This window comes from Anabas testudineus, chromosome 17 (assembly GCF_900324465.2).
Source record: "Anabas testudineus chromosome 17, fAnaTes1.2, whole genome shotgun sequence".
Lineage (NCBI taxonomy): Eukaryota > Metazoa > Chordata > Actinopteri > Anabantiformes > Anabantidae > Anabas > Anabas testudineus.
This window is the reverse complement of record NC_046626.1, coordinates 16184209-16472566: the sequence shown is the minus strand read 5'-3', so window position 1 is coordinate 16472566 and position 288358 is coordinate 16184209. Positions and strand designations below refer to the sequence as shown.

Sequence of the window (288358 nt, the reverse complement as noted above, 5' to 3'; positions counted from 1 at the left end):
AATATCTGCAAAGACCCTGTTTCTCTGAAAACAAGCTGCCTCTCACTGACGGTTTCTTTTTTTACTGCAGTATCATTGCTTTTACAATTCATAAATGTTGCTGCTGTTGTTTTAAATATGCCAAAATGATGTGATTACTTTAAAGTCCTTTTGATACTACAGTACTTTAATGGGATGTACCTATGAGACGTATATCATCTTATATGTAGAGAGAGAGCGCCAGTTCACCCACTGGGTTCTGAGGAAGATGTCCTTCTCCCTTCATCAGAAAAGTTGTTGCTATAATATTGCTTCTCTGTCCAGATATGTGAAAATATGTTTTTTTGAATTCTGTCTATCTCTTCTGCCGTACCAGGAGCTCTCTATGTGTTCACTGTGCGTAAGAAAGTCTTGCAGTTGAATAGAATACAGATGGTACAGAAAAGCATGTCTGCAGCATCTGAAGATAAAGAAGGAAGTGACCTAAAAATAGGCCGGCATTTTGATTACTTCTGATCAAATCCTGATAGCTCATCTTTAACATTCACAGCAGCACTTTGTCCACCCCTAGAGCGACTAGATCAAATTCTCAATTAGGCTTGTTGTAAGTGCGCCATCGACCTTGAGAAGTGCTCTTTTTTTTGGAACGTGGTTCCTGGTTTGAATGTTAAGGCTTTATGGTCACTTGAGGATAAATAGTTTGTGAGGTACACATAGTAGCTGAAGAAATGCAAAAATAACTGATTTACTATTGAATACTTTAGTTCTGTTGAATGTACTGTAGAACTAACAGGAGAGTTTAGCAGTGCCGCCTTATTCTTGCATGTCTGTCATTGTAATAAATAATGCTACTAATGTGTGTAAAGCGATGTTGAGTTATTCTCAGTGGCCTTATCTCATTTTGTTTACAACAAATGAATTAGAACAGACACACACGCAAGCAGGCACACAGCTGATGCTAATTGTCCTTTGATGGAGGCACTGTGTGTTTATAAAAATCGCCCGCTCGTATCTATTTAGGAGTGTTGAACCTTGGGACGGAGTGATTAAATTGGTTATTAAACAGGTAAGATGCTCAAACACAGGGGTGACTCATTCCCCACGGAGCACGTTTCACTGAGGCATCCTCTGAAAAGATGTAATTGTACCAATTTCCAACCCGAGCTTGTCCCGCTCCACCCTAATTCACTGTCAGTCCGCGGTGCAGACCAAGTGGACTATAACAAAACTAGTGACAGATGCACAGGGGATAAATGAAAAGTGAAAGCAGTGAAGCTGGAATGCTTTGAAATAAATTAAAGTCAAGCAATTATCCAGTGTAGTGAGATGGTAATTACAGAAAAATTATCAAGGGATTTATTGAAGAAAACAAAATGGTGACTAACGTTGTTGGTGTCTCAGTGCATTAGACACACCATGCTGACTAGCATTAATGCACGCCTTTCAGAATATCAACGAATGTGTTGGAGAGTCCTGCCAAGCAGTATCACTCACACAAACACTGATTAAATACATTAGTGCGGTCAGCTTTAGCACAGTAGGATGTTTAATGGGACCAGCTGTATTATATGTGGCATATTGAAAAAGACAGGTTACATGTTATGGTTACATGTTAAGTTATTATTTACATACAGACTTGTTATAATGTTTCCATGCCTGTTATTGGTTATCGTTGTTTCAGTGTTTTAGTTTGTTAGAAGAAAGCATCACCTTATTTTGTCCCATTGTTAGTGCAGAAATTTCGAGCTCATATATCAGACACTCAAAAGATATATTTTGTGACACCTGTGTTTACTGGCGCCCAAGGCAGGTGAGTTTTAATTAGACTAGTCCTACAGTTCAGTGCAGCCAAGCAACCCGAGGGCTCACGTGGGTTAATGTGTCCCTCTGCTTTAATAAAGAAGACTTCAGAAACATTCAACATGTTGTCTATCACCTCAATTATCTGCACGTCTCATGAAAATCCTGTACAAATAGCTGCCATGTAGACAGGAAGTTACAAAATGTAAATACGTTTAACAGCTACTAAGATAAAGGGCTAGTACGATGATGAATAAACTGTACGAGACCAGTGTAACTGTGCCATTTTGAGCCCTGTATTTTATGCTGCGGGCAGCACGATGTGAACTACCGTGCTACAGTAAATGGTGCACTGTGCATATCATAAATGATACCTTCAAGGAAGCAGCCATCAAAGGGTTTGTCACTAAAGCGGAGTTTTGATCAAACATGATTGCTCTTCAAACAGTTACTTGATGGCACATTTCACAGGAGCTGCAATTGAATAAAGTAAGGTTTGTATTAGGCCTGTGATTGTCACAAAGAAGTCTCTGATATTGTATTTTACATTTGAAAAGTAACATTTTCCAACACTTTGCACTTTGATTTCGACGAATCAACACACTTCAAAGAACTATCACAGGATTGCATCCTAGAGTGAAGGAATGAAATGAGTGAAGTGAAGAAACGTATAACTGCTGGCTACCTGCACTGGGAATTATGCAAGAAACTCAGGCTTTCCTGAAAACTGAATCTTTCTCTGCAGCACCACGAGAATTGCTCAGAAAGTCTTCAAAGTTTTCCAGCTCCTCTCGATGAAGAGGAGAGGAAGGGGACACGACCCGTGTTCTCGTCTCAGCTTTAAAAAAGTTGTCACAGTCTTGTCAGTGTTTTCTCATCGGAGGAGGGAGACTAGAAAAAAAAAAAAACCTTCAGTGTATCAGCAGGAAGACACATTTCCAAGTTAGCTGTTTCATCAGAAGAAGGTGTGTAATGATGGCGGAATCAGTCGTCTTGTGACATAAACCAAAGCGCTGCTGCTTTGGCAGCTGCAGCAGCTCAGTGCCTAGTCAAATGTTTTCAGTAGTGGCACCATTTACTCCAGTCCCGATTCCCCTTTCCTTTTCCTTCAGTCTTCTGGTACAAGGGAACATTCTCCGAATTATAATTGAATTGCAAACGTCCGCTGCCTGTTATCAATCTTTTCTGGAGTTGTTTTTTTTTTTTTTCATTTCTTCCCAGAAGACAAAATAACAGCAAGCTGGAAACATATAATTGCTTCAAAGCAATCTATGTATTTCTTAAGTGAGTTAAGCAAAGCATAACCAAAGGTATGTCTTCTTTTGCGTTAATAGAGTGACTGAGCATTTCTCTGTAACCCAGACTTCTAAGATTAATGATAGGGGCCAAACCCTCCTTAAGGCTCATTCATTACAATGGGCTCATCTCCTTACCGCCAAATATAACACCATGAATCACTTTTCTCTGACACCATGTAGCTGTGCAGACATCCACCTGTGATCAGTTTACTGTTTGTAATTTCCTATTCAGAAATCAGACTGGAGGTTTGTGTGTGTGTGAGGCCTGGATATTAAAAACTGCCACATGTTCTACATGTCATTAGTCACACGGGGGTTCTTGTTATTACCCTGGCAAACGAGGAACAATACTGTTGCAGGACAGACTGTCCATCCTCATAACTCTAAATCAAACATGGCATTGGTCATAATGACCTGGAGGCTTTTACTTCGATCCAGTGACTGGGATTATGGCACCAAAGGGTTATATTTTTATAGGCTATTTAATGCAACATGACAATTCCCCACAGTAATATTGTCATATAAAAGTATTAACTATATAGTTATAGCATGATGATGTGTTCAGGTACAGGCTGTGACATGAGAATCTCATCTGTGGTTTGGAAGTTGTGTCAGAAACATGATGCCCTGCCTCGTTCATTAGTTTAATTTAGTATTTGATGATGGTCGTTGTCTTTGTACTACTTCCAAGACCAAACGCTGTTAATATTCAGCTCAATACTATTTTCATACTAACAGACTGAAGTACTGTTTATTTTGCTGACAATGTTCTACCTTTGTTCAACCTGTATTAGTATAGTTTAAGGATCAGGAATCAATGACATTTAAGGATCTAAATAGTTTTCCTTCATGGCCTTAGTGCACAAACCTTGTACCCCGATGAAATCAGATAATTTTTTTTCATATTTAATTCCATGTATTTCCTGTAGTTATGAGCTTTATCAGTAGTATCAAATGCACCTGTCCATCAGTTGAGCATAAATAATAGCAGTGGGTGTGTGTTGGGGCAGCGTGAATACAATTAGGCGTATAATTGTCTGGCCATAATGGCATTGACAAAGCATACAGCTTCAGCAATAACAGATTAGTCCTCTCGCCAACGAACAAAGGTGTTATGTAAAGGAATTCAATCAGCAATGTTCAAAAGTGAGGGGGCAGCTGTTTGCTTGTTTAAAACCAAACCTATACATCAGCCTTTCGACAGAATCTCCACTCTTTGCAGCAGTGTCTTCGAAGTGATCACAGAAGGGAAAGGTATCGACTGAAATGGAATCAAATTGCAATCTATATTGCAGCCAAAGTGCTTGCAACTTTTGCTGTAAGCAAGAGCTGATGGTGTGATATATTTCTGTGCAGGGTTGTGATTGAATCAGAACTCTAGTCCAGTTGGCAACAATGATATTGTAGCTGCTCGGTATTGGCTGGCTGCACCAGTTGGAAAAAAGGAGTGAGTCAGAGATGTGATCGAGGTGTAATGGAGTTCTTCACAGGTCAGTGCAGAACTATTGACCTCTCAGTAGGTTCTTTCTGTCCTCCACTCATCCACCACTCATCAGCAGTCCATCAGCCCCGGGTTTTCAGGAAGAACTGAGAATTGAGAATCATACTTTTGTCCAACTACGGCCCTGTTTCCTAGATTCCATTACTCTTTCCTTCAACATTCAGCATAAACTCTGGCCGGCAAAGGCAGAGTAAAAAATAACCGTCCAGCTTCCGAGCACATTAGTCTGTGTAACATTTTCTCTTTATCAGCAATTTCCCCTGGTTATCATGCTCCATTTATTATTCTCTCGCTCTCTCTTTTCTTTTTTTTCTTCTTCTGCATCTTATATTTTCGGTGTTGGAGGAAACTCTGAATTAGAGGTTATCCTTAACAGACCACACAAATTGGATTGTTTCCCCCCCCCCCCTCCTGCATATTTTCACAGCAGCAGATTTGTATCCACTAGAGATGGATGCTGTTTTACCCAGTGGTGGGCGCATGTTGTAATTTTAGTTGGTCTTATAGGATAGTTGTTATGTTGTGTTATTTGCTGCTACCAAGCACCTCTGTGCTGTTAGATCACTCTTGATGCTTATTCTGTGGAGAGCCACAATCAACATAGACTCTAGGGTGTGCTGGCAGATAGAAATATATGTTATTAAGTGTCTGTATGGGTGTAATTCAAGGTATAGCTGAAAAAGAGCATGCAGCCTCAGCATCTTTCCAGGAGGAATTCAAAATGTCTCTTTATCTGTGATTAAATTCTTACTGAGCAGCTGCAGATTGCAATAGATAAGGTTTTAACACGGTACATGTTAAGCGATAAGGCTGGTGTTATTCTGGACTGTGTATTTCTTATTGTGAACAAACACCACGAAAAAGGCCAAAAGCAACAACAACAACAGCGAAGCAGTCACTTCCAACTTGCGTGCTCTCTCTGCTCAACTTGTAAATCTTTCAAAACTATAGTTGGCTTTTCAAGGCCGGGGGTCAAGGCTTCCCGTAAGAACAGGCCACTGTAGGTTTTTGGCACTTGTTGTTCAAACATCAGAAAGTGTTGCTTTTGTTAAGGCCTATTTTCAGCTGTGGTTTAATACACACTTGGTTCTGTAGTGAGTAGCACTTACAGTAGAAGAGAATAAATCCTGCTAATGTTGCTGATGCCCTGAGTTTTTCCTTTGTATCAACGTAAGATGGTGAACAGTACATCTGTTATTGTCTTTCTGGACATAATCTGTGCCACAGAGAAGAAATCATTGGTTTAGTTTTTCCCCATGGGAGATGTGGATAATAAGAAAAATCTCAACTAGCTTCTTCCTTGTGACGTGACTATTTGTATTCCTTTGTGAAAAGAATATGAGGATATGTTGTATTAAAGCTGAAATTTAAAGTGAAGAAATATGCATTTTAATTATTCATCATTTCCTGTTCTTGTTGCAGTAATCCAAACCCGACGGTGTGACCACGCACCGGGCTGCTACATTCCAGCTAAATTCTTTTCTTTGTCTCTCGCTCGATCTTTCTTCACATGCCGCGCGGGTTTCTGTCAGATAAATGGCATCTTTCATGCATTATGCACATTTTTCACAAAGCTGTGGTGTTTCAAACCATTTACCCTTTACAGTAAATGCGTCTCCCGTGTGCTGTGCCAACATGTATTTCAAGATGTTAATTGGCTTCACTGTGACTGACGTTTGACAAAAAAAAAACAGCCATCTCGGAGCTAAATGCAAGGTAGATTGCTGCGAGAATGAATAGGGGGCATGTGAGTGATGTTGTGCATTTACTGTCTAATAAAATGTGCATTCAAGGACCCTGACTGCACAGAGGAGCACCAGCCAAAGAGACAGGCCTCGGTAGCAATTTGTACTATTCATGCTACATTACACAAACAGCCATTGAGCTGAAGAACCTATTTTTATTCAATTGTGGCCGCTATAGTGAAAAAGCTTCAACATTTCTGCCATCAGATGTTTCTGTAAACTATTTTATTTCAGGTTCAGATATTTTTAATCACAGGGTGCAGCAGAATGAGCTTAGAGCCGCACCACGTGCTGTTTACGTCTCTGGTGTTTTTGTCCTCGTGCTTCCAGCTATCGTCTGAGCAGGTGGTTTCAGTATAGAACAGGAAGCGATCTTGTGATCTCTGTGTTCTTGTGGTGACTGAGTGAACCCAACAAAGCAGCAGCAGCCGAGCCAGCCAATATTAATGAATCATCAACGTGAGGCGCAAAAGCAATTACGGGTGATGTTACTATGGCATTTGTTTTTTGCTTGTGAAGAACCATCCAATTATCAGTCGATCTGAGAGTTTCCAGGGGATCGCAGCAATTGTCAGTTGTAATTTTGTTGTTGCTCCGATGATGAGAAATGTAACTTAGCAACAAAATGGATGGCTTTACAGGACTGTGTGACACCGGGCCGATTCGTTGTCATGCTCTAATTAGATCTGACAAGCATGTCCACATTTACGATTTCCATTTTTCCTGCCATGGCAGCTTTGGAAACAAGTGACACATACACGGGTTCACTTTTCAGTTGTTTAACAAGCAACAAATCAGGGAAAAACATCCATAGTCTAAAAAGTCTGGTATAAAAATCGAAATATTAAGTCTTTTATAGTTTTTCTTTTAATGTGGCGTTTAAATTGAGAGACAGAAAACTCAAAAACAACACAGATCCTACTGACACTGACACTGACTGAAAAACTTTTAAGATGGAAAACAGACCCTCATAGTACCACCTTCTCCTTAATATCACAGGACCAGAGCGAGGGAATAAATTGAATCTCTCCTTCTCTCCTTCCCTAAACCATTATTAGGATTTCATAAAGAAGTCAGCCCAGCCCGTCAGTCAGCCCCAGCACTGGTGACTCTCCAGTCTCTGGGTGATTCTGCGCAGCAGCTCCTGTAAGTGAGTCAGCCTCGACTTGTTGTTGGCACGGTACTTGAACAGCTGCACTTCTCCACTGGCACGAATAGAAAATAAAAATCTTCTACCTCCTCCAGATTTTTATGGTTTTATATATTGGATTTCCATCTTATTGGATGTACAAGCTTGATCATGTTCCCACCATCTTACCTTCTGTTGGCCAGCTCTATAAGGGGAAAATTTGAAATTATAATTCAGCCTTTGCACAGTGTTTTAGTTGTTCCCAGAATACAACCTGAATTTAAAGTGGAAAACAAACAGCAATTTGCTCAAATCCTGTTTATTGTTTCACTTATTAAGTCTGACCAGTGACTCTGCTTTAACCCCAACTGTTTCTCAACCTGAGCTCTCTCAGATCTGCTTTTGACAAATGAGCCACTAGGGGGCAGTGCCACATCTGCAGTTCCCTTTCATTTGTGGACTGGTTCCAGTGGTGGGCTTCACTGTCGCTGGGCGCTGGGACCAGTGTTCCTATAGCCGACCTGCTGCCTGTGTGTTAGAGAAATGCCCTGAGGCAAGATGTTGTTTCAGACTAGGAGGAACACTGGGACTGAGAATCATCAGCTCCACCAACATGTGCTGAATTAAAAGACAGAGATGATTCTTTGCTGGGCCACTTACTGTCATTATCCACACACGACCCAGGCTTACTACGAAGGAGAGCAGAGAAAAAACAAGTGTTTTTAAAAACACACGTATATTCAAAAAAGAGTTGTGATATAAACCTAAATAATTATAGTACATTATAATTTTATTGTCAGAAACATTTAACTCTTTTTTTTTAAGTAATGAGGGACTGTATTAAAATTCCCCAGGAACTTCTAATGTAATTTACTTTCACATCATTTCATTTTACAATAAATATCTTAAATTCTTATATAAATCTGCCCTATTAACCAGTAGATGCCTGGATTTTTTACAGCTCTGCTTGTATAAGTTGTCTGATGAATGACTCCTATAAGCCGTTTTTTCAGCCAACCTCTATTTCTTTACGTGTTTGCATTACTATGTAGATGCTTTCAAGCAAATGTGCTGTTCTAGCCAACACTGGTGTTGTTACATGGAAAAGCTCTATGTTCTTCATTGTTCTGATATGCAGTTCCCAGATGATAGGTGCATAAAAAAAGACTAACGCATAGAAGCGTGCATGCCCTGTGTGAATTTACAGTACATGCTGTCAAGCATGTCGTTTTGACTGCATCTCGAGTGTGCATGCTGTATACACCCTTAAGTGCCTGTGCTTACTTAGCCAAGTGGAAGAACGTATGGCATGGTAAGGTGCATACTGTATATATATTTTCCTGGTGAGGGAACAATGAGTTTCTGCAAAAGCTCCATTTTGTTTGAATTATACCACATTATGTTAGATGTACCTTGTAGCGATTGCACATGAATTGTGCATGAGTATGTATACCACTGTAAAAGCAGCAGATTGGCACGGTGTCCATGTATGTCTCTCATGTATAACTTGTGACCATAGTCTTATCCATTTGTCTGGCTCACTTCACCTTTCTCTGGTCTCATTATTGCCCAAGTTCTTTACTTTGCGACTGCGTCTTGTACTCTGGTAGCACAGCTACTTAGATCAGTGAGATCTCATTTTAAACTGGTTAGTAAACATTAAGGATTTAGTCTTTCATTTAAAAAAGAATCAGAGCACAAAGGTTGCACAGCTTGCTTTTACATAGACGCCAAAGAAAAATGAGAAATGCTTTAAGGTAAATACAAGTTAATGTCACCAATGAATAAGAAAAGAACCAAGTGAAACAATGAATGTAACATTGTAGACTGTCCAGAGCAAACACTGATTGAAACATTATAGAACTGGATAATAATGTACAGGGCACATTATTTGACACCATTTCAAGCATCATCCTTTAAATGTCTCTTTTGAAGAACTGTCTAATGAGGAAGAAATGCTGCAGTTGAGAAATAAAGTTGTTACTGCTCTCTGGTGGTCAAACTACGTAAAGGCAGCACTGTTTCTATACAACCTCACACAATTATCTGACATTTCTTGTTAGTTGTCTTCTGACATATGCTGATATAATACCGGCTACAAGGCTAATATTATTGGTGTAATTCTAACATGTGTTACATACAAAACCAGAATGTAATACAATACACTGTCAAAAGTGATATTTAGGCAAACTTTACAAATATCAAATTCATTTTATATGGAATTTAGAGCTAGTACTAGTCGGAGGAGGAGGAATTGTAGGAGTAGGTCAATATAGATCCGATGGGTGTGTAGGTAGAATAGTGACAGAGGGAAAAAAAAAAAGATCATTTCAGTCCACACAGCGTGTTGAAAACAACAACAACAAAACAAAATAATCTTTAAAATCAAGTGTGTCTTGAGTGCGCCTCACTGGTTATCACTGACATGAGGTCAGTACGGGGAAAGGAGTTTGCATTTGCAACAACTTCTGCCTAATCTGTGCTGCGAGTTAAGTGTCAGCTCGTAACAGAATGGGAGGTAGGCAATCAATAACCTGCCAGCGAGTGTGTAAGCGAGACAGAGACTTTGCATATGTCCAACAGAGTGAAGAGAGTCATTTCCTTTCTTTGGAACAAAGCAGTCATCCCCAGAACACAGCTCAGTATTTAGGCGGCGAGCACACAACATTTTACACTCCATAGCCTCTTTATTGAGGACACCTAGCTGGTACCAAATTGGATCCTTTCGCCTCCACAACAGTTTAAATTCTTCAAGTAATTGACTCTGCAAAGTGCAGAAACTACTGCACGGGGATTCCTGTGAACATATTTCATATCATACCGGAGGTCCTGCTGTGGATTGAGATCTACTGCTCTAACGTCACAGCAATGCTCCACTGTTAAAGTCATTTTAGCAGATGTCATACAAGTGATGTGATGCCTGCATGTATCTGTTGGCACTCCTCATGTCCCTATTAGTCAAATATCCACTGTGGACATCACACAAAATCAACTACATCACACCAGTATAGAAAAAAACAACTGGAGAAAAACATTTCGTTTTCACTAATGATCTAAATACGACACTTACATATTTAGCACTTTCCTTTGCCTCTCTCACGTCTTTTAAGTTGCTGCTAAGCTCTTAGCTACAGAATGATGAATTCACGGTTTCCTCCCCTTCACTCTTGCATCTTTTATAATGATGTTCAGGCACCATACAGCACCTGTGTTTTTGCATGCCTGCACAGAAAGTTTGCTGTAGGCGGGTGTGCGTGCATAGCTGACACTTGTGCTGTGGTGTATTCATAGGCTGTGAGAACATCCAACTTACAAAACCTGACAGTCAGATGTTGGAGGAGCAGCCTCTGTAATGTATAGAACGCAAGCCAGTTTGTTTTTATATGACTATTATGTGTACTTAGTATAGTACTTCAGCTGCGTGGTATATTGTCTGGAAATCAAAGTGGCAGGGATGCTGATGCTGAAATGTGTGGTTGTCCACAGCTTCATACCAACACACAAACACACACAGATACAAGGATGTAGAGCAGCTTCAGTTATGTTCAATCAATAGTCCCATGGCTTGGTTCTGTCCAGATCCTGTTGATGTCATGTTGGTAACTCCACCTCCACACCGGCCCTGCCATTTCCATTCCAGCATGTACAGTGATTTTCAGGCCAGGTGGTCTTTCTCTCTTCTTCCTCTGGAACTGTCATGTTCCCAACATGCCCTCCTCCAGTTCTTAGCTGGAAGCGAGCATTGATCTCCTGGGGTTTGCTGTTCCACTCTGAGCCTTGAAGAGTTGTTTGTTTGGGATGCTCCTCTGCCCACCATTGTTGTACTGAGCTCATATTTACATACCTGGCCCCCCTGAGTTCGTGTGACCTGCCTGGAGCCTTTTTCTCTCCTTGTCTCTCATCGGCGAGCCACGGTAGCCAACCGCGCTGCTGCTGACTACAACCTCATTGCATTTCAATTTCTGGCCACTTTTAGTTGCTCCTTTCCGAATTGCTGGAAAGAGAACATCAACCATCACAGAACATCCAAGGTCACTTGAACCCACTTTTACTTGAGCAGTAACTGAACATTTTATCTCTGCATTATTTGTACATAAGCTTTAGACACACAGGAATCTGGAGGAGCAATGTTTTTGTGTAAACACCAAGGTGTGCCAGATAAAGAGCCGTGTGTGTGTGTGCGTGTGTGTGTGTATACTTATAAAGTGTGAGTCTTCTTGTTGCACCCTCAGGGGTTGATGGCTGAGCTGCTTGGGAGGGGAGCTGCAGTATTTACCACCTGCTATGAAACAAGCCTTCTGTGCAACTGTGATAGTGTCATATGAAGTGAAATGAAAGTGATGCCTCTCCATATCAATGCGTCCTGTTTTTAGAATAATATTTTCACGACATTCTTACTTTTATTAGATTGTGTACAAGTATTAAGTTAGGAAGCAAAGAGGGGAGACGGAGTGGGGATGACAGGCAACAATTGTCATGTTCATTTGTGTCTGTCAAGCCGCTGGATCCATTTAAAATTTCTATCCACGGTATGAGCAGTGAGCTTGTGTTTATTTTTCCACATTTCTTGATGCCAACACAATCTGAGCTATTTCTTTATGAAAATGTTTGTCTCTTCATGTACATCAAAAACTAACATAATCAGAAGCAACACCTGTCCAGCGTATTTCTTAAAGGCATATTGTTCTTACAGCCTTGTTTATTTGTATTTTAACCCACTTTATAATTTCAATCTTTTAAGACCCTAACACTCTGTGGAAGAGAGATTTTTTGATTAATTAATATTTTTCTCCTTATGCATCATTGTTTAAACATTAGTACACCATCATATTTCGCAGGCTGCAGTGTTCTGGGCCAAATCTTTGCTTTCCCTGCCTATTGTGTGTGTGTTCCTCCCTTGTGCTTTGTGAGGTCCTGAAAAAGGTTGAATAAGCGTATAAAAATTTTATGTTTCATGGGATTTGCAGATTTCCCACCGGAGCTCTCAGCTGCGGCGGGAATGGCCCTCTTACCAAGCTGAACTGTTTCATTGTCTTTCATGTCTCTGCACTACTGACAACATTACGTCTTAAGTTATGCTAATTTACCAGTTACTTGATATTCTGCTGGTGTTGCCTTTAGTGATGTCACCAAAAAACAAACTGGACCATTAGAATTTACAACATCTTGGATACATACACAGAATTTCATGCAGGGGTAGGGAGTGGTTTAGGGTCCAGCTAAACACTGTGGACTGCAGCAAAATGCAGTAAAGCTGACGGAGAACAAGCTGTAAGTTTAGTGTGATTCATTGGACTGTTGACCTTCCTTTAAGGGAGATGATGAACAACTTGGTACCAGACCCCAGGCCACAGGCCCTGGTCTCCCTCTCAGCTGTCTGCAGCTTCACCTTCAGCTCACATTCAATCACTCTGGCAGTCATCAGCTGATAAATACCCAGCATATGGCTACCATCCTCACCTATTGCTCCATCCTCCAAAACAAACAACAAAATGTCACTGCTACTGCAATGGTGCAACCTAGTCCTCCCATATGCGCCGTATCCCTTTCAATGTGCCCCCTCTTGCCTATAATAGCCTGCATTACTGTAGCTAATGGAGGAGAAGACGGACAAAGTGGTGCTCTGTTGCCCTTGCTGAAGTACATTAGCTTGAAAATGCAGTGTTAGTGTTATGGTTTATCTTTTTTTAAAAGCAGGCTTAGAAATAAAAGTTTTATCTAGATGTCTGTTTTTTACATTATTATTTTATGTATGAGTTTCATTGCATCACCCACAAAAAAGACCTTGTATTGCCCTGATAAACCTCTCAAACTCGTAACCTACAGTCAAGCCTGGCTGTTTTCCTTATCAAGACATGCACACAAGAATGCCCCAGGGCCTTACCTGTGAAAGATGGCTATATTTCTTTCTGTAAAAGAGGTCTGTATGGGCCTGCAGAGGCTTTCTCTTAAACCATGTAGAACAAGGTGTGGAGTGCTGCTGGCATGTCTGAGGAAACAAGCAGAGATAGTTATAATAAGTCCTGATTTCTGTCCAGCCTTGAGGTTGTTTCCTGGGAAGGAGTTGGCTTGAGGGTTTCCTTGGCAGAATTCATCAGCGCACACCTCACGTTTAAAACACGTGAATTATTCCAAAATGACTTGCACCGGAAGAAGCCACTCAGAAACTCACGGAGAAATGTAAACACAATATAATATAAAAGCGATTTAAAGGATTCTAAAGAATTCATTATTATTTATTTATTTATTTTAGTCATTAATAAACTGCTCCGGTTTGTGGGGTCTGGTCAAGCAGACTTGTGCAGATCGTTGTGTTGCTGCTATAATGGGACCACCCTGTGAGCAATTAGGTTTCTAAGGTTTCCTTGGATACACCCATTAATTATGATGCCCCAGTATGAATGGGCACATTATTCTGCAATGCTATGTAACATTTTAACATTGCCATTTAAATGCAAATTTTGACTTAATAACCCCAATTGAATTGAAATGAATAGTTTTAATTTCAATGTTTTTTATGCCTTGTTATGTGCATGAAAACATTGAAATTGTTCCATTGCAGCATTGCATCATGGGCACTCATTTCAATGCCCAAACAAATGAAACAGAACAAAATAGGTTTGTGTGTATTGTGGAAAACATGCCCGCAGTCATGGAAAATAGTTAAGTGTCATTAATATAAATACTTCTTTTGTGAATTTGCTTGTGGAATTAATTCTGTGTAATAAGTGTTGAAATGATAGTGTAGCTAAACAGTCAGCGAAGCAGTATTATCAATGATTAGGTGAAACATAAAGGTAAAAGAGTGGTGTTGAATAGCTCTGCCCTCAAAGAAATTCATAACGCCTCTCCTATGCCTGGCATCATGGCGGATCTCATTGTGCGCTGTTGAGCACATGCCTCAGCTGTAACCTTGGCCAATCCTCCAGTCCCTGCAGGGCGCATGCTGGTCAGCGTGGGTTGTAATACCACTAATCAGGCGCTTTAACTTTTATGCAAATTGCCCTGTCTTATGAATCTTTAAAGAGGTGATGTCAAAGACAAAAGGGGGCGGGATGAGGCAAGATGAAGGACTGGTGAACTGTCAGAGATGTGAGCCCTAAATCTGATTACCCTGTGCTGCTGTGGAAAGACAGTCTCTCACACACTAATGAAGTCATAGAATTAGTCTGATTAGTGATGCTGCTGTCAAAAGTGCCTGTTTTAAATTTTACATTAATGTGACAGGCTTCTGTCATGGCTGTGACAATCACAATGCACAGTGATCCATCTCATTTCTAAAACGTTTTTACAGATTACAGATAAAGAAATATTTCACTTATCCCGTTGTGCTTAATGACCCAATTTAAAGTCGAAGGAAAAGAGTAATTGTTGTGCCTTCAGGTGCGATGAAGCAACATCCATATATAGACGGCAACAGATTAACAGTGACATACAGATTAACAGTGTTGCTCAACTGAACTAACCGTAATTACTGACCTGCATTCTGTACCACCCAGGGCTCCTTTGGAAACATCTCTCCCACACACACACACACACACACACACACACACACACACACACACACACACACACACACACCGAGTGTACTGTTGTTGCTGCAGCAGAATGATTTCATGATTCAGGTCAACAAGAGGCCTCAGGCAGATATACCAAAGTCTTCCTGTCTTTCACAACTTAATTTGTGAAGAATAATGGCTCTGATGTACAACAAGGCCATAGTGCTTCACAAGTTTTGGCAAAATATATTAACCTCAAGAGCCGGGCCCCCACGCTGAATAATTAGCATCAGGGAAACACTATTTGTCATGTACAATAACAAGATATGAGATTTTCTCGGTCACATTATCCCAAAGTTTAATAGGCACTTTGAATAGTCACACAATACATATGGACATATGTTATTTACATACGCTGTGTCATGTCATAGTTTCCCCGTTTTCTATCTTTAGCTACTCAATTATTCTTGTTTAGTATTTCTCAGTATTTAGCCCTATTTCTTTTAATTACTGATCCATCCAACAATTCCTATACTATAATAATACTAATAATATCATGATACACTATAGATGCATTTTATGAGAGATAGTGTCACGTACTAGAATAAAGCGTGACATACATCAAATATTTCTTTTTAAAATCTGCAACAAATCTTGTCAAATCCTAAATGAATACAACTAAAAAGGTGAAATTTGTGCATTAACTCCAACTCTCTAGCTCTGAAACACTAAAGGATAGATCACTTTGTTCTTTCAAGACTGCACAATCTTATTTCTAACTCCAAGTGTTCTTCCGCTGGCGCTTAGTTAAATATATATTTAAGCCTTTCGGCAAACTATACAGAATGAAAGTATCACATTCAAATAAAGATTACCCTTGGCACTAAATGTGTCAATGTTTGATGTGACTAATATTAATGAGATGTTAGCTGAGGCTGTCTCACAAAGGGATTTGGTCGACACTTATACAATATGTACAAAGACAAGCACCTACACTGGGAAATCATTTTGCCTGGAGCAGAAATCACCACTAAAAACAAATCTAAATCAATTTTCAGCCACTGCATTATGTCAGGCAACATTTACTGTGACCAAAGCAATAAAGACCAAACACATACATAAAATCCATCTATTGGTTGTATAAAAGATAACAATTTTTGGAATCAAAGATGACTTTTCTTTGAAAACAAATTAAATTGATTTGAAGTTAATGGTTTAAAGCAGCTGTTAAGACAACAATACATGGTAAATGTTCTATGCATGCCTGATGAAAGAGTGTTCACAGCCTTTGTAGGATTCTGGTTAATTTAGCTGTTTTATGACGAAGTCATCACTGAGCTTTTACACCTGTACAGAGATGTCTTTGCTATTTGTAAACTTCCTTTCTCTATTGTAGGAGATAAAATCTTCATGCCTGAAACACGCTTGTGATAGTGTCTGTGTAATTCTCTCAGCCCTGATGGAGTTCGTTGTAAATATGCAAAAACAGATGTCATAAACTCATTGATCAAAAAGTGCCCTAGAAAACAAATTCAACATTAAGGCTGTCCCTCTTGTGTCTTTGCCTGACTTCTTTTTTTTTTTGTAATTGGGACATGATTGGATCAAACGAGGAAATGCTGGGGACACAAAAAGACTGCTGTGCTACTCTATATAAGCCATTTTTTGACCAATTTCTGCAGTTGATTTTGCATTAAACATGTTTTTTCTTTGTTTGACATGAAGTCTGTCAGTTTCTGTAATTTGTAGGAAAATAATTACACTGTCAGTCATGTATAATATAATTCTTTTTTAATCCTGGCTCATTTTTTCGAAAACGAATCCTCACATCTTAATAATATTTAAAATAACATGTAACTAAGTGATACTACTGAGATTAGATCATAATGCAGATGTTTTAAAGCCAATATTTATTTATTTATTTTTACAAAAAAGGGAATAACTGTCAACATAATACGACATGCAAGCCTATACTGCAATAAAAAAACATGGTGTGCACGCTCTTTCTCAGCTTTCATAAAATTCTCGAGTTGCTGTGGGTGAGCCATAGAGAAGTGGGGAAACATTCGGAAGATGAAGTTTTCATGTTGGAGACATTGTGACTGATCTTTGAGAACAAAAGCGTTGTGAAAATAACCATACTTCTGGCGCTGTGCTCCAGTCCGACTTATTTTAAGAAATCAGGGGAACACAGAGGCCAGTGGAAATCTTCGGCACAATGCAATTGTTGACTATATCAAACAGAAACCGAGGTCAGATGTTTTGCAGCTCGCTGTTTGATTGTTTTCCTTATTGCATTACAGCAGAGCCAGGATAACACTGACACTGACTGGTGAAATAGCCCTCTGTCAAAACCCATTCACTCACTGCAAATTAATTCCCATCGCTTTCCTTTTCAGCTGAATGGAAGTTTGAAGCAAAAATGAGGCGCTTTCCAATTTAGACTGCTCTCTTCACAGGCAGGAAGGTCATTTGTATGAAAATTAACAACCAGGCTGATTGTCTGATTTAACCCACTCCTGTGGGGATGCATAACCTCAACAAATACAATGATGAACAAGCTAACTTAATTGGAAGTAATGAGGAAATTCCCAACAAGCTTTTTTTTTTTTTTGTTGTGTTGCCTTGAGGGAAATATATAGTTATTGTAAAAGTGTGGGGTTAAAACAGACAAATACTGTACAGTAAATAACTGCACTATGTCTAAATTACTGTTATATTAAATCTGATTTATGTGGTCCTGCAAAAACAATTTTCTGTAGAGCTTCCCACCACATTCAGAAGTAATGTTTTGTGCCCTCTGTGCCTGCAGCAGACAGGCTAGTTAGCCATAATGGAAAATAACTCACCCTTGGACTCTTATCCACACACAAGTAGTGTGTATACAATTTAAATGCACTGTGACATTCATAGAGGGGTAACGTGTAGCAGTGATAAGAAAGTAACAGTAGGAGTTTTTTATTTTATTTTCATGCACTTTGTTAAAGTGCAGCATTCTTGTGGCTGTGCTGGAGTCTAATCTGATGAAGCAGCCTTTGCCACGGAAATGTCTTTCATGCTATGGTTGTATAAGCCAATATAAAATGGTGAGTCTTGATTTATTCCTCTCTTTCTCTCTAAAGGACAATATTTAATGTACACCTGATGTTTAAGTTAGTTGACTAATAACTCCCTGCTTGGTTTTCTCTGCAGGACTGTAAATATTAATGTTTATCTGTAGCAAAAGAACTTGATTAGTTCTTTGCAGTCACAAATACGGAGGTAATTAAAACTAGTGAGCTATGACAGCTTGTCCAGCTATAGGTTAGACAACTCGCATAGTAACATTATTTCATACCAGCAGTGAGATATATATATATATATATATATATATATATATATATATATATATATATAGCCCACCCAAAAGTCACAAAATATTCATACTGATATCTAATTTTTTAATGACACTTTAGTTGCTCTTTTAGTGTCATTATGACAACTCAAAGCACTTTTTTTAAATGCAAATGTGACATAAGATCAGATAAATGTACCTTGTATTTACTGTCTGTGACTAAAAATCTTTTAAATCTTTACCTATCAAAATGTTTTTATAGCCTTATCGTTTCTACAGGTACACATGTGGGACAGATAGTTTGCACTTTACAATAAAGAAGCAATCCAAGAAAAATATACTTTAACTGGCAAAAACACTGGCATTTAAAAAATATTACAGGAAAGCCTCACAAAAATGAATAATGACAGAAATGTCACCACCTGGCATTAGAAACACTCAACGCAGTCCACAGAAAACAGTGTTATGTCAACAGTGCATTAGAGGAAACTACTATCAAGATGGAGAAGCCGTTGGCAGGTTGTTTGACGAAGGATTCATGCATCATCTGACTGCAGTCTGCAGGGCACAGTACATCACCTGCCAATTATTTGTCATTTTGTCACACGGACGCTTTATAGAGACAGCACGATGTTCTGCAAGACTCTTTCGGTGAACTGTGGAAAGAAGCCTCTTTGGGTGACGAAATGAAGAACTGAGGGCAATCTGAGGAATCTCTTTAATACACGTCAGAAGAATAAGGCAGCTGTAAAAACATTGTTTTAGATTAATTGTACTTCAGCACAGTATGAGTAATTCTTCTTGATCAGGATATTTGTTTGTTGCTTTGTCTATATGATGATGGAGAACTCTGTTTACTCAGTTAAGGGACGTATCCCCACATTTAATTAAAACTATCACAAGTTGATGTAGACTGTTTTTTTCATCATATACTCCTACACATGCTGGAAGGAGTGCAAATTATTGCAATATACAAATGCAGTTTGTTATAACACCTACAGTAGACGGCATCAAGAACTTCAATCATGTTTGGATTATAACTTTGGGTTACTTCTTCTCCATGTGGCCATTTTCGGTACTGGCACTGGGCATATTTTAAAAGATCAGCATTGACTAGAATGAACTCTAAAACGTTCACCCCAGCCTCTTGAAGTGCTGGTGGAGCTTCTTATTGCATTTACGGGTTATTACAAAAAATCATTGTGGATGGCCGGTTGTTTCAGATGTCTTTAATCGACATCAATGGGTTTTTTTTCCGGCTTGTAATATTTTAAAATCAGGTGCTTCAGTGTTTGGATCAAGTAACTCTTGATAAAATAATGTGTGTCAGATGAAGTAGGATATTGTTATTTCAATAGGTCAGATACATATTGGATATAATTAGCATTTACTGCAGGTAAGTAGCCTATTGGATTGGACTATAGTATTGGCAGGTAGTCAATATTATTAAAAGGTCATAATATCGAATCAGAGCCAAATAACTTGGTCAGACACGACCGTACACTGATCTGTGGATTATATTATAGCTCCATAACCGATTCTGATACCACTTGGTGTCCATTTGAATGTAAATGCCATTTCCCCCACTCAAAGCCAAAAGAAACTCTTGGCTCCTTTTAGTCTTTAGCCCGAAAAATATGCACTCTATCTAATTCAAGTAAGTCCTAAGTTGAAAATGTGCTATTTGCACAATGTTTATACCTGTGCTCAACCTAATTGGGTGTATAGAATAAACCTGAGTGGTGTACTCATGATGGGCACATTCATGACGTGCCACAACAATCATGTTTTATGCTGAACACGTCGCTTGTTATGATTCTGGATCAGTAGAGCAGCCTATATTGAGTGATGACTTCTTTCTAATTAGATACAAAATGCAAATAGCCGCCACCAGGAAAGCTATGAATTATATTAGCAATCTGATATAGATGTGTATAAAATCTAAAGTGTAATCCAGTCCTGTATGTTGTTGTATCTAATGTATTACTAAAGGTAGCTTATTGCATGGGCAAACAAACTAATGCGTGATACCCTCCTTATAGATTTATCAGTTTCTGCCATAAAGCGGTGTTCTTGTAATATTACAGTAGGGCTGTAGCTGACAGTCAGCGCTGCTGTTCTCCGCTGGGAAATGTTTCTCTGGCAAACGCTTGATGTGTATGAGGCAGTTACACCCTCTCTGAACACTGATTAGTTGGCTCTAGGCTCACGCGGTATGAATTATGCTCTCTGTGTCAGTAGCTCTTCCCGGAGAGTAATGACTTTGTCAGCGAGGTCATACACGGGCCAAAGTTCAAAAGGTCAAAAGTTAAACTATCATAGCTTAACTTCTCATGTTTTGATGCATAGGTCTGTGCATATATACACTTTTCCAGACACTGACTGATCTCTTGATGTGAGTTATTTGAACTTTTGTACTGTAATGTACAGTAGCTATAGTCCATTATCATTACAAATCTAACTTGAGGTGAAGGAAAACAACATCTCACTCAGGAACTATGAAATACTGGATTTTCTAACAGAGAAAAATGAACTTATCAGTATGAGCGAATACTTTTTTTCCCTTGACATCTGTTATGGGATTTTGGAGGCTGTACAGTTCGTTTATAGCTTTGGGAATAGTTACATAGACAATGCTTTACTCAGATGGGATTACAGCCATCCTCACCAGATTGAAAGCATCAGATAAAGAAAACACACATTCCCTTAGGAATAGCTGTTAGGAGGAATACTAAGTTAGTTATCCTGATGAAATGGAGCAAAACCCAAGTGCAAGCTCAAGATTTAACAAAGAAAAAACAGCCGTTCTTGTTGCAATGTATCTGTGAAAAGTAAAAGAATATACAGCTCTTTGGTTCTTACAGTAGATCATTTAAGTAATAAAAAAGACACAACATAGATTATACCTTTAACTGTGGATGATTTAATGTCACATTCTTAGTCCCTCTCCCTTTTTCCACTGGGTGCCTCAGCCAAAGCAAAGAGGCATTTTTAAAACTTGTCACATTCAGGAATTTTTATACTTTTATGAGTGTGCTGGAGCAGATGGGAAATCTTAATAGGAAAAAAAGAAAAATGAATTGATATTCTTCATTTTCTGTCACCACAGAGAGCACAGAGAGGATGCGGCATTCATCTGAAAAGTTTTGATATGACAAAAATCAAATTATGCACAGATGCACCAAGCAATCTGTTTGCTTTCCGAGGATAATCTGAACGAACCAAAACATACATATGTATGTTAATAAACAGTGCACTTGGATTACTGTATTCTATTTTTATCACCTAATTCAGTTTGAATAATGTAATAGTTGTGGCCATGCTAAAGACAGTACAGTTAGAAGAATCACATTAAGGTAGGGAGAAATCCAATAGATGGAAGTGGTAGCAACACTTTATCACATCTGAGTTGTTGAAAAACCTCTTCCTCAAACATGTGCACATTGAGATATCCTACCACCACAGACACAACTGAGCGAAGAAATCCACTTAGCAAGGAAATTGTCCTTTCATCACTTAGGAGGGAATCACTCTAAGGACATTAAGAGGCAACTAATGAACAATTAAGGAAACTTTGGGAAAACATTTCACTTTACTCTCTGTGAACTCAAACTATGTCATTTCTTACATGTGATATGTAAAATCCAAATAATATAATAAGTTCAGAATGACTTTAGTTGAACATTTATCAGCTCTTCTATTATTTATGTTCACTGTGAAACTGCAAGTCCCCCATTATTCCATATAAGTTAAATTACCAAGAAAAAAAGACCTAATTCCTGCTCTGGTACGTGACAGATATGGTCTGTGTTACAGCACCACTGGGTCAGAGCTAAGCTATTTTCCCTGTGTGTGATAACTTATAAGCTCCATGCTGTGGAATGGCGTGTGAAATATGGACACCACCCCTGGCACGTTTCGACTCAGCAGCCAGTCAATTGACCTCAAAGACCACTTAAGATTTGAGTGTGTAATATTTCATCTGATCGAATTTGCATTAAAGCACCTCTTTTCTGTCCACCTCTTCATTTGTCTGAATCAAACCACCAGAACGAAGCTCTTGACTTTGTCTCTTGCCCTGGCTGTACCGAATATTGAGTAATAACACTGATTTACACCATTGTTTAAATTCCGGATATGGCTCTACTACCTCCTCCCACACAGCTTGGGTTATTGTAGATTCCTAAACAAGGTCAACAAAACATTGCATTAAAATGGAGCTTCATGAATTTTGCTAAGATGTCAACATCTTCCTGCATTCACCGCCTTCTCTTGAATTTTATTCACATTTGATATTTGACTGTTAATGTCTGATTGCGAAGGAAAAATCAGGAGGTGGCATGTAATTGGATGTTAGAGAGAAGAGACTAAAGGGATTTGTGAACATTCACAGTAACTGGAATAAGATAATAGAGACTTAAAAGGCAAACAATGGTATCTTTTATGGGTGGGTGTTACTGCTGCCTCTGTAAGAGCCACTTTCAGTCCAAGTGAAGTGAAATGAAACAAAACACACGGTAAATGATCTGCATAGTTTAGCCTCTTACATGGGACATCTGAGAGCCTATTGGCTAAAGGAAATCTAATTAGGTTTGGAGTAAACCACATTATTGCCTCATTACCGTTAATTGACCTCTTGGAGACCTGTTACTGGAAAACTGGAGAGGATGCCTGTATACAGACAGAAACATTAAGAGGTTATGTTGAGAAGACCGCAAGGAAGTGAATGGAAAGCACATTAGAAAAAGGACATTACTTCATATAACACACATGTTCACCCTAACAAGAATTCACATTCTTTCCACTTTGAACTGACGCCAGCAAGGATCTGATAGAGCAACTAATAAATAGAGTAAGGAGCCGAGACCCGATGTTAAAGGGAAGCAAGAGAAGGTAATTTTCCCTTTCTTCCGATGTGTGTTGCCTCAGGCATGCCTTTGAATCCAGCTCGTTTTCAGCTAAAGATGAATCAGGGGATTTTGCTCAGGTGCGATGGTGTCACCTGACAAGGACATTTTTAGATTATTGTTACCTGTGGCACGGTCTTCTAGGTCAAACAGTGCAAAGCAGTTCAAGTCAGAGTTGCAAGCAACTCCACAAGAGCGCAGCCCTTTGAGAAAACAAATCATAAGATACCATTTGTAAGAAATGTACAGGGACTATGTAGCAGAATCCCATAAAAGATATCCAACTCATAAAGGCAAAGAAGGAGGAATCCCCTTAAAATATTTCACATCAATAGGCTTCCATAGCTTCAGGCTGACTCCCATCTTGCCTCATTAAATTCTCATACAGCCTTCATCAAAACACATCTTTCATCTAAACACAGCGTTAGTGCTGCGCAGAGACCAGACTGCACCACTACCACTAAGAATTCACTCCGTGGTCTGCATGCCGTGGATGGACACTTGCTGGGAGAAGCAGTTTTTTGTTTTCTCCTCACAAACAACATGGATCTTTGAAGATGTATAAGACCTTTGAAGTTAATCTTCCAGCAACAGCTGGTGCCAACGTGGACGTCCACTGAAGTATCAGCTGTGTGTGAATCAAGTTGAAATAGATGACAATTGAGAATGAGAAGAGTGTGGTGGTAGGTTCATTGAAAGTTATCAGTCTGACAGGTTTATGTAGATAACACTGCTATGAAAAGGACTATGTGTACAAAATTATGTAATGACACAATATAATATTAAGACAATGTAACCAAACATGGAGATGTCCACCTCTGCTAACAACTTTTAGATTCACTTTTTAATTGACTGCAATGATTTTCCCCCACCCATACTGTAAAGGTTCGTTCCACTAGGCTCACCTGGGGCAGGTAGGCAGTCGGTGATTGGTTGGAAGAGCTCTTATTTTATTCTCTGGTAACTAGTTTAGTATAAAAAGGGTGGAGCCTGAAGTGAGCAGTGCCACACATGGCTGCTCCCATTCGAAGAAACATGTGGGATTCGGGCAAAGAGAGGTAAGTACCTCAGTGGTAGAGGAAACCTAAAAACATGTCTGTTCATTGATGATTTCTTTTTTATGATGACGAAGCACAGGAGGGCTGGTTGGTTTCTTAGCAAGATGGAAAATGTTTGGTGACTTCAATAGCATGTTAGCTAGTATGGCATGCTGGCTAGCTTGGGTTTGGCCTACTGTAGTTGTTTGCTAACATGAATTAAATTAAAAGAGGCATGTCGAGTTTGTTTTATGGATTATCAAAATGGGGGAAAAAGCAAAAAGTTGGCTGCAGTATTTTAAATGTTTGGTGGCCCGGACAGCACAGTGCTAGCATGCAGGCTAGCTTGCTATGTTGCCTAGATGCTTGTTAACATGAGGTAACTAACTACTATTTACTGAAGTTAGGATAGGACTAAAGGTGGGTTTGTTTGTAAAGGTCTAAACTAATGACTGAACCGTAGTATTCAGAAGTAGTTGCTATTCAAGCCAGTGGTATATGGTAGTGGTAGTAAGTCTTGAGGTTTTGATGGGAGAAAAGTTTTTACTGGCAATGCATGCAGTGTCTTTGTAGGTTTATAGTATTTCCTCCCACTGCCACATTTGTAAGGATGCTCAGAGGTTCACTACAACCCTGATCCTTTACTTGGATTACAGTGCAACCATTTTGCCTCTACCTGCTACTTGAATGTCTTGCATTTAATTTTCAAGTGCCTTTTTCTGACTTGTGCCGCTTGTCGTTGTCGGCTAGCCTTACACACTTAGGAGTGAGGTGACTCACAGTCAAGCAGCAGAAGTTGTCATCAAATCCGCATGTGACCACACTGTTGGAAACACAAACCTGCACCTGGGTCATAGGAGAAGTGCCTGAATCTACTACTCCAAAGAAAATTGTTTACCGTGAACACTGACTTTAAAAAAATACAAAAATAGTTTCCCTTAAGGTTTCCTCCCTCTTCTTGTTTTCAGAGCCTTGAAGGCAGAAAATTGCTTGTAAACTGTTCACGATGGACTCATTGTGGAACATTTATGTATTTCATCGCTTATATAACTTAATTGTTGTTTGGTGGTGATAAGATTTACATATTGCATTATGGATTTAAAGAGGGGAGATTCTTTTAATATCTTCAGCTGTCACTCACCATTAAAACTCTTTAGCCCAGTGATCCTTCAACACGCTTCTCTCATCTTCCTTCCTGATATAAGCTTTTTGAATGCATTGAATGAGGCACCCTCTAACTGTTCAGCATTTTCATTATCTACCTAATAAAAAGTAATATCCTTTTATGCAACGCCGGGTAATCTATATTTAACAATGAAAGTGCTTCAGTTTTGTTAAATCCAACTAAACAAAAAACTCTCTTGATTTACATTTACATAATTAAAAAGATGCCTTTATTTTTTTGTGTTGTACAAAATGTTATTTGAGATTATTTTATTTGTTTTCCCCATCCAAGTAGAGAACAGATTCTGGGACTTCCTTCAGAACTGAGTTTTGTTCAATAACCATCTGGGTTTTTCAAAGATCACCTGTTATTTGTTTTTCTAAGAAACAGATGCTGAACGCTGTGACTCATATGTAATTGCAATAAATGAGAAGCACAAACGTCGACCTCAGTCACCCCATACTTTTTGCTGTGATGTATAGCAGAAGCTGTTGTTTTTTTTTATTTTTATTATTATTATTTTTTTAATACATCAATCATAGTAGAGATGAGTGCACATGCACAAGCCCCATGAATGGAAGTAAGAACGCCCTTAAATGTCATTTTTGCATATCGCTAACTCTTGTGACAGCTCCACCGCTCATTAGACCTATCACTGTTAGGAATAGACCATAAAAAGTAAACGGTGGAAGTTTTCTGCACAGTGGGCTGCAGTTTTTACTACAGGTACATGACTATCGTGCATAGCTGGTGCATCTGTGGCACCTCTACTACTGATTTATCACAGGTACAGTGAACCACCAGCACTTTCATATCATAGTTATACTGCGTATGACCTGAGCTGTTTCACCACTGTTTGCTGTTAAGGCAAAAACAAAACTTTGCATAATTTAAGAAGACCACAGGAATTTTACAGCACTGCAAGACCTATCATCTCCTTAATCCACCCCAAACATAAAGTTTGTGTTTTCTGTAATATAATTACTATATAAATAAACAGAAACCTAACCAGACATGGTCAGACAAGTCCCCATGGGCAAAAATGTGGACATGCAGGTCAAGAAAACGAAGATGCAGTCCCTGACCTGAGGCGTGTTCATGGTGAGGAACATGGTCAGAAAATTGAGATGTGATGCATGAGTCTACAAAGAGCTGTAAGGTTGCTGACATAGCAACCTGGCAAAGAATAAGGGCGAGTGTCATGGTTTTATACATCGGCTTGTTTACGTGAGTGAGCTGCAGCTGAACTAGAGGGGAGGGGCCAGAAAGAAAGGGCAGATCTGAGGTGTGAGGCAACCAGGTGGACATCTGAAGACGTCACCCTTTGGCTTAAGGAAATGTTAACAGGCATTTGTTTTCCTGTTTTCTGTCATTTTATACTCAAAATGAGTAATTGTTTTGTGCAGTTATGTGTAATTATATATTTTTTATTTATAGATTTCCTTCTTTTGGGATCTTTCAACTTCACAGTGGTCAATGAATCATCATTTTTCTTTCTGTTAAACTGCATATAAGTCACATTACAGTGAGCAGTGTGAGAGGAAGTGTGAGAGGAAAATGTTAATTACTCTTACCTTTAAGCACCACTAAAGTCAAGCTTGAGTCACTGAAAGGAGAACCATGCATCCGTTGAAAGAGGAGCTTGTTTCATTCTCTATAGAAATGAGGGACACCACTTTAACAAGTAGTTCATTCACTTCTCACTCAAGGATTTAAGTGTTATAAAATATGCCCAGTTAACTGTCACATGCATCAACTCGGCTCATTCTTTTATTAAAAAATTTCAGGGACAAATTCATAAAGTGAAAGTGGTATGTTTTGAACCTCTTTTTGTTACTCAGGACTAAGAACCCTGTTTTCTAACACCATGAAGTACTCCTCCTTTTTTCTTATTTTATTATTATTTTTTTTATTCTTGTTAAACCTTTTTTATCTGGGGATAATGTTGATGGCAGAAGTTAGGTGGCTTCACAAGCTAAGCTAAAGAGACCTCATTATGCCCACAAACTATTTTTATATCCCTTGTTGTCATTGCAGGAGGCTATATGAAGGCCCCACATGAAAAGAACGGGATATGCAGAGCTTGCATGCACCCAGTTTGCTGCTTTAGCTGCTGCAGTGATTATTTATAATGTAATATAATATAATCAGCAGTACCTGAAATTTCCAAAAGATTTGCAGGGCCGCTCTGATCCAGTGGGCTCATCTTAAAATACGTTTTTTTTTTTTTTTGTCATTGATCAGTGTTCATAGCTCATGGATCAGAATAAAACACAGTTTTACTGTAGTTGTGAGAAACATAAAGTGGAGAACATGTATTTTTTTTGTTTGCCTCCAAAGAGTTTATTTAAGTACATTTTACATATACATAAATTATTGTATCAGGGCTCTTTCTTGAGTGCTTCCCAGTAGGTTTCTCATAAAAACCACTTCTGAATTTTAACACCAAGAACATGTTAAATCCCTTCTTTGTTTTTTTTCTTTCTTTTTTTACTGCTTTTCTTTCCATTAGAGCTGATATTTCATGTTATAGTTCTGAAAAATGTGTTAATTTGTAACATTACTACAATTAAGTAATTGTATGTATTCTCAGGAATATATCATTTTAATTCCTAAATATTTATGCTATATTATTAAAGCATCTGTTGGAAAATGAGTGTTTATGATGCCCTGATAAGCTAACAGGGGTTAGCAGGCGTATCGTTAATAGATCCTGTTGAATACAACAACATCACTTAATTTCACAGTGTGCTGGTTCTTAACAAAGACTGATCTGCCATCATTCCACCTTTTATTGTTGCTGAAAATACCCACATCCATGAAAAAACAAGTCAATAGCCATTTTAGTTGCAGAAGAACAATGCAATTCAGGGAGGTGTATGCTCAGAGTAATTTTAGACAAGTAATGTTCTTTGAAAAAGACAAACTTTTTCATTTTTTCCTCTGACATTCACTGTCTTCTGTTCCTTACAATGGTTGACATATAAGACTGCCTATTGTGCCTTAACCATTAAGACTTTCTAAAAGCATCTTCTAAATGAAATGAGAACAGGCCTTAATGGATATCCCTAATGGGTATCCTGTAAACTTGACAGTGACATTGGCAGCATTGTTTGGTAATCAGATCGAAAAGAAAATTGAGCTTGTTTTCTAGAGATCTGTCATCAGTTGGGCTTCCTGTGATGAAGTAAAACATTTTAGCTCTAAGTCACATTGTATATATCTGTCCTGTCTTATAGTGCTTTCAGTAAACACTAAGTTTATAAAAAAGCAGTGTACATTTATTTGGACATAGACTAATGTAAGAGTAAATGGAACTCTTGGAACTAAATGGGAATTTGTAAGTGCAAGGGTAGAACATCTAGTATAGTGACTTCTTAATTCACTTTTATGTAATTGGTCCAAATAGCCTATTACAGTGCATAGACCTTGGTACAGTGGCAAGGAAAAGTATGTGAACCTTTTTGAAGTGTCATAGTTTTCTGCAATTATTTGTCATAAAATGTGAACTGATCTTCATCCAAGTCAAAAATATTAACAAATATAATATTCCTAAAGTAATAAAGATTCTGATCTTTTATGTCTTTGGTGAAATGGAAAAATGTATAAAGACCTTTTTATAGTGAAAGTGGTACAGTATGTGAACTCCAGTTAGCATTTTTGAGGCTATTATTTCAAGGGTGTACATACTTTTTCCACTAGCTTTCAAGAAACCAGGTTTACATACATACCACACAGTTTATAATCAATGCTTCTATGTGCTCTAAACAAAGCACTGATTTCCCCGGTGTACCTTTTGTGTCACATCATGCCTCCTGCATGTTCTACCCAGGGACCACCCCTCATAGGGACCAAACTGATTATTTTCTTAAGTGAGAACGCCTCTAACACAGAAAAGCTTCTGTTGTGTGCTGCATGTGTGAAAGAGTAATTCCAGATATTGTTCAGAGTTCATATGGGAAATCAGCAATAGACAAGAAATACAATGAAAATCTTCACGATAAAGTCTTAGTAATATTAAATTCAACTGTAGCTCATGAAGTGCTGCAGGTTAGAGATAAATTGATTTTAAATAAGGCATTAGAAATTTTATAATGCCTTAGAAAAGGACTTATAGTAACATGTTAACATCTTAATTGACTTTTTCTTTTAATCACATTTTATGGAAATGTTTGAATCAGTTGTATGTGTTCTTGTGTCTGACCAATTGAATTATAACATCAAGCTATATTAAAATGCTCTACTTTCACTATTTCATTTTATACCTCATCTACACATATGGCAAAGTCATCATTACAGTAGTAGTCACCTTCAGCATCAGGCCAGGTCGATAATATTTCACAAAAACCATTATGGTTGTGTATGCTCCAGGGGAAGGTCTCATAGTGGAGACAACAGAAGCAGTGGAATGATGGTATCAAGAGATCTAATCACTTTTGGAGCAAAACTAGGTAGTGAAAAGTGATTTCTTGTTCTTTCTGTGTCAGTAGGCCGGATACACGATGGAACAAAGATAGCAGTAATGAATTCCTGGCTTTGAAAATTAGTAATTTCTGTTTCTGAATATTGTCAGTGAAGATTGGCAGTAATTTATGCATCTTTGCACGGAATGATCTGCAAGTGCCTGGGCACATACAGTACTTCACACTGCACAGTTTGTGAGGAAGTAATCAAATGCTACTTATCTTCATCCTCATTATAACAAACAGACATAACAGTCACATATGGTTCTGGTAGACAATGGCCACAGATGGGTGATTAGTTGAAGTGTTCTGAAGGCCATGCTGTTCTTCTACCAATTGATATGGAGCTTGAGGCCCCCAGTGTAAGATGAGGACTGTAATCACAGATACTCCAGAGCTATAACTCAACAGCATCTTTGTACTTCTTAATTTTCCACATAGACTGCGATTGTGTGGCCCACTTTTCCAAAGTGGTGAGACTCTAAAACATTAGATTTAAATCTAAGATCTACATATATCACTTAACTGAGTTATTTCTGCAGTTCTTCTTTGACTTTAATATATTCATATAGCTTCAAAGATGCAATGAAAGTGTCTTAAAAGATTTAGGGTCCATTACCTTAGATGTGGCTGGCTGTGTTCTTAATGAATCACTTTGCTTCATAGCATCCCTTCCATGCTAATGAAAGTGGAGTGCAAAGATAGCTGCACCAGGTATCATAAAATGCCGCTTTTTTGAGAGGTATTAATAGCTTTGTGAATCTTTGGATTATTAGCCCTAGCTGGGATAGAAGCAAGCATTAATCATATGTTTTGATCATGTGGATTTGAAGAGAATGTCAGCACACTTCTCTGACAAGCCTGTGGAAGCCACTAATTGAAGTGGGTGGGTGGGGGTGGGGGTGGGGGATCTACAGAAAGTGAGATCCTCTAACCTGGATCCAAGAGATGTGTTGATGAGTCCTGAAATATACCTTTCTAACATGTTTTTAGAACAATTTAACATGTATAGCGTTTCCCTTGTTCTCCCTGAACTTGTGAATGTCAGTCGAGAGTCGACTGGCGCATTTTCAAATCCAGTACATAGTCAATACAAAAATCGTTCTGACCAAAAGCAGTGAGCATTGTGAAGAGTAGGTAGATTTATTGTCACATAAAGGACAGATTACTGGACAGATTACTAGTGATGGCTACTTCATGCAAATCCACTAGGATTAATGTTCCTTAACTAATGTAAACACAGGTCAACAGCCTCCCATCTTTAGTCAAAGCATAAAATGACTAAAGTGCAAACCTCTGTGTTGCTAAGATTCTCACATTGAGACAGAAAGGCATTTTACTGACTCCTCTTTTCATCCTGGGGTTGCCTTGGTAGGATGCTAAAAAGAGAAGAAACCGCAGGTAGACAGTCTGGGTGAGGGAGATGTTAACTAAGTACAGTAAGTAACTAACTACATGTACTTGGATATTTTATTTAATAATAACTTTGGGTTACTTTTATATTTATATTTAGTTAATTTTACTTTTACTTCACCACAGTTAGAGGAAAGTCTTGTACTTTCCTCTAACCCAAACCATATACACACATACTGAGTGCCACTTCAGATGCAGTGTTAAGCTACACTGTGGGAGCCTGACCCACTCTTCTAGTCCACCACCTAACAACAATGACGGGTCATTTGCATTGTTGTTGCATTCAACTCAGCATTTGCTTTTGTTGAGTTAAAAGCTAAACCAAAACTAAAACCATAAAAAGTTCTATTTTTATCAATCATCCTGACAGGCTCAGATTGGATGAAAGCCGCCGCTCTCTGTTTGCATTTGGCAACCTGTTGCATCCTTAATATGGACCATTGCAGTTTTCTAAAACAAACGGCATCACATTTGCCACAGCATCTTCCTAACCTTAACCATACAATAGCTGTCAACATTAGGATTAAACAAAAAATCTTCTTTCCTGATCTAAAGCTTCAAAAATGTCTCTATGTAATTAGTCAGTCAAGTCAATATTAATCTACAGCTATTATTAACATTATATAAAACATTAATTGTAATTAATACACTGTAATAACAAGCATCTTTTTCTACTCAAATATGACAGTTGATTTCGTTTGTTTGTGAAACTATGAGAGTTAACAGATCATCTTTGGGTGCAGGGTTGTTAGTAAAACATTTGATTATTAGAATGTAGAATCCAAAACTGTACAATGCTGATGTCCTTGACTTGTGATAAGGTTGTATTATCCACCGTTATGGAGGGGAGGTCCATTAATGCTGCAGTCTACTAAATATTTAATGTAGCTGTTTCGTATTTTTGTATCGGCTGCGGAATTGATCTGTTTTTACCTTAGACGCCAACCTTTCTCCTTTTCGTTAGTAAGCGAAAGCCATGATGGTTAGTTTTACCTACCACAGTTTAAACACTCCAGTCAAACATCTTCTATCAGCTTTAATGAGGGGATTTTAATTGAAAATGCAGTTAAGACCATGAAAGCAGTTGGAGGCATGGCCAACCCTGGAAGATACTGACCTTGAATAACCTTCATAAACTTCCCGAGTATGAAATAAGCTAATATGGATTAATTTCTTTCTGTGTGAAATGCCAATTAAATTAGGAATTAACTTCATTTCTTGCCCACACTGATTATCAGTGAGTTTTGGTCCTCTGATTGGTCTCAACAGCTCTGCCGTTACAACAATAAATGAGTATCATCTAGTTCACTGGCAAATAATTACGGATTACCCAGCAAGACTGTGCTAATTATGTCTACAGCTACAACAGGATCAGCATGATGAGGGGTTCAGTCATGTCTCCATAATGACCAGTGGCGTTCGACAGTAGAGAGTGAAGGACAATCACATCAAACTTGAGCATATCTGACAGTCGGTGCTTATATGGCAGTGTATAATTATTTATGATTATTTAATTGATGCGATGCATGGAGTAACCTAAATCCATAGTTTTCACTTCTCACATGATGAGCATGGGCAGTCATTATCATCCATGAATAATGTTCGACCTATGCTCAACCCACTGTGAGCTAAATGCCTATTCTGAGTAATTTGCAGTGCTTTTCATTTTAAGCTCTTGGTTTTGTGCTGTCGATGTAAAGACATAAGCTATTCTGAACTTGTTATTGTTAATAGCAAGGGAAAATTGCATACTGTACATTCATTTGCTTTTCACTATATTAAGCTGATTAAAATTAGTTCAATCTAATCAGGTAAAATCTCAGCCAGCCACTCATGCCCCTACTATACTGAGTCTCACTAAGAGAGCTCTACATATGTTTTATTGGAAGCTGTCAGGCTGAGAGGAAGCGCTTTTCTCCTATTTCAGCTGCAATTCCAAGAGAAAGCTTTTGTCTTGTAACTTTGCTGAAGAGGGAGTGAGTGAATAATTGATAGCATGAGATGGATGGATCTCCCTCCTTTAGAAAGCTGCTCCAATTGTGTGTTGTATTACCTGAAATGAGCAGTCCACTGTGCATCATCTGCAACCCCACCATTAGCTTTTCTTGCCACCTCTGGCACCCCATCTTTAACTATTTTCTTTTCCTGTTTGTTCTCCTTACTGTGTCCTAACAGCTGGAAGTCCACAACTTCTCTTTTGCAAAACACATAAAATTACTTAATTACCTTGGATGTTTTCATTTATACCTATGAAGACTTGTGGAGCAGTGGAATACTGCTAATTGCTTTGAACTACTGTGCTGTAGCTTTGAGGTGGATATTGATGAGTATGCACAATCACAAACTCTTTCTCTTTGGGTTCTGTTTGCCCAGTTTTACATTTTATGTACCTCACAGAATTGGCCACTAGGGACTAAAAACTGAGTCAGCAGTCTGGTGTGGTAGAATGAGTGTACCCAAAAGAGAAATGATGAATTCAGTAATAACAGAGACAAAAAGTGTGGATCAGTCATATATATTTTTATAACATAACCAAAATCAGACATTTTACAGGAAAAAACTGTAATTTCATGTAAGTTTTTGATGAAATGTACCACCATGAATTTCTTTAAGACAAAGTACCAGGTATATACATTCACAGTAGCAAAGCAAATTACTCTGTCTCAAGCAGAGAAAGGTTATTTTTGATTGAGGTTGGCAGGTATTTAGTAAAGTTGATACGACAGTAGCTCTACAGGTAAGCGACTTTGCTCTGTAGCTCAATACTACGCCCACGGTTCAGGGCAGCACAATGGCTAGATGAATAGACGAACGCTTTGTTGTGACCTGCTGGCTTATCCCTTAGCTGGGAGTTGGCTGAAGCGTACCACAACATTGAGAGGGTGTGAACATTTGAGTGACTCCAGACACCTTTAGCGATACGCCACATAGAGATTTTTGCACTTCCAACACAGCATGGTACCACAGCTATTTTAGAGGAGATAGTTGGACCCAGGTCACCGAGAGGTGAAAGAATAAGAGTGAGTGTGTGAAAACCAGCGAGGAGACTGTTATTGGCGAGGAGCAGTCATTTTACACTTTTATAACTGTTGTGAATAATAAATGAAAGGCAACTGCAAAAATGTCTGGAGCACAGCATAGGTTCACTCTCAGCATGTTGTTCAGTGACTGTCAATAACAGGAAAACAGTGAAACTCCTCTCCTGTTAAAAACTGTAGAAGCCTTTGGGTCAACAAACATTTAACAACATCTGAACATTGGCTTTTATTTTAATTTTATTTTTATTTTTTTTACTGCATCAAACATTTTTGATCTGAAGCACCAGTATGAAATTCAACCATGCCAGTGAGAGAGATTTTTATGGCCAAGGTTTAATCACAAGGGAGTTCCTACCTGTAATTCTTTTATTTCGTTATTGGTAAAGAGAGACCGTTGATCACATTCTCCACCACTTATCTAATCATGGCCAATCCAAGAAAAGATCAGAGACGCTCTGTGGAAACAAGAGAGAGTTATCAGTCATCCCAGCACAATGGGTCTGTTTGTTGGAGAGAGGTTTATCAAAGTACACAGCACAGGTGGTCATTCATTGTGTGGATCCAGCTCCATAGCAAGTGATGAAGACTCAGTGATCCAACTGAAAGCTTTGGTGCAAGCCTGGAAATGAATGTTGGATTGTGTCAATTTGTGTCAAACTATTATCTCAGAAGGAACAGTGATGGTGTGGCAGTGTTAAGTAGTGTTAAAAGTATGTGTTAAAGTAATTTGAATACCAATTTCATTTAATATCTTTACTGTATGTATATGAAATTAGGACAAATACTATTTTTAGAGCTATCTGACTCTTTCTATTTTCATTTCATTTTTATCTCTATCTGCCTCAAAAATCCAGTATTGGTTGAGCTCTAGCTGCTATGCATTTCAAACAGCATGACCATGATTACAATGTTGAGATGTTCCAGTCTAATATGTGAGTTGCATAATGTGCTATGCTCTCAGATTTTAATTACAGAATCAAATACAGAAGCAGAGTTTTCGCTTGCAATTCAGAGACACACTCTTAAAATATTCAATGAGATGTCTGATTGTTTCCTGCTGAAAGCAGTGATGATACTAATCATACCCCTTCACTGATAATTGCCCAATATTATCGTATTACGTGCCCCCATTAGATTGATATTGATTCTCCTGCCCAGAGGAAAACCAGTGGTTCAGATATCCTACCAACAGTGAAAAAAATACGAGTCTGCCTGTAGCTGTATAGGCGAAGTCATTTAAAGTCTTTAAAAAGTTAAAACTTGGAAATATTTAATTAAAATTATCCATTAACATATGGCCCATGGCTCCAGAAAATGGCATCCAAGGCACAAATGGCAAAGCTATAATTCAGTCTTTGAAAGGGAGCTCTGTCAATAGGCATCAGGTAAGGTCAGGTACTTCAAAATCTCCATCTGCGTCCTCCAGCTGAGTTATGATCTCTCAATTATGTTACAACATAAAAATTTTTGCCCAGGTTGGGTGTGTAATTGAGTTGAATAGACTAAAGGGAGAATAAAAGAATTCATATTGCAGTTTAATCCTCTCTTACACAGTGGGGGGGGGTCATTTAAACGTGGGCACACAGCTGCAGAAAGCCAAGGATTCTTAGGCACGATGTTCATCTCTGCAGATTAGAATATGAAATTAATCCCGCGGTATCTGAAAGCGTTGCGGGGTTCACATGTATCTGAAAGATTTTTCTGCTTTGAAACTGAATAGAATTCATCTTTTAGTAGTTTACCATTATGCTTGATTTGAGGCAATGTTTCAGTGTCCCATGAAGAATTATTATATGCAATTTGAAGTTGGCTCCCAAGGCTCTCCCTTCTTTACATAGTCATTAGTCTTTTCTTTATATTCCCTAAGCATTTTGACCCATTGACACGGAACATACACACTGTACAACTTTGCCAGGTGAGTGCGGATGAGGAGGTGGTGTGATTGCACCGGGTAATACCAACTTCACACTTTATAGTCTAAATATAATAAATCTGTCAGTAAAAAAACACTTTCCTCACAGGTTTATGCTTTATTATGTTTATCATATGTAGGTGACCTTGACGTTTCTGAATATATTTAATGTCACTGAGGACATGCTCTTATACAAGATTATACAAGATGCACAACATCCTGTGTCAAACCTGTGCAAAAGAGAAACATCATCCCGCACTTAATTACCCACCGAAGCCTATTTTTAGACAGCAAGAACTACCTAATTTAACTCGGCCTGTGTAACATCTTAGTTGCCTTGTATTTCTTTTAATTTCACTTTTTTTTTTTTTTATATCTCTCAGTGAAAAAGAACCCCCTTGGTAGTTTATTTGACGGTTCCATCCCCAACTGAGAATTCATGCTAAAGAAAGCCGATTGTTAACGTATTCTAATTAAAACATAAACATAAGTAGGCATTCCGGTTCAATCCATGGTTAATTATGAGTGTTTGCTTTATATTTGTTTAATTTATGAGGGATGATTCACTCATCAGTTCATGGGAAAGGCAGCGTCTCTGTAGGTCTAGCAACAATTCATTCGTTCAATTCCAGCTGAAATGCTTGATCTCAGAGGAAGAAAAACAAAGAGTTTAAGTGAAATACCTTAGTGGTAAAAGGTACATATTCCTTTACAAATGACTACTTACAAGGACGTAAACATAGCTGGTTCCATAAACACTATATTTATGGATATAAATAATTCATTTCAAATCATAAATTAATGTGCTTTTTAGCATTTTAGTTTCTTTCTCTGCAAAATAAACAAGATGCTTTCTCCAAATATACTGGTAATTGTCTACATCTCAAGCACTTTTTGTAAGAGTGCACACACGTGATGCATCGGTATGATATTCATTTCATCTCTATGTTAATGAATTACATTGTCACTACTCTCCCTGGTTAGTTCAGTGTGAAACAATCAAGATGGAAATTTCAGAGACAACTTTATGAATTAAATTCGGTTCACTCATGATGTACTCAGATGAATATTCAGTGGGTTTTCTCACTTGATGAATACGTGTGATGGATTTAGGTGTTAAATTTGATTCGATAAAATAAATATTTATGTACTCCCACATAAAACACAGACGTTCACAGGTGCTAAGGATCATTTTCCCTTTTTTTTTTTTTTTTTTTTTTTTTTTTTTTTTTTTCCACAGTTCAGTGTCTGATGACAATTAATCATCTTTAATGAGACGTGTCATGTTTCTTATTGGCAACAATTAAGGGGCAGTGGAAACAAACTAATTAGAGCCACCATGTCATTACTGCGCTAAAAAGATCATTTATGTGTTGACTGTGTGACTCATTTGAAAGTCTGCGTTTTTCACATCTGTTACTTTTTACTGTTACAGTACAAATTGCTTTGGGACTTTCTTTATTTTTTTATTTAAATTTAAAAATGTAACTTTGATTCAGCCTTGAAATGTTGCATTATTATTCTAATTTTATTACACTGCCACATGTGCAAAGTAAAAGTATTTTACTTAATTTTTACTCCATTGTCCCTACACAGAACAGAAAATACAGTACATAAAGTGAATGGTACTTGTATAGAGGCACAATCCACCCCTTATAAGCGACTGCTCTCTATACCCCTCTATAACCCAACCAATTCGAGAGTCTGACCCCTGGGATGGTCGAGTTGGTCCACAGACCTGAACAGTACAATGTTAGCTAGCCTGTACATGTTCCAGCCTTTTGCTCTTCACCATGGGAGCCGTCCTCATCATCTCTGGAAGAGCTATCAGCACAACACACAGGCATTCAGAGAACATTACTGCACAATTGGGGAGACTCAATAAGACCAGTCTCCTGTTGAGAACACTTAACAGTGGGGTCTGTTGACAGCTCAAGGCTCCTTCTTTATCTCTCGGCCTCTCTTGAAATATTTATCACCACAACTTATCGCCCCTTGATCAATTATACACCTGCCAGGGGCATGCAATTAATTATTAACATGCTTCTGATAAGCATCTCACCCATTGATTTTTGTCACTCCTTTGAGATGGATATACTGGAGGGAGTTTTCTCTCTGTCTCACTCTTGACATTTGGCCAGTCACCAAGAAGAGTCAGCCGGCGCTGACAAGTCGGGCTTACACAGCAACCTCTAGAGAAACCTACGTATCTGCCATCAGTTTTTAGGGTTTAGTACATTTGCACTGTCATGATTATTGAAAAAGCTGCATATTATGTTTATTATTATTATTATTATTATTATTATTATTATTATTATTATTATTATTATTATTATTATTCTATTATGAAAGAGATGCTAAGTAGACAGACATTCCAAAGCATAAAGTGTATATATAGAGGCAGACCTGCATGTACTCGGATAGTACATCAGTCAGAAAGTACATCATTTTAAAGTAAACAACAGCCTGTGCAGAGGAGGTACAACGCGAAACTCTTATGCCAAGTCTTCTCCTAAGAAGGTAAGGCAAGATGCACAAAATGTAAAACGGATTAAGCAAGATGATTTTCACATTTAAGATGCTGGAACAAGAAATGTTTGTATTTTTTAATAGAGACATTATTTAGTTAGCAGTGTATTTGAAGTCATATTTTAGTTTGGCACTTGTTTGCCATGGCTGAGTGGACTGAAAAACTTTGTTCTCCTGTTTCAGAAGTACTCACAAAGATCCTTCTATCTCCGTCTGTGAGCTAGCTATTAAAGACTTTGTCGTTAAAGATGCAGAAATGTGCTGGAACAAAACATAAAAGTTGCTCTTCAAGTTTCTACTTTAAAGTATTCGAGGACTTCCTCTGACAAACAGCCTCCATCCTACTTCAGGAACTTGCACAAAAACTGACAGATGTCAGGGTAACATGACATCAAACGTGTGGATTTTCTTGGGGTTTCTGGTGGCCTGAAGCACCAGAAATGAGAAATGTAGGACATTGTGAGCTATTTTCTCTTATCAAATCAAAAACCTGTAATGTTCAGTACTTACGAAGCCACACGTTCAAACTTTTTTTTAAATAGTTTCCTTAGTAGTTCCAGATAACAAAGCAGCAGCAGGTACAATCACAAACTCCTTTTGTAGCCTCAAGGCCACGGCATTCCCTACAAACTTCTTTTTCCACGATAGGTGGCTCAGATGAATTCTTTCATTCTTCCATTGCCTTCTATAAGAACACCCCTGTTACCCCTTTTTAATGGTCCCATCCAGTGCCAAAGCTAACATACAGTATGCTGACTGCCTCTAAGAGTTAAAGAGAGAAATTGAAATGTTGCTTTCTTCATTGCTACGGCTCCTAGTTTTGACAGACTCACCCTGCCAGAGGAAGATTGATTGCTGGGGAGATTGAGTTTGAAAGTCGGTTTTCACTGTGGATAAGGCATTCAAGATTAGTTTTCACAAATGTGAAGATTCTTTCAGATTTTGGCAAGAGGAAGGTTGGACGGAGAGCATAATTTTTGTAGTTTTTGTCTTCCCTCATGTGTGAAACATCTCAAAGAAGATCTCAATTTTAGATGAATTCCACGGTCTTGTGCCTTTGCTTAGTAAATACAAGCTCTCAGACGAACTCTGAGCCATTGTCTGTCAGAGTCCAAAGATATCTCAGTCTCATGTATTCTCTTGTTTCTTTCTCCATATGCGTAACTGTTTTTCTTTTGCATTCTGCTTCTATATTCTCCTTGAGGTCATCATCAACATTAAAACAAGTTAGTGGGCTTCCGAATGTGTTCAGACAACTGTAGAAGATGTCAAGACTAGTCCACAAGGCGTATTAAACACATCAAAGACTCCGAGATTAATCACTTTGCCCAGATGGAAAACTGGCTAATTAATGAGCAGCTTAAGAGCAAATTAAATAGATGGCAGTGCAATTATGGAGGTGAGTGTTGATCAATAACCTTGACTAGCAGCCTCTGGGATGCTGCATCATACAAGGGAATGTAGTTCATTTGGTCGATCAGCACATAAACATCCCTAGATGTTACAACACGGGAGTAGGAAAGTGTGTTGGATATGGTGGGAGCCATGTGTGTGCATAATAGATTGCCTTTTTGGCATACAGGAGCCAGGATGAAATGTAGCTTTCCGACTGGAAATGAGCAATCAAGTCGTTTATGCATTAATTTATCATTGATTAGCCCACTCACTGGTATTTATATTCACTGTGAGATCAGGAGCATTGACCTCATGACCCCTTAGAAATTATCATTAAACTGTTTAATGAGAAATTGTTTTAAATTAGCATGCAAGTGTAGTAGGTCAGTCTAATTGGTTGAAAAATATAATAAAAAAAAAAAAAAAGATAATTCCAGGATGTTATCCCAAAAGACTGTGGGGCTGTGTACGTGTTGAATTTTAGCTAGAAACTTGACTATTTCAAGAACAAATATGTCCTGAGTAACCTCGTGATAGTTAATAAGTTCAGTATATAAAACCTTAGTGAAGTTTGATTTAAATACGAACACTCACTCTTCCTTATGGCTGGTTTTTAAAATGGAAAACAAATAATAATTATATCCCTGTCTCCAAAACACAACACAACAGTATGGATTTGTTTTTAATCATGCTGCTCCAAGTGTCACATTCTTCCAAGTGAACTGTAGGATTTTTTTTTTATTATTAAAATAACTTGTGGATCTCATTGTAAACAACTATATGCACTGAGTATTTATCACCAAAATGCCTTCATAAGGCTCAACAAATACGATATGTGCATTTTTTATTTAATTAACATCAGCGCTTTATTTCTAACCCTCTCAAACTTACAGCTTAGTTTTCTCTTCTTCTCTACTTCCCTTTGTGAAATGGTATCACAGTAAATTACCATCATTAACATAAACAGATTATCTTCCCAAATTATTGTGTAGTGTGTGCACCACACGTTAGCATTACAACAGGATTTCAATTTGCAAGTTTGTTTGGAAATACAGTATTTAAGGTCAAAACGTCACATTCAATACTTTGGTTTATGAGTGTATACCTTTATGCAAATGATTTCCATCAGCCAAAGCTGTGCTTTATGTTTAGTGCCAAGTACAAACGTTAGCATAATATATAAAACAATAAACTAAGATGGTGCATGATAACATTGTTGCTGTGGGCATACTACTGAGCTGGTCTTAGCTCAGAGTCACACTACATTGTTTAAAAGTTGTTGTGTTTTTTAAATGACAGAGTTAAGATATAGCCATTTCACACTATTCTGGACATTCTGTGTCTTTTGCTCTATTCTCAACAGGGATAGTATATCGGAGGATGCAGTTTACTGATGTTTACTGACAGCTAAAGGGGCTCTGCAGGTCCTGCTGTACATTGTATTCCTCTTGGGCAGATGAGTTTCAACATACATATGTATTAGTGGAAGTCAATGGTGTTTCTCTAGGTTTGAGTAAGAAAACACTACCACGTTTGTAGAAGCTGTTGTTACTCTTTTTAAATACATCTAGAAATATGGTGAAGTGTGTGTGTGTGTGTGTGTGTGTGTGTGTGTGTGTGTGTGTGACATCTTGTATCTGTCATTCTTCAAAGTAAATAAATATATAAATAAAAAAGTTTAAATGCTACAAAAGTGTAATTAAGAGTCAAAAGCTGATTAGACTTTTTATGAATCTTCTGCTGCATTACATTCACTTTTTAATCCTCTGCAGTGTAGATTTTAAGGGATATAAATCAAAACAAAATCCGTTTTAGTTTGTGCCAGACTTTAATTTTCCAAGAAGCACTTAATTAAGAGAACACTGGATACCACTTTCAGAGCTTATTACAGCACACTCCATTGTTGCACAACCTACAAAACCTCCATGTTGCCAAGTGAATTTAAAAGTAATTTGTATGTGTATATGGACAAATGTCATATTATATTAGACCAAATCATACGTTTGTTTATTCAGAAAGCATAAAACAACCAAGGCATGTGTTCCATGTGTATTCTATGTGTTTTGTGCACAATCAGGAAGTTGTTCAGTGTCTTATTACAGTGTGTGAATTAAGGGTGTGGTTAGGTTTTTGGGTTTAATACTTAAGACCAGAACACATGTCAAACAAAGCTCCACATCATCAGTCATATATTACACATAATGACAAACCAACACAAATGCACTGACCATCTACTTAGTGGGTTTTATAGGAGTCAGACCTTGTTGTGACGTTGAACATCATTGTTTATGTCAAACAAATCAGCAATACCTCAGGATTTTGATTTAGAGGTTTGCTGATACCTCGGCCCCACTACAATGACAAAACAACTGCCACTACTCCTAGTTAGTTGATGGCCCAGAGGCACACCCCAAATATAAAATGTATACTGTAATGAGATGGCTTCTGCTACTGTTTCTGTCTTGTGAATCAAATCATGGCAAAATAATGGTTTGCCTGAAGGTTTTTTCAGTCTTTTTTTTTTATACATTTTTAGAGAGGCAAAGATGCAAATGAAAAATTGGAGAATATCTCCCCAGAGTGCTAACTAAAGCTGTGCACTGTGATGTACCCATGGCAAAGAATGTATTGCATAGTTTTTTTTCTGTGAATCTCTAATGTGTCAAACTCTTAATGATCCAAGTTGATTTGTTCTTTACATTTCAGTTGATCCGCATAAGAGTGGATTTTAAAAATTGGACCTCTGAACACAGAACCCTGTTTCCTCAGGGGGTTTTCCCAGAGTAAGTGATCCACAAAATCCCAGTGCATGGAGAGATAAAGGGAGGGAGAGAAAAAAGCAACAGAGAGAGAGAGAGAGTGGCATGGAGGAAAGGGGAGGAGGGCAGAGTGACATAGGAGTGCATTTCAGCTCCACTGCCTCCCTTCCTGTGCGTGTGACCATGGACGATCTGAAAACCTCAGCTTCGCCCCACAGCAATGGCAAGGAGAGGAATGTTCTTGGGGAGACTAAATTTAGACCCAATGTGCTGTACCATCAATCCCGATTAAGATAACCGCGAAGCCGCACTTGTTGTGGGAAGAATATGGCTAAATGTTAAATCTGGGTTACATAAGAGTTACTTTGTGTTCGGCTCTGCACGACTTGAAATGAAGGAACTTTAATGTCTCTGAGGACACTGCGTTATGCCTCTCTTCTTTAATACGCCTGGTCTTAGTCTTGATCAGTGCTTCACGTATCGCCTAACTTAATATCTGCAGGCGGCCATGAGGGCACTTCAGACTTTGACTCCAGGTGCTGAATCAATGAAAATAATAAAGTATCTCAACTCTGTCATCAAAATCTGAGGTATGTATGTAAAATGCTGATCAATATCTAATTTCACTTCTTTTAAAATGGTTTTTGATTGCAATTCTGCCAATATATAAAATCTATCTAATAAAATCTATCTAAGGATTTTAAAGTCTCAAAGTCCAAACTTCTCTTAGGTTAGTAAAGACATTGTACAAACAGTATCACTAATCTATTATTTGCTATGTTCAAATCACTACATGGCAACATTCACTCAAGGCTTTCACTTGTATTTACCCTTATATTGTATAGTCTTGTATGTTATGACTGCTCGTTCTTCTCCTAGATAAAGGTTTATGTCAGTGTTGTGACATGTGCACACATGCGTATTCACATGCACACAATCATATTCATACAAACGACTGCGTGTTTCACTTAGTGCTGCGTTACACAGAGCCTTGTGTCCTAGTGACATTTTCATTTTCATCACCTCATACATTATGAATGAATCAACACAAATGTCTGACAGGCATTTAAACACTGACTTTTTCCTCATTTTTATCATGAATCTGAAACTTACTCTGTGAGCTCACTAAAGATTTTATTTGTGTAGTTTGTTTAGTCGATCACACATTTCCATACAACGTCCCCACGCTGGATCTGAATAATTTTTCATTGTAGCCCCTGTTCTTGAAGCTTTGTTTCACGACACATTCTTTCTCAACACTCCTAAGTTGTCGCTCTCACATTTTCATGTGAACAGGCGTGTCACACAAATCACAACGTGTTGTTGTGTTGTTGCTCTACTGCCGCTGCAGAAAGCAACGCCTCCCTCATTAATAGCAGAATAAATGCCATTTGCATTAACCAAAAATTGTGATGGATTTTTCCTGTCAAACATGCATGTATTCTGTTCTAGCATAATCAAATATTTATTCAAATGTCGTGTTCCTGAAATAGTGCAATAGTTAACGCTTCACTTAGTGGGGGGAAATACAGTATTGATTAATACTCCTCCTTTCATTTGCATTCAGCCTTCTGCATCTTGACTTGTGCAGATGTAATTTTACTGAACCTTCTGAGCTGATGGTGGCATGATTCATCATGTAAAATAAATGCATCAACATTACAAAGTTGTTTTCAGAGAAGACATTTATAACATGAATATATCAACTGAACTCACGGTGTCACTTTTGTTTGCACTGTGCTTGTCAAATTGCCTATCTCTGTCATCCTTTATGCAAGGTGTGCTCTGTTGTGAGGACATCCTTCATCCACAGCCACTTGAAAATCTCAAATTAGAATCCAGCAGGGACACCTATTCTCCCGGCCCAGCAGGACCATCTTTTCTCCCCCCTGCAGTATAGAGATGTGAATGTCTGATGAGGCTGGTGGTGGAGAGGATACAGTAACTCCCTCCTTCCAGGTCAGGGCTGTCCCTCTGAGGAAACGGCTCCTGCCTTGACATATTTTGACTGATGGATGGGCAGGTCACAACAATCAGTCAAACTGAGTCCTGCCCCTGTCAGAGACCTCAGACCTGCCATATCACTATCCATTAGTCACATCAACCTCTTGGTCCTAACCTGTTTGGGTCAGCATTTTAGCCCACATAAGGCTACCTGAAGACATGCTGAAGGCCCATTAATACTGCATGTTGTTAGAGCATCCTTACATTTCTGCCAACTGTAAAATATAGCCTCCACATTTTTATTTGATTTTAAGGATTGTGCAAGGTTTGCCTTCACTTGGGTCTCAGCGGCCCTGAAAGTCAAAGCAAAGTGAGGCAACCCAGTGTTTTTCTGTCAACAACAGTTGTCATCTTTTGCAGCACATTCTACTGACATTCAGTGTAGTGGGCTGAATAGCACAGGTGGAGCGACCTGATGTCAGTTTGACAGAATCATAAATAATGGAAGCAAGCAGAGAACTGCACTGCTCACACCGCCCAGGGACTGCCAGCCACCTAAGAGTGATGAGAGAAGCCCAGGAGCCCAAGGACACTCATCTAATGGTCCATTGTAACCAGTGCTTCTGTCGCATATCTCAATCAAACCACAAAGCCACCACACACACAAACAGACTGGGGGAAAATATGCATCGGTGCTCATTTGAAGATCAAATGCTAAAACTCCTGAGAAATGTAACTTAAGCATCACTTGCCTACACAGTAGAAGATTATACAGTTCTGTATTAATGAAGAAAGAATCCCGATTAAAGGCATAGCAAATTAGACACTGGTCAGTCTTCAGTAAAGGAGCACTCAGAGGGAGAGGGAAACCTGCTCTGTGATCATCCGAAGCTCTGTGTGGTGTGTCCAGATGGGGCTGTCATAGCGAACCCTGCCTACACTTGTCCTCTGTGTCTGTGGGATCCATTGCTGTGGGCTAAATCAAGGCGAAGGAAAACCAACATAACCTTGTGTCAAAGGATTTGCTTGTATTGAAAGAATGATGTGCCAGTGCAGGAAACGGCGTCCTTGAAGAGGAGAGTCTTGGGCAAATGTGTAAATGCTTATGCATATACAGCACTAGTCAAGGGCCAGCCCTTATCAATGGGACATCTGTGCAGCCCTAGTTAAATTTGGCTGTACAGTGCTAGCCTCTCAAGTCAAGTTGATCACAGCGTGGGACTTGTTCCTGCTTGTAAGCTGTGGTCAAACAAGCAACAGCAGTATCACATTTTTGGTGTTTATATCTTTAATCTAACACTTTCATAACATATATCACTGGCATAATACAAAATAGAAGTTTCTGTAAAACTACATACTGCATTATAATGCTCATATATATTAGGAGCATAATTCTGTAATTCACATATCATAGAAAGTGTACATGGTGTTTTAATCTTATTAGTTATCTAAATATGATGATTGTATGATTAAAACCACAAGATCACCTAATTTTAAATGATATAAAACAAAGAAGCAAAACATCAGAGAAGCTGGAGGTGCTGTATAAACAGGTCTGTAATTCTCTGATACTGACGCCTCTCGCAAATGGATGTGGTCCTGCCAGCCCACAGACACCACATCCACTCAATTAATGAGAGGTGTCCGTTCAACAGCAGCGGTGGTTCTGTTTCCTCTGCACAGCTACATTACCACTTTGAACGTCTGTCATGGTCTCTCAGGGTTTTGAACCTGGACTCCGGTGTCAGGATGTGTCAGCTTTGACAAACAGTGTGATGTTCATGTCCTGCCTCTGTCAGAGCTTCACACTACCTGCTCAACATCAATACAGCCTTGGTTTACCTGAAGCTGACAATGGGCTGACTGTAACTACATTTTGCTGATTGTAGTTCCCTGACCTTTTCAAACATACTGTACATTATAGAAATGTTAAACTGTACTGTATGTCATAACGTATTACTGTTATCATAAGATGTATAAAATGCATTAGAAAGGTTTATCATGTGACCAAACTACAGTTGAGTTATAAGGCATTATCAAAAAGACTAGTCACTATGTCTGGTGTTAAGTGTTAAGCAACAAGTAAACAAAGTTAAATCTGCAAGTAAAAAAGGATTACCGTACTCTGCTAAACAACTTAAGTCGTTTTGGTGAGGCGTTAGCAAATTACTACTTACTTAGATACCCATTCAGCAGGCACAAAGAAACATGATTTCATTTGAAGTCACCGTCACAAATGTCAAGTAGCAGTGAGAGATTTGAAAGTCTAATATTGTGCTATTCCTATTGAGCTAAAGCAAAGAAGTCTGCTGCCTATTTGTTGCTACACAGACTATGTTCAATCGATTTATCACTTTCTTTGTTTTTTTTGTTTTTTGTTTTTATTATTATTATTATTATTATTATTATTATAAAAGTTTTTGTAATGCGGCTTCATTTTAAAAATGGCACTAATGATATTATGTTTAAAACAAAAACAAAACATCACCGTTTGACTGGAGAAATGTAGCCGGAAAGAATCAGAGGTAATAAAGTCCCATTTCTAAGTGTGATCTTTTCCTGGCATTTGGAAAGTTTTGCTTACTCCGAGACGCAGTCTAGACAAGATGTCCAAACTATAGGTCAGTATATCAAAGTGATACCACTATCTCTGGCCTTTTGAAGAAAGCACTTTGATACATAGTTCAGTAAGCATGCATGAATACCTCTAATATGTATCGAATATGTTCAGACTTCTTCCACTCCTTTCATTTCCTAAAGTAAGTTATGTGACAGTGTTTTCCAAGGAATAAAATAGGATTCTATTATCTCCACCCAGCCGGCTCCCCTGTACTTCAATATCTTAAGTGATTCATTGCATGAATGTTTTATGGGTAAAAAACTGCAATCTGTCAGATCTGCCTTTCTCCAGTGGAGTTAGCATATTCTTCTTACTCTCCTCTGACTTAGAGGTATAGTATGATAACATGGGACCTTGACACGCTAACTGGCTTCAGCAGACAGCTTTTGCTATTATAATGTGAAGTTTTACAAAACAGTAAGGTTAAGTAACTCAAAAATAAATGTGGCATATATTCTTCTCTGGTCTACAAGTGTGAGTGGTGTTAATCAGCAGCATGACGCACAGAGATGTTCAGAGCAGAGATTCACACAGGGATCCTTTCTGGTAGATGCAGTAATGAAACCATAAATCACAGCATCATTGGACATCTTCCCAGCCCCGATATTTCCCCAGACACTTTCACTCCAACCATTGCAGTCTGCTTACAGTGTTAAATAGATTGACCATGGAAGATAAAGTTAAATGTGACTTTCTTCCAGCGCCTCTGACTCGACAAGAAATGAGGAGGAAAAAGAGCAGTTATATACTCCGTGTACGCCGCTTAATACTGATGTCCTGGTATTGTTGAAAACCAGAAGTACCACAAGGGGTGGTATTGAAGAAACACATTTTCACTGCATTGTGCTCAATGATGAGGATGGGATGATGTTTAAATGTCAATGAAAGACCTCTTTATAGTGGAACATATTATCTGTCTACGTGGCGGCACATTCAGCCCCTTTGAAGATTTCAAAGCAACCTTGGCTCTGTGAGGCATAAACTGATGATAGCTTACAGGTTGGACATGTATGATATCTAACTTTCCCTTGGGTGCTAACAAGTGAGAGATAAAGAGAAACTGGCTGCATTCATCGTGGCAGGACTTTGTGGCATGTTTCCACTGTTACAGGGAAAACATCGTACTACATTATTCCTCTTTCACCTGACTCTGATGGCTTTGTGGTAATGGCCATTTTGTGAATGAGGAGCAGATAGAAAACTGGGCATGTGCGGAGCTGCGAGGCCCACAATAACTACAGGACCTGCCAGTCTAGTAATTAGTTTAGGCTGTGGCTGGCTGTGGATGTGATGGAGGTCGTTTATCACCCCCGAGATGATGACTGCATCAGAACTGCCAAAACAAGGCTGTGTGATCACTTACTTTTGCTGCAGCTTTGGACTTTAAAATGGCTCTCCGAGGTGCTGTGGGAGTTAAATGTCATGTTCTTTGGTGTTTTTGCTGCTGTGTGTCTCCTTAGTCCATGACAGATGAACAAAATTATGGAAAAGGCAGAGGATCAGTGGAACTGTAGTGGTTGTTGCTTCATTTGCAACAAAAAGGTTTAATTGTTAATGTCCTGTAGTGTGTGTGTGTGTGTGTGTGTGTTTTATTCACAAAGCATATCACAGATCTTCTCTCTGTTTTTGCATTCTGTTCATTTCTGTTGCATTATATTTTTGTACTTTCCTATTATTCCTGTTTTGGAACAGTTTCCGCTATCTGATTTGAGCGTCTAATGACAGCAGGTGACGTCTGCAGGTTGTAAGGACCATTGAGACAAATTTATGATGGTGGGTTATTCAAATACAATTTCAGTTTACTTGACATTGTGAATCAATGTCAAGTAAACTGAAATTTAATCCTAGATTAGCGTCCACTACTGAATCTAAGTGGTTCGGAGTTTACACTGCAAACTCTTTTGTATGATCCGGAAATTGAATATCGGGCCAGTGGTAGAAATGGTGCTGCAAAACCAACCACGGATTAGAACTTTAAAGGACCCACTGCATTATAAATCATGAAATGAGATTTAAAGCAGACTCCACTTTTGCTCCCAAGCTATTCAAAGCCTCAAGCCTCAGGGAAGCTGTGGTGGAGAGCCTGATACAGCGAGAGAGAGAGGGAGAGAGAGAGAGAGAGAGAGGGAGAGAGAGAACATATGGCACCACGGACTGATGTGGAGGAAATAAGTCAAGGTTGTGTGACTGCTCAGCAAGAACAGTTGAAGAATGAGCAGTTTGGATCTACAGTATATGTGGATTTGAGGTTGTGTGGGAAGGCACTCCTGTTTGCACATTTTTGTCTGTGTTAGAAATATTACCTTTTGAAGAATACAGATGGAAGATGCTTTTTCACCTGTCAGTGAAAATGGAATGTGAAGTGACCTGATGCTGCACTTTGATCACAGTTTATTGGTGTGTGATTTATGGCTGTCATCCTCTGACCCACACGATCAAGGCCAAATGGTTTGAAGCCCTTCCGGACAGGACAGTTAACCTTTCACCTTGGCTAGAGAGCATGCACGTTATATCTTGGCAGTCCGCCACAGCTGTCTCTTTAGGTTCCTTACCAATCAAGAGATTTAATGCAGTTGCAGAGGATAGAATAGTTTTGGCCCCTCAGACTCTAATCCAAGGAAATCCATGGTCTTTTCCAAAGCCTGAGCATCAAGTGTTGTCAATTACAGCCTGAAAAAGCTTAAAGTAGGGGGGGAGCTTTTTGAGTCAGTCTCAGCCCACGCCCAAAAGAGCAAAAATAGGGTCTTGTTTATCCATGACTGAGATTCAAAAAGAACATTGACTGCCATTGTGCTACAACAACAATTTAATTACACGAGTTCACCAGCTGCTACTAATCTCCCAGTGTTTACCTATGTAGAAGACCTCTTTTAATAGAGTCTCACTCACTGCAAATTCCAACTAGGATGGAGTTAGCCATGTTAAAGCCTTTGTGCAGGGCCTCCAGCTGTGCCCATGCAAGTAGAATTACAGCTCATCAGAGAATAGTGTGTAATGCAGTTAATGATGAATGTGGAGTGGGTTATTCAGTCCAATCACTGTGTCTGGCCTTGGTTTAATGAAAGATAAAAGAGCTCAGTACACTGCAAACACACCATTATCATCCTTTTTCTGGGATTAATAAAGTATCTATGCAATCTAATCTAATCTGTGTTGTTATAAAATGCTATATGTGCTATCAGATTGCAATGCACATTGTGTTTGTATTTTTAGAAGTGGGTTAACTCTCCAATCACACACGTTCCACGTGGTTTAAATAATGCATGTCGAACTTGATCTTAATCTAGGCCACTTAGGTCTTTTGGGTGTATGACTCAACATTTTAAGTGACAATACCTCGTTGGTGCACAAAAGTAAATGAGGAAATAGCAAATGTGTCAAATTCGCTTTAATTTAGATGACTGCAGCTGAAATCCAGTTGTTGTTTTCTTTTTTGTCAAGAAACCTAAATCAGTTCCACTGCTGCCAATTTACAGAAATGCAGTCAGCAATGAGCGCCCTACTATGTAATGGTAAATCTAATTATTGAAAACCTCTGTTGCGTATTTCATATTTATTGACGAAATGACAGCCTATTCATCCTGACAGCAGGTAGTGAGTTTGTGCCACACAGCAACAGAGTGCTGATTATCTATAGGCAAAAGCATATTTGTTTGAAGTCAAACCAGCGCCTCTCTTTCGCCCTGTCGGAACCGGATGCAAATGAACCCTGTTTCTGGCTCACTGCACCTCACAAATTAATAACTGCGCACACCCTGCATTACAGTACAGTTAGATTGTCCATTATTTTGTAAACGCCAGCAGAATCATTCCATCCGCTCAGGCATATTGTCATGTGGCTGCATTTGCCTAACAAACGTGAGATCAAAGGCGTATTTCTGAATCCTAATCAAATCTATTTCGAGTCCCATGCTGGTGCCGGATGGCAGGCTGCAGTCTGTGGCTGGCACGGTTTGAGGCCCTGTCTGAATACCTGCAACAGTAAATAGATGGGCGGGTAGGTTGATTTGCATATAAAAAGGAGCAGTGATAAAAGAAAGTACTTAACCTGGAGTTTCTCACCATCCAACATTCTGGCACCTCCAACAGAATGACAGAAGACTGCCTTTTATCAAAGGGGATCCCATTATGAGATAATTGTATTTATTCTTGATGGAGAATGAAAAGGAAAAGAGAAACAAAGAACATGGTTGCTGTCGACCAGGACATGCACCTGTTAGAGAGCAACTCACATTAAATGTAGAGGAATAGGAGAGCAGCGATGTTTGTAGTGTCAACGTGCATTTGTAACGAGGCCTGTTTTTGTACCAAGATGGGTGCTTTGAACTTGTAGGAATCCTGTAAGGTATAATTCATGTTGTGTCAATTACTAAGCAGTAGATGTACCAAGCTTGAACAGAGGGAATCCCAAACCATAACTCTTCAAACAGCGAGCGCCTACTTCTCCACCCTGTTAACACTCGTCTTGTCAGTCATACAGCTGGATCAAACCAGCAACACTCAGCATTTTTGAAGCTTTCTCTCCCAGTTTGTGAGATTTGTTAGTGGATTTTTAGGAGTGGGTGGCAACTAGAAATCCATATTAGATGCACACTGTCTTTTTTTTCTTTCTCGCTGCCTGAGAAGAGAAAAGAAGAGAACAGAGAACAATGCTGCATTTCATTTACCTTGGAAGTCTGAACTGGGCACATCAGCTCTGCATTCCTGATTGCAGTCAGTTTAAAAGCTGCTAGCTCTATCCAGGTGGGTATTTGCTAGAAATACCACTTTATGAACAGTGCATTATGCAGTACTTTGCTCAAACAAACACCATAGCAAATTGTTCACAGGTAGAGGTTTGACTATTTTAGAGAGACCCACAAACAGTATAGTACTAATGTGCAGAGAATCCTTCTTGGGTTTTGAGGTTGGGAAAGGTGAAGTTAGTCCAACTTTCCAAAGATGTGTGACTTTAGGAAGCATCCAAGATGTAATTTCTGCCTCTGTTTAATACTAACTCTGAAATTCTGCTTTTCCAGTTCAAACAAAATGCACCATATGAGTCTACATCCATACCAACAGCTCTATTAAGTCCAGCTTAATGTTTTTGGAGCTACATGATAATGTAGCATGCCAGCATGCTCCCATTCAGGATGATAATATGCTGATGTTTGCATTTACCTGCAGGTGGCCCTACTGTAGAAGAAAAGTCAGGCGAGAACCAACTTTGTTAGGATTCATTTTTTGGGTTGCAAAATATGTGGCAAGCCATCTAGTAGCTAAACAGTAAAAACAAGGCCAATGTCTTCATACGTGTACAGTATGCTACACTTAAATACTATTTATTGACTTTGCTTGGCTGTGAGTAGTTCACTGTGACCTCTCAGTTGCAGTTCAACAGATGACCAGCCTCATCAGTGTGCCATCTAAACATCTTCAGGCTGAATTCAATGTCAAAGTCTCCACGTATCTACTGCCTGCCCAGAACGAGGGACAGCTGGCTGCTACTGCTGCTGCTGCTGCTGCTGCTGGAGGGGATCACAATGAGCAATCTGCCCCTTAAGGCTTTCAGTGGGTCTTCAGGAAACCATCAGGGCATTTTTGTCTTTTGTCTCTCTTGATGAACCAGCCATTGTGCATCGTAATGCCTCACATACTTCTACTGTACACACATGCAAAACCAACATTTGCAAAAAGGAAAACTGAAACACAGGAGTTTGTTTTGCTTTGCATACCGTTCACAATATGTTGCTGTATGATCCTCCAGTTGGTCTGATGCATTGCGTTGTCACTGTGGCCGTGAGTTGACCTTGACAATCAGCACTGTTGCATCCTCCTGTCTCTGTAACAGCGGTTAGGCAGAGCAAGCATCCCTCGAGGGAGCTGTTCATCTAGATAGGAGACCCATCAGTCAAGGCGGCCATTGATCGGCACGTCAGACTGCTTGATTTCCTTGTGTAATAATCGGCTCAGTTTTGACACCCTCCCCTATGTGTAAATGGGAAGAGTGGAATGCGGTAAATGGTTTGTGAAGGGCAGCTCTATCAAATGCCTATGGTGTTAAATGCACAAACATGGAGAATCTTATATAATGCATATGGAGTGTTTTGATGTGTGTCCTCACTAATGTTACATGCATGATTAATTTTCCAGTGTAGTCGAGTGTGGTTCATAATGAAATGTTGAAGAGGACCATCAAATGGATTCACCCTGCATTCTGAAAAGGACACATTCATTGTCCCCACTGTTATTGCCTAGCACAGAATAAGACATACTCTCAGCAACCTCGTGTGAGTGTTGCAAATGCCAAGCAATTGTTTAGGATTCATTCTGAGACTGCGATGGATTAGTGTGTTTGGTTCCCTGTTGTGGTCAGTGTGCTACTAGGACAGTTAGAGACAGGCCGACATGTGTTGGGCATTGATAATGACTGTTGAATCACAACGGACCCACTGGAGTGCCGAGTAAAATAAAAGCGCACAACCGTATCAGTCCCAAGCATAGCAGCAATCGCCTACAACAAAGAACACTGTCTTACATGCCGAGCTAAGCTGATGGGTTTTATATTCAAATAATAAAGACGGGGAGGAAAACCAGCAGCATGGGGTTTTTCCTACATTAGACTATCTGAAGCTACCATGCGCTTGGTTACAGTGATATTATAGGTTGCGAAATTTGTAATTTTTCCATCATCCTCAGTGAAAAGAAAGTCAACTTAAAGATGCATTCAGCCACAACAAGCAATTCAAGTTATTCCTTTAAATCCACTGTTTTGTAACAAGTAGCATGTTGCCTTCAATAGGCTGCCGATTTTCAATAGACTTTCAGTATTTAATAGGGAGGAAGTATACAACGTCTTGTTTTGTTTACCAGTACTTCTCTATCTGCCTGGTCAATAGGTTCAATTTGATTCAGACTGTGGGTGAGAAAATAAATTGGAATTGTAATGGGGGTCATGTTGGACAAGATTCAGTTTATTTTGGTGCTTATCACTTTCAACTAGCTAATGTGGCTCCACCGCTGACCGAATCCCTGTGCGACACAAAAATCGGAATCCCGGATTAAAGTTGTTTAATTACATTTAAGGAAAAAAAAGTACAGTATGTGTCTGAAAGCCATTAACACACATTAATGAGTGTTACTCAGTCATGTAGTCTTGGATTTCACTGAGGGTCAGTAACATGTATCACAATTTGAAGAACACATTAGCTGAAAAGATTAATTTGGCTAATTTGCACAAGCCTAGTTCCTCTAAAAAAAAAAAAAAATCACTACCTTGTCGTGGTTTAGGGGCTTGAGCGTAGAAATGACCCTGAGAGTTGTGCTGGCTGGAGCCTTGAGCTTCTGGTAGGGCCACCCATGCCCACCCAGGTCAAAGGGCGGGAACCAGACTAAGAGTGATCCCTGGTCCTCCTGATTTGGGGTTGGACACTGAACTAACCGCCCAGTTCTGTAGAAACATAGATTGTCATGGAAACAGAAGAAACAAAGGTCTTTTGTCGCTGTCCTACATGCAGCTGCATAATGTGCAATAACTAACTAGCACAAGCCTAGTTGGTGATTTACTGTAATTTAAAACAGCACCACCGTGCACATGCTGGTGTTGCACATAGGGCGTAAAACTTCTGGTATGAGCTTTAATTTAAAAAGCTGAGTGTGTTACAGAGTCACACACAAGATAATTGCAAATAATATTTGGATTGCACTGTGGTGAAAGCATGCTTTATTCCCCTCACCACGTGTAGTACAGTAACGTTGTAGCACCAAGCTGAGTCATAGGTGAAATTTGTACTGTACTTTGGATCATTCCTCGCTGTGAGGTTGAGTTTCGTGTGAGTCTGTTTCAAATAAAAGTGATAGTTGGATGATTGAAGAGTGTCTGAGAGAGTCCCACACGCTTCTGGTGTCAGGACTGGAGAGTCTACAGTTCAGTGTATCTGACCGTTTCCGTGACTTTCTAAAACTGGAAATCCAACAATCATCCTCTAAGTGTATGGAGACTATAAACATTTTTAGAACTAGTTAGTTTCAGGCATATTGCTACCTCTATTTTAAAGGTTTTAATGGTTTAAGGGTCCAACTAAAACACAAATATGCATGTTTAAAGATCAACAAAGTTTATTTCACCTTCATGTAAAAGTCCAGATAGACTAACATATACACTGCCCAAACTATTAGATTAATTTAAGATGGTATTTATGAGAAAAAAGAGCCCGTCACAGCCGAGCTCGGCTTGCCATCTTATGGAATGAGCACGTGTTGTTTCCTGGAAAAAAGCTTGGCGCCCTGACCTCTCATTCCTTTCTGTTTCCATTGTTCACTATGATTTCTCTAGTTTAGCTCTGACAGGCTGATACAATGAATTGGAGACTCCACAAAAGAGACTTTTACGCTACATTAGGCAAGGCTCCTACGTGTTTCTTCGACACAAAAATACAATTTATTGAGACGGAGACGTTCATCTTGGCAGAATCTCTGCTGATGTGATGGGCTCTCTGCTCTGTTGAAGATGACATTAACGATAACATTTATTCTTTGAGCAACCATATGGTCTTATTAAAGGCATTCAAATAGTGTATGACGATTCAAAGCAGGCAGTTATGCAGAATTAAAGGCTTCTTACGAATTACCTGTGACATTGTGTCATAGAGGCGTAAGAATAATTTGAACTACAGAGGAGGACTTAACTCGTGCTAGTTGCAGTAACACTCATTTATTCTTGTGAAAAATGTCGTTGTTTGTTGGGAAAACAGTTGCTCTTCCTATGGGATCTCTTAGTGTGAAGTCTGTCAAACTATGCGAGGCAGCTGATTAATCACAGTTGTAGAAGTGACCCGAACACCACTGGTGAGCTTCCAGGTCATCACATCAATGAATCAATTCAGTGTGTGCTCACACATGAAATAAGACCTAATGAGAAGTGCCTCAACCTCGGTTACAGGACAGCAAAGGAAATCACTACTGTCATCCTGGTGTAATTTTCTCCTGAATGCTGTGCGGTCAGGGGAACAGTTCTTCTGTTCCCCTATGAACCCCCCCACCCCTCTTCTGCTAACCTACTGGTTATCTGTGCTGGGCCTATTTTCAAATTGACTTCTGTTACACAAATTTGATGAATTGAGCATGAAGTTGCCTGCTTTATATACTTCTCATGTTCCCTCGCTGACTTCTTCTACTGTGCAATCAGCAGATCTCGATCAAACATCATGTCCACCCATATGTGCGGGAACACTCTCACACACACACACGAGCACAAACACAATCTGTACATAAAATTGCAGGTCTCATTTTTCGCTGGCAGTAGGAATGTACTGTATTGTATATTGACTTGTTTTGATTGAAGCTGTTTGAGAGACATTTCAGGAAGTTTACTGGTGTATTTCTGTTCACCAGTGAAGTCTCTGATATTGATGGGCAGGTGTGTAGAGGGTAATAAGTAGCTGGAGAGAGAATGCGCTGACAGAACCCATTACCTCCACTAGAGAATATTTCACATATCCACTCAAATCAGAAAACAGGAGGGCATAAATAGGAAAATGCTCATTTTCAGTATAGCTGCTGGAAAATTGAACATTATCATGGTGCTATATGTCTTTCAAATGGGTCTGTGACATTCTTATGTTTATGCTATTTGCAGGAGAAAGCTGTCAATCACCAGAGAACAAGAAGGTGCTTTCTAACTTCAGGCTGTTTTTTCTAGAATCACCGAGACCATGATTCAAAATTGATGATCCATGTGTCATAAGTAAATTAAAGACTAGTGAGTCACATTCAGGAGGACTGTAGGCAGAGCCTGGTTCATTACAATCATTTGACTTATGACTTTCTCTGTAACAATTGTGCTGGATCACATTGAGACAGACCTAAAAATATACGGAAGTGAGAAATGAAAGAAAGGTAGATTCCTTCTTTTCAGGCTGACACGGTTTGGACTCTCTTTTCTCGGTTGCATATCGAATAAACATACATAATAACTCCAACATATTTGTGTGGGTGTTTCTTTTATAATTACAGATTTTAACTGTCTTTCTCTGTGCGCTCTGCAACACTGTTATCAAAATACCAAATGAAGAATTACTGTATGTTGTGGAAAAACGGTGTTTCATCTGTTTCTCATCTGTCTAGTAGAAGGTTCAGGGATGAACAGGTCTGTATTTCCTATCTATTAAAAGTCAATCAGACTTTGCTATTCTTTACCCTAAACAATCATGGTGGTGATGACACATAATCATCTTCATTTTTTTTAATCCCTGACAATTAAAAAATGAAACCCACGTTATCAGTGGTCAGCATCTTTGAATTAAAAAAGCTCTAACTCATCAGCACGGCACTTTGTAGACTGGCTGAGACAGCTAGGTCAGCCAATTAATTATGATCAAAAGCAAGTTGCCACGATTTTAAAAAAACATTTTCATCCATGAACGTGATAGAAGCATAGTGTGCAGACCACACACACACACATTTGTAGACAAACTCTTGTCTCTGCATAATTGATTCTCCACCACTGTGCCTGTCTCACCCTGTCTTTTTATTCCGCTTTTAGTTGGACATGAATAGTACATGCCTTCCTTGTTAATGTAACTTTGTCAAGTAGCATTGATTTCTCTGGGCAAATTGTTAATGTTGTACAATGCGTGGGGTGGGAGGAATGATTAAACAGACAGAAGTGTTGTCTTTAATGAGTGGAAAACCTAGACTGGCTTTGTTCACCTGAATACTGTACATGTGAAGTTGTTTACCCTGTCTCCAAAAAATGATGTTAGCCTACAAATCTACTGCAAGAGCACATTTATGATTGTAGTTTATTTGTGTAGAAACATCATTTTTAGGAGACAGGGTTGTAAACAATTGTAATTTTATTCAGCAGTGCACGTCTCATCACTAGGACTGTGGCATTTTTTATGTTGTGTGTAACTTGTTATGCGTGCAACTAGCTGGTAAACAGCTGTTTAATGTAGTCCTGATCACGGACTCCTTGACTTCTGAGATATTCAGCTGTAATTTGGGAAAAGTTTGGTAATTTCCCGAAAACAAAGGCGTGGTTTTAAATCTGTTGTCCATAAGCCCCAGGGTCAGTGTTTCTTCCTGGTATGTCATTATTATTATTATAATCATTATAAATAATCCATTGAAAAGTACAGGAAACAATACAACAACATGTGGATTCTGTTTTTGGTGGATTTACGGTTTAAGTCTGTTTACTGGAACTGAAAAGGGACATTTTTTGAGGTTAGAAAACACACGGCCGAATAAATACAGCACAAAACACAGTTCTTTTGATGAAATGTAACCCACTATCTAAACCAGAGCTTAAAGTAAAAATAGGAACTCCTGAAATTGTATTTCAGTCCCCAGATTGATAATGGTTCACAGGGTAATTCTGGGCCCTCTTCTTTGTATTTCAGTGAAATTTGGTGAGTTCTGATGTGGTTTCTGATCAGTACTGTTTTGAGGAGGAAACTCCCTTGGTGGTTCCTGGCCTCCTCTGAGACCTGGAATGAAGCTCTTAAAATTCCTCCAACCACAATTACAAGGCGGACATAGAGCAGGTCAAAAAAAGGACAAAAGTGACTGTAATATCCACAAACAACAACAACACACATACAATAAAAGAGCTCACTTCAGTAGAGAGTGGCTGTTGCCATGTAAGACTAGGCTACAATAGAAGCTTGTCTAAGAGGCTTAAAACATGGACCCCCGTTCACTGAAAAGGCTTTATGTAGTCTAAAGATTAATTTTTGCTATTTCCCTTCACAGGAAAAAGCCAAGGGGTACGAGCATCTCACAAAGTCTGTTGCCAGCTGTTAAACATGGTAGAAAATCTGCAGCGATATAAGTAGCCATGGGAAACATTACATGTGATGACTGTTATATAACAGCCAAGGAATATGATGCCATTTAAGTAAAGCACCCCATGGTGCAAAAACTGCTCACTTATTACATTCCTGTATTTCAAGGACATGACGCCTTAGTAAACATAATAAAATGATTTCAAAGGTGCTTTCATAAACACCAGGATGACGTCACATGCAGTCCGGTGCTTCAATAATACATAAGCTGCCGTACAATAGAAGATACTGATATCACTATCAAAAAAGCAGCTAATGTGTTGTGCAGAACGTAAACCTAGAGACTAGAAGAACAAGGAGTCCTGCAACAGATGGTGGAGCCCCCACAGAGCCCTGTTTGCAAAATCATGGAGTCAGTCTGGGATTATGAGGAGAGATGTTGAGACTGTCTAAATCCACAGAACTGTAACAAACTCCCCAAGATACTTGGAAGAACCTACCTGCCGAGGCCTTTGTAAACTCTTTGTGAGAGAATCTTTAGCTTTTTACACAGGCAATCTATTTCAACCATAGCTTTTTCCTGACTCGTTTAAGCCTTTTATACTATATGGTGTTTTTTGTTTTTTTGTTAGTTTTTTTTGTGTGTGTCTCGCTTGAGAAAAAGGTTGTTAACATCCACAAAATCAGACAAACAAATACTTGCGGTGTTATATTTGAAAGCATCCATACTTTAGTTTTTTCAGTGATGTGTAAAAGTTTTATCTCAGAGGAAAAGTAATGTTTCTCATGAATGTATCCATAGATACTGACAATAATCAAATAACCAGTGACTTTTATTATGAAACATTTCACACAGAGAAAGTGTCAAGCATCATAATTAAAAACAATAATTTAGTTGAGCAGAAACTTGGACCAACATACCAACTGTAAATTTAGATCTCAGTGTGGGTTTATTGATTCTTCCTTTAACTTCCACGACTCTAAGTGTAATAAGTAGTTTGTTATTTGTTATTTTCTTTTGTGTTTTTGAGTCTCTAAATTGCTTAAACTCATTTTTTCCTAGTACATTAAGCCAGATTACCTCATCTCAAATGCAAAATTAGTGCATGTATTTCCCTCCTAAATTGCTGCTAGTGCATCATATTCATCATCATCAGAAGTGGAGAATCATGAATTTAGGTGTCTAATCAGCAGGAACAACAAACAGGAAAATACTGAATGTTGCTCCAATCAGACAGTTAACAGACCTCCTAATATGCTTTGCATGCTCGTCACATCTTGATGATCTAGATTCTGCTTCTAGTGCTCTCATAATATGAAGTGTATGGACTGCACTTTATTGTTTGGGTCTAATTTGTGGGTGAAGTGTGGTGTAGAGTGGGGCGGGGTGATAAAAGTGGAGTTGGCCTGACTGCAAACAAAACTCTTCAAACCGAGATAGAAATGACACAAGCGAGGGGTGGACAGGTGGAGGGACACAGGGCCACATTCGCACAGTATTGATTTTTCCTTTGGGTTCTGATGAACAGGAGCTTGTCACTGTGGCCGATGAATAGAGCCCCTTTGTATTGCATTCTTACATGCTTTCTGTGACAATGAAGAAACTATGAGGTCTTTTTTTTTCTTTTCATCTTCAATCTCTTGCCTTTTGTCAATAATGCAATCGCTCATCAGCTTAGAAAGAAAAGGCCAATGTGATTGCATCTAGGAGCAATATTTGACCTCGACAGAACACTTTGCATCAGTAGTCAGACACCGAACCGTCTAAATACAACTTAACTTTTTAAAAGTGTTGGGTTAGAGTCTGGCAACAGAGCTTTTAATAGGTCCCTCAAAGAGTCTTAGACAACATCTGTGGATTAGAGAAACACTTCTCATTGAACAGTCTGTCTGCTTAAGACAGCGAAACAGATAAAGAGGTTCCTGTGAAAGTGGACACTGAGGACCAGTGTGGAAACTGTTGTCAACGCTTATGGCGCTCTGTTACACACAGCCATCATCCGTAGGGTCAACAGCTGGTAAATGTTTAGCAGGCCAAACCCCAAGCGAGCACCGTTGGCTTGCAGATGCTGTTGAGGAAACTTAAAATTCACACCTCGTAAAGCGAGGACGCAGATGTTTGCATATTAATAGAGATGGGATATGGAGGGTGTCTGGTACGGGGGGCGGGGGGCGCATTACAGCTGCTCCATTACAGTGTACAGTGTACAGTGTATGCCACAGATGGATGTACTCTCGTTTCATCTCGGGAGCATTTTGATCTGGATGCTTTTACATGCCAGATGTAAAGACATATTCAAAAGTCTGCACTGCAGTCAGAAGGTGTTGGGTAACATTACAGCAACTACTGTACAGTCTTAAAGTACTAGTGCTGTTCTTCTTCTTTCATGTCTTAGACTTTATGCTGCTAAACCATGGCATTAAAAAAAAAAAGACTCTACTCTCTCTGCTTCCCTACATTTTTCAGTTACCTGTTGTAAATTGAAATTTAAGCAGTACCAGCAATGAAGGCTGACGGTAAGGCAGCCTGAAGATGACAGTGTAGTCTCAGATGGATTCATTTCATAAAACATTAATTCCTCAAATTGTGAGAAATGAGAACTTCAACCAGCGTACATGGTACACCAGCTTCAGAGATTTAGCACATGGCACCACAGCTCAGTATGGAGTTTTTTTTTTTTTTCTAGCGTAACTTTTATAAGGACAATAAATGTATTTTGTTGCACCATCCAATAAATAAATAATAGTTCATATGTTAGTCACTCAGTACACGTCTAATGAAACATTAATATAAAAACCTCTTCTCCTTACATCTATGTATTTACAGCAGAATCTTCAGTGCAAAGTTTTTAGTTTTAATTAACCATAATTTCATTGTTCCAATGACACATTTGACAAAGAGCAGGATTTGATAGGTCGTTCTTTCACTGCATAATTAAATAACTCTATACTGTAAGTACTCAGATGAATGGCCGTTTATATCTACGTCAAAATCAGCTGCCCCAACATATTTTCAGACATTTACACAAAAGCACAAAGGCTTTTTGTTTGAGGTGTTCTGTGAATGACGTGTCTCACAAATCGACAACGAGGAATCGTGCGTTAGAGGTGGACACACTGGCACATGTAGGTGTTCCTGAATAGAACCCACTATATCAGACACAAATCTATTGATTTGTTCATTTAACAGCTTCAGTTGGCCATAAATCTCACTTCAGACATACAAATCACAAGGGCATTCAGTTGCCAGAGACCGAGTTTGATTGCTTAAAAACCATAAATGGGATATGCACTATAATGTCATTCAATGAATTTTTCAAAAATGAATCTGAATAGTAACGAGATTTTGCAATGATAGCGTGTAGTGGTAATTTGAACTGCAATCAGCATCCTCTAAGTGCTGCAGTTTAGAACAAAATCTGTGAAAATCTGACCAAATCAGACTTTTGTGTGCTTCTATCCTGAATGCAAATTGCCACATATGTATGAAGACACAGTGGGGAAACTGAAAGGCATTGTGCTCAGACTGGTTTCCATTACTCTTGAGTTAGCTCTCTGCTGTTTACCCACTGACTGACAGACGCACAGAGGAAAAATATCACTGAACAAACGTGGACTGATGGCAGTGGGGCCACCCATCCCTAGAAGTTGAAGGTATTAAAAAAATCTGAGGTTAGAAGCTAATAACCATGCATCTTCTTTGCATGTAAATTGTCAACAAGTCAACCAATCAGCAGGATTAGAAGAGATGAGATATTGGTGTTTGATGTTTGAATGTTGCCAATACATTGAGTCTAATGGATTTACTCATAATACAAGATTTGCATAGGAATTACCAATTTGAATTGGTAGTTGTACAGCATGTGGTCCAGTAATTGCCTCATGATTGCTTGTGTAATGTAGAGAGTACGGATTACGAATAAAAAGGAAACTTAGAATTAGATAAAGAGGACATAAATGAATCAGCATGTGCAAGATAAACAAATGGATAATATAACAGATATAAACATAGATATAAATATCATTAGGCCCGTCCTAGGGGGTGGGGGGCTTCTCCGCAGTCTATTTTTTCCTGGAAGTAGTGGAGAATGATGAGAGGAGCTGTCATTGTGCCAGACTGGGAATGTAATGCAGTGTGTACTTAATCTCTGATTAAACATCATGACTGGTAGTCCGGGCACGTCTGCGGTGTCAGAGCTACCATTTCAAACTCTGCTCTCTTTGGCTTGCTTAAAAAAAGATTCATTCGCCACATTTTGCAGAGATTGGATAGATTGGGGAGCAGCCACATCCCGCGGGGTCGCAGCTACTCTTGAGGGAGGGGTGGTGGCTCGATTGCTGCCGCCCCCCTCCCATCGCCACCCTCCATCCCCTCTATTCCTGGGGCAAAGAAAGAGAGAGGGCTTGGGAAAAGACCCTCTTTTTTTTTTCCTTTTTTCAGAGCAGCGAGGGAGAAAGCGTGAGAACAGTCACTGCAGGGCTTCAGGAACATTGTATCTGTCTGTAGGATGAAAAGCCTGGCAGTAGAATAAGAGAATCAGAGGCCTTTTTACCCGAGCTTGGCTCAGTGTGAAGGGGGATGGGATAAAGTGAAAGAGTTCACTACTTCCCACTAAATTAGATTAAGGTGAGTATTGATTGGGTAATAAATGCCAGTCGGGCTGTACTACAGTACCATCCACAACAGAAGCTGTTTCAGCATTCTTGGAGGTAATGAAAGTGGTAAGACAACTATCTTATTACAGCACATTTACACCAATGTATCACACACCAGTAAAACAAGTCGACGCCACAAATGGACCAAATGGAATTGGAGTTACCTTACAGCAAACACCCGTGGGCACTCAATTCAAGGTGTTGCTGCTGGAAAGCACAATGCTGAGATAACTCAAAGCTGTGATGTTGCCGAACTTGCTGTCTCAGCAGCCCGAGAGATATGTTGCTGATAGTGGCATCTGAGTGAATGCACATCCTGATTCCAAAATTCGTGCCAAGATCTCTGTTTTGTGCCCTCATGGCAAGACTTCTAGGAGTGTCCATTAATCTGGGCTTAAGCTGCCTGGCTTCAAAAACAGATGCTTGAGGAGGATAAGGCAACTCGGTGGGAGAGAAGGTACCTAAGCCTTGGTTGGATAAGGGGAGAACAGCAACAGCTTTACCGTGCACCATATCTGCAAGATGGGACCTCACAGAAAATAGTTTTTTGTTATCATCTCACCCTTGTTTGTATGGGAACAGCATGTGCTATTCCACCACCACTTCTCTGTGCAGGTGTTGTGACATGTTGTTGATGTTTCATAATTAGCAGTGCAAAAAAAAAAAAAAACAAGGATGTGTTTGGTAGTTTGTTTATTCCTGTGTAACAGAACTATCCTGTCTGGACATTGAGTTGTCCTTTCACACATGCAGCATACAACAGGACATTGTCCATGTTACAGGGCATTCACACTACTTCTGCGGGGGTGTTATGTTGAGCATGTTAATTTCCATGCTATGCTGAGGCTGGATAGGTGTTTCTACCACTGCTAGACACACCAACAGAGTTTGACATTTTTTACTGTCCTTTCTTTACATAACGTGATAAATACACGTACCTGCACCTTATACTTACGGTTCATCTTAAATATTTTAGTAACTCTTGCACCTATCTTCACTGCTTCTTCTTCAGTCAGTGCAATACTATCCACTACTATCCAGTGCAATATTTGCAATTCTCAGATCATGTTTATTCTTCTATTTTATTTTATTTTTTGATCCACTGTATGGAACAAAAATAATTATGTTGTATGTATACATGTCAGTCTGTGTGCAGTTTCATCCAGCTTTGTACATCTGTCAGCTTCATTGTTGTCACAAGTTGACTTTTAATCAGGAAGCTAGGACCACGTGATCAGCTTTTCCTTTCATGTTCGGTTATAAAACGACTCTCTTCTTCAGTTTTCCTATTTGCTCTCATTCTGCCGTTGCCGGACTCGCAGCATATTTGCATAAAGCTGAGCTTTTCTCCACTGTTCCCTTTCACATCGTCTGGGTCTATTTGTCTCTACCTCAGACACTGGGGTGTACCGAGTGGCTATGCCAGGTTTCCACTGACAATGAATGGCTGATGCCGTTGGCCCAGCGATTTGTTGTTGTGAACTCCTGTCAGACTTTGAAGCAGCAGTAATTGCATGATAGAAATGGCACCAGCACGCCCACTCGCTATGCATTCTCCAGGCAGTGACCTGCTGTATTTACACGTGCTCAGTCAGACAGTAGACAGACTTTGTATTAGGGAGCTGGCGTGGTAAAGTCCTTTTAATGTATGGTCCAAGTGCTTTGGACATTTGCATTTGCACATACAGTAAAGCTCCTCCAGGTGATGTGTAGATAGAAGTTAGGGTTGTAGTGCATGCGATAAAAACAACTTGTACTTACTTATAAATCCTCATGTATTTATTCTATGTGCTCTAGGCTCTAGGCTTCAAAGAAGCACATTGTGACAACACAGTAACATTTAATCTGGAAACCACTGCTCCCGAATTGGCTTTTACTTGTAGCTCCACACTGGCTGTATTGTTGTTGTTCCTGATAATGGCTTATGCTTCTTTACAAGCTGCATATTGCCTTGTATGTGGTCAAGGTCAAGGGAACTTGATAAACGGTAAGGATTACCTCATCACTGGATGCGCATACTTATTTGGTGGAACACAGGCCCCTTTGCTCTGTTGTGTTGCCAGTGGAGCACAGAGAGAAAGGCAATCTGTGCAGATCGTGTGATAATCTATGGTTCGTATGACAGATGTGAGATACGTAATCAATAGATGCCTTATGTTTTCACCTTAAGTGCTTCATTTATTATTCACTAGCTTTATATATGTATATTGTATTAAATATCCAGTGAGTGGGATTCATCCTATTGTGCATATCCTGATAATGAAATGATCCATCTCTTCACTTTTTTCTCTTGCTCTGTCATCAAGTGTTACGTCAGTGTTTTCCCTGATTGATTGGAGTGTGCTTCATGGCCTTGCATCCCATTCATTGTAAGCGTTTGCATTTTATGTCTTTGTCGCCCTTAGTAATCAGCATCTCAGGGATCTGTTTAACGGTGTGAGACAGTTTAGTCAACACATCCCGTGATAAACAGCCTATTTCTGCCTAGTCTCTAGATTATGTTTTCAGGGAGCAGTGCATCAGCATTTAACAATATGTTATTTCTTCCTGTGAGATGTTACGCTGGCAACTCGGAGCATTTAATAAAAACCCGATAAAAAATGATGCTGGTCACAGTGCCCAAGGCAGGGCCGCTAAACCTCAGTTCACAGCATATTCAAATACACCCCTGTGCTTGCCTGTCTTATTATGTTTACTCATTGAATTTTATGATTATGCATAACAACCAAATAAGAAAATATAACAGACAGTCAACTCAATTATTGTAGCCTGACATCTAAGTTTGTTTGCTTTAATTTATAGTCTGACTGGACTGATGGCTTGCTGTGACAGTAGACCATGAAAGGCCGAGAGCTGATTTATGCAGTAATATGTGTAGTCAAATTACAAGGTGTGGTTCATTTTTTATTCATGTCTTACTACCCTCTTTTGTTTCTATGCTAATATATAGATGTATTTCTGGCCTCACGGCTTAGATAGTGGAGCCTAGGATACACCTGTGAAGCTGCTTTCCTTCTATTAAAGCCAATAGCTCAGGGCTTTAACCTCCACATGAAAATAATTGTACCTTTTTCACTTTTAGATAAGCGCTCAAATTAGTTGATTTTACTGAGAGAAGTTTGGTCTTTAGTACAGCTGCTTAATCTTGTCTCTTGTCAGGGAAAGCAGAAGTTGAGCCCTGGGGATAGCAGAGCTTTAACCTCAAGGGCAACAAACCTTTTTTGGCTTTGGGTTGCATATCACGGTGGATTAAATTGTGCCCGATATCATTTCAGAATTTTGTCTCATACTTAAATTAGACACTTGTAATCACAGCTCCGACACATTCTCGACACTTGCCTGTGGCTCCCAGCAAACCATTTGCACTCCTAAAACAGGTCATGGACTGATGTACTTGCAGGTCAAGGGTGTGCGATACGTGATGAGCCAAGGGAAAAAGTGCTGTGGAATTCAGCACTTCCCTCAATACTCCAGCTGTCATACAAAGGACATGCTGCACATTGAGTTGAGACACTCACACATGCACACACAGGCTCCCAATGGAATGTGTGACCTTTAACCCTGATACTTTCAGACAGTAATTAAAGGCAGACAGTGTATTATGTGACAGTGTGCAGTTGGTCAGATGGCGATGGAGAGCCATGGGGCAAAGGGGCCTTGGGGACCAATGTGATGTCCAAAATAGACCTTGGAGATTAGGGGCACTGCTGAAAAGCACCCAAGCTTGTGCAGGAATGTCACAGCTTGCCATGATTTTGAATTAAGGCTGCCAGCATCCTTATCCATAATGACTAAATTCCTGTGAAGGTCAACAGGCGACTCTCACTAGCCAGCCCCTCCCAAAGAACGCATCACATTCCTATGGATTCATCTCATTTGGCTTTGAAGGTTTGCTGTGACTGTGTGTAGGTAGAGCTGCTTATTATATTTTCACTTGTCCAAGAGAAGTACTGCAGGTCTTTCTTGTCCTAGTTACACAACACAGGTAGGTACTACAAATGAGCTCACTGTGTAAAGCAGACCATTTCTGTATCAGGTCACCCACTGTTGTGTAAGACAATGAGTTTCATTATAACACAGTGTGTCGTTATATCTTCCACTGCTCCTTTACCTTGTGTTTGCCAGCACGCATTATTAAAACTCACAGCTGGGCATTTTATCATCAGTTTGGCAGAGAAGGAGTCATTTTGGTTGCATTGTTTCAGAGGAAAAAATGACATGTAGCTCCTGTTGGAGGATAATACAGAACAGAATTGCATTGGCACAAGAGAGTGTGGTTAACTTCTGAGTCATGCTGCAGATTTGGAGGATTAGTGGAAGAACAATGAGAATCTTTCAGGGACTGAGATAAGCATATTGTGAAAATAGATGGGCAGCGATGGTGCCAGAAACTTTTTTTTGGACTGACAGATAAGAGACTAAGATACTGTGTTAGAATTTGTGTGATGTGAAAAATTAATTAAACGCAGAATGTATAAAATCCCTGCGAAGAAGAAAACATCTTATTCAAGCTACCAATCTGATACAACATCAAAGTCCTAGCATCTGTTGTTAAAGAAGGAGCCATTAACATGTTCTATCTTTGTAGCACTCTACACATGCAGTAACAGTATGTACACTGCAGCATCCAGGTTCGTATAAAATGACACGCGGAGCGGTCTGCCTGTCTTACAAAGCACCGCGCACTGTATGCAGTAAAATACATCATCTGCAAGCTGCTACCTGGGAAATGATATTCATTATGTGTGAGCTCTTTCTGGCACCAAATACATCTCTGGGTCTCACAAATTAACTGCGCGCCCAGCCTACAGACTTGTTTTGACGCAATTTGTCATGCCAGCTTCATTTGCCCTGTTTAAAGCGACAATTAGAAACTGGGTCCATTGGCAAAGCCCTGGGGTAAGTCACACGGATACAGTTCCTGACCTTCGCACCCACCAACACTCACTTGCCAGTGGCCCTTCTTGATGATCAAGAGCATTACATTTTTACACCCCGAAGGACGCTCAACATGTTAGTCCCTTAGGTGTTATCCAGTGATGCATTGTGCTTCATTACCATTTCAAAATGCAGAATTACCTGTCAGGGCTCTATTGGGAGCCAGTGTTGCCAGAACTCCCACATCCACAGTAACAAAGGGTACTGCCTCTTAACACATAGATTGTCATTAAATGAAACTGGAGCTATTTGTAGGTTCATTAATTACACCCTTTCACACACCACTTCCCTTTCCCTAGAACAAAGGGAAGGTGAACGAGGACTTCCATTTTTGCTGTACATCAGTGTCAGATTACAGCCGTCCTGGCTTCCACTTGCTTCTCATGCTCGCTCTCTGTCTCTCTCTCTCTCTCTCTGCACCCTAGAGATATGCGATTAATTATAATGAAGTGGAAAAAAAGTGACATTGATGTCAGTGTGTATATACTGTCACCTCAAGAGGCATGGCCGTGAAATTGGAAGAACTAGCTGAGAATTTTTATGATCATAACATGTCTTATACTGAGTTCATGATTTCATGTCTCATTCTGTACAGAGGCAGTTTGAGATGTCATTCAACGTGTCGTCTGTTTTGTCCAGAGGGTTGAATGTTCCACTGCAATTAGTTCAGGGAGTAATATTAGTCTTTAGTCATCTTCCCAGTATTGTTTGTCTCTAATGAGTAACTGGAAAATATCTGGTTGTTTCCCACGGGATGTGATACTTTACTGTACATTACGCTCCCTGCAAAAGAACACCGTACATTAAGGCTAAAGGAAAGTGAGAGAGGAAAGTGCTTCCCACTTTTCATAAACAGAAGTGAATAAGTCACTGAGCGGCGACCAGCAAACGTCAACCTCTCCGCTTTATTTTTGTGTGAGAACGAGCAGGAAATGTTTCCGTGTCTAGTTCTTAATAATGCCACACGCTGTGCACACAGGATCGTGCATCTACTGAATAATCTCCCATCTTGACATATGTTCGGCATGTAATTGCGATGACTAATCTGTCACGTTTAACGTCTTAATTAAAAGAATAAATCATAATACCACCACGTGTCGCACTCTCTACTGCCATTCGAATCCGCCCCCTTGTGTAATAAATCACAAACTCAACAAAGCTAAATGAAGAAATATATAAAAGCTCCAGTCCCTTCTTGAATGAGACAGATTTGACGTGTCTCAACACTTAAAATGTCCGCTGTCTCTGTCTCTGTCTACTTCTCTGAAAGGTCATGGCCTCTTCACAGAAACTGCAAAAAGGGGAATGAAAATTGTTCCAGATCTGTCTAGAAAATAGGTCCTTTTACTTGAAAATAAACAAACTGTGTGTCAGAGGTCATCATCTTAACGCACTATGGGCGAAACACTTGAGCACACTGGAGTAATGAACTTCACTGTGTCTGAATCTGATAAGAAGTGTTGTTTTACGCTCGATTTATGGGTGTATTTAATCTGTGAGTCTTATATGTTTTCAACCTTGTCATTATCTTCCATGTGCAGATGTGTATTTAAAATATTCTTTATCAAACTTCATTCAAATTAAAGAACAAAAACATACTTTTTCTTCTTATTTAACTTAAGTTAATTCCAACATATTTGCAGACTCTGGCTGTTGTAGGTGATAAATGGCCATAACCAGACAGTACACATATTGTGTCTGGTGTAATTAAGTGATATTTCATCAGTAGTGGGGTTCGACCCTGGGGTGTGAAAACCGAAACAAAAAATCCACCATGCAATTTCCTCTCTCACCACCGTGACTCCTCAGTAAGTGATTCCCAACTGCAAACTGCAGTAATACTGTGAGCACCAGTCCACCATCATTCAGATCGTATACTCTAAGGAAGTGATTCACAACAGATATCGAGATATTCTGACATTATTAAAGCAAAAAAGAAGCCGTGGCACCAAAAATGAAATAAAACAGATCCACCATAAGGCTTCAGCGTTTAATCCTCTGATCTCCCAGCGCAGGTTTCAAAGTCTGGCTGCTCTGGTAGCAAAAGCAGGGTCACGTTTGTTCTTTAAACCAAGATGTCTGAATGGCCGGAAGGGTCCCATCTGAGGATCTGTGTGTGAGGAGCTGTGGACTGGATCATTTCAAGTTCAAATTTCAGTTTTATAGCTTGAGGATAAAGCAAGCTGTTCTTCTATTAAACTAATCAGTAAAATCTAAAAAAAAAAAAACAAACACCACCCAACTCTGTGATCAGTGTAGTGATTTAAGGATTATAGAAAGGATATGATCCCATTACCTAATGGCTAATACTACACATCCTCAGCTCTGACCAGTTCTACAGAACAGAGTTTCCATAGCAATATGTGAAAAAGAGTTTTCAAGAAAATAGTTGCAAATTAAAATATGCATGAATAATTATCACTGCACATTACAAGATTAAGACATTTTATATAAGTATGATATTATCCTGAGCCCCTCACATGCATTTATATTCAAATCACTAATCTATATTATATTTAATACAATTAAACAGTTTTCATGTTGAACTTGCTCATAGATCATAGCTAGACTTGAAGCTGGACACTGCACACTGTAATTAAACTGTGTGCTTTTCTTTCACCACACTTTATTACACTTACACCCTCCAAGATCTTTAAAAAATTAAGTATTAAAACTACTTTGCAGAATTCTAACCACATTTTACAGCAACTCTGAAATTTCTGATTACAAGCTCTAGATTATTGCTTAAAAACATGGAATTTTCTGACATTTATTTCAGATGATGAAGTCGTACCTGGCGACATTCACATCAAGGTCATCGCATAATCATTAATTTAGCAAAAATGTGTTTGACTTTTCCAAGGAACTCCTAGAGAATCAGAGCATGGAACGTGGATTCTGCCAGAACAAGAGGCGGGGCTCACCCTGGACAGGTCACCAGTCCATCAGAGAGCTGACATACAGAGGCAGACAACCATCCACACTCACATGCATGTCTTTGGACGGTGGGAGGAAGCCCACGCACACATGAGGAGAACATGCAAACTCCACACAGAAAGACACCCGGCTGACCTGTGGATTTGAATCCCCGTCCTCACAGTGCTAACCATTACGCCACAATACCGCCCACCAATAAGCTTCATTAATATTTCATTAGAAAGTCAAAAGTAGAAGTAAAAATGTTTCACTGTAGATTATAAATTAACCTTAATCCTCACTTCCTAGTCACACTATGTTTTATACCTAACGTAAACCAGACTATATTACTATATATCACCTACTATCTCCAACTCCAACACACCCTTTCATTCTCTATTTCTTGGAGCTTTGTGACACTGAATGTTTGAATTAAATGGGATCTGGACATTACTGCACAGCTTGGTTTTGAGTCACACATGCAGGATTGACAGACTAACTGTCTCGTGTCATTCCTGAGCTGGACCTGGACACTCTTTTTTCTTTTTTCTTTTTTCTGGCTCACCTAAATGTCTTCTGCCAACAATTTTCAACTTTGATCTGTGCTATCTGGCTCTCATCTAACAAGGTTTGTCTGGGGTGGTGATTGAAGGTGATGGGGTGAGTATTAGAGACTGACATTTCTCTGTCATCTGACACCACAGGGAGCATATTTCTGTGTTGCTGGTACTAGTGGCATGTCCTCTGCAGTTTTCCAATCCTTTTCATAGACCTTCAGAGAATTTTCTAAACATGTTTTTTCCACTTTTCATTCATTATTGATTAATTGATTGAGCATGTAGTGTGTGAAATCTCAAAAATTGCAAAAAATATCTAAAAATCTAGAACCCGTGAAGGTTGTTTGGCACTTTTGCCTAATAACAAGATATTTGTTTAATTTTCCATTTGACTGACTAATTGATTCATTGACTAATCAAGTCTGCGCTAAAGATGATTACTTTACATTTCTAATCTAGAAGGTCAGCTGCACCTCTTATTAGCTCATCAATGTTATAAGTTGGATTGATGTGATGACAGAGCAATAATTATTTGTAGTCATCTCTGGCTTGTATCTTATATAGTGCATAACTGAATGTTTTATGGTAATTTGGAATAAGTGACTGTAATTAAATTTGTCTCCTTACGCTGTAGATCAGTTAATTTGTGTTTTGTCACTTCATGTTGGAAGGTTGCAGAAATTAAACTGGTTTAAGGCGTCGGATTGGCAGACTTTGACAGGGGAAATAAACAAGCACCCCTCTCAGAAATAAGACTGGATTTTAGGCAGCCTTTAGGCTGGTTTAATGAGGCCTAAACCAGAGCCATTCCTCTTGTCACCTTTATCTAGTAAAACGTACACCTTACATCTTTGCTGATCATGGCTCCCTGTTTTGTGCCCCTCCTTTTAATCTCACACTAAACCACAACTGACCCTCGCAGGCTTTCTTCTGCTTGAGGATTCAGATTTGTGTCTTGTCATCTAAAATGGAGATGTATGGGCTTGTGCCGCGAGCCTCGATTGAGTCTTGATGTGTTGCAGGGTCTCAGGTGTCAGGAGCCATTTCCCGGCCAGGGTCCCAACCAGAACGAGATTAGGTCCATTTATCTGATTCCAGATTGCTCTAAACCTATTTCAACTGTCATTTACTTGGTGAGTGGGTCATTAGTTCTACATCTGTTTTGTTTTGTGCTGTGCCTGTGGTTGTGTCTGTGTGCGCAGCAGCATGTGTGTGTTAGTGTTAGGGTTGTAGCAACATATAAAATAAAGTAATTTACCTGTCATGTTCTCATCAAGATGAAGCCAAAAAAGACATTCATTAGAGCAGCAGTGACGTGCCGTGTATTTGATGGAATTAGAGAGAGGAACATGCCAGAGCTCTGAGAAGGTCTCGGTTTAATTAACGTTCACACGGAAAAAAGCTGTTTTGTTTGTACATGGGAAATTAGTGACTGTGCGCTACCAAATAAAAGGTTAGTCATCATGAGATTTCACCTCTCCTTGCTCCTCGTGTCATCTGTTGAAGGACAAAAAACACCCAGAAGTCAAGTGAAAAATTGATGACAACACCAGTGACTAAACCAGAATGAACAGTTTGTGTTTTGACCCAGCAATTGAAACACATTGCATCTTTTCTACTTCACTGATTCTTTTGGAAGCAGAGCAAATTGAACTGAAAGCCCTTAAGAAATGCTACATATTGCCTCACTTGGTATCCAAAATACTATAGAATACATTGGAAATTGCATTGATTTCTTCAGCTGCACTAGACTGTTCACCAGTGAAATTCAATTTTGTATAAAATGAGACCTACTTACTGTTATGTTAGATTTACTTTTAAAAGATTACAATGACTGAGGCTTTTACAAATGACTCTGGATGGGTTTCCTCTCAGTAAAGTGGCATTGAACTTCTTTGTTTATTCTGTCAAATCCCGTCAGCCCGAATTAGTCTCACACTTGATGATGGGTTTCAATCCACATCTAGCTCAAATGCAAACGATAAACAGCTTTTGTTTTTGGGCTGCTTGCCTCCCATACAGTCAACGCTGATGGGTAACGTTTTGATTAATCTGACAGGACTTTCCCAGTGGGAAAACGGCAAGTTACCTCTCAGAAGATTAAAGAATTATCTATTTCAACTGGCAATTACCTTTCCTTGTGGATGACGTAACACGGCAAGCCTGCCAGAAAATCATGCTTTATTCTAAACCAGGTTGGACGTGTTGCAGGCAAACAGCCTGATAATGTGCTAGTGTGAGCAAGAAAACAAACAAACACACCTCATGGGAGCGAGCACAACAAATCTCAAAGAAGCATGTAGATGAGTTGATGAATATGGGTCATAGGGATCAAACTTGTTGAAATGAGGGAGACGGGGAAAGAGGAGGTGGTGGGGTTGCATGTGGAGGACGAGGGAATAGAAAGTGCAATGGGTTACTATAGCTGCAAAATAAAATGGATGCAAAACGAAGAGGGTCATTGTTTCTAACTTCCAGCTAGATATGATAAGTGCTTTTTTTTCTCGTGTGTCTGCAGAGCATTGAAATGAGAAACCTTGTCTACATCAAATATTGTCAAAGGTGAATGAAGCCAGAGCCGATCACACACAGTATAACCTATTAGGAAGGATGGATTATATCAGTGACTATGTTTTAGATATTATCATTAGCCTCATTGTTTGATCTGAGATACTCATAGGTCCAGATCTAAAACATACCAACAGAAAACCAGCTAAAAAAAACACTCTACACACACCACCAGAGATGTTAACACCCTGTAGTAGTTGTACGTTTGTACTTTAAAGCAACAGTTTGCAACCTTTAGGGAACCACACACCCATCGTCAAAACTCACTGCACCTCATAGATAGAAGTGGTACCTCTAAGCACTTAACTCTGCACGCTATGTTTTCTTGCAGGTTACTACTAGTCTGTAGTATTTGAAGAGTTTTAGTGGTAGTTAAATGAAAATACAAATGCAACTAACAAACGAACCTTTTAATTTAAAATGAATATAAGTTAATTATTTGTTTAAATAGTAAAAATAGTGGGTCTATGCTCAGTTTTATTATTTCTCACCAGGTGGCGTCTTTAAATATTTCTTTTACCAAAGCAGTAGTCCTCACCTCTTTACTATGATGAAAGACAGGGAACAGTAAAACCCTGACATAGTGTATGAGTAGCCGGAACCAGCGTTTGCCACTTTTACTTAATAAATAATTCAATTTTTGAAACGGTTGCTGATTAATTTTCAGTCGCTCGACTAATCATCTAATCAAATTACAGCTCTAAGTGAATTGTGCAGAATTAATATAAATACTGTATGTTGTTGTTCTGTCGTAAAGTTTAACTATAGCAAGGAACTTCTTGTGGCTACATGGGTAGAGTTTTGTGTTGGTGCTTATTTTAACATGACTGGCTGACAACCAGGTCATAGTATTGTATTTTATTTATTTATTTAATTTTTAGGTGTAGCAGTTTGTTCTCTTCTGTTGAATTAGGTGTTAATTGTCAGAGAGAAGCTGTTTACTGATAGGATATGTCCATCTGTTTCTATTTATGTTTATTCTGATTTAGAATAATTCACAGTTGCACTTGTTTAAAACTTGATATTTTAAACCAGTACTGTCTTTGGAAGCTGTTCATCTGCTATTGAATGTCCAAGATCAGGCCACAGCCTATAAAGACATTTTCATGAATGTCGTTCAAATACTCCTGACTTCTAATTAGATAATGACAGTGAAGCTCCAAGAACCACGAGCCTCAAATCTACTGTAAGCATGAGGTACACATTCCCATTCATGTCCTCTTCCTTGTTTCAGTGTCCAGTTCTTGCTGTCACTTCCTCCTGCAACCCCAAGAAGGCCCCAGTCCTTCCGTGTAATGAGGACATTCTTCCTGTTGGAAGGTTAATGGCAGACAGAGAGGGGTACGTACAAATCCAAAACCTCCTGACTCCTCAGGCAATTTCACACAGAATTTCTTTTTTTTTTTTTTTTTTACTGGAGGGAGAGTCCATTCACCGTGTGAATGACTCAGGTAAATCCAATTCCAAAAGGCAATGGGATTTGAGATGGGGAGCAAATTGCACCAAGGTGATGCTGGACTGGTCAAGAGACCCTTGAGGGAAAAAAAAGTTAGCTTGTTCCAACACAATAGAGGACACCGCTGTTATCTTTGCTGTTAGTCGTGTTTTTATAATTGATTTCCCCCTCCGGCACAATGGCTGGGCAATAATGAAAAGCCTGTCATTCCTGTTCCTTTGTGTTGTACGTTGATGAGGTCATTGGCTCAAGGTGGCCAGCACTACAGACGGCATGGTCAACCCAGAAAGTCATCAAGGGGTTGAGGACATATAGGCATGGACAAATCTGCCGAAGGTAGAAATACTGTAAAGTCAAAACAATCTGTAGATGAAAGATTGATCACTTCGTGGTCACTGGACTAATATTGGAGCACCTATGGTCCTGACGTTTGCACTGTTTCATACTGCAGAAGTCATGTTGTGGTTGAGAAAGGTTGACTAGTGGGGAGCTGCATCCATGAAATAATAAAAGCATCAGCTAAATGCTGTGAAGCTGTTGTAAGAGACAACTGTGGCTGGTGGTTAAATGAGACATGAGGACTGCAGTGGCAGCACTCACCTGAGTGAAGGTAGCAATAATGAGCTACTCCTTGATTGAAGTAGCAATGGTCATTAAAGATTTAATTTTTAATATCGGCTCAATTTGTCTCTAAAGGAATATATTGTAAACTGGGCCTTTCTGACAGACTAATGCATTTCATCAGAAAAAAATAATTAAACCAGCAATTCTATGGATGGCAATTAGTAAATAGTCCTTCATCTCCAGCTCTCTGTAAAAGGTTTTGTGATGTACTTTTGTTCCATAATTGCCTCAAGGCAAGTCCAAAAATTGTGATTTAAGCCGTCATTGTAAGAACCTATGAGAATCTATATCAAATTAATACACTCTAGCTTGTCACATACCAAATCACTTAAAGCCATTTGATGCATTCACAGGCTGAAGGTAATGAGGATTTGAAGGAGCCCGTGCAATAATTTATGTTATATAAAAGTCTTCTCAAAGTTCTTTTATGAAGCATTTTACTAAAGAGGAACAGAAAAACAGGGGCGACGTGTTTCAGACAACCGACAACAGGGCTTTTATTTTGCCACCTTTTAGTCTCTACACATCAAAGACAGGTCACTAACGTCACACATGTGATGATGCTCAACATCAATGACAGGACCACTTGTTGACAGACAGCAGCGTTATCAGTAACAGATGGAGGAGGTGGAGCTAGTTAAAAACAATGAGCTTCACATCACCATTATCCCACTTGGTATTATTTCAGATTAATTAGTCGTTGACAATGTCAGCCTTTGCCAAACTATAAATCATGTAACATAAGTAGCTGGAAGGACTGTGACTTGTTTAACCATCAATTTCCTAAAAAGTCATTTTAACCACGTTGGTAACCTATAGCCTTATCAGCTGACTGTCATGTGAGTAAAACATATAATTTTGCCACCCTGGATATTTTAATAATATTTGTTAAACAGTTGATAATGTTTCTCTGTCAGTCACGACTTGGCAGCTTCTCAATATCTAGTAACAGTGTGTTTTCTGATGGTACAATATACTTGTATGAACAGTTTGAGCTGAATAGCGAATCCCGCTGATTCTTGTCAATTGTAGTTTTACTTTGGCAGCACAGTTCAGTCCTGCAGCCAGTGTGTGTGTGTGTGTGTGTGAGAGAGAGAGAGAGAGAGAGAAAGCTATCAACACTGCAATGGTAGAAAAACACGGTGGCTGTTCTTGCACCTGTGAGTTCACCCCCTGTTCACCTCTAGAGCCACGGATCTGAGACATGTTGTTGAGATTAACAGCGGAGTGAAATGACTGCAGCACAACTCAGAAGTACAACAAAACAAAGTGAGGATAAAGTTTCGCAGTGAAATGAATGGAGCCTGTCAGTGGAAGTCTGGACACCTAATTGTTGACAGATGAGTGGATGTGGTTCAGTCTCTCCATAGAAACACTGTATAGGACTGTGTCTCCTAGCTCCACTCACAAAGTCACAACACCTGGATGAAGAAGTCTGGTTTAGTGAGAATTTCCGTAGCCGGGAGGTTTTTATCCACAGTCTGACGCGCCAGACGATGGAGAGATTTAGGAAATGATGGCTTTTCCCTGAGAGAAGGAAAGGAGGTTTTCCTTCCTTATATCTCCCTCTCCCTCTATCTAATCTTTGCACGCAGTCGCTCTCCCCTGCCGAGCAGCAGCACATTCAACAGTACTGTACATGAAAAACAAGAAGGTGAAATCATCATGGCAGCTTGCAGCTCACTTGTGTGCATGGAGGGATTCCACACCCCAGCAAGCATGCAGGCTCATATATTCATCACTTTCCCCACTGCGACTCACATCTTTCTTTCAAACCTGCACATGTAGCCCTCTGAGCAGGCGTTTCCTGGGCTGAAGTCTGCTAACTCATCCCCCCGTATCTGTGGTTTGACCCACGCAGCACTTCCCTCCATTCAGATTTAAATCCCGTTCTTGAAGGAGGTTGGTTCTCAGACTGGGTGAGAAGAGGGGCGGGTCGGTGTTCTTGTGTATGTCCTGGTTTATGAGTGCCTTGATTAATTGTGGGAGAACATAAGTCTTGTTGAAACAGAGCTTGTGTAATTAACTATCCACTCAGGGTCTGCTTTGAAATTAATAACTGTGATGTTTAATCAAGAATTACATCAAACAGCGGGAATACTGTACGAATATTTGCTCATACTGTGCCCTATCAGTTTGACGAAAAGCTATACTCTTAATTATTTTTCTTCCGTATTCCCAGTGGTGATATTACTCAAAATTATGGAAAGAAGCTAAACTTGATTAGCTATATGTGGTATCAGCACCTGCCTTTGAGGTACAAGTTCTTTAATTGATTGAACAGTAATTAACACTTAAAGTCGGGATCCTGAGCGAAAGTGAACTTGAAAGGCAAATCTAAACTAATGAGGTTCTACTTTGAAGTAATGAACTCTCTGGGTTTAGGGTAATCATAGGCTTCTGGGCGTTTGCCCATCTATCTACAATCTAGTCCGCTATGTCCTGTATGTGGGGATGTACAGTACTGTTCACTTCTTTAACAGTTTTTTGACTACTTTAATGTGTAAGTTTACAGTTATTAGAACGAGGAACTATTCAGTTTGACTCGAATGTTTCTGAATGAACTGAATAATGTGAATCATCATTTCTGTTTCTCTGACAACCTCCATGCGCTTCAGTAAAGCATATTTGCTTTATGTAAAACGATCATTTACAGTGTGGGTACTCGTGTAGGTTTTTGACTACCAACAACAAAACATGTTACTCAGTGACTTGCCAGGTTATTACATGTAGAAGTCGTCAGACAACGAGCTGAGACACTGTGCAGATGTGCAGGACGAACTGAAAAGATGTTGCACATCAACGAAATAGCAGCAACATCATCACATTAAATGTGCAAATCGATCTGTCTGTGCAGATAGAAAAAGACTGATTCAATGTGTCAATACTGAGTTTAAGAGTTGTTTTATTTAAGAGTGGCTGTAGGGTTGGTGGTTTAGTATTTCTGGGTTGCTTCTGGCATGTGGATGTTTACTTTTAAGTTGCTTTGGATAAAGCTTTTGTCAATTCACAAACTGTATATGTATCTCTGACTCTAAGCTGAACATCTCCTGATCCAAGCTCCATCTTTAGTGTCCAGACATGAGAGAAGCATTGATGTGTTGTAAAGGTTTCTTAAGCTTCGTGATCTGTTCGCGGGGACAAACTGGATCTCGTTTTTACGTGATGATGACGATGATGGATTGTAATGTAGCTGAAAATGAAAAGCTCTGCCTGGAGGTGTGGTGCCATTGTGCTGGTGAGATGCCTGAAAATCAGATACTAGATTTCGCCACCCAGCATTGTTCAAGATTACTTTCAGGGACTTTGTTGTTGGAAAATGTAAACCTGCAAACAGCAGCTGCTGATATGTTTTTGAGGTATCATGCTCTGTGACTAATCTATCATATGAGACACATCAACAGAGGCATCAGTTTGTATCTGAATAAGAATAAATAAAACTTTTCTGTCTCAACAGAATAAATATAGATAAAAAAAAAAAAGGAAGACTACTCACAAACATGGAGGATATATGTGCGTGGGTGGCATGTCCACACACACACACACACACACACACACACACACACACACACACACACACACACACACACACACACTTGGCACTCACACCAGCCGCCTGTCCACCTGACTTTTTCACCAACACAAAAGAAAGTGAGGTGGCAGTTATTATAGCTCTGCTGTCATTAATATCAGGTGTACTTTCTCAGGCATGCAGAGGCAGTGGTGGGGCTTAGTCATTGATGGTGGGGGTCATTACATCTCGCTGGCTCGTGTCTACCTGTCTCTGCCTCCACAGGACACTAACAAACCCTGCTGCCTCCAGTGAACCATCCGGCACAGGAGCACCCAGATAGAAAATAGGTATTGTGCCAGTCACCTCTGTTACTGACACTTTTGGGCTCCAGAGAGACAGAATAAACAGCCCTCTCACGACTTCAACACATGAATAATGGTTATTACACCTGCTATCACCGTGGGACTTAAAATTTCTGGTCATTACTTCTGATGACTTGACCATAAACAACAGCAGCATGTCACCAGGATAACTATAGCCAATAAATTTTAATGTACAACGGCGTTTGTACTGGTCTGTCGTAGCTGCAGCTGCAGTAAGGGGGCAGAGCCGTGCACTTACATTGAGGTATCAAAGCTCAATTTAGTGTAGAATAATTTAGCTGGCCAGGGACTGTTGAGACTGTTCGAGGTTACCAGTCACCCACAGATCAACAGATTAGTTAAACTACACCCATCAATCCTGAAGCAAATAGTGACCATATTTATTTAAGTGTTACATATTTGTCCCATAACTCCAGTGACTATAGTTCTATGATATGGTTAATGTTTATCTTGTTAGCATTAAATCGAACGTGCAAAACAATAACTTTAAACTTCATTTCTCCCTGGGGTAGATCTGCTGTAGTCAAATTTCTTCTAGTGTGAAGTAATTGGTGGTTAGCAGAGCTGTGCTTTTTGCCAGGACTGGATATAATCACACCATCTAAACTTTAGATGATTATAGTTACACTAAAAATTGATGGAGGATAACATTAAATTATTGCTTTGCACAGAAACTAACCAGGGAATGTCGTGTTTAAAGATAATTTAAGTTGTAGAGGAATAGAAAGGTTCGTCCCCTGGAATTAACCACAGACGTGCAAACACACACACATTTACAGAAACATCCTGTTCATCTGCTTTCATGTGGATGTGAATGTCACGATCGTGTTCACATCCTGCTTCACTCTGACCCCGCACATAATCACATACAGTAGAGCCATGTGGTGCAGCCCCTACAGTAGCTCATTGCAGGTATACCATTTTTATAGCCTGCCGACAGATTGCGTTGACTTGTGGTTTGCTGAGGAAGGCAGGGAACAGTATTAGTCTCCATCCCCTTACGTCAGTGGTCATAACATTTGCCATTACTTCCCCTGCAAGATTCAATCACCAGCACACAAAGCCATGCTTCACGCACAATGAAAGGCGAGTGCTTTTTGTCAGGCATTCGGCAGAGTGAATTGCATATAGAGTGACTCCAAGATAGCATTGTTTCTGGCTGCCATAAAAAATCTATTTAAGGCAAATCTAATCTTCATAATCTTCTCCCTCAGAGGTGGTGAACGGTGATGGGAAAGATTTCCATCCAAGTCCTGGGTGTCTGGTTGGCAGTGCACAGGGCTCAAGGATGTAGGAAATTGCTGGGAGCAGAGGATATTAAACTTCAATTTGAGAACACTGATAAGCACCGAATTGGTGATTTATTTAGGCATATTGTCAACTAAATCATCCTTAACCACTGGACACAAATATATTCACAAACACAAACCCTCCCGCTTGCTTTACTATTCTATTTTTTCTTATCTTCAATCTCAACTGCAGGGTAAATACTGTACGTCCTCACACGAGTTGGAGATATGGTTTTGAACGAACATAATTTTCCCGGTGATTAGTTGTGGTGTAGCCTAGCAACCGTGCGTGCATGTGCATGAAGGGAGATGGAGGCAGAAAGCAAGAGGGAGAGTTTTCTGTCTCTTCTTTTTCCTTTCTTTCTCCCAGCTTAAATGCTTTGGCCACTAAAGCGGCTCAGCACATTACTGCACCGTGCGTCATTCTGGAGCGTGTAAATGGACCGGTGTGGTGCAGTAAGGAAAAGGGGGCCCCTCTAAGTCCTCAGCAGTGAATGAATTATTAATGGGTATATATCCCAAACAGAGGGATGGGGCCGAGACTAATGTCCACTGGCATGAGTTTTGTAGGGATGGGCAGTGTCTCAAGGATAGCCAGGCAGCCTGGCAGCTTCACACTGCTGTCAGCTGAGGACACTAGATCACTGCAGTGGCACTGACAGGCAGGGGCACTCAAAAAAGATCATCCTCAGCTCCATGCTGCATTGTAAACTAAACAGCTGTATGTGTGTGTGCGTGTGTGTGTGTGTGCATGCATGTGCATGGGTGGGTGAGAGTGAGTGAGTGAGTGATCTTTTATTTTCCTTCTTGTGAGCTTAAAGTGTCCTCTCAGGGATTCTGAAAGGGATTAATTTGTGCTCAGGATTTAGGTTTGAGGTTAACTTTGGAAGAAGGATTAAGTTGAGTTTAGGAGGTGGTTAAAAGGTCAAGGAGTGAATCTAACCAATTTTGCTGTACAGTATAAGTAATGAAATGCAAACAGCTACTTCTTTTAGATGTGGTTGACTGTAAGTTTGCAGTTATACATATATTCCTGCTTCTCCCTGTGTGCCCTGCTCTGTGTTAGTGTAAGAAACACAGTGGTGGTGGAGAGGAGGGAGGGAAGGGCAACTCTTTTTTTTTTTTTTTTTTTTTGAGAAATCTGCTAAAATGAAGGGAAAAGGAATTTTGCTACACCCGCTGTTTCTGTTAGCAGAAAAAGCACTGCTATATCCTCATGAATTGTCTCGGCACCTTAGGCTGCCAGAAGCAACCATTTACAGCCCATCCTCATGACTCATCATAATGAAAAATCTTCACACCTAAAAGTGTGTAGTATTGAAAAGAGGAAAGTTTCATTACAGAGTGAAATACCATTTGGAGCAGTGACACTAACTTTTACAAAAATGATTACTGGAGTAAGAGTAAAATGTACTATGAATTATAATAAAGCAATTAGCCATCGTGCAACCTTTGGTTGGAAGATAACATTTGCACGAATGGGATCATTTGTTATAATCAATTTCAGAAAAGTCTTAAAATGAATAAATGCAATTGTTGGGATTAAACGCTCCAACTTTCTTTATTGCAGTTTGTGCCTGCTGATGAATTACATAACCATTAATGATATCAGACTGACATACGTTTTAATAAAGGTTTTAGTAGGATGAACAAATGCAGGGTGGCATTCATTTACAGTACCATCTCGATCAGAACTGTTTGTCAGATGTGTTAGTTGAGTTACGGCTCATGTGAGACCTTTTGGCTTAGCCTCCAAATATTGTTGCCACACTATTTCTCTTGGCCACTGGAAAGACAGCTCCTGTCTGATCCATTGCTGCAGTAAAGATATCAGGAAAAGCCTGCTACTGGCCAAAAAAAGAAGTAAATCTATCTGTGGCACTAGAGCTAGAGGTTGGGTGCAGGTAGATGTCTAGTTCTTGAAAATAAGCCAGGATTTATGTCAGTGGATATCGGTCGATTGACAACTAGCCAATCACTTGGTCTCAATAACTATTGGATGAACTACCAAATTCATGGTCTCCAGAGGAGGCATTCTAGTGACTTCGATGATCTGCTGAGATCTTATCCGCTGTTATCTGGTAATAATTTCCATCCCATAAGCCTCAGCCTTCTTTAATGCTACTTAGCAAACATTAGGGTGCCGATGTTTACACATAACATAAGCATATTTACGTTACAGTCACTGTGATCGCTGTGGCTTAAAGTTAAAAAAAAACTATTGCTGCAGATTTTGCGTCCTGGCAGCTCCACTAAATTTAGTCTAGGACAGGACTTGGTAACAAGGCAGACAGAGAAGCCAGCTGTGCCTTTGGGGAGGTTTGCTTATTAACAGGTGGGGAGTCAGAACACACACTGAGACACTGAGACAGGGATCACTATTGAGCTGTCTGTCACCAGGGAAATTACTCCTGTCCATACACTGCAAAAAAAAAACAAAAAAAAAACATTCATCTCAATGAATGATTTATTCATTTCATCCAGTTTGAAAAATTGCTGCTCAACAAGAGCGGTTCATGTTATACTTTCTTTCTTTTGTCCATCTGTCCATCACAATGTACGTGGAAGCTGAGGTGCAGCTGACCACACTTGGACTGACTCGAATTGTGAAGTCAACTGAATTACTCATCACACCTCTGCTTATTAATTTGAGTAATTTTGCATGAAAGCATCTGCCAAACTATTCATTTTCTAAATTTCATGTTTACTCTTGCCTCGTTTATTCGTGCACGGAGTATTTGAATGCAACTTTTCTTTATTTACTCTCCCTTTAAACGACCACTGATATTTTTAAAGCTCTCTCTCGTGCCAATTAATTTTCTCTTATTTAAAATTAATGTGATCAATTTAATATGAATTTGTCTTTTGTATCTCAGCCGTTGTTTGCACCTTTCTACTTATTAGCAGTATTTACAGCGTGGGGATCCTTATGTGTTTGATTTGTTGACTCCATATGACAAAGTTCATGTAGCCTTGTACATCCTTCACTTTTTAGCAGCCACATCCTACTGGACCAGCAGCGTCACTGTAGGGAGAGAATAATGAAGCACATTGTTTGCTCTGAGAGGCCTGAGAAGATCTGTCACAGCAGGTAAAGCTCTCCCTTTCCAGCTGGTGCTAATGAAGCCTGCTAGGACTCTCTGTGGTTTCTCGTCTCCACTGTCAGAACAGGCTTTGGAGATTGAGTCACATAGAGATCTGGTTCTCTTTTTGAAGTGAAGTTACATAACAACATGAGGGCCAAACCACGCATCATCAACCCACTCCTGCTCACAGTCGGTAGGATTTCCACATGATTTCTCACCTGAGAATGACCAATGGACTGAAACAAGTGCACAGTAATGTCATCTTTAGCGAATATTAATCAGCAGAGTCTGTGTTGTGGATAAATTATTGGAAACTTTATTTCCAATTTTCATATCTGTTTAACATTGTTTCAGTTAAATATGTGCGTAACTTTTTGAAATGACTTAATGCACAACACAACTTGAACGCTGTCTCTGTTTTTTTCTTTAATTAGCACTAAATTACACATTTATTTCCAGAACACTTCATAGTAAAATAGGAGTGAATTATTTGCAAAATTACTGTCAAGTAAAATGTTTTAATTATCTGAAATTATCTTTTTTTTATCTGCTAATTGTTTCAGAAACTTACACAGAATAATAAATACGTTTGGTCCTTTACATCTTTGCATCTTGTACAAACTCGGGGGATCTGGCTCTAACTATGAATATTGGCTAATTGAGGTCTTGCTACGTTAAAATGTGATGTTCTGAATATAGAATGACTTTCATACGCTAGAGGTTCAGATTAGTGAGGTTTCGGTGTCTGTGAAAGTGGGATAGTGTCTCTTAAGGTTAACTTCTTTCTGTTGGTCTAGGTTTCATCATCCTTAAAGCCCGAACAATGTGAGGCCCAGTTTTGTCACTCTCGTGGTTTTGTCTGCTCCCAGTGAGGCCCTGGGTGCAGAGTGAAATGAATCTTGGGTAAAGGCTCAATTAAAAGGCGGGATCCCTCGGCATGCCGGAGGCGCGCTGCAGCCTCCCTGGTCTGAATAGAAAGTGTCAGGAGGTGCTAAAGCATTGAGAGGTGACCGTCAACTCAGACTGACAGAATGTCATTTCTCCTCTTTCAGCTTCACCAAGCAGTGCCCCCCTTCCCAACCCCCAATTATACAAACGCACACTAATACTAATGCCACATCTATATCCTCATTGGTCCATACGTTACATACCGAACACACACAAGCAGAGCCTCCCACGCTTTAGCTGTGAGGCTTTTAGTAACTGTGGTGAGTAACTCGTTGACTCACACTAATATTATCATATTCCCTCTCTTGCTCACTCCTCTCTCCTGTTCACACACACTTGTCCATGTCGCCCAGTGCACATAAAAGCATGCACACACACGTACACTTGCTCAGGAATGCACATTCACACACATGGATGTGTACACACCCTCACAAAGTAATTAGTGGATAGGAGTTCACAGTCCCGGTGGTTTGTGTTCTGGTCGCAATAAAAAAAAGAAACATTTTAGCTAGCCTCATTAATCTTGGTATCTGTACAGGGAATTGAAACCACCGTCCTTTTTTTCTCACCTGCAACTCTGTGCAACACAGCATCCAAAGCACAAACTATCAGATATTCACACAGCCAACCATGTCGTCATCATATGATGATCACAACATCATGCCCTGATGGAAAACTGGCCTGAATTTGAAGAGGTTTTATCTTCAAACATTATTATCTCTTTCTCGATTTGGTTGTTGGAGGAAACAGAAGTGCTTTGTTAAAACTCTCATTCAAATAGGTGAAAGTGTTTAAACGGTTGACCCAAATGTGCCCAACTAAAACACCATTAGGAAGAAAGCATCTTGTGGATTGAATAGCACAATAGTTTCCAATACATGGATGTTGGGTGCAGTGGCATGCTGCCGAGCTGGGGCCATTTCTATTCAAATGGCTGCAGTCACATGTTTCAAGCAGTCTGCGCTTGGCTGAGCACAGCTCCCTGGACTGGATCACCAATCTGAGGCCCCTGATTAGAATGCTGAAGTGGATCAGCAGATGATTCACCTTCGCTCGGATTCAGCATCAAGCTGTTTGTGTCTGCGTGCCTTTTAGCACCGGGCAGCGCACGAAAGAGTTTATGTGGTGACATGTTTGGTGCTAAGCCTTCATCACTGGTGTTTATGCACTGCACTTCTATGAAATCCCTTGGCAAACCAAGTCCATGTGACATCATTTTCCTGGTATAGCTTTGTAAAGCAATTTCGAGCATCTCTATACAGTTTTTTTGTTTGTTTCTGGCACCAGTCGATCACACTAATCAACAGGATTTGATTTTCTAACAATTGTATCACTTTAAACACATATTTCATTTGTAATAACATGAAAATGGATTTAAAACATCATGTAGACATTTATTCTGGAAAACAGAATGTAAGGCTTTTATTTCATAAGATTGTAATTTCCTAGGATGTTCCAGCAATGTAATGTAGTACTAATTATAGGAAAAGTACACATGGATATTTTGAGACAGCTCTTCTAGTTTGACAGAGTCTAGTTGGTTGCATTGGTTTTATAAGCAGTTGTTTATTTCCAGTGGAAATCACATGAAAGAACATATTCGAGGATATGTGACAATTTGAACAAAAGAGAAGGAAGCGTCTCACTGGTTTCGGGTGTGTGAACCCCGGTTTAAGAGTTTCTGAATCTGTGAAATAAAAAAAATATTCCAACAACTCCAGCTCCATATCTATCCAAGAAAAAGTATGCAAATGCATGGTTCTGCATGGATTTGTTATAAATATATGACCTAATTTAATCTAATTCATAGATACGGATAAACACAATGTGCTGCAGCTAATAACATACAGATAATTATAATCTTCAGCGTAATTATTGGACATTCCCATTAAATGTTCAGAGCACTGTCGGAAACTGTAAAGTGAACTCTTGGATTTAATGAACCACCTTTGGCAGCAGTAACCTCTTGTAGCTGTGAATCAGGCTTCAGGAGGAATCTTGTTCCTCACAGAACTGTTCTTAGGATGTCTGATGCTTTTGAGGTCTGAGCTCTGATTTCATGCAAACACTAGTGTTTTCCTCATTTGAAGTTTGAGGCCATTGCCCTGCTGCATCACGCAATTTCTACTGAGCTTCCGCTGAGAGCTACCCTGACGTCAGTCTGTCCTTGATAGACTTGGGAATTTATTTTCCACTCAGTAATGGTAAGCTGTCCAGACCCAGAGGTTGTAAAGCAGCCGCAAATTATCATTCTCCCTCAACTGTACTTCACAGTTGGGGTGAAGATTTCATGTTGTTAAGCAGTGACCTTCTTACACCACATATAGTGCTGTGTGTTCTTCTAAACAGTTTCCTATTAACATTATGGAGGGTGCAGTTACTTATACTTGTAGGAAAGACACAGCGTCCATGCTCAATGCAACCATGCACAATAATTTATTTATCCTAATGCATGTGTGTAATTTACTTCTGTATCTAAAACAGATTCTCAGAAAAGCAGCATTTATAATATCATATTGATCAGATCCCTATTTGGAAACAGGTGTTTTTTTAATGGAAAAATGGAAAAATGTACATAGGCATGCAGAGGCCCTTCATCAGCAAACATGAGTGCTGTTTTCCAATGGCATGCTGTGTTTGCTAATGCAGGTTTATGAATTTAAAAGGCTAAATGATGCTTAGAAAACCTTTTCACAATGAATCTACCCCAGGAAAACATGTATGTTCTCATAGAAAATAATAATGTTGTGTAAATGGGGTCAATTAACTGATTCCTAAAGAAACTGCCTACATGGCTGAATCTCTAGTGTAATATTTCTAGTGTATTATATCAATAAGTATGAGGAAAAAAGGAAACTGTGCATTTATTCATACAAAATGTTTGCAGAGCATCACTTAAATAAAAGTAGACCAACTTGATTACATAGTCCAGTGAACTGGGAGAAGTGACAGGAATGTATTCTGTCAGGGCTCAGAGCTGTGAAATGTATTTTATAAAAGGAGAGAATACATTCTCTCATGATTTGTCAGTCATGTCCAATTCAGCCCTGTAATTGTAGATGTGCATTGTGAATGCTAGAATTATTCAGCTGATACTGACCTGACCAGTAGGAATGCTTTGTCAATAATTGATGCCTTCAGACATAACTAGTATCAATATACTCACTGGCACCGCGTTCTATTTTACACAAAGGTATTTAAGACTAATAATTTTTCGTCTCACATTCTGAAACAGCCTCAGCATGTGTTAAACAGTGCGCCGATGGACGACTGCCAAAGTAGACTCACATCCTCACTGAATAGAGGTGATTGGTTCAGTGGTGTTTTGCTGCTGTTTATAAACCTAACAACAGCACATAATTACTGGAAATAATTAAAGCTTAGAAGTGACCAGAGACTTCTGCTAAGGTCTTTTTTTTATGAGGTGTTGCATAAAATCATTCATCTTAACACATACAGCCTAATCATGGACTCTTGTTTTAGTCAGCTTTGCGTAACATCTTGTGGCCGTTTATTTTTTCTAAAAATGAGACCACAAAGATCTCTGCCACGAAAACTGCTACGTCAGGTGAAACCATGTTTTATCCAGATTAAGGTTTGATATCATTATTCACACTGAGGTCTGAGGAGTTGTTGTTGGTATTCAACTGATAATTTCTCTGACCCGCAGTCCTCTTCGGTTACCCAGCAACAGGCTGCCTGACGACATACCCCAGGAGGGAGATTTGGTTTAGGAAGAAGGGGAAACAGGACGAGGCTGGCACATAGCAGGGGCATGAGTGAAATGGAGAGATGCTATCTTTTTATCAAGTATGACGGTACAGTATGAGCTGCCCGGCACCAAGCCTTGTTTCGACTCTATCTAATAGAGGTGCCGCAGGATGCCTCCTGGTCAGTTGCTGTATGAGCAAAAAAGAGGCATAGCAAGAAAAAATGTGCGGTGTAGCTAACAGGAGAAAAAATATAGCACGGGCAGCCTGGCAAGAGGCTGTCGGTGGCCTTCAGCAGTGCCATAAACATCCCACAGCTCAATATTCTTTAGGTATGAATTTCATGTTGTTCTGAAAAAGTTTTTCATGAAGTACGGGTGTCATTTTTCTTTTTCTCCCAAGGTAATTCTGGCAGTATGAATGCATCACCTGCTTAAGGGTAATGTGTCACATCCCCACATGAAAACAAACTCCAGACTCTGACTTGGTGGCAGGTCTGCCGTCTGTGTGCCGTTCGCCTTTACCTGCGAACGTGCCACTGCTCCGCATTGATCTGTTGTATGGAAATAGTACAATGTCTGATTGATCGTCTGAACTTGTCGGGACTGCGTTCGTCATGTGCATCTGCGCGGAACGGGGAAGCAAGAGGTGTCGTGGCTCTGTGAGTCAGCAGAGGCTGACTTTGATCACGTCGTCCTTGACTGAGACGAGGCTGTGTGTGACGGTGGGAGACAAATTGAGATTATAGAATAAAAGTAGCAATACTATCCTTTCCTACAAAATAAATATATTACAAATCAAAGCTGTTTATTAAATCAAACCTCATTTGTGATACTTACTGATTCATAGGTGCCATTTTTCAGCCATTCATACTTTTCCATTCTGCACTTATCTCTCTATGTGACTACATGTTATTGTTAATGATGGAATGAGTTGGATTCAAATAGAATCACATACACAAGGGATTAACAAGAAATGGTGTGTACAGTATGTAATCCAACTTGGCCTCTTTATATTTTCTCTGTCATTAGAGCCAATGTTTACTGCCCACTCCTAACTTCATACTGTCTGTATTAAGTTACTGCTAATGCAAACTGAACATTTCCGATTCTTGCAGCTTCATTGAACTGGTGAAAGTGCTCATTACAGAGCAGAATGACTCCTGTCAGTGTTATATTACCATATATTATATTATTGGATTGGTATTGTCAAAGCATTAGTGTGTTAGCAGATTTGTACTGTTGCAGCTGGGAGAGTGGGGTTCGGTTTAACTACATCGTGTGCTGTTATGTAGTTCAGCTGCACTTTATTTCCTTGTAAGCCAGTACTATGGTTTGAACATGAAATCTTTCTCAAAGAATTCTCAAGTAAAATGCTTCGAGTTTGTATTTACATACAGTATTTGAAAAAAAATACTCGGTTACATTCCAACTACAGCTTTATATACACTGAAAACTGTTCTTTTCTGTAATCACTGTTGATCTCAAGACGTTTACACATGTGAAGAAAACCTAAACGTACTCCATGATGAGCGTGTCCACAGGAATTCACAAGCAGACATCTTTATTGATGTGCGCACCTTTTCCATTGTTGCAGCTGCCACAGAACAGACATTGATTCCAAATTCACCCGGCAGACGACTGAGAATCGATCCCTTTTTGTGTCGCCTAGATCTTCTGCCAAGTACAAACCTGGCAAATGTCTTCCCCTTTTCAGCCGAGAGAAAACGACTTTGTGTTTCTCAGGATGAAAAAACACACACCAACACTGAAGGCAATGTTTTTTTGTCTATGGTTCAGCACCCTAATTGGATTTTTTAATAACGCTCACCAAAGGAAGAGAAGGTAGTCTGCTCCCTCTCAACTCAGCCTCACTTCTGGATTTACAAGGCATTAACATTCTGGAGAGAATGGGCTCCTCTCCTTTGAGAGCAAGGGAAAAGAAGCATTGTCAGGAAGCAATTGTCTGTAAATGAATGGCAGGGTCACCCACAACAGTAAAATGTTAATGAGGAACAGTACACTGGTTGAGAATGCAGGAGGGCTTGAAAGACACAGGCTTTAATGCAACACGCCACAGTAATTGAGGCGTACTCTCCCTGTCAGTACTGCTGAAAACAACCAATATCAAAACATTAGGCAATGTGGTCACAGTTTGAAATTGTTTTCCTTTAGGAGACACTTCCATAATAAGGTTCAAGTGTCAACAAATCTTTCATTATATTCTAAACTTTTACTCTCATCTGAAGTAGCCTGCAACAGAAAAGCCTTAAATCTCAGATTAGTGACACCGCAGTTAATAGAGAGGAGGGCAAAAGCCACAACACTCCAACCACACATATAAACAGATATTTTGTCTCCCCGTAGCCACAAAAGAACAGAACCCAGATGGGATGTTTTTCTGGAAATGAGGTTCAGATTTGATCATTTGAGTCTCCAGGGGGTTCTCCATCACACGGCACATGGAACGGCTATATGGTGTAAACATCTCGTGACTGTAATGTCACACTTTACCTAGCGCACGCTGCAGTAGGTAACGTTAAGTGTCACTGCCTGTCATTTGATCAGCACTTGACAGACACGTTACATAGAAACAACGTGGCCTTTCTGGAGCTTCTGTGGTTATCAGCAGGTTTGTGGAGGTGAAGCGCAACTCAGCTGCATGCATCCACTCTTCTGTCCTTAAGTTTGAGTTTCATGGTAGTTATTGTCGTTTGTTGTGGTTCACAAAAAGGTTTTGGCGTCATACTGTAGTGAATTGCTACAAGGAATCCATCAATTATCATCATTGCAGCTGCATGAGTTAGTTTAGCTGGTTGATGAGGGGGTTTTGGCCTGAACAGGGGGTTCGTCGGGGCAGAAACAGTGAAAACAGCTAATCTGTTGTTGTAATCACATGCATTCATACCTCCGTGCTGAACATTTTCCTTCAAGGTAAACTAAAGCTCTTATTCTTCCTTCGGCAATATGCTAATTAGGATGAGGCAATCGTAGCCTTGTAGGCTGTTCGTTTACCTGACTCATGACTGCCTGAGTAGCGGCACGTAGAGCAACTCACAAAATCAGACACGTGGAGTGCACGGAAAGTTCCCTCTCTTACAGGATCTGGCAGAAAAAAAAGTCTGCTTGTGGTTATATTTTTTATGATTTTATCATGATGGTGTAAAAACCCAGTTAATTGCCGACTGTCTCTGTGGCCTTAGGGCTACAATTCTTTCCACTAACCACATTTTGCATATGGCAGATGAACTTCAAACTAAACGCCTTCAACCATATGCAGCACTTAGCTCACAGGTGGTTGCCTTGGTTACATAAGGTTCGGCCACTGTGCTTGCAAAAAGCCCATGTATGAATGCAACACACGGCGCACATTAGTGGTGAAAAACAGCCAAAGTAGCACGACTGGCTCGATCCCATAACATCCTTCTGATCTTTTTGTTTTTGTTGGAGAATCAGTGAAATAATAAATGTTTCTGATATATATGTATGACGTGAATCTCTGTAGCAAACACAAGAACATTGTGCTGCATTGACTTTTCATGGCAGTTTCCTAAAAATATGTCTCCACTGAGGCTTGAAAACTAAGGTTCATCAAATCCCTTTGCCTGCTACACTCCTACTAGGGTTTATAACCTAATCTTTTCTCTAGCAGTAGGCTTCTCCGGTGTGCTCAACCAATAACTGTAAAATGTTCTCCAAGGTGCAGTATATAGCATGTTAATTGGAAAACCCTCAGGTGGAGGTTTTCTAAGCGAAATCAATCATTTTCCAAAAAACGAGTTATTCAAATGTGCTTGCTCTTAATGAACATGATATCTATCATCTGTGGCTCATTAGGTTCCACATAAGCACAGTCCATCATAGACTCATATTTAGATGATTCATGTCCTCGTGAAACAGGTAGGTGCATCGTTATCTTTTGTGCTTTGCAGTACAAATGATGATATAATGCTAAATTAGATCAAATGGAGCCTGTGGCGGACCTACTTTATATTTTGATAATTACCACAGTCAAAACATTTTTCAAAAAGTAGCTCAGCAGTCATTTGCAGGCTTAGTAAGTTTCAACATTCTCAGTGGAGCAAATTAATGAAGGTATCCTTTTAAAATAACATCACTTGCCTTTGATTGAAATTTTTTTATGTCCATGTTAAACGCTTAGATAGTCTATTAATTATTTAGATATAAATTATTGAGAGTTTTATTAGAGCTCAACTACATGGTAAACTGAATTGACATTACATTTTTAAACCCTTTTTCTGCAGGTGCTTTGATTGTTTTCTTGTACAGCCTCAGTGGGCCTATACTGGTATATATGATCTGCATATTTCCTCTTAAAGATGCTCACTAAACAGCGGACAGACAACATTAGTGGCTATGACCAGAGTAGAGGAGTATTTAGAACATAAAGAGAGTCTAAAACAGAGCTAAAGAGGGAGGAAAACATTGACCTGAAACACGCCTCCATATGAATTCTGATGCTGCTCAAACTCTGAATGTGTAAATGAGAAAATGTTAGCTAACGTGTTCACAATGTGAATTTTGAAAGATGATAAAATGTCAGTGTTGTGTTTCTAGCTTTCCCCAAAGCCACCAAAAAATCAATTAGTGCAGCTTTAAGAAATAGTGAGAGTGCAAATTCCCCCCTGTACCCAATAATGATCTTTTTAACTCCACTCATTGTGTAAGATTCAAAAGCAGAACGTGCTTCACTGGTGTCATTAAGCTCCAAGTTTCCAAATGTTATAATATGAAATTAAACATATAGTAGTTTCACTGCATGTACTGAATCTGAACTCATAGAGGTTTATTAACCCAAAGAGCTGAGAAAACGTTGTTGTATGCAGAAAAGGTGCAGCTCCACAAATGTGATGTGTGTACCAAACACCAGGTACACACACACACACTGGAGAAGGTTGTGAGTGCTTTGGTCTGTAGCGTGTGCCATGACCCCTGGCAGGGCCTATTAGAGGAAGTGTCTCTCTGGTCTACATGCCTCCAACCTCTCTGGCATCCACCGAGCAACATCAATTACACCCACAGCAGCTCCACTGTATAGCTACAGTAGTATATTGCCATCACCACAGGGGTAATTGGTCCACTATATACTTCCAATTCCGAGCAAGTCGCAACCTATTTTTCCAGTCAGTCAACATTGCTCCATGTTAAAATTGCTATTATAGCCTGCAGCCTCACTATGGGGTCCAGAGATTGAACAAGAAGGGGGGAGGAGCAAAACACAGTAGTGATCACAGTGATGATGAAGTTTCTATTTTGGCATGAGAAACTTTTTAGCAGCAGTGAATCACCACAACTACAGTACAGTGGTGTAATGAGTGTTTATTGTGCTGAAATAGCCGTACACGCATTACGCATTTCATCCCCTGTACAGCTTAAATGCCTTCTTCTGTAGTGATGCACGCATAAACTGTTGTTGGCAGTTGGACCTGTGACCTTTTCATTCACAGCACAGTTTCTCTCCCCACCAGGCCAACACTGCTGCTCTAAATGACTGGACAGTACTGTAACTGACAGGACGACAGCAATAATTAACTCCATTTATTACAGAGTCCAGGATAATGTAAATGTCCCATGTCATTTCTGTTTATAATCCTTAATTTGACTGATATTAGTCATGACAGCAAGACTGCACACACACGCTCTCCAACACCACAGCCACACACTTGAATGCTTCATGCCATACCCGCCGCCATGAAATTATGTAAACATGTATACACTCTCCATGTAATTCTGTTTAATTCAATGAGGCTTTGTTGGCATGATGTTTTGATCAAAAATATGCTGCCACAGCTTTTACATACTATAACCACAGTGACAGCACAGCAAGAGCATAAATATGCAGATAAACCATAACTTGCATGTGCACATACATTAACAATGGAGCTTCCATGCATGTACACATAATTAAAAAGAACGGCACGTATCCTCTGTGGGTGTGTGGGTGTGCGCTCCATGTGGATTTTGCTGCAGATGAAAGGTCAGAGAGAGTACATCCCAGCCCAAAGCGCTCTGTGTGGTGTACATTCAAAAAGACAGGGCGAGCAGGACACACACACACACACACACACACCTGGACACAAACATTTTCACACATTCTAAAACCAACCCCAGAATACAGATGTGCAGCACACGCAACCAGATGCACACAGGAAGTGAATATGAATCCAGGGCTGTATACTCCACATCACAGAAAGACAAAGACACATGCAGAAACACACATGGGTGCACACATTCAGAAACACCAGGCCCCCTGGCTGAGGCACTGGGGCCAATTAGGATGCCAGGGCCGATGCATCATCTGAGGGAGCCAGCTGTCTGTGGGCTGCCCTGAGCTGGCTGTCCTCACTGTGCTCTGCAAGCCCTCTGCTCCTGGGGGCCTGGACCAGATCTGACTCACACAGGCAATCTTTCCCTTGCTCTGTCTCTCAAGAAACAGGACACAGACATGTAACAAGCAACAGGTTAACTGGTTGCCTCATGAAATCATTTCAATTCAATTTCCCAGTCTGAATGATTAATGCTGCTCCATGTTACATATTTAAACATTAAACAGGAGCACGGTCAGGGTGATCAGTATCTCCTTCCTCACTGAAGTGGTGTTGTTAGCAGTGGTGTTTTCCCAAAGTAAGACCTCATTCCTTATGAATAATGTTGCCGCTGCTTCGACTATGCTTTCCTTCTTTGGATTAGCATGTTCTTGTTTTCCTCCCCGTTTTCTCCGGCTTTCCTTCTCCCTCATTCCACCATCTGCTGTTGAATCTTGAAATCTTTAGCTGTGTTTGTGCTGGATGAACAGCCCCGACCAAGTGGCATGTAAAGTTAAAATGCACTACAGAGGCTGAAGAATGTGCCAGTCCAACAGTTTCCTTTCCTTTGGTAAGTATACTAATGGCTCAAAATATGTTTGCCACCCCAGCGCACACAGTCGATTTAAGAAAGCAGTGATAAAATAATGCTAATTTATCATCTTTACAGTCTATGGGCCCATTATAAAAAGTTCCAGCACCATCAGGACACTGAAATGTTTTCTAATTGATCTAATACTAAGTTTAGATCCTGAACAATATCTGTGCAAAGCCTTCCTCACATTTATTGATACTCTTGGTTAACACCCAGTTAGTGCATGAACCTATGCATTGCAGTGGTTAACACCCTTGACTTTGGATCCTCTTGATCCTCTTGACTTTTTTACCGAGCATGCATTTGTGATCTGTAATATTGGGCTATATAAATAAAATTTGACCTGACTTGAATGAACAAAAAGGTTTTCCCATGAAATCATTCGGAAATTATACGAATCACAGAAAGGCTGTGACACATTTTACGGTGACTTAATTTCCAAGACGCTGACACAGTTTGATGTGCAGCGGAGTCCAGTTACAGTAAGTGCTCGACCTTGACCATCTGCTGTGTTGGAGAAGGGTTGAAGTCTCCCCGAGGACAGACAGAGGTGCTGGTGGAGGTGAAGGAGAAAGAGAAACTGAACTGACAGGAAGGAAGGGTAGCCGCAAGTTGGTATGAGGCCAGTTCAGCACAGAAGATTAGTATTGATTTAATTCATCAAAACTGTAGATGTAGCCCTTCTCCATACCAAAGATTAATATGCATCATGAAGTGCAAAATTCAAGAGGTGGCTATGAGAGCCGCCACAAGATTAAATCCACCTGGTTGTTTTAATGCTGGAGGTCAGGGGTCAGCTTGATCAGCAACTGAATGCTGGTCATGATCAACAGGTGTCATGTAATACAATACAAGGCAGTGAAACCACAGACAAAACAAGTGATTTTGCAAATGTTCATAAGGAGGAAAATATTTCAGCACAACTGTTGTTAACCTCCCTGAAAATAAATTTGTTATTGAGTTGTAGTTGCTCAAATGTCTTTTTTCTCTCTCTCTTTCTCTCTCTGAACACTTTAAGCATCACCATTCATGCTATGAAAGTTTACTCGTGACCTTGAGAAGTTTTTAAAGTTGTTATTTAAGCTTTTTCATTATATATGGAAAAAAAAAAACTCCATCTGCTAAGGAGGATTGTGTAATTGTGTGTTACAATAAAAAGCTCCAAAACAGTGGGAAAAAAAGTGTCGGTGTCAAACAGCAGCAGTGAAAGAAATTTGAAAACAACTCGATATAACTTATATCTTCATCTTAATTCTCCCTGAATGGAAATTATATCGTGGGGGCAGGTGAAAATAAACACCAAGAATTAATTCTTAATTATTCACCAGGATCTGCATTTCATGTGAATACTACAATTAGGATCCTGCTGGAAATGAAAGCACCAATCTGCTTACAAAATCCACTCCTGAAATAATTCTGGCCTTGGACAATCAGTCCACAGTTACTCCCAGAAACAAACAAAAGATTCTTTTCATTATGTGACAACAAGAGCACAATTCTTGGACATCTGACAATGAATGTGAAAGCAACGTAGCAGGCGCATTGGTGCCACAGAGGGTAGCTATGAGTAGATATGATTTTTTTTGTCTTGTTAACAACTGTTAGCACAACAGTAAAATTGTTTTGGTACAAAAATTCAGAGAGGAGCTGAGTGCAGGCACCGATTCCTTGACAGTGGAATAGCTCCAGGAGACATTTGTTCATTTAAGCAATTAGTCGTTTAAATTCCCACAGCATACAACTAATAGATGCAAATTTTCTTTGTCTTATATTGTTTAACAAGCAAGGTTCAAGCAATCTGTTTGAATATCCATTGTTTAGCGATCCAGCCCCTAAGTGGGTTCGCTTGGATTACAGTTAGCATATTTGAATGTTAGGATTTGAATCTCCGAAATGGATTTTTAGTCAAGGTACAGCAAGAGAGCAGCCAAGACAAAACATGCTGCCAACTGTGGGTGCGACACAAGTTCCTCTTGAGGGCAAACAACACAGAGGCCTGTTGCAGGGGATGATAATTGAATGAAATAGAGATTGGATTGGAAGCTCCTGTCACTGCCAGACACATCGGCAGGTTGATGACTCGTCGCCCCAGGCCCCCAGGGTCTGGCTGGTGAGAAAGAAACAGCCTGTTTGGATGGCTCTGTGCTTTGCGTTTGCCTTTAAACCAACCTGCACAGAGCAGGTGGGTTATAGCTTCACATGGACAATGTTTTTATTCAGCACCAACTCTCGCGTGCAATCTTGCCTTTTTCTTTGCAAATATGCAGATTCTCACGCAAATTGAGGCTTTCAGTTAAATATGGGCATATAGTCACACACACTGAGGAAAAACAAAAGAGGGAATGGGAACCCTTTCAGTTTTAATTAGTCGCTGCTGCTGTGTTTTGGAGGCGGTGCAAGGGTCAACAGTAATTGGGTTGTTTTTATATTGAGGCATTCAGAGCAGAACGAAGGGATGTGGGTCACAGCAAAGTGATCCCAGAATCCCACTGCCTGCTTTCCACCCTCTCTTCCTGCCCTCCTCCTCTCCTGCTACCCCCATCCGTCCTGGCACCAGTGCATTCACTGGAAAGACTTGTGGATCCTGGCAGCCTTGGTAAACTGGAGAGGGGCCACGGCACCACCCTCCTAGCACAGCTCCAAGTCAGTTCTCACCAAGACCAAATGGAGGAATCTGGAGAGTTCGGCCGTGCCATGAATGAACAGGCTTCTGGGAACATGTCGGGGAAAATAGGAGGCGAGGACTCAGAATGAGGCGGAGGAATCACAGTCCCTGGAAATAATGCCAGGATTTTCTTCACCAGCAGAACCAGGAGCGCCAAGGTGCAGCGTGCCAAGCCAAACTGAGAGAAGCCAGCTTACGAACATAGAGAGGGAGATGATAGAAGTGGTGAGACGACGGAAATGATTCAGAAGAGCACTGGAAGATAGACACCATCCAGATGGTCAGCTCAGTGGCTTTCAATAAATTATTTATCGAGTTCTTTCATTTCACGATGGCGGTGTGTGTATCAAACTTTATTAGTAGTCCTAGTCCAAACGTGTAGATTGAGCATTAATATATAAATTGTTGTGACAATTGCACAACTATATAATGAGTATGTGAAGTACCTGTAGTCAAGACAATTATAGTATAGTTTTCCAAAATGACTAATGATGAATGATGTTGGAAGATCTCCCTTCTGACTGACGAGCATTAGAATGAGCTGACCTTGAAGGGCTGATCAAGATAAATTATAAAATCAAGAAGCTGTGAGCTCTCTGCAGGGGTGTTCATCACATACTATAGGTTATTGCAATGGTTCTTAATTCTATTCTATAAATATATATTCTTCTTTGGTTTGCAGTTTTGGGTTTTTACAGTTCTTCAATGAAAAATACTCCAAAATTTAAAGGGGAGCAGATTAATTAAAACTGACATAACAAACATGACGGCTCAGGCGACCTACAGTACGACTGCACACCATGTCTCCTGCTCGGACTCTGCTGCTGACTCTATGCATTCTGTGTAGACACGCTGTTAACAGTGTTTCATATATATAGTCATCATATTCGCTTTTAAAACCCTTTTGCACATTTCTTATTTTTATAGTAGTCAAATGGAAATAAAATAAAAGAATCAGGTGAGGTATTCAGCCAACCCACAGAGTGCATGCTAATAGGCTCGCCAGGTCAGTTGCTGACTAAAAAATGAGAAGTCTGCATCTGCCTACAGTGAAAAACCTGTTATTTAAAAAATGATCAAAAACTTTGTGTCACCATAAGCACTGTAAAGTGCATATGTGCAATGTGACCATGAAAAGCTTGACAAATGCAGCTACACCAACTGAGAGGTTTGCGCTGCACAAGGGATCAAAGCACCAATTAGCATCTTGAATCCTGCAAAGCAAGTGTGAAAAAGCTATGGTTAAACCAAGACTGGTCTTTTCTTTTTATCAGGATTATTACAGCTATTTATTGGTCATTTACTCTCTCAAAATATTTAAAACATGCAGTTGAAAACTAAAATGTATAAAATACCGCCCCTTTCCTGATATTTCCTTGTATATAACACATGCTGCATCTCATTCCAAGACAGAAAACAAGATTTGCCAGAGCACAGCAGTCCTCCTTGCCGTCTTGCAGCTGGAAAACACGCATCAGACCATGCCAGGGTTTTAACATCTTTCTGTTTACTGGTTCTCCTCTCTAATTTGAAGCCAGACAACCATCGCAATATCTTCACATCTCTCAACAGCATTGGCATCCCCACTCCTGTCTGCTTTATTTCCCTTCCAGCGTCCACATCAAATTATTTGGAATATTATGTTTGCAGAAAGCTACCCAAAGAAAACCTTGTTGCTGCCCGCCAGATTCCAGGTTCAGAGGAAACTGAAAAACTAGAGTGGAAGAAGTCGTTTTCACATTCTGCCGCAGCTCATGCTTTGAATCATCATTAGTGTGATTAATTTTCCCTCCAGTCCAATAGCCCTCATTGGTGATTCCCCTCCAACACTTTGGCCGTGCTCCACACAAGTGACAAATGTGTTCCCATGGAAACAGACCTGTCATGCCATTGTCACCGCTGGCCTGTCAAATGAAACCCAGCTCTGCCAGAGAGGAACCAGCTGGTGACCCGACTGATCTCACATCAGTACAACAGTGTGACTTTTGACAACGAAGTTGCTTTTAAACTGCGTACCAGCTCTCGCTGTCATTGTCAGACACATGCTCATAAGAGTTTCTTTTGGTCTCTTTGTCTCTCAGTCTCCCTTCTCCCTCTTTGTCTATGTCTATCTCCCACCGTGCACTCTTCTTCTTTCCTCTGGTTTGTCTTCTACAGAAACTCAGCACAGCTTGGTTTGATGACACCAGCGTGTTGAAATCGAGCTGTCGTTAGGGGAATAAAAGTCTTGTTTGGGCAGAATGACCAGGAAATGGTTTTGCTCACATGGCTCAAAAAACCAAAAATCCCCAATTATTAGAAAAAAGAAAGGTTGTGACACACAGAAATCTTTAAGTTTGCTTAAAGAGAGAAAAAGAAAGCATTTCTTTTAAAAGCAAGTCACTGTGCCAGCCATAGGTATCAATTATAGAGTAGGTATAATTCACCCAATATATACGGTAATTCACATCTATTCCCCTTTAGAAGGTGACTGAATAATGTAACTTCAGAGTAGAAAACAAATTGGTGCACTTAAGAGAAAAAGTAAAGCTCTGTTGCAAATTTGACACAACACTAAAATGACTGGCTTTGTGAAGGCAACATTAACTAGAGGTGGTGCCTTTAAATGAATAATCAGTCCTTTGAAGTGAACACCTTTAACAGTAATCATACGTAGATTGGGCTCTCAGTAAGGGTGAAATATCTCTGCAAATAAACATGAACTGCACAGTTTCGTGGTTAAAATCAATGCAAAACTTTGCATTCACTTGATACCCCTGCCCTGGGCATTCTTCTTTTATTTAACACAACTGTTTTTATGTTTTATTTGCTTATCAGACATTACTGAATTTTGCAGCCCAGCCCTTGTGTGCACAAAATAGGCAGAGAGTTGTTTAAACAGTGTGTACAGTGCAAGCCTCCGTTTGACTTCAAGTCAGTTTTACTGAACAGGTACTGTACAGCTTGTTGATTAGCTTCAGGTTCTTGTATTTTCCTATCCTTCACAGCAGTGGAAGCACTACAGAATGCCTGTCATGATACAGAATAAACACCTTCTACAGTCTCATTGTGCAGTGTCTGTGGGTTGTTTATCTGTGCCTGAGTCTACCCACAACTTAGCTCAGCTCTGTGCACCCAGCATGTCGACCTCACTCCCCTCTCATCTTAATCCAACCCTCAGTGAACGTTCCCCTTATTAGACGTGGCTTTCAACATGCGTGTCTTTGCTTTCACAAGGTGGGAGGATGTGAATCAATAGTCTCACTAAACCTGTCTCTGGAATTTGGAAACAAAGGCTCCAGTGAGTTACGTGTCTATGCCCGGGTCAGGTGCCCTTTTTTTGTGATAATTCTTTTCATAAAAATTGAGAAGAGCTCGAGAATGCAAAATCCAGCTTCACTTTCCACGTTAGCATCTTTCAAAGAGACAAATATTGATGAAACAGTTACATAATGCGTTTCTTCCTCTCGCTAGCTCTCTGTTATCTTTTCCCAAAGCAGTTCATTAAAAAAGTACAAAAGAGGAAGGCAGCAATTTCTTCAATTAAACCAAGGACTACTGACATTGTTGAAATTCCACATTTTATTTTAATGTGTGATGTATGCATCAGCTTACATCTGCCAGACTTCTATGCGATGAATTGATTAGGAATATCTACATGCATTATTAATGGGATCATAAAGCTCTGAGAGTGTGATAATTTAAATGTGATCAATTTAAATATGTGCCTTAAACGTTAGCTCAGTATGCTGAGGAAGTCCAGTGGGCGCGGAGCTAACCAGTTTAGTTTGATGCAAATTTCTGTGAGATGCATGAAATGAAAGGATGTAAGTTACATAACTAATGCTTTTCCAGTCTGTATTGCTTGATGGTGACAACTGGCTGGAGGTCAAAGTTCACACACCATTTTATTGTCCCTGCACAAGATGGAAAACATAGATGCATGATGAGAGTGGCTCGACAGTGGCTATTGGGGCCCTGTCTGTGCAGTGCTGTGGTATTGGATACAGAGAGAGGACTCTGGACATATTGCTTTGGTTAATGACTGGTGACACTTGCAAGATTAGTGATCTTTGAAGGTCGTGCCCCCGCTGAAGTCACATAAGGAGGGGAATAGGTTGTGGGCTGAAAGCTGCAGGAACGGATATCGTTGTGATTCATCTCTGTCTCATCGTTCCTGCTGCGAGGAGCTTCTATGGACGGCCGCTCTCTGTGACACTTTCTTCTCTGGCCAGCTCTCAGGCAGTGACAGGAGCCATGTGTTAAAATGGAGGCAAGTGTGGTAAAAATGGAGGCACTCAGTCCTCTCCTGTACAGCTCAGACAAGTGTTTTCTAGTATAAGGCAAGCCTTAGACATATTGTTCCTGTTCATTGCAATTGGGTAATATTTTGTAGTTTTGGTCAGATACAGCTTTCTTTTCTTTTTGTGTGTTTCTCATACTGTTTCACACCTTCAAACAACATCTGTCATAAAGCAAAGGTAAGCTGAGCAAATACAGAATGCCAGTTTTTAAAAGGTAATTTTTTTTTTTTTTTAAGAAAAACGTGTAGTATTACTGTTGTGATACATGTGAAAAAGGTAGTTGCTCTCTGACTTTCATACCTGGTTCTGGTCCAGTGTTACTAGGCCACTCCAAAACTGTAATTTTACTCTTTCTGGGCCATTCAGAAGATAAATTACTCTTGGACTTGGGATCATTGTCTTGCTTCATAGTATAGTTTAGCTTGAGCATCCACTCAAAAAGAAATGACCTGATGTTCTTTAGCTTCCCTCAATTATCACAAGATGCCCAGTAAAGCATCCTCACAACATTACACTGCCACCTCCATGCTTGACGATACATATGATGTTCTTTTTGTGGAATTCTGTGTTTGGTTTACACCAGATGTAACTGTCTTCCAAACTGTTCAACCTTTGATTCATCAGTCCATAGTAAATACTCTAATTATAATCTATCATATTCTATCCAGTGTCTATCAGATACTGGAGTCATGATAACTTCCCGGACAAATTGTCACCCTGCTTGGACAAATTTTGGAAGCTTGGGAACATTTGTCTAAAGTGCTTTTCAATGTAGATCTGTCCCAGAGTCTAAGAGACTTAGAAATATTAGAAATAGCTTTATAACCCTTCCCAGAGAGATGCAGATGCAGATGCAGACAGATTGATGCAGTTTGCTAAATTTCTGAATGCAGTTACTAAGGGCGCAAATACTTTGTCCCAGACCTAGTTGATATTCATCATCTTTTTTCTTGCCATGTTAATAACATTTCACACACTGTGTGACACACTGCCATGAACATATATAACATCTACATTACCAGATGCATACTTATACTCTGTTGTTTTGCTAAAAAATTACTGTGCCATGTTTTTTAACATTACTGAGCCTCTTTTTATAAAAAATGAAAGTATTCACTCATGACCTATTTTTTAAAGATTTATGTCGTTAGTTGGCAACAGTGGGTTTATTCCTGAGTGCCAGAGCAGAGAAGGAAAACTGCATAGACGTATACATTTTACATACAGGTCAATAAAATGAATTTTTACCAGATAAAAAAAAATACCTCTCCAGCTGTAATGCACATTGTATACACAGTGAAAGAGTAAAGATTCATGGTAGGACTTAACCATGTTGGAGTTGAACACTGTGTCTCTTGTGCACTACGTCTTCATTAACCCAACAATCAATATGTCATTGGCTCAATTACCGCAGACATTGATGACAGTGAGCCCGCCATCCTATTTGTTTGTAGTTACTTCATTTCACCCTTAACCCCATGGTAAGACATTAATATACCACCTCAACGCTCTGCATCTCCATCCATCTCAGGGTTTTGCCTCCTGCAGGACAGTTTTCATAATAGTGTTTGTGGAGTAAACAGAGCTTGTTATGATTGTGTGTGCAAAGCCCATGCACATGCCCTGTGGGACAGAGGTTAGCTAATAGAGATTAGAATATGGCAAAAGGAAGACTAAAACGTCAAAGAGAAAAACGGTTACTCCACGGGAAATTACTAAGCAAATGCAGACCGGCACTGCTACAGCTGGACAGATGAGGTTTTACTGTAACTAATATTAAGCTGATAAATCAGAGCAGTTAATGTTTCCTCGGCCCAACAAGTAGTTTGATGTAATGATAATTCCCAAGTTCAAATGTGCACAGAAAAGGGAAATTCAAAATGCTTCTAGCACCTTGATGTGAAAAATCATCATTTTCATGCAAGTCATTTTCAAATACACTCACATGAAAAGGAGAGTCCTTCAAATTTTTAAGTAAAAAAGGTGAACTTGATAGAACTGGTAGAAGAAATAGGACTCAGGGTTGTCCTTATAGATTTATGTCACTGCCTGCATTCAAAGTTGTTTATTTATTTATTTATTTTTACTCTTTTTTCAGTGTGGAGCCATTTCAGCCAGTCCCATAAAGAACCATTTCAAAAGGGCTTTACATTACCCCAATACATTTTTTTCAATTACATCAAACAGAGGCAGAGACAGAAAAGCTCTGGTGTGGGATCACAAAATAGCACACCTCCTCCTTCCTCCTGCTGAAACGCTGGATTTAGCTCTTCTGTTCTTGTCCGGTATGTTCTTCAAGCTGCTCTTCATCTGTGGTACGATGACACAAAAAGAAACAGTGCCTTGTGTGACGAGGATACAGGTCAGCCGAGCCAGTCGTTTCCTGGTGGGAGCTGAGAGGAGCAGGTGTCATGAAGCCATGTTTAATAGGATCTCCCCAAGCCTCTTAGATATATTCCATGACTCCAGAACTGTGTCCCACTTTCTGGATTATATTACTCCACATATCTTTGCCCTCTGGTTTTGTTGCTATGTAGTGAACTAGCTAGTCATTTGTGGTAAACTGTCATATCTGCTACCTCTTATTTGCTCGAATGGCAGTGCAATTTTATTCTTCAGGAGGCGCACACACATCAAAACATTTTTGCGATTGCTTGGTAAAAAAAAAAAAGTTGCACAAAATACATTTCGACACCAAATGGCCTTTAGCGAGTTTATGTGAAGACCACACTGATGTCAATGTAGAAATTAAAGAATACACAACTGGGACTAAAATATTCTATTAATATTTTACTGCAGTTTGGGATAAGAGTAAGTGTTGAGAGATATTCAACCATGATATTTTATGTTGAAAGCTGTTTAACAGGAATATTTTTCCCTCTATGCTTTAAATATATTTAAATAATCAACGAACATTCATGCGTTCATTTTAAAATAACAGCAGCATGAGAAACCATACCTGACCGCCGTGTATAAACAAAAACAAAAGGCAGACATTCCATTCCCAGGCCAGAACCTTAAGAGACACACAAAAATACACAAAGACACACATGCCGGCCCAGATCATGACCTGCTCAGACAGCCTGGCACACCGAACTGTCTGTTGATTGTATGGTCAGCTGCTCATCACAAAGCCTCTTGACAGCTTTTGTCTTTATTTAGTCCTGTCGCCTAGCTGGCTGTGGGTCAGCTCTGGCTTGCAAAAGGGCTTATTTCCTTACTTAGGTTGCCACAGCATACATCCCTGGAGAGACAAAGGCCATCATAGACTTTCTGTCTTCATCACTCAGCACAGACTGTCTGCTTTGGCTGCTTTGTTGGTGGCTGTGGTGGTGGTGGAGACAATAATCAAGGTTTGGAGTGTGGTTGAATTTAGATTTGAAAAGTCATTCTGTTTTTTGGTTGTTTTTTTGTTGTTGTTTTTTTTTTTTCCTGAGTGCTTCACAAGAACAAAGTGAAGACTGCAAAGCAATGAAATGTCTTGAGTATGTTCCAGAAATTATGAGCTGTAGTTAGCTGAGCTTGGTACTGTACAGTGTAAGCAGAAACAATACCTAACCTGTTTCTGTCTACCAACATCTCATGCTCATCCTTCCAATTCCAGTTATGATGCTAAGATAATAGCTTCCTGACTTTAAGTCTATGTCTAACACTGAGACGTGAGAGTGGTGTCGCTTCTCATGTAATTCTCAGCAGGAAGGAGAACAGCTGTGTTTGCCAAAATGTCAAATTGTGGATTTTATTTTAATGTATTTAAAAATTTCAATATTTATAGGACTGATAATAAAATAATTAATGAATTAATTAGGCAATGATTACATTAAAATTAATCTTAGCCTAAAACTACTCCAAAACTTGAGATGAACATGTGTTGAGAATTAGTGCCACACCCAGGTTTGAGTCTAGACAATTAGTTTGTTCTCAAGAGTTTTTTTTTTTTTATATTGCTGTTCTAACTCGAAATAGTTTGGCCCATGAGGAGCTGGCCAAACAGAAAAGGAGCCTCAAACGAGCCTTTTTAGTCTAAGGTGCCAGAGGAGCGGTTGCATAAAGAGACATTACAACACAAGTATTTCCACTGTTTAATTTGAAAATAATATAATCTTGTATTGGTAAACTTGTAAATATATAAATATATAAGCCCTAAATTAGGCAGAATATGGCGGCTTTAATAGCCCATACAGCACTTACTGTATAGGCGCCTGACCCCTGCATTAACCCCTGCTCAGCCGCCACTGAGGCGAGCTAGGAAATAGATATTTTCAAGACAAACACAATTAAACCTGTGGGTTGAAATACATCACTAGAGGCAATGTGACGGAGATGCAAGCATCTGTATCCTGACATGTTGTGCAGCTTCCTGCCTCCTCTCACATAATGCTGTGCATTTGTCACCCCTGCTACCTCCTACACGCTCTGCTGCTGATGTGCAGGAGAGTTCACGCCATTTGGAGCTGCAGCCTCACTTTTATAGCAACAAGGTGGTGTGGGGTGGACACGCTCACTGCCAAATGTGTTCATTATTCAATAAACATTTCACATATTCCCAGTTATGAAAGCACAGTTCTGTCTTAGTGTGATTATCCATTGTGGTTGTGCGCTCCAGGCTATCAGAAAAGATAAACTCAGCATACCAATGATCAATGGCTCCCGGGAAGGGCAATAATGATGTATTGAGAAGGATTTACTAGATGAGGGTTTTCAATTTTCTGTCAGTTCTTTAAAGGTACAAACATTTCAGCTGCATGTGAATAATGCTGATGTAATATATGTATACTGATGTGTGTGGAATTTATTTTTGCTGACACAGACCGATCAGCCGCAATGTTAAATCCACTGGGCGGTCTTAATGTTGTGGTTGCCAGTGGTCAGCATGGCTCTGACATGCTGAAGGTCTACCATTGTTAACCATTGTTAAGTGTAATAGACTAAAAACAAGTTGCATGCCAGTACAAAGATTACTTACTATACAGTGTTGGAGCTGGGAAGTAGGAGGAAGGCCTATACTATGTACTAAGTATCCCTATACAAGCTGGATGTGTATATGTGGGTGCTTGTTTTTTAATATGTGCAACTGAGTCTGTTCCTGCAATGCTCGGCTATATTAAAAAGATAATCTGTGTTTTTGTGCCACTGCTGCCAAAAACAGTAGACTGATAACCTGATTTGTCAGTAACCTTACACTTGGGGGACACTGATGACAAATATCTTCCTGGGAGGCCTTGGCAGCAGCAGCCCATATATTACTAAAGGGTCACCTTGGCCCAGGCCCCATCTCATCACAAAATAGCATTTAGCACCTTCTCACTGTGGACAAGGCCATACTTCTTGCTGCCATATATCTCACCAAGCAGATCATCTTAGGGTGTATCAATATAAATAGTAGAAAACTGATAAACTCAGTGCGGTTGCTTGCAGTGTTCGGCAACAACGATAATATTTTCTACAGTGTTTCCAGAGATAAAAACTGTCTAGTCCCTGTTTCACATGAGCGATTGGACTGCCTGCACCAAGCATACATACAGACACATATATATGCAAGGAGCCAGGCATACAAACAGACATAAAACAGTCATGTAGAGTATCATCTAAGACAAGTAAAATGTAAAATTTAAGTATTGATGTGTGGCAGCACCGTAGCCTGGGGTATGAATCTGTATCTGGCTTGTGATACAGTAACTACAAAAGACAGTATTCAAAATGTGAAACAGGCCTGAAAGCAATTCTACCATGCAGCAACTTTAGACATGCAATAAAAGTAAAAAGTACAATAAAAAAATAGTAGAAGGAGTTGATGAATGCTGGTTACCTAGCAACAAGCCGCTTAGAGACAACTCAAACAATAGCTATGGCCCATGTTCTGCAGGCAAGTGTCATATCATTTGTCACGACTAAGCATAGGGAGACAAGTCAAATTCAGAGACAAACAATCATGTCAGTGTTAATGGCTCGGCTCTTTCTGCCAAACCATTAATGGAAGCTCAAAGTGAGAGCTATTATTCTGTGGGAACGTTTCCAGATAGACAATAATCAAAAATTGTTCCAAATGGTCACTGATCTGTAGTGTTAGGTGTGTTTGTAAAAATGAAGCCCGTGGCACAAGATGTTCATTTCAGAGTGTGGCTCTAATGAAGAGATATTTTGTCTGATTAGTTTAACACTGATGAATGTCGGTGTCTAGCACTTGTACGTGTTTGTGTGAATGTGGTGTTGAGTAGGAGGAAAAGTTTGTGCGCATGAATGCCAATAAGAGTGTGTGTTAAAGAGGTTTTTAATGAGTGAACTTGTGTGAGATTCCGGGTGGGAGGTGGGATGTAAAATCTGATCGTTACTCCCTTTTTCTTCTGCGTTTCACCCCCGATCAATGCCCTCCCACAGGAGACCCCATGACTTCACTCACAAAGCGATTCTGTTACCATCTCTTCCCTTGTCTAGGAAACAAGACCCTCTGCAAACCAAAGAGCCTCTTTTTCAACCATTTTCCTTCTGGGGAGCCTCCATTTCATTATCCAGTGCTTTGTCTTACCTGCTAATCTGATTGGAAGTCCCTGCTGATATGTACATACACACGAAACACAGGAAATAACAGCTGATGAAAGGTGCACTTGTCTTCTTTCTTGTTTCCTTCCCAAACTGTCTGCTGTTATGCATTATGAGCAATGCTAAATGTGATAATGTGACTGTTTCCACTTTGTTTTTCTATTTTAAAGAAGTGCAGCTAACCAAAGAGTTGTTTAAATCTATGTGATCTGTGCTCTAACTGTCCAAACTTTTTTTGCTTTTTTGTGTCAGTACGTTTTCAAACCTCAGTAACAAATCGATTAATGGCCAAAATTACAAAATAAGACTAAAATAGGAAGTATTTGCCCTTTACAGGTGATATCACATCATTAGCACCTGGCTTAAATATATTCCACACTTGAAACGATCTTGATAGATTAGAGAACTTAGGTTTGTTAATGTTAAATAAAACATATAATACAAGCATAATTACAGTAGGCGTAACTTTAGTGCTCAACTAACAATATGAAATCAGTGTAGTTGAGACGTATAGTTATAGACATTGTTTTTGAGACAGAATGGAATCGCAGGCCTTTGTTTCACCCCTTCAGTGAAGTATTCAAGCTGACTCTAAAAACTATGGTTCAACAAGTTTGTGCTTACAGTAGCATTTTTTGGGACGTGCGAAAGTGGCTGCCGACTCATGCAGAAGTAGCAGGTTGACAGAATGATGATTCCCAGCCTCTCAGTGCTTAGCATATACAGATGGTACAGTGTGTAAATGGAGGCTTAAAGATGGCAACACAGAGAGAGGGGGAGAGATGCAATGAGACGTGTTCATCCAAATTGAGACAGTGAGCAGAGCCGAATGAAAACAGAGTGTGTCCGAATTAGAAGGGAAGATAATGGGACAGAAAGAGATGAAGAGCAGCAGCCGAGGTGGAGTGAGAGAACACATGGAAGATACAGTGAATGGGCAGAGAGTGGGCTGATCTGAGAGAAAGAACTGTTTACCAGAGAGAGGAAGGCAGCCAGCGAGAAGGAGAGACTGCAATAGAAGAGAGATAGATAATCGACGTGGGTGAGAGGGAATGAGGGAGGGGGGCGGTCGAGAGTGAAACAGACAGTGACTGAGTGCACAATGGCTACAGAATAAGATAACAGTTAGAAGGGGCGGAGGTTGTGAAGGAGAGATTTCCAACAAATGGTTGACAGCTGTAAAGAAAAAAGAAGAAGGGAAAGAGAGTTCCCTGTTATTCCTCCTGGGCCCAGTCCTTGAGTCCAAGCAGAGGGCAGCCAGCACGGATGCAACCCTGGTTGGGGCTGCGGAGGGCATCAGGCCGGACGAGCACTTGCAATGGGGACATTAACAAAGCGTGAAATTAAAGCTGCCACGCTGCAGGGACCCTGGGTCCGGCGTTAACCCACCATCATCATCATCATCATCACCCCTCTGCGGCCTGCCCCTGGAGGATGGAGGAAGGCAGTGGCAGTGGGGTATTGACAGGGCGCTGAGGGGTAATAGAGCCTGCTGTATTACTGTAATGATGTGTGGAAAAAGGACAGAGGAGGGATATTAAACAAGGAGGCTCTAATCACTCCTGCGTGACAGCATGGCTTTATCTGGTACCACAGGCGGTAACACTGCAACACACAGGTGGGGTGCTCATGGACTGACAGCACTTCTGAGTTGTGTGTGAATTAAGAAATGCTAACAAGGCGTGTATTTGTGCATGCATGTTTTCCAGTCGAAAAAAAAACCATGCACCTTGTCATTTACTGCATTACTGTTTTCTCAAGCAGAGCTCAGCTGACAGGTTTGGGTTGACATCCTGGTAAACACACTAGTCAGCATTTCGATTCACAGCTGACACCTTGATGTGAAATAGCAGTGGACATAACCATTGGTTTCCGCTGCAGTTGTCATTTAAGTTTCTAGGATTTTTCAGTTCATTTTCCTGGATGACACTGAACCAAATGAGTGTCACCATTCTGAGGTTGGCTTGCAGCTAACAGCTTTTCTTTATGTTCCATTGGACACACATGAGCATTAATTAGCATTAGCATTAGTTAGCAGATGTCTGAATATGAAATCTGCCAACATGTTTGAGAGGTACACTAATGGTATGAGGTAATGCAGAGCACATAATCAGAAACACGATTTTCTTTGAAAAAGAATGCAAACTGATGGTGAACACGATTTGTCAATTTACGCAGACTCCCCATGAACACATGTTTCTTGTTTATGTAAGAATGTGCTGCTGTCTTCTATTTCTTTGATTTACTTGAATGTTTGGAATCTATTCTGGATTTTATTTATAATTGTCTAAATTAAAAATGTGTTGATTCATTTTGGAACCATGACCACATAAAAAAGAGGAGCACTGTAAAATTACAAAATTGCTAAAATCTTTTTCCCTTTCAAAAGCTCATATCAAATTTTAACATTATTTCTGTGCAAACCAAATAATACATAAAATACATTGTCTAGACTTTGTGTTTGTGCACATTTGCTCAGATTGCCACAAATTTCCTTCTCTAAAACCCATTAGAATCTCTGCTCTCGCCCATTCTCTGTTAGAAGAAGGAATGGACTGGAGGACAGCATTATATTTTGTCCATGTACACATCACTGTCAGGGCAGCGCTGGCACTCTGTAGCCAGTTAATAACCCCGGTGTGAGGTCTAGTGACGGGGCATCATCAGCAGGCTCTGTGCTGCTGTCAGGAGCCATTTACCCCAAGCAGCTTCTCGCCTAATGGAACATCTGAGTCAATAAAAACAATCATCACTGCCAGTCCTACTGAAAGCAAGGAAATTATTTTAGGTGGTCAAGGAAAACATAGATGAGGTGTTTGAATCTATCTGTCCAGGGAGCGACTTGATGTGCACTTAGCCAGACAGCCTGTTACATTCTCGATCTTCTGTATTTGTCTTGTGTGAATACATTGATGATTGCAGCACAATTTTCTTCAGCACTATGAGGACAACTCCTTTCAGTGAACCAGTCATTATTTGAGTATGCAAATCCTGCATTTAGATCACTCTTAGAGGGCTTTGGCAGTTGTTTGGCAGAACACTGAAATCTATGTCTGGCTGTGTTGGATCAGGTACAGACCTTATCTCCAATCATGTTTTTACTCCGACTATGGCTTAATGAACCACCCTCCACATCCACTCAATATCTCTTCAGTGAGCACATCCATTGTGCCTTCCAAAGGTCAATAGCTGGACAGTGTGTCTTTGAGAGCCTTTCTGCCTTACTCCAAGACTCCTAATGGTGTTCAATGGAGAGACCCACACTGCATTCCCAAGGGGCCGTTCCCAGATATCCGCCCGTGATACCTAATCCGAGCCCATTAGCTCTCCTTCCAGCCATGAAAGAGCGCGGCTCCCTTGCATCTCAGGAATTAAAAATTAACTAGCTAATATCCATTTGTCTGATGGGATGCTCTGCGCGGTTGAAACAGCAGATTCCCCCAGCGATGGTCTGTGAGGGTTGACTGGTGGAACCCAATCTGCTGGAGGGGAAAACGCTGACAGCGATGGCAGGAAGAAACAGAGGCATAATGCCTGCCCATCACATCCATCAGAACTGACTTGCATCTGTAACAGCTGGCCACCAAGAGATGACCTCCTCCATAAAACTAGAGTGTATTCCAAAGCTGTCATGTAGCACACATTACTCCGTGCTGTATCCTGTGGAACGCTGCATCACGACCTTGCTGTAAAAGACCTTACATGGGTAATATCTGCAGAGTGGGAGCCATGCAACATAATGTATGCTCTATCATTTCCTTAAGTATATATTTAACATGGCATGAATTAGTAATTAGTGTGTCATTAGACAAGATGCAACACTGGAAAAGGGAACTACTTCATATAGTGTCACTGCTTTTCTTTCCTTGCAAAAGAAAACATTCAACACTCAGCACAATTCTCAACACTGCAGAATGTAAAACAATTTGTGCTGTGTCGTCTCCTGTTCCTTCTCAGATCCTTATGCTCAGGGGCCTCGCCAACCTGCTGGCTACCATGCATCTTTCCTCTATTGCTGAGTGGCTAACTACTCTAACCACAGTGAAAGAAACAAACAAACAAAACAAAGAAGAGGAGGCCAGGCTTGTTTCTTTGCCCCCTCCCTCTGCAGGAATTTTCTCTTTGATTTCTTCTTTTTCAATAACCAAGGGCTTTTTTTTTTTTTTACTGTTGCCAACTCACTGAGACTTTATGTGTCCTTCATCCAATTCCAACCCACCACTCAGTTGCTCCCTCTCTCTATCTCTCGCCGCTTCTGTCGCATCCTCTTTGTTTCTCTGCATTTCCCCTTTTAAATATAGCTTCTGTGAGAATGCTTCTGTGCGTTTCTTGTGGCTCTATCCTTTGAAGGGGGAAGTACTTCAGATCATTCATGTCTCTCTCTAGTGGCTTAAGAGGTGCGTTTGTGTTGCAGTAAAATGCTGTGTAGGTAATCATGTCATATTATCTACAATAAGATTGCTAAGGGGAATACATATTTTCCTAAACCTTTGAGTTATAAATCAGTTTTATAGATTTTAGACATGGATAGCTTTTTAAGATAGAGACAAGAAGTCTCTTCAGAAAGTAAGAAAACCAAATTTCCAAACATATTGTATTTCATAATCAAAGACATCTTATCATTGATATTATTTACTATATTTTTGACTTTGTGGATCTGAAGAATACAAATGTCTCCATAAAACAACCACATCACTGTCTCTGGATTATTGGTAATGAAGAGGCTCTGGGATTTCATCATCAACAGCTTTTTTATGCAAAACTATTTGTGGCCTGAACTAGCCAAAGATTAGAAATGAGTGACAACATAGACTAAATTAAACCCTTTAATCTGTTGAGCAACATCAAATTTTAAAAGTATTTCTATTAATGTTTTATATGTTGATGTTCATTTCAGTAAGTACTAGCAGGAGTTCCTTCCTAATTATGTGGCATCACTGCCACTGAGTTTCACCATGTATTTTATGACTGACATTGACACAGGAACCATGTTTTCATTGGGACAGATCTCGTGCCTTGAAAAACTGGATGTGGCGAATTCCAGACAGGCCCCCAGTTTATGACCACATAGCAGGCCACAACACAAGCTGGACACCCAGTTTATCCATAGTAAAGTACTTAATAAAATCAAAAGAAGAAAATAGGAAACATAAAGCATGATATAAATGGAAGCATCAAAGAAGAGGGCACTGAGGCCATCAAAATGATTACCAGTTATCAGACAATTTAAATGCTGCAGAGAGTGTGACTTTCTTCCTCCAACCATTGAGTCCTCATTCGGTCTGACTGCTGAGATAGTAACCGCAATCATTAACATGTTTGACTGCATGTTGGTTAATGATACAAAGAGCTCTGTGTGTTCTCATCATTAACTTCCATTAACTGTTTTCTTGCCTCATTGAGTCCTGCGTTAATTGTGCAACAGTTATAAGATGAAAGTATCCTGCTCTGTATTATACGTGAGGTCCCCTCATCATAATGTGTCAACTCTATTTTTTAAGTTTTGGACTTGGCCCAAACAGATATTTTGCCTTGTACCTCACTTGTTAGTCGCTTTGGGTAGAAGTGTAAATGTAACATGGTAAATAATACATGTATGTTAAAGATTAAAACATCAATGTGTAAGTGTGACGCTGTGGCAGAGCCACAGTAAATGCAAGTGTCCATAAATAATTTAGAGGAAATCTTTGGACAAAAGGAAGAACAACTGAGAACAGCTATCGTAGCCTCTCCAATTTCTTTGTGGACTCTATGTGGCAAGACGAAATTACAACAATGGATCTAAAAATAACATCCGTTTCTCATATCAGTCTGCTCTTTCTCGATCAGAATGACGTCTTTCCAAAGACTCAAAAGCAATGATGCATGCACTTTTAGTTCCTCCCATTATACAGAAGGACACATTTCCTCTTACATGGAAAGTAGTGGTTGCCATTCCTGTTATTAAATGTGGCAAACACCATAATTTATGGGTCAGCAAGTGTTTCAAAGGAAAGACTTATTGAGTTGATAGAATTTCCCCTGACCAAATGACAAAACATTTAAATATTAGTAATCCTCTTCTATATTACATTAGAAGATTAGTCATTTGGCATCATGTCAAACCACTGACACAGCAGTTTGGTATCTTGTAGCCAACAGCAAAGGTTAATGAAGTCCACAAAGACCTGGATAAGTTCTTTCTCAACTGAGACTTCAAATATAACTGATGATCAAATGTGTAATTAACCTGGCTAAGGTTTTCTGGGTCTAGTTTACTGTATGTTTTAGAGATAGACTATTTATGCTTAGTGTAGTGGATATAGTTTTTCAATCAATGACAAAGAGCCCAGTCACTAAACTCGAGAGATGATATCAGTTCCCTGCAACCAAAGTTTCTTTTTCACTTGTTTTGGTTTAAACTAGACGATGTTCTATTTTAATACCTCTTTGTAATATGGGACACGGACAAAGTAACTGCACCAACGTTAAATCAGCCTTCAAACCACCAACTAGGGGACCTCTAGATAGAAATGAATCACTTTACAAGTAATTTCTCTCAACTAATTTCCCCACAGAGTTCAATAAAAAAATTAATAAGGAGGAACAGCTGATAAAGGGATCTATGTGTGAAGCTTCATTCCAAAAGTGTTATGGTTAGAGGCTGATATGGTACCTCAGACCCTTTTTGATTCGCACTAATTTAGCCTACTATTAATTTCAAATTACAGCAATAATTAAGAGCAGAATGTAGCTTAAAGTAGGAGTTTGGTCCAATACTGGATAGACAGTTTAGACTGAAAAGGGGGTTTACGATTGTATATACAATATAAGTCATTCCTTAATTAATGTAAGGCTCAGCTGGAAAATGTCTAAGTTCCTCTTATCTAGGTTTAGTTGTTTTAAACGTGACTGGGTGGAAGTGATTTGATCTTAATTTATTCCACACCAAAAGCTGAGAGGCTCCAGTGCACTGGATCAAAATGAGTTTCTCTGCAAACCTGTGTTGATCAGGTGAGAAAATCTCTCATTTGGGGCCAAAGCATTGGTTGTCCCCATACGACTCTTTAGCACTGTAGCTGCAAAGCCAGCAACAGACCTTCGCAAGCAAAGGTTACAGTAATGTGGGACTCCTCTATTGTCCACATGAGCTGTCTGTAACTCAAAAACCAGCCTGGTGTTGGCCAACAAAGATACATCATTGGGAAGATGCACCAATCCCCTATCTGGCACCTACATATTGATAGGTGTATCAAAACAATGGTCTTCCTCTGAGTGTAATAGCGCTGGCTGGGCTTGTTATTTGTCTGACAAGATCCTATTGCTGGAGCATTGTGCACTGACCAAGGTTATCATTTGTAAGCTAAAAGGAACAGAATTCCCTTTCAGTCATTGTGAGGTCGCATAGCAACTCATTTTGTTGCATGAAGTAGAGGTGGATGGTGGATCCGTATGTGTCCTGGTGTGTGTGTGTGTGTGTCAGGTGCAAGGTGGACCAACCTGACTGCCCAATTGCAAGAGACATTTATGGAAAAGTAAAACCTTGTGTAAACGTCATTTGCACCAGTTGATAGCAAGGTGCGGTGGGTGGCAGTTCTGCAGTTCAGCAGGGGTTTTGTCAAACTAACGATCGATCATGGTAAGGTTAGGAGGCAGAGTAGACGGCTTGTCACAATCCTAAACATATTCAGGTCCTCATTACTGAGGGTCACAGCGTCCATGCCCCGGACGTTCAGCCGAGTCGCTTGAGTGCTCATGCACTAACAGCCAAGCTGCAGTGTAAGCAGAGCTCTCTCTTTGTCCCCATTGCATTGTGTGTGACTTCTGCAGTTCCCAAAATCTGGCCCTGATTGTCAGTGGGCTGTAATGAAATCAAGGTGAATCTATGCTCAGATGAGAAACGCAGTTTGGCTGCAAAGATTGTTTAGCAATTAGTTGGTTTCTTCTTAATATCTTTCTTAATTTAAACGTGCACAAGTTTCAAATTCAGTAGAGAATGAATTGTCAGAGGTGGCTTGTTAACATCCTGTGTGTCACTGAACAACAGTGAATATTTCCTGCTGTCAAACCAGGCTGTCGTTAAAAAAAGAGAAGAATTTCAAGTAATGGAAAATAAAAATCAGCTTACACGTATTTCATATTACAGATGAATGTCTCGCCTTGAGTTTTCATAAGGTGAGAGCGAGTATGAAGAGTGCAGAGTGTGGATAATAGGGCAGTATTTATATATGTTCTATTCTCAGTGATGATTCATTACTTTGCTTATTGCAGAAACTCCCAGAGTGGGGCCTGGGGACCACCTGAATTAGCTGCAGGGGCTCCCCAGGAAAATAAGGAATTGTGATGTTATAATGAGAGAGTGTATGAAATAGTGTGCATTCACCCAGGGCTGTGTCTCCTACCTCCTATCATCTATCCTACATCATCAATGACCTAAAATCATTTCAAGCACAGACTCCTTGTGTGTGTGTGTGTGTGTGTGTGTGTGTGTGAAGTCGTCCTGAATATTGGGTTGATTGTCTCTGCAGCAGGTGCTTATATGTAAACAGAGAAAACACTAATGACAGGTTGGAGCTCCTCTTGTGTCTGGTGTGTGCTCGGGCGCTGCGGGACCTGAGGAGCAGGAATGAATGGACACAGCAGCGAGTGCAGCCGAGTGAATCCGAAAAATCCTGCTGACCGACCTCTTGTTTTCTCCACAGCGGCAGAAAGAAGCGTGACTTGCGAGGGGAGAGACGGAACAACTCCCTGCTGTCCGCGGCGGCTCCGTCTGTGGGGGGACTGTGTCCAGACCCGAGCTCCTGAGTTGCAACTTGCGAGAGGAGAAACGAGACTTGAGGGGAACGAAATAACATTTGTCGTCGCTTTCTGACGCGCAGGCAGCGACACCGAACACTTGAGCGAGTCTGCAGCGAGACTCCGGAGCTGCCACGAATAGATCCGGTCTCCACCAACCGGGACAGGACCTCGTGTTTCTCTGGCGGCGCACTCGGATCTTTTTTGTCGCCTCTTCTTTTACTCTGTGGCTCGGTGCTAACTCCTCTGGTTTTTGTGGCTGTTCGTTACGCGAAGTGGATTTTGGAAGTCGGGACTTAACGTGGTTCAGAGGAGGAGAGAAATGCCAACGGCGGTGACAAAGACGAGATTCAGTAAGTGCGCCGTTATCTTTGGTGAATGTCCCCCATTGAACTTGAGACGCAGCTTCTGGCGTCGCCGTTTGTGAACTTTGTGCAGCGGTGGCTGCAGCATTTGGCTTGTTTGTTTACTGGACGGTGTTTTAGGAGGCGAAACCACTTTGAAAATGCTTTTAAAGGGGTCAGAGCAGCGGCTACAGGCTGTAAGTCGGCTCCGTCTCCGCCACGCACACACAGTTAAGTCGGTGCTTTTATTTACACCAACTCCACGCAGCGCAGCCAACAAGTTAGAGTTGACTGCAAATGATAATTCACTGTAACAAAGCGTCCACACGTATTAAAGGGGTTAAGGTGAAGTGGGGAGGAAGCGGAATGTCGGTCACTTCTTTCACAAGTGTCCGTCGACGCACGGTCCTGCGCAGGAGTTGACAGTAAACTGAGCGCAGGGACTTTTCGCGGAGCTCATTGTCACAGCTGAAGCCTGCGCGTCGATGAACGCGTAAATGTGACACACACACTGGAGTCCAGAGGCTCTGGTGGTGGTGGTGGAGGTGGAGGTGGAGGTGGGGGTAAGAAACAGGAGCAGCGGTGGTCTGTGGGGCGTGAGCCTGTCGTCACCCTGTTCTCTGTCTAATTGCAATGCGGGGACGCGCTCCCGTTTTTGACCTTACATCCACCGTGACTTTGCCATAAGGTGACACAGCTCCCACATGTGTGCACGTGTGCGCGTGCGTGAGGGCGTGAGCACGTCGTGCAAGCTTCAACCCTTCCTCTGTTTGTCATCATCACAGCCATGCGTTTGACTTCTTCTGTGGCCATCGGTTGCATCCAGCTCCTGTCGTGTGTGTGTGTGTGTGTGTGTGTGTGTCATTCACCTGTCCTTAACAATCACCAGTGCTGCTGCAGCGCTGGTTTCATGTCATGATTTTGCTCCCTGCAGCTGAGGCAAAAGCATAAATCTCAACAGTCCCCACATTAGAGAATCCAAATGTAAAGGTGTGCCACTTCATGTTCTAACCTAGAGCCCTCTTCAGGTCTCTTTAGAACATATCTGCTTTTACAGGAATCATTGCATTGCATCAAACCCACAGCTCCTTTTGGTTTATTAGGGGAAAAAAGGGACTGGAAGCTATTGTGCAGGGAGAGTGACATGCTCACAGAGCCTCTTGGTCTTCCTATATCAAAACACGAGTCCGCTTATAGCCGGCACAAACGCAGCGAGGAGACCTATGCATGAGCCATAGAGTGACGGGAGGATGCAGGGTGGGTTGGTTTCTTAGAATTGCATCATAGACTTTCTGCAGTTGAATCCTAGGCCCTGCTGCCTGTTTGGGTTTCTAACCTTTAGCTCTTGCCAGTTGAAAGGAAAGAGACATGCTGTATTTTAATTGTAGATTTCAGGAAATATGATATTAAACTGTCTTCCAGTCTTAACCCACACACTACTACTGTATGTGACCTCAGAGGGTTGGCCTGCTGGAAAACATTATGGCTTTTGCATGTAGGTTATATCATCTGAACTCAGGAATTTGTGCAGATTAGTGAATTTCTTTCAACAGGTAACGCTCTGGTACTGTTTGGATCTAGGATTCACAGTTATCTGTGGCTTTCTGTTGGGTGGATATTTTGTCAGTGAAACCTGTGCTGACAGGCCTGTTAGGTGCCATGCTGCTAAAACATTAAGGTTTTCTTCAATCACATTGACTCGTGTTGTGGGGAAGCTGCAGGGCTACTTCACTGTGTTTTTTCTTGCTGATCTCCACTTTTATTTTCTCGTTTTGCAAGCTGTGAAAGCCATTATACACCGAATCTTTGGCTTTTCTCATTTTCTGTGAAACCACTTCAGAATAAAAAATATTCAATGGAAGACTTATGATTTATTTGACATCATCCCCATGACTCCTGAGGGATTACAGGGTAGCCCACAATGGATCACTACAGTGCTTTCTTGTTTTGTTTCTTGCCAGAAAAGTGTACAGTTGATTTGGAGTTTTTGTTGGCATAGTTTAATATTCTGCGAAGGCATGTGCTGTTGGCTCTAGCTGGTGACATCATCTGGAAAAAGTGGGCAGACATTGTGGTGTAACAGGTATAATTTAACTTTTCTAACCATATAGTTTATTATAGTTTGTTAACATAATGCGTAAGTAAACACATCAAAAACACAATTAGCATTTAGTTTGTTTCTCTGCTGATGATAAATCAAAATACAGACATGTCCTACTACACTTTATAGCAGATACTGATGTACAGATGTCAATCAATTCTTAAAAAGTACCATAAAGCATCATAGTTTTAGTTGTTTTTGGCTGTTATAACTTTTATGGAAAGTCAAAGAGATATTTTAGTGACATTTGGATGACACCAGTATTTAGTGTTCCACTTTAAATATTGGTGTAACAGCTATCATTTGTTCTTACATTTGATTCACAGATTCTGTCTTTGAATGGAATTACTCCTGTTTTTATGCTGTATCTCTCTTGTATTTGTTGACCTGGATACATTCCTGGTTTGTGTGAGCATTTGCATGTAGTTGTAGATGGTATTTCCTAGCAGGCCTGGTCTGGGGCTGGTGGCCAGAGCATCTGCCTCAGCTTCCTCATATGCTGGTGCTCCTTGGCAGGAGACGGGCTGAATGGCACTGTTAAAGAGCTCCAGCTCCTCTGTGGCCACATGCTGAAAAACCACTCGGCACAACCCTCTCCCAGCTGACGCTTTCTCATGCTTTCCATATGGGTAAAATCTTGGTAATTTCAGGGCCCTAGGTTTCTAATGAGAGGTTTTACCATAGTGTGTTGGTCTGTGGTGGGCGGGATCAGCGTTTCTTGGGTTTATAGGGGATTATAACTGTTCTGAAATGCCTCACTGGCCCACTGTCAGGGCGTTGGCACTGGGAAACCAAGAACTGTTTTTAAGGCAGACTGGTTCAGACTGGTTGTGATGGAGCTCTTTGGCATGGGGTTTACAGGAACAAGGCTATAAGCTAAAGTTTATATCCAGGGCTACAAATCAGGTCAGTTACTGAAGGTTTCAAGATTCAGATATAAATATGAAATGTGTTGATTTTGTGCTTAGACATGGCAATATTTTACTCCTGGGACGCCTCAAGCAACTGTTATTTTACTGTTTAGCATCCCATCCTCACATAGAGACAGGGCGCTCTTAGTACCACGCTTGGTGGATTTTTAACAATGCTTGTTCCTTAACGTCAGCAGCATAAAGGCAAAGAGTGATTTACTGCTCTGTCTGCGAGGGTAATGTAGGAGCAATTTGACTGCTGATTGAAACCAGGTCTCCCATTTCAGAGTCCACTGGTGGCATTATAAACCATTTACACTGATGTTTTACAGGGCACCCCTGCAATGGGGAAAAGTGGAAACAGACACATGGCCTAAAAATGGCCTGCGCTATCGTAGGAGGCTTATTTTTATCCATTCCTTGTGTGTTAAGTTGTTTTTATTTCAAAGTATGTTAGAGCTGCTGTGTGAGGTAGTGAATATGGATGACATTGAAAGGTCAGATATTAGGTTAATCAGTTCTGCCTGTTTTTCATTAAGCAGAAGGACCCCCTAGTTATATTGGGTCCATCTGCTTTGGATTATGCAGCCTTTTCTGTCAGTGGTACAGTTTTCTTTCTCTAGCCATTATGTGTGAGACAGAAATGTAGTCCAAGTTCTGTGAAAATTGGCTCTTACAGTGTGCAGAGAGTTTAGGACATTTTGTAATTTCTTTCCTGTATCAAAATATGTTACAAGTACGAACACTGACTGAGTACACCCCTGCTCAATATCAATAGGTCTTCATATAACATAGTATGATTCATACCTGTATCATCTTATAGTAATTGCATTATTTGTAATCTGATGTGTAGGGTATATAATTAAAGCAAACATGTTAGATAGACTGCATTGGACTATATCTGTAACCACTGCACCAAAATTGATTACACCTGTGATTTCCAATTAAGAATAATTGCATCAACAGGGTAATGAAATAACCTGTGAGTGCACAACTTTATCAGTTTTGGCTTGAGTTTGTGTCTAATGCAGCAGTTGTTAGGAGTCAGCAGTGGGTGGTGGAGTTGTATGGGAGTGCGTTATATTAAGACGTTTCTTATAAATATGACCTTTTCAACAAAAAAAGAGAAATTACAACATTGTAAAAGTAGGATTCAAGGCAGTGGCCAGTGGGTGAGCTATCACTAACAGAAGGCTCAATGGCTGTCCTTGAAAAATACGTTATGGACAATTTGCAATTTACTCCACCTTGCATGGAAAACAGACGAGTATGTGCTTCTGATTTGGAGCAAGGATTATCTGTGCTAACTGTTTTTTCATTGACTGATGAGACAGTGTGAAGAACATTGTGTGAAGTCAACTATACAGACAGCTTCCAAGAACAATTGCTCACAAACAAAACTGCAAGATTAAACTTTGCAGAAAAAGCTTGATAGATACTGGCAGTACAATATCTGATTCGATTAAACCAAAATAATTTAGTTTGGATCAGATGGTGTCCATCTTGTTTCGCACAGTCCTGGCCACCACTAGTGCACAGTGACTGCATACACTAGGAGACATGAAGATGGGAGAGTGCTGAAATGAGGCTGCATTGGTGAAAAAGTGCAGTGGACTATGAATGCAGTGTTGAATACCCAAACACTGAAAGCAAAGATCACTGCAGGTCTCAAGGAGCTTGCCAGAAGAGAAATTTTCCAACAGACAATGATCCCAAACCCACTGCAAAAATCTTGGAAGAATAAAAAAAGAGATGAGAAAAAGTGTAATCTACGAACTGGCCAAGTCTGTCTCTCGACTTCACTCCAATAGAACACCTTTGGAGTTTTTTAAATCAGGAGGTAGAGCGACAAAACCCATCCAGCAAAGAGCAGCTGACAAGAATCATCTGTGAATAATGGCAGAACATCTCTCCACAGATCTGTGCGAGACTTGTATCCATGCCCAGGCGGATTTGATCTGTCATCAAAAATAAAGGCGGTCATGAAAAGTGTATAAATATAAACAAACAAATTAAAAAATTCAAAAGGGACTCACACTGATTTAGGCTGTAGTGACTTTTGTTGTAGTTGATTCTTTAATATAGACCTTTCATTAAAGCTGTCAAACATTTCTTCACACATGGCTTCATTCTTCTTAAGCTTTGGCTGAATTGTATTACATGGACATAATTTGTAATAATTTAACATTCTAGTGATATTGATGTTGGGTGTTGTTATTCACTGTAAATGGACTAAGCAGCCTTATTAAATTTCTGCCACCCACACCTCAAAAACAGACAACTCGTTAAAGAGTCAAAGTGCTGCTAAAAAGCAAACAGGCTTATTTAAAGGAAGGAAATGAGCAAAGATGAACAAGGAAAGAACGTTGGAATTTAATGACTGAACCTTTCGGATGTCAGGATTCTGTCAATGCCACTATTTATGAGTAAAACCTGACACGTTGTTACAGCTGCATCAGAGTAAAAACAATCCAGCAAAGATAATTGACTATAGGTGTGTGAAGCACAGTGTGCTGTAATTTTATTTTATCAAACGTAGAAGAGGGATAAAGATGGTCTAAATGAATTTGGATATTTTGACTTTAAGACATTTTGTAAGTGATTAAATGAATATACTACAAACAGCATATGTAGATTAGACATGTAGAGACATTTTTATTTGTTTTTAGAAATCAAAGACAAGAAGTGGGTCAAGATTTCCAATCCTCGGTTTATTGCTTCCCGACAGCTCAGAATTACCACTGCTCTTTTTGCCGTTGAGAGATTTTCTGACGGCAGAAACAGAACTTCGAGACAACTGTGGAATGTCATACACACATTGTGCAGTTAGCTGCCCATTGGTATGCATAACAAAGTCTGTTGTGAGATCTAGAAACTGTTGCTATTCATCTGCCGTCCCTGTGATCTCAGATGGTCCCAGATGGCTTCGCATTCTCACCACACAAACCATATAATTAAAACTTTTAACCACCTAACACATAAAAGTGGATTGTTTTCAGGTGTTGTACTGTATTTATTTTATTATTTATCTGATATCTACTGATGTCACTGTGCTGACAACATGTCTTTCTCTGTTTATCTTTATACTTCTACTATAGCCCTTTTAAATGGTTAAATATCAATAACAGTCTGTTTAGCAAACTGGTTTTAACATCAACGGCGTTGCTACCTCAAGCTCAAACTAAATTATTGTTTTTGTCTAAACATAGTAATTACAGGTGTGCAGGTGCTTGATGAGTTGGGTGCTTACTCATGACACGCATGCAGTTACTGTGGGAAAATAAAGGATTTTCATTGAGGTAATTCAGTCCAGTGTGGCCCTATCTGCACAACTTACTGTTTCTGTGATTAAATATATTTAGTAAACTACAGAGCTAAAATAATTAGTTCATTTTTGAAAGTTTATCAACACATACTTGATTGATTAATTCATCATTAAGTCTTTGTCGTTGTCAAACTAATTCAGTGGTGTGATTGTTCAGCTCATTGTACAGCATTATATTGTTCTGATGAGAAATTACTTGAAATTGACAAAAGAACTAATTTTGAACTCTAATTTTCTTCATACTTTAATAAACTCGAGTGTTATAGTAAATTAAAAATTGAAATATAAGCCTCATTGTGAGCAGTCCTTACTCATAAAACGTTTACAATATATGCAGTTGTGATGCCATGGTAATGCATCAAATCCAATTGTGATTCTTATGAATGATTATAGCTTTATATGGTCGACACTCATCATTTGTGGGTTATTAAATCTTCTCTTAGAGATCCTAACATAGATTCTGTATGACTGCTCGTCCTGAGTTATGGCATAGTGGACAGTTTTATCACATATTGTGTATTGGCAAACGTAGAAGGGAGTTGACATGAACATGTGACACGTGTAAGACCTCACTGCCTGTTCTGTGTATTCGCCCAGTCAGCAGAATTGCACAGATTATGCACTTCATCATTTCACCAAATGCCAAATTGGAACAAATGGAGCACTGGCTCGCTGGCTGGTGTCATTCGTATGCTTGTTGATGTCAGCCTGTTATTTCCACGTTCACATCTAATTAAACACACAGACGCGCACACACAGGTGCACACTCTGCACCAGAACTGATGCGGAACATCAGATGAAGGTCAAACAGTTAGCACGTCTTATCGGGGTGGGCTTAAATGTCACGGAGTGCATGCTTCAAAATGGAAGAAATGTGACAAATTCGCATATGTTATGTAGATTAAATGTTGACTGCAGTGAACAATGAGCCAATTTTCATGTGGAACATGGCCTGGATTTTCAATGATCTTCAGCTGTACGTAATACTTCCAGGGCTGGCATGCAAACCTGTGCTTTAAGAGGTGGAAGATATTGTGCAACACGGTTGCATAATTAATGATGGGACAGAAAGATTTGCATTTTGACAGTCATAAATCCATTTTTTATTTATGTGAGAGACGGAGTCATGAGTTTGCGTGTTTTTGCTTGCATGCTTTCCTTCACTGGAAGCATGTCAGCATAGCTTTTCCCAGATTTCTTTTCTCTAAAAGGTCCTTTCCTCAAGGGAGTCTCTGTTGAAGCCATTACCAGTTTTTGCAGTATGGTTATACAAGCACATTGACACAGAATCTTTGTGCACTTTCAGGTGCAAAAATCCTGCTGACCAAAAACAGCTTAGAAATCAGCAACAACACATTTTGTCAGGATTCTCAACCAGGTTGCTTTTAGCTTATGGAAGCAGTAAAGGTAGTTTATAACTGACGGTTGGAACCACAACACCTTTAAAAAGCTCCCTTTTATTGAAATATGTTAACACAAGCCAAATTTGTGCCTAGAGAAACAAAAAAATAGTAACTGACCATGTGTTGTGGAAAATGCAGCCTCTTGACACAGGAACCCTCATTGCCACTGGCTGGGTGTGCTGAAGCACAACAGTGAATGGCAGAAAAGTGCGTCGCTTGCACTCCGTCTGCCCTGCTGAAATGGCAGATGGGCAGGATTTTAGGGAGTGGGGGTGGGGCTCTTTGGCAGTGAGGGACAGACATGACAGCTCTTCGTCCGTGGAGGACTACCAAGGGCCTTGGCTCTGAGCATCTACTGTGTCCTCCTGACAGAGCCTTGATGCCATCAGAGACCATTAGCGTTGACAGCATGTCATCATGTCACAGTAGAGCTCATGGTCAAGCAATGAATAAGTAAGAACAGTAAATAAAGATGACACACTTGGAAATAAACAGGATTTTGTTAATGCCAGTCTGAAGATTTATTCCCTCTGGCCTACACAACTTTTACATTAAAGCTCAACTGAGCTTACATATAAACTGTACAGATGATGCTTCATTTACAATTTTTCTCCCACTGTCCAAGTACTGTCTTGGCCCCTGGCCTTAGCTTAGACCATAGACTATCTATGGAGCCCCCATAGCTAGTGTTGTAGAGGTTTTTTACGATGGCATGATTTGATTAAACTCGAATATGTGACACAGGGGAAGACAAGTGACTGTAATAAAGCCAAGTAATGCAATAAATCTGAAAAGACTGAATTAAGGGCTAAGCAATGCTTAAAAGATTGCCATCCTCACAGCTTGGCTGAAAGTGCACAAACATTTTAAAGACTTAAGTGTGAATGTACTTACTGTAAATAATTTACCCTAATTCACCCTCTGAGCTATAGCTTGTGCTTGTCAAAAGCTGCATGTGTGAAAAATGTGTCTTATGGTCACTGTATACCGCTGTATATATTTAAGGTCTGTGCTATTGTGCTTTGGATTGTAAAGCTATGAGATAGGAGATGGACAGATTTCACAGACATACATGTGAGTTACACTAAAATACTAAAACATTCCTCCTAAAAGGATATGCATGTAAAATGTTATCATGAGACTCTTTTCCTCATTTAGCCCATCAGGACTAGGTAGACATGCATGCTTAGTTTATAGAAAACAGGGTTTTACTATTACATAAGCAAATGAAGTTACAGGAAACAAAGAAGCACCAGAGCTTTTGAACTTGCTTTTAATGGACTGTCTGCACAGTGGCCGAAATGATGAGTTGTTTCCTGTATCCTGTTTATATATAAATATGGGTTGTGATAAAAACAAAAAAAGACCCAGTGCGTTGTTGCACATTACCAGCATTAATCAGACTTACAATAAGTACATTTCAAGGTCACACAATAAGGTTTAAATGTAAAATCATGTCAAAATGTCCAGAATTTAGTCAAGAAGTAATGGAGTATCACATTATGAGATAATAGAGTGGCTTGGGTGGTGGAGGGAGGACTCATTTAACTCAATCTGTACTAAATGGAATTTGTTGTTTGTATATTAATGTTTATGGGCACTAGATAAATTAAAAAGACTATTTTCCATTTTAACAAGGTCTACAGGTTATTTTTCATTTCACCATATGTCTGGCTGTGGGAGATTGTCCTTTTACATACATACATATTTAGTTGTTTGCATTTTATGTTGTTCATGTTTTATGATAGATAAGCAAGTAAATAATGGGCAGTAAAAAGGGGAATACTACATATATACATACATAAATATATACATAAAGTAAAGTAAAGACATTAAACACTAGGGAATGACGTGACCATGACTACATGTATTTATTTCAAATGATCCCACTTCTGACCTGCTGCAAGTTAAACAGATAAAAGATTAATAGGTAAATCTGTGTTTGTAAATTTGCTCATGTGAATAATTTTGGTTTTATATGATTTCTTTCTGTGGCAATAGTGTGATATTTTCTAAAATGTATGTAAAATTGTTATTGCATGGGCATAACATTCATACCTAGAGGCTGTTCTCTATAACCACAGGCTGACCTGCAGCCACTGAGCAGCACCTGGGGGTTAAGGTCCTTGCTTAAGGGCAAGATAGTGATGTTAATAATAAAGAGGACAATTGCTGCTTTTTCACTTCACTCAGATTTATCCTACTGGATTTAAAAGCCTACATATTTAAGATGGAATATTTATTTATTTTCAACATTATAGTCTCTTAGACCTTTCCATATGTATCTAGGGAAGGATACCTAAAAATATCGTCCCACCTAAAGTATATCACAGGAAGCACTCACAGAGTAATCATGCTGGTGACCAACAAACATCCAATATTCATGTTACACGGATGTAACTGAAAAAACATCAAGTATATTGATTAAAATACAAATATCCAATAGATCCTACAAGGTTCAAATACATTATACCTCACATAAAAGTCAATGTATTTACATGAATTTCAAATACAGTGTTTTCATGTTTCTTTGCTAATACATTATAAACAGCCATTTTTGGCATTTTTAGTGAGCATATATAATAAATAGAACAAGAACAGCATATAGATTTGTACATTAGTTCCCTACTACTGAGCAAGATGGTGAATAGTACATAACAAAGAAGCAGCTCAGCAAAACTAGATGCATCCCATTATTCATAATTCTCACAAACCTGCGTTCTTTCTCTGTGTAACACAAGCGTGCTATACTTGTCTGAAATGAATGATCTGGTAATGTCACTCATTCATCAAATGAAGGGACGATATCTCTTTGTACTCACTGAGTAAAATTATCTTATTCCCTGGCACCAACACAGATATAAAGTATTTAGACTTGTCATTTAGTGAGCTGGTGCAAAATCTTTACTTAATGTGAATGGAGTTCTTCTGAGCTTTGAAAGAAAGTACGTATTTGTTAGTTATTCAGTAATACTGTATTCTTACCCAGCAGACTAACAATAGTGTACTGTTGAGGTGGCACTACCGCCTTCCACTTCTAAAGCTGGTTATTGTCAGCACTGAGTCATTATGGTTCATAACTTGATTTTTGGGACTGCTTGGCTATAGTTCAGACATTTTCTTTTTCTGTCATCCTTTGATTCTGCCTACCAGGGAGAGGACCCTATGGACACAGCAAGGTGAGATCCATGCTGCAGCTCCTCTAAAAGGGCAATGATTCATGAGACTGGCTCTTCTGTCCCTGGGGCTGGGAGGAATAGCTGGCATTATCTTCTGCAAATGGGTCTGAAAATGCTCTTGGCCAGGTTGACCAAGGCACTGATTTATAGCTCAAGATACCCTGAATGGTTGGACTCTCTTTCCCAGCATAGGTATAAGCTGCCATCGCCACTGCATGCCCAAACATGCATATACATACCACATGTACCTTCATTCCTCTCCACTTCATTGCTCACAATATGGGTATAATCACTTTTAAGTTTACTGTAGTATTTAAAGGAAAAAGAACTAGAGGGCTAAATTTATGACACTTTGGTTGTGCTGTGAAAAAATATCCTATTGTTTTAAAATGTCAAGTACTAGGATAAGCATTTTTTTCCCGCCTTTATCTTTGTTTGTGAAGGCCTATATATAGATACGGACCTTATCCGTGACTTAAAGTACGAACTACTGTCAGAAAAATAGGAATTGCTTCCTGAAAATTGTTCCTTTTAATCTTGAATCTGAAGAGAAAACTCTTCTTTCTCAAATAGTGCAAAATAGTGTGGTTAAGCTTTTCTGATAGTACAGTCTTAAGAAAGGCTGCTGATTGCTTTGTGTCTTCTCTCTAATAAGCTTTCTATCCATGTCTGAGCTTTGAAGCCTCCCAGCTGCTTTGAATTTCTACTTCCAGACAGGTAATATTGCATACAATATTTGAGATAATTAAGTGACAGAGTAAACTGAAAATGTTTGAAAAAGCTTAAGTCACTTGAAATGGTGCAGCTTTATTTAAAGCCTTCCATTCTCACAAAGCAATTAACATGGCAAACAACATCAGAAGAATATTCTATTCCTTTTTAAGTCGGAGAAACTCTGATTCCCATGCTGATTCTTCTGCATTACACAGAGACGGTCGTATTCTTTACATGCACACAGTCATCAGTCTGTTATTAAGTCAACAAGGATTACTAATAGAGAGAGTATAAGTGATAGTCATGACACACTAACCAGTATGTTTTCACATCAAGCGTGTTTTTCCAGTAATTGTGTTTAGCTTGTTCCCGTCAGAATTGCAGGTCCTGGCAGAACCAGGGGGGCGTAATAGTCAGACTGCAAACAAGGGCTGCACAAACCAGTTTTGACTGACTTTGTGAAGCGTTTAAAATGCGAACTGACAGAGAATGTTTTAGCCAACATCACCTGCTTCTAGTGTTGCAGTCCACCCCGTTTGAAAATTCCCAGTTCCATCTCACCATCGTTATGTAAGATCTACATAAAGGCAGAGAGCGAGCTCACGTCTCCAGAGCATCAGTACCAGTAACTGTAGATTTTAATGAGTGACATCTAAAGTGTGTATGTCCTCAACCTCAATCTGAAAAATCATCTTATTTAAGCTGGAAGTTAATGTCTCTAAATAGTGTACCTAGAAGTGGATTATTTGAAAGGCTATGTGTCAGACAGATCTTTATCTGGCGGCTTGGCACTTTGACTCGGACTCACTCGATTTCCTGTCTCTGCATGTTGATTAGCTTGTTTTTCCTCTTTTCTTGCTTTGCCGTAGTCTTATGTGCTAACTTATCTCCTGCGATTTTTCCAAGTTGGAATAACTCCAAGGAATTGGGTAACCTTTTTTGATCCATTATGGACTTGAATTAAATTGACGTGAACAACTAGACATATGTGTGATACGCCATATTTTCACCCAGTTGTGTATGTCGCTACGGAAGAGTGCTTAAGTGTTCCTCCAGCTGAAAATGTGTTTTTGTGATATCAGGTACATTTTTTTCTTATGATTGATGGTAAAAAATGTTTTTCCAGTTTTTTCTTTAAACATACTACTGATTACCCACACCCACCACTGAGCTGCTGAAGTTATGTTGAGGCATGAACTGAAGGAAGACAATCTTTCTTAATGGAAACCAGACAAGTAGACATTTGTTTTATCCCTTTAAGATATTTTTTGATATTGTCACATTTTCGGTTAAGTCCTCAGGCTGTCTTCCATTTCACTGACATATGGCTTTTGATCATTTTCAACATTTTGATCAGCTTACTCTTGCTTCGCAAAGACATTGCTGGCAACCTCACCCCTGAGTATGGTGCTTTGCAGATAAGGCAAAGGAAGGTAGTATTTGGCAGAACAAGTGAAGGGATATTCAGGTATTAAAATTTGGCAAGAATGGATAAATATAGGATATAAGGTTAGATAGCTCCAAATAAACCCCTGTGTTACTCTTTGCTGTTTTCCGTAAATGCATTTTAGAGCGAATGGCAGAAGTGCATCAATATTAATATTCATAATTGTTTTGATTACATGAAACTCTGAAGTGACATAGTGAAAAACCAAGACTTGCCCACTCATACAAAGCTTACAAGATGGGGTTTAAAGTGAAAAGCAAGAGACCTGCTGAGAGTCTGACCCGAGGCAAATGGGGAAAAAAAGCATTTTTTGTTATCTTCTCCTTTTTGGAGGTTGAAAAATATCATCAGTCTTTGAGTTAAAAGCCCAAATGCAATATTTAAGCAGCCTTTACAACTGTTGTCTAACATTTTATTCTTGTTTTTTCACACAGTGTTGTGACCGCATGACACCATGCTTTGTTTTATATTCAGCTCTTTGTTCAGCTGATAAAAATAAGTCTAAGGAAAAGTAATCACTTAATAACAAGACATACACTAAAGTTCAACTGTGTGGCTAAGAATGGCATTTTTTACTTTTAGTACCTGCACAAAGCCAAGAGACGTTGATGTGATCTGAAAGTAATGTGCAGGCGTACTTTATCTGCCAAAAGAAACACCACGAACAAACAAACAAATATTAAAGTAAACCAAGATTATTTTAATTGAAAAATTAATTGGAGTTCTCATTGATTCTTTCTGAGGTAAACCTTTGGATGTTATCTGATCGAAAGTAGGGAATACGGTAAGACACAACAATCACACTAAATGTAGGGTAATTATATTGTTAATTACTGTAGGCACTTATTTTTAATAGCGTATCAAACTGTAGCCATGTCAAATCCTAGATTACTAATTTTATTGTCTTGGTCCCTTGTAACAACTTGATTGGTGTGTAAACCCAAAAGAATTGAAACTTTAATTGATCCTTCGATTTTAAGCAAGTGGTTGCAAAAAAATAACTTTCAAATGGGGTTGGTTTTGTTTAAGTTTTGTTGGCAGTCGATAATAGACTATTCTCCAACGTGGCACCGTTTTATTTATTTTATCAGTCCCTACTAATCCTTGAATCCATTTTGTTATACAATTCAAAGCTGCACCATACACATAACTTAAAGTGGATGTAATTTAGAATCGCTATAGTTTTGTAAACATCATAGCTCTGGGTACAGTAGCTCTGGATTCCATCTGGTTGTTATATCCAAAGAGGAGCGGACCAACAACAGACACATCAACACACCAGGGGTTTTATGCCCCTTTAATTACTGTGGTAGTTTTAGGACTTATTTTAGGACCACTCCTTATTGCTAGGACAGTATACTGTAATATAACAGTAATTAAGTTTATATAACAACAAGTAAAAGGTTAAAGTAGATCAAATCACTTATTTCAACCCCACAACACCACTGGCTTTGCTCACCAATGAATGCCAATAATCATTAGTAATTAGTAGTAACTGCTGGCTTCTTGCTTTCATTGTGCATTGGGTAATGAGTACTGTGTGTTAATAGAACAATTGGACATTTTGACAGTTTTGTATTAGTCTATACCTAATGGTTTTACAACTGGTTGTATTTGTCATAAATGGGAATTAAGGTTGTAGCAGCAATACTTCGCATATGTTGAGGTTAAGTCAATTAAAGTCCCAGGGTTTGGTTGAGAATCAAATCCTCCAAAACACCAACAAACACAAAATGATTTATAAGAGAAGCAAAAATAATTTGTCTTCGTCTGCATCCTCATTGCTTACTTGTCCCATTATTCAGAGGCCCATTTACATTTTAAGCAGGATATCATGGTCAAGGACTGTGTGTACTTATGCCTGTGAGCCTGGAGAGCATTTCAGTGAGTTTACTTTTTTAGGGAAGGGATAGACAGATTGCTTAAAGACAGATTGCCTGTGGTACTACTAAAATACCAATCACATAGTTCTAAAGCTTTAAAGATAACCATGGCAGTATTAATCTTGTTTAGACAAAATGAACACAGCAATTTTTGCCTTTATTTTATAAAATATGCATTCTTATCTTAAACAGGTTTGTTACATCAGTGCATTTATATTACTTAACATTTTAACTTCTGATTTGTCTATTGTCAATAATCTTGCTCTGTCAGGCTTTCATTAGAAATATAAATAAATATAAATAAAAATGTTTGTCACAGATGTTAAGTGCAAGTAAATATCTATCAATACTATCAGTCCATCTGGGTTGATAAATATACAGCATGTGCTGCTCTGGATGTGTGACAACTTAAATATCAGCAACAAGTGTGACCTTCTTCAGTTGTGAGATGTCTTAATGATTAGTAGCAGGAAGAGATCACACCATTCTTGGTTTTTAGCCAAGGGACAAATGTGTGGATTCTGTAACATTCTGCACAGTGACTAGCTAAATCCTTTTCATCCTTGTATCTCCAGAGAGGAACTCAAACCTATCCATTTTAGCAATGGGGGCAGAAGAGTGATAAAATATCCATAAATTGGAAAAAGTAATTACCAACCTGTTATTTTTCCAGTAATGGAATTCAGCAGGTCATTACAGCCAATATTAGATGATATTGGACTACGGAGCAATTTCCGTGACTGGTGAAATACACTATGTTATTGTATTTTTCATAGTCGGTGTGCAGTAGTGAATATGATACCTCTTTATACCTCCTCTGTTGTAAATTTTTATAATGCTGTTGGAAACAACAGTAGCACTTTTGCATGTTCCAGCGCGTTTTAAAGCAGGCTCAACTTGCAAACTCTTTGGAAACTCCAACACTTTGCACTTTTGTTGCTGTAGAAAGTAGCCATGAATAACATGTTATGAAATAATTCATTTGTACAATCTTATACTATCTTTTACAATCTCTTTGCTCATGAAGTGTGCATTATTGTCACAGCTAGTGTTAGGGCAACAGTTAAGGTGGGTTTATTTTAAGAAGCCTTAGCTCCCAGTTATAGTGTATTTTCTGTGCAACAGAGAGAAATTAGAGTGGATTAAATGTTTCAGCAGTAGACCATTATCGTAACCTACTTTTCCTACAATCATAAAGCACAGGTGCAAAAATAAGTTGCAATATTTATTAATCAAATTAGACTATACAGAACAATAATTGAATCTGTGAGATGTGATTCAGAAAGCAAAATAATTAAGAAGCATTTTGTCTAGTGTAGACTGCAGTTCATCTAAATGCAGTACATTCAAATTTGAACTAAATACAAATCTTGTAGAGGCTGAGTACCAGACAAATTGCCCATATCCAAATTGAAAAAAGGAACGCAGTGTAATTAAACAGTTTCTTGTCAGTGTGATACATTTCAAGGTTATTTCCTTCATTAAACGACAGGAGAGACTGACACTTTAGGATCCATGCTGGATCTTAAAGAGCACTGCAGCAGCTAAAGGACTACAGCTCAGTAGGTGCCTGTCCTGAGGCTTTTCTCCCCTCTGGTGCACTACTCTAATGTGAGCATGTTCTTCTTCACATTAGCAAGAGCAGCAGTGCAGCTGCCATTCGAGAAAGTGTTTGTGTGTGATGCTCACACAGGAGGAGCAGTGATAGCTTGTGCACAAGCTTGGATCATGTAGTACATGTCAACAAAACATCCAGGAATGAAGATGAGGATTATAGGCTTCTGTCAATCTAGAAAGTTGGGCAAAGCAAATAATAGTTTTGCCTCAGGATGCCTCCATATAATGCAGTGGCTTGGCTGCTGTTTGTGTTATTAATCTTCATAATAGGGATTAGAATCACCAGCAGGACTGACAATAAGAGCTGTCCTGTCGCTTGGGGCCAGTTTCTCTTAAAAAGTTTTTGGTTTTTGCCAAGTAACATAAATCTGTTATGTTTGCCTCTCTGTTCAGTCATGATCCCACTCGTCTTCTTTTAAACAGCAACATTGCACACTATTGTCTTAATACTCTGTTTAGGTAATTTAACCAAATTAAATGTTCCACCAGCTTAAGTCAGAAGAGATATATTATTTCTAACCTTAATTATATTTTTTCAGCTGGAAAAATACAGTCAGTGGCCAATTTTTTCATTTTTTTCAAGTTTAGTGTTTTAACTCTAAAAAGTTCAGTATTTTTTAGAATAATTCTGAGAAGACCAGGGACATAATTTACCATCTTGCTTCGAGAATGCCATTTTCAGGGTGTGCGCACAACGGGAGTTTGATTTTTGAGACTGATTCAGATAATAATGTTCAGTTTTAGCTGACTTTGAAAATGTGTCGTAGTTATAAATGGTGCTGGGCTTTCCATTTACATGTGCATTAAAGGACCAGATATTAGAATCATTCCTTAGCTCAAAGGTTGTGTCAGGTACTGTATTCATTACTATTTGTAGAGTTTGTTTATGCATTAGTAAAAGAAATATCTATACAGGTATTTATATAGAGAACACATAGTTAATTTACTCAGTTTGATTAAAAGCTATGACTAAAGTGAAGAGAAATAAATAGGAAAGAATAAAAGAATCTTATTGCAGAATATATTTTATCTAGCTACAGATATTGTGTAAAATTGCATATTTAAAAAAGCTTATCCTAGCCTTAGGATCAGTCCAAACTCTGTGCTTGCTAGCTCCTAATGATCCCATCTGTCCATGGTCATCTTCAAAAATAATGCCTGTATTCCTTTTGGGTTTAATTATGCATATCCATTATTGAATACATATAAAATATATTTCTGTTGGGGGTTTTAAAATGAAGGCTTCCTGTATAGACTGTATACATCAGCTAAAGCTTAATTATTCCCTAGGTTAAATAAATAATTATTATGCAATTTCATGTAATGTATGAACTGAACAGCTGAGTTGTTGCATGGTAAGATCATTTGCAGGCAAGTTTGATTTGTCAATAGGATGATAATATATCCAGGTACAAACCCTGCATGAAATAGAATTAAAGATGTTTTTTTCATTTTGTGGATGAACTCACGCAAGCAGCTCTGGACTTTGTGCCCCGTAACTAGTGATGCATTAAAACAAGACACAGTGAATGTTTAACATGTTATAAATAGAGTTGACTCCGTATGCTTGGCCTTTCAGTGCTCATTTTCATGAAGGGTTTGAGTTAATATTATGCTTAACTTTGCCTTTCACACAAGGGAATGATATCTTATTACTTGTAAGAACAGACTGTGTGATTACAAGAGAATTGGGAACCAGGTGCGCAGGAAAGAAACAAAGTAGTTCTAATGTATTTTGTGAGCTGGTTTAATTTGGTATTTGTTTTCACATAATTCTAAAATTTGAATATTGAAATTTGTTCTAACAGCCTTAGTGGATGCCACGTCAGAGTTAGTCAGAATAGCATTTGGAGCAGATATGACATCATGTCATTAAAACAATTTGACACAAAGAAATGCATTTATTTGTGTGTGTGTGTGTGTGTGTGTGTGTCAGGTTGGAAATGATGAATATAATATCATGTGTAGGCGATTACAGTGCTCAGCAGATGTATCTGGCTGACTTTTTAGTGAAATTACTGCAAACACAAAGCAAATGGCCATACTGTAACCAGAGCCAGCAGCACATAGTCTGTACAGTATGTTGGCATTGCAGCTTTCTCACACCCCCATATCAGGTCCCATTAATGTATTGGCAAGACGAATGTGGAGAGTAACTAGCCTCATGAATAGCAATTTTCTGATTTTCCACATTAGTGCTGAAAGACTTCTGTTAGGTCAGAGGGCTTACTTGTGAGGACAAAAATTCCAGCAAGGGATAATTATTATTATGAGTTGTTAAAACTAATATATTTTAAATTATTCAGTCAGTTAAAGGAATACTGAGGAGTTTTCTCGTGGATTTTTCCTAAATGCTCTGCCTTAGCCATTACCACGCAGCACATTAATTGATTAAACAATCTACTGTCAAAAATTATTATTCAGCAAATGTTTTTCTTTGTTTATGTTTATGTTTATGTTTGTGCTAGTCTCAAAGTTATTTTCTTTTACAGCTTGTTTGTCTTTTTGGCCTAACTTTCACTTGCTCATCTATTGTGTCAACACAGTAAAGCCACACCATTTAATTCCTCAACTGACCTTCAAAAAGTTAATACTGTTTTTGAAATTCAAGTCCTTGTACAGCTTAGTTTGCCGACCATTGGTGTTCCCTTCTGTACTCATCAAAAGTTGTTTTTGCTTTGCTATAAGAGAAAAAAGACTGTTTTGCAGCATTAAGCACAAGAAAATGAGTGTTATCCACTGGGGACAAATAAAACTGAAACTCATGACACATCCTAATGGGCTTCTTATGGTTGAGTGGCAACAATACCTTCTTAGTAAAAGCACACGCTTTTGGCTACAAAAACACAGGACAGCTGAAACTCTATACTCAGAGTAAGGTGAAGTAGTTCTATGGTATGTTCATCTTGATATGGAATGCCTTATGAACCGCCCCAAGATTTGTCTCATCAATCTGCTATGAGAGAGTAGGCTTCTTCACAGGCTGTCTGCCATTCTTTCATTTTGGCCCAGTTGGGAATGGTGATTGGATCCCAGTCAACCAGCAATAGATGGATTGGCCGTCGACCAGGATGATTGAGTGGTGCAGCTATCTATGCACGTGTATATAGCTTTGTGTGTGGTTGTGCATGTCTGCCCTGCATGCATGCTGCTTTCTACGAACAACAGCACATCTGTTTCACTCCATATCCTCTCTCTCATTTGAATTTTGAAATCTCTCAATCATTGCCAATAATGCTGTGCTCTGCCTCTGGCTTCTGGGGCTGCAGAGAAGGACATATTCCTGTGGACAAGTATTCTTGACTTGGCCATTAAATTATTATCAAGACACAGCTGAATGTAATCCCAGTGGAAATGAGCATTCAAGCTGACACTACTAGAGCATCTGTAGTGTGAAATGAAGAATTGTACGGGATGTAACAGGCAAACTTTGTGTCACATTTATGAAGCAAAGGCTTATTTCAGTGCAAATGTTTGTATGTTGATATAATCCAAGAATGTATCTAAACTGAATTCATGCTTGATTGCCCAAAAATGCAATTCCGAGAGTTCCATAGAAACCCAAAACATTCTTTATCAAAACACTTTCACACAGGCAGCTCTCAATGCATGTCACTCTTACAGGGGTGCACCATGGCGTATTAATCTGTTCCTTTTTTTAATGACTTGCTAATTACCTTGTCCCTGGTTATTGAGATGACTGCCATGCATTATTACCCCAGTTTAATGGTGTGTAACCATTTCTCTTAACAAAGCCATCAATCATGTTACTATGGAAACAGCTTTAGCCATAATGCAAATGTTGTAATCAAATATATGTCAAATTTAGAGAGTTAACACAAGTACCCCATACAACTTTCATGACCTGAGGATGGAGTTTTACAATGAAGAAAAAAAAAAAAAAGAACAACCTTACAAATTGTGTGAATGCTCTCTTTCTATGGATGCTATTTATAGTTTAATTGAAATGTGGCCTCAAACTTGCTGCCCTTTTTTCAAACTCCACGCTTGAGCTTGCTTTATGAAAATTTCCACGGCCTGCGAAGCAATCACCAGAAATTTAATCATCTGTTTTTGTGTAGAAGAGTTATTACAATCAGAACTGCTTGAACCCTTGACTATTTCTTTTTGCTCGAGTTGTTTAACAGTTTTTTCATCTAACACTGTGTTGCCTATTTTGGACTTGAAGCTGCAGCACATTAGAGGAAACATGTCAAAGCAAAAGACATTGTGTATCTGTTCTTTGGGCAAGCTAATGAGTGTTGGAAATGAGTTGGATGTTTAGATGTGGATGGCCATGGTTTAAGTGCAGTGTGTTGTTGACCCTCTGGTACTAACAGCGACGACAATGGTCTGTTTGAGTGTTTCTGCAGCAAGAAGGTTATTTAAAAGGTTTTCATTCAGAGCCACCACCATCAACAGAGTAATGCTATGTGTATTCAGTTCTCACCTGGAAAGCTTTGGCACTGGAACAGGTCTCTTTTAGCTGTACCATGTTACTTGGTCAGCCTCTGAATGTACAGTATCATACATATAGTTTTTGAATTAATTTGTCATGAAATGTGATCTGATCTTCATCTAAACCTAAGAGTATTAACAAATCTGATGAACGTGACTGGCTGTCCACTTCTTGGTAGAGTAGCCACAGTCCCAAAGTGTCTCCATTTGTAGATTGTTTGTCTAACTGTAGACTGGTGAAGTCTCTTCACTTTTCCAGCTTTATGTAAATCAGTAAGCACATACACACACATAAGCATATTCTTCTTGTGCGGAATAGTTTTTGTCAGTCGAAGTAGCTCTAGTCCACACCTTGATACTATTTTGGACACATCATATTTGCTAATACTCTTGACTTAGATGAAGATCACGTCACATTTAATGACAAATTAATGCTGCAAAAAATTTTCACAAAATTCCAAAGGGTTCACATACTTTTTTTTACCACTGTAGAATGATTTTATTCAGGCTTTCGACAGTGTGACAGTCTTGGCTATGATTTACCCCTTGACCTTGACCTTCAATAGCGCCTATTCTATAGCTTTCTCTTGTGATGGACAGCATCTGTCTTTTATTTACACCCACCATAATTAAATTGGAAACAAAAGCTTCCCTCTCCTTCTCTTTCTCACAGTTTCCTAACTTTTCTTTGCTCCCTTGTTTGCGGGTATGAAGAATTGAGCATTGTATGATATCATGTCTTTGAATGGGCTGCAGATTTAACAGATGCTGATTTTCCCCACTCAACGTGTTGTTTTTCCAGGAGGAAGTGAAATTGATTGGTCACACTTTGCACCAGGATGGGGGTCATAAGTCCTCTTAGGCAACATTGCAGCACTGAATGTCATTTTTCTCAGACATATCTTCATGCATTCCTGTGTGGCTTTAGACACAGTAAGGGAATCGTTTGGCTTGTCAAGTCAATGCACTAATACCACATCCTCATCTGGTGTACTCTACATCCTGTTCTCTTCTTTTTCGTGTGCCTTGTCTTCAGTTTTGTTTTAAATATCACTGAAAGGACAACTGCTTACTGAGATGGATGACAAATTGTAAGACTGTGGAAAGAACTTTAAACAAGGACGAACTATACTGCATGTTGCATCATCCACCATGTTCGGAAGGCAAGTCATTTATGCTTTTTCAACATTTCTGCACTTAAATTTGTGGTGACATGTTGTCTGTTATATAGAAAGGGGATAGTTTAAAGCTGGAAGCAGAAAGTGTCTTATTCTGGGATTTCTGTTTATGATGTTATGCACACGAATCCAGCTTATGATTCATTTCACTGTTTGTTCACCGTCTGTTGGTCATTTCCTCACTCCTAGGAGGCTAGAACTAGGGCTGTATGAGTGTGACCAAAATCCTAAATCCCACCCCCTTCTGTGGTTCTGTACTATGTCATATTCAAATGAAGAAAATATTAGCTGTAAACGATGATTTGTGAGAAAATGGAAATAAACAATAGATCACAATATGAAAGAATTCACATTTTTGTTGTCATGATATATATTGTTATATAACATAGTCCTGGTTTAACCCAAATGAATGACGTCTCATTGATCATCAAAATCTGTTGGGCTAAAAAAGTGGAGAGCTTTCCAAAACAATGACATTCTACTTGCAGAAAAGTCATTTCTACTGCATTTGGCCTGTCAGGCTAACACGAGTATATTCTAGACAGACAAGAAGAAAAATAAATCCAGTCAAGCCTAAATAATTTAGAAAAGTTTGAACCTGCGTTAGAAAAAACACCAAATTGATACTGTTGAGTTTCTGAAATGTCATGGAAACTGACAACCTAGGGCTGTATGTTATGATGTGCCTGAAAGCTAAGCAAAAAACATTTTATCAGCACTTCTGTCTCTTTACTGCATGTGCACCAGTACAGGCCGGCAGACAATCCATCAGTAAGCAAATATAGTATGTGTCACCGAGAGAAGTACTCCAACAGAAAAGTGAGTGCCACACACATCCATATTTTTAATGTCCATATGTAATGTCTGGTCTCCCTGGCTTGAAATTCAAAACCTTTGGTCTCCTCCCAAGCATAGCATTTCATTTGATGAAAGATTTCTATGCTACAAAGCATTTTTCTCTAACTGCTTACATTTTCATGTTTATTTATTTATTTATTTGTTCATAGAAATGCTTTATGGAAATAAAAATCTAAGCATACCTATTATAGTACATGAACCATAATTGCTAATTGCTTCCAGCGTTCTTTTTTCCTCTGAAGCTTGTCACATATTTCACAGTAGGATGAGAATTTACAGAGGGTGGTATCTGAAAAGCCTGAATTGATTTTTACATATTCAACCAGCTTACTAAGATGGTGCTTCGCCAAATGAGCCTTATGCTCATTGTTGGATTAGAAGTGCTTTCTGAAAGAATGTTTGCACCCTTCTCCTTTGTAGCTCATTTGGTGCAGGGCAGTCTGACAGTTCTGAGAGAACAGGCCTGAGGGAATGCAGTGCACACGTCTGATGTCGTATCTCCTTGGTCCAGCACTTGTTCTTTTGGAGCTCTGCTGAACCAATCCTGCTCTCCGCACTTACCAGACCCTCAGGCCCCACTTTGATCTCCTTTAACAACCAGGACAGCAGTTCAAGCATCTTGTTATATTTGACTGTTTAATCCATCAAATGTGTTTGTCTCAGCAATAGGCTAATGAACATATCTATTTAGGACTTGGTGCTGTTGAATAACTCCTGTGAAAACAAGTTGCGTGAAATTTTTAAAGGGTAATTCCTTGTTTTTGCTATTCATCAGAGTCCTTATATCATTAAATGTCAAGCTTATTTACCACATGTTCACTAAAATACCATGACTTTGCATGAAGGATAGAAATTTCACTTTTAGCATGGAATTCTAATGCTGCGCTCTCTGGTCTTGATTTTTTTGGCATTGTTTTAAACAATTTTAGTAGAGCAAAGGACTTGGAGTGCTGAATCAGCCTATTAGGTAGTGTCCTTCTGTGAGCATGTCCAATACAATCTACTGTATCAGCCCCCCTGTGGCTAAAATGCCAAGCCACTAAGCAAAATGTCTCAACTAATTAGGAGCTTTAGAGCAAATCTGTAGAAATGCATCATAACATTTTCTTTCCTTTTCTTTTGTTTTGCAGACCTAATGTATTGGTCTGATATTTTGACTTCACGTTGATGACATTTTCACATAAAAAACAAAGCCAGTTAGAGACCAGAGTGGCTGACAGTTGACCTGTGGTAAGCTTGTGATTCTTGAAACTTAATTGAACTACAGTTCTACAGTAAAGCTTTGCATAGGACGTCTATTTGATATGCAAACAGTTTTTAATTGGAATCACATAGTTTTCCAAAGTGTATAGTATTCTTGCCTCTTGAAAATTATGAAAGCACTTAAAACGAGAGAAATGTCTCCTGTCTGTTGAGAAATACAAAGCATACACTGTATTTGTTACATGTGTATTTAGATATTAAAAACAAACAAGCCATGTACTGTATTTGGATAGGCCATAATTTCACAAGTCTTTGCCTGAGTGTTGTCACTGTGCTTCCAGAATGATTGATGTCTCTGTAGAGTAGACGAGACTTCAATCTTGAATGCTGCTGAGTTATATAAGGAAAATGCTGGAATATCAGTGGGAGGAGACAAATCTTGAATTAATGTGTTTAAACTCAAGGGAACCTATATCCCACATTTTGCAAAGATTAAGAATTAGTTAAGACTTGTGCTATTATTTAATTTTGTATACTTAAAATCAACTGCACAAATGTCTGTTTTTTATACACTTGACCTTGGCAGTTCTACCAAAAGAACATGTTAATAATAAAAAAGGCTTGTAAAATAATTGCAATTTTAATGTTCATTTTACGTTTTTTCAAAGTTACATCACACAGATTAACCCAATCAAGCAAATCTTTTAGCAGTCATTCTTCACTCTTTCTAAATGTATTTAATAAAAAATAGGACGTACTGACATCAATTTTGTCCTGCTGTTGTGGTGATTTATGTATACTGTATGTCAGGATTAATATATAGTATTTTGAAGCACTTTAAACTTCATTTCATACAAATCACATAAAAATTTAATTATTGCTACAGCTAGATGGGTTCTTTCCCATGCTTCTGGTATGAAATCCCACTGGGATCTAAAAACTGTTGCAACTGATACAATTTCTATGAGCTTTCAGGTCTGTTTCAACTCCTGATAAACGTTTTACTAGTTCAGTCTCAGTGCTGCTTTCCCCAAACGCTCGGGACTTATTATCTATATTTCATAACAGTTTACCCAGAACACTCACTGTCACTTTATGGTATTTTTATGTTTTCAATTACCACAGAACAATTTTTTTATATCTTTGGGGAGGTGCTTCTTTTAGCTCTATAATGTCTTTTGTTGGAGAAAACAAAGTCACCTGAATTCTGTGTAAAATCCATACGTGTGGGCAGGGATGTATCCTGTTCACAAGAATGTATGGACTATCGCAAGGATTGTCAGATCTCATTTGTTTATTTCACGGCAAGCACTGCGGCGACGCAAACTGACTGGCTCTCCTTGAGAGTATCTTGTGCATGTCAGTCTGTATTATTGATGCAGAGAACCATGTAGAAAGGACAGGCCTCAGGGATGTCTGTCTGTGTAAGTAGGAAACCTCTGTTACCTCTATTTTCTAACCTTACTGAACCCGAAAGTGATTTACAAGGTACTTTTTCAGCAAATCCCTGCTTGTATAAAAGTGCTACAAACCTTTACACCTGGACATAGGGATTCTATGGAAATCAGGTTAAAGCTACTAAGCCAATAACAATTCTTAAAAAAAGTATTACTTTAAATTTTTGATAATGTTATAATTTTATAACCACAATGACTGGGAAAAATATTAATTGAGGACTGAATTATTGGAGGTTGAATGTCTTCCTTTTTGCCACAGGCTTCCCAAGCCGGCACACAAACCAGGCTTGGCTAATGCTGTCTTCAGATATACAGTATATATTACCTCTTAGCAGCTTTCACTGTGTGTCAAGTGCCTGTTAAATTTTTTAAAAGTTTGACACTATGCTTGGTTTGCATGCATACAATGCTGCTAATTATAATTTGAATGCAGAGGCTTGTATGTTAGGCTTCACACTGTCTTGAAATCATAGTATGTTACAAAATTTAATGTGGAAAGTAAGAATAGTGCCTGGTGAGCCTTTATACATTGATGCAGTGAATTTGCTGCACCTTAATTGAAGACATCTCTGTCCACCATAGGCTTCTCGCATGACTGTGATCCCTCTCCCCGTATTCCACCTTTGCAGTTTGCATAGCAGTTTGATAAACCTGACCAGGAGATGGATTTCCTAGCCAATCTAGCTCTGTAGTAATGAGAATCCAGAGCGTAACAAATGGTGGTGCCAGTACAGAACTGGCTCTGCTGGGTGTGCAGGTGGTCCTCCGTTCCCCTTGTCAAACCCCCCACTGCTCCCCAAAAGTGGCCACGGAGACTTGGGCAAGATTATTTTGGAGCTCAGGTTACAGACCAGCTCTTTCACCACCCATTAGTCACACTCCAATTTCTGTGATGGGAATTTTTTTTACTGTCCCCTCACATTTTGTAAATGTATACACAGCCTTTCCCCCTCAGACTTGAAAGGTCACAGCATGTTTTTGTAATTTCTTGTCTGCTCTGATTATTTTCATCTTAACTGGAGTGCTGCGCCTGTAGAAAGCTGAATACATTTGGAAATTTTAGTGTGGTCTCCATTTCACAGAAATGATGAATAAAACGTTTGCAGTAGATTGAACATGAAATATTTTTTTAGAGCTAAAGCTAAGTTCAAGGGATTTCCCCTTAGACTGGGTTTTTGTTTTCTTACAAATCCTGGCCTTTACTGAGGCAATAATGTGTATTGATTGGAATTACTGGCAAATAAACACCTGTGTGCTATTTTATTCTGAAAGTGCCACAGAATTTTGTGTCTGTCAGCATATTAGGAATGGAAAATGTGGAATTTGTGATGCCTCTAAACTGTTTTTCAAGAGATTTTCAGAAATGAACAGAAAGATGCATAGCTTATTTTGCTTAACAGCTGATCATATGTTATCAAATAGTAGGTCCACTGGGATAAGATAGTAGTTAACACTTAAAAATATTAACCTAACCTTATACCCTTGTCAGTTTCAGTTGTCACGATTTGATGTAGCCGACCAACTTGCTGCTTAAAATTTGAGTCATATTCTGCCCCAGAGACTATTCTCATTTCCCCACTTGTATTATTTAGTTACTGTTTAGCTACTTGATTTAAATTGGCAATTTAGTTTAGGGTATTTGACATGTAGACTAATTTGCAAAGTCACTTTAGGGACATAGGGTTAGTTTAATTCAGCAGTGAACATATTTTGCTGCCATGGTGGCTTGTCCAAATTGAATCTGATACACTATCCCTGCCAATAAATGGCGTCTGAGCGAAGGTTGATTTTAGTTTTGTCTGCGCTGTGTTTTGTACATTATACTGATGGATATTCATGTAATTTTATCCCACTATGTTTATGGTGGGAGGACAAAGTAGCACTATTTTTTTGTCAACTTGAACCCTGAAGCATGAACCTAGTCTAGATGTACATATAATTTAATTATATCCTCTGAAGGCTATAAATTGCAATAATCATCTGTCTGACCAATTAGAACGAAATAAGAACATTAATTTATTTTATAGTCCTCACATCCAACCTTTTTGAATTTGAAAATTCAACTTTGGCCACAGTCCAGCTTTGGCAAGTATTTGCGTGTCATATCTGAAAGCGTCAGCATGGATGGACACACAAAGGTTGAAAAGACAACTGTAATACTGACCATAGACACACATTGATAGAGAAGTGCATTTGTCCACTGCAGTGGTTTTCTTAATATTGTCAGAGATATAACCGGAATAGCAAAACTCATTACAGAGATCAGAAGTGACCTGAACATCCTCCTAGCGGGAAACGTCTTCACAGGTGAACACCAGGCAAAACGCATCAGGAGATGCTGGAGGAAATAACATCACGGTTCACCTACCATTTCAGTTTGCTGCTGTCCGATGGGATCAGCTGCATGTTTTGGAGTAGAGAGATCAACTTGTGGAACGGGCAGGGGCCGTACCTTTTTCAACAGTCGAACTTCAAACCTCGCAGCACCTCTTAAAGCCTGATCTGCGATCATGATGGCATGCTGTGTTTACTGGGTAGGAGTACCCACAGTGTGACCTACAGCACGGCTTTGACCTTAGCCTGAAATATTTGATTACTGTGGAAAGGGGGTGGTATTAGAGTGCTTTAGTGTCACCAATATGGTCCTGCTGTTAATGCCATGCTAGTGGGTCAGACAGTAGGGAGCCTAAATGGAATTTAGTAACTCTAGGAATGCAGATCCCTTTGCCGCTCCCATTGTAAACACTTAAAATCCACAATAAGGCCAAATCCATTTAGTTTAAGGTGTAGTTTCTTTCTGTTTTTCCTTAGTTTATTTCCATTAAGTTTTTGTTATTTGTTTGTCATGGGTTTGATCCCATTTCTGTCCTCACTGGCCAGAATTAGTTAGTAAAATCTCAATGGATTTAGTGGATTCAAATAGTTTTCTTGAGATCCAGTCGTTACTTGATCATTTCCTCACATAATCCACTTTTGTCTAGAGCGACCGTACACTCTGCCTCGCTTGACTATTAATGTCCCACAGGTCTCGGAAAGCTTAGACTTTGTACTGAAGGTACTGAAGTGTAGAGCTTGGTGGTTAGAGTCTTTATATCTGTGTGAGGGTTGGGAGTTGCAGGTATTTCCCTTAGTCTAGCTTTCTACAGACCTAGCTGTCCCTGAGGTACAGTAGGCTACAGTGTGTTTTTTTTTTAAATTCAATTTCAAACAGCAGTGCACTTTAGCACTTATACATTAAGCAAAACTTCCCCACCATGAGAAAAAAACAGCACAAAGGACTTATTTAGCCCCTGAAGCACTCAAGCTCAAATTTTGTCATTATTAGCTTGCTTCTTTAGCCACAGATTTCTCTTTTATAATGGCAGAGATCAATGTCCTGAATACAGTTTGCTTGATCTGTCATGCACCAGAACCCCCAGACAAAAGTAATAGAAGGTGTAACTCTTTAGAGGGTAAATGAAGTTGAATGAGGGAAAGGGGAAATTACTGGCTTTCTTCTCCATTAGCACTCAGATTAATCCACTCATTTCGTCTTTATAAATTTATGAGGCACTGATTCTATAAAAAGAAGTTCTATGTTGAATATTTCATTTCCTTAATTATTTTGGGCTAACTTTCTATTCAGCTGATTGAAGTCCATTTGTTACTCCTTGCTATGAATGGTTAATAAAGAGAAACATGCATAGATTTCCTGTAAAGCTGGTAGGCTCAGGTTACTCTTTACCTATGGTCAGTTATTTAGTTATTTGTTGAGTGTATTACTATACACTGCATACAGATCAGGTGAAATCATTAAAAACAACAGTAGGAAAATTACAATTCCTTGTTTTAACCAGTGTTTTTCTACAAGTAGTTCACATACTATTTCCCTCTAGCACTATAAGGTTTTTATGGCTGTTATCAATAAAGAAATAAAGACATGAAAGATCTGATTTCTTTCATGTTATTATTTGAGGCACATCATATTTGGTAATAATCTTGACTTAGATGAAGATCAGATCACATTTTATGACAAATTGCAGCAAACCATGAAATTCTAAAAGGTTCCCATACCTTTTCTTGCCACTCTATATACATATCCATTGATAGAATAACCTGGTCATTCAGAATATTCAGGTAATCAGCTGACCTCATTCTTTGGACACATGATGCTGTTGAAGCTAGACCTTTCCAACTGCAGCAACCCCAGATCATAGCACTGCCCCCCCAGGCTTGTAGGGTAGGCACTAGGCTTAGACAGCTCTTCTAACCCTGATATTGGACATATTGGACATTAGACAGTTCTTAACCCAGTTTTAGTATTTTCATAAGTCTACTGAGATGTTTTTTTGATGTATATATATATATATATATATATATATATATATATAATTTTATTTTGTTTCTTTCTTCTTTCTGCTACAAAATGAGGACATTGCCATTGTTTTTGTCAGTAGGGGGCCCTTATCATTCCCTGTCAGTCAAGCCATTGTTGAGGAGCGGAACCCTGCAAATGTAAAATGGCACAAGTGATGGATTACTCTTTTATTTGGCAGGCTTTTCATCTGCTTAAATTGTGTGTGTGTGTGTGTGTGTGTGTGTGTGTGTGTGCGCGCGCGCGCTTGCGTGCATGTGTATGTGAAAGGTTTTTTTTTTTGTTTTGTTTTATTTTTATTTTTTTACTTTCCTATTTTCCAACACAACTGATGTTGATGTTGCAAGAAGTACTTTAATTTCCTAATGCGAACGTCCAAACAATGCGGTACAACTGTAGTTAAATTCATACCAAAATATCCATGTCTTAAATATAACCAGGTCTGGTTATATTTAATTTGAGACAGACACTGATGCACATTGAAGGTAGAGTCTTATAGTCGTTATTTAGTTTTACTGTACCATTCTTAATAGACATTATGAAAGGACAATGAATGATATATTTTGAGCCGTCAAGCTATTTATTTATAAGTTATTCATGCAAGAGGCTAGCACATCATTTTGTGGTTCATTTCCTTTTAGCAGTGAAGGCAGCCTTTTCCAACAGAGGGAATAATTTAATGTCCCCCTCCTTTTGATTCCTGCAAAGTGGTGCACTCTGGTGCAAAGCTTGGGGAGATTTTCTAATGAGAGCTATTAACAATGCTGACGTTGATTTGTGTTTTTGAATGCATCCCTTTGTGTCCAAGTTGTTTTTCCTGCATGCCAATGGGAAATTATTATAATAATAAAGTGCTTTAATAGAACACCGCTAGTTTGTTTTGTGGAAAACTCATTTGTACAATTTTGGGAAGCACTACACAATTATATGTTGTTGTTTTTGTGAGGTTGAAGTCAAATGCATATTGACATTGAGCATCCACAAAGCTAAGAGTGTATTTGAAAAGCTGTTGACACTTTTCAGTGTAGCCAGTAAGGCTACTTATCTTCTTGAGCGCTAGCACCTTATCCTCTGTGTGAGACAGAAATTTATTGAGGGAAAGCATCTGGAAGGCTGTCTTGTCAGAGACAAAGTGCAGCCTCCTCCAGTTGGGAGAGGCTGCACTGTGGGGCTTTTATTAGGAAGCTCTTCCTGAAAGTTTTTCAGATTTATCAAAGTCTCCTCAGTACACAACATACTTACTCTTATACCTTATTCTAGGTGCTGCAAAAGTAGTCCCGTCTGGACTGCCTTCTAGCTCTGTTCCTTTCCACATTGTACGATCGTCAGCACATTTCTACTTGTTTTCTCGCTGGTATCTAAGCTACATCTCCCCTGATCTTTTCTTTTTAATAGGAATATCGGCTTTAGAGTCAGCGTACACCATAAAACACTTAAACAGACTACATTTGGCTTGTTAATCACACACTTTTGGTTGTGATTTTCCACATTGTCTTAAGATAACAGGCCACATCTAAATGATCACGAGTTAATTTCAAAAACTGCTTTGCAGGAATAACAGTTGTACATAACAGTAGCTAGTAACAGACAATTTCAAACATGAGATAGAGACATAGTTTACAAACATTTAAGGAGAAATACATCATAAAAGGAAGAGATATCAACTTCCCCACTGACAATAGCGTCACAAAACAGGATTCATTGTGGAAACAGCTTGCATCTTTGCAGATCTGTTGGCGGTAGGCTGTGAAATGTAACACTACTGAACAGCTGGTCACAGCACACCACAGCATTGCTCTTTCTCCACGCTGACTTTTGCTTGATTAGGATACAAACCAGGCTGCTTTTACACTCTCTCTCTACACATTCTCCATACATTCTCATAGCCTTTTTGAAAACTTGAGAGAAGCAGACTTTTTTTTATTCAGTGTCAGTGCTGAGAAAAGTGCTGTATCTGTTCTAAAAGGCTGCTCATAGTAATCTCACTGGAATCATCATTGACTAATTACAAATAGAGGTCTGAAAATTAGACCAGAAGGACCTTGTTAGATGTTGTACCTCTTTGGGGATGTCTTAATGCGGGAGTAGTGGCTAGTAGTGGCCGGATTAAAAAAAGTCTGCTACTAGTGCTTGCCTTTCACAAACATTACCACCTCCCGTCTTGCAGATTTCACCTCAAAGCGATTTCTCACATTTACCCGCTTCTGTGTTTTCATTGCCACCCCCATACCCCTCACTGTGCAGTATGCAAGGAAGTCACTGTCTGGAGAGGTTGAGGGAGCACAAGAGGCCAGAGGGTAGAGAGGGGGCACAATGCTGTAAAGTGCCTCAATGTCGCTTCATTTCCCCAATTTAATTGGGCTATCTAAATGCATCCCTGGCTTGTCAATACCCGCCGGGGTCCCAGATAAAAATGATTTGTCTCATGCATTCTGCAGCATGCTCTGCTGTTCCCTCCGAGAGCAAGCCCCGCCAGTTGTCAGCAGCAGAGTGTAATGGAGAGTGCTTGTTGTTTCTTCAGGAAAATAGTGGCTTCCTTTATCATTTCTGCCTCTCTCATCTTTGACTTATTTCTTTTTTCTGTACTCTCATTCTGTCTGTAACTAAAAGATCAGTATAGGCAAGCAGGTATGCCCACCTCTGTGGACACACATACAGCGGCACAGGGACACATGCACAAATTCACATGAGCTATACGCACATATCTGTACAGGCACGTACACACGCTGGCACTCACTGAAGGTCAGCACTGTGAAGCAAATCTTATCTGTGTTTTTATATGCTCTGTTTCCCACTGTCCTTGTCTTTTTCACACCTCCTGTCACCCTGTGCCATCACCTTCCCTCTCAGCGCTGGAGCCAGTCTTATCTGCAGACGGCTCTGAGAAAAATTCAGGGCCAAAAATTTGCCCTTGGTGCTTGGACTGTTGAGCAGAAATATAATGCCCACACTGTGCATGTCATTTTTATTATTATATTATATTGTGTTTTGTGTAGCCTAGTTAGACATCTGCATATTAAACATAAGCAGGTACTGCAAGGGCTGCTCTTTTTATTCTCCGAACTGACGGACAATTTATTGGCTTGTGTCAAGGAAATGATTTACAGCATATTTAAATATAATTATGTAACTGTTGTCACAAACTGAATTTAAATGCTACAATGGTAATTTGCAAATATATTTAACTCGCGTTTATAAGTTATGATATTATCCATGTGCAATATAAATATCAGCATGATTTCAATCGGGAGGTAAATGAGTTCATAAATGGACAAAAGCAGTAGCCATGCCTCAGTAAATTGCAAATTGGGCTGTGGATTTTAAGCTAACAGTTGTTGCCCAGCTGTGGGTTTGGACATGATGACATAGTGCAAGACATAACAGCCTATCAGCAACAGCACACTGACTTTCACAGCTCAGTGTTTACAACACAGGTCAGCATTTTTTCACTGGCTCGTAGCCAGAAATGTTTGTCAGTGATCCCCCTGAATGGGAAGTTAAAGCACATCTATTTGGATGCATTTTGAAGGATTTGGATCATAATTTTGTTATTTTAGCTGATATGTAATATGTTTACGTGTGAGTTTCAGATTACCATATTTTGCATTGTGTCAAAATGCAGCACATATCATTTCATACTGTTATTTCGTCAGTATGTGCTTTTCTGACCTTAGACCAAGACACTTACTTTCTTACCTATAGGCTGAATTTTATTAAAATGTTTTGGCAGACTTGTTAGATGGTGCAGACAGTTATATTGATAAAGCCCAGGGCCAGTGTGATTCATCCTATCCTTCAGCAGCCAGTGCAGTTTCCAAATCAGATGATGACTGTTGCTCCCACAGAGGAGCTGAGGTGTCTGGCTCTATCCAGGTGTTCTTCACAAGCACACAGCCCTGAAGCCGCCCAACTGACTTTGTATATTCAACAACTCACAGAGTGGTGACTGAGAATCCAGAAATACATTGATCTCACAAAATTAAGGTTTAACTAGAATCCATTAACTGGGTATTGTTAGCGGACTGGCTTAAGTCATGGAGATGCTGGCCCCTTCAGATTGAAGAGGTTGTCAGCCTTTTTCAGTCAAATGAAATGAGTGGGGGATGGTTGGTTGTCACAATGTTCTCAGACTAGGTAGGGGGTGTTTCCATCTCTATTCAAGCTTTGGGGGGTGGGGCAAAAGATAAGTCTTAAAACCGCTTGAGCTACAAATACTCACTTGAGGCAACAGCTTTAATCTTGCATAGGGTGTTACCGTTCAGTTCCATCTGTGTATTGAGTTTTACATTGCACTAAAATTAGATTACATGAGAGATGAAATGGCTCATGTTGTGCAACTGACACACTACACTATATTGCAGTAGCTTACAATTCATTTTCTCTCCCACACTGCAGATAAGACCACAAACGATAATCTTTGCTTCTGCTTTTTTTTACTACTTCATGATTTGTTCTGCAAGTCGATCTCAGGTGAATGTAATAGATGAGTTGGCACAGATTATTTACATCCCCAAAAATACTTCTGCTCCTCTCCACAGGTGTAATAATTATTCTCAATAATCAAATTCCTACGAGTATGTTAAGAATAAGATGTTTCCAGACTGGTTGTTTTCCTTTTGGAGATAGTTGTGATGTAAATTTGATGACATTTTTTAGCCATTGTGCATGCTTGAGATCCTTTTTTATTTTTCAAATGAAATTAATTTTTAATCAAATGACCCACATCCCATTTTTTCTAAACTAGAAGTAAAGTTAAAGATAAAACAATCCTTTTGCTGAAAAGTCTGTTGTGTGCACAGATCAGCAGCCTCCAGTCAAATCAGACTGTCTCCTAGTGTTAACAACAAATAGAAATGTAGAACACATCGCAGTTCCCTGTTTTCCTCAGCACAGTTTAAGCCTAGAAGGTATTCAGCTTTGCTTCTTTTCGTAGAACCCTCATGTACGTTTTTTATAACATCAATCTAAATGTATTTCTTATGTTAGTTACAGTACAGTATCAGCAGTACTGCCCAGGTTTACACCAGCCAGTGGTCTTCGCAATTCTTAGTTTATTTTCCTTTATTATAGGAAAGTAGTAACATATCATGATACAGTTATGTGCAATTTATAATATTATATATGTCCTCGTCTAAAAACATTTATCTTGGTCTAGGTTACGGTTTGCAATGTCAGCAATGCCACTGTTACAAACAAAAACAAAACAAAAACAAAAAAACATCATTACATGGTGGGCCAAAAACTGTTAAAGCATTGCTGGATGAGTCAAGTTACAGTCCACATAGTAGGATTGGGATAAATGAGCAAACCTCTGCCCAAGGTCCCAGGGCTCTGTGATCTATTAAGGCGCTGTCGTCTCGGATGGTGAATTTCAGTGAGCGAGGGAATTTTTGGGGAAGAGAATGGTTGTGCTGACATCCTCCTCTCAGTGCAATCCCTTGTCCTTGTAGGAAGGAAGAGAAAAACAGCACCAGAGGCTGACTTGGCTGTTCCTCTGAGCTCCATCATAAATCCGACTGAACATTTCTGAACATCTGTTGTGGATGATTAGCTCTATGGCTAGCAGAGTTTGACCGGAGGGAGAGAGAACCAGTGTGTTGGGGAGTGGTGTGTGTGTGTATACTCCATGCTTTGCTGATTTAAGAAGGAGGATTTTTGCATATTTATTTTATCCCTCCTGCCCTTTTTAGAAGAAGAGAGGAGGCCAAATTATTTTTTTAAACAAATTTATTATCTACAACATGTTACTGGACATGTGTTATATTGGCGCAGTCTCCTGGGAAAGCTTGTATGTTTCAAGGTCGCACTTTGTTAACCCCTTAGTTCCAGTTGTAATGACTTGGAAAATTGATTTTTAAATGCAAGCACGAGTTTCATTTGGAAGTTGAATTGGCGAAGGTGGACATGTCAGCCTACCATCAGGTCTGTGATGAGACAACATAGGAGCTTACATTAGGTCACATTCCCTCATTTGACATTGGTCAATAAATAAGCCACACGTGATGTTATGAACACATAACATCACGTGTCCTTGTTCCTCAAACCTTTATTTTTCTGCATGCAGGTGCACACCAAAATTGTCTCTCATTGGTTGAGGTTCAAAAAGGTAAGGGCCTGCAGCCTCCTCCCTCTTCACACTGAAATTTGACACCAATGACATCACATGGTGGGTTTGGCTTCTCCCAGGCAGTCCCTGAACACCCACTCAGTGTGTGAACAAGCTCTGCCTCTGAAGGATCTCTCCCCAAGCCACATTTCTTTAAAGCCACAGCTGGAAACGTATTGCTGGCGAGGCAAAAGACAGTTCTTCTGGTTCCACTAAACTCTGTGAATGGAATAACTGAGCAGGAACTGGAGACTACTTTCTTTTCCTTAGACATCATTCAGGGATAATCTTTTGTGGATACTGCTGGGTTTTCTTTTCTAGGATTTGGATACTCTCTCTCACTCTCTCTCTGGAATACGGACTTCACAATAGAAAGGATTTATTTATAAGTGGACCTAATTAACATGCATGGGTAAGTGTGAATTTTGCACTACAGAAAGAAAAGAAAACAGAGAATAAAAGTTAAGACATAAAAGGGAAGACACGAGGCACAGGTGTATTTAGCTGAAACTGAACCGAGCTTTCTTAGACACTGCACTCTGTGTGTATGTCACTGTACCAGTGTGTTTTTTAACTGGCCACATAACTTTTACAATTTACTTCTTACAATAAAAGTAACTAAATAAGTTGATGTGTTACACTTCAATGATCAGGTATTTTCTTACTATTCTTTTGTCCGCTTTTCTTTTGTCCTTGCTCACTCTTGCTTGTTAAGCCAAAACAATGGTTTAACCTTGTCTTGGCTTAGCTCTATTGGCGAGCTCTCTGGCAAATTGCCCTGTCTGGTGCGAACCCTCCCCTACGTATTCAGAGGACTTTGAATAGAAGGGCCATAGAAGGTCCCTTAGCTACCGCTGCTAAGGTGAGGCACCCTGCCGTTCTACTGCATTAGGCCTACACTGAGTCCAAACAACCTGTTTTTCCAGTTGTCCTTATCTCCCTGGGCAATCTGGAGGGTAAAGTTTCAGCGACAAGAATTTCAGTTAGGAGACACTGAAAGGCTTTGAAATCCCAGATAATTGTAGAGGAGAGCTTCTGGAAGTCACAAATTATGATTTAGAAAAATGTTTGGGCCTCGATTTTAGCAAGTATAATTTGTAATTCATGTTTCTTAGTGTGATTTAAATGTGTAAAGCGATTTTTTGTGTACTGTGATTATCAGCTTTATTATAATTAAAGGTTTTTAGGAAAGACATGTCTGAAGACACATTCAACAAAAACTAACCATCTCTAATTGCCCCTTATGCTGTAATTACATCTTTAACCTTTTGTATGATTGTTTTTATTACAACATAAAACTTTTATACACTTGTATGAGAAACTTTTGAACCAAGTTCATCTTGCTCACAATAAATGTGGTAGTTGTTGCAAAGCCAGTTTGTTGCTCAATACAAGAAGCTGGTGTCAATGGGAAAAATATCGCTTCTCGCAATTTGTTCTGTTGTTCACTTGTCCAGTTTTGTTTTCCATCAAAACTGCCTTGAGATTTCAAATAATGTACTGCATACACGATGTCTGACATTTTATTTGGCCTTTGAAATGACTAGACTTCTCCAAGGACCTGTCTCTCTACAGTGGGAACATTGTGTTTTCGCTCTTAGTTGTACTCATCGATTATTAGTAGGTTTACATAGTTTATATTTTTCCTTATTAGTTAATTATTCAAGAGTACAACCCTCACCATAAAAATCATCCTGTTAGTTTTGACCTGGTGTGGTAAGCCATACTTTATTAAAAACTACATTCAGGAGAAACTCGAGATGGACACTGCTGTTATGATATCTGTTGAGCTGCTGAACAGCGTAAACAAACATGCTGAAAAGTGTCAGCCATGTTCATTTGTTCAAACAAAGCCAGTCCCTGCCCACACTGTGTGACCTGTATGTTGTCCTCTTCACCTCTGCCATGCAGGCCACTGACCCTTCATTCCACTTTTACGACTTGGTCTCAGTCGCTTCGTCACCAGTAATGTTACAGAGACATTAAGTGATGTCTTGGGTGTTACTAAAATAACTACAGTTATTTATTTTATTCCCTGACCAAACATACAATGCATTGACTTCCTTTTAAATGAAAGACTTCCACCTGTGTGGAACAGTCAATCACTGTCTTTTCCCATTGGATTTCTCAAAGGTAAATATGGGCTGAACATATGGATTTTTCCATAGAACTTGATTTCTCATCATTGTTGAATTGGTTGATGTGTAATGGCCCGTCGACACATGATGGACCTGCTTAATCACTCTTGTCCCAGTTGGGGCGTAAAAGAGGTTGCTTACAATCACAGATCAATGCCTGAAGGGGATTGTGTCAGTGGAGCCAGACATTTATATATGACGTAAACAGTAAGTAGACAGAAACTGTACTAACCTTTGTTGGGTAATTCATTATAAGTTCAAATCATAGTTTTCTTATCAGGTTTCAGACTTTAAAATGTCAGCAGAGAATGGATTTTTCATTTTTTGTCAGGAATTGTTCATCCCATATCCCATAGTGACAAGGTCATGAGTAGTTTTATGATGACTAGACCTAATTGTCAGTTGCCGGTTTTGTTCTAAATAACATGTTTATGCAGTGAGGGATGACTGTACCAAATACATCCTGCATAATATGCGATGTAAATCAGTGGCCTCTGTGATGTGTTAGCTGTGCTCACTTTTTGGTCTCTGTTGTGACACGTCTTTGTTGCTGACGGTAGCTCATTCATCGTGACAGGCGCTGATGAGAAGGTTTAGAGAAAAATATCTTCTTTACTGCTAAAATCACCAGTGTTTTGACAAGAATGTTGTTCTTCAGTGCCCTAAGCAGAGATCTCATCGCATTGAACTAAGTTTGTGCCAGTTCTTTAACATCTGCACAGGGTATGATTTTGACATGAGATAATATACAAATCATCAGAGAGGTTTATTTTAAGTAAGGTAATGGTATTTTTGTCGCCAATTAGGGATGAATTGAAATAGTCAACAGTCCACTACATCCGTGGTGGTGCAGCTATTGTTCATTGTGTCTTTAAAGCGAATTGAAAAGTGGATCAAAGTGCTCAGGCTTACATTATACTCGGCTCTTTCCTTCACAGAAGCTTTTTTTCTTCCCTTCCTTTTGACATTATATATTCCATTCTGCATTTTAGATGGATCTATGCACTTTTTATCCACAGTTATATCTAGCCATCAGTGGTCTGTTCTGTGCTCATAGCCTTGCACCTTCCATTTAAATCTTAGCTCAATGCATTACAGCCACAGGTCTCTCAATGGGAACACAAATTCACTTTGTCAGAGAGGACATTTCCCTCCTTGCACAAAACTCATTCCAATTCCACATCATCCCATTACAGCTCCACATTGATTGAAACAGCCTCCATTTTCAGGGGCAACTGCATTTTTTGTGCATATGACAAGGCCAAAGCTTATGCTTGTGTATGTGAAATGTTTAGTGATGCGGGTTGCAGACACATAGTGGCAACGGCACATATAAATTCCTCCACGCTTTAACCTATTTGTAAAGATGGTAGAAGACTTGGGTCACTGATGCAGTTACGTGATGTTGTTTGTTTCCTTAAAATCATGTCAGTGTCAGTTAATTACGGCAATGCTAATATCTTACATCCAACATAGCCTTTCTTCTGCAGGAAGGCAAGGTCAGACTGGTTGCTTTTGGATTGCCTTTAAAGAAAATTAAAGTTCACAGCTTTGCCTTGCTCTTGCGTATGAGAAGATCTGTGATACTAAACTGCAGTAAAGCAAGCAAAATTCAACGTAGGATAGATTCTGGGAGTGTAGTTGTGTGACTGATTTACCCCTCTGCCTCCACCAATGATGTCTTTAGTCCACTGCTGCTGATTCCACAAACTTCAGCACCTCTCACTATCAGTAAATGTCATATAGTGGAATAATATTGTAAGTCTACAATCTTGGCTATGTATACACAGACCTGTGAGTACAGCATGTGTTGCTTGCATTACAATGAGACTCTGTATAAGTGTCTGTATAATGTTTGACTTTTGTTCATGTTGCAGTTCAAGCTCAAACGCAGGCAATGACTCTCCTGCTGAACTCTGAGGTCCCTGGCTTGTTTTGGGAAGATGGATGGAGATTCATTTGGTTTCATTATAATGCCTGACTTATTTATAGCCTCTCTGTTCAGCGCCTGTTGGCCCACTGTGGCCCTGTAAGGATGCTGGGGGCTAAGGCGTTGATGAAACATTCCTGTGTCCAGGGGGTATTCTCTGAGGAGAGCACTGCTTGTTTAAGGGAGGATGGCGGTGTGACAATGTAAGGACCACAGGCAAGGCGACTGAAATCTAATTCCACCAGCCCTGCCTAGCTACAGCATTCCTGTTTGAGAGCTCTCCCCTATCAAAAGTCTTGCACTGTGGGGATGTTGGGTGTGTAATGATACCACATAGCCCAACATGGGCGTAAGTTTATAATGTGATCCTGCCCTACAAAAATAGTTACCACAAAAAAGGGGAAGGGGAACTTGGCAGAGGAAAATAACTACCCTGAAACATGCATAAGTAAAACATGTTTTACTTATGCAGAGTTTAAAGTTTGTAGTTCCACAGCACCAATCCCAAACCTTTATCTGGATCTCCCCCGTCAGCCTCAGAGATTACTGCTTCACAACCCTGGAGCAGGGATGCTGTCTGCCTGGTAATTTGATGGCTAATCCCCTGCCTCTTCTCTACAAATCTCTTCACTGATAAAGGGGTTGCTTCTACATTAGTAAACATGGGAGACTTGGCTGCCTTGGCTAAGAGACAAGAGGACTGGTTGAGGAAAGGGGAAGTAGAGGGATAGCCAGTCCCCCCTTCATTGTTTATAGGAAAGTGCCTTTGTATCTCCTGCTTGCAAACCTAGCATACATGCCAAGATAAACATTTAAACCAAAGTCTTTGCTGGTAAGGCGGTATGTTTATGTATGAGGCCAATAATGTATAGTTAATACATTTGTGCACATCTTGGTCAAAGTATGACAACCCCTCCTAGTCCAGTACTTCATGATTATAATACTTTAATGGTTTGATGATGAGCTGCTAATGTACCAAAGTGTGCTTTATAAAGATTTTCAATGCAGTTCTTTGTTAATGCACATTCATTAGCTTTTTGACCCAAATTTGTTATCATAATGATCACTGCACTGCTGCCACAGCCAGACCCAATTGCTCACTTAAAAAGGATTGACTTTCTCAGATCTTCCTTTACAGGATTATACTGGTGTGAATGTACTGCCTACATGACCATGAATTGCTAGATTGCCAGCTGTAGTCTTAAAAAGAGCTGTATTAGTAATTGTTAGTCTATGCCTGTTTCCTGGATGTTTGTCCACCTCAGGTGATGGTGCATCAACAAAACATGAAGCCTTGGCATCACAACTGACGCCTTGAGCCCAAACATGCTTAAACAAGTTTAACAGGACTTGGCAAGATAGCATTTTACCAGTCTGTGGAATTACTTCAACTTGATGACTGCAAAATTGGCCGTGATGGCTTTTCATTTGTTGACCTGACAGAGGCACTTTAGGCGTCAGGGTGAATCTGGTGGGTTGAGTGACAGGTTCTGTCCCTGCGTGTCTTGCTGTATGTGTAATGGCTTGGTGTTCAGTCTAATCGTTGCCAGTGAGTGTGATGACATGTCAGGAAGAATTTGATGAGATCACTGTTTTCAGTACATCACCAACCAGTCAAACATCACAACTATACAAGTGGACTGCAGCGAGAGCTGTTTTGACTGTTTGTGCTTTTCTTTTGCTTTTATAAAAAAGTAAATGCAGGCACTAGTTCTGCTATTGTGTTCGACCCTTCATTTACTTTTTTCTTTACTCTTTGCTTGAAGCTAAATGTTACTGATCTGATTTGATTGGTAAGAAATGTGTTTAAATGTTCTACTGGAACAAATATACGTAATTGACATTGCCCAGCCCTACATAAATTGTACAAGTATATTTTATGAAGATTACATCTCTGGTAATTCCTTCATAGACAATCTAAACACCAGTTTTCTTGATTGGATTTACACTGTATTTGCACTGAATCACTGGAGAAGCTCTTGTCAAAATTTATTTATGAACTGGATTTTTATTTAACTATTTCATTGAAAATCTGTGGTTTACAGTTGTCCCCGAATTTCTCTAACTGAAAGCATCCAAGAGATGTGTGTGTGTGTGTGTGTGTGTTCACTCTAAGTTTATGTGTTGTGTGTATGTCTTGTTAGCCCGGCTACAGAACAGTGACTCTACACTGGCGGTAATTGATAGTCTGGAGGTTGTCTCCGCTGCAGGTAACTCCTATCTGCAGCTGTACTGTGAGAGAGAGGGGGTTGGGGTAGGGGAGAGCTTATAAATAAGTCTTCCAAGGACTAAGGATTTCAGCATAACTGGGAGGGTAATCAAGAAGAACAGATAGTATAGCTGGAAGACAGTGTGATGGTAGGAGAATGTTTAATATGGCAGAGGATTTCCCTCACGGACACTTCAGGATGGTGCAGGCTTAAATGTACATTTAGGCTGAGCTTTTTCAACATTGCTCTGAATAACAGAGTATTTCTCTGTGCCTTCTTTATGTTGCATCTGTTGCTTGTCTTGTGCAATAAGCTAAAAAGTTCAGAGGCTTCGATATGACTTTTGCCTCTTTTAAAACACTTCCATCAGATTGACAGAGTGAAATTCAATTCTTTGCTTTTCCAGAGATGTGTACTATACAGAGAACGCAAGAGAGAGCAAAAGGGGGAGAGGACGATGGAGAGAGATTGGTCCCGGTGAGAGATTCATAGGTAGTAATGAGGGTGTTTGTGGAGTGCAAGTCGTCGTGTTGTGGCTCTGGCCTGTCAGTATAATGGACCTTGCTAGTCAGCTGGCAATCACTTGTACTGCTCACAACCTTGTCCGCCCATTGTTCTTCACTCTTCCTGTCTGTCAACCTGCCAGCAATAGATGGAGGATGAAGCAGAATCTTATCCCAGATGACAGATACAGTGTCCAGATACTTTCTCATTACCTAAAGGTGTCCGGAGCTGAGGTGTGGAGGAAGGCCAATCTAACTCCATGTTTCCAACCAGCTAACTTTTGGAGACAACTGTGGGAGCAGCACCTCGATTAATACATGTTTGTTTTGCCTATGGATGGTAACTGTCAGCATTCAGTCAGCTTAGTCAATAGTAAACTTGTGTATGATTTGTATTTCAGAGCCAAGGGACACCTTGAAATTATTTCCTCCTCTGCTTGAATCATTTTCTATCAACAGCACAGGATAAATTATGGCCATCTGCCACCATTACCAATAGAATCATTTTGTTCTGTGGTCGTAGCATCTAGAACAAAAATGTTGGATTAGGCACTGGACAGGACAGGACAGACCTGCCAGGTTAGTGGTGCACTAAGATATATAGCACAATCGTAGTTTTTAGGAGTACTGGACTAGTTTGATGAACACAGTTGGAGTTGAGAGTCCCTTCTTCTTTTGCCCTCTATCGACTAGCCCCTTCCCATTTCGCACTCATCTCTTTTACATTTTAAATCCTCGGGTCTCCGGAGAGCGATGGGGATATATGGTTCCATCTGCTCCAACAGACTGGCTCGTGGCTCAGACAGAGGGAAAGAGACAGAGAAGGAGACATAACTAGGGGGAGAGAGAGAGAGGAGGAAACAGTGGATGGAGAGAAACACAGACTGACAGAAAGACAGAATGGCTTATTAGAATCTGCCTTTTTTCACTAGTTAGACAAAGACTGAGGGGATAGCCGTCTGAAGGAGAGGCAAGGAAAGGAGTTAGATTAGTACCGTAGGGAGCCTGCTTTTCGACATTTGCAATGGCAACTAACCCATGTTAAATCTGTCAGGATTTAGCTGTTGCAGATACACCAGTCTTCAGTTTTGTTTGTGTAACACATAGTTTTATTTTTTTTTATGTTTCAAGGTGGGTCTGAGAATAGCATATGCTTGTGTGCATTTTAAATTCCCCTTTACACATTTCTCATCAAGGGGTCCTACTTTCTAAATAAAACCTTATGCTTTGCCTCAGACACCATCAGATCCAGTGTTTCTGTTTCCCACCACAAAAGCTTGATTATATAGGAGAAGGTTTTTCCCAGCCCTCCTTGAGTTAGTCTAACCATTCCTTGTGTCAACACTGGGTTTGTTACTCTGTAACTTGGACCACAGGTGATTTTTCTTTCCCTGTACTGTTCACGTGCTCATTTTAAGGTAACATAATAAAACTATTGTAGTCACATAGTCAATCTAGTCAATTCGTTCTGCGTCATTTATTGAATGTAGGTTACAGTTGCATCTGTGTTTAGTAGTCGCAGGTTCTAAGGGAATGTCGTAGCTGATATAACAGTTCCTCCGAAGCAGATTTGCATGAAAGAGTGTAACGAGATAATGAGCTGCTTTCAAGATTACGTCTGGGGATGTACCGATCGTCCATCCAGTGCTTATGAAAGATCTTCTTTTTTTTTTTTTTTACTAATAGCCCCCAGCCGCACTCTGGCTAATCCATTCACGGCCAGTTTAAAATTTGCAAGTATGACCAGGCAAATTGTAATTTCTGTTAAGGGAATGTCAAGGGTATAGCATATTCTCTGTCAGTGTCACAGTATACAGCCTCTTATAACCCAACTGTGGTACAAACTATTGTGTGAAACAGTTACAAGTGTAGCTTCTCTGTCACTGAGCACTCAGCCACATCTTCTTTCACATGTCAGCCTATAGAGGGTCCTTACTGGCCAAAGAGCCTTGCTCCTAGGCTGTTACAGTTACTAATCTGGCCTGACACCAAGCTGATTTACAATGCCCCCCTACCCTAAGCACAGACTGGCTTGATGTGATTCATTTAGAACAGTGTAAGCACCTGCTGAATAGTATGAAGCCTCTAAAGCCACCACTTGTGTGTGTTTACAGAGTTGGGTCCAATATTCTTACCTTAGTGCATCCTGTATAAAAGAAATACACTTTAGGAAAAAACAATCCCGTCTGTTCAAGGCAGTGCTATTCAGAAAACCTGCTTATAGAGTGTCTTTTCAATTTCTATTGTATTCCACATCTTTTTACACTGTATTGCAGTTCTCCAATATTTAATTTTTCTAATATTTCAGCTTTTTCCAATGCAAAAATCCACCCATGATAGATCCTTGGATTGAGCTGAGCCCAAACAACTGCCTCTGTTTGGCCAGCTATTGATCTATGAGCTCTGTATTTGCCAGTCTTTCTGCTCACATGCCTTCACTCTGTTTGTCTTTTACTGGCGGAGACGAGGCTTTCTGCACAGGGGGTGGAACGGGGGGTTGAAGTCCTCTGCATGGTGTGAGGGGGGAGTCCATGCCTTCTGTGCTGCCTGCTTAGTCATTTTATCGCGCCATCTGTCCACAAGCAAACTGTCAAGTAGTGACGTCTTAGCTCATCTTTCTTGCTTGACAGTGTGAATTCTCTTTTGATATATATGCGCATCTGCTGTTGAGAATGTGTCTCAGTTTATACTGCTAATTTAATGTTTGGCCATAGCACAGAATCATTCTTAATTACATAGTAATTCATTTGTAGAACTCTCTAAAATGTAAACAAACGCATATTAAACCCTTTTCCAATCTTTAAACTAGGGCAAGGCTATTGGATGTGTATATTTTTAGAAGCCCTGAGCTGAATACTCTTTGTTGCTTTATCATTCTTCATTAGTTTTATGTTGTTCCCAGCTATGCAGAGTTACAGGATGCCTTAAAAATTAAGATTCTTTTTTATTTGTATACCTCTGAAAGATGCCTCAGTGTCTGTTGGAACAGATCTTAAAGCAAAGTCACCACAATGTTAATAGTAATTAAATAAGTAATTAAAGTAGTTTCCAATTAAAACAGACAGTTAAATGAAATGAATCCAAAAAGCTGATCAAAGTGTGTTGAAGAAAGAAAACGTGTCTTGCATGTGTGGAACGTTCTGGAAAGTCCTCTGTAGTTTTCAAACTAAGCTGGCATTCTGCACGTACGACTCCAAAGATTGGTGCTACTTCACAGAAAGCTGTTTCATGCACTTGACTGGTCCAGGTATACACAACATCGCTTTCATTTGATGAATGTCTATTTTACATTGAGCCTGCTTTTTGATTTATTGCAGGCCCTTTGCCCACTACTTTGTAGTACATGCCATTTTCTCCTTGCTCTGCAGCTCGACAACACCAATAATCACTCTTCAGTAAATTCAAATGGAAGTGGCACTCTGGTATGGTCTCTTCTACTTTGTGTAATACATATCAATGTAATACATATCACTTTTCATTCTCAGATTGATCTGTGGCTGAAAGGATTGGCAGGCCCCCAGAGGTGATTGGAAATCCGCACTTCAGTGGCAATTTACGGAGGTGCTTGAGTTTTGTTAAATGTTCACTCAACCAGATTAAATGCCAAAAGACATTGTATCATATGGGTGAAGCCAGTATCCGAGGTGCTTTGCATTTGCAAGTCCAACCCTCATGCGTCACAGATTGCATCATGCGTCATTGTGACTCTGTGTCATATGTTGTAAATGTCAGCATACATTTCAAATGGCTGTAGTATTGTCATATTTAATTATTGAAGTGTCCTAAATGAACTAGTTGATGGATTTCTTTTAGTCATACAACAGGCAGACACTTAATTCATGTGATTTATTACCTGAGTACTTGTATTGTAGGTCAGCATAATCATCACTCCCTACGTTGTATTGCTCAACCGAAGTAAGTGCACTCGTCTGTTGTGAGTGTTCTTCAGTCTCTCAATCTTCTTCTTCACAGTAAAGCGTTAACAATTAACTCGGTGGAATCAGCTTGTAAACAGAAGTGCTGTAAAACTCGATAGGTCACAGGACATTACCCTTTGTTAGGTGTATGTCAGTGCTCTGTCTTGTCACAGCCCTGTAAAAAAGACATGCACCATCAAATCTGTGGATATAGCGAGGCTTTCAGAGCTAGAGCTAAAACCTAATTTGGTTACTTTACACTTTCTTTTTACAATATGGGTCTGACTTGCTTGAAGTACGTCTCCTGGGGTCTTTTGGTGTGTGTTTGTGCGTGTGTTCACCAGTTAGGCAGAAAGGGAACACAGACTTGAGGGTGAGACTTCTAGGACATGGAAAACTAATCAGGGCCAAAACACTGCTGTCGAAAATCAGCTTGTAACTGTGTTTATGGAGCTGTTGCAAGCTGCGCCAACACAAACCTCTCTGGTCTGAGTTTATCACCTCTAGAGATGGCCATGATTAGCGCCCCACACTGCCAGCCATATATCTCAACTGCCTCTCCGTGCTCAGGATGACCCATTAAGCAGAGATGGAGAAAGAGAGAGAAAATGAGTTGGAGGAATGGAAACGACAGGCAGAGATGTTACCAGTAGTTAGTCTGATAGCAGTATTTACTCAGCCCCTATGCTCTCCCTGCGTAGCTGTATCTTTCATTGTCTGTTTGTATACTAGCGTTTCTGTAAGGGTGGCCACTCCCTTGCTACACACACATTCACAGGAGGTAATAAGTCAAATGACGGGCACCTGATGTGGGTGGCAAGCAAATAAGATGTGTTAAAGATTCTCTTCTAAAAGCCCCTTTGTCCTCTCAGTTTACGGCATGAGATGTTCACATTCCATTGTCCTCTTGTTAATTACTTCAGTAAACACTTAACTTGTCCATTGTGTGACCTGTACGCCACATAACACAGCTTCGATCAGCCTCTGTTGTTTGGCCTGAACGCAATAAAATCATATGAAAATGTAAATAACATTTGTCTATGATATGACATACACCTCTTGCTCTGATTTTGGTTCACTGTGCACTACTTTCATGTTGGTACCATGTCTCATGAGCACTACACCACAACACCAATGCACATAGCGGCAAGTGTTGTCCCAAAGTGTTTGTGTGCAGCTGGGAGACACCCAGCTGCACTGGAATAAATAAGGAGATAAATAAATAATGAATAACCCTCGCTCTAGGAATTTGTCTCATTGAAGATGAAAAGCATCTGCCTCTCTCTGGCATCTGCTGTGAAAGATATCCCTCCACCACCAAAGGTTTGGAGCACGGCGAGTAGCCAACTCTATCAGCCCCACTCACTCTCTCTACCCGCTGACACGAACCAACGCAACGCTGGCGTACATAAAAATGAGTGTCAAAACAAATTTGTCAGCCAACAAACTTGATGTGAGTTGCACTCATTTTGCATGGCTAACTTGTGGTATTAACTTGAAATAAAAACGGGGCCTAATGTGTTTAATTCTGGAGTGGGGGTGTGATCCAGTACTTTGGCACACTGAGCACTGTGGTTTTTTACAGACTGCTACAGCTTAACACATCAACAATAGGCTGATTTCTTTAGCAGTGAGAGTGGAGACACAGAAGAAAACTTTTTTCCTCCAGAGATTCTTAAATTGTTTTAGCTACACTTGTGTGTCTTTCTCATAAATCGCCATGAAAGGAGGAGTATAATACAGATTGATACAATCACAGCTCGTGCTTTCACTGATGATAGAGGAAGTTGGATGCACACAGTGTTTGGAAATTCCTCAGATGAAAGGTGTGTTGCATTCGAAATTGGTTTAGTAGACATTAAAGCCTAGAGGCACATTCATGTAAGTGACAAACGGAGATGAAGAGCTAGCCATCAATGATACCTGTCTGCAACTGTGCCCAGGTGAGGCGCCAGCACACACAACATTCCTTCTCATCATTTTACTCCGCCGTGCCCGTCTTTTCCTCTGCCAAGTAACTTGTCAAGAAAGGTTAAAGCAGAACGCAGATGAAGAAAGAAACTCTTGCAATTTTGCTTTGCTAACATCTCTGCCCAACGAAATGTGTTTTCCTTGGTCCTGTTTCACAAAGAGGGTGGTCGAAGGCGTGCCCAGTGTGTGTGCTGTTTTTTTTTTTTGCAGTTTCCACATACATTGAATTAGCCACATGAGTAATGGGCTGCTTAACACCTCCACAGGCTTAAGAATGGAAAGGGTTTTTTTCTGTAAGATACTGGGGGCATTGTGTTCCTGACACTCGAACTTATTTAGCTGAACTGAATAGACTAAAGCTGACCGGCCACCCAGCAAGTCTAAAGATATTCCACATAGCAAGTGAAGCTCTTTCTCTTTTTACAAATATCAGCAATCAGTATTGTTCAGTCAACAATCTCAACCGAACAGAGGAGCTAAGAAAGTTTTCAGTTCAATTCCAATAGGCCAGAATCGGAGAGCCCTTGATGACAAAAGTAGGCTTACTTTAAAACTTTTCAAATTTTTTCCTCTTGAGATACTGTTTTAATTCTATCAAAAAAGAGATAGCTATCCTTACCATATTGTGGTCTGCTTTACAGCGTACCGATTACTCATCACAGATGGCCATGGGCAAGAGAGTAGGGATAAGAAATTTAGTTAGCTCAATTTGTGGGGATACACAGTTACTTTGTGTGTAATAGCATTAGACTTTGAAACTGCACGCTATAATAAATTTAAGGTCATACATTATCTAAATCTTATCAGCTGGCTTAGTCATTTCCCATAGTAAATCTAATTCCTAAAAGGACAAAGAATCAGTGCATGTGCAGTTTAATTTCGGGGTCCGCCTTTGTTTTTGTGTCCCCACCTACTACTTAAGCTGATTGAGGAGTGCTTTCTGTTTTATAGCTTGGTTAATTATGGTTAATTTGTGCTACACCTGCTGCTGCTCTGTTAACCAACAGTGTCCCTCTTGGGGTGTGTTGTATGTTAAATGTTTATCCATACATACATGTTGTCATTCTATGAGGTCATGGCACTTTGTTGATTTGAACCCATCTGGAAGTTTCAATTTCTTAATGGTGAACATTAAGTGGGCGGTAGTCCTTAGGGAGTGCTGTTTAGGAGGTCCTCTGGGTTTTGAACTGATCCCCTTTGTGAGAGAATGGCTGAGGAGATTAATCCTGCGTCCTGACCTCCCCTTTCTTCTTGTTATTTCTTCCCATGATTTCACTCTGCAGCACTGTACTGCATTTGTTTCTTCCCAAGTCTGCTGTTTGCTGATGTAGTTTGCGTGTTACATTCGCTTCACTTGTATTTTCCTTTGCCCCAAGCAGGATTTTGTTGTGGTTATTTGGTGCCTTGTTGATCGCGACCAAAGATCCTCAGTGTTGTGTGCTGTTTTTTCCTTTTTCTTTTTTACAAGTATACATTTCCATCTCCTTTGGTTCTGCTCTGCGACTTGCTTTTGATATTTCTTCTTTACTCTGTTATTATGCTCATTCAAATGTATGCAAATATATGGTGAGTCTGAATACTAATGTTTCTTTACTCCTGTTCTGCATGTGTTTGCTCTTCCAGGTGTTAGTCTTTGATCCTGTCAGAGTGGGACGTGTCTAGCAGGGGACTGAGGAGGGAGCAGTGCCAACTTGGAACATGGTTCCTAATATTCACCTGGCAGCGCCCCTCCTGCCCAGAGGGGTGTTGCTGTTCCTACTTCTAATCAGCTGCATGATGTTCTCCTCTCACGCAGACAGTAAGTAACCTCATTCACCTGTCCTGCCTTTCTCTCCTCACATTAAGCCTTGTAAGTATTTTGACAGTAAGAGCATTTTAGTTCCTGAGTCACATATAGTGAATAATTAGACACAGTGGGAGGTTAAAAGCCAGTTCTTGGAGAATAATTTCATATGTATTGCCTTATCTAGTTATCACCTGAACAAATGCAGCCCTTTTGACTTGTTCTCCTAGTTGTTGAATTTAATGCACCTACATTGTTGCACATAAATTGATTGTGTGGATATTCAAAGAGAGCAAGCTTTCATGCCATGCTGCTTTGGGCTTCATTTAGAATAGAGTATTGATTTGATTTAAATTTGGTGTCTTTGGTGGATTTCAGCACACAGAAATAGCACCTTGTGTAATGCAAGGCCTCGAGAATAGAGAGCTTTAGCATCTGCCCCCAAAATAAGCATACAGTGCTCAGAAAGATGTGTCATCATTGCCACGCTTTTGGGTTTCAGGGGCAGCCAAGAGGTACTGGCCTGCGAAGACGGGGTCAGGGACAAATTAATTCAATACATGACCTCACCTATAGTGATGTCATAGGGTCACTGTAATTCAATTATAGCCAACCTCTCCCCTTCCCCCACCCGACCATGCCAGCAGCCTTGTCCTTTCATACATGGGTCCAAACGGATTTGTTTTTCTGTACCCTTTGCCTTGTCTCACTCAGCTCTGTGTTATCATCTCTGTCTCTTGTGGTGCACTAAGAGTTTTGTACCATTTCGGTATAAACTTGACTTTGTGGGAAAGTTTTCTTTCTCGTTTGGTAAGACTGTCTTTGCTCTGTCTGTAATGGGATTGGACCAAATCAGATGTTGACTGGAGCGGTGCTTAAGCAAGACTTAAAAGATGACTCAATTTGTTCGCAGACTTCAAAAACATGTATTTGTGCACTAATACTACTTCTCCTGTGCACCTGCACTGTGTTGCAATATGTCTAACCCTCATCACTTTCTGTGGTTTGATATAAAATAACAGTCTCTGAAAGTTAACAGCCACTTAAAAATTACATGGGTGTGTTACTGTGTTGCTTATAATTAAAAATAAAGTGTTGTTCCGAAGTAACAGGAGTAATTAAATTCCATCTTTTGGTCTATTTTTAAGTGGCTTACTGCTCTTCTAGAGTCAGTAATTTAGTTATTAGTTGTGAACCACATTTTTTGCTATGTTATGTTTTGTAGCTGTGCTCTTCTTTTATCCCTGCAGTTTCACTGTCATCAAGGGGATCAACAAATTTTATTAAATTCTATATGCTTTTAAGGGAACATCAGGAAAGAAGGTAATATCTTGGATACCGAAGGTGCCAACGTATTATTTAATTGTGCTAAGTCTGAGTCCAGCAAGGTCTAGACTTTGGATGGGCCCTTTTTTTTATCTGTATTGTGCAGACAACTGCATATAGCGATGTTGTTGTATGTTTTGTATACAGTCTCCACTTTCCAGATTGAACGATGACAGCCAAACACAGGCTGCTGGACAAAATGTGTTTATTCTTTATTACGTACTGTCTATGAATAGTAGACATTAATGTAGACACTGTTGAAAACATGAATGATGAAAAACAAAATTGCCCTGTTCTCTAATTTCAGTAATCATATCATTTACGGATAAAAACATAGACTCAAGCATTTTAATTATCATACAAAGATACTCTGCTGTGACAAGCTGGCACAAGCCTTTTTACTCATAGATACGCCCCAAACACTGATACATGAACAAGGGACATGAGAAAAAATTTAATTTTAGCTTCAAATGGAGATAAACCAAATAATAATTTACAGAGCAGCCTCGGTTTTGCCCAAAGTCAGCCTATGGTTGTAGCCTATGTTAACTACACATGGGAAACATCCTAGACCTGGTATTACCCAGACTGTAAAGCAAACAGACATAGAATTAAAATAAGACTGTTGGGTGCAGAAATAACACCTACCACTAATGGCAGGTTTGTGTGCATTTGTTGCCTGTAATTTGTATGCAACTTAGTTATGTGAAGTTGATAGTTCTGGTTTGGATTTCCTGTATTATAGGGCAGACACCAGACAGATATTATGGGCAGAGTGCCTGGCAAGTTTTATATTACATGGGTTTGGTCTGGTGTCCCTGACTCTTGAAAAAGCCACCACAAACACTTATGAGCTGCGTTGGGCCATCTTATATGTGTTGTAGATGGAACTGTAGATAATTCCATGTACAGCCATTTGTTTAGTGTTTAGGAGAGCTGCATTTCAAAGGCTTCCATATCGTTTGTTTGGAGTAATATTTAAGATGGTTCAATTCATCATGATTTAGCAGCACAAATAAGTATAAGAAATCCACCACAAGCACTATCAGTGCTGTAACTCTGTGACATCATTCATCTTATATTGTCATTGAGTAGGCGGCTCACAATACAGTGTGATTACTCTGAGTGCTGATTGCAGACGTTGCATCGATCCCAGGGGAGCAGCCTAATCAACCAGTTCTCTGTACAGCCCTCATGTACACAATAGGCCACTGGCCCACAAGGTCAGCCTCAAAGTCATACATAACCAGCACTTAAATGTAATGGTTATCTTTTTGTAGTGCTGTCATTGTGAGTTATTTCATTGGCTTTAATAAGCTTGTGATATATGTGTGTCTTCTTGTGCCTCTCATGTTATAATCTTGGCTGGCTTTTCATGTGAGGTGCGGCAATACCACAGAGGCCTCCTTTGTGCCCGACTGTGCTCTTTTCATTCCTAGTGGCAGGAGGATTACAATGACATAATAATTAACTTCATAAGGTTAAAAGGACTTTTTATATAAAGCCACTGGCTCATTCCACGACCATTTAGTATCTTGTTTGTGTTCCTCTTGCGCTAATACATGAATGACAGTTTGTTAGATATGTCCACAATTCTTAGCCATTGTGTTTTTTTATTGTCAATTGGCTAGACCACTAATAGGTTCCCATTGGAGCAGGTATGTTAAATATGCATGTACTCTTGGCTTTAGACAGAAATCTACCTAAACTGCCATGTATTACACAAACATATCCTCTATAGACTGATCTTACTACTTCTAAAGCTCCTCGTGGACTGATTTGATGGAAATACCAAAGTGCAAAGTGATTTGGAGCAGGGTGGCCAGACAGGGGGCTGGGTGGCTGGAAATTGAATTGTATTTTTAAGTGCCCATATGGTCACCCAGTTCAAAAACTGACAGGGATATAAATTGATTCTTTTTTAATTAAAAGTAACCATATCCACCTTAGAGAGCCACTTGGAGAGTAATGCAGTTAGCGCACAGCTGTGGTCCACACATATCATACAGACATGCACACTGAGGGACAGGCTGAGCTGGAGAGAGAGCTAAATAACAGAAAATGTGCCACGTGAAAGCTTTGCCAGAAAACAATATACAGTATAGTGAAAAACCCTGCAAGATAAAGAGTTTGAGGAATGCAGTTTAGAGGTTGGAGAGATTCAATGGGATGTTGTTTTCACAAGACAGTTCAGCAATGTCAGAATAAAGGGAGGAAAGTGTCATCGGAGGTTAATGATGTGAGATTAATTGTTTAATTAGGGAGCTCAATGGCAGAGTCCGGGGCAGTCATCCAAACTTGCTGCTCTGTCCTGGATTTAACAAAGCCATAGGATGACAAGAACCAGCAGTGTCCTTCCACAAAAAGTCAGATAAAGAAAGACATATATATTATATCTGTGTTCATAAAGATGGATTTGTTAAAAAAAAATCCTTACACCTCACTTAATCCATTTACTATTTACTATTGAAATAATCCAGTATTAATCCATCTTTGGAAGAGATGATGTGGGTTTAATTTGTGTTGAGAGGTAGAGATATTATTTACAAAGTATTATAAGCATTACCACAGATAATTTGTCACGTCCTGATCATTGATCAGACGGTAAAAATGGAGAGACCCCTAGCTAGAATGAACTAGGACATAAATCAGTAACACACCCATGTATTGTTTACTTTGTCAGCACCCTCTAAGGTGCATTTAAAGCCATTTAACACAACCCCAATAGCCTGTGGACATAGCAGCAAAATAAAACAAGGCTGGATCTCAAATGAGATCTATTTCATGAGTAAATGGTCACCTTAGCTTTTCAAAGATGGGAACTTATAAGGGAAGCAACAAATGTCCTGTTGGTGCCTATAAAGCCAAGAATTTCTTTGTTGTTCATGTCTCTACAGTAACATAATTTAATTTCCTATTCAATTTTGGCTACTGGAGAGTTGAATTACTAAAGACCCCCGGGCTGTGTGCGTGAGAAGATGAGAACAATGGTAGGGGCTCTTTGTGGTCTCATAGGGATGGCTGATCTAGGGGAGGCAAATTAATGAGGTTAGTGGGGTCATTAGAGGGTATGTGGTGATGGATGATGAGCTAACCCCAAAATGGGATCTCTGAAGAAGCTAGGAGCCATCTCAGCAGCTGATTCCCCAAACCACCCCCTCCTGGGATCACTTAACATTTTCCCTACACTTGTTTATTAATGCCAGGGTCCAACCCAAGGTGACCACTGGACTTTACTCAGTAGCATTAACAAATCCCCCCTTTAGTTGCCTGAATCTCCATTCATACTCTCATAGCAACTTTACAGAGAAGTTTGGATTTCCATTACAAAAGTGTCACGCTCTCCACTTTATTACACATTCAAAATGTACGTTTACCTCTTTGTATTGTATTTTGCATGCGAGTGCGCCCAGGTTGAAACTGTGCTGCCACCCACACATGCCTTCAGATGTAGTCAGTTGTCCTTCACAGTTTGGAAATGGAAAAACACTTAGTTTCATGACAGTGCAAATATGAAAATTTTTTAAAGTCAACTAAATGAGCATTGGGGGTGATTTAGCCCCAGGGTTATGCCGATGAGCTGTGCAGGCTTGTCTTGTAGTTTAGGGACACATGGTTCATAAAGAGCCTTTTCACTGGAGACAGGACATAGTTTTGCATTTTACATTTGCATTGTCCACATTATGCTTAGTTCAGTTGTTTTCAGATCATAATATGTTGAATCTCCAAACAGCAAACTGTTGTGGGGTTAACACAGAGAAACCGTAAAAAATATAGTACCTTCCCCTCATTTTCTAAGCATTATTAGAATATAACAGGAAGTTTTAGATTTTCTTTGTGGAATAATACAATGTAGTCGTTTTCTCCTGAGAAAGCAAAACATGTTGTTGTTGATGTTGTTTGTCTAACTTTATTTTTTAAGAATTAATGGTTTGAAAGAAACATGGGTAGTGAGTCATCTTTGTCTACGTCTAGGTTGTGTGTCAGTTTAAATACCACAAGAAATATAAAACCTTAGACTCCCAATTGTGTGATACCAGGAACACCCACATCCTAATCATCAAAAAGTGCACAATAAAGCATTTATCCCTGCATGTTTTTTAAACAGTTGCTTTAAATGGCCACTCCAGACATCGGCCACCGAAGCATGTTGTTTTTCCCCCCCCCTCAAATGTCATATATTGACTGACAGCAAGAAGTGAGAGAGAGCAGACTTGAGAGATGCCTCCTTCGTTCATAATCGGCTTGAGAAGATGAAAGCCATTACATTAATGTTGCTCACACTGGGAAGAGAGGAGTGAAGGGTAATTGCACTTAGAGTTCTTGTTCTTCTCCGCTGTCTTGAATAATTCACCGAAGGCTGGAAGGCCTGATAGACAGCCCATCTTTGTGGTCCATGGGGTATTAAAAGTTTGATGTTTTTCTTTTTTTTCTTCTCTTCTATAGGTTTAGACATTTTGTTTTAAGTACAGTATCTGGGTGATGATAAATCACATTGCTCTTGTGATTTCACTGAAGTTCTGATATAGCTTATAAAGTTCAGTCTTGAAATCAAACACTCAAGATGAGAGATCAGTCTTAGACCACTATATTGTTCTCAAGATAGTTTCTTTGGTTTCATTGTGAACATCTCGTTAACTAGTGACTGAGGATAATGCAAGAAAACTGGACCATCCAGATAATCCCAATATGGGGCGAAATAAGGAAAGTCCACTAGTACAAGTCCTGTCTGTGTCCTTAAAAAACAGGATTTTCTCAATGTGAGTTGACATTGAACCTACTTTTATATTAAACATATATAGGCCAAATTACCACAGCTGAAAAGCATTCATAATGTCTCTAACTCACCTTACTCTGTATGTTAAGTTCAGTGACTAGAACAATATGGTGTAGCCAGCAATGACTAGTGGAGTAGTTGATGGACTCCTGCACTGTAACATGCACAGTTGTATTCATGTTCTTTTATTATGTGTTATATCAGTTTGACAAATTTGAAGGGGATTGTAAAAATAATAGTATTGACCTAGAATATATCAGCCAAGATAAAATGGTTATGGGAAATCCTTCTTTGTGTTGTTCACTCTGAGGGTCCTTGTACAGAAATTGTAAATTGCAATGTACAGCACACGTGTCATTTGAAAACAAATAACACAATGCACCTTGGTGTTCAGCTGCAAAACAGAAATGCAGATAGGAAACATAATGTTTAGTGGTTTAAACAAACAGCCTGAAGTGCAGTTGACTTTATCGGGGTAAATAACTTGCAGGGGAGGCAGCTTTATATGGAATTAATTGCAAATAAGTTGCCTGCTAATGGCCTGAAAAGACCTTAATGGAAGTGTTCCATTAAAACAACCAGTGCTGATGCCATCAGACAAATTTCCACTAAGTGTTGCCTCATGAAAATGATAACTTGCTAATCCATTATTAATAAGAATTAATGGTTTTCTCTCAGCCTCACGTGTATCGATCCCTGATACTCTACACTCCAGAGTAGCTCTCATAGGGCACTCTGGCAGGACTGGGAATACACTAATTGTCAGCCACACAAGTGCCATTTATGCAACTCCCCCTGCTCTCTCTGCATTATTACAAGCCTTACTCTGAGGCCCCTGACAAGGAAAAATGAAACTGTGCATAGTTTCTTAGAAAAGGAGCTATAGAGCTATGCGGAAAGGGGGTATACTCAAATAAGAATTTGCGCACTCTAATATATCTTAGTCCAACACACATTTGCTGGAGCATCATTTCTTGTATGGATAATGGGATCAGACAGCTGTGTAAAGTCTACTCCAGCACATCCCAAAGATCCAAAGATACTCAATGGGGTTAAGGTCTGAACTCTGCATACATACCACTTTCCCTTTTATCTAAAATCTAAAATATGACCCATATTGGTTAATTCTTAAGAGCCATTGTCTTGTATTGTCCTTGACAAAGTCATTTAATGTTTACCGCATTCGACAAGTGTTCTTAATCACCTGTCCCTTGAGATCAGATCTGTAGCAATGCTGAAGTTTAGGACCTTTCATTTTTCCAATGACCGCAGACCCCACAGACAGTTCTACAGGTATTAGATTAACTGACGGAAGCTGTTTAATCCTCCACACAAAAAGCAATCTGCAGGCTTTAGGCACCCTTGGATCTTTCTAAACCAGGGCTCTATGCAATGATAGTCCACTTGAAAATTAAAATTTCAAGTCAATGGGGCGCAAATATGCATCTTCTTGATTTCAAGAGACAATACAACTGCTTCATGCAGCATAAATGCTAAATTCTTTGAATCAATAATTACTAATATGTACTGTTTAACATAACACTTTAGCAAACAATTATGATTTTGCACATCAGGTATTAAAAGGGCTTGCATTTATTTGCCTAATAACCCTATGATGTGTTTGATAATGAAGTTAATGTCTACCATACAAAAACACCTTTCGAAATAATAGAAGGAAATTGAAGGGTTTCACTTGTGTGCATTTATTTTTTGTATTTGATTAATTAATTTATTCTGTTCATTGGTTGTACCATGAAGCCTATTTGCTCTAGTAGCAAAAAATGTGTTGGATTTTTCCTCCACCAGTTATGCTGTCATTTGTGTGCAGTGACACTGTTTTGCATTTGGATCATTTTTAGATGTTTGTGGTGAATTAATTTTGTAATTAAAAAAAGTTGTTTGAAGGATTGACTTGTAATCCAGACATGTTTATCTGCTTTGATTTTAACCTAGTTTAAGTGTTTGCAGGATAGTTGCTGTAGTTAAAACTCTGATCTGGTTAGTGTGAATAAATTAATACAGTAAGGACAGTTAGGCCCAGACATTAACCATTCAGGAATTACAGTCATTTTCATACACACACCCTTATTTTGTGGCGTTCATAAATAATACAGTTATGATTTACATGGCCAAATGTGGCCTGTTACCTTGTTACTTGGCACATAAAAGGTCTAAAGGTGGCTCTGGGTATTACATTTGCATTTGGTAGATGTTCAGTGGAACTCAACATAAAGTCCACAGAGGTGTCAATGTAAGTGAAAGAGGCCATCATTACGCTAAAAAAATAAATATAAAATAGAGCTGCTTTTCATTTGCTGAAGACAAGACTGAAGGCAAAAATACCCACAGACAAGCAGCTAAAGGCAGCTGCAGTAAAAGGCCTGGCAAAGCATATTGAGGGAAGAAACTCAGCATAAGGTAATGCCCATAGGTTCCACTGCAAAGGACCTTCATCCACATATTGAATGAAATCCTTGTGTTTGTAATTATATCAGTTTCTTCCATTATTTATGAGCCCCCCCAAAATGAGGTTGTGTATATGAACATGGGTATAATTCCCGTTTTGTCCAACCCATTGCATTAAAGCTAAAATTTTTGACTTCTCTTTCATCTCGAGTGTTTGATTTTTAAATTCGACGTGGGGTGTACTGAAGATTTCCAATTTCCAAAAATACTTTTCTTTGTTCCATTATTTATGGACCTGAATGTATGAGATTCATGAGTCAATAACCTCAACTCTGAAATCCTGAAACCTTGTAACCAATGCTGGGCCTGACAGTTATGGCAGCACTTTCTCCACGCTGCCAGTGAGGAGAGGGCATGCGTTAAAGCGTTGCTTGTCAAGATAGGAGTTTTTTGTCAAAGCTTAGAAAGAATGTAGCTCAAAGCTCGCAGTCAGTGGCTGAGTGAAGGATTTGCATAGGTAGGCTTATGTGTTTTCCTCCTCGTCCCTGCCATTGTTTTCATGTGACAACTGCCTGACAGCCAAGAAAGTGGGACACAGGCAGAGAAAAAGGGTCGAGCTTGGATTTTGTCTCTCTAAGAAAAGAACTGACAAACTCAACAGTTCAGTGTCCTCAGCTGCCAGTAGTGGCTCGGAGAAGGGAGAGCTCTGCAAAGTCTCGGTCCAAAAACGCTGTAAATATTTCTGCCCTGTTGTCGGGTGTTAGAACCACTGTTAGCTCCGTCTGTAAATGAGGGGTTTCAGGCCAACACAGTCCTTTTTGATGCACAATTTCTTAAATGCTTGTTGATGATTGCCAGGCAAATATATGCCACATAGCCTTAAAGTCATAGATTTAAGCATCATAAAACAGGGGAAGTTTGTTTAAGAGGATTAATATAGGGAAAACACAGCAAGGGCCAGTTCACCCTTTTTCTCCACTTATCCCTCAAAATACTCACGATTTCTAAGATCAAGTGTTTAAATGTTCGTGGCGGTACATGAGCTTACGTCCTTTAATTTGAAGCATGTGCCGGGAACTGTTTAATGCTGCCTGATCCTCCTCCTTAGCAACAAAGTGAAAAGCCCTCACATCAACTTAAATGCAACTGCTATGGACAGATGTTAGCAGGAAACACTTGGAAGTCAGGATGGTGATAATCAGGTCTTGAAGATTCCAACTCAGCCACCCATGCACGCACTCACGCATGCTTAGGCACACACTCTTAAGAGCTTATCAGGTTTGAATCATTAGCAGCGCTCTCCTGCTGCTGTCTGCGTGTGTGCCACAGTCACATTCTGATCTATTAGAAAAAGGATTTATTAGTGTCTAAATCTTGTCCTTGGGAGAACCAGGATGAAAATATCTTTCAAATGTCAGGTGGGTTTAGGTACTATGAAGGGGTCACAAGGCACAGATGGATGGATGGACGTGTTGGATTACTGTGCATCATTAAGCACGCATACCCGCCCACTCGCACACTACACTGCACTACAGTTCACTTCACTGTTACGTAAAATGCTGTTGATTTGATAGTGTTTTGTTAGCTTATCATGATTGGTTTTTAAAGGATCATATTACCTTTCATTTGTTTTGCTAATGTAACTAAGGCGTTTTTTTCGGCAGTTACTCACTGTCAGATAGACTTGTTATAAAACTGAGTATTAAAAATACATAATAACAAATGTATGCCTTGAGGTGATGATGGTTCTCACTGTTCATTGCGTGGAGCTGTATTAGCATCTCTACCTAGTTGCATCTAAATGTGTGTAAGCTTCTAACATCACAGTGTATGTACACACCTCGCTTCCTGTTTGCATGCTGTATTTATTTTATTGAACACTGCTGTATTGGTTGAAGAAAGCTCCTCTGGGGAGATGTCCTCGAGCAAGGACAGCCAGCACCATCTCTCTCTCTCTCTCTGGCCAAGTGAGGGCACAGGGTGACGATATAACAGGTGGACCTGGACAATGTGCTCACTCAAGGTCTCATCTATATCAGACACGGCTATAATGTTATGCTAACTAGATAATGCATATTCCACCTTCCCCCATCAGTATTGTATTACATCGAACAATTGCTGGGTTTTCCCTAGTGCACGCTCAGTGAGGGAAAGCTGGCATCTCCTCTGTGTACACAGCATAACGACTCTTTGTGCACGTGTCCACGGGGCAGTCTGCTGATCGTCATCACTGTGGTTTAGGTGTTCCCCACTTCACTCTTTAATCACTCTGGAGATGAAATCCTAGCTGATGGAGCTGGTAATAGGGACATTGTGTGTGTGCTGTTGAAGCCAGACGTGTATTGTGCGCGTCTGAGGCTGAAAATAGAGCATGAGGCTTTGTGGCCATAGCACAGAGCGAAGGTGTGCTCGATGCAGCATCATGTCAACTTAGACAAACTGTCACTAAACCACACACCCCATTGTCCTCTACACAATAATGCTGGGTGTGGTGCTCAGTAAAAACACCCTCATAGCAAACAGGAGCACACCAGTTAGAGGTGATCTCCATGGTAGTCCACTGTGTTGTTGTAAACATGTATTACCAGGAAGGTCACAAAGAAGCTACAGAATTAAAACATAGTAGATGGATTTTAGGACATGCCCATCAATTTTAATGCCTCATAAGCCAAAAAATGTTGTTTAAACAAGATGATTAACTCCTAAAACGTGTAATTTGCCGCCCTCTTTCTCTCCGATTTGTCAGTTTGTGGATGAGTGTGAGTTTATTTGATTAACTATTGGGTTTAATGCAGTCTTTCATTCACAATAGACATAAGTGCAACTCCACTGTATGTGTGTAACAACAATAAAACCAGTTGCAAATGATGTGTCAAAGCAAAGGTGAGACATTTAACATAATTTGGTGACAGGCAACTACACATTACCTGTGTTAGGTTTTCTATTTTTGCCTTTCTATGCAGAACGAGACACCCATAGATAATGACATTTACATTCCAGTGTGAAAAGCACAGGCACTAACTTCACCTTCACTTTTTCCCCTCCCTTCTGCTCTCTTTCTCTCTCGTCTCGCTCCCTCTGTCTCTGTAACTGATTTCTTTCCCTCCGTGTTCTTATCACTCTCAATTTACCTCTACTGCCTTTGCTCCATCCTTCTCAGGCTTGCCAAGTTTTGTCAAATCCCCAGAGGACCAGACGGGCATCTCGGGCGGAGTTGCATCGTTTGTGTGCCAGGCCACTGGGGAGCCCAAACCCAGAATCACCTGGATGAAGAAAGGCAAGAAAGTCAGCTCCCAGCGCTTTGAGGTGAGCGCTCATGCGTGACTTTCAGATCTCTGAACACTCGCATACACACTGACATCTGAACGTAAGAAGACAGGTAGACACAAACACAGCATGTGACATTACATTACAAGCCTCTCTGATTAAGACAGACACATCCCCACGTGTGTGTACGTTTGCAGCATTTACACAAAGCGTATGCTCACACAGTACACACAATCAATTGCCCTGTTACTGAGCATCACACCAATTCTTCTTCAAGCAAGACCAGACAGACTTCCCTTCTCTTTAATCTCCTTCTATCTTGATTTATATAGTCCCCTTCATCTCTTCCAGTCTTTTCACGCTCTCACCCTTCCCCTTTAGTTCTTGAGCTCCACCATCTCTGGCCACACACTCCCTTGATGTATTACTTGATGTGCTTTCTCTCTCTCTTTTGAACCTATATGAACAGAAGGAAGGCCTTAGGTGGGAAGTCTGTCTATGACCAGTGAATTCCATGTAATATAATATCTTATCCCCACCCAACATAGCTGGGGGGCAATCTTTGTTGTGGTTTTGCTGTGAATCAGTGTTACTGGATATTTTTATATTTTCATTGTAAATATCAAAATTGTTTCTCACTTGTATGTAACTATTTTGCTAAACTATAATTTAACAAACTGGTAAAGCTGCAAAACCGGCACATGTTCAGTTTTCTCTTCTCTCACATAAGAACTAGATATTGTTTGTGTCTCACAATAAGCTGATATACTTGAAAAAGAAAAGTGACCCCTAAAAATATTCCAGCCCTTTCACTTTTCTTTGCTCTCCTAGGTGATTGAGTTTGATGACGGCTCGGGTTCTGTACTGCGGATCCAGCCGCTGCGCACTCACAGAGATGAAGCCATTTACGAGTGCACAGCCACTAACAGTGCTGGCGAGATCAACACCAGTGCCAAGCTTACAGTGCTTGAAGGTAAGATAAGTCTTTTTTTTTTTGGTTTGTCTCCACGTAGCATTCAGCCTCACTCTTTTCTTCGATCCTTTACCTTTTTTTTTTTGCTGTTGCTGTTTTCCTTTAGCTTTTATTGAAATACAAGCCAATTTAAGTGTTAACTATAGTAGTTCATACATGAACATTTGCAAACTTTGGGGATTCCAGACATGGAGGAGCAGATATATCTTAATGTAAGCTCTCCAAGGTGGATAAAATGCAAGGAATATGTTTTTAAAAGAGTAAAGTGCTGAAATGTATCTAATGTATTATCTGGAATCTAGTTATATTATAAGAAATGCAGGTAGCCATGTCTTGGTTATATGCTATGTTTACTTTTCTCTCAAAGAGATCGTGTTGTCTGAATCCTCTAGCACAACAAATTTATAATCATAATCATTTATGAAAAATCTGAAGCCTTTCTGCCTATGTGGAGAACTTTAGGAAAAATGCTCCACATTGACATATAAACAACTCTTACTCCTCATAGGGCTACTCTCCACATCTTCAGGCTTGTTTGACCTCAGTGAACCTTCATGCTCTTCTCACCCATAGAGTTAATTTATGTGATTTGTTTACAGAGGTTCTGCACCTCTCCCTGCTTAGCCTTTCATATCACTGAGCTATGAGGGTGAATTTCTTCTTTAATTGATTGTAATTTTGTCATGTGGGTGCGAGTCACTGCAGGAGTTGATTTCATTAGAAACTTTCAGAAAGAGCTGCAGAGATAGCCAGTGGGAGGATTAAGGCTGCCTATAGCCATTACACTGGCATTAAAGCAGATTCCCTCTCATTCAAATACAGCTTTCCATCCCCTGTTTGAATCCCATCTTTTCTTACACCCACCCTTCCTTTTTTCTCTGTCCATGCTGATTTGATGATATCATTGGCTGGGCTTGCGTAATCTTCCCGAAGGGACTTCTCCTGCGCAAAAGAGAGGTTTTCTCTCTACCCCTGTTTCGCACTATATCTGGAGGAATGCTGTTGCCTGCACAAACAAACAGCACTAACATGACATGAAGCACACTGAAATAAGATGAGATTAATCACAGCCTTACTTGGGGGGCAAAATAGGCTGCAGAGTTCGGATTCCTTCAGTTAGTAGACTGAAAAGACCAACAACAGTCTTACTCAACAGTGAGCAACTGTTCTTGCCAGCAGACGTGCTTTGCATGAAGTCGTACTCCGTCTGTGATCTTGTGCTTAGTGTTGTATCTGCTAACCCCAGAGTCAAGTACTGTACTATACAGACATTTGGTGATTTTATCTGTAGGGCTTTACTAGTACATATTAACTGAATGCATTTTCAAGGATGGGATGGGAACTAGACCTTTAACCGTGGCAGTATGTGAGATTATTTTATACATGAAATATTGTACACATTATAAAATATTTAAAGTTACAGTGAATTATTATATATTTTTGTGTATTTTAATACTATACCCATACCTGTATTAAAAGCTGCATTAAGCACAATTCTTTATAATATTGAGTGATCATGATACAACATGTGCTGTTATTGGTAATAACACTACACTACATCACCTGACTCTGTGCAGAGGTGACTGAGGCCACTTTAAGCTTGTTGTTTTGGTCCAACCAAAACAAAGAAGAAACATCCTAATGGAATCTGGGTTTGGAAATAGCTATCTGTCTTTCGTTATCTTGCCCAAGGTTTGTCAAAGTCTTACACTTCAACAGCCACTTGTTTTCTTTGGCTGCCTGCCATTCTACTGTGAACTGGTAGCATTTTACTGTGAACTGGCTTGCCTGAGCCTGTAGGCACATGTCCGCAGTTTTGTTTTTTCACCAAGCTGTTGGAAGTAAGCAATCTGATAATGATAACCTTATAACCCTATAGTATAAAGATTTGTTGTCTTTTTATCCGTCAGTGTTCAAAAATATGGTATTACAGACTACGGTGAGTACAAATAATTTTAGGTATTTTATTATGTTAACAGCGTATTTGAAGCAATCTGTTTGGATACTTCATTATAAATAAGCATACATTTATTAGCATTCAATTACAAACCAAGGTTTGTAGCCTGGTATGGAAATATACTGGTGCAATACTGTTTTGTTTTTTTTTCTTGTTTTTTGTTTGTTTTACTTTAAAATAAATGAGAACCTCTTTTTGTAATCAGTGAAAAATGCAGCCCTGGTAGAGAATGGAGCCACACATCATATTTAATCAAAATACCTACTTGAGTCTGCTTGAACAGAACCCTGAGGCTGTGCTGGACAGCTTGGTACATATTCATACATGCCCAAGTGCACAAAATCATACAACTACACACATTCATGAATATTTACATGCACAAATACACTTAGTAAAAACACACACACACCTTTATAGAGCAATGTCATCAGCTTGGCCCTATTCTTAGACTATTGTTTGTAGCCTAGCGATGCATCAAGTTCATATCAGCAGCACCACACAAGAAAACACTGGGGCAGCACCAAAGAGACAGAGACTAATGATCCTCCCCTCCAATGGGCTAGTGATAGCCTGAAGGTCTGAGATGTTGGTGTCACATTAGAATGTGGCTTTTCTTGGACCAAGTGATAAAATTTACAGAAACCTGCTGAGCATCTGTAGACTTTATTAATTTATTCTTGAGCAAGGCACACACAAATATTCTAAGTTATCAATAATAGAGGACTTTACTGTGGCTGTCTTCAGTAGCTCTATAGATATTAATGTGTAAATAAAAAAAAGAAGCTGAGGATAGCTGAAAAACATGTCACATCTCAGTCAACCTTCCCTGAATAAACAAATGTTTAAAAATTACTTCATAAGCAAAAAACATCCTGTTTTTGCATTCCAAAAGAAAACCCTCATGACTTAAAGTATATGTGACTTTGCATTCACATGAAGTTGTCATAATACATTGAGCACCCCCATCCAGGGAGGCAGTAAGAATGGTGAAGTCATTATACCACTAAGTCGATCTGGATTATAGGTTTTAGCAGAGCAAAGAAAGGTTGAGCATTAATTATGATTATTTCATATACTGGCTCTTTATTTTGTTACGGCAATCCTGCAAAATATGGATTATGACAGTCACACCGGTGCAGCTTTACACATGCTTTCATTGTGTTAAAAATGGCTGTAGTGGATAAAGGAAACTGCCAAGGTTCAGGAGTGCATTATAGTCTAATTCTGCAAGTCCAATTTCTCATGTAATTCCAGAGAACTTTTTGCATAGAAAGAGTGTTGGCTCAAAAAAGTGATTTTATACACTGGTTACTTTGCTTTCTAAATCAGTGTGGGCTTAGCAAAAAACTAAGAGGGTGTCAAATAATTATTCAAATGCATGTTTCCCAACTCTGGTTGTATAGAAAATGATGTGCTTGTCATAGGGGCCCTGTTCTTGGAGTTCTGTCCACAGAGGATGTTATGTCTGTTGGGTTGTGACTGTGTAGTTTAGCCTGCTGCTCACCTGCAGCAGCTGCTCAGGCCTGTTTTCACACCAGCTGAGTTGGGCTTTAGCAATTCTGCAGTCATGAGTCTTGAGTCATTCTGTAATTCTGTCACGCTGTAACAGTCCCACTCTTTGTTCATAGTGGTTCTCACGCCCCTGTCTGAGAGGCCACACTACTGTGACTTACATACGGGCCCAAAGTCAGCTTAGCCATTCCTCATTGTGTGTGAGACAAAAGAGAGTGACACACACAGCGGTAATGTTACCTGCTTTCACTGTAACCACAGAGCTAGAAGTCAGCATCTGAAGATATAATCATCTTTTTCTCTCTCGCTGATGTTTTGAACAACAGCCTACTTTACTTGTTTTATTATTTATTATAAAATTGATCACTATTACATGTTTGTGTTACAGAGAGGCATTCAGCCGTGTGGCCTGACCTGTATAGATTATTAATGATGCATATGATGCTGATTTCAGAGGGGGTGGTGTGAATGAGCAATATTGCTACTGTCAGTCTTTCATGTGCATTTCTTTTCCCTTCCATAACATTTATTTTTGTGTATCTATCCCTTTCTCTGTTTTATTTCTCATTTCTCTCTCTGTGTTAAATATAGTAGACAGTGTGGTGGTGATATGATGTTGTATGGTAGTATAGAGAGATGACCAGAGGGAACAATGACTCATTACTTGGGTAACGATGCCGATGTTCTGACCTTGAGCGCCCCTCTTGAATTGAACTGTCTCAGTAAATGTCCAGGTAAATGGTGCTTGTCTAGGTGATGTATGAAATAAACTACTACCAGCCAGAAAACGACATCTCAGCTCACATCAGTCTTAAAAGTAGTATGCTGCCACTTCTGTCACTTCAAAGCAATGTTTCATATTTCGAAACATACATTTGATGAGCATATAAAATGCAATGACTCAGCTCTAGAAATGACTAAGGTGATGTCAAAACCATGTTACAACACTAATGGTGATTATAAAACTGATGAGACTCTGTGGTGCAACTGGTGAAGTGACTGTTTTCACAGTTGGAAGCCGACTGAAGCAAAGTCCTTAAAGGTACATGGTTTTAATTGGCTTCTTTCAGCAACCAGGGAATTGCAACATTGACAAGCCCTGGGAAAGGCCAACAGCGACTAAAAAATGATAAATCATATTTTCCAAGTAAAAACAAAGCAACAAGATTCTTAGCAGAGAGGTTCAACGACAACATCTAATTGGAGGTCACATATAAGAAAAACTGGTCAAGCACAAACGGCCCTTTTTGTTTCTTTTATGGCACAAGAATGAAATGGCTGACAATTTAATTTGATTTATCCTAGTGCTGTCTCTCAAGTGAACCAGTGAACACTTAAAATAACTGCAGCCAAAATAGTTGGAGATAATTTGTAGTAATCAAACCTCCAATCTAGCCCCAGGAAAGTGAAAGTCATAATAACCTGTCTTCTTACACTACCCCACTGAATGGATGTTTCTCTGGCAATGGTTCCAGGAAAATTCCTCCACAGAAGAAAGCTAAAACAAACACAAAATTATCAAACTGATAACTGCAGAACTCCATGCGTCTATTAGGTATATTCTGTGACTTTTTTGCTGTGCTGAGAACATTCTCTTGTCCTTTGGGAGACAGCGGACCTGTCTCTAGAAAGGAGGAATGTTATCTAATGGTACCAGATCAAAAGCCCCATCATTACTGGAATCCTCTGCTGTCAGAGTGTGAATTAGAAAGGTTCTCTCTTAGACCAGCTGCACACCTTTTTGAAGTTTCCTGGCAACTCTTTTCTGAACAAGTAATGTTGAGGAAAAAATGCAATATTTGGAAAGGTCAAGCAAGAAATATGCAGAAGTTTCTGCAGTTGGAAAAATACAGTGCCTTGCTTGATAAAAACATGGAAAACATAAAAATTCTGAGTGACACAGCTCATTTTAATATAAATTAAGAGTTCTTCCCATGAATCAGTTTTATAGTGCTCTAATTTTAAGATACTAAAGAAAAATTATAGAGTTGGGTTGAAATCTAATCAGATTTTTCAAACAGTTTGGATTTTTTTCAAAATGGAATACAATACAATGTCTTTACTTTGTTGACTGTATTTAGTGGTCCTGTGTTTGGTGGCAGTAAACAAATTATGGCCTCGTCGGTTAGAAAAGGCCTTTATTTGCTTGGCATGCATTACAGTCCCTGGTGCAGAGGCAGAAAATGACTGCAACACAATGCCAGTAATAAATATCTCAGGAGCCAGGCAAGTGCAGACAACAAACCTGACTGGATAAACAGCATAGAAATCTCATTGCGCCTCTTCCAGGGCAAGATAAATACATACAGAAGCTATATCGGAATGATTTAATACCGAGCCCTGCTCCTCCGACAACTTAATCCTCTCCTTCGCACTATTCAAATCATCTACAATGACCAAAATAAGGTCTGTTGTGTAACTGCTATTCTCCCACATTACTTTTTCACTTTTTCTTGTTGAAAGCTGCTGGATTTCTGCTGCCATCCTAATAGTTCAGTTGTTTCATTATTTTGTTGAAGATGAATCCCTTTGGGGGAATTTTTTGTGGACAGGCAGTTGTGTTTTAGGTCTCTAGTCCAGGGACACACAGGGGGAAACTCAGAATCGTACCACCAACCCTGGGGTTCTTTCCTTGATGAAAGTAATGCAGAGTATGGAGGTTTGGGCTTGGTTTTGGTAGAGCCGTCCATTTTAGGCAGGGCTGTCATTTTTCTAAACATGCAAAAGGAATAGAGAAGCACAATCGTACTCGCACACTAAATCATTCAGGGACACGCTTCCTCACACACCGATCTACAGGTGCACCCCCCATTACTTTATTTCTGAGCTCCACTGTGGCGGTCTGTGTCACAGATTTAATTTCTCCCACCATCTGCTGGCTGGAGGCCCAGCATCGTAGATCATATCCAGGCTGACAGATACAAACTGCATCTGTCTTTGTATGCTTCTCCCAAGGACTCACACAATATGTCAGGGTGGAATCACTTGCTGGCCACCCAATCTGCATCCTCACATTGTTACTTCCAAGGACTTCAGCATTATAAGCAGAACAGATAGCTTTTTAAATTTGGTCAGGGTTATAGCATTTTTTTTACTTCCTTTATAAGAGAACACACAGGAAATTAAGAAGAAACACAAAGAGAAACCTGAATATAACCATGAAAAACATAATAAACGTGATCCAGAAAATAACACAGGTTCATTTCTTTTTACTTTTATTGAACCCCAGCTATTTTTCCTCTTTGCAGCTCCTTCAATAAAACATTCAAAACACAGGAATGCAGATACAAGCTTTAGTTTAATTTTGAAGTGTGTTCAATTTGTAATTTATAATAAATTATGTAGTTTAATTACTAACTAACTTTAAAATTTCAATTATTAGCCAAATTAACCCTAATTAACTAATCCGTCCTGTGAAATTTGCTCTGCACCTGACAAAATATGTCGTGCTACATGTAATACATCTGGATGAAGTCATTCTCGCTTTGAGGCAACATTTTATCATCTGTACTTGTCCATCAATTACTCCATGCTTTTGGCAAGCTGAATCTGTAAAGACTGCGATGTCTGGTATGTCTGCGCCGTCAGTGCTGATCTTGTCTTTGGCCTCAGGGGATAAAGAAAGAGAAAGAGGAAAAGGGTGAGAGGTCAGTGAGTAAGAAAAATGGTTGATAGGGAATTACTGCAAAATGTCTCGTCTAATTTTATGTTTTTCTTAATGCAGGCAGAAAGTTTAACCAGTTCTTTAAAAGTCCCTTGATCATTATAGCTTTTGGCTGCTTCCTACCACTTTCTACATTGCTAAAAGTAATTTTGCATTGAAATCTCAAACCACATCTGCAGACCGTCCTAATGACTCAAGAGTGGATTCACATTTCTCTAATTTATCAAATAACTTCAACCACATCTGTAATAAAAAAATCCACATCCTGGAAGGTGTAAAGGAAAGGCTAATGCTGGGACATATTCAATTTTAAGTTGGCCAGTGATTTTCAATGGGTTTTAAAAGATGTCATTTTTTCCCATTGGTAAAAACTGATTCATTTGAATGAAGAATCAAAACCATTCCAGTCTGGCCTAATTGTAGATATCATAATTATCTCTTGTGTACACCCTGGAGATCACATGTATCCAATGCAACACTACGAACAGTGACCAAGAAGCTGATCAAAGAGTGAGGTTATTACCTATTTATTACCTAAAACATGATTATCTTCCCAGTCGGAGTACATGTTGCAGAGCAATTGTAATGGATTGCATAGTATTGCACAGGTGTTCCTGTAAATGTGTCCATAGTCTGTACTGCATAGATGATACACTAACGCTGCTGCTTCTGGCTGCTGTCATACATTTTTTGTGAGCAGAGCTGCAGCCTGTCACTGTTTTAAACTTGAAGATATGGCTGATGTTGATTGTCAGGACATATTGAACTACTCATCTGGATTTTGTCTCTGGATTTCTGGAGATATCGGAGATGTGACAAGACATGTACAGCCATAAATATCAGTGCATTGTCAGTAAGAGACAGAAATATCCATGAATTGACATCTGCTATTACATATCTGCCAGAACCAGCTGCAACAGACTTTCATTATTCAGCTACAGATTTTACTGAAGCTTCGTCATGGGTGCATTCGGACTGACACACTGCTTTCTCCATTAGAGTCTTAAGTGAGGTAACAGGTCATCTTTTTTTGACTTTTTCCCTGGAAATAAATTCATTTTGTTAGCCCCGACACTTGTACATCCTCTCTCCTGATTACATGAAACAAGAACCTTTTTACAAAGTTTTTACTGGATTGGCCTGTTTCGCTCTAAATCCCACCAAGAGGCCAACAGGGAGAGCCTCTAAATGTGTAATCATTTTTCCAGAAACATAAGTGGTCTCACTGAATATAAACACAAAGGGTGATGGAAACTGTCACTCACAGACGTGCTCTTGAATCAAATTGATATTTGAAAGGTTAAATGCATGTCAATGCTTACTTATACCTGAGTGCTGTGAGTCCTGCTGTAATTTTACATCAAATCAGTATGTTCATTGTTTCATGCTGATCTTCTTACTTTATTTATGTAAGACAAGGTACAACTTGCCCCCTGGTCTTGGTGCCATTCTGCATTTCTCTCATCCAATAATTGTTAATAAAAAGTTCTTGTGCATTTAGTTTAACCTCCAAGGCACAGGAAAACTAAATATATTCCTGCTGATGTTTTTATATAGGCACTACTTTTGAGTTGGAGCTCCATGTTAAAATGATCATTTAGTAGATTTTTTTAAAGTTGCTTTGTATTTTAGCCCTGATTCATAATTAAACACTGTATTGCTTAGTTTTGTAGAGATGTTTTTGCTCAAATGCTTTGATGTTGCTCGCAGCCATCGCTGTCTCTGTGCATGTATGAGTCATATGAAACCAATAATTTGAACCCTCACAGCAGAAATCCCTGTACAGACAATTAACAATGTTGTATAAACACCCTGCAAATTGATTTACCTCTGTTATCATTGTTAGACTACAGTTGTGTAAAAGCACATTAATTTTTAATCATGTTTGTAGTGTTCCCAATGTTTGTCCTCATTTATATAGTACTAAACACAACTCTTAGATAACCAAGGTACCAATGACGAAAGCTCAACAAAAATATGACAAAGTATTGATTACTGTACTCGTATTGTATTTGTCATATCCCATTGTGCAGAAGGTTTGATTTCTGTAAAAGAATAACACATTGAAAACACAGTGTGACCAAAATACAGATATGGCTTTAATTTGTTAGTAATGATGCCTTATGCCCGTTCACCTGCAGGTAAACTGCAAGGTCCACCTCTAGCTCTGCAAGCCAGTGGGTCAACAGCTCCCCAGGGCCTGACTGGCTATGGATGGATGGATCTGCTGCATGTCAGGGGGGCTCTAATACCTACACTCAATGAGCTGGCTAATGGGAGTCCTTTCAGCCTGACCCCTTTTCCTCACATGTTTATACGCCAAGCCCTCTTGGCTTACCCACTGGGCCATAGAAGGCAGGGGAGAACAACTTGCTTTAGTATCAGCAACATAGCTTGGCCTTAAGCTTGACATTTTTCTAATGTTTATGAGGCATAGTCCCATTTTCTCTAAGCTACTAAGCTTTGTTTTTCAAGGCTGTAGCTGATTGGTCTGCTCGCAGCTGTCAAAGGCACTGTTGATTTTGCATGCATTACATCTGCACTGATATTTTTAACCTGTTTTGCGAGGGAACGTTGAGTAAGCAAGCATGCTCAGTATCACGTCTACCATGCTCAGTACTCACAGTGTCAGGGCATGTTCACACCAAGTATTTAGGAGTGCTTACTTGTTCTTGTATCACTTGGGCGGTAAAAACAACACACGTCTGTGTTCACACAATTTTTAACTGTTGCTGCATCTGTTTTTGTTGTGAGGTTAGATCAGAGTAACAACTACGGAAAACGCCTGCAAACTGGGCAGTGGTATTATTTTTAGGCAGAATAGTCGGATTTATTTTTACTATAAGCATCATAATGTGTTATCCTACTAAGATACATTGACCACTTGCCTGCGGTTGACCAGCATTGACAAAATGATTGCGTTTTGCTTCATTCAAGTTGAGCAGTTAATAGGTCATGCCACAATGTAATATTTTTCAACACCCATCACTTCTGCAAACCTCTACATAATCAAAGTTGAGGTTGTCGACATTGACTCACAGACTCTGTGTATTATTCATTATCTCTGACTGAGAGAATAAGTAAAGGCTGTCACGGGAGCCCAGTCAGTGAGGATTTAATTAATAGAACCTGCCACATTCCACTACATCCGCTGCCTTTCTAAGAACTCATAAAAGCCATCCCTATCTGCCGTAATTACACTAAACATGTCACAATAAAGCTCTGCCGATGATTAATTTGAGTTGTGGAGAGGATCAATTCATTTATTTGCAAGCTGCCTCTGTGCTTCCTTTTGTATTTCATTGTATTTTTTCTTTGTATTTTTGGACCGATTTCATTAACTGTCACACTTCCTGATTTTTGATACTGTCCTTGTTCGTTTTTCCAAGACACCTGAAGGAATAGACTGTCTTATTAGCCACATCACATTACCACTGAAATTTACCATGAGCCCTAAGGTTTTTCCATCTCAGAGGCAGTTACATTAAAATGAGTAGTAAACCACAAACCGTGTACTTCATAATACCAGAATCTCAAGGGTCTTCAATCAAAGTCCTGTTAGTAGGACCGCAAGGCAAGAGGTAGAGCTGTAATCTTAAAGTGAAAGCCTACAGCTGTACTGCTCATATAGCGTAGTTAATGGAGGATGTGATTCTGTTCAGCAGTGCTTGTCCTGCAAGGTGACTCGGTCAGCATAACCATGTGAATTCCGAAGACCACCCTTCGGTTACAGTAATGGGTCGGAGGCCACAGTTATGTACTAACTGGTGTGCCGTGGCATAAATAACAGGCGCAGGGCATCTGGCAGGGCCATAGATCATACTGTCGACAGTGGAAGTATGATATCAGATAGGAGAAAGAGGGAGAAGTAGAGATAAATAGGAAAGCGGAGAGAAGGAGATGATAAAAAGAGGGAGAAAAGGAAGGGAAAGGAAGGAATCGGGGGCGAATTAGATGACTGTTATTGATTATCTGCCTGTAGGCGAGGAAGTAAGGCCAAATGTTCTGCTCAGCCAGACAAAAAAGTGTATTATTTCAAAGGTCGTGGCATGCATTACAGTCTTTTTACTCCAAGTACACTTGGACAAACAGCAGAATAACAGCACACTGATCCGGCCTCTATAACATGTAGGACTGAATGTTACAGCCACATGAGTAGTGCTTGTGTTTTGACTACATTTTGTGATGGTCTGTTGCATGCAGGTGTGGCTGTGCGTGCCATTCATTTGTCCCGAGGACTGTTTGTATGATGCACTATCTACATAGCAACTGCCTTTACACTTTGTCTACATGATAGCGTGCCAGAGACAACAGGTTTGACAAGATACGCGGATGCGATACACTACACGTTTTGAAAGCACGTTGTACATTTGTATTCATTTCCATGTATCAGACAAATCTGTCTGATAAAAAGCTGTTATTTAATTGTCAACTTTGTCCCTGCATGGACTTCAGTCCACCTGTAAAGGTAAATAGTTTGAAACGTCATGCTGTCTGCATCTTGTTGTCTTTGTTTTTAATTTTTCCTTTTCCATTGAGGATTTCAGCATTTTCATGTAATTACAAGAGTATTACATCAATGACCTTCTTGCTGGGTCTTTGATGTTGGGATTTTGTGTCATCTCTTCAGAGGAGACTTCTGTAGTGGGAGTTCTACAGACTAGTATTTCTCTGAAGAGCAGGAGGGTCTTGCTCACATGACCTTCATGGCAGAACATGTGAGAAAACCTCTTGCCCTCCGATATCTTGCAAGTCAAAAGCTGCCGAGACAGTTTCATGAATACCAGTTAGGTTTGTCTTTGTCTGCCTTTCTGCAGGGCGCATTAGTCACTGTCTAAATGTCACATGAAGAAACTCCTATACAAGTTGAGCATTGACAGAAACACAGGAAATGTTATTAGGCAACCGCTGTAATCATGTATTGTTACTGGAAATGGAACAAAATACTATCTATTACCACCAAGTAACCACCGAGTGTAACTCCACCGTTACGTTTGTATTCCTCATAAATCATTTGCAATTTAAGATTTCTTCCAATTGAACCTGATGACTGTTTTTCACACCATCAGCAGTCCAACTATTCATAGTTCAGCTGAACTCATATTAGCTTTGACTTTATGTTTGCTTCTCCTGTTGCTGCCGACATCTCTCACACACTTCCGTGTCTCAGACAGATGCAAATGTCTGTCTCGACGATGTTCTTTGCTAGAAACAGCCGCAGGCAATGGGCTTTGTTTCTGCAGACGGCTTGTCTGCTTTTCTGTGCCATATTGACGCAGGACCAGTTGAGATGTAGATAACAACTAGATTTAGTTTCTCTCTCAGGTTGGACTAGCACAAAAGTAAATAATTAAATTGTTAGTCATCATCATTTGGTTTTCACTATCGAAAGGACATCACCTTTAATTGTTATCATCTATTACTTGGCAATAGACACACATGGAAATCATAAGGCCTTATACTGGTTCTGCAGAATGAGATCAGGTCAGGTGTATAAGCTAAAAAGCTCACTGTTATCACCTTAATTTCTGATGCTACAATACATTAACTATTGACACAAAATGAAGCAAGATGCTGTGGGCAGATTTGTGGCAGATATTTCACCTCTGTGTTCAAGGTTTTTGTCCTTGTCCACCAGTTGTGACTGACCTAGAATGACACAAACTATTAAATAAGGTAACATATGATATACTCAACAACTATTACTATTTTAAGTACTGACTTTTGTCCTATTATAACTAACTATTGACATAATGACGCAAGATGCTCTGGGCAGATTTCAGCCATGCACACAACCCTTGTTCATGTTGTAACAGTGTTTTTCATGAATATTGCATGGACAGACTCATGTGCCCCCTTGTATTTTATGATTCATGATGTATGTTCTATCTAAAGAGGCCTTTATCTGGTGAAACCCTTCCTTTAAACATTCATAACAGCACATTTCATTCGCCACCCTTTGCACATGACAGTATAAGAAGGCGGGGGATACCGGGGCATACTAAAGCGAAAATGAGGCAGACATTCCTTATGCACGAGTGTTGTGTCTTTTGGCACCATGTCAGGGCACCCCTGTTATGAAGAAACTGGGGTGTCTGTAGTGTTTTCCTCCATTGATATGAGTGTGTTTGGGTTGAGGAAGAAAATGCTGGCTGATGCTAGTGTGGGATTGAGCTCCAGCAGCCTCCCAGTGGGACAAGAGGACAGGGATGGGTCTCTTTCAGCAGGACTCTGATTAGACCCATCGCCCTAGCTGCCATGCTCCACTCACACTGGTAATTGGAGCTGGCAGGAGGTTGGCATGCACTCCTCCCCTGCCCCCTCCTCTACTCCTCCCTTTCCCTCTCCTTCTTACTTCTTTTCTCTCACTTCCCTCATCTAAGTCTTACCTCATCTGCCCGTGGCTGTTACCGCAGAGGCACACCTCCTTGACACAATTGTTTATGATTACTGTATCGTGTTTTCTTAATTTCACTAATTGCCATATTACTAGTGCCTCTTCCCCTTTCGGATGATGTTGCCAATGTTTCCTCATGCCTGTTGTATATAGTTAAGGCCCCCATTGCTCTTCTAGTTGAAAAGTACAATCAGAAAACCACATTATGCCTTTCCCCTATGCCTTGTTTTTCTACTGTACTGCTATATGCAGACACGTTCTGCTGAGCTACTCATATTGCAGCTCGTTTCTGTGCGTGATAACAGGCTGTTAGGAGAACAATGGACCTATTTATTTTCGAAATCACTGAGGAACCAGTTCATGCGTACCTAACTTTACCTCTGACGCCTTTCTGGCACTGCCTCTCAAATGTAAATCCAGGGCGTTTCTACTACTTGTTGTTTTGCAAACAAAACAGAACCTCATCAAATATTGCGGGTTCAACGAGTGGACATTGGAATGAGACATCTACTACACTAGATTAGACCAGTATTAGTAAAAGGTTTTACAAGCAGCAGAAATAATTTTTAACTATAGTCTTCATACATGAAAAACAAGTCCCCAGATTGGTGGAAGTGTCACACCTATGTGATATTATCACAGGATATGTTTTGGCTGAGACTAGACAGAGGAGTAGAGCGTTTTTTGATGAATTAAACTCCAGCACAAAAGGGCCTTATTATTAAAAATGCCCTCTATCTTGACAAACATCAGCCTGCACTGCCCGCACTATTTCATTGGATTCTCTCCAAATTTTCCCCATTTCTTCTGCTTTTCCTTCGAATTTAAGAGAACTGAACAAAGGCATGTCTTTGTCAGTCTAGGATGACAGGAGTTGGCAGACAAGGCCAGCTGCAGGAGTTGCAGTAGTAGGAATAGACAGACATGGCTTGAATCTTACCCAATAGCTCGACAAGATCTTTGATAACTGCCTTAAAAGGACTTTCAATTATTCTTTTTTTTTTTTTTTTTTTTTTTACAAAAGCCAAGGACAACTTCAGATAGCAATGTTAAACTGTATGTGAACTACAAGGTTTTACAGTTATGAAACCATATCATGAATATTTTGTTAACAGTTTAACTAAAGGTAAATAATAAACTGTTAACCCTTTGGTAATTCTGTTATATACTTTAAAGGGTACTTCAGTTAATTTATGCGTACTTCACCTCTACACTTCTCCAAGTAAGGCCATATAATATATATATATATAATGCTTTCTATAGGCTTGAAAGAAATCTTAAAAGTGGCAATAGGTATATTTTGCTATAAGCAGATCAAATCTTTAAAAATCCACAGCAAAATGTTGACACACTTCTCAGACCCTGTGTGCAGAGTCCCTAGAGTAGCTTACCTAGGTGTGATTGACAGGACACTGTCACGATTCATACAATTAATTGGTTTTTGCAGTTACAATCTACAGTGTGGAGTTACATTGAGAAGTGGGGGGATGTTAAAGGCTAAATTGATTGTTGCAGGTACAAATAGCATGCAAAGCATGAGTCACAAACACTGGGAATGAGTAGAACATAATGCATTGGACCCAAGTGTTTATTTCGCCTCTGTGTTCAAGTCTTTTGTCCTTGTCCCTCAGTTGTGACTGACCTAGACTGAAACAAGCTATTAAATAAGATAAGTTTGTTAAATATATATATTTTGTATAGAGCAGTACAACTACCAATTCACATGTATTGATTGAATAAATGGACTGTATTCTTGCAAGAAATCTATGAAAAACATCTTGACGTCTCTGTTTTGTTATATAATTATACCTAATTCTTAGGTCTTTAAATATTTTAGCTCTTTAAGAGGATCTCCGAGCGCAGTCTTCTGTCCTTCTTCTGAACATAACTACCTGAACCCACCTGCATTGTGTGCATACAGTATATGAGTATAATTCAGTGGTTTCCCCACATTTCACCTTGAAAGTCTAATAGTAGAGGAATCTTTTTGCGATCCATTTATGCTACCAAACTGTCCACTTTTTATATTTTTCTTCGAAGTAGGCCCGCATTCAATAAATTACGGCAGTCTCAGCATTATGCAGGGTATCTGTTGGCAGACCTTTTTCTGTCATTCTTTGCTTTCTTCATCTGTCTCTCTCTCTGCCTTTCCCTTCTATTTCTCTTTAGAGAGAGCAAACCACAGAAGAGCATGGCACACTGCTGCTGTATGTTTGGTTTAGATGTCTGAAAACTACTGTTACCATTATTCATACAGTGACAAATTGTACCGTGTTATTTCATTGTGCTCTAGTTTAGTACAAGTATTCTGATTTCAGTTGGGATGTCTGAAAATGAATCCTGCATGGCTTGAGAGGAAGTAAGTCTTGCCACAAAGATAAGAGGCCATACAGAGATCTGTCAGCTACATCTGAATATGAGATGATCTAGGCTACATGCCAAACACAAGGGCGAAAAGGAGAACAACTGCTTTGATCGGGGATCAGAACAACACCCATGCCCTTATTCACACTATAACCAAACTGTATAAGTTTACAAATTGATTTTTTAGTCAGACTATGTTTTAATAATTTTATGATATTTTGTATAAAGTTGTTTGTTTTTGGTGAAGTGAGCAAAATTTATATTTCTATTTATTGGGGAGTTTTGCTGAGAATCCTGTCTTTTCTAGTGGGATTATAATTTAAGTACATTGCCTCAAAATAACTTGGTAAAAGTTTCTTTCTTACAGTTCGTACAAATCACCTTGAATATGTCTAAATGTTGTGATGATTGGTTAATTTAAGCAGACTATTGTGTTTTACTTTTGTGACACTTTGGTCACTTCAGATCTAGACTCTGTTTCTTCAACTTTCCCTAATTTCTTTCTTGTACTTGTGTTTTTCAGCCTTGTAGGCATTGTTTTATACTGATCCAAAGGCAGGAGTTGAAAACCATTGGAACTAACACTTTGACCCAAAGGACATATCTCCGTATAAAGAAAGATAAAAGAGATTAAAGGTTTAAGAGCAAGCTGATAATGAGACCTGTCAAGGGCCATTGTGTTTTCTCTTTATTAATTCTGTTCAGAGGTTGAATTGGGATTTATTATGAGGGTGAGGTCGGGGCTCTGATTTGGTTTTGCAGCTCAGTTAGGCCGTGTAAATGATAGTTTTTCTTACAAATGCAACTTTATGATTCATTTACAGTTGAATATCAAATGTGTATTGCAAAGCCATTACAGGGAACATAAATAATTCAGGTAATTTATTTTAAATGGTCTGTTACATTCTCAAAACTCATCACACTGAGATATTGTTAAATCTGAATATCAGACAGTTATAAATTAAACAGTTGCTAGTGTTTTAGTTTGCTCACCTATGTAAGACTGTATACAGGTGATTGATGGTACGCAGTGACACAACTTGTCATTATAGTGAGACAGCACAGAAGTGGGTGTTCGGTGATGATTGACAGTTCCAAACTCTTTTTAGAGCTCTTTACATTTACATTTAGTCATTTGGCAGACGCTTTTATCCAAAGTGACTTACAAGGAGCAGAGCAACTTACAAGGCCAAGGCAGGTTAAGCGTAAGGAGGTGTTGCCTAAGGACCCCTACTGGAGCTAGGCCACAGCCAGGATGGCCACATGGAGGGTGGTGATGTTACCACTACACTATCCAGCCGCTCTTTACTCTCCTGCAGCAGCAATATTATTGTATTATTGTATTATTTTATGCCTTCCTGATAACACTTGGAAACCAGATCTTTGCCTGAGATAGTCTGGGATGAATTTGTCCATATTTTGATAATCTTATGATATGATATCAGCAAATCTTTCTGAGGAAAAACAGTCTTTCACCGTACTATCCAAAACTCTGTTTTAAGAATTATACATTATGTGTTGTCATGGCTAAGCCTTTACCTTCATTATGATGAGTTGGATTATTCAAATAGGTTTATTTATCTTGCTAAGCCTTAGGCAGCTCCTTTATGCATGGATGCTCACAGGCAGATTGCAACTATCCTTTCCTCTGTCTAAACCTGAAACTCCCCATTCTGGGTAATAAGCCGGCTATGATAATCAATCAGAGACTGGGTTTTTTTGTTTTTGTTGTTTTTTTTTTTCAACAAAATGTGAAATCCAAATCGACATCAGATCTACCTTTTCCTTGTACTATTTTTTGCACTTAAACTAATTTGTGTGCACACACACTCACGTGTATATGTGCATGTTGTGATTACATTTTGGCCTGTAGCACCTGAAATGTATTTGCTCTCTTTTATCCTCTTCGCCGTCCTTGCCAGCTCAACAGCTTTCATGCACTCGACGCCTCTCACTGCAATTGAGAGCCTATTCTGTCAGAAATCTTTTTGTAAACACATTTTCCTCCTTTTGTTTATTTTCTCTTGCTCTGTATCTGTGGCTATACTAAAAATCTACTTTGGCAAATTTTCAGAGAACCAGATCCCCCATGGCTTCCCTACTATCGATATGGGTCCCCAGCTGAAAGTGGTTGAGAAGACCAGAACTGCCACCATGCTGTGTGCTGCCAGCGGAAACCCAGACCCAGAGATCTCCTGGTTCAAGGACATGCTTCCTGTGGACATCAGCAGCAGCAACGGGCGCATCAAACAGCTTCGCTCAGGTACAATTTGATTTCATCTGAATAGATTTTTTTTACCACGTTAATCTGCATGACATGACACGTTAGACATGCGGATGATGTTAAAACACAAAAGGCCTTCGTTGAGATGTATGACTTCATGTATTCTATTTCATCACGAAATACATGAAGGGTTTATTCTGCTTGTCATTGTCACTTGGATGAGTTAGCTGAGTTTTGCAGGGTTTTTAATACTTTATTTTATTTATTTATTTAGAAATAAAGTTTTCCCTATGTTTTTACAGTCTTTGATAGTGATGCATGGGCTTGTAGCCTTCTTAAGCACAGAAAAGATATATTTTCACCATATTAAATAATCCTTCAAACATGCAGCTAGGTCACAATGAGAGCAGGCAATGATTGCCTCATCAGCTAGGAGTCAGCCTTGAAAAAATGCTTATAAGAAATCAATGAGGTTCTCTTTGTTCACAGTAGCAATCCACTTGATAAATAAATAGTGAATGTCTGACCTGGATTAGATGGAAGAGGTGCAAGGTGGAAAGATTAGTGGCTTTTGACCAGGTCCGGTCTCGTCACTCCTTACTAAATCTACCTCACTTAGAGAGTGTCAGACCAAGCTGCATGTCTGACACCCCAAAGATTAAAGATGAGAGCTACTCCAGAAAAAGCCTGGTGCTAGAGCTGCCCAGTGGAAGCTGAATACGGGTCAGTGGAGCGTGTTTACTTGGACTGTTCATGTTCTTGCTATATTAAAATATGGCTCTACTACAGGCACAGCCCGAATTAGATGACGATCTCTAATTAATTAGATACTAACATAGCTATGTAATTGTTTGATAATGTTTTTCTAGCAAGGATACATTTCTGCACAAAATTGTGATTTTCTTTAACTTAGTTTTAACTGTGATTTCACTTATGGCAACAAACTTTTAATTAGTTTCCTTTCCCGCATGTAGCGAGTGCCTGAAAATGTGCTGATATGTAATGCCCCCAGACTAACAGTTCTTTTTATCCACCACCCTTTTTGTGACATCTGCTGCCGTATCAGGATTTACATTAGCGCATATGACCTGAAATGAGGCCAATTTTGCAACGGCAGAAAAAAGCGCATTCATTGTGTGCCACAGTTTAACAGAAAAGACAGCCCCAATTTCTCCTATTGCATTTGGTCTATCTTTTTACACCATCCAAATCATTCACTGTGTAACTTCTATTCATTTTAATACTACTGACCTGAATACATTTTGCTGTGTATGACTTTCATTCATTTGTCTTGCTCATTTTACTAACTGTTGTCTGCAAAAATATAGTTCGTGCATAGAGTGGAGGTCATATTAAATCAGAAAGCTCGATGAAAAAAGAGGTTTAAATTGCATACTGGTACAATCTTGCTGTGGAGTAAGACAGATGTGGTTGTAGCTGCTGTCAGCAAGTGCAAAAGCTTTTCATATTCATATTTCCCTCATTCTCAAAGGTGATTTACAGACATCCTCTACTGCCCAAAACTAATACTTGCTTCAGAACATTGATTATGGATGCTGAGCTTTGTATACACTGCATTTAAGTGACCTCTACTCTGCATTAGTTGTTTTTGCTTTTTATCTGTGGCCTGTCACAAGCCATGCTTTTCTCTTCCACTGTTGTGAGTGGATTACTAACTAATCTCTCAACCCTGTTTGCATCGAAATTATTCCCACCTAGGTGGGACACCAATTAGAGGTAAGTATGATGAATAAAATATGTTGGAAAATATCACCACAACCATTGCCACACATCAACATCAGACCTCTGCATTCCCCCCAACGCCACATCACCAGGTTCATCCTCGCTGTTAGCACTAACCCACCCTCTTCCACTTGCCCCTCATCTCTTCTCAAATTGTCAAACTGTCTGTTGTCTGCTCCTTAACAAACAAATGATCACCAACCCTGATGTCAGGAGAATGGAAATGCAAAAAACTAGTCGAAGGTGTTATCTTGTAAATGAGCTTTTTCAAGGATCCTCTGGTACTGTTAAAAATTAGCTGCGTTATGAGCAATAACACACACTCACACACACACACAAACATTTTTCAGCGCCAGACTCTGCTCTGACTTTTCTGTGGAAAAACAGCTAATAGTTTTTATTTTAAACTAAAGGGCACCATTGCCACATGAGGATCTCCCAGCCTCAGTCTCCCAAATTGAAATGCATTTGCATACAGCTTATACAGCGTTGCCCCCAGCCCCCGTCATGGGTAAAGGATGCCTGGTCGAGATTGTTAAGGTGGAAGCTTCAGCCCTTTTTCATGAGATCATCTGCTTTTCCCCTGAGTGAAAGCATGATTTCCTTTCAACAACAGCGAAGTAACCAGGGAATGTCTCGAGCAAACTGAATGCATTTGGAACCACCAGCCGTCTGTTGCACTGTCTGTGCTTCCATCAGGCCTAATATGGCCCATATTCAATTAGATGTTTATCTCTTTAGGAGTGAAGAGAGCTTTATAAAAGCTTATGTGCCACGGTAAACAGTGAAATGACCTTGCAGAGCATTTGCCAGTGTTCGAGTAGTTGGAAGTTTGGTGTCGCAGCTCTGACGACTGTCAATCCAGTAACCTTCTACGTTCCTGTTGTACTCACGCTATTTTTTCCCGTGGGAGAGCGGCCAGATTGACAGATTGGTGACACCAACATTAGTATTCAGGTGCATGTAAGTGCTGAATCAGACGGCGATGAGCTCAGCCAGCAGAGCAAACACCTTGGAGGGATGTGTTGTCATGAGATCTGAAGTGGTGTTATCACATGTCACTGCCACGCCCTGTTTTGCTTCTTCTTTTTTTGGTCTCGTCTTGATTCGACTACCTTATGGTTGGTGTTTAACCTGTTTGTTGCATTCATCCCATACTGCATGATGTAAAAAAAAAGTGTATCCTGACATCGTCTTACGAGTATTTTTGTCATGTTTAAACTGCATGGTGACTAGCTGCCTTTCGTGCTGGTACCATGCTGTTTTTGAGACATAAGTGTTATCACTCATTTGTGACATGAATTTGTATTGCTGAGTGAAGTGCTTTTGTTTTTTAATATGTATTTTTAAATCATGGGATGCAGGTAGGTTTTGTGTTATTGGTCCCTTTTCCATGTGTCAAAGTATGAATCTCCTCATTTGCAATTCAGTAGAAATTATTACACGATGGTTATAGACAGGGAGTGTCAGAATGCCTCCACCAAGACAGATCCCTCTGGGCTTTCATGTTTTGTTAGAAACAACATCTTAGCCTCCTGTCTGATGTCTACAGCTACTTGGGATTATGAATACAAATCTAAGCCATATGGCATCTCCCTTGAGGGCTTTGGTGAGACATGGTCAGATAGTTGGTAATGGAAGAACAGCTCACTGTTAAACATTGGGAGCTGCTTTGCAGGAAAATGTCAGGCCATCAAGTATCTTCAGTTAAGTTCAGTTTAGTAAATTATATTTACATTTCTCTTAATGCTTGTTAAGTAAATTTTCTGTCAACAATTATGACCTCTGAAAATGATTACTCAGGTTTTTAAATTAGGCAACAGTTTGATTGCATCTGTGTTATTACATCAATACCTGTGCTTTTTTTGAGTGCAGTATATCTTCACTGCCTCCGAACAGTGGCCTGAGAGAGATAACGCTCCATGACACAAACACTTCATATTGTGATTTATTTCTAGAAGCAGAACTCCTAATCAAACTGTGATGGTTATGACATGTTATTCAGGTGATGAATTGAAGCTCAGCCACGTCTTTTTTTTCCTCTTAAACACAACTAGGCAAACATTCTGTCAGCAGTATTTTTAAACTTGCCAATTCAGATAAAAACATATGTTTTGAGCATTTTCTTTACAAAACTGCATCTATGTCAGAGGCATCTAATTACACATGAACTGGGTTAAACTAGTTGACTTCAAGCTCTCTGATATCTGCTGTGGTTTTATGCCAAGTTACATCTCATGTTCCACAACTGTCAAGGCAGCTAAATTTGTTAATCCTCCACACAGGAGCTCTGCAAATTGAGAACAGCGAGGAGTCTGACCAGGGGAAATATGAATGTGTTGCCATGAACAGCGCTGGAACTCGTTACTCCGCTCCTGCCAATCTCTACGTGAGAGGTAAAGTCAATTCTCTTTTCAATTCTCGAATTTTTCTGACATTGTCATTTGACATTGTTGCGAGCCCACAAACAATGCAGCTTTTTTTTATCATGCACTGCTTTATCTCTGCTCTCTTTTAAGACCCTGTACGCCCAGGTGATTTAAGCTATTCTGGATGATTGGAGCACTTCCGAGTGCGCAGGAGGGTGCAGACCGTTTTGACTGATGCATTCCTCACTGTTAGCTTTGTTACACCTGGTGGCAAATTGCACAATTATTATTCCTATTGCTTCATGGAGTAATTCCCAGACTAGTTCTGCCCACCTCTAACCTGAGGAAAACACTTTAATTGTTGTGTAATTTCCACATGTGATGACTACTCTTATACCACTATGTCTCTTTCTTTGTCTCCAATCAATCCTCTCACCATTATCCTTGCCATGCCATTCCTCCCATACCAATGAGCTGAACTAACCTCAACCTCCTGTTTGGCTGCAAATTCAACCAGGTGCGGCCTCTGTGAAAACAGCTGCATTGAAACCGTTTCCTCTACTGGCACTGAAAGCCATGCCAGGCCTACTTTCCTTTTTATTTTGACTGTATCGAAGGGCTCCATTATTCCGCCCCTTGCAACAACCTAGAGCTCCTAAAGGCATGAAGGAGTCTGGAGTTTCAGGGTTTGTTTTTGTAGTGGTATCTTCATAAACAGACTAATGCAGAGCAAGGGCAGCATTGTACCCATGCTGGAAAAAGCTGGTATAAGAGAGAGAGTAGTCTAGGTCAGCCCCTGTGGATAACACCACCATGTTTGATGTACATGAAACAGAATAGCTGCTGCAGTTGTTAGTGTGGGTGGACGGGCCTGGAGGGAGTGAAAGTGTCAGGTTAAGAAAGAGACATGCTTGGCTATCTTCGTAATTTTGTTAAAAGTGCATGCAGCAGTGCATCGTACAAGATTTTATGGATAAATGATTCCATTGTCTCTTTTTTCATGCACCAAGATAAAATAAATAAACCAGTGGCTGATTATACTTTTAAAGCAGACTGTATATTAGAAACACCTGCTTAGGAAATGTAAGACTGAATTAGAGTGCTACCTTTTCCTTTCACCTAGATATGTGGTATTAATATTTAGCATTAGTTTTTTTTCCTTAAAGGAAACTATCCAAGAAAAATGTTTTTGCTACAGACAGATTTTTCACCTGGATCAGAGCAACTTGAGGTAAAATCATCTTCAAGGACCATAGCAGCATCAAATTTACAGATTAAACACTGTGGGCTTCAGAAGGTTTAGATCTTAAATCTTGACAGAGGAAAGGTAGTCAGCCAAGCAGCAAAGGCGAGGAAGGGATGTAAGTCTCGTCTATTAATCAGGGCATGTCTGTCACAGGTGCAGACATGGCCTTTTTTTCCCCTCAGAGGTAATTACAGTGGTTGTGTGGCCTGGCGCCAGCCGAGCCCTCCAGCCCAACTAGTCTGTAACACCACCCAGGTAGCTGTCAACCCGCTGGCCCTGAAACCAACTTTTCCGCCTGCCTCACTACAACAGTGGAGAGATAGAAATCAAACCAACCGTAACCTTTTAAAAGTGTACTTGTCTGGAATGGAGAACAAAGCCATGTTTTTACTAAGTCTTTGTTACTGCTGCAAGTATAAGGAGACGAGACCTCGGGCTGTGCTATCACTCGGCTGCTTGATTGAATCTAAAACATCAGGGACTCAAGACAAGTGACCTTTGACGTGGCTCTCTTTCTCTGCTGTTTTATATTCTGAGGTACCAGAGAGGAGTTTTAGGGCCTAAAAACATCTGCACTCCAGTAAACATGACAAGCGTTGGAGTCAAAGAGGTCATTGGGCAACTGCTAAATTTTAGTGTTCATGTGTAGCAGCAGGCTATAAAAATTAGTCTAATAACACATTTATTGTATGTGATGAAAAAAGGTTAGTTTGTCTATGAACAAAAAATACAATACTACTACAAATTTACAATTTAATGCTGAGGCTTACTGTGTTGATATTATTCACAGTACTCACACTATTAGAACTTATCACTTGATTAAATGTAGTGTCTTCAAAACATTTCATCCTCCTTAGCTAGAATAGTCATTTGTAACCTTGCAATGTCAATAATGTTACCACGGCCTGTAGGTGACTTATGAAAAGATGACTATGGGAAAAATAATTGTTGTTTTATTCTCCATCAACACCCTTTTAACAGCACAACCCCACACACACTCCAGCCAGACGTGCGTTAAATGTGCTTCTTATGGGTTAGTGTTTTGTGTCCCCCTTTTTTTTTTCCACTTGCCGTCGTTACCTGATCCAACTCCTGTCTGCAGGTACACAGACATGCTGCCAGCGCCACTGTCACCACCCTTGTCTTGACATTTTAGAGCCACCAGAGAGTGATGTCCTCATATTTCTGTGTGGGAGGGGAGGTTAAGACTGAGTGAGGATTGGGGGGCGGGGGAGAACGGGGTGGACTTCTCTGGATCTGCTCATGGAATGGTTTCCCCTTCCTGTCTGTGAATCTATTTATGTCTTTCCACTTCTCATCCATTAAGAGTGTGTGCGTCTTTGTAGGTGTGCAGGTGCATGTACGCCTTGTTTGCTGCGGGTCGCTATCGGTGACCTCCTCTTAAGGATGAACCCATCAACGTGGGCAGAATCACAAGTGTCCTGTGATTGTGCTTGAGCGCTCATTTGTCAAATGCTTATCCTGCAGCAGAGGAGGGGTGTCAGCTTCTGTCTGCTGGCACTCCTTCATATATCCATGTGACATGTCAATATGTCACTGAGGATAAAGTGCTGCAGGCAGGCTTTTCTTTCACCAAAATATCTTCATGCTGTGTGTGTGTGTGTGTGTGTGTGTGTGTGTGTGTGTGTGTGTGTGTGTGTGTGTGTGTGTGTGTGTGTGTGTGTGTGACAGAGAGGGAAATTTACAAAACGATTTTACAAAATGAACCCTTTTGGTCACATTTAGTGTTCTCCACATGAGCAAGTGCTTCTGTAGCATGACACATAAAAAATTTAAGTTCAGTAAATACATAATTTCATATTTGAACAGTCTATATATATCTTGCTTAAGTTGGTAATTCAATGAAATGTATGTATAAAAGTGTATGTGGTGAACTTAGACAAACTAAGTTATTCTTAATATTCTAATTAGGTAGAATCATATTGCTTTGATAAAAGTAATTTCCCTCTCTAGTGCTGTATGTATGCAGTACTTTGCCTATCTGTGTCATGTCACTAACCTCCACGGCCTCTTTGGAAACATTGTTCTGTTTCACTGTGTTGTCTTCCTCTCCACTTTGTATCTTTTCATTCCATCGCTCACCTCCATCAAATCACTTCATCTGCAAACAGATCAGCGTGAAGGTTGGTCATTTTCGCTTTTAATCCATTCCCTTCAATTTGTTGCAGATTTTAGGTGAGATCAACCCCTCCCTCAGATGAAAACATTCGTGCCTTCCTTGAAAATAGAAATATTAATAATAGCTCTCCCTAATCCTCCGTAGTGTAAATGTGTCATCTTGTCTACTTGTTTGCATGAATCCCTGAATAGTTTATGCATGCCTTACAACGCCACTCCCCCCAAACCGTGTTTCAGTTAGCCTTGCCAAAATACACAAGGACTCCCTGTGCAGTTTCCTTTAGTCATTATTAGATCTGCTGTGTTATGTTGCTGTGCATTCTTCCCACTCACACCCATATTGTCACTGCCAACACCATCTACCAAAAGCTATAGCTTCTTTCACCCTCAGACTTTCCATCTGCCTCTGTAAAGCCCATCAGAGGTGTGTGATAGATTACTCCGGCATTCAGGTGGCAACCGGATTTGTCAGGCATTTAGGCAGCAACACCCCTGTTCTCCCACTGAGGGACATGGGTATCAGAACTGACAAAGCCGTTGTCAGGGGATTATGTCTGTTTTACCACCATGGGTATTCGGAAGGATTTGATAGACACATGTTAGGCTAATAAAAAGACATCTCTATGTGATAGTGCTGCAGGCAGTCCTGGAGGAAAAGGAAGTTTGTATTGTTGTTATGGTTAAAAACCTGTTATCAAATGTATACACTTAAAAATCATCAAAGTCATATTTGCTTTAATTGAAATTACTGTATAGCAACTGAAAATTAGCAAATTTATGCAAGTAATTAATTTCCTGACTTTTGAGCCACACAGACTGAACCTTTGATGTAGAGTTAATGAATAACGGCTTTGACATTGTTCACGAGAGGGGTAATGTTTTGGAAGTTATCTCTTCACTTGTACCATCTGAAAAACACTCCTGCACAAAGAGCTGACCTAAGGAATATTTAAGAATGAGCTGGCAGTGCACTGACAGGAGGATGATCAGCCATCATGGTAGCCCAGTGCTGCTGCCAGGAAGCCTGGGAGCCCACTGACTTTGTGCCAGTTTGCTCAGATATTGATTGACTGAACAGGTTCTGCTATCCTTGGGCACTTTGTCAAGGCAGTTAAATTTATAGGTATCCAGCAGGCAGGCAGGCAGGCAGAGTGGAGACAGGACTTATTTTGTGGTTTTGATAGAGTCCCGGAGCCCGTCTCTCCAAGCCGCTCTCAACAGGAGAGAGGCTTCGGGGGAATCGATAACAATTACCTGCCCTCTAGTCATTTTGTTCCACAGCACCTCTCCAAACTTAACCGCACGCCATGAATTATTCACAACATTAAGTGTTCAATATACACAGACCCCATTGACTGACTGCTCTTAGCACTGTTTAGTCTATGGAATGATGAAAGAATAACAGACACTTTGAACTTAATGGTCTTACATTAGACCTGCTTCTCTCAGGTTTCTCTTTTTCATAAGCATGTGTTGTGAAAAGTAGCTGCACTCAGAGAATGGTACAATTGTTTGAGAAGACACAGGTGGTCACCGACATAAGTGGACTGCTTACACGTTTTTCTCAAAATACTCAAAGGATAATCTGCCGTGTATTAGTCATACTGGAAATCAGATGTTTAGCCATTTTGGACCAATTTCCTCCTTTATCTTCTTCCCCAGTGTACTTGAGCTTGTGATCCCATTCCATATCTTTCTTCGGCTTCTGTGCATGTTTTGCTTGAGAATGTCGTCTCCGTCCTGTTCCCAGGCCGGGAACACTACTCATGGTGTCCAGTTTTTGCATGTAAATATCAGCCAAAAGACCATAAATCTCAGAGAGCAGGTGTCACGGCTGATGCTAATCTTTCTGGACTCATAATGTTTGTCCTGCATGTAACCCTCATTATAATGGTTCCCTTATAAAAGTTGTACCTTCTTGTTCATTGAGTGATTTTGTAAATCTTATTATTATTGTAATGCCAATAACTGTTGCCCCAAAGCCTGTGAAAAGGTTAGTCAGTAAAATGAAACAGTAAAGTTCAGATTTTTGGAGTGAATTGTGCAAAATAAACTCCTAAAACCTCCAAAGACCTAAATGCAAAACATGCCTGATTCAGTGCTATGTGGCTCTATCAATATTAATATTTTGACGACATATTGTGCCAAATAGTTTAAGCCCAAAATATTGTATTAATAAAAAAAAGAGCATCAAGTCTATATATGGCTCTTCAATTATTTTGGGAAAACTCACAAGTGTGAATTTGGTTCCCCTTATTATACTTTGGTCCAGAGAACCAGCCTTTTCCTGACTGGAATCTCAAAAGGTGCTTTTGTGTTTTTCCATTTCACCATATAATGAGGGGAATAACAAGCATGCCTGTAACGACGTTCCGGTTCAAATTAGATCGGGGAGGGAGGGATGAAGGGTGGGGGAAAGGGAAGGTAGAGGGAGACTTGAATTTGAAAATCCATTTTCATGGAGACCAGTGCAAAAGAGCAATTACAGTCAAGGGCTTTTTTTCCAGAGAGACACAGAGATGTTGTAGTGCATTAGGGGAAACAAGCAGTATAAATTCTGCAGGGATAGTTTCATGCTGTAATGTTGTGAATACATACAACCAGCAGTAGTGGGATTGTAATAATGAGTCCTCACTAGAGAGCAAAATGTTTAGCTTGGCTTCACTCTCTCCATAATCAAGGTTAAGGAACACTGAGCTCCTCCTTCTTACATTCAGTGTAAAGTGAATGAGGGATATTCACATAGCTCTGTCAAGTAAGGTTTTCTTTCCGATGTGAAGGGGATAAGTTTGTTGTGGTGGCCAAAAGTTACCAGAAAAACATCTAAAGTGTGTAAATATGGCAGCCGGTTTTTGTGTGTCTTCATTTAGATAAAAAAACAAGTCATATGTAAACACTGGCTGCCTGTTTATTCTGGGCCAGCTTTTCAGTATTGCACGGAGCCACTGCATCGGTGTTTGCCTTGTCCCTGGCGACGTCAACGGGCCCTTCTTGTCTCCATGGGAACCCCTTTTTAATGTCAGCCTATCTGCATATCAGAACGGCACAAAGAAAGAGAGAGGGGGGAGAGTGGGAAAGACAGAGTGAGAAGAAAGAGCAAAAGAGAGGGAGCGGGAGGAGAAATCAAACAATGCCATCTCCACAGGGTCCCTCAATGATGCAACTCTCGCCACCATTTGACACTTTGACAAAAGAGGGCCAGACATAGTCTCCAGCAAAACTGGGCTATTTTTTGATTATATTCCCTTTTGTAGGCAAGAGGATAAAACACCCCCTCAAAGTTTTCTTGTGAATTTCCAGAGCCATTTTGTGACAGTCCTATTATTCCCATTGTGCCTGACTGCACATTCAGACAAAAGAGATCAGCCCTCCATTCTATTAGCTTTTCTGAGTTAGCTTTTGGGCTTGTGGTCTTGTATGGGCTAATACCATTCATGAAATCCCAAAAAAACATCATATTCCCCTTACAGATCATACCTATTTACTCCTTTCACCTGCTCTTCATTCTCACAGTGCGAAGGGTCCCACCCAGATTCTCCATTCCACCCACTAACCAAGAGGTGATGCCAGGCGGCAGCGTCAACCTGACATGTGTGGCAGTGGGCTCCCCAATGCCCTACGTCAAGTGGACAATGGGCCCTGTCGAACTGACCAAGGAGGAAGAGATGCCACTGGGACGCAACGTACTGGAGGTTACTAACATCCGTGAATCGGCCAACTACACCTGCGTTGCCATCTCCTCTCTGGGCATGATCGAAGCCACAGCTCAGGTTACTGTAAAAGGTGAGAACTGTTGTTGTTGTTTTGCCAATTTGTGAGGTTGTTACTGATTTGAGTCCCCCACAGATTCATAAGCAGATAATAAATGTTAAAAAACAAACACGGTTAAACCTCTGAAACGTTTTGCACATAATCATTACGGCCCCTGTGCTGCCGCCCGTCATTTTTGTTGATACCGAGAGGTAAAATTTTAAAGTTGTTTGTCTCTTTGTGAGTGAGCATTGATGTCAGGGCTTTTATGTGTGTCTGTTTGTAAGTTTGTGTTAATGTGGCTCTACCACCTGTGTGTACTTGACTACGAAGCTGTGTTGTCTACCCATTGCAGCTCTTGTCAGTAGTCTTCTGTATTGATTCCACTATCCACTCAACTGATCAATACACAGAATGTCACAGCCATTTAGAAGGACTACAGCAATATATACCCCCTTCTTCAAGGAACCTATAATGAAGACCCTCTGTTTTGTTTGTATTTGCCATTCAGTCACAGTGGGAACCGCTCTTGTAATGTTCTCATTTGTGAGTAATAGCTGGGCCAGTTATAAAAGACAAAATTGGGATTTCAGTCAAGCTGTTCTGTTTATTTGGGGTGACGGCTGCTGACAGCACTATAAGGATTACCTTATGAAACAATCATTTCAAATAGGTCAGATGTCCCATTTATCTCAAAATAGCAACAACTCATTATTGTTTACTCCTGATATTAAAGCTAATACTTTGCTTCTCACTCCTCAGCTCTGCCAAAGCCCCCAACTTCCCTCATTGTGACTGAAACCACTGCCACTAGTGTGACGCTAACTTGGGACTCTGGCAACCCAGAACCTGTATCCTACTACATGATCCAATACAGAGCCAAGTCGTCAGATAATGGCTTCCAGGAAGTGGAAGGTGTAGCCACCACCCGTTACAGCATCGGTGGACTCAGTCCCTACTCGGAGTATGAGTTTCGGGTCATGGCTGTCAACAACATTGGCCGTGGGCCACCCAGCGACCCTGTGGAGACACGCACCGGCGAACAGGCCCCTTCGTCACCACCCCTGCATGTCCAAGCACGCATGCTGAGTGCCAGCACAATGCTGGTCCAGTGGGAACCACCCGAGGAACCCAACGGGCAAATCAGGGGCTACCGGGTCTACTACAGCTCAGACCTGACAGCTCCACTCAGTGCCTGGCAGAAACACAACACAGACGACAGCAGTCTCACTACCATCTCAGGCCTGACTCCTGATATCACCTACAGTCTCAGGGTGCTGGGCTTCACCTCTGTAGGTGATGGACCACCTTCTGACATCCTACAAGTCAAAACTCAACAGGGAGGTGAGCAGCAAACCACGTAGTATGGCGGTGTGTGTAAATAAATGGGCAGGTAAAAACTTAAATTAGGCATGAATAGAAATACTAGGAGTATCTTTGTAGATTGTGTATGTAGCTACAATGTGTGTTGCAAACCATTCCTATATAGTCAGCTCTGGGGAGGTGTTTATTGCTGCTGACACTGGAGAACATTTAGTTTTAGGAATGTGCTCCTTTTGCTCCATTCATTCTTTAACCTCTGTCCTCTTGCTCTTCTGTACCAAGTCCCTGCCCAGCCATCGAGCTTTGAGGCTGAAGCTGAGCTGGACACTCGCATCATGCTAACATGGCTGTGGCCCGTACAAGACCCCATCACTAAGTATGAGCTGCAGTACTGGGAGGCTGGCTCAGACAATAAGGTTAGAATAACAACATGAAGTCATAACTATTTCATGACTCTTCCTATGTCTGTCTTTCTGTCTGTGTTTGTTTGCCTCGTTCTGCTGTGAGATTGCAGACAAATGAATTTTGCTTTTTATGATGCAATTTCTCAGAATGGGAAGCCTCGGCTGAAGCAATGTTTTTGTAGTAATGTAGTCAGCTTCCCAGCTGATGAGAAGGATTTACTGTAGTAACATACAACACAGTTGTTGAGTGTCGTCTCTCATTTCTGTAGTCCTCATTCATCTCTTCTAAACCAGCTATAAACTAAAGCCAGCCAAATTTATGGCTCACAAGTTTGGCTGTATCCTCTACTTTGAACACATGTAAGAAAGATAGACAGGATTTTAAGCTTTATGATTTCAGTTGAAGATTCACTCCTCCATGCTCAGGCAGAACAGAAACTATCTCATTCCTTCAAGATGTGAAGAGACTCAAAGTGATTGTCTTTGACTGTAATTCATTGGCATGTCTGTGTCTATTCTTCTCCCTTTTAGATACATGTGACCTTCAACCCAGCAGGCTCCTATGCTGTAGATGGTTTAAAACCTGACACCTTATACCGCTTTTCACTGGCAGCTCGCTCTGAGATGGGGTTAGGCGTCTATACGCAGCCCATTGAGGCCCGCACTGCCCAGTCAAGTAAGTTGACTTTTTCTTGTGTTTCGTTCTCTTTCTCGTGTGTCTTATCTACTTGTTGTCCACTAACCAGTAGCACAAGCAGGTTTAAGCTATGGTTTACAGAGCAGAATGACTTTTATAGTGCCTAAATTCGAGAGCACGGGCAACTTGAATTTCAAGTTATTTTCAGCACAACATTAAATGCTGACAGTGCAGCCATCCCAGTCAGCTTCCCGCTTCCAACACCACCCCTCTGTCACCAACACTAACCGTCCTGTCTAAAGGCAGGCCCTGTATTCAGTGTCAAAGGTACGTTTAATGTGTCTTGTTCCCACATTTGTGAGCTGTGCTGTTATTTTGCCTCATATCATTAAGTGCTTTTACAGTGCCAGCACTCAAAATGTCACTCTCTGCCAGCTGACTGCTAATTTTTTTGCTGCCGTGGCACCATGCTTGTACCAACTCACCCAGGAGGCTCACATGCAGTGTGTTTTTGCCTTGCACACATATTATACAGAACTACATTTTATTAAAACTAAAAAGATGTGCATGAATAACTGTACCTTTGTGACCTGTGATATTCAGTTGTGGTGTATGAATACCTCACTGTGCACGTGTTATTGTAAAAAGACAACTATTGAAACGTGTTAAACATTTCAAAGCCATGCAGATTGGACAGTAATGTTCCACATTAAATTTCACCTAATTACTGTGGCTGCACCATAAAAAAGACTGCACATAAGGCGTGGATATTACTTCCAGTCAGCTAAAGACACAAGGACACTTTGACACATTGGAGAGGTGAATTTAGATTTCATGTAATTGCAGGATGGTGCACATGACATAAGCAGCAGCCATGACAAACTGAAATGGGAAAGAGTGACATTTTCCAGTGCCGCATTTCAGTCTTTAGTTTTTGTTTTGTTTTTTATTATTATTAAGATTCAGAGCAATGGACATAACTGAGTTCTAGTGCCAGCACCTATCTATATATGTCCAAACACTACAACAGCTTAGGACTAGAGTATGTGTAAAAAAGTGAGTTAGTTTTTTGCTACTTCACCTAAAACTGCAAAACATTATCATCAGAGCCAAAAATCACATTTTATTGACGGATCTTATACAGTTACCTAAAAACATTAAAAAACTAAATGTAATCAATTATATTATTTAAAGACAGTGGTAAATCAGGTCTTTATTATCTATGTATATAGAAACACAAAAAACTATACCCAACTACAGCTCAAACTCTAATTATGTGTCTACATCCTAAATGATGACAAAAATATGTAGATACTTTATCTTCTTCATCTCTAATGTTATCTGTGAAGCCCACTGTTTGTCGCGCTCATTTTTGCCTCCGAGGCGTATCTATTTCCTGTGGTGTTGTCTTCTCCTCACCCAGTTTGACTTTGATCTAGCAGATTTTTAATCAGGACCTCGGCACCACAATCTATTGTGGAAATCATTCCCATTGTTTTGATTCAGTCTGTCACCTTTTTTTAATACATGTGGAGCTGTCAGGTCTTTGTAGTCTTCTGTCCCTGTGTCATGAATCAGAAACCACCAGATGAGACGAGATGAGAGGTTTTGAAAAGGTGGAGTTTCATGTCCTGGTATTAGTTTATTGGATTCACGTTTTGGCTCACTGTTCATTGCTCTGCTTGTTAAAAAATACATTTCAGAAGCATGCTATGTAAGAACACCTCGTTTTGACCCCTCGCCCTCCCAATTCATTTCATTCGATTATTTGAAGAGTTGAACATGTTTGTGATTGAGTTAGATGCATGACATGTATGACTGCTATTGAGTTTATTTACAGTGTTGTTCTTAATAAAGTAGTTTTCTGTTTTTACCTCTGGACTGAAGATTGGACATATATTTTATACTGCACCTGTTGTAAATAATTTAATCTTATTTATTTTAGTAATATTATTATTCCAGGCTCCAGGTGTAGCTAGAAACTACCAGCTCTATATAGAGACTGTATAGTGTATACTGTATCTTATTAGTGTTTCTACATATAATACATATAGGGCATTCCTGAACATAACATAACAAGGTGAGGAAGGCAGACTGTAGCTGAGTCTGGCAGGTCAGTATTATGCCAACATGAAATTTACAAAAATCACATTTTGCAGCTGCAACATGCTGCTTCAGTTCTAGACTGTCCAAAAAAGGATTAATTACAGTGCTGCACGTTGTGTAGTGAATCTGGATCACTTAGCAATTTGTCCCATCTAATAAACATGCTAATATTGTTTTGCATAGCAATGGCTTCAGAAACATTGTTGGCAGTGGCTGGAATGTCCAGTTATTGAGTATGAAATCATGTCTTTATGTATAACTTCAGGGCCAGGCATCAGTTGCAGCTCTAAACAGTGGTCTGACAGTCATCTTTATGAAGCCCAGAGCTTTTGCATCAATGTGCGAACACCAGTCAGCACTGTCAAGCACTTGTTCACACACTTGCACATCTATGACCAGCTTATTTCTCCCTCCGCTTGCTTTGAGAGGGAGTAGAGAGGACAATTAAGGACAAATTATGTTTTTATTAAAAGAAATCTCCACATTTTGCATCTTGCAAAAATGTAGTGCCACGCACAATATCCGATGTAGCCTGGCAATTTGTTTTTGCAACCAATCTCTCAGTCCAGAGGCAGCATCCTGTTTAGTGTGGAAGCTTTTTTGTATGCAGTATAAAAATGGAAAGGTCATATTCAAATTGACAATGTAGTATTATCAAATTTATCACCTCCATTATGTGTGCAGATGATTTGTGAATCTCACCATTTAGCAAAGTGACTCAAAAATACACTTTCTGTGCAAGGACATCTTAAATATGGAATAGATTAAATCCTGATGTACTTTAGTTCATATAAAACAAATCCAGTTAGTAAAGGGTTTTTACAGCACAGTCTAAAGCCAGCAGGGTGTATCTGTAGGGTATTTGTGTCGCAGTAACATGTGTCACGTGTATAATATCATTCTCTATAGTCTATTAATAATATAGGTGGCTTTCTGAATATGACATTTACACTTTTATAATTACTACCAGACAAAAAGCTTCCACTGTGTTTCCTTATGTTTGCTTGTGCTTTAGTCAGTTAGTTAGTTAGTTTTTTTTTTTTTTTTGCTTGATCTGTATCCCTCCTTCGTGTGGTTTTGCTCCCCTCCCCCTGCAGCCCCATCTGCACCCCCTCAGGAGGTACATCTGGTCAGCCTAAGCTCCACCAGCCTCAAGGTGAGTTGGGTGGCACCGCCCGCTGCTAGCCGCCACGGCGCCATTGTGCGCTACACAGTCAGCTACCAAGCCCTGGCTGGAGAGGACACGGAGCGTCACGAGGTGACGGGCATCGGGGCAGATGCCACCAGCTATGTGCTGGAGGGCCTGGAGAAGTGGACTGAGTATCAGGTGTGGGTGAGGGCACACACTGACGTGGGCCCAGGCCCTGAGAGTTCCCCAGTGAAGATGAGAACCAAAGAGGATGGTAGGTTGACACCTCCCCTGAAGCAGAGCTCTCTGAGGCTCTTCTCATCTCTGTCGCTTGGGGCTGCCTGTCACTAATTTTCTTCACCGTCTCCAACTTCTCCTGCACATTTCTCTTATTCCTGTTAATCAGCTATGAGGTAATAAGACAGTAGTGGTCTCTTGTATCCTCTGTCAGACCTGCTTTCTATAGTTTTAACACTTTGAATCTTTGACAGGTTAAGACTTATCACCTCTCAACTTCAGCTCTGCACCACTTTCTTCAGCTCTCACTGTTTAAATGCCTTTTTGTCTTCTTTCTTCTGTTCTGAGGAAAAGAAGAAGAAGAGCAGAACTCTCCGTCTTTGTTCACCACTTCCTTCTGTATCTCTCTTCCCCCTTTTCTGACTCGTTTGTCGTTTTTGTTTGCAGTGTGATAGAGAGTGGCTGCTCCTAAGAGAGTGCCGTCTATAATTAATGTGTTTGAAGTTTGCTGCAACACAGCTAATTTCATACTGGAATTAAGGGCATTACAGACATTATAGACACATGCTGTCCTGCAGCGGGTGTTTTGGGGACATAGTGGTCTGAACTGAGTAGAGATCATTTGATTCATTGCCAATTCTAGTATCATTTTGTTCTACAGAGCTCCCAAGTCTGTAAAAACTCAGGAGTCATTATTTTGATAGTTTCTGGCTTCTCATCACAAAACACAGTGAACTGAGGAAAATCACTCGTTCAGCATATTTTGACTGTTTCCTTGCTGCGTCCTCTTTCACTGTCTCCCTCCCTCTTTCTGTCTTACTTGCATTGTGCCTTCACTCCCTCTCTGCCCCTGTTTTCTGGTTTTTAGTGCCAGGAGCACCCCCAAGGAAACTGGAGGTCGAGGCCGTAAACTCCACAGCCATCCGGGTCACCTGGAAGCCGCCGCTGCAGGGGAAGCAGCACGGCCAAATTCGAGGGTACCAAGTCATCTTCTCCCGACTTGAAAACGGCGAACCTCGAGGCCAGCCTAACATCATGGATGTTGCTTTGCCAGAGGCACAGGTACTGGATGATATCTTACTCTTGTCCCATCTTTCTCTGTCTCTCTTCCACTGTCTATAGCTGGCTTATGTTCATTTCCCATTATTTTCATTCTCCACCGCTCCCCTATTCCCTTCCTTACTCTCAGTTCACACTTCATTTCCCCCATGCCGAGTGACACACATGGAATTTTTCTTTCTGTCGACTGGAGTACCTACACCACCCCCCACCCATTTTTCCATCTTTCTTCACATGTGACATTTGGCTATAAATTGGTACCCTGCTCCCACAGCTTTGGATTAGCTGTTGAAACAGGATCCATTCTAATTCTACAGTAATAGCTATTAAATATTTTATATGTGTTACATCAGGATGGGGCTTAGTGGAATCGATGCACCTCTCTTTGTAGTTTTAGCAGTAACACATATGCACTGCCTTGTTACTATGTTTATAAATTAGAGTTATTTTCTCGACACCACACTTTACACATTAATGCAGGCTGCTCTGAATTGCCCAAAGCTGTGCGACACCGTGAGATGGATGAGAGATTGTAATCCTTAAGAGGGATTCAGAGATTCATGAATATCTTAACACCAAACACCCCACTCCTACTTTTTCCTTCTCTGGGAGAGGAGAGACCAGCTTAAAAGGCCTTCTTAGGATTGTTTGCCGGGAGAAACATTTGCGCGAACACTCTTTTGCTCACACCCTCGATGGCCTCTAACAAAAAAAAACTAATTTGAACAAGTAAACGCTGCCTGGCCGGAGGAACACCACAGAAAATCTGAACAGCTTAGTATGTGTCTCTGAGCGATGTTTGCTGATGAATGCTCAGCAGCAGCATTTAGGGAGACCAGCAGGTTGCTGGTTCAGTTCCCAGGCTGTGCACACTGCTGTGCCCTTGAGTGGAGCTATTAACCCTCATTTGCTTTGGCAAACACCCTGCTGTCTTAAGTCTTATCATTATAGCAGAAAAAGCACTGTCAAAGTCACCTTGGTATGAATTATCAAATGTGGTATATCCCAAGTGATGGAGCTAAATTGTGTAACAGGACATTCAGTGATAAATGCATATGCATGTGGTTGTAGACGCAGCCAAGAAGCCCTTCATACATATGATTCTATGATTTCTGAGCATAAAATTAACATTAAATTAATTGTGTCCTGACAAATCTGAATAACTCAATAACAGAGGCTGATACAATATAATCTGGCTGTGCCAACATGTGGCTGTAGCAACAGTCTGTCTTCAACTCCCAAATACAGCCCAGCACCTTTGTTTTACAGCGTTCGTTTCTGGCAGCTGTTACTGACTCTTCGTTGTTATCTGACTCCGTACTGGAGTGCTTGACAGCTTGGACAGCATCGTTTGGGCTTGAAGAAGGGAAAAACATGGTGGCTGCCTGTCTTCTTGGAAGTGTTTTCCTTCGTGTCGACATGTTCAGCATGACTTTGTTTTTGCTTTATGAATACTGAACTGAAAATGTCCCCACATACAATACTCCCAGCCACGTCCCATTCGTGCCAGGTTCACACAATAAACACAAAGACACACTGCAATTTGGCGCACACCATAGCTCTCATGTTCCAGTTTGGTGTCCAGGACACCTCTTAAATTCGCCGTCCCCTCCCTGCCAGAAACCTAAATTTTCCCTCCCTCCTGTTTTTCCTTCTCTCCAACGCCATTCCCTTTCTCCCGTGGCCTCCTTTTGCACTCTTCTTGCCTGAGGAGCCAGTTGAGTAATTACCAGAGGCTTGCGTGCAGGTCGGTTACCCTTGATTGAGTCATCTCAACAGATTGTTTTCTATGAGACAGCACTGACTAGCCAACCTGCAAGAACCTGCCCAGACATCATTAAAGACCACACAGTCAGCCGACGTTCCCTCATGCACGTTCGCCTAACTGGTTTTAGAACAATCCCTCCTTTTGTCGCACACATTTTTCCATTCACGCACCCCAACAACAAGTGGAAAAAAAACAACGTCGATAACATGAGCAAACATGCACACTGTTTACATCAACCTTGTAGTAGGCGTTCCAGCTGGCTGAGAAGAGTTCATGACTCATCCTAGGCTCATGCAAATCCCTCAAACACACACCTGTAATTGATGATGAATAAAATGAGAAAAACAATTTTCTTCTATCTTGGCACATCCCAAAGTGTTTCTCTCAAGAATTTGCCTAATGTGTGTGAAATCAGTTCCATATACACCCTTTCACCTGCATTGGATGCACAGTAAGCCCGCCAGGAGGAAAAGAAAAATCCCGAATCCCCTGGGCCTTCACAGCAAACCACAACCTCACCTTGCACTTCAATCACAAATCTAAGCCAACTGATTGGATTGCAGATCCTTTGAAAATCGCTATCACCTCTCCCCTTCCTTTTGTCTCTCTGTTTCTGGCTCCTTCTCTCCTCTTCACCCTCTCTCAGGGTTAGCTGAAATGCTGGGAGGAGTGCTGGGAGAGCTTGTCTGTGCGTGGGTGGTTTAAGCGCCTCTTTTCTTTTCAAGCAGGAGCCCACACAGCGCCCTCATTTCCCTGCTAAATTTAAACCAGAGGCCAAGCTAACAGTGTGATGTTATCGACCCCTTTCCAGCCATATTTCTATCAGGAAAGTGGTCTGAACCTGAGTGGGCAACTCCACTCCACATAACCCGCCTCATCACTGTGAACTCGCAGCAACCTCTAGGCTTACGTCTGTATATTTTTTGGTAGCGCCATTAGCCACTATCTCTGCTTCTATACATTTTCTGCTCACGTTTACCTTTATTCAGCACTACTTCTTCATGTTCATTTAGTTTGACCGCTCATGCATTATTGTGGTCTGTGTGTGTGTGTGTGTGTGTGTGTGTGTTAATGCTTCAGTGCCTCTACAGTCTTCACTGCCTCAGATTGGAGTTGAATGGGAATCGAAAAAAAGAGAAAAGAAGCACCTCAGCCCGCTTCACTCCATCAATCATGACAGCTCCTTCTCTTCCACATCACTCGTTCCCTCCTCGTTCCCATTTTTATAGCCACACATCTCAACCCATGTCATCACATTTGCCTTCACCCGCCTGAAAATTATATCGCTTCGTTTCCACAAACGACGCTTATCAGCAATGATGTGTTTTCAGCTTGCGTTGGCATTCGAAATATAAATGGGGGATAATTTATAATTCTCCCATGGATTTAAGCAGAAAGCAAAAGCAGTTGTGATAGAGAGGGATTAAGCCCAAGATGAGATAGGAACTCTTGTGAACCTTAATGTGTTCACTGCTCTGTTGAAATAGTGAGTGGAGTCGGCGGTAAACAAATTAAGCAATTAGGCACGTTGCAAACTGTTATTCATGGAGTTAAGTAGCAGCTGTTCTTAAATAGTACTCTTTAGTGCCCCACTACATCAGGGAAGCATGAGGCAGCAGTTTCTGATGCACCGTGTGTCTCGACCGGTCGCAACCGGGACTGTTCAGAGGCCCGGCTGATGCGTCAGCTCCATCCACAGGGAGAAGGGCAGAAAAATGTGATCTTTTGTCTTTTAATATGCCAACAGTCAATGGAGGATGATGAACGCTGTCTCTCCAGTGTGCGATGAATCAGCGGTGTGTGAAAATACGTCTGGAGACAGGCACTGAGGGAAAGATGTGAGCAAGCAGACAGGCATCCCAGATTTCATGTTCTAAGGAGCCATTACACGTAATTGTAAAAATGAGATGTCGTGATAACCTGAACCTCATTATTTGTTGTTAATAAGAAAGAGAAAAGTCAGTGTAAACATAGAATTAGTGTTTGACTGATTCCTCAATCATTTTCAAAAATAAACATTGAACTAAATGTTCTTACAATAGGTGGTAATCATTGACATATTATAATGCACCATGTGCTAATGCCTTCATCTTAGGCCTTTATAGTAAATTGTCAGCTCTGCGCTGTAGCTGATGTACTGTAGCTAACTTCAGCTTCAAAAACTGATAAAACATGCTGCTGATTATTTTTTTCATGCTATGGACAAAATTAACAAAGTGCTATTCACCTTCATTGCATTAAACGGACACCAGGCAGCTCTGTCTGAGGCCACCTGTTACAATTGCTATGCACCCTAGTGATCCAAAACAAACCTTTTCCATCATCAGTCCGTCATTCCTTATCCCTCACCTAACCCCTCACTCCCTTCTCTGTTCTCCACTTTGTCGATTATCAGGGTTACCAATGTTATCTCTGCTGCCCCTTGTCAGCCGGGCCATCCATCAGTGAACTCCTCTGCAGTAGCTGAACTGTGGAGGCGAGTTGCTGGTAAACGTCAGCAGTTGCGTTCCGCATCGATTGGGTTTGATGTCACAGGGCTAGCATAGCCTCACTGGTAATAGGATTTCATGCTCTGCTCTGACGGAGCCCTGCGGCACAAAATGGGCTTTCTCTTCCCCCAGGAATCATTTGGCCGAGCACAGTGAGCAAGGATAACATTTTGAAAACATATTGAAATCTAATGAATGAAGTCCCTCCCTCTGTTTCTTTACAGAAGGAGTAAACGCTTCAGAGGTTCTGCATTGGGTCCACAGAGAGATAGTTATCATACTGAATTGAGGTGTGATTAAGGAAGAGAGAGGTTTTCATTGGATTCATACGCAAATGAGAAACAAGGCAGTGCATCGTAAACAATAATGAATTTCACAACCATTGCTCAGCTCAGTTTCACAATTTGTTTTATGTCACTCAACTTGATTTCTTCTTTTTCCTCCTTCTCCTCCATCACACTCGCTCTCTTTTCTTTCTCCTGCGTGACTCTGTTGACACTTACATTCATCTGTCTTTGAGAGAAAAAAAGTGAAGAGCTTTTTTTCCTTGCCTGTTGTGTTGTGACTCATTTCTCTCCCCGCCCTATGTCCTGTGTCTTCTCTCCCATCAGTGGAATATTGAGGAGTCCACCGAGCATGTGAGTAACCCCTGTGTGCTGCTGGGTTGTCTTGCAGGGCAGGCTCTTCTCCCCTCTGCAGTTAAGGGGTGTTGTGTGTGCTTGTGTGTTTGGGTTTTGAGTTGTGTGTGTGTTTTTTTTTTCTGTGCAAGCCATGCCTGTTATACACTCTGTATGACTCCACATGAAAGATCATAACCCCATCATAACCACAGCGAGAAATGCGTACCCTAATGGTTCCTGGTTTTTATGTTGATATGTGTGCGTGATGTTCTCTTAAGAGTAGCCACAAAGCGCGAGGATTATTTCCACCGAGTTTAATATTTCAAAATTTTACCATAAGACAAACTCATAACAGCTGGGTATTTACTCAGATCTGAGGCACTTACTGCAGAGAGCATGCAGCGCTTGCTCTCTCCCCATCAACACTGAGTGTACAGTGCAGTCAAAGGCTATGTGTCACTATCCCAGTGTGATGCTGACATTAATCAGGCTCGCATAACCTGCTGTCTCCCCTACTGTGCCAGATGACATGTCTATCTGAGGGGAGGAGCTGGGTGTTTTATCAGCTCCACACATCTCTAAGATTGCCACCAGCCTTTCATGTTCTTTTCATTTGCCTGGATGGCAGCTCACTGTTCCATGGCTGTCACGTAGACCTTTGTTATGGCTTATTACCTCCTAGATGTCATATTACACTAGCATAAATGCATGGCTACTTACTGTTCCTAGTCAGAAATTCAATAGAAACCTGCCAGAATAACAAACAGTGTTTTCAAACAAGGGTTTATAGCTTTAAGAAACCGAATCAAATCATTAATTTGAACAATCTGAGGTATTTGTTTCCTTTCTGACTGAAAAGATGAAATATTGAAACCAGTGACCACCTACAAAGGTGGTTGGATGCTGAGCTGTTTTTCTTCTAGGTCTCTGTTTATATATCAACACTGGATGTTTTCACTTTCTTCATAACGGAGCCAGCAGGATGTGTGCAGTTCATTTTTTAAAATGTGATAACAGTCAGTTAAAAAGAAATCTGGTTCCACAGCACATATGGCCAGATTCCTCCAGCTACACCCACATGGCATGAGTCAGACTTGCCTCCTCTCCCTCTCCTCTTAATGTGTTGATTAACACCTGACAGACTCAGAGCTACATGCTGTCCAGAGGAAGACATCTGTTCACAGCAGAAATATTTAGGCAATAGAATTCAGTGTGCCAGGTAACTATTGTAGTGTGATCAGCTACAGACAGATGTCAACAGCCAAAACGTGTTTTATAGACCTGTGGCTTGTTCTCACAGAGTAGAGTTTCTTAGCAATCGATTGCAAATGTTTCAGATACCAGATATTTTTCACGATACTTTGACATTTTTAATGCAAATCAGCCTTAGAGGGAATATAAAATCTAATTTATTTATACAGAACAATATTACAAACAGTAAATTCACCTCACAAGGCTTAAACAAAAAATATAAAAAAAAATTTGAAGTAAATCTATTTGTTTTAACAATGCTGCCCATTTTTCCCCTGGCGTTTTCTAACCTAGTGCGGATAGTGGTGTAGAGAGGCTTGTAGAGAAGAATCCATTTCTATAACTAGTCAACTTGATAATCTCTATAATGCCCTTTGGTGCTGCTCTAAGCATTTGCTCTGAAGGAAACTTTGAAGCTTTGCTTTTTCTATTTTCTGCTGAGTTTCAAAAGTGTTACTAGACCCGATTCGACCTTGCCAGAATAGGGGAAAAAAAGATCTGTGCTGCCGCTGAGCCTGTTAGAGCCATTTTGTATGATTAAAGTAATGAGACTTCCTCCATAAAGTTAAAATGGTTTTATGATACAGTAATTTAGCATTTTCTTCCCTGTCTCTCTTAAAGGCTAGCATGGGAGCACCAAATGTCCCTTAAAGAGAGGAACAGTAAAAAGCATTGTCAAACAGAGCTGGCTTATATAGGCCGTTAAATGTTCTTCTATGGTTCGGAAATTAAAACGTCATTAGTTAGAGAAACAGCATTAGGGCAAAGCTGTATAATATTCCAAGAGTTTAAGAAGTTTTCAAGCCGTTCTGGCAGGAAGGCCTCTAGGCATCAGTGGATACGTCCTTTCAGTGGCCCCAGTCAGAAACAGACAACTCCAGCGTGTGTGCTCAAGCCACAGGCATTCATTTGTTCTTTGTATCGAGCGTGTGCTCATGTCCGTTTGCGTGTACGCATGTGTTATGGTGTGTGTGTCTGTGTGTGCATGAATTCCTAAGTGTGTGTTAATATATATAACACAACAGTGAGTATGTGCATCATTCAGGTATGTGTGTGTATTTCTGTTTACACATGGGCTTTGTTCAAGCTCACAGTATTTAATTCCAGTGTGTGTGGGTGTGTTTTTATTCAGACTGATGCAGTCTGGTGAAGTGAGTGCCAGCACTGCAGCAGGTTACCAATAACAGTGTGTTACCCCAGTTGTTTGCTGTTTTTCTGTCTGACTGTTGAGTAACCGATTTGTTCATCCACCTCAGTGTGTCTGTGTTTTTGTGTAGACTGTTCGATCATTCAACCCGTCTCACAATTCTGTGGATGCTGAATACCAGCACTCGTAACTTAAGTATTCAAAAATAAATATGTACCTTCTTACATTTACTTTAAGGAGTTTTGGCAACATGTTCCACAGTCAGAAATGTGCCGTTTAGTGCACCTTTCACTGCTGATCCACAGCTCATGGATCTTATCTCGTGTTTATCGATGCAGCAGACATGAACACTGACACACTGGTGATGTTCTGGTTCATTTGGATGGTTTGTTGGTTAATGGGTTCAGCGTGTGCCTTACAATTGGACGCAGGAGTTTTTCTTGACTAAGAAAAGTTCCTGCTCCTTTTTTATGTCTTTAAAACTTTTCTGTTAAATTCTTGAAATGTTTTGTTTCCTGTTATAGGCAAACTGATCAACAGCGTATACACAAAAAAAAGGAAGACAAAGGGGGTTTAATCTTATTGTGGTTTCTTTTGGGGCTGTGTGTTTTGTCAGGGGATAGCAGGCTTGTGTGAAAAGGGTTTGTGTTTTGTTGTTCTGTTTTCTTTGCCACTGAGGCGGTCTCGCTCAGGCTCATTGATTCCTTTTAACCTCTGACCTTGAGATTTTTTCGTTCTGCAGGAGGCCGTCATTGGTGGATTGCAGTCTGAAACCACCTATTCTGTTACTGTAGCAGCATACACCACCAAGGGAGATGGAGCTCGTAGCAAGGCTAAAGTCATCACCACAACAGGAGCAGGTCAGAGTCAGTTTTATCAAGGTTATCATGTAAAACATATGATACGTGCTATCTGCTTACAGGGAATCCTGTGGTATCTTAAAAGCTGATAACCTCTCTCTTTCCTGAGAGTATTAGGATTAGAAGATTACATGACTTGAATGTTACTTCAGTGAGATCTGAAATGTATGTTAACTTCACAGCCCAGAGAGGTTATCATTACGAGCTGCGGTACCTTTAACTCTAGCATAGAAAAGTAGGTAGATAGTGATTGAATAAGTGGTAAACTATTTATTTGTTTAAATATAAGAGTAGCCTAAAATATTTCATGCATATTTTTATAAATTTTCTGTCAACTTCACTTTTGTTTTTAGTGCCAGGCAAGCCCACTATGATGATCAGCACCACTATGGGAAACACAGCACTGATCCAGTGGCAGCCGCCTAAGGACATGGTGGGTGAGCTGATGGGCTACCAGCTGCAGTATAAACGCACTGACGAGGAAACGTTCACCTCACGCGAGCTGAGGAAGACCGACGACCACTACACTGTCACTGGGCTACATAAAGGTGCCACCTATGTCTTCCGTCTCAGCGCCCGTAATCGTGCAGGCATTGGCGAGGCCTATGTAAAGGAGATCAGCACCCCGGAAGACGTGCCCTCTGGCTTTCCGTTGAACTTGCAAGTAACAGGACTGACCCAGTCCAGCACCCAGCTGACCTGGGAGCCTCCGCTGCTGGCAGAAAGGAATGGCAAAATCACATACTACACGGTGGTGTACAGAGACATCAACAGTCAGCAGAACAGCACCAACCGTACAACAGACACACACATGACAATCCAAGGCCTTAATCCTGACACCACCTATGACATCCGGGTGCAGGCATTTACCAGTAAGGGTGGTGGACCCCTCAGCCCCAGCATTCAGAGCAGGACCATGTCGAATGGTAGGACAACTGGTAGGACACGTTGCTGACATCTAACAAACTTAGCAGAGCAGTTTGATTTGAAAAAATAAAATCAGAATTGTACTTTTAGGCTCTATAACTGGTTCTTTTTCTGCCTTCATCAGTGCCAAGTCTTACTCATCTACCACTCAGAACTGTACAGCACTGAGTTTTATTGATTTATAGAAAACTAATCTCATTACACGCTACAGTCACATTATCATGCCTCTTCATCCTCCCTCCCATTACACACACACATCTAAAGCGTACCCAACGTTTACCTCCTAATGCATTTTATAATCTCATAAATGTAATATTTCTTATTTATAATCAGTTATGCCAGATGGCTATTTTAAGACACATGGTCCCACTCCCACTGCAGTATACAGTTCTTGGTAATCAACAAGCTCTCGGCCTGTTGCATATGTCTAGTTTTGAGCGCAGTGTAATAAATAGGACAGGCCTAAGGAGATGAAGGCTATTCTTCTTCTCTGTGTGATCTGTAACCAAGCGTGAATGAGATTGTTGGTGTTCTTTGAACGCCCCACCCCCCTAGTAGCTTGTCAAATTTGGTCAGAAGGTATCACAGCAGAATATGTTCACATTGTTTACTGAGGGAGGTTGCTTACTGTACAGCGGTGGCAAATAGAATTACTCACAGAGATTACATTTCACGGTGTACAAGATGTCTTACTTTAGATATTAATTGAAGCATTTTCCTTCTTTAGACTTTCCCACCCTAAACTTTGGTGTTAAAGCTGTCATGAAAACATCTGTCCTCCTCACCTGGGATTTGCCACCAAACTACAAATCCCAAGTACCTTTTAAGGTGAGTCCCCATCAACTTATAGATGCAAATAATTTTGCCTGTAACAAAATTTGCATAGACATAAAGTGTGTGATGATAATTCACAGCCATTATTTCCTAAACACAACATAAAACTTGTACTGTGCATATATTGGCACATATTGTAACATAACATAATTGGATCACATCACACTATTAGAACTTTTACCAGGGTGTGATATGGTGACTTTATTCTTGATAAAAATATGAAAAACCAGTTTCATACTCATTTATCAGGTGTAATAATCTGTCACCTCATCATAATGGAGCAAAGACAATTTGAAGTGTAAGAACTATTGGATGTGTGTGACACTGAAACACATGAAATGATCTGTCAGATCAGACGGGCACCTCTCCTAGGACCAAACCGCTTGTGTGTGTGTGTGTGTGTGTGTGTGAGAGAGAGACACGATTGAGTACTGCAAAGAACAGTGCATTTGTAAAAATCATATTCTTCCCATGCTGTGTATGCATAGCACCATAACCCCAAACCTCACTTCTCCCATGTGTGCTTACAGATCCTGTACAACCAGCAAAGTGTGGAAGTGGAGGGAAACCTGAAGAGAAAGCTGATCACGCAGCTGCAGCCAGACACAGAATACTCTTTTGTGCTGACAAGCAGGGGCAACATTGCTGGAGGTCTGCAGCAGCAGGTGTCCATCCGCACTGCCCCTGACCTGATCAAGACCAAGCCCAGCACCCATCAGGCTCAGGGTGACAAGATGACCATTGAACTGCCCAACGTCCAGACGAGCACACGTGTCAGGTCAGTGCACGTGAGAAAAATGCTTAATTCACTGAGTCAATAAGTTGTTGACAGTTTGTAAAAAGTACATTTGCAACTCCACAAAAATTATTTCTATAAAGAAAGGAAGACAAAAAAAAAGCACAGGAATTTGTACATTTAAATTTTTTGACCTTATTGGGCTCAGCTGTTGAGATGTTACCAAAGAACACTGACTGTTCAAATGGAAACAGCATGCAGCAGCACAAGTGGCCCATTTATATCTGATTGATACTAAACGTATTCTGAAACTTCAAATTACAGCTTTTGGTCTTAGCCAACTTTATGACACAGAAGCTGATGATAATCCAGACTTTTAACATCGGGGCAAGCTGTGTTATCTTTTGAATCAAATTGTTAAGAGCAGAATTGTTCCTTACCCTGACAAGTAAAACCTTTCCATCAATACACACACACACATTAAGACACATCTTAGTAGAGGGAGTGCATAGGCTTGATTGGTAAAAAAATTACAGAGCTGTCAGGTCTGGCCAAGCTCCAGCACTGATTGACAGCCAAAGAGCACAGGTGATTGAGGATGGTAGAGTGATGTGTGTGTGTGTGTGAGAGAGAGAGAAAGGGGTGAGGCGTCTTGTTATACATGTCATCTCCGACTCCCAGACTTCACTGACTGTGGAATCACGGAGTTGAAGCCTGGAGAGAAGCAGCTGCTTTTACAGTCAGCAGCAGCTGATTTTACAAGTCGTCGAATGCTGCAGTGGGGAAAACTTTGAGTTAGGAGACGACAAACTGGAGGAGAACACGAGACATGAGAGAGCCAGCCCATAAATAATCACAGACACAGATGTTTGTACATTGTGTACTCACAAGCGTACTCCTCCATTCATTACCGAACTCCTTAGTTTGACCCTAAACTCTTAAATGCCTTTCTAGTGTCCTTCTATTTTTGGTCTCTATAATGATAGCAGTAAAAGAACACACACCCGGGTAGTCACATACTGGGTCCTATTAACCTAAGAAGTCCTATAGGGATCTCTATTAGCTGAAGGCTCCTCTCACTGGGATAGTGTTTTTCCAGTCTACATGGCAGATGTTCTTGGTGATTAGCCATTAAGTGGAGAATGCAGTGCCAATCTGCTGGTGTTCGACCTTGCTTGGATCTGTCTTTGCAGCATTACATCTTTAAATTCTGCCCAGCAAACCTCACAGCGAACATATGTTTTTCTAAATGTTGTTACTGCTTTATAAACGCGCTTGGTCCACTTTGATCACAGCGCATAAGTGAGTTCAGTCAGTCTGTCATAACACACGCATAATTTTTCTTGGCAGGTGGTACTACATCGTGGTGGTGCCTGTGTCCCCATCAACACGCCGGTGGAAGAATCCAGACGAAATGGACTTGGATGAGGTGAGTGCCAGCCGGTGTTTGGATGGCTAATGCGCCAGGTCAGGGTTCGCACATAGCATCACCTGTTCCAACTGGGTGGGAAGTTACTGGTTGTTGCTAATTAGCTCTACCCTCCTGGGCCAGGGGAGGGGAGGATGACAGGGCACAGAGATTCTAAACAATGAGTCACTCGGGCATGTGGGGAGTCTCCCGATTGGACGCCTGGTCTGCAGACAGTACCCATCTGTTTAATTCAACTGTGATTGTGCTGAGAATGAGCTTAATCTTACACAGTATAACTATGATATTGATGTTAAAATGTAAAAAATTATGTTTATGACTTTCAAACAGCGTTTAACTGTTCCACCTCCATATGTTTCTGTTTTTATAGTTTATATAATCAAGGTTTGGGAACGCGAAACATGGTTTTACAGAAGGTATTCAGATGAGTATAAAGATTTATGACTGTTCTAATAATGTATTGAATAAAGGTCTCTCTTGTCTATGTGGGAATTTAAACCAAATGACATGCCTAAATATTAATAGCATCATTTTTAAGTAAACTGCAAGGCTCGCTGGTTTGGATTGCCATTGTTCACGATCCCTGTAGAAATAACAGAGACCAATAGTGGGAAAGAGAGATGGGACTCCCTGACTCATTAAACACTGAGCAGGCCATTGTCTCCTCCCTCCGACATAATGATTTAATAAAGCTACATCTGGAAGAACACATGAGACGTCACTGACAAAAAAACTAAATGCTGCTAAAAACACAATGCCGCAGTGCTGTATGCTCCTGCTCATTTATTAACCAGGTTGGCAGTCGTGCTGAGATTGTGTGCTGGAGCAAGCGCTAATTGCTCACTTCGTAGCTCAGCAGCATTGTTTGCAAAGTTATATAAATGGGCAAAGGGCATTTTAGCTGTGTGGAATCATTATCTCTTATTTAGAGGCATGGTAAGAACTGGACCTGGACACACGTAATAGTTTGAAAGCATAGGGTCTGTTTTTTGAGTTTATGGAGGTTTGGGCATTTATTTCCCTTATTGCACTTTTTTTCTCACACAAACAGGTTTTATTTGCTCTAAAGTCTAAAGTCATTGACCTCCGTGTTACCATTAGATGAAGTAAATTTAGTCTTTCCTTACAAGAAATGTGTTTTTTATCCTCCTCTTAAAAGAGATCAGGGGTGAGTCTCCTGCTTTTGTTACCAAACTTGACTTTAACCTTTGCCCCTCTTGTTTTCCACAGTTGCTCAAGTCAAGTGAAGGCCCTGTCTTGAGGCGCAAACGTCATCTGGATTCTTCCAAGTCTTACATAGCTGCCAGGTTGGCGTCACTTCCGAGAAGCTTCACCCTGGGTGACGAGAAGAGATACAACGGTTTCTACAACAAGCCCCTGACCAGTCAGCAGGAGTATCTGTGCTTCGTTCTGGCTGTTCTCCGAAATGAAGGGACAGACAGCACTGCTAATTATGTAAGACACACACAGAAGCACATTAATTAAAACTTCTATTTTGTGATTAACCATTTGGATGTACTATATTAAAACTAAATTTACCTGAGCCTGGTGGCACATGCTCTATATGTGCCACCTTTTCCTTTTTTAGACAACCTACTGTATTTATCACCCTGTCCCCAAACTTTAACCGTGCTGCCTCTCAGATATTTGCAAAATGGCAGTGCCAAGCCAAACAGTTATTATTTTTACTGCCACTTACCCTTTAACACAGCTGCCTCTAAAAGTCATAGCAGGCTGGCCTGATAACTCGCTTATCAGTCGACAGTGACATCAGAGATCCGGCTTTACATTTTTTGCCGTCCAACAGGGATCAGCACATCTCTTTAGAACGCGTATACAAGACTCTTAGCTTTCTAAGTGGAGCCACAAACGGCACTAATACAGAGACCCAGCTCTCCATGGGATGGTCTGGAGTAAACTTCACTGTAGGAAGAATGAGAGTCTACAATTGCTCTGGGCTCCTCTACTACCCGGGCCATGCATATTCAGTAGCTGGGCCCTGGCCACGGAGAGAGAGTGCTCCATGTCCGAAACCAAATCCCAGACTTTTCACCTATTTCTTTCACTTCTCTCTCTCTTCCCTCTCAGCTCTTTTTCTTTCACTCGCTCTCTGCTTCTCTGTGTCTCTCTTCCTCTCTCCATCTTTCTCTACCATGAAGAGAGCAGAGGAGATTGATTAGTGCAGCTGGAGTTAAGAGGGAGACGAGGGCCTGGTCACAGGGCCTAGGGAGTCTGTAAAGCAGGCCTGATTCCCTTGAAATACTACTTTAAATGTCCCTAAAGCCCTCCCCCTCCCCTAGTAATCCCCACTCCTTCACTCTGAGAAGAGGAGGGAGGTGCAACAGAGTCTATAGTGGGCAGCCATGATACACTTCAAAGGAGATGCTTAAACCATGTCGCTTCACAACACTCTCACTGCACCTGCCAGACACACCATGTTGGATAAATTGTGTTCAAGATCCGTCTCTTTCTGTGTACTCCCCCTCCTTAAACCGTGTAGCATCATCCCACCTTTAAACTTAGTCGTTTAGCTTAATCAGGCTTCACTTACAGTATGAATCTGTTTACCTCCATTCAAATAACCTGGTTATTGATGGCTTTCTACAGTAATCCAATTTCTTGTACTTCATCTAAACAAGTCACCTGTTTTCCACAAATCAAGTAAAAAGATTAACACAAACTTTATTAATAAGGCTACACCACCAAACATGTAAACTCGAGTGCTTTTCCACTGTGGTGAATTTAGACAGAGAAGGTATTCTGTGACAAGAATAAAAGGGAAAGTAGCCAAAGTCTGATTAAAACTGACATTGTAAAAATAGGTCTAACAAAACAGCCGTGTGCTCACAGAAAAGGAAAAAATGTCAGTTTCCTATTTCAGAACATGTCCTCTCACTGAACCATGAGTCCAAATGCTCGAGCAGGAAAAAAAAAGGCTGAAGTGAAACAAATTCACTTCAGGAATCACAGATTAGGTTCGGAATAGAAAAGAAATCCAGCGACTGACCTGCTGCATTAAATATCCACAACATTTACAGTAAGAAGATTGTTGAAATGCCTTGATTTTTTTATTTCTCCCAGTAACCTGGTTTCTTGTTTACTGTATATACAAACATACTGAATTCGGAGGTGGGTTGTCGTTGATTTCCACACAAACCCCCTAACCGCACTCTTTGGGGAACTCAGATACCACAGCAGTGTTTGTTTTTGTCACCCTCATTGCAGCACTTGCAAACATTTATTACCAAATACAAACGGGTACAGAAGGTAAAGCGTGCAGCGAGATCGAGCGTTTGGCAGAAGCTGCCTCGAGCAGGATCTTCACCAGACCCAGGAGAATAAGACAACAAGCACTGGAGTAAATGACTTGTGTCTTTACTACACGTCCTCACCACCACCCAGGCTCCCCCAGCGTAGATCAAACAAGACCGCCAGGGTTTAATAAGCCTTCGTATATCAATGGCCACAAGCAGCCAGCAGTGGTTGGAGGGAAGAAGAGAAGGAAGGCAAAGGGGGATGAGAGAGAGAAAGAACAAGAGAGTGTGCCTTCATGTCTCCCCAGCACCCAAGGCAGATAAACAAGCCGGGGGAAGTGTGAAATGGGATGATAGATGCTGGGTGTGTATAAACAGTATCATTTAATGCGAGAAGAGAGTGAGGGAGGGAGGTAGCATGAAATATTGTGTGATGTGAGACAGAGCGGAGGGGGAGATGTTGGAGAGGGGAAAAGAGGAAAGCAAAATCTTTGTCTCGTGTCCCGTCCAGCCTGTGAATTTGGGATGAGAGAAAGTGAACTGGTGGAAGAGGAGGAGATTGTGCTAATGTGTGCTTTTCTTTTGATAAGGGAGAGGTGAGCTCGTGGCTCAGAGAGAAAGCAAAACAGACTGTTCAGATGTGTTTACTACAGTTTTCTGTTTGCAGTCCTATCCAGGCATTTAAATTCCTCTCACTCTCAACAAGAATTGGCTTTGTAGTACTAATTCTGCTGGTGCTCTGGGCTCATAACAACCTTAACATGGAAGACTGGCTTCTTTCAAAATGTAAAAGGCTTTGACAAACAATATCAAGAGAGAATTATGAAAAACAAGATGTTTTTTAATCTATCAGAGAATATAAGCATATTCAAACCCAACTTTTAACCAGTCGTGGTAGAAATATAGAATAGATGGGATTTTCTGTTCGACCTTGCTATGTCACTTCCGCTCCTAGAGGCGTCTCCCTCTAGTGAGGCCCCTAGAAATTTAGGTGCTTGGTATTCACTCAGCCAGAGAGAGAAAAGTGCAGTTTCTGGGAAAGTGAAAATGAAGTGGATTAAAAAAAACATTATGAAGTGAAAGCCACAACGTGAAAGACAAGGGTCATCATCCAGCATGGACTGGATGCAGCCATATTTCTGTTCCTCTCAGAAAAAAAACATAAGACACAAAGACATATAGGATGATCTACTCCTCTCACTTTCTGTTCCTCCATTTTCTGTCTCTGTATCCCCTCCTCGTGCTTTTCTTCTCCCTCCCTCGTGCTGTCTTTCACCGTGTCATGCAACGATGAGGAGAGTGTGGGCTGCTCAACCTCCCTGGGGGAGCCGGAGAGAGCGGCAGATACATAATGGGCATCTTTGCATGTTTGTTTGTTTGTCTGGTGTACACCCCTGCGGCTTATTTAAGCCACTTTTGGAGAGACATGGAGCTAGAGGGGTCAACTACAAGTTAAAACAAATGTGGCTGTGCTACACTCAGTGGATACTGCACTCAGGGAATGACAGAGCAGTGGCTGACTGGGGAAGTTATGTAGCCCACGGGCCAGATAGCAGACTCGATATACTGCTACTACCATAACACCTCTGCTTCAGTATCAGTCTCTCTGTCTCCATCTCACTGTGTCTCTTCGCTCTTTGCAATCACCTACTCTCCGTCTCTTGTTCTCTTTCTCTGTCTGAGACAAACACAATCAAACGCACACACTCTCTGCAGCTACGACCTACAGTAGACAAACACACACATGCTTGTGGAGGCTCAGAGGAGCTCGAGAAAAGGCTCCGAAAAACTGATGTTCCACATATGCTCACACACACGCTCACACATGGGTTTAGTCTTTACAAACACTTTCTCTTTTTCCTCATTGGAAAATGCAAGTGTATCTGTAATCTATACGTTCATTCACATATATTTATGTCACTGACAATGGTTTATTAGACTGAATAAACTCTGGATCCAGTATCTGTTCTATTTCTTTAATTCTATCTATATCTATCCAGCCCTCAACGTATTTAAGCACATTCAGGGCTAAATATTTACAAGTGACTAAAAACCTGAAATTCAGCTGAGGTCTGCCTGAAAAGATGAGATTTTTGATTGCTGTTCACAATTTGCCAGCACCACCTGAAAATGAGATCTGATCAGCAGCATACGATATGAAACGGTGATTAAATGTGTTTCTGACAAATTGAAAGGCAAAACAGGTTGTTTGCTTACGTTGGCACACATTATTTTTTACAAGCTCAGGCACTGGAGTTCTACAAATTTGATTTATGATGACTTATAAAAGTAACTCGGGAGGTCCAGACGGATTGAAGGAATCCTGCTTGATCACAGTCCACTACTGATCCTCAAAGAGCTTCTACTAAAATTGAGCTCTAGTCTTAAATAATTAGCATAAATTAACAAAAACTGAGATATTTTAATTGAGCTAAATAACAGTCAGATAATTAAAAATACCTCTGCCTCTCAGATTTTATATTTGAAGATTCAGATTTCATATTTGTTGGATTCTGAGCTTAGCTAATCCAGATGTTTCATCACACAAACTCATACATGTGGAGTCACGTGTTCACATTAACACACACACTTTTACTTGACTTGTCTCTCACAGTCTCGGACTCACTCTCACACTCACCCATTCCTTCACTCCACCATCGCTTCATTGTGATATCACTCTGCGAGGGCAGAGGCATTAAGAGCTGCGTGACTGAGCTTTTATCAGATATTAGGGCCGTTCAAATGGATGATCCCAGTACTTCACCGTGACCAACAGACAAAAAGCCCTCTCTTTTTGTTCGGTCCTCTTCTCTCCTCTCACTCTTCCTCCCTTATCCCTCTCTGAAAGCACAGCTGCAATCATTTGTTACACTAGGATAGAAGAAGTTTTTTCTCAGGATTCCCTGCAGGGCCCCATCCTACAGCCTTTTTTGGGCTCCCCCAAAGGAACAGGAAGCCTTGTGGTGTCGTCACATCGGCAGCGTCCCACTGCTGTGCCGTCTCTCTTTGTTCCTAAATAATAGGTTCCTCCTGAAGGCACACAGAAGAAGGGAGAACTGGTCTCATGTGTCTGGCGTGTATATCTTTAGGTGTGCAACACAGACAAAACAAAAAAATTGCTGTTGTATGAAAATGGGAATCTTTTCACTTTCCTACTTGAGTTATCTTGTGTCTGCACCTGATATCAGGGTACACTGGTTTGCACATACACGATTGAGATGTGGTTTAAAACTCACACATCCATAGTTTAAATATTTCCGGCAGTTGCCCAAGAGGACAAGAGATAACATAACTACAGTATATGACAGAGCGCAGGACTCTTTGAGCTCATCTCAGCTTATCTTTCCAATTAATATCTGCCTGTGTGTCGAAGAGCAGGCTGCTGTGCGGCTAATGATCCGGATTACTGCTGCTTGCTGCCCCGCCACTCCCGCTGCATGCTGGGAGCCCAATTTCCTTCGAGGTCTGCGATCTGTCACCACCGCCCCTCTACACCCCCTCCTCCTTTCCCCGACCTGCCTCTCCCATCGCCGTTCAATATAAGGCACGCTGAGCGCTAATGACAGATGCCTTGCACCTCCCTCTTTCTCTTTCTCAGCTGTCACCTTGCTCTCCTGCAGTTGGGCTCCCTCTTCTCTCAGACACTTTTTTAAACACCTTACTGTGTCGCTTCCACTCCTCAGATACACACACACACGCATTTCTCCCTCCTTTTCCCTCTGTCATTTGAAGATGAAGGAGCAGAGAGATGTCTCATTTACAACCAAGGTGGAAACGCACCCTCAGCGTCACCTCCTCCTCTTCCGTCACGGTGTGAACACTAATGAAGAAGAGATGAGTCCTCTCCTGTGCCCCCATTTATCTCAGCGGCTAAGGGACATGCACACTCATCCATGCCGCTCTGTCTCTACCTTTCACACTCTCTTGTCTCACACTTGCTTTGTCATCAGCGGTTTCCGTTGCCTCTAATGTGATGCAATGCTTTAATAGAAGCATAATAATAACTTCATTAGCCAAGATGGTTATTGTTTTCGGGGAAATTGTCTTTTGAGTTTGGACGATAGCTTTATAGGTCATTTTGTTCTATTCTTCTACCATTTTCTGTTGTTAATATGAAATAATGTGGTTCTCAGGCTGCAGGAAACAAGAAATCTGCCCTCGGATATTTTGAACCCCTCTCCTTATCAAAGACTTGGCTAACACTAGACATGTATATATATGCGTGTTTCATTATTCAGAAACATTGTTAGTCTACTTAGCCACAGAAACTGTGTAGCAATGTCTCCTATTTCTATTTTGATGATTCATCTGATGTTGCTCCTGATTTGATTTTCTTCCATTGTCTCTAGTTGTTTGATACATTTGAACAAATGTATGACACTAAGTTCACCTTGATACCTTTGTAATGTTATTAACCATAACGGTGTTTTGTTTGTGTCTATATCTGTGTGTGTTTGAGTCTCTAAAGTGACTTTCCTCTGTTCTTCTGCTTTATAGATGACATTTTCAGCCAGTCCCTACTCGGACCCAATCCAAGGACCAATGGGTATTACTCAGGAGAAACCTGAAATGTTGTGGGTCATGGGCCCAGTGTTGGCTGTGGTCCTCATCATCATCATTGTTATTGCCATCCTGCTCTTTAAGAAGTAAGGAGCTATGCATTTTTCATTGTGTCATGCCTCAGCTATAATCCTCTGTGTGTATTTGAGGTTAAACTGCAGTGACACTGCAGGATTTATAGGTTTCTTTTGGTTGCATCATGAATGGTAATGAGACATGCTTCCCTCTGTCACCTCTACCACCAGGCTGCTCCTTACCATAATGTACAGTGTAACAGAAAAGTAACCAAAATGGTGAGATTTTGGCCTAATTGACCGTTTAAACCCGTGCAGTATATGTTAAGTGTCAGTTGAAACGGCAGTTGGCATAGCCTCTGTAATGAAAAGCACAGTGTTGCTATTAAAATTGAATAGAAAAAGAAATGGCCAACCCCATCTCTTTAAAGTGCTTCAGAACCACCTGTCCTATAGATACAAACAGGCCAACAGGATTCTGGGGACATACAGATAAGATGCTAATAGTAAAACCTAAATCATCAATGAAAACAATAATAAGTTGCAGACATAAAAACTGTGCATTAAATAAACAATAATTTCTTCAGTATGACATTATTAATTTGGACACTATAAAATATTACCTACAGGCCATAACTTCCCACATTTGGCGCCTTCCTGATTAAGTCCCATTTTTCTATCTTCCCGTGATGGGTCTATTACAAATACCCCATTTCATATCATACCTATTCTCCGACCTGCCATCCACAGCCTTTCAGACTGCTGTGTGGCTGCCGTCTCCAGCCGACTTAAAAAGGGACTGGTTAATAATAGGCCTTGAGACAGCTCACTGCCAAGTAGCACATCCTCTGTCTGGAAGCCCTTCCTCCACGTAGACACAGATTGACGTGAGGGGCTGTGGGGAGGTGGTGTGTGCCCTTTTCACTGTGGACTAGCAGTAAATGTGCAAAGGAATAATCACACTCTAGCTGGGTTTCCTATTGCAACCTGCATATTCGCCAAGATCAACACCAGCCATGGAAAGTGATGAGGTTATTCTCATAAAGTCTCTAGTTAGCATTTAAATGATTCTCTGTGCTGTGTTTTTAGGATGTAGTTCAAATATCTGGAAGTTTAGTTTAGCTTAAGTTGTAGGCACATATTGGTAACAGCTACCTATTAATTCATCCACACTTTCTTTTTGCCCTCTGTGAATGCAGCAAACAGGAAAGGTGGGTACCGTCACTGGCTATAGTGGGTATATCAGTCACAACGTTTTCTCCACCCAAATCCTTTTCATTTGTGTCGTGTGAAATTGGTGGTATGCATCAGCTCGTCAGGATTGCAGAGTCGGCTACCTCTCAGTCCCAGTCTGCATTATAAAAAAAAAAAAAAAAGGAAACACGTTTTAAATGATGTGTCTAATCTGATTTGCTCAGTTGTGCAAGACTTTACCAGACAGAAGAAGCAGCAGACTCTGCAGACCTTGACAACTGGGGTCACAGGAACCCTCAAGTCACGTCCGTGTAACAGTGCATGTTCCACATGTAGTGCAAGTGTTCCTCCTCAGATTGTCCTGTCCACTGTGGCTTGTGTTTCGTTATCCAACCAGTGTCGGCATATCCCTTCAAGACTGGCCCCATCTGAATATGCCAAGGCATCACCTGGTGCTGAATGGGCCATTGTGAAGTAAAGGTCAAACGGGGAAACTGCTGAAAAAGAAATGTTCCCATGTTTTTAAGCTGACATTTTCCAACAAGACTTATAGCACTACTTTTAGCCTTTTCCCCCTTCCACCTGCTTCTTCATAGCAGGAGTCTCAACAAAGGGCCCTGTTCTACACTCATTAAGCACACCCAGTACTGCACACACACTCATACTCTCACACTGTAAGTGTGTGTCTTACCCCTCACTCTGTGCCTGAGATGAATTACTCCTTTGAGATGTTGCCATGTTTACTTTAGCCCAGTTCTAAAGCGTTGTGTAGATTGGCATCGGATTGGGTCAGAGGCAGAGGTGAGGCGTGTGGAGAACAGATCACAGATGTCCAGCTCTTGAACCCCCACAACCGCACTCAGCCCAGTAGTGATCTCTGGGTAAACTGTATACGTTCAGGCTCAGCTCTCAGCTGGCGGGGAAGAAATACTTGTCATAGATTAGCTGTCACACTGCTAGCATTAGCTTAAGCCCCTGCAGCATAAGATAACAGGTGGCCTCAAGGCCCAAGCCCCAGCAGTTGAGGTGGACCGGGTTAGGGCTGTGTGTGCAACACCAGCTTTATGTATTCTCACCACGCCGGGCTTCAACAGAAGGCCCTGCTCCTGCCTAAAACCCACGCTCGCCACTTGCAAATGGAGTGCAATGAGATGTGAAATTTCCACAGGGCACCCTGATGCTTCCTTCCGCCCATTTCCATTTGCAGTCAGAAGGCTTGTGAGTCTGCAGCTGTATCTGTGTGTGTGTGTGTGTGTGTGTGTGTGTGTGTGTGTGTGTGTGTGTGTAGTTATGAAAGTAGGAGAGGCCGGAAAGCGTACATCTGTGTGCCTGTTTGTGTGCGTATGTCAACAGATGCTGGCTGTCTGAGCATTAGAATACAGGCAGGCTGCGTTTTCTGTTCCTCTCGCCGCCTGATGGACAAACATACAGTACAGTCGACTGAGCTGCGCCAGCCCGAGCAGTGCTGCTCTCTTCTGTGTTATGCTAGACTCAGCTAGGTCGGGCCTGGCAGCGCAGGTGCTGCAGAACTGGTCTAATTACCCAGTGTTGTGCCACCCAGCTGATGAGCTAATTACAGCATCCGCCTGTTTTCCTCTCAATCTGGAAAGCCAGTAAACACAATGTGTTGTTAGCACACACACACACACGCACGCACATACACACAGAGAGCAGTGAAAAATCACACATTTAAATCTTTACTACACACAAACACTCATGTACGCATACCCACACAGCAGCTGTCACCTATCCACTAGCAAACAAACCCAACCTAGCCCACTCCAGGAAAATGATGGCGTTTCTTCAAACACATTAAACTCCAGTTGGCAAACTAATGGGGTAATGCCCTGGTACCTACTGTCTATTGAATTGCTGGTCCTCAAAACTAGTTTTGAAAGCCATTATCTCTGCCATTAACCTCCGTGAAGAGAGTAATATTGTGAATGTGTGTGCATTTCCTTTGTGTCTTATTTTATAATAGTATAGCGAAAATCCATAATCTGAATCATCATCATCCCCACTTGCAGTAAGACTGAGCAATCAACAGCTACTGAGGTTCGTCTTGGAACGATGTGTTAAAAACAGTTTGTTTCTGCCACGTCAGGAAACGGGCGTCACCCCTACCTAAAGATGATCACTCGGGCGGGATGAAAGATTCCCTGCTGGCCAACTCCTCTGACCCTGTGGAGATGAGAAGACTCAACTACCAGACTCCAGGTAATGAACTATGACCTCACCTATTAAACATGTCCCTACTAATGCTCAAGTTTACTCCTGTGTTCATGTCGAGTGCTCATGAAATAACATAGTTGTACTGATGACACCTGTTTTAACCTGTTTAGACTAGCTGGTGAATTTTCCTTCAGTCAGTGTTTTTGTCATAAATATGTAAATCCTTCCTGAGATTTATTTATTAATTCAAAAACACAGATGATCCTACCTGCAACATCCAAAGGTGACTCATATCTAATCGTGTTTCTTAATGTTCTTTATTTTAATGCATTTTATTTCCTCAAATGTTGAATATTGTATTTTGGAATGATTTTCTTCACTAGTGTCTAAACAGCTCTTCTAAAAGCAATCTACTTTGGAAAAGCCTTCCTATTTCAGCTGATGGATCTCTTGTTTATTAGTGCTTTTTCTTATTTTCTTATTTATTCTCATGCTGTTATTCTTCTTCTTTATTTTTTTTTACCAAAAATAAAAGAATATTTGATCAGTAAGAGAAAATAAATAAATAATTTTCACCATCATGCCGAGCTCTGGCTGGTATTAGCAGAGTCAGGCCGAGAAATTTCCAATTCTGTCCACGCGCAGTGGTAAAGTGGGGTGGGCTAGAGGGGAGTTGTGTCAGGGTGCCAGCCTCAGCATCAGCCTTCTTCCTTTTTCCTCCTGACCTCCTCTCTCCTCCCCCGATCCCTGCTCCTCCTTCCTCCATGAGCTCCTTTCATTCCCCCCAGCTGGTAATGAGTCCTGCTCCCTCTGATGTCAAGGTGAGCCAGGCGGAGGGAACAGTGGAGCTGAGAGAAAATGTCAGGCCCGGTGCACGCGCATGAGTGTGATGTTCTGTGTCTTCTGTGTGTGTGTGTGTCTCCTTTCTCACGGGTTATTAAAGATCCTATTTGCCGTACACACACACAGAGCCCCTTTGAACCCCTGCAGAGGAATTAAGCAGTGCTGCCGCTGTAAAAGAGCCCTGTTCTTCCATCCTCCCACTCCACCTCTTTCCTCTTTTGTCTTGCATTTCCCCCTGTAGGGTAATCTCTCTCTCTCTCTCTCACTCACTCGGTCTCCCCCTCTCTCTCTTTATACGTCAACATTTATCTCCTTTCTCTTCATTTCCACCTTGCTGTTTTGCTTCAAGAGTGGTGATTATCAAAAATCGCCAAGGCTGCGTCTAGCTCGTGAAAAAATGCGAGACTCCAAGGCTGAGCTGAGTGAATATTGAACAGCCCATTCCTCTGTGCTTTCACTCCTTCTCTCTTTGATTCGCCCACAGCAGGTGAACATTCCTGCTCTGATTGTGATTGTTGTTAAGTGGTCAAGCCGATTGCAGCTCATGTCTCCAGCATGTTGGTTTATAAAACAGACCTCAGTTGTACCTTTTGGCATTCCAGCAGCAGGTGTGTGGTACTATGAGTAAATGACCTGGTTTATCCTTAACAGACCTGGTTCAGATAGAATTGTTTTTACAATAGTACTGCATTAATACTAAGTTGTAATGGTATACTTCAGATAAAGCATGTACTGTAGTGCCATTTATGGAGTGGAGGATTTTATAGTAAGGAATTGTCAGGTTGTACATTATAGGGACGTACGGTTTCATATAATGTTGATTGAAGTTTTAGCCATCAACTTGATCAGCCATGGCAGTGTATAAAGTTAAACAGTTAATGCACAGAGACCTTATTAGTTTTACCTTCAAATAACATCTGGCTCCTGGATTGCCTGATCATTCCCAGTTCATGTTCCCAGATATCACTAATTACTTTGGTGATTCTAATGTTATCATAACTGATAACAAAGAGCAGTGGCCAAAATGATGAAAATAATGCCAAAGTTGTAATAAAATGAAATCTCCTGTAATACTTTTACGTTTTATTTTTACATGAACATGAACTGTGTGCAGTAGTGCTGTTTACACTGAGCAGTCACAGGGGAGTTCTTTAAAGTCTAGCTTTGTATGCTGTTCTGTTTAACAACCAAACCAGGCCAGGTGCTGGGCACTTCAACTGGCCCGAAAGGTTATTTGCAGATACTGTTTGGCCCCGGTCTGATCCTGAGCTGTCTCCATTGATTGAGTGTTGTTTTTCCTCCTTCCTTCACTCTCCTCTCTCCACAGGTCCCAGCTCTCATCGCTGCCCCAACACTCCAAGTTAGTCTGCTCTCTCACCAAGTTGTGTTAATACCCACACATGCAGTCTCTCTTCCTCTCTCACTCACTCCTGATCCCATTCCCGTGTTGCAATCCTGACAGACATCACAAGACCATCACCTTGAAGCCTCTGGCGCTCCAAGGATGCAGCAATTTCCTATCTTGGCTGTGAACTTCCCACAACAACTTTTTGGTGGGGAAGCAGAGAACTAGATTGTTTCATGAATAGCTGAGCAGTGCGGACAGTTACCCTTGTAAATGTAAATTAGCCTTGTTATCTATGGCTTTACTCTCCATTTAACCAACAACATAGCTGTAAAAGCTGAACATCCACAAACACATACACACTAATGGTAATGTGCTCAAAGGTTCCCCTGTGTAATAGTATTAAATTAGTATAATTGGTCAGGTCTCATCTTGTGCACCGGCTATAGTAACCAGCCATTAGCCATTAGCATTAGAGCTAATGGTTACTCATTTGAATGCATGACCCATGACCTTAAAGATGCACTCAGCCAAACGCACTAACGTTAATATCTATACCTTTTTAAAATGTCTTTCTGATCTCTGTGTAAATTCAAGGTTATGTGTAAGGTTAATGACGCTCCATGTGTAACTTTAGTGTCTCCGTGTGCAGCATGCATTCAGCTTAAAATACATAATGCAAGTGCCCAGCAATCCATTTAAGCACAGAGTCGAGTTCACAGGCACAGGGGGAATTTGTGTCGGTAGATTAGCAATAAATCATCCAATAACCCGGCAATGAGAAATCTAGAGAGCAGCAGGGGGGTTGTTTGAAATTAATCCAGCCCAAGTGCTCCAGGCTGGGCTGATAGATACTCTATTGTAGGGAAAGAGATTTTCAAAGAAATAAGTTTTGGCTGGTGACCAGTCAGTTATTTGCTCTCTGGGAAGTGACAGTGTGACTGATTTCTAGAGACTTGTGGGTTCTTGCTCACCTCTGCCACCAACTGAGTGTTGTGGAGTCAGAGATGTCTGCCTCCTGCTTTCTTCCAGGAGCATGCTCACCCAGTCACTCATGTGCATCGCTGTGCTGGCCCCACCTGTGTCCTCCTCAGCATGATGATATCACCAAAATGTCACCAGCCTGTTTCAACTTGTGCACTCTCTCTCTTCTTCTTTCTCTTTTTCTTTTTCTCTCCCTCTCTTCATGCATTCTTGAACAAAGTGCACTCTTTCTCATAGTTACACAGCCACCTCATGGTCCTGCTGGCAGCCTCACTCACCCTGTGGTCCAACCAGTGTTTGTGCAAGTCAGTGTGTGTGTCTGATATCGGAACAACCGGGTCTCACTCGTTTCTTTGTCTTTTCCCCTGTTCCTCCACTTCCTCTCCCAGGAATGAGAGAGCACCCACCCATTCCTGTCATTGACCTGGCTGACCACATAGAGAGACTGAAAGCCAACGACGGCCTCCGCTTTTCCCAGGAGTATGAGGTAAGAGTCGTGCGCTAATTCTGTACGGGTTTCTCCCTCCCTTTCAAACATGGGAATTTGTTTCTTTGTTATGTGTCTGGGAGACACATTATGCCTCTTTGATCCCATATGCATGTATTCTAATGGATTATTGAAGACTTCTTTCACAGACATACTTCAGTCATTTTTACAACTCTATTACCAATCCCACCAGGAAACCAACACTTATATTAAATGCTACGAGATGCTTTTTCACAAAACTAGCAGGTGGCGTGTTGCTTAAGCAATCTGTGTGCGCCTTGATGTTTCCCCGAAGAATGTTATTTTGCAGGCAGTCTCTCCGATGCAACTTGGTGAGGGATTATCTCTTGTCAGTGTTCACCCTCAAAAAAAAAAAAAAAGGGAGCAAATTTGCATTTAAAGTGGCACATAGTTGGTTTGGGGTATATGTGTGTGGCCAGATGAGAAGGAGAGGCATCCGTGACTACAGAAAAATGAGACCTTTTATTTATTTGTTCTTAGTGTTCGATCTGTTTTATCTAATCAGCTTTATTTCTCACATTGATCGATCCAACAAGGCTGTGGAGCCACTGCTTTACTTTCGCCATAACCTAAAAGGGTACATAATTGCCTCTGTCTGTGTGTCTGTGACCAGCATATGTTGCTACAGCATGAAATTTGCAGTGCAATTTCACACTCCCGAGAGAAACAGCAAATTTATTTTGGTGACCTCATGACCTTTCCCCAAGCATCACCACAAGCCCAAACTTAAGCCAACATTTTATAACTGTTCTGTTATCTGCCCTGTCCAGTGTTTACTGTGAAAATAACATCTATTTGAAAGCCTTATGTAACTGTTCTATCATCTACCCAGCAGCGATGCCCGCACAACACGAACATTTAGAAGTGCATGTAGTGCTTTGTTTTATTATTAAACCATGTTCGTGCAATTTATGTTCATTCATATTCCATACATGATTATACTTATTTATTTCCAATAATTAGTTACAATAATTATTTTCTTTGAATGTGAAATCCTGTGTAAAACAGATGAATTATAGTTATGAATGAGTTTTAGTTTTACTTTTTAAAGATAGATCTTTACCTTTATGGTCATTTTGGAGGCTTGGTGGTGTGGTGCTGGTTAAGGTTATGGACTAATACTAATAGGGATATTAGATATTTATATCAGAGGGGGGAACTAAAACATTAAATATTAAAATCTTTAATGGAAATGTTTAGTTTGGTCATTATAATGTGCCACAAAATATACAAGTAGAGTTGTACATTTTATGTAAATGGCATAAATACTAAGATGTTTTATGTTGTTCACTGCAAAATTAACAACTAACTGGGGAGCTAATTAGGTCTTAGTAAAAATCTGCACTCTATTAAGTGCTTTCTTGCTGTTGCTCAGTGCCTCTCCAGCACATCGCCCTCCCGTCTTGTTGAGTTAGTGTAAACGAATCAAGCCAGAGAAGTTGCTTGTATGACTGCAGGCAACCAGCCTGGCCCCATTCCCTCCCCGCACCAGTCATTCCAAGCCAGGGAAGACCCCCTCCATGGCCCAGCAGATGGCCCTCCATCTCCGTGCCAGCCGAGGCACTGTGGCAGAGCTCATGGCACTTTGTCACAGTCACGTTCGCCCGTTGCTCCCGTTGCGCCTTACGCCAAGGCACAGAATTTGTGGAGACTTCACAACTTCCTCTTGCTGATGTTTTAGGCGGCCTGACACTTCCTTTGCCACCAACGCCAGTCCGCATCACACTGAGCAAGGAGCACACTGGGTAATGAGCAGAATTTGTCAATCAGACATGCTGCAGCTCCCACTGGCAGTCTTTTTATCGCTGAAAGCAATATCACGCTGCAGTCGTCGTAGCACTATCATTATGTTCATTTGAAAGCATTTCCAGTGTGTCAGCGAGAATACCATGGGCGTTCGCATCTCACCTCTTCTACCGTTTCTACCTTACTTGTTTGCTAGTTGTCATCAGTCTAGTGTGCCTGCTGTGTTCACTGAGCTCTCAAATGGATATGACATGTTTTGACTGCAAATGAAATCTCTATCTTCGTACTGGCGGGCACGGACAGAGAAATTGGCAGTGCTGAGCTCATCAGCAGCAATAGGTCTATGCCCACATGACTCTCACTGTTGAGCAATGTGGAGCTTTAGTGGAAGGTTTCTTGCTTATAAGCACTCCACATTTTTCATATCTTGTTAGAAATTAAATGACATGTGCATGAGTTTCTCTGGAAACTAAAATACTCTGGTCTAAAATACTTTCTGTATAACTTAAATTTTTGTGCCATATTTTTAGTTATGTAGGTGACACTTCCTCCATAGGACATTTTAACGGAAGATATGATACCAACTGAAAGCCAATTGGTAACTGTGATTTAAAAATTAACCAGTAGTGAAGCACAGTACTTGTAAAAAACTTATTTTGCTCCATCATTTTATTGCACAAAACCTGATTTCCATTCTCTCTTGGCCTGGCTTTTTCCTATCCATTATCCAGTAATCATCGGTTATTATATTTGAGCTGTCAGATTTTGACATAAAATGACCTCTGAACAATTAAATTAGTGTTGAGTAAGTGTAAGAATTTCAAAGGATTCATTCTGAGTCCTGCTGGATTTGTGAGGCGAAAGGTCTGGGGAATTAGTGGACATTGTTCCAGTGTGAGTTGAGGGCGATCAATACAGAATAACAAGAGACTCAGTGACATTATCAAGCCAAGGAAAGGGAGGCCATTGCATATCTCCCCAAATCAATATGTATGCAGTACTCTGTCGTTTTAGCCCGAGAGACAAATGACGCAAGAAGGAAAGGGTTAGAAACAGAGAAAGGCTGAAAAGGAGAGGATGAACCAAAAATAGAAGATAGGGGAAGGCAACAGGAAGAGAGGAATCTTAGTTACTGCAAGTAGACGTGCATGTGACTTCTCAGAATAAGGTAATTCAATAGGACCGTCCTAAAGGGAGAGGATGAGTATTTGTGGTTGCCTGCAGGCTTCAGAAAAACCTTTACTAAACTCCCAGCTAAAACAAATAACTGGGGGAATATGTTGATCTAGTCTTTGACTAATCACCTTTTTGATTAATTCTAGTCACTAAAAAAAATTCCTTTATATTTATGCTTCATTGGGATTCAAGACATGAAATGCCATGCAAATACTTAAGCCTAATAAATGACCTCAGCCTGCACAATGTCCTACACAGCATAACATCACTTACCTGTAGTGCTTCACTGGGGCCTTTCAAGAGACATGATGTGGGTTTATGTTCAATTTAAAGACTTTGTTGTGCATAGTATACTGTTGTAGAATGGGTGAAAACAGGGTAATGTTGCCTTATCCATTTACCCATTTTGTACTCAAGAGCCTTTTTTTCCTGTCTTTTCCTTTGCTCTGTGTCTCTCCATCCACTTTCTTATAATCACTCTGTCCATCTTTCTGACATATGCTTTCTCTCTTTCTCCTTCCCCGCCTCTCTTCCAGTCCATTGATCCAGGTCAGCAGTTTACCTGGGAGAACTCCAACATGGAAGTAAACAAGCCAAAGAATCGCTATGCAAACGTCATTGCCTACGACCACTCCAGAGTAGTGCTCACCTCTGTTGATGGTAAGAGCTCATGTCACTACTTAACCCCTCAGTCACTGCCTGAGGTTACCATTGATTGAGACCTTTTTCATAAGTACCAAAAACAAGCTGCATCTGCTGCATTCGAAATCTCCACAGGCTGTGTACCTTTTTTACTTTGATATGAATCATAACATAGGGATTTAAAAGTACCATACACAACAGGTGATTGACAGATAGTCTTTGCACAGCATGTGCTTAGTGAAAAAAGCCATAAAAGTGTCATTTTATTATTAAAATATACCAACTTCAGTCTTGGTGTCTGAGAAATATTGTTAGTTGAAATAACTACACTGTGTACTATGTTTTATAACTTTACTGCTTGTCTTTCTTATAGCTGTTCCTGGCAGTGACTACATCAATGCCAACTACATTGATGGCTACAGGAAGCAGAACGCATACATTGCCACTCAGGGGCCACTGCCAGAGACCCTGAGTGACTTCTGGAGGATGGTGTGGGAGCAAAGATCCAACACCATTGTCATGATGACCAGACTGGAGGAAAAGTCACGGGTAAGGAAAGACAAACTGTGTTTTCTATAAAACAGTCAAGTAAAGACACTCGCTGACTTCAGTCATTTACAGTTAATTCCTTATAACTTATTTATTAACAATTACCCTCAAAGATGTAATTACATACATTAATAATAAATAATATATGAATTACTGAAGATAAATCAACAGAGATTTAACAACTGGAGAATAAATCTTAAATAATAATAACCTGGTAATATATTAGTTATAAACTAGTAAATAAAGAAGTCAGAAATACAGTTTCCTCTTGTGAAATTTGTATTTAGAGCTTGTTTGTGCTTATTATGTTTTTGCTGCTTGTTGTTGTTGTTTGTTGCCATTCTCCTCTTCCCACTCACCCCAACCGGTCGAGGCAGATGGCCTCCCACCCTGAGCTTAGTTCTGCTGGAGGTTTCTTCCTCTGAAGAGAGTTTTTCTCTCCACTGTTACCTAGTGCTGCTCAAATGGGATTGTTGGGTTTTCTATATAATTCTGGATACAATTGTACTTTGTAAGGTCTTAAACCATAAACACTGTAAAGTGCCTTGAGATGACTTCTGTTGTGATTTGGCGCTGTACAAATAGAATTTAGTTGAATTGAAAATTAAATTACATGCAGTAGATTGTGGTAGAAAGGAGCGTTTGAATTGATGTTAGCTTTTTATATGATAAAACACCTTTTACCACTACCTTGTTACCTAAACAAGCAACAGATGGCTGCTGTGATTGTAGATAGAAATCAAATGACTGTCTTGTAAAACAAGGTCATCGAAGTCCACATTACAGTACGTACCAGAAAGTCAGCATTGTTGAACAGTGTGAATATGGCCAGAAATATAGTTTTCTGACTTGCAGTATATCCAGTCTGTATATGTTTATATAGCCCAATGTTGAGGAAGTAACATTATACCCAACAAAGCTTGAAGGCATACAGACGCCCAGTCGTACTTTAAAGCAGGATTTGTCAGCCTGATCAAAGTCACAAGGACTTCAAAGGATATATTGGTCGTCTGTGGACAGCATCGCATCATTTTGCTTCTCTTCTCCTGTGTCTTCAACCTCTAAAAACTTTTTTGAGGAGTAAAATTGCATAACAGCTTTTTACCGTTTCCCACCCCCCTCCTGTTGTTTGTTTGGTGCTTATGGTGGGATTACCATGGCAACTTTGCATCTGATGACAACACATGCATGCTGACATTTTCAGCTCGATAATGAACGTGAATGCAGCAGTTATACAGTATTTAGAGTTTCGTCATAGTGCAAATTTAATTCATTATTTAGAAAATGCTCAGAGTTCAGTGCTTAATTGCGATATTTTTATTTATGCAACACCATGCCAAGGTTTCATAGACCTGCTGTAGAGTGTCTCTTTTGTGTTTGCACAATTTAGAGGAATTTGGTTCTTAAAAACGATGGCACGGTAATGAAAACTCTGAAGTTGGAGTTAATAGGATTGTCACCCAACAACACTCTTGCACGCCTAAAAATAACTTCCTAACCCAATAAAAGGAAAGAAGTAGCACATGGGCAACTTGGGATTTAGAAATGGGATGGGTTTATTTAATTTAATTAACATCGCAAAATCATGCTCATGAATTCCTGGGAGGAAATAAATCAGTGTGGAACCCTGCCAGTGTGTGGTGCTTTTTTACTGTGTGCATGTGGCGCCCTAATGAAAGAGTCCCCGGATTAATAAGTGGATGTACTCACGATGGTGTTGTAACTGAAGAAGTTCATTGTTGAAAATTCTAGACTAGAGATTTTTTGTCAGGAGTCACTATAGTGAGTCTGCAAAAGCAATACTTTTGTCAAGTAAAGACTTTATATTACTATCCATTCTTCAAAACGTGCCATCATCTGTTTTAATTTTCGACGCAATCAGTCATTTAGGCAGATTGTGGGGACACTATATCCTTTTGGAGCAGAGCTCATTTATTTGTACCTTAGAGAATAACTGCAGCGTGGTTATGTTTGATAAGATGATTTTTATTACACAGTCAGTCAATCTCAGCCAGGATATATGCATGCTTTCAAATACCTTTCTATATATTTAGTGTGCCTAAGAGGCAATTGTGAAACTGTGTGACAGATGACCATGCTCTCCTTAGTTTTAGAATCAAAGCAATGCAGGCATGCACAGGGACAAAATAAGGGAAACGGCACAACACAAGGAACTTAAAGAGAAATGAAACAGCCTCTCAGCCTGTCCCCACCTCCTACACACACTTGAAAATCAATTGGCTTGCCAAGACTATGGAGAGAGACACAAAGAACCAAACCCGCCTTATACCAGCTGGGGGTGGAAACATTTTGCCAACTTATATCAGACGTCCTCCCTATCTCTCTCTGTGCCATTTTAATGATGTCATAAGGTATGACATCATTAAATGGCGCAGAGAGAGTTAATGCCCAAAACATCTTGTTTTGTCTGCATCATTTTTAAATGTATATAAAGGACAATTAAAACCTCTCTTATATACAGGTAAATGATAATTAATAACTAGTGTGTATTTGATATAAATGATTTTCACAATCTTTGAATGACTCACAGTAAAACCTGAGGCAGTGAGTTGAATAGATTAAATTAACTCTGCATTTAAAACAACATTATTTAATATGTGGAACTGTCCTGAAAAATCAGAAAGACAATGTTTGCAAGTTGATAATGAATAGATGTTTAATAATATATATAACAATACATTACTAAAGGCCAGCTGCACTGTGGCTTTGCTGCATTTTCTCAGACTCCTTAGATCCCTTAACATAAATGCACATCCTCTGTTTGTCAATTTCTCCCTCACACACGCACACAGACACACACATATGGTGAGTGAGTCAACCTCCCACCTCCCAGCCAGACTGATGTCTTTTGCCAAACCAAGCAGGAGCTTGACAAATACGATGAGATCCAGCAGTAGGCAACTTTCAGCTTCCTGTAGTGCTATCGTTACCAGTTAGTAAAACCCGAAATGAAACCAGTGGTATTATTCACTGTGTGTGTGTGCACACGCGCACAGGTGTGCACATTTCTATGTATGTGTCTAGATAAGAGGTCTGTGTCCTCTGCAAAAGGCCATGTGACAAAATGTGAGAAGCCAGGTTCAAAGCAGAACCAAATGATAGTGAAACCCGTGTGTGTGGGTGTGTTTATGTGTGAGGGAGAATATGCCACCCAACCTCAGACAGCACAGAGATATTCATTACAGCGGTGACTGCTAATCCATATGTTTGTACTGCAAGCGGTTCCCTATCACTCAATTGAGTTTCTCCTGCGAGGTGTTCCTCTGCCTCTGAATGGGAGCTGTCACCAGGGGAGGTGAAATGCAAGGGGGTGAATTTTAGCGCATTTTGTTTGTCGATTTGTAGCAGCTCGCTGAGACAGCCAAGGTGCTTCCAAATGTCACCTCGGTACTGCAGTATCAATATGATTAGCTTACCAGCAACACAGTTCTTCCTCTCATGTTATCCAAATCAATATCAGCAAGCTCCACTCCCAGCAATTCTGACATTAAAACAGTGTCGGCATTTGTGCCTTTTCTGCAGTATATGGAAAATAAGTGTACAATAAGGGTTGTAGTGCGTCTCTGAAAGAACAAATCCTAATCATACGTGAATAGTTTATTAGTTTGGGCTATTTTGTGCGACTGACTAGTTGAAGATACACAATAGTTGCAGGACCATTGTTAGGGACAGAGACAGACTACATACCACAAGCTTTTCAAATGATTTCTTTTTTTTTTTTTTTTGAAAACCTTCAAGGATTCACTCATCCCAGAAGCTCGAAGGCTAAACGTCTGGCTGTGCTCAGTGTTTTGGTAATGAAATTAGCCATCACCTTAAGAAACGTCTTTGAGAACAACTATTATATTTGGTGTAAAAATCAGAGGCAGCGTGATTGTATAACTGAGTGGCCTATTTTGGCTTCTAAATTATTCAGAAGTACTTTAGGACAGATTTTTTTTATTTTTTGCCAGTGTTTTCTGAAAAGGCGCCTGGTTACGACTGTCTGAAAACCAGAGCTAAACTCCAATTACAGCCAGTAGAGCATTTTATCAGTATGGTGTTTATCTACATGTGTTCATGTAGATGTCTAAATGAAGAAGAGGAATGTCAACATTTTTAAGTCCCTTTTTGTTCCATCCAAATGCCAACAGGCCGTTTCCAAACCACAAGGACTAAAGTGAAAACTGTGGAAAAGACTTGGATACACACAGTGACGCAAAACCACTAAGTGCCAGGATCTTTACACTCACAGTGAAAACAGACATAGTGAAGTTTGTTCTGTGCACATATGGAGCCAGGTGGCTGAACCTGCTGTCCCTCCACAACAGGCCAGAACAGGCTTTCAGACACATCTCCCTTCACAATGCAGTACGCAATCATCACAAATGTGCCAAAAGCATACACGACAAAGGGTTATAAACCACCTGACAGTTAGCTAATTGAAAGTGATCACAGGCTGGTAAAGAGACAAAGTGGGCTTTTTAATGCCCTTTTGAAGCTCACTTCACATGCAGACACACATTAGTGAACATGCACATACCTGATTCACCAGTGCTCATTTTTTATGAGATACAGGAGCTGAGTCTGAGTCTTCAGTTTTTAATTAGACAGTGGACAAAGCCTTTGATCTGACCTTTCTAATGTTCCCTCCTTGTTAATCAGTGTGATCCTACAAGCCTCTCGCTAGCCTCTTGGTGGATATTAGAGGCGGTTCACTCCTGACAGTGTGCCCTCTCTCTTGCTCTGCCAGGTGAAGTGTGACCAGTACTGGCCTTTGCGAGGAACAGAGACCTACGGGATGATCCAGGTCACCATGCTGGACACTGTGGAGTTGGCCACTTACAGTGTCCGTACTTTCGCCCTCTACAAGGTACAGTGTTGCCTTTTTCATTTGCTCTTAACTATAAAAAGTTGGCATGCTCATGAAGGACACGTTCCAAGTAGGCATTTGCAGTTCATCATTAGTGGGGTCACATTTTAAAATGTAATTTCATATTTTTCTGAAGGCCGATAAAAGCTATTACCACTGGAATCGTTTTTTCACTGCTGTAATTGGTTTTTAACATCCAAGATTTGTCTCTTGTTCTCTAAAAGGCAATGAAAGATTTCATTTTCTCACTTTGATTCATATACTTCTGTGGTGTGGTGATGTGACTGATGTTTTGTCCTTTATTTCTCCTCTCTCCGTTCCCTTTCCATTACTTACTTATAATTTCAAACATTATCATAATTCCTAATTAAATGTAAGTCTCTAGTTGGAGCATTTACTTGGTTTCAATCAAGACTTGTGACAATGCCAAGAAACCGCTCGAGTTCAACTCCAAACATATACACGCTATCTACACTCAGAATGATCACAGCCATGAAAGTAGAGCATATCATATGCTGCTGTCAAAGTTATGACTCATGATCAGACCTTTTCTTAAAATAGCTCCATTTCTGACAATTAAATTTAGAATTTGCTCCCTTTTATCAAACTGAGTGACCTTTAGGTGTTCAAAACAGTTTTGCCCAGTATGACAGATTTTTCTCTGAAAAGGAGCCAATTCACAGTGTCAGGGTATCCCAGGATAGCTCACATATTTCTGCTTTACTCCCTCCTCTCACTCTCCTACAGAATGGCTCTAGTGAGAAGAGAGAGGTGAGACAGTTCCAGTTTATGGCCTGGCCGGATCATGGGGTGCCAGAGTACCCCACCCCTATTCTGGCTTTCCTGCGACGGGTAAAGGCCTGCAATCCTCCAGATGCAGGACCTATGGTGGTCCACTGCAGGTGGGTGCATATGGAAATGAAATGATTCTTTATATCCACACAACGCACAATCAAGTTTTAGCCTTAAATGTTTAATTCATTTCAGTTAAAACCAATTAAACCAGTCTAAAAGCAAACAGGAAGAACTGGGATGTGTTATATCAATGTCTAGTACAAGCACATTGTGAGGGACACCAGCTGAGATGTTGAAATGCTGTTGTTAGGGTCTACATCTTTTTTCCTTCCTCCATGAAGTTGGCTCAATAATTCTTTGCTATGCATTTTGCAGCAAGTCATTAAGCCACACAGGATGCTTCTACAATCACAAACTTTGTGCACAGTCTGCAAAAACAATTTCTTTATGGTCCAGCACTTGTGCTAGAGGGTGTAAATCAGCTCACCAAGAAAGCATAATGTCCAGTTTTCAGCTGTCAAGCATGGAGAGAGGAAATAATAGGACAGGGAGGCTTACTAACTTTGTATTACCGTGCTATAGTCCATGCATTTTGACATATTTCAGTTTTTTTGAACACGTTTGTGAGCATTAATAAGCACAAATATCATGTGTATTTGTTGTTTTTTAATAGACACGCATATAAATGTGAGAAGTGTGTACACAGCAAAAGATACTCGAGAGAGAATGTTTTCTCTCCCTCATTAACTCAATTCATTAACAGTTGTGTTTAAATGCAGCATTTTACAAGGACTTTCCATAGATGTGCCATGTACCATGTGTTGCTCTTCTATACAATCAGACCTTCTCTGTCTTTCACCATCAGTGCGGGCGTAGGCAGGACTGGTTGCTTCATTGTGATTGATGCCATGCTGGAGCGTATGAAGCACGAGAAGTCTGTAGATATCTACGGCCACGTGACATGCATGCGTGCCCAGAGGAACTACATGGTTCAGACCGAGGACCAGTACATCTTCATCCACGAAGCCCTGCTGGAAGCCGCGACCTGTGGCAACACTGAGGTGCCAGCTCGCAACCTGTATGCCCACATCCAGAAACTCACCCAGCCCCCGCCCGGGGAGACAGTTACTGCCATGGAGCTGGAGTTCAAGGTGACTTACACAAGTATCACTTAAGCCTTTCCTTTTACTTATTCAGTGTGAGAAATGAGGAAAAGGCTACATTCACTCTCTAGCAGGCTGCAGTAGCTGACCAGGCTGCTGCTATTATACCTAATTTGCATGCATTCATTTACCAACTATGCCAAAGCACAGAAATTGATGATATTAGCCCTGAGGTGTGGAAGCAGCTAGTGACATAGCATCAATACATATGAACACACGTTTCAGGGACAAACAGACCAGAACAAACACATTAACCCACCTACATGTGGAGAATTATCCAAATAAGTGACACTCATACATACACACAGCTGGTGTTCAAGGTGACTCACACACACACACTCACACCTTCTGTCAATAGCCATCGACTGTGATGTTATTACACACTTTCTCTCAGTGCGGCTCAGCCATTAGCCCTCTTATGACCATGATCCATTCTGTTTGAAGTGATAATAGCATCTACACTCCTGCCAACGACAGAGAATGAAAGAGTGAGAGAGTGATTGTGGCGTATGTGGTGGCTACAGCCTCCATGCCTACACAGTCTGACCACAACACACACACATTCTCCCAGAGTACCATGCTTGTCCATGCACACTCCTGTGCTGTCCATCTGCGCTCTGTCCACTGCCAGCGCTGAGCTTGTCATGCCTACAGTCCTCCAAGCAGCCTCTGTGACTCTATGGGATTCTGCATTTAGTTACACCTACGAGTCGCTATCTTACTAGCTATCGCCACCCCGCTCTAATTGACTCTGATGTCTTCTGTTGAATTTCTTATTTAGCTTCACAAAAAAATCCTCAAGTCTAAATAAAAACCAGTCAGAAAAGCATTTCAGACTTCTTTGTTTACTTCAGATCACAGGTCACTTATTTTTTCTCTCCATCTCTGTCTTCCTGTCTGGTTTCTTCTCACATTTTAATAAACAGAGACTGGCCAACTCCAAAGCCCACACGTCACGCTTCATCAGCGCCAACCTACCCTGCAACAAGTTCAAGAACCGTCTGGTCAACATCATGCCTTTTGAGTCTACTCGTGTCTGCCTGCAGCCCATTCGTGGGGTCGAGGGCTCCGACTATATCAACGCCAGCTGCATTGACGGCTACAGGTCAGCAAAGAACTTCACTATTTGAACTGAATAAACTGTGAGGAAAATGTGCTGAGTTTGAGATTGGAGTAAAGTTTTTTAGATCAAGCATGTGAGGCTTCGAAGAGCGTCACAACATATTAAAAAGAATGAGTGCATTTATTTATTCTGTCTCTTAAAATAGCTGTTAATACATAATAAAAGCTATATCCATACATGTGTTTGATGTGGATGTCAACATCTTTAAATTAAATCTGACAATCAGCACTTTAACCTTGTGCTTTTTGTTCTATTGTCTTGGCGCACAGAGCCAACACAACAGAAACGGCATCACTGTGCTAGCACTTTCCTGTCTGTACTGATTCTGGCAGGTCTACAGTTGTTTTCTGACATCAGAGGTTGTTACAGGTGTGAAAAATACACAATCTATTCACAGTGGACTAGATAAAAATGTATGGGAGGGGACTCAAGACGAGGCCGCAGTGGGCGGTATGCAGTTGCAAGAATTACTCTGTGGCTCTCGTCAGCTGAGCCGCTGCCGCTTTTCTATTGAAGCTACTGCATGTCCTCGTGTGCTCTGTGAGTCCAAATTGCTTCCTAGAGGGAGGAAGATGAAAAGGCAGCTCTGTGTTTTATATCTATATAAGTATGGGCAGAGACAGACAGAGCCGACTCTTCTGTGCTTGAAGTGTACAGCCAGGGGATGGATTTAGCAAGCATGAAATGCCATTCAGTCTATATGGGTTTTGCTTCGTACTGGGTCGTGACAGAGGCGACACCTCCACCTCCAACTCCCCCCTTTCTTCAGTCTTATTGTTAATGAGAGGATGCTCCACAGAGGCGGACCATCCATTGTTGCCGTCTAAATGGCATAATTGCAAGAGAGATTGTAAGAGAGTGTTTTCCAAATCCCTCCCTTCCTTTTTCATTTTTTCTCCATGTTCTCTGCTTTTTCTTTTCTTTCTTCTTATATTAACCCCCTCCCATTTTTTTTTTTATCTCTGTCCGTCTCTATTTTTCTTTTTGTCTGTCTCCTTCACACCTCTTTGCTCTCTTTTGTCCCACCCTCTTCACTCGGCATCTTAATTTTCCATCCAAACATCATGGCAGAGACAGACATATCCGGGTGGGGACCTGTTGTGTGCACTTGCGGCACTGTGTAATTAAGCCACGTTTAAAGCCCAGGCATAAATAAAAGCTAAACAGGGGCCTCCAGTGCCCTTCACCCCAGTGCCTCCAAGAAAAGCCAATAATATGCTAAGCTAATGAGAGGCGAACCATTGATTCCAGCTATGCTATCAGGGGCGCAAGCCCTGGATATGCTCTGATGCAGGCTGGAGTTTTAGCATTGTAATGAGGTTGAAATGAAACACTATGTCCTCAAGCACTGCAGTCATGTGGGATGATGCAGAGAGTGCTTTGTGCTGTTTGGCAGCGCGCTCGTCGGGACACTGTGCAGAGAAGTCAGTATTGTGTGATACGGTTAGGATTGTTTTTGTTTTGGCTAGGGGCCGTTTTATGGGGAGGTTAGAAGGGTCCACCCTATCAATTTGAAATTTAGCATTCATCTCCTGCTCAGCTGTACTTTCCCCTCCCTTCCTGCCTTCCTTCTCTGCTCTTAAATTCCTTTTTCCTACGTTCTCATCTCCTTCCTTTTCCCGGCTACTCTTTTCTTCAGTCAGTGCAGTCAGTCCTACTTTGCACTCTGATGACCAGCTGGAGAGAGCAGTATTCACTCTTTTCATCTCCTCATATTTTCCTGTCTGCATCGTCTCTCTGTACTTTGTACATCTCCACTCGTTTGCATTTCTCTTTCCCCCCTTTTCGTCGTTCTAATTTGATTCCTGCTCTGTTGCCTTCCCCCCTCTTCGTATGCCATCTCCTCTTCTCTCCACCAATCTGTTGTTTCTTTATTTGTGTGAGCGAGGCCATGAGCATATTCTAATCTCCCGGTTCCACATTAGTGACTTGCCTGCAGCACCTTCATTAGTTGTTCAGCCGTGGCTCGGTGTTCGACTGTGTGCATGGAGTAGCGTGTCTGAATATACATGCAAAACTGCTGCACACATAAATGCGTGTACACCTGGATGCAAGCTTACGTGTGCTGCAGACGATGTGAGTGTGAGCATGCATGATCTCACGTGTTTGTGTGTTGTATTATTCAGCTCGTTCTCTCTCTGTCGATCAGTGCGCTGCTGCCACCTGCTGTTTGACAAAATAACTGCTCTGCTGGACCAAAGTCACGTAGGACACAAGCACAGCTCTGCTCGCTCAGTGGATGAGCTCATCCCTAGTTTTGTGAGCATATCGAGTATTCGCTGTCATTCTGTGTTGTGTTACACAGAGGAAGAAGGAAGATGAAGAAGATCTATACTGGCTGAAATAGCTCAGTGATTTTGATAGTTGTCAGGGATTAGTTGCCATGTTCCTGAATTGTGTAGTGATTAGTCTTGTTGGCAAAATGTCCAGGGACATGGACATTTAGACAAAGTGTACACAGACAACAGAACCGTGTACTGTCTTCAGTCTGCAGTTCAGTGCTTTTAAAGAACATGCATTCATAGGGTTTTATTCTCATTAATGCCACTGTAAGTGCCTCATTGTGTCCACATGATCATGTGTATTACTTTTTCACAGCTAAAGTAACACACCTCCCCGGTGAATAAACAGTCTCTGAATATATTGATTGTTTTTAAAGAGAGCTGTTTAGTTTCAGTATATTTTATATGTTGGATTAAATTAACCGCTTTGGCAACGAATCTACAACAACAGCACTACCTCATCATTAAATTCCTTTCTGATTACTGCTCTGTGGCGTGTGTAATAATACCAGTTGTAATGTTATCATAAAGGTTATGATTACTTTGTGTTTAAATATGCCTCCTCTGTGTGACTTTACATCTGCAGACAGCAGAAGGCTTACCTGGCCACACAGGGCCCGCTGGCCGAGACCACCGAGGACTTCTGGAGGATGCTTTGGGAACACAACTCCACCATCGTTGTCATGCTCACCAAGCTACGAGAGATGGGACGGGTAATACACAGACACATACTGGACTTAACATAAATGCATGCAGCACCTGTAAAGTCACTGAACCGTTTCAGGGGAGACAGTACAGTAGGATATTAGGCATCATAACAAAATCAGGAAGAGAATGGTGCAAAATGTTCGTCCAGGGGAAGTATATAGGAAAAGATATGATGTGACGTAAGATAAGCAGAGGCGTTCACCTTAGCAAAAAGTCTTGAAACAGGGAAGCAGCTAGCATGGCTGTGTCAGAAATGACATCCTGGATTCTCAGCTTACCTTTTATTCCAGCTGGGGAACCTCTATCTGGCTCTTGCTGTTTCCAGCTTGTCTTTTCACTGGCAACTGTCAAAAAAACGCCAATAAACAAAGAGGTGCTAGTAGGCAGATTTGTGCAGTTTTAGACTAGCTGTTTTTCTCTGTTTCAAGACTTTATGCTAAGCTATAACCAGCTGTCAGCTCCAGTGTTTTTTTTTAAGGGACAGACATGAGAGTGGTATCAATCATCTCATCTAATCCTCCCAAAACCTCCAACGATTCCTAAAAATAAGAGCAGTCATCTTGGTAGCACTTTGATTAAATCCATAAAATCTGAGCCTGAGCTGCAGGCAATTCTGACTGCTTTTTACATATTATATTATATTTTATCACCCTCTCATCCTTAATCGCAGTCTGTTGTAAGATTTTCACATCATCCTTGTAGTCAAGAAAAGGAACAAATGATGTAATTATTTAGGCACCCAAGATGAATCAGACAGTAATTCAGAGCCACAGATTAGTCAATCTGGATTTTTGTTTATGAGCAGAGACCTTCTGACTCAAAATGACAAATAACACACAGTAACCTGCACTAATAATATCCTCCACATGCAAGCTCATTATGTAGAATGAATTTTTTCTAAATGTGTTTCTTTTAATATAAATGCTTTAAAAAATCTTGTTTCTCTTGCCTTTTGTAGGAGAAGTGCCATCAGTACTGGCCAGCAGAGCGTTCAGCCAGGTACCAGTACTTTGTGGTCGATCCAATGGCTGAGTACAACATGCCCCAGTACATCCTCAGAGAGTTCAAAGTCACAGATGCCAGGGTATGCTGGATTCACTCTGTGTGTAGATTTCAGTCAGTGTGCCCTTGTGTATATGTGTGTGTTCGTGCACTGAACTGTGTGTGTGTGTTGTGTGTGTGTGTGTGTGTGTGTCTTGGTGGGAGGGGATGTGGATTGATTGGCATTACAAATGTGCAAAAAAAAAAAAAAAATCCAACCCAAATCCATCTTAATTTTAGCTTTTCATACAAATGCTGACAGTCACACTAAGTGTTAAAAATTATACCGACTGTGATTTCAAGGTAGAGATTATCAGAACACATCCCATGTTATTTCTCCTGGCAGGTTGACATCAAGTGAATGCACCATCAAACATGTTTACCCAGATTTAGTAACACTGTGCTTGCTCTACGTGTGTGTGCGCTTGTGGATGTGAGTGTGTGCATGAGTGTTTTGAGATCACTGCAAAAATACATGAAAAGCATAGCCTTCAATCCCTAAGGGCCAGTACTGGAACTCCCTGTGATGCAGTAGTTTCAATGGGCTATAAATACACTTTACTGTCATCAGAAAGCTCACAGCACTGCAGCACTCTAATCCCAGATCCATTCCTTCGTTTTCACACACACATACACACACACATATCTATATGTGCACTGGAAGACAGAGATTTGGAAATAAACTCCAGATTCTTTCAAAAAATAAACATTCAATCACACATACTGACTCCACAGTTCTGTCAAGTGTGTTAGAGTTCAGTGTGCATCCTCGAGTGTCAAAGCCCCGCTAACTTTCTCTCCTGTCAGGTTGTTAGCTTTGCTCATATCTCATCCCTCATGTGTAAATTAGATGATTAGATGTCTGCAGTGAAAACCAGCAGGGTTATGATACTCGTGGACATCAACCTGAGAGGATCTGCTGTGGAGTTTGTTTTTTATAGTGCTTTTTAGAGCAAAGGCCGCAGAGAGATGTGTAAGAAAATGCTGCAGTGTAGAGATAATTCAAGTATGCCACCTCCCTCGTGTTAGTTTTTCTTTTTTTCACTGCACTATTCCTCTTAAATGTACTTAAACTCTTTGTGTGCTGCCCCTCAGGACGGCCAGTCCAGAACAATCCGCCAATTCCAGTTCACTGACTGGCCTGAGCAGGGAGTGCCAAAAACTGGAGAAGGCTTCATTGATTTTATTGGACAAGTGCACAAAACCAAGGAACAGTTTGGACAGGACGGACCAATCACTGTACACTGCAGGTGAGGAAGAAAGATGATACAGATTAATCATAGAATTAAAACAAATCTATAGGCACAAAGGATGGTTGCCAATTTAGGCTTTGCTATTATGAGTGCTTATAATTCACTCTGCAGGTGAAAAAGTGTTCAACATGCACCAGTTAGAGATGTACATCTGTGATAATCTACATTAGTTCCTCAGATACTTTTGACTGAGGTATTTTTATAGCTGTATTTAAGAATTACAGCCAGTGGACAGTTTATTACCTTTAGCAGACAAAACTAATGCAGCCTAATACATTGCTGCAATAAATCCTACTGTCGTGCAGATATGATGTCCAGGTTTATTTCAAAGTGTTTTTCCAAACTGTTCATTAAACTTGTCATTTTGACAACTACCTTGCTCTACTGTTGAACTGCATTGTGTCCTATTATTATTATATTATAGTTTAGCCTGGCTGATACAGTTTAATTGGAGTTGACAAAATACTTATATTCATATGCAAAAGCTGTTTTACCCAGCAGTGCAATAAAATAAGATGTACCGTACATATAATGTAGCATAAAAACAAAACTTGTAGGTGTTATAGTGCCTTTCAAATGCTTGCAATTCAGGTGGACTCGGCTCCTAGGACATTTTTTAATAAAACCACATTAATAGTCAGGCTTTCTGATCTGGAGCATACATTAAAGTCATAAAGAGATTAGGAGCTTCAGACAGTAGATGTAATAAATATTCTGTGCATGTCCTCCTCAGTGCCGGGGTGGGCAGGACTGGAGTCTTCATCACCCTCAGCATTGTGCTGGAGAGGATGAGGTACGAAGGCGTGGTCGACCTCTTCCAGACAGTGAAGACACTTCGCACCCAGCGGCCTGCCATGGTGCAGACTGAGGTGAGACTGAAGAGCAAGGATATTTTTGAGATTTAAATTCCCACAGTAACAGGGCGATATCTCAAAGTCAATACTGTACGTGTATGTTTAATGTTATCTGAAGTGTCCATTATGTTCTCCACTAAAACAAAGTCTTACTGACAAATCCGCCTTTAATAGAGGTTTTAGAGAAACATCAGTAATCTTCTGGCGTTAGCGCAGAGATTCAGTGTCACTTTGTTTTTTATTATTGTAAGAATTGACAAATACAGCACATTATATAACAAAGGCGAAGCCTATTAAAAAGCATATAATAGTTAAAGAAGATCGTTGTGATGTGAATTTAAATTGGTTGATAAACATTTGAAGATGCAGACTTTCTCACTGCTGTCCTACCGTACCTTCCAGGACCAGTACCAGTTGTGCTACAGGGCAGCATTGGAGTACCTGGGGAGCTTTGACCACTATGCAACGTAACCACTTCCACTGAGCAGCCTCCCTGGTCAAACCTCTCAGGAGTGTGCCAAGTGTCCCATCTCAGCCACCATCCACTCACTTGACCCCTCGCCCCCCAAAGTCCGACCCCTCACAGCTACCGGAGGGGAGGATAAAGGGACATGCTAGTAGACCCACCGACTGGTTGAACCAATCACAGAGAGCCACACTGACTTAACCAACGACATGAGATTTTGCTTTAAAAATAATCACACAAACTTCACGACAACTATGACAAATACGCCAACTCTTGTACAGATGTGACAGCGCAGACCGGCAGCTCGCCTCTCTGCTCTGTCGAAGCCAAACCTCCCTGATTGTCAAAGGCTACTGGTAGCACTAAGAGAGCATTTTCTCGGTTTGTTTGTTTTTTTTATTGTCAATATTATGATTCATTATGTCAAATGTTTTTGTTTAGTATACTTTTTAATAATCATTTTAACATCAGACATTTCTTCTGTCTTAAACTGCCCTGCGTCGGGTGAGCATTATTTTCATAATCAGTACTTTTTATTTTTGTTTAGGGTACTTTAGCACAAGGGACATGTATTTTTAACACGTTCCTAGATACTAATTCAAGAGGACCACTGTTCTCTGAGCTGCTGTCAAATTTCTTTTGTCATGTGACGTTATTTTTTCTTCATATCATGTGTCCTAAAGATTTTGGTCTTACTCAGTTCAGTTCGTAAATAATAGCCTTTTCACTTGCCGATTCTGATAAACAATCAGCTGATTTCAGAGCACACACTTGATGACATTGTTCTTTAAACGTGGTAGCTAGCTAAGAACAAGTGAATTACAACAAGAGACTAAATCAGAGGTGTACAGAGACGGAAAGCACATGATTTCTATGTTGGGTTTTTTTGTTGTTTGTTTTTCATCAGAAGTCTATGGCATTGAGGCCTTCATACTCCACAGCGGAGAACTTACATGAGCAAAACAGACTTTTATACCCAAAGGGTAGCTGACAGGAAGCAAACTCCCTGATTCCTGAATATGGACGCTCTTCAAGTCCCTCCCATCTCTTCGCTGCCCATCAGCCTGGTCGGTTTGCTGGAGTTGAACCACAAGCACCAAGAGGAGCAGACGTGGTTCACGTGGGCTGAGAGCAGCGCTGGCACCTGTACAGAATCAACCATTCCTACCAGAGGGAAAGAGACTCAGCCCTTTGGACTGAAACCTGATATTATTTTATACAGAAATGAAACTATAAATATATATATATGATTATGACTGATTATATATATATATATATATGTACAATTACACATAGATATATACACAGCTTCAAAATATATTGTTAAAAGGATTAATTCTGCTGATGTACCAACCCTAGAGACACAGCAGAAAGCCTGCTGTCCTAGAGTGTGTATTAATGGCAACACCGTTGTATCTACTGTACTACCATAGTAACTTTGAAAGCTGGTTGTCCGTCTGAATGAGGAATAACAGCACAACCCCCTGCCCCACCCATCAAAATGGACAACTCCTCACTCAGCACGGGCCATCGCACCACTCAAGCACACATCTTCTCCCACACGAGCCGCAGGAGGGGGAGCGTCTGATCCCAGAGGCCTTAGCGTTACGGTTTCTGTGGTGGTGGTGGCGGCAGTGGGAGGGAGGGGGGACTTGAAAACGCTGGTGAAAAACAAAAATGTGCATTTTTACCTTGTGAATGCTTAGTGCTGTAGGGGTTCGATCTGTTGTACACACAGTCTGTTTTCTATTTGTCGATAAAGAACTGGAATTTAAAAAAAACTGTTGATGAAAAAGAAAAAACATCGATGTTAATAAAGTTAAATAATTGGGTTTTGTACAAATCCTGGCTTGTGATGTTTTGTTTTTTGATCCTGTAGTTTGCAAAATGTGAATAGAAATAATTTCTAGTCCAAGTTTATTTTTGCCTTTTGCCCGTAGGGACATCAGGAAACTGTGGCTTCATTGTCTCTAGTTGCTGAGAATGATGCCCATTATTTTCTCATGTATGACTAGATTTAGTTCATCGTCATTGTTTTATAGTGTGTGTATGTGTGGTCGCATGTTTGCCGGGTGTAACTAGGAACTCTGAAAGATGATGACCCCCTTTGGGTTATAATTGCTGACAACAAAATGTCTGTGTACCTGCTTACAACTGGGTTATGGTTTGTTATAAAGTGTAACAAATATTACTGCTAATACTGTAAATGCTAAAAGAGGAGACTCTGACTTAACCACATGTCCACCTACAAACCTTTTCTAATCATTCAACCACATCTCATAGCCTGCAACAGTAGGTGGAGTTTGTTTAGTTGTTGTTTAGGTTTACGGCTTCGTTATTCATGGTAATTATTTTAAGTACTCCACAATCTGATAGACGTTGATAGAAATTGCAATACTGGTGCCTGTAAACACGTCATCCAGGTTTCTGATTGTTCATTGTTACTAAAAAACAATGAGATGATGACAAATCAGGACGTAAGTGTGCGGTTTCGATCATGTATTTACGCTTCCATTGTTGCATGTAAACACCTACAGTAATCCAGAATATGATCAAAACCAGGATAAGAATACTAATGTGCATGTGCAACTCATTTTGTGGATGTGAAAATCACAGTCTTGCAACATTAGACCTATCAGTGACGATTTAAATAGGTGAAATATCACATTACTACCCATGGCTGAGTAAACTACCCTGTGATTATTGTATAGAGAAAGAGGGGGGGATTCGGTTTGAACCTAATATGGCTGTGGTTGGTATGTTTACTTATATTACCATGGAGACAGCACCGCCAGCCAAAACTGATCAAACCGCAGAAAAAGCAGATTTGGTGAAACTTAAACTCTTATCAGAAAATAACTTAAGCAACCAAAGTCACATTAGCTAATTTAGTATAAAATATTTTCTATTAGAAGTGTCCCTGTGCATGATCCCAACATGTCAAGGTAGTTCAAATAAAAAGCATCTGCAAATATCTAAATGTAAATTTAGTGAGCCTCACCCCGCAGCTGTGCTGTGCATATGTGTGTCTCCATGTGAGCGTCCTCGCCATCTCCAGTCCCCAAGTCAACTTCCCACCAGCAGCCCACACACTGTGTTAAATCACTGCCCGCTGATATCACATGACGGTAACATAGAAATACAATGTTGGAGTTACTGTAGCTGTGGAAAACACTACAAAGGTTTGGGTTTTGTATATTTACTCAATATGTACTAATCATAACATATGGAAAAGATGTTGATTCAAGCCTTAAAACACACAGGGCGCATTTTCTCGTCTAACTGCCAGTTTGGATGTTGGAAGGACACATGCAATAACAGTAACATGCTATTTCAAGACAAAGCACATAAACAAGATATAAAGGATTTATAGGATAATTACTGTTGCTGTTTAGTACTTTAGCACCGCTGTATAATTTTGTATTTGGGGGTGCAGCAATATCGTCATTTTCTTCAGATTTGATTGTGCACTAAATTACATTGCAGAAATTCACACCTACTGTGTAATGATGTTGTTGCTCGTCTGTGTTATGGTAATAACACTGATTGGTGTTGTTTCTGTTGTGCCGAGTGGGCCTTAATTTTAGCAGTGAAAATATTCTGTTTATGAAAGCTAATACTTTGTTTACATGACAGTTTTTCCATTTTTTGAACAGGGTAATTTTCTTTTCAGTGTAACTTATTATTAGTGGTAGAGGTAGCATTGTGCAATATGGAATTTCGGCTGTAGCATTTTACAATATGTTGTTTTGGATCCCACAGAACCCACTGACATCACTGTGGTAGTTTGAACTGTGTCCAGGTGCATTTTTTATCTCCATTCAGCAGCATTAACTCTATCTAACCTGCTGCCTTTCTGTAACACCTGTCTTTGCTTTAAGACACAGCACAGCCAGTTATCACTGTCCAGCAGGAGATACCATGAGTAATCTAACTGGGTAAGTCCACTTGAAAGCATGTGTTTGACTTATGTGCATTGCAGTATCAGGATGCTGAGTCATGTGTTCTTCTAGAGGTGATTCACAGTCTAATGAAGAAGTAGAAGAAGACCGTAAAGGTGAGTTGCTGTGCTTCACCATCAAAGCCCATTTGGAGGATTTGTTCTCTGACAGTCACCTGGCAGAGGACGGCTTCCTGCTGAAACACATACAGAAGAACAAGCATGGCTACGTCAGTCTCAAGCTCCTCACTTGTTTGAGAAAGGTAAAATAATATTTATTTGGTTTGAGTGAAATTTGGTGTGCTTTCTAGGCTGTTTACATTCCAATCGTTTGAATAAAAACAGTGCAGAGAAATGCAAGCAAGGCTGAGGTTGCTACTGTTTGTTACAGATAAAGGCCCTGACCACAAACTGGTACATGACTCTAGCAGCAGCAGCGTACTCGGACCTTCTGGAAGTGAACGATGAATGCACCAAAGTGCGGCGAATAAAGCCGCTTCCCCAATGGCTCCTGTGTTCACCCACCAGCAAGCTCCTCCTTGCCTGGAACCTTTCTGAGATGCAAACCGGAGAAGCCGGAGCAGCTCGAGGCCTTTCGCTCTCACAGAGCATCCTGCAAAAGTTCAGCCCTCACGGCAGTGTCGCTTCAGTCTGGATCCTGCATCCTGGCAAAGAGCTTCCTAAGGAGCTGCAGTGCTATGCCAAACGTCACAAAGAGATTGGCGAGCATTTGTGTGCAGTGGTGAAATTTGATAGTTTGGAGGCAGTTCGCAGGGCCTACAATGCCCTGAAAGCAGAAGAGAAGAAGCCTGAAGAGGGTATGTGCGTGGTGCCTTTGGGATTCCAGTCACTGCATCACATGAGCAAGGATGAATCATCAGAGGAAAGAATTGAGGACCAACCTGAGGACACGCCATCCCAGGAAAATCCATTTGAAACCTCAGAGGATTCAATCCAGGAGGAACTCTCTTCACCAGTTACTGTTTCTGATGAAATTCCAGACATATCTCAGGCCCAAAATACTTTGAACAACCCCATTCAAAGAACACTGGAGCAGATCTCCGCCAGCTACAGCAGGCAGCGTTTCCCTGCTTTGAATCAGAGGTACAGTAGATTGAGCTGGTCCTCTGGAGACTGTAAAAAAGAGAGTACTCAAAGCCCCTGGGTGCTAAGGCGCAAATTTGCAGCCAGAGCATTAAACCACAAAGCAGCTGGACACCTGAGCGCAGCCCACGTGGTGCAACGAGTGCTGCGTCAGCCCTTGGGCCCTGATGGCACCAGGGGTTTTCACGGCAGACGGAAGTTACTGCAGCAGGAATGGATGAAGGAAGTTGTGCTTGAATAACGGCGATGGATTTGTGGAGAAGCGACATATCACAGAAACTGAAAAGCTGATGAAGTGAAATCAGATCCTTTTTGCAATAAACAACGAATACCATTTGGGTTTTGCCACCTTTTCCCGTGAGAAAGTGTTTATCCTGGGTGACATGTAGTTGTGATCTATTGACAGATGGGGGCAGCATTTAGCTGTGTTCACAAATGTGTTAATCTAAACACTCACGTTTGTTCTACTTGTCAGTTGCGTAGGAAGTAAATACACTGTACTGCATGGAAAGTGACGAGGATACATATTAGCTGTAGAGACAAATTGTAACACAAACTGATGTCTTTAAGGGCTGCATTAAAAGCGTCTCTGACTCCGCACATGGCTCTTTTGAAATTCGAGTGGCCTCCGCACTCCTGGGGCCTCGGCTCGTCTGCAAATTGCAATGTATATTTGTTCTCGAGCCAGGATGGATTTACCTTGTTACTACTTTCTCTGAGAAAGAGGTGTTGTCTTTCAACATGAAACGCTCAGAAAAAAGCCCTCATTGTCCCACTGCATGGTTTTCACAAATGCCTGTTTAGATTCTGGTTCCCTAAAAAGTAGTTTTCCACTCGCTGAGGTGACATTTGGCTGACGACTACTTATCCAATCATCAAACCACATCTTGTGCAAGATGAGCGTAGTAGCAACATTTGTGTCTCACTGCCAGCCTTTCTAACGACACCTCGACTGGAATGATGTGTTTACAGTGTTACTGATTGAGGGCTTCCTTAAAATCTGGCCCAAACCTAAACAAAATGTGTTTTTTCACTCATCCACACCCAGTGGAAAAGATTCAATCAGATGTGTAAGGGATTCTATTATTCCAATTGAAAACACACCTTTTTCATTCTTCGATTGTATATGTTGAATGTCAGACTGTTTTCATGACTAATGTAATGTTAGCTTGTATCAAGTGTTTCACTCCCATTGTCCCCGACTTGATTTAACAATTAAAAGCTGTATAGCAGCGGAGGCCGGTCTATGAAAACTTTAAACATCTGTGAACAATATGTATAGAGTAGAAACGCTGCTGCCTGGTGTCAGGAAATGTTTCTGTGCTGATAGTTTCTTTTCAAGGGCAGAAAAGCACGATATCTCCTGCTAACTGGAAGTCATTATGTATTTAATGGGCTACTCAGGCCAATTGTTGAAGTGTAGAATATGTCAAACAAGTTGGTTGCTATAATTTCAGTGTTTCGTGGATAGTTTTGCACCTGCCAACCATTATCTAAACAGAAGTTTCTTCTGATTTGTGCCACATTGTTCTTCAGGTTAGCACTGAAGGAGTGTTTGTGATAAATCTACACCTTAGGTCACTGAGATAACCTTCGCAAATCCACTGACACATATTTTTGGTCTGATACGAAACCCGGGTAAAGATTCCTTTGGTTTTCCCCTCTTTTTCTTTCAAGTCAACACAGAAGGAATTTTTAAGTCCTAGAAAGTTGGCAAATGTGCCACGTTTCCGCTGCACTAGTGAAACTTTGAAAGAGTGTGATCTGTGTATAGTTTGGCCCGAGGACATGTGAATGACTCACAGTGTTAGAATGAGATATTTGTTAGCAAATAACTCTTTTCCTGTTGTGATGCCGACTTCAGTACTGTAGCACAGAGATCATTGCTTCATCTCAACATGTCAGGCTCCAGACACGGTTCTTAACCATCAGTTCTGTCTGGGACGACGGTGTACGACAAGATTTATTTGACAGGTTTATGCTCCCAAACAGCACCTGTAAAGCTTTGTGTATCTTTCTCATCTCTCCCTCCCACAAGCATCGCTTTAGTCATCTCCGAAACGGCCGGCCCCTGTTTATATACGATTGACCCCACACACCTGATGCATTTCCTCCGTGGAAGCGGTATTTATTTAGATTGCTGTCTGGAGTGCCTGATACCTTCCAAAAGCGCAACCATCTGCTCCTCATTTGCTCCTAGAGGGCTAAAACACTGTATTGGAGGAGACGTGAACGTGAAATCCTCAACAACAACACTCTTGGTTTTATCTCTAGCCAACTGTAGATTGAATCCTCATGAAGTGCCTCTGCTGTGATAATTCTGTTTAACTCGGGTTAATATTGTCTTAGCACCCTTTAAACCAATTGTGAACTTTCTTAATTCCTCCTAAAAGATTGAAAAACACTCGCTGCAGCAGACCCCACTAACTCCTCTGATCTGCCCATTTGAGGCCATTACCAATTGCCCGCTTAAGATGGGAGGCTTTTTTTGCAGCAGAAGGTAAATGTAAGCCCTCGCTGGGGCCAAAGCATCCTTTAGTGCTCCTGGAGCGAGAGCCAGGGAGATTATCATGTCAGGAGTAATCCGACTCGGCCCACAAGCACAACTACGGAGGAGGAGCAACAGTTAAGGGGGGTGGCAGGCAGAGGCATCAGAGAAGCTCTCTGCCCCACTTACGATAACCACACTCTCCCTCCTCACCCTAACCCATCTTCTCAACCCGCAGAGTTCCCCTCCCTGGAGCTGCAGACAAGACCTGATGCTGGAAAGAGGGTAAGGACATGTGTATTATCTTTCCAGCAGCACTTTTGCATGGAGAGAATATGCTGTGGATTTCATGACAGATGGAGTAAAAGTTAAGGCGTCTTAGATCTGTTCTTTACATCTGTTCATTACATCGTACCTCAGTTTTGCTCTTTCCTCTGTTTTAGGTTCATGTTTATGCAAAAAGAGGACTGAGAATTGTGAATGGAGCGGCGCGATCACAGGGGTTCTCTGAAGTGAACCAGATGCCATTTTTGGGGTTTCTCTTCTTTCTGAATGGATCAACCAGAGTGCCAGGAAGCACATGCTTGCTTTCAGAGGAATGTTGATCTTGATCTGTGGAACCTCAAGGAGTTCTATGGAAGTGCAAATATGATAAAAAAATAATTCAGCCTGGACCTGAATCAAGTCAGGACACCTCCCCTACTTGCAGGCACAGGGAGTTGTGATGCTTTTCATGGGAACGAGCAGGAATCCTGCCCTCACGCTTCTCCTGTGATGATGATGGACTTACCCAGCCAGCACTTGCCTGTGGAGGTCAGCTGAAGACGACGCCACGCAGCTAAGTCTGGATTAGCCGGCCGAACGGTAAGGACACCGCATCTTCTTTTGTTAGTTTAAGCCGGCAGCTTATGGGGAAGGTGTTATGTGCCACTGACAGAGATGCCTCCCCAAGTGCTTGAGTGGCAGAAAACACACACTGGATTAATTGTATCAACAAGCGGCCCTCGCAGGAACCGCATGTTAATAGTGCAGAGCGGCCTGTCACGAAATGTTTGTAGAGCAGTTACCACTGATTACAAGACGCATGCCACTACGCTGGAAAAGCAATGAGAAAATGAAACATTTTCATAATTTTCTTGCAGAACCAGAACAATATTTTACCACACAGACTCGTTTGTTTTATCAGGGACGAACATTTTCCTTTTCTGTGTCTTACCCAACATGGTGGTTTGACTCATTATCATGTATAATGGCTCTGTGGCTTTCCCTTCCTAAAAGCTGGAGCACCACTTAGAAATCATACAAAATAGTGATTTTAGCTGATTTTTTCTTTTTCTGTATTTCTCTTTCCAAACTTTTTTTTTTTTTTTTTGCATAGCTGCACCTTTAATAGTCTAAAAAAAGTGATGATCCCCTGCTCACTAAGCCCATATCATATGTAGAGATTATAGTGTATCTAGTGGAGCCACAAGAGGCTGGACACAGGTTAAGCCTCAACTGAGCCGTGCAACTTTCATAACCTCGCAGTGCTGGTCATACCTGAAGGAAACGGAAGGGGAAGCTGAACTGATGCATCACTCCACAAAGTCTCATCAGCATAGTCTGACCACTTTTTGTACAGGTTATTACTTTTGCATACAACTTGAAAACGCTAAGTTTGAAGAAAGCATCGGCTTTTAAAAATATTTCAGATGTTTGTACTTGCTTGTGCTTGTTGGCGTGGGTCATATTTGAAAGTAGTATTCAGCGTGTGCCAGACGGACGTCAACCTTTTGTAACAGCAACATCAACATGTTTAACATGGGATCAAAAGAAACGCTGTTGTGTTAAAAGAGGATCAGGTTAGCAGCCAAAATAGCTGATTGGAGACACTTCTCTCTTCCTTTAGTAAGGGAGAAGAGGCAACATGAGTCTTACAACATAAAAAATAATCAGGATAGGAGACATTTCCCTATCAAGTTATTTTAACTGTGCCTTGACTATAATAATAATAAAGTGTAGACAGCTTGGGACTGGTGACAAATGTGAGTCTATAAGTTTATCTTCCCCTGACACCTCATTAATGCCACCCAACAGCAACAGGTTTGAGTTGTGAGATTTTGTGGTCACTGGACTGATCCGCATAAATCTGTGGGACACGACAGTAGGCCTTGCAAAATAATTGTAAGCTTTTTAAGCCACTTAGAAACACGCATGAATTATGTTTAGAATTTGTAATATGTGTAAAAACGATCGCTATTTTGCTGGCATTAGCCACAGATGTTTTCCTCTTTTTTTTTTTTTTTTGCTTCTCAGTAATGAACAGCAGCTTTCTCACTACCATGCGAGAGGCTTGTTTTAATTATCCTATGGTTACTGAGTGACAGAACCAAAGCCAACCGAAGTGGCTGCCCAATGAAATTACAGCACAGTCTAGCCTGAGCCTTTTTTTTTCAGTTGCATTAAAACCCAGGCTGGATTTAGAACAGCCAATCCTGGCTCAGAACATCCACTTTATTTTACAGCCTTTTGGTCCATCCCGGTGCCAACACAACACCTCTCACTCAACACGGTTGTCACCTTTTTTACTTTATTATTCAATGTGCAAGTAGGATGTGTTGTGGAAGAAGTAGATGCACCTGTTGGTGCTCTCTCTTGGTGGACCTCGCATGCTATCCTAACCCCTGAGCTAGAGGTGTCTGATGGATTAATGCAGACACACACACACACACACACACACACACACACACACACACACACACACACACACACACACACACACACACACACACACACAAAGGGCTCCGCCACCAACACTGCAGCCAGGTGTTAACCCACGTGACTGCAGATAAACCGCACAGGCATTAGTGCTAATCCCGCCCTGATCTTTGGAATATGTCCCTATTACCTCCCCAAGCCTGTCCCCAGGCCTCCTGATGCTCACTTAAGAGGGAAAAGACAAGACAAGGCCTCTCTAGGACTCCCTAAAGCACGTTGTTTCCTTGCAACCACACAGTAGGTGCCTTTGCCGCTGTTTGTTATGCTCCTGTTATCTTTTCATTGCAAGTTTTTATGGGGTGTGTTCAGAGTAGCACAGAGAGACAGTCAGTCACATGGGTGGAGCTGAGCTGAATCACATCGCGTGGTAATAATGTTCTTTAAGTAGAGGCCTCAGGTTGTTCACTGGCAAATGCGCAGCAATGGTTAGACCTGTGGACATTTCTAGATATGAGGAAGCAGCAGTCTCATGTAAACTGGATTATCTAGTGTTATGTGATGGTGCTGCTGGAAGTGAGTGTGCGCCCTGGAAGTGAAGTGGGTGTCTGGACTACGGTGGAAGGTTGGACTTTGTCTTGATTTCTACGCGAGACTGTGTCATATGATTTGGGAAGTGAAACCACGCAAGTGCTGTGTCTGTGTGTTTATGGTCTGTGTGAGTCACAGCGAGGGAAAGTGAGTGAGACAGAACAGGCTGTATTTAGGGAATGTATAGGAACAAATGCTACAGAGCGGTGGCACATAAAAGTTGGCATCTGCTTTTTTTTTCCAGAACAAAGGAGCTGTTCATTGCTTCCTCTCTGTGATCTTCTCTCGCTATAATCATGTCACACTGTCACCCCCGCCCCCTCCACCCCCCGCAGACGTCTGCCAGCTTCATTCAAACATGTTAACCACAGATGCCCCTTATCCTCATTTTGACAGATCTCTAGTTCATCTTCCATGCGCTGTGGCATTCTGTTGAGTGTCTCCTTTTGGCATGGGAGGGACAGGAGGACCCGGGTGCCATGCTACTGTAATTACATTATGGTCAGCTTAGCAGCGCCATGGCCGCTGACCCAATTATATCTTTGAAACATCTATTTTATTGTGTCATTTGAAATAATGCGATCTTTGAGACACAACAAGAGCTCAGTTGAGGGTTGGACATCAGACTTCAACAGTACGATGCATGCATTTGAGAATACATAATGTCTCCGGAATGGCTTTGACAGACTTACTGTAGGAATTCTTGGCTACACAGTTCATTTTCATGCATCATACATCAGTAGGATGCTCGATGCAAACATATTGCTGATCCTCTCCAACGTTTTCTCTCTCTGACACATGGCAAAAATCAGGTGTATCATTTTTAACATACCTTACACTTTCAGTAGAGGCACTAAATCCTAATGAGGACTTCACTGGGGTGTGAATTATTGTTTCAGGCGTCACACGTTTGACCAGCCTCAACTCCACACACAGGAACATACATGGACATATCAGCGCTGATGCTTATTGAGGTCCAGACGTGCTGCTGTAATGTGGGAGCTGTTTCAGTTGTCTTTACGACTCATCTGTACTTTTATGTCTCTGTCTGTGGATGGTTTTTCCTTCTGCTCGTTGGTCCTCTGGGGTTCCACTATATCCTCTGTGTTTTTGTGCTTCTCAGTTTGCTGGAAAACTGAAACATTTGTTCTTTCAGGAAGTGAACTGCTCATTCATGTCTTTCCGTTACTCTCCTAAGAAAACACTGGTGCCCCTTCCCTCTATCAATATCTGTATATTTATGTCCATGACAGCGGAGGCCAGTGGTAGATATTAGATGACTGTGATGATTAATCATCCATGACCATCTGAACAAGCTGCAGAATGCTCCTTGGCACTTTTATTGGCGCCAATCGACTACAGATGAGACTAATGTGTTTCTAAGTGGAGCAATTATGACAATCAAAGTGTCTTCAGGGACATGAGATCAGTGTTTGATGACCAGGCTTCCTCCAGTGTGAGCGACTGAGACATCAGAGGACTCATCTGTTTTTTTTTTTTTTACAAGCTAATTGTTTTATCAAGATGAGCCACAGAGCTAACGGGCCAAGGACATTGATGTATCACAGCGGTGTGAAACAACTAATTCCAAGGATGAGCAATTGTGCCAAACTGACCTATTAATAGCACAAGAAAACAATGATCTCATCCTTTGCCATATATCATAACAAACAGGTTCTTTTTAAATCGAGAATTTATCACGTTTCGAGCCGAAGCAGTAAGATTTCTGGTGTTAGGAGTTGGTGTTGAACCAAGAAAAACAAAAGGAAACTTTCCATTGAATACTCAATCTATCCTTTCTGGCGATAAAATATAACTGTGAGAAACCTTAGACGTATAGGGCACCAAGTGACTTTCTAGAGCAGCCACAGCTCCACATTTGATTTATATAGACGGTGTCAAATGAGGTTGTTAGCTGAAATGTTTGACTTTTAAATGAATACCATTCTACCCCTTCATTGTGCAGAGGCTGCTCACCACGTCAAAGCCATATGGAATTATGACTGATGAGTCAAGCTTGGACTGATATGACTGGTTATACCTGTTTACATGCTGTTTATACCACAGTAACTCATGTGTGCAGCTTCTTTGTATTTTTCCTCTGCGGTGTCCAAAACACTGTGCAAAACTGTCTGAATTTGCATATAGTCATTCTTTTTGTTTTACTTACTCAAGTGCAAAAGGTCAAATTCCACAAGAGCAACCAGAATCTTCCTACTTTTTACCATTTTTCAAACTTTCCCATTTAATGTGCTCTGCAGGAGCAGCCCACATGCTGAAAGTGCAAACATCCAGACAATATTCATTTGCGATTTTTGTTACTATAATAAACTAGACTCAGATATGTGACATTTTGTCCTATTGTAAACAATCCAGCAGCCTGTATATGCACACTACAGAATCCAGTCTGGCAAAACGCTTTGAAGGACTGGTCTGGATTTGCATTTAGTCACTGCCAGTATACCATTTCCGGCTCTGGAGAAATGTTTTGCTCACTGGTGACATGAAAAAATACAAAAGAAGCCAGCTTGTAAAAGCTCTTAAATACCTGTGCAGTGGCAATCAGGAAAGAGAAAACATTAGGAATAATTCTTGAAATTCAGTTTTGTGTCTGTTATGGTGCCGTGTCTGTTGAGAGGGAGGAGCTGCATGAGATAAATGGATGTACAAACACTCAAATGTTCAATAAGGCCTCATGTACATATCATTACAAATACTGCAGGTGTGGCTAAGAGATTTATGTCAATGAAATGTCTTTGATAGGATGTGGGAACAGAAATCAAGAAAAGAAGCTCATATTCTTGGGTTTCTAGACTCAAGGGGTTGCAGAACTCATCCAGCTTGTGTTCAGTTCGAATAACAAATTGCAGTTATGTTTTTAGCTCCTCAGGCAGCAGCGATTAGACTTTAAACATACACTGCATTCTCAGGTGTCAGCAAGTGATGTTGAGCTTGCAGATCATGAACCCACTTAGAGTGAAAATGAGCTGACAGCAGAATCGGGAAAAGTAAACTGACGGTAAAATAAAAGCCCTGTTAGTGAAACCTCAGCTGAGAGAAGGGGATTTATGGAAGGTCACCTAAATGCAATGGCACAGATCATAACAATTATTGCACTGTTCTCAGAGCTCTGATGTGATATGTTGAGGATATATATGCGTGACTGTTAGAACATGTCTGACATTTATGCATTTTGCCTCCCGACAGAGTTTCAATGCTCCTCCACGTTCTAAGATGAAGTTATGGAAAAGTTCTACTTTTGCCTTCGTGCTCTGTGGTGCAGTCCTGTCCATCCTCCTTGTTAAAAACATGGGCACTATTGGACAGTTTAAACCTAAGACAAAATATTCATACACAACTTCATGCTCATCGAGAATATCATCGTCAGAATTGACATCCAGAACCTCACCATCATCACCCTCATCATCATCACCAACATCCTCAGCGGATTCAGCAGTGCTGTCCGGGCAGACGGGTGGTCTTCATCGGAGAATCCGCTCAGCAGACGACATGAACTCTCTCCTGTCAGAGTGTAAGACAAACTGTTATTTTCTTCCTTCCCTGTCTGGCCTGAGATAAGGTGTCGTGTGAAAGGGTTGCTGGGGTTCAGACAGAAAACGCTGTTGTTTACAGAGCAGAGCATGTCTCGCAACAACCTGCAGTCAATTAGCACCTCATAGTTCACCGACTCTCCACAGAACCACTGTAACCTTCTAGAGAAGATGATATACCCACTTTACTCTGGTTTCACGTCACCTCACTGGGAGGCATCAATCAACAAAATTGGCTCATAGTTTCTCACGTTTTCTGAGATGCTGATAGTGATAAGGCCACTTCGTAGCTGTCATCATGTCAGATATAATAAACTGGCGTGCTTTTGTGTGAACCCAGCATTCATTATCATGTCAACTACAATATGCTATCTCTGCAAACCATCTTTCCTGTTTATGGAACTGGTTAGTGACAATGTTGTCCACAAAATTACACAGAATCAGATAGTTCTCCTTTCATCTGACTATAACTGATGATTTATGTCCTGTCTGTCAGTTTCCATGATGTTCCAGAGCTTCACGGAGGGTGAGCTTCAGCATGTGGTCGAGACCCTGCTGGACAAAAAGAGGAGAAGGAGCCAGCGCCTGGGTGACAACCAGGGCCGAAGGACTAAAAGAGCCCGGAGGCCAAAGCCCTGCTCTCTGAGGGAGCTGGAGCTGACTGTGAGTGAACTGGGCCTCGGCTACGAGAGTGACGAGACAGTGCTGCTGCGCTACTGCAGTGGTAAATGCATGGCCCATAGGCACAACTATGACATCACCATGAAGCACATGATGCGGACAGGTTTCAAGAAGAAGGGACGCAAGGATAAGGTCAGCAACGGGCCCTGCTGCCGACCGACTGCGTTTGAAAAAGACTTTTCCTTCCTGGACAATAAGAGCCGCTATCACACTATACAAAATGTGTCTGCAAAGAACTGTGGGTGTGTATGACCCAGATAAAGAGACTCTGAGCCCCTGTTGGAAGGGTTGAACATGGAAGCTGTTAAAAGACAAGAAACACGAAACTATGGAATATAAACTCAAGGAAAGGAGGAAAGAAAGGCAACGTGTTGATGCTGTACCACGACAGCTTTTTTTTCAGACAGACAGACTTTGACTTTTTGTCTGTGAGGTTGGGATCGCCCGGACAAGTGCTGTGTTTGTGTGGATTCCATGTAAAAAGACCAAAAATGACATGTTCATACCAAAAAGTTTATTATTATTATTATTATTATTATTATTATTATTATTATTATTATTATTATTTTATTTTCTATCTGTGTAGTAACACTGTAAATTGTGGTGTAACAACAATGTAGCAACGTTATGTTTGTGGTATTACATTTGACTAGTAGTGCATGTGATAGACATGATGATGATGATGAGCCACGGTGGACTAGATTATTGCTGTTACCACACTTGATATTCATTGGTGTCCAAATGTCGTAGTTTACATGATGATAATGGTGACAATAAGTCACACTTTCAGGCAAAGTAGTGCCTGAAATAAAATTGAAAACAAAAACAAATACAATGCACCAAAGTTTACTTTAAATTCGACACAGGGCAATTAGGTCTGTTGACCTAATAATAGCGTCCTGTGTCCAGGATGTATATTGATTTAAGGGTGTGTTGACTTGTTCTTATCACAGGCTATGGCCTCATGACCTGTTTCCCTGTTTGTATGCATTAATGTTACTGATTGCAGTGTTATTACACAGGTGAGAGACTATAGAAAAACCTTTTCTATAGCTTCAGGTTTGATACCCAGCGTTAATAATTGTGTCTTGTATATTGATGTCGTTTAGATTAAGAACAGGTACGTGCTTCAAAAGACATAAACGCACACTCACACAACTTCAAGAATGTTCACATCTGCTCTCCATAAAATGAGCCATCACACTCTGAGTTACTGTCATTTAAAGTATTTTTTACGCTTTTCCCAAATACCCCTGTGTTGTAATTTCCCATAATCACCTGGAATGATTTCCCTCAAAGATTTGCCAAACCCCACAAATTCAATTCAACAAATGCAATGAATTCACGAACCTAGATTCACAAATATGTCTCATGTCTCACATTCCAGGTGATTTAACCTCTGTAATATCATCTCTGGATGTAATTTGTGAATGTTTACACTTTGGGTTTTTTAGCTGAGGCTCAAGTGTGAAAGAGAAGAATGGCTTTAGTGACTATTAGTGATAAGTTATTTTCCTCACTGACAGAAAATGAACCATGAAGTAGAGTCAGGATCTGGAAATGTGTTTGCACCCATCCATAAAACCCTGTGACTTACTCTAATCTAAAGTCCACAGTTCTGCCATTTCTAATGCCGCGTCAAATGCCTCCTTGTTGTATTGCCTGGTGGACTCATAAGGGAAAAAATTATGAAGCATTTTTTAAGTGTTTGACAATTACTGTTTGGTATGAACCCATTGCAACTGTTTGCCTGAAGTACAATAAATTATATTTACTTTCTTTTTTGAGGAAGTGCAGTGCGGGGCATGGATGCGGTGCATCTTTATTGTAGTTTATATTGTATTTATTTGGGAAGTAAATTATGGTTTTGCATATTTATTTAGATTACCACACAGAAACAGGACAGCTTATTATCATTAAGCAACTGTGCCAAAAATGTTTTATCTAACATTCTATATTGACTGCTGAATAAATCTAATTTCAGAGGCATGGATGTTCATCATTTCTCTCAAACCCCAGATCTTTGGGTGTCACGTATTGTGTATTGCGATTGTATTTAAAATAAACACTTACATAATCAACTCAAATTATGCAACATGCTATTAATAATGACGTTTCAAAAACAGAGAGCATATGTTAATGATCAAATTCCACTAAATTAATCATGTAGTTGGTAAAATGCTAATATGTAAAAATGTGTTGAAAATGTTGGCGCACACTGTGAGGTTCTTTCTCAGAAATCATCTATTATAGCAGCTCAGCTGTGCTCAACAGCAGTGGTGACATAATCTTACACAACAGGGCTTTTGACCAGACAGTTTGATCCCTCTGACAGGCAGAAAAGATCAGCAGCCACTGGGGGATGTGACTGTGACAGCTACTCATCTGAAATAATTGACAGAAAGCTAAGTTAAACAAATTAAAGCTCTTAATCTTCTTTTCGGTATTAAAAGATAAGGTTGTAACATTATTTTTTTCTTGTCAACAAATCCAATGAAATCACCCAAATCATCCTACTAACAAGTACAGTGAGTGTAGCCAAAGCCCCAAAACATTTCAATCCCCTGTATCAACGAACTTAGTTGTTGTCCAAAAACTATTAAAATCGCATCAATGAGCCACACTGTTGTACTGGTAACATGTTCCTTCATTACAATGAAAATGGAAAATGTAGTTTATCTTGAGACAGTCCCACATACACTGTAGTGCTGCCAGAAACATGCTCAGTCACAAACAAACGACCTGTTTATTCAGGTTTAAGAAACGTTTGACAGTGGCCAGCTGTTTTAGCGACGTCAGAAAGTAAACGACACAGGGTGATAATCATTTTAGAGGTTTAATAGAAGAAAGACATGTTTTCTGTAAAATGCTTTGCTTTTAGATCAGATTATGACGTCTAATAAAAGGTGTCAAAACGTGGACCAGCTCAGGTTTAGCTTGACTGCCATGCAGGTATAAGTTTACACATGAACTTTAATATAAAGACCTCGTAATTCAGCATCATAGCACAAATAAATTACAATGGAAGCACATAACAACAACCAGTCTAGTTATTGTAGAAAAGTGAAAACAGAAAACTGTCATCTGTTTTCATAGTGAATGTTTCTTTGAAAGACTTCCAGTTAAAAACAGCAGCAGATTCACTTTCATTTGCAAAATCTGATCTGATGTCTCATCCATGTTAGATGTGTTGTGCTTAGAGACAGGCTGTACCCCAGTGGCATTTTAGTTGACACATACTTGATGGTTGCAAGAAGTGGTTAGCATTTTTCACAATGGCCAAAAAAATGTGCGGATTCAAGAGTCATGTTGTTTTTTTTTTTTTTTAAGAACAACTTGTGCAGCTGTGTTGATCACATTCATCCCGTGTAGCTCATTCCAGAAATTTCACTTTCTTCACTAGCTAAGCAATCCCATAACAGCTCGAATGCACATGTTCAGTCTGTTTTTAGCCAGTTCAGTAGAAAAGTAGACCTATACAACAACTGTTAAAGGTTACTAGTTTACTCAGCTATAGGTTTAGTCTTTAGTTCTTAGTCAGTAAAGTTGACTGCCTCATCAAACAGACAAATGTACTACTCAGTATTCATAATGCTGCACTAATGATCAAAGTTACAATATATTGTTTTTGACTAGTGTTTTTGAGCATTACTCTGCCAAGGGAAAACCCTTTCTGAGTTTTTTACATCACACACTTGACATGTCATAGCAGGTAGCAGCACACATGTAACTGACATCATTAATTGTAGCTGCATTCCTTTCATGTGTGTCAGGTTCAGGGCTCTGGTTGTTGTACATTCTGACTCACTGGGAAACCTAAGTGGAACAAACCCATCACTAATTAAATTAGTTACACCTGTGATTATCCTGCTAAGAAAAGTATAAATGTTTGCTCTGAAAAGTTGTTGTTGGTGCTAAGATTGAGTTTCGCTCTGGACTATCTCAAAGTGGAAGGCAAGAACAGGATCAGGAATCAGGAAAAGTAACAACAGCACATTTACGTAAACCCCTGAGCAGCACAGAGAACCGCAGTTAAATAACGGACAGCAGTGCGTGAGAATCTAAACAGGATTTGGGTTTTAAATTAAAGTGGAACATTTAAACAGACAAACTCTAGTCAAATGGTTCTCATGTAAAATGTACAGTATATACTGTGCTGTAGCACTCTGGAGACATTTCATGTGAAGGTAAGTCAAGAACAATATTTGCTTGAAGTATATGCCTGCCTGGAAGACGCCAGCTCTGAATTAGAGTTGATATGACATACAATATATACTGGAAACCCAGTGAACAGTAAGTGGTGGTTTAGCGCTGTATACAATAAAGGGTTTGCTTCCTTCCCAGCCCACCCATGCTAAGTATCTGTATTCTCACAGCATAGATTGTATTTTTCATATAAATCATCACCTAAATTAAAATCTGTTATAACCATATTTTATCCCCTGAGTGTCAGATACATTAAGCAGGAAAAACCTCCTCCTGAGACGTCCATGCTTGAAGAAGTAGTGCTTGTTATCCCAGAGAGACACAAATCCCACTGAAGGCCAGACGACTTACACAACTTCCTGCACAGTTTCAATGAGGCAACACCACCTATTGGAGTTTATACCATGACTGCAGGCATTTGGAGGTTAACACAGAAGTCAGCTTGAGTTATCTGAGTTTAGAGTCAATCCGAGGCAGGTCACACAGAGCATGCGGGTGATGTATGGTCTCGGGTAACTGTTGTATATTTGTGGGTGAAAAAATAATCCTTTCCTTTGGGGTTTATTTGGCCGTGTGGAGCACATGTTGTGGTTAGACTGTGACTTACTGTATTTACTGCAGCTGCGGAGGGAAAATGACTTCAACAGTTTGTATTTTGAGAAATTTCTTATTTTAAAGCCAACTGCAGGAATAACAAAGGCTAACATGGCTCCCTCACATCAAAGGCACATCACCGTCAAAGGTTTGGATGAAATGAAATCCAATATAGAAGAATTTCCCCCTGAAATGACAACTTTCACTTTAGTTACTTGAGGAAAGGAAAACTTGGATAGCATTCCTCCAAAACATTGTATTTACGTAGTTTTCTTTATGCAGTTTCCTGATATTTCTCCATAAATGTAGTGCCCAAAATATACTTTAAAATGTTTATAACTGAAGTAAAAGTGGAACCACTTCACCTCCGATATAAACTGAAATTTCCGCTATTTGTAAACGACCTTCAACCAAAACGTCTACACGCCCACTGCAGAGCGAAGGGGGACCTGCAGGAATGAAAAGACGGTTAATCAAAGCAGCACTGGTGAGAAGTTCAAACTGCGCAATAACACATGGCAGTCATTTCACCACAAAGCATGATTAATCGAGAGGAATTCGTACCACTTCTGGACTGTGGTTTGACATTTTTAAAGAAATAACCATTACTGCTATTTGTTTTCCCTGGTGTCCTTTTCATGGAGTGATAATACCAGGTTAGACCTTGGGCCAGCAGGAGTTAATGAAGTCCAAACGGAGAGAAGTGAGACACTTTGCCAAAGAGGGGCCTGAACTGATCAGCTGATACTTAGCAAGTTAACCCATGTCACCCGTTATTCTGCGCCTCTGTTGTCAGTATTATTAAATACTCAACTGTCTACATCTTGGCATTTGACAAAATCTTAGCTAAAATTAATGATAAGTTGTGTTTGCAGATTTAAAGGAAAATCCCTCAATATTCTGCTGTGCTGGAGGACAATAGTGTTAGTATACACAAGACATCTGCTATTGGTAACAACACTGACAAGCTCTACAATAAACATGCCAAAGTTTTACAACCCCCTCCCATGTCCAGCTGCAGCATAGTGGTGAGTCCAGACATCTTTAGAGAAAGATAGCAGGACAGAGGATGCAGCAGTGACTCTGGAGGACCCAAAGAGCCTGAACAACTGCAGCAAGCAGGTGTTTCTCCTCATGCTGAGCAACTGTGAACTCTCCGAGGATGGATGAACACAATCTATTTTAGCTGGGTTTTTTTTTTTTAATATATACGATGAAATGATTGCATCAAGACGTAGGCTGTTACATTTTTAATTACATTATAAGATTTATATAGGATTAGTTTTGGGGTGGGAGTAGTCTGGTCGTGGATACATCATTTTATAAAGAGATATATGTGTACAAGTCGTAGAAATGTACGTGTCAACTCCTCCAATTCGTTCATAATTCATGTGCATGTTGCAGTACACATCCATAAATATTTAAAACCTTTAAACCAAAATGATCCTTAACAATTCACTCCATTTATATAACTGACAACTGGAACAAAACTTTTTTGTGTTTTAAAAAGAAAGCCTGTGACGTGTAAACAGTGTTATAGATAGCCTGATAGCACATATAGATAGTCTGGGTCAGCTCAGACCAGATCTCTTATCTGATGCAGTCCAGATGGGCTGCTAGTGCTGCCACAGCAGTATAACACTGTGATGAGCTGGTCTGAGGTTTGAACTGTTGGTAGTAAAGGTGCAAAGGCGGTGTGTCTCGCGTGGCACCATCATTGCTGTTGTAAAGAATTACGTCCATATGTGAAATCTTCTGTGTTCTGCTTGTGATGATTCACTCGCTGAGGCAGTCTCTGCAAAACATCTCACTTGTTTCTTTCTGAGGCGAGTATGGTTGTAGAGATGCTCCTTTTATCTGTCTCTCCGGAAAGCTGTTTTGATGTTTGGCAGATAGAGACATTGTCTAACAACTGACAGCACTGAGATATAAGTCAGGCCTCTGTCAGAAAGATAAGAAAGTGATCTTGGTTTCATGATAGTCCTTTCTTGCACTCTGTGCTACTTCCTGTAGTGCTGTTGTCATTATGTTATGTTAATAAGTCATTATTAGGCTCTATGCCTTGAAACTGCTCTCATCTCGTTGGATTTCTTAAGGGCCGCACAGTTCAAACACTGTATAGAAAGGGTGTTTCAACTTAAAGTGGTTTTGATTTCTGTCAGATCCCAAAAACAGGAGGGGGGGGGGCTATGCGTGCCAGGCTATTTATTTTTCAATGCTGGTGGGTGTGTGAGTGTTTTGTAGGGGTCTGGGGTGGGGGTTTAAAGAGAGAGGAGAGGGAAGAGGGGTAAGGTGTAGATCTGGGATTCGCGTATATCATGTCTGTTTCTGTGTGGTCCAGTTTCGTCTCACTCTTGTGCCAGATCAAAAAATAAAGCATCAAGTGGATATTTTGGAAATAGACACCTTTTAGTGGGCTGTATAGAATTTATGGTGTGAATTATTATATTTAAGTGTATTCAAGCCCATTTAGATAATTTGTTAAGAAATAGCACTCAGCCCCCGGCTTTATGATTAAATACTGCACTAGACTTCAGTTTGCTTTCTTTTCTAATTATTTGATGTTTTTGGCACCTGGGAAACTTATGTCATGGCTCGAAGGTTCTTCTCAAAAGACATAATGATCTCAAACATTTCAACACCAGGATTTGGAGATGTTATGTTGCTCAAAACACTTATGATTATGAGGGCAAAGGGCTGGAACTTCTGTTGAGCGGTGATTTCCACTTCAGAAAAAAACAATGCTTAATATTCATAAACACATCTTGCAGTATTTGAACATACACTATCTATTAGACGTTCAAGTGGTTATTCTGTGGCTTACTCACCTCACAGCTCCCCTCTGTGGAATAATAAGAGAATGACAACTAAGGGGAAAAACTCCAACTGGGGCTATTGTAGTTGATAATTGAATGGCTAAATAAATAAAACATTAAACAATAGTAAAATGTATAGTAATTTGAATAAAGTCGTAATGACATTTTTCTGAACGTACTAGAAGTGGTGTTCAGTGTTCAGATCCCTACAGTAAATGTAAGTTAAAAATAGCCTTACAGGTGAAACTCATGCATTGAAAATGTTACTAAAGCACAATATTATACCTGCAGAATGGTTATTAGAAAACTGTATTATTATTACGCATGCATTACTGCAATGTTCAAGTTGCTGCCTGTCAAGGTGGAGTCAGTTCTCACTGTTGATTTGATTTATGTACAGCTCAAGTCGGGCCTTTCATATTTTATAATCCGGTAACACAGTGCAGCACTGCTGATCAGTTTGGTGTATATTCAGAGTGAGGTTGTTTTTTTCTTTACATTAGAAACAACTAAACCACCATATAGAAAAAAGTCTATCTGTCTTTAGGACAGAAAGATAATTAGGAAGAGTCAGAACATTTTCTTCCAGCTAGAAGGCTACATTATTGGAAGCATTTCTGGAATTAGCCTCAGGATCCGCTGTGGACTCCTATAGACCCCACATGTGTAGTAAATTAGTGACATATCATTTTTGATGTTTTAAACACATGTAGGGAGCTTTCAAGCTACAACAATGTTACTCCTCGGTAGCAGTACATATTCCCAAGTAGATGGGGATCAGAGGCAGTTAATCAGATGACCTAAAATCAAGTAAATGACTAGCACTAAATGTGTGATTTTTGGGCTCCTGGAAGTCTGAGGCCTTGGGATACTGGCCTGCTTTGACCACTGGAGTGGTAGACACAGTTATAGTATCACAGGGTATAACAATGTAGACCACTGTGGTTATTGTTTCATCTAAAATCGACAGAGATGAGAGGAAGCATGAAAAAGAAGTATGCGGGTCTGTACAAACGTATACTTAT

The 288358-nt window shown here is 40.3% G+C and overlaps 3 protein-coding genes across 9 annotated transcripts; all 3 read left to right on the top strand.

Moving 5' to 3' along the window:
* The first annotated feature begins 118904 nt into the window (after positions 1-118904).
* LOC113171691 (receptor-type tyrosine-protein phosphatase F) lies at positions 118905-266488 on the top strand. Of its 6 annotated transcripts, XM_026374260.2 has the most exons (34): positions 155696-156013; positions 165868-165943; positions 169894-170068; positions 181723-181868; positions 182661-182802; positions 200771-200959; positions 204949-205059; positions 211931-212200; positions 212930-213511; positions 213773-213906; positions 214426-214570; positions 217735-218040; positions 218872-219065; positions 223931-223957; positions 227080-227197; positions 227551-228135; positions 228852-228952; positions 229489-229736; positions 231045-231123; positions 232354-232578; positions 238875-239023; positions 242250-242362; positions 245879-245976; positions 249456-249579; positions 249935-250110; positions 254864-254983; positions 255731-255885; positions 256644-256929; positions 257868-258046; positions 260933-261059; positions 262013-262138; positions 263191-263345; positions 264082-264217; positions 264605-266488. In XM_026374260.2, the coding sequence occupies exons 3-34, from the start codon at positions 169969-169971 to the stop codon at positions 264671-264673; spliced, it is 5715 nt and encodes a 1904-aa protein (XP_026230045.1). In that variant the 5' UTR covers positions 155696-156013; positions 165868-165943; positions 169894-169968; the 3' UTR covers positions 264674-266488. The 6 variants fall into 6 exon arrangements, with proteins under 6 accessions (XP_026230044.1, XP_026230045.1, XP_026230046.1 ...); XM_026374259.2 differs by lacking the exons at positions 155696-156013; positions 165868-165943 and adding an exon at positions 118905-119416; XM_026374261.2 differs by lacking the exon at positions 165868-165943 and having other exon boundaries at positions 227551-228123.
* Positions 266489-268464: 1976 nt separating this feature from the next.
* larp6b (La ribonucleoprotein 6, translational regulator b) lies at positions 268465-270226 on the top strand. The gene is made up of 3 exons (XM_026375089.1): positions 268465-268606; positions 268682-268871; positions 269000-270226. The coding sequence occupies exons 1-3, from the start codon at positions 268590-268592 to the stop codon at positions 269951-269953; spliced, it is 1161 nt and encodes a 386-aa protein (XP_026230874.1). The 5' UTR covers positions 268465-268589; the 3' UTR covers positions 269954-270226.
* A 2168-nt stretch (positions 270227-272394) lies between these two features.
* LOC113171455 (neurturin) lies at positions 272395-280255 on the top strand. 2 transcript variants are annotated; one of them, XM_026373811.1, is made up of 4 exons: positions 272395-272485; positions 272644-273064; positions 278693-279017; positions 279533-280255. In XM_026373811.1, exons 3-4 carry the CDS (start codon positions 278720-278722, stop codon positions 279967-279969), a joined length of 735 nt encoding a protein of 244 aa, XP_026229596.1. In that variant the 5' UTR covers positions 272395-272485; positions 272644-273064; positions 278693-278719; the 3' UTR covers positions 279970-280255. The 2 variants fall into 2 exon arrangements, with proteins under 2 accessions (XP_026229596.1, XP_026229597.1); XM_026373812.1 differs by lacking the exons at positions 272395-272485; positions 272644-273064 and adding an exon at positions 275070-275194.
* The last annotated feature ends 8103 nt before the right edge of the window (positions 280256-288358 follow it).

Coding starts and splice junctions, on each gene's coding strand:
- larp6b (XM_026375089.1), top strand. Junction 268,872..268,999: donor TCCTCACTTGTTTGAGAAAG/GTAAAATAATAT, acceptor TGTTTGTTACAG/ATAAAGGCCCTGACCACAAA.
- LOC113171691 (XM_026374259.2), top strand. CDS start 169,969: ATGGTTCCTAATATTCACCTGGCAGCGCCCCTCCTGCCCAGAGGGGTG. Junction 250,111..254,863: donor GACTGGAGGAAAAGTCACGG/GTAAGGAAAGAC, acceptor TTGCTCTGCCAG/GTGAAGTGTGACCAGTACTG. Junction 258,047..260,932: donor AGCTGCATTGACGGCTACAG/GTCAGCAAAGAA, acceptor TTACATCTGCAG/ACAGCAGAAGGCTTACCTGG.
- LOC113171455 (XM_026373811.1), top strand. CDS start 278,720: ATGAAGTTATGGAAAAGTTCTACTTTTGCCTTCGTGCTCTGTGGTGCA. Junction 279,018..279,532: donor GAACTCTCTCCTGTCAGAGT/GTAAGACAAACT, acceptor CCTGTCTGTCAG/TTTCCATGATGTTCCAGAGC.